At 35.2% G+C, this 244,246-nt stretch overlaps 3 protein-coding genes across 13 annotated transcripts; 2 read left to right on the top strand and 1 right to left on the bottom strand.

Moving 5' to 3' along the window:
- The first annotated feature begins 9,325 nt into the window (after window positions 1-9,325).
- Window positions 9,326-71,959, top strand: UBA6 (ubiquitin like modifier activating enzyme 6). Of its 2 annotated transcripts, XM_007496380.3 has the most exons (33): window positions 9,326-9,532; window positions 10,599-10,661; window positions 16,108-16,202; window positions 16,452-16,480; window positions 16,619-16,713; window positions 17,618-17,729; window positions 19,431-19,511; window positions 25,802-25,924; window positions 30,545-30,668; window positions 32,081-32,184; window positions 33,736-33,798; window positions 34,869-34,945; window positions 36,773-36,839; window positions 37,590-37,733; window positions 40,256-40,323; window positions 40,591-40,669; window positions 41,166-41,246; window positions 42,106-42,183; window positions 43,632-43,813; window positions 47,160-47,265; window positions 49,401-49,490; window positions 49,596-49,676; window positions 50,835-50,963; window positions 53,410-53,461; window positions 53,567-53,630; window positions 56,274-56,343; window positions 57,204-57,275; window positions 58,434-58,551; window positions 60,160-60,353; window positions 67,193-67,320; window positions 68,073-68,160; window positions 68,494-68,588; window positions 71,224-71,959. In XM_007496380.3, exons 1-33 carry the CDS (start codon window positions 9,447-9,449, stop codon window positions 71,357-71,359), a joined length of 3,174 nt encoding a protein of 1,057 aa, XP_007496442.1. In that variant the 5' UTR covers window positions 9,326-9,446; the 3' UTR covers window positions 71,360-71,959. The 2 variants fall into 2 exon arrangements, with proteins under 2 accessions (XP_007496442.1, XP_016278711.1); XM_016423225.2 differs by lacking the exons at window positions 9,326-9,532; window positions 10,599-10,661; window positions 16,108-16,202; window positions 16,452-16,480; window positions 16,619-16,713 and adding an exon at window positions 16,723-17,444.
- A 4,840-nt stretch (window positions 71,960-76,799) lies between these two features.
- On the bottom strand, window positions 76,800-170,057 carry STAP1 (signal transducing adaptor family member 1). 2 transcript variants are annotated; one of them, XM_001367372.5, is made up of 12 exons: window positions 169,686-170,048; window positions 169,195-169,383; window positions 151,832-152,018; window positions 117,803-117,874; window positions 103,501-103,614; window positions 98,449-98,505; window positions 95,523-95,695; window positions 91,590-91,718; window positions 82,268-82,337; window positions 80,973-81,069; window positions 77,967-78,080; window positions 76,800-77,349 (listed from the first exon to the last, which is right to left on the bottom strand). In XM_001367372.5, exons 3-12 carry the CDS (start codon window positions 151,949-151,951, stop codon window positions 77,279-77,281), a joined length of 1,017 nt encoding a protein of 338 aa, XP_001367409.3. In that variant the 5' UTR covers window positions 151,952-152,018; window positions 169,195-169,383; window positions 169,686-170,048; the 3' UTR covers window positions 76,800-77,278. The 2 variants fall into 2 exon arrangements, with proteins under 2 accessions (XP_001367409.3, XP_016278712.1); XM_016423226.2 differs by lacking the exon at window positions 103,501-103,614 and having other exon boundaries at window positions 169,686-170,057.
- Window positions 170,058-176,601: 6,544 nt separating this feature from the next.
- CENPC (centromere protein C) lies at window positions 176,602-238,059 on the top strand. Of its 9 annotated transcripts, XM_056802686.1 has the most exons (19): window positions 176,602-176,752; window positions 176,976-177,091; window positions 181,942-181,988; window positions 183,511-183,581; window positions 184,304-184,401; window positions 188,002-188,113; window positions 188,915-189,212; window positions 189,654-189,854; window positions 198,057-198,925; window positions 203,470-203,676; window positions 207,612-207,906; window positions 211,277-211,387; window positions 213,590-213,675; window positions 221,734-221,823; window positions 222,112-222,219; window positions 224,466-224,561; window positions 230,080-230,234; window positions 237,314-237,404; window positions 237,846-238,059. In XM_056802686.1, the coding sequence occupies exons 2-19, from the start codon at window positions 177,074-177,076 to the stop codon at window positions 237,929-237,931; spliced, it is 3,039 nt and encodes a 1,012-aa protein (XP_056658664.1). In that variant the 5' UTR covers window positions 176,602-176,752; window positions 176,976-177,073; the 3' UTR covers window positions 237,932-238,059. The 9 variants fall into 9 exon arrangements, 8 of the variants coding, with proteins under 8 accessions (XP_056658664.1, XP_056658669.1, XP_056658666.1 ...); XM_056802687.1 differs by lacking the exon at window positions 176,602-176,752 and having other exon boundaries at window positions 176,776-177,091; window positions 189,059-189,212; XM_007496381.3 differs by lacking the exon at window positions 176,602-176,752 and having other exon boundaries at window positions 176,776-177,091.
- Window positions 238,060-244,246: the final 6,187 nt, after the last annotated feature.

Below are 244,246 nucleotides of genomic sequence, written 5' to 3'. Positions count from 1 at the left end.
ATATCTAAAGGAACTTATTACAATGGAGGAATAATTACAAGGTAAAAATATGGTTTGATATTCTGAAACTAATTTCCAAGGGGAGAGAAAAATATACTCTGTATAATCTATAATGGTAAGAATGTACATTATGAATTATAAAATAGAAAAGTTCTTAACTAATCATCTGTTGAGTATTACTTTGATTGTCCTATTTCATATGTATTTATAATTATTTATCATTTATGCATTATTATCTACATAAAGGAACAAGTTATCCAATATCAAAAAGTAAATGGAAAGATACCAACTAGATATACATATGAGGCATAAAAATAGGCTACAAAAGACTAAAAACTATCTAAGACAAATCATAGTTTTAATGAGGAGAGTTTTTTAAACTACTAAAAAAACTCTCAAATTCATTTGAGATACTACCAAGAACATTAACTGTATTATTTTAACAAAAGATAAATATTTCCAAAGCATGTGGTATTGGAAAAAGTAAATTGTTAGGTTTGATTGGGTCCTATATATTATTCATGAAGCCTCCTCATTGCCCTTCTAGAGCCTCTACCAATTTACAATGTCTTTACCATGTCAATCCCTCCACTCTGCCTCTTTCTGTCACCACTGATATAAACTGTTCCTACCTACTCCTTCATATGGTTTTCTGACCAAATCCATTTTCTCTTTATTAACCCTGAAATGTTTCTTATTGTTAAAGTTACAGTTAAAGGTTTTATAGAAATACATGGCATATTTGTTTAGCACAGTATTATTATGAACTTATGATATTTTTATGGAAAAAAATAAAGTCCATATCACAAAAGATAAATTTAGTTTTTTTATTCAAACACTTAGTATTGTATATTCTATATTTATTATTAATGAATATTTCCTATAATCATTGTGCTGATATACTGTCATAATTTAAAAAATATATCATAGAAAAATGGTATCCTCTGCATGATAAATGTTATATAAGATCATTAAATCCAATCATAGCTACTTCCTTCATGTTGATTACCAAAACAATTCAATATAGTGATTTTCATGACAATCAAATATGTAAAGAAAAATTTAAGATGAAATATCAATAAGGAAATATTCCACTTGAGCTGATAGTTACCAAATTTGAGATACCAAAATTGTATTAATTAATATTGAGTGGGTCCAAGAAAAAAAGATATCAAAGCTGAAAGAAATATTTTATATTTTCTGATTCCAATGAAACTCTGACATATGTTAGTGAGAATAAATCTAGAAAGGAAAGCACTGCTTTGAGAACTTACTATTCAAGTCACACTGGCAAGGGATAATTATGAGACAAAAGAGTGATTTACACAAAACCTACTTTTTTGTGTATGAATCTTGATTTGTAAATGAAAATATCAATGCACCAGCAAAAAGCACATACATGTACAAGTAGAAACCTAACTGTCATGAAAAAGGAAGCACTGTTGTCCCAAGAAGAATCTTTTTGGAATTATTTAAATGTTGAGATAGATATGTAATAAATAAATAGTTTGGGTACTAACTACACAAATATAGATCATAGATTTTCTTTACCATCTGTTCTTCCATAGTCTATTGAATGGGCTTGAAAATTCCATCTCTTTCTTTTTCTTTCTTAGGGAAATCTGTTGGCCATCTGTTGTCTCTAATTATTGCTTGCTATATGACAGACCCACCTACTTGTCTGTTCATCCATTTCCTTATCAAAGTCTTTAAGTCATTTCTCCAATCCAATCATTCACAAATATTTGTAAAGCACCAGGAGGTGTTTCTTAGACAGAAGTCAACATTGGTAATATATTATAACCAATTATATTCACCATTAGTCTTTTCATTGCCCTTTGGATCATCTAAAATTTGGTTCTTCTGAGAACTTGGTATTTCCTGATTTACAACCATATAGCAACACCAGGTAAACATTAATATTAAAGAAATTACTAGAGACAGCCTTGAATAACTCAAGCATTGGGTACAGTCAGAAAGATATAGGTTCATATCTTTTATTTTTCCAGTCAAAATATTTCTGCCTTTTGAACAGGGTCTTCGTCCCAGTGGAGCCTGTGTAATATTTATCTATATCATTGTATGCTAATAAATGCTTTCACTGATCTATTATTAATTTCTTGGAAATATTTGGTCCCTGTTTCTCTAAAGTGTATGGTACTGGGGAAGGAATTCCTGGCTATATAAAACTTTGGCACCAACTCAATGGAAGAGCCTTCTTTCAAGACTTGTAAATGTAACACTTTGAGCCCCACTAGAAAAAAGAACATTCTTTGAATTTTCACACTTGTATAGGAATTGATCAATCAACAATTGTAACAATTGTCTATGAAATACCTTAAGTGCTGGTGTTTAAAAGATACAAAAGAAAGTTCCTGCCCTTGAAGAGTTTATATCCTGTCAGGGAATATATACATACATATATATGCATACATACATATATATGCAAATATATATGCAGATATAAAATATAAGCAAAATAAATGTCAATCAATAAACATTTATCAAGCACTTATACTATGTGCCAGCACTGGTGATTATGGGGATGAAAGGAAACCACTAGTACCTTAAGAAATAGAAGATAAGGGGGCAGCTGGGTAGCTCAGTGGATTGAGAGCTAGCCCTAGAGACAGGAGGTCCTAGGTTCAAATGTGGCCTCAGACACTTCCCAGCTGTGTGACCCTGGGCAAGTCACTTGACCCCCATTGCCTAGCCCTTACCACTCTTCTGCCTTGGAGCCAATACACAGTATTCATTCTAAGATGGAAGGTAAGGGTTTAAAAAAAAAGAAAAGAAAAAAGAAATAGAAGATAAGCAGCTAGCATTCACTGCCCTGATGTAGTGAAAAAACCTCTGGGAATTTATATAAAAATGATATATCTGCCCATCCAGGCAAGTTGATAGGACAATAAAGCAGTCAATGAGTTAGTCAACAAATAGTCCTTAAGTTTTCACCATGTGTTCATAATTTGCTAATTGCTGGAGATATAAAGGCAAGCATAGTCCCTGCTTTCAAAGAGTGCACAATATAATGGAGAGAAAATGTCTACATGAAGGACAAATAAAGAGTCGTCAGAAAGTAATCTAAAAGGTATTAGCAACCAACAAGATCAGAAAAGCAAGGCCTCTGCAGAAGATAGAACTTGAGCTTAGTCTAAAAGAAAACCAATGAAACTAAGAGATGGAAGTGAAGAGGCAAAGCATTCCAAATGTGGAGGATAGCCAGTGCAAAGATATGGGGGGGGTGGCGGGGAAGAGTGTTAACATCATGAAATAATTGGTTTTAATTCTTACATCATATTAGAAGATACCTACCCTCTCACCCAAAGAGATGAACATGATTAAGGTAGCTAAAACTGTATGACAATATTAATGATGAATTCCTCTTAGTGGAAAAATGGCCACTAACATAGACACGCCACAAGGCTGATATTTTAGTCAGGTATTCTCACAGTATCACTAATTAACTGGCATCTTTAAGAATGTAATAAACCTTCCACCATGGGTGGTTCACATGTGGTCAAATGAGACTGCTATTAAAGCTATTATACCTATATTATAAATTCAACTAGGAGAAAAGCCAACAGATAGAAGATACCCACTTTTAGTAATCTACCCACTTTTAGTAATCCCTCTCTGGACAAGGCATCTTATCATTCTGTAGGTTCTTAGAAATTGTGGCATTGACAATAATAATAATATTAGCAGAAATTTATATAGCACAAAGCTTATAAAGAGTATTCTATGTTAACACATTTGATCCTTACAACAATCCTATGAGATAGAAGCTATAATTATTCCTATTTTATGTGAAGAAACTGAGGCTCAGAAAGCTCAAGTGATTTGGCCAGAAAGTAAAAACTATGTGACACTGAGCAATGAACCAGAGGATTTAGGGGACTCTTGTCATATGTAGAATCCTGTGGATGAGGGTGGGTTGCTCCTTCCCTGCTAGAGTGAGGCCGTGTGTCCTGTGCCAAATCAAGAGTGGCAGTCATTGGATCAAGTCAGGTTTTTGCCAGATTTTTGTTTGCTCTGCAGAAAAAGGTCCATTTGTAGGATCCTACCTGGTCTATGTGTGCTGCCTGGGAGTTTCTTTATTCTTAAGTTAACAGAGAATCAAAAGGTTGATGATGTAGGTTGCCCTTTGGCAAATAGATTTCTACTGAAGCCTCTTTGGACCTTAATTTTTTTTAGCCATAAAATAGGGAAACAAATTTTTTCCTGATTGGCTCACAAGTAGAAGCAAAGAACCAAAACTCATTTTATAAATGTGATGATAATCTTCTGTTATATATCAATCAATCAACATCATCATAGCAGAGTTGGTGGTATTGTCTAATCTTTATTTTGGAAACAAGATTGTGACATTTTTTACCATATTTTTAAATCTTAATTTTATCAGTGTCATTTAATAATGAAATAAGACAATAACTCCTGGTCATATATTAAGAACAATATAGACAACTAAATACATTGGAGTCACAATGGAAACTGGACTTATATTAACTCACTAGGTTTATGAGAATGTGAAATAGTAGATACTGCCTTAAAGATGGATTATGGGTAAGGTTTGCTTGAAGTTCCTCCAGGGAAAAGTCAAATATTAATGAGAGTTAATCTTCACTTTTTCCTCTCTATTAGAAGTAGAAGGACAAACTTCTACTACTTCCCCATTGCTCTCAGCATCTATCAACAATCCATGTATACTACCCCACAAATATAATTTGTCAATACATAAAGCAAACTCTTAAGAGGTCAGTAACATGAAGATTCACTAGGTTGCCTGGATGCAAATCAGATTAATCAAGAAGACATGAGAATTTTTGCCTAACCACAGAATCCTGAAGACAAGAGTCTCAGTGATATTATGGATTTAGGCCTTGGAAGTGAGGAGCCACTACATCAACTCAGCATCCCTGTATCATCAAACCACTGTTTTACAATCTGGCTACATGTCTCATCACTCAATTGAAATTGCTCTCTCCAAAGTTACCAAAGAGTTCTTAACTGCCAAGTCAAATGGTCTTTTCTCAGGCCTCATCTTTCTTGACCCTTCTACAGTATTTAATACTGTTGACTATCCTTTCTTCCTAGATACTATCTCCTCTGGGTTTTCCAGACACTGCTCACTACTAATTCTCCCCCTAGCTGTCTTCTTCTCAAGCTCCTTTGCTGGATATCATGAATCCCAACTATGGGCATACTCCAAGGTTCTTTCCTGAGCATTATTCTCTTCTGTCACTATACTCTCACTTTAATGACCTCATTAATTTTCATGAGCTTAGTTATCACCTCTATGTAAATTACCCCCAAATGTACATACACAGTTTTAGACTCTGGCTTGGGCTGTACTCCTATACCACCAACTATCTATGGGATAATTTCAATTGGCTATACCTATAGGACAATTTTGGGTACTCTTCATGACCAAAAAAGAACTCATCTTTCCTCAAAAATATAAATAAATTCTTTCAAATTTTCCTATTTCTGTTAAGGATAGCACTAACTTTCCAGTCACTCAGGCTCATAACCTCTCAAATCTGAGTCATCCTCAACTTAGTATATTTAATCAGTTGTCAAGTCTTATTGATACTTCCTCCTCAACACATATTCTCTCTATTCACATGTCCACCACCCTAGTTTTAAGGTCTTATTACTTCTCTCCTGGACTACTGAGATAGCCTTGTAACAAAGGACTGGTTAATACAGGCCCAATCTTTTGAGCATATGTAATCTGCTTTGCCTAGAGCCAACCCACAGCTATTATTAAATGGTTAAATTATACTCTAAAGACATTAATTTGTACTGACAAATTATATTCACAGTAAATACTGATGATTGATTGGCGGGGAGGGGAGACACCACAGATGAGAGCTTAGGATAGTTTTAGAAGAATATAAACTCTTCAGGTTTATACTTCGAGTCTGAAGGAGAGATGCCATGTAATTCTGGGGACCAACTTGCTAGTGCAAAGGCAGTTGAGGTTGAGAGAACTAATATAAATTGAAGCTTTGTTGTTCAATTGTTTCCATAATGCCTGACTCTTCTTCTTGACCCTATTTGGGGTTTTCTTAACAAAGATACTGAAATGGTTTACCATTTCCTTCTCCAGCTTATTTTAAAGATAAGAAAACTGAGACAAATAGGGTTAAATGACTCCTCAGGGTCATAAAGCTAGTAGGTATCTAAGATTGAATTCAAACTCAGGCATTCCTAATTCTAGGCCTAGTGCTCTATACACTGTGCTGCCTAGCTGCCCCCAAAACTATGAGGCTACTGCCCTGTAATAGGCCTCCCTACCACAGGTCTCACCACACTCTTTTCCTAAAGCACATGTCTGACCACACCCCCTATTCAGTAAACTCCAGTGGCTCCCTACTGCTTCTAGTAGAAAATATGAACTCCTAAGTTTAGCATTTAAAGTCCTTTACAATTTGACTATAACCTTTCCAGTCTTATTTTATATTATTTCCTGATGGAGGCTGGCAGTGGGGAGTAAGTAATAGGAACATGAGCCTCATTCTCTGAAATCTTGTATTTCTTGCCACTTAGCACTAAACATCAACTACAAAACCTGTAATTTCAGCATCAGTCAAGCATGAATTGCAGATTCATCATTTACCCATTCTGTAACATCAATCACCTATACTGGATCTGTACTGTTCTATAGTGAGCATCAGCTTTGCGCCTAATTGATTTTATTAATTACTTTTATAGTTCTTTATTTACTTTCATTCTGAGCTGTTAGACACAATTAATTGCCTGTAGTGGTAGTCTAATGGGACGCATGATCCCCACCCATGTCTCCATTCCAGAAGTGCAGTGAGACCTCTCCCACATTGACAAATGTTGATCAGGCAGGTATTGGGGGGAACATGGGACATGTGCACTGGGGACTCTGGCATTCCAGAAAGATCCTCCAAACCTGCACATGCTCCTTATTCCCTATGACATGCATGCTGAATCCAAAACCACACCTCCACTTAAATTTGGCCAAGCCCATTTCTCAGGGTTTGGGGCAGAAGTGAAGATTTCTCTGGAAGCTCCCAGAGCCTAAATAAATATGCAAACCCTAATCCACACCTGGGTTGCTACTCCACCATGGAACTGCTGCTCTGCACCTGGGGCTGCTACTCCACACCAGAAGAGCTGCTATTCCATCAGCTCCAGAGGGCCTACTCTCCTTCCCCCAGGGCTTATCCATTAGCCCTAAGTCTATCTGATTAGCCCCCAGACTATTTAATCAGCTATTAGGCTATTATTAACACAATAAACCACTTCTTCAAATAAAGTTCTTTTTTTACATCTGTACTGAACAGAGTTTGTCTCCCATTCTTGGGGCAAGACCCTGCCATAAACTTGAGTTTGTTTTTCTCACATTTCCCTTCACACCTTCTATGATGCTACCATGCTAGTCAGCTTGCCTTTCTTCATACACAACACTCTATCCTTTATCTGTCTTTATACTGGCTGTTCCCCACCATACCCAGGATACATTTCCTCCTTTTCACCTCTACTTCTGAGAATTCTGTTTCCTTCAAAACTCAACTCCATAATTATCTCTTGATACTCCTAACCTACTGCTGTCTTCCTGTATTCATTTTGTATGTAAACATGCATTAAAAGGCAGGAAATGTTTCATTTTTGCATTTGTATCCCTGCCCCCTAGCTAAGTCCCTGGCATATTGTGATTAATAAAGACTTACAAACTGGTTATTCCATTTTTTCCACCACTGCAGCCAAAGTTTGCTCCTATCTACTGAATTTTGCCATTACTTTCTCTTGCCTTATCCTTCCTTCTTCCTCTTTTTCCTCTGCTACTTGAAAGCAACACACCTTTCATTTATTTTAGCAACCCTTACCTTTTATCTTAGAATTGATAATAAGTATTGTTCCAAGGCAGAAAAGTGGTAAAGAACTACAAAATTGGGCTTAAGTGACTTGATCAGGGTCACACAGCTAGGATGTGTCTGAGGTCACATTTGAATCCAGGACCTTCCTTCTCCAGTCCTGACTCTTCATTCACTGAGCTACCCAGATGGCCTGCACCTTTCTTTTAAAGGAATTTACTTTAAAAGTACTTTAAGAGGCATATTCTTAGGAAAGAGAGTAACACAAAAACTAGTAGAATTGTAGTACTTTGCACATGATACTAAGCACTAACTATAGACAGATTCCCTCTTGGAACCCTAGTTTTCCCTCAAAACCCAACTTACTTTCTATATGAAACCTCTACAGATAGTTTATCCCCTTTCCCAAGCTGCTAGTGTTCTTCCTCCGAAAACCATGTGGTATTCATTTTTTTTTATATTATATACTTACATGTACAGATTTTGTGTGTTCCTGAACTCCCTGCCCAAGGGAATGACTAATTCACTTTCATTATTCTATCACTAGAGCTTAGCATATAGCAGATACTTATATGCTTTCAGATTGATTAATGTACTTTACACAGCCTAGAAAAAGGTTTAATTGACCTGGAGGAAATAAACTTCAAAATAATTTTGTAGTGAGATTACAGCATAATCTAGGCATATTTACTAACATAACTAATCATTTGCCAATGCCAGAAAGTGATAAATCTGTGATCAGAAATACATGCCTTTTCTGAGTAACAATTGTGGCTTGTCACAGAAGGGTTACTATTGTCTTACCATGATTGACTATAAGTAACTGAACAACATCCATGAGCACAGGCATGGAACAGAACCCCAGGTTCCAGTTCTGAGCTCTGATAGTAACTAGTCTTATGACTCTGGGCAAGTAATTTTAATTTTTCAGTGCCCTTAAGGAATTCTTAAAACTACCTTCTTCTTCATAACTGTATCCTCGAAGTCCTCAAATCCCAGCTAAAATCTCATTTTCTACAGGAGGCCTTTCCACAACATTTTAGTGTTTTCTGTCGAATATTTCCAGGTTATCCTATATACAACTTGTTTGTATGCAGTTATTTACATTTTGTCTCCACCATTTAACTGTGAGCTCCTCAATAGCAAGGGCTGTCCTTCACCTCTCTTTGTACCTCAGTATTTAGCACAATGCTTCCATTCTAATAAGTGCTGCAAATTCTTGTTGACTTGATTCGTTCTGAAAGTGGAAGGGGATAGTTTATGCATCCCTACCAACCACATATACTCTCCTTCCCCAGATTTACCTCTCTATCACACACATACATACACATACATACATGCATACACACACAGAGAACAGTCAGCAACTCTTAAAGCCACGCCCTATCCACCCGCCGGAAGTAGAATTCGCTGGGAGCCGGAAACAGACCCCACCCCATTGCACGACATCACTTATCCCCGCCCCCGTGACCCCCAAGGCCCCGCCCCGTTCCCTGCCTCCCTTGGGCGGCGGCAGCAGCAGCAGCAGCAGCAGTAGCAGTAGTCTTAGCAGCAGAAGCAGCAGAAGTAGCAGCAGCTTCAGAGGCAGAAGAGATGGAGGAAGCTGACTCGCTCCCACCTCCTGGGGGGGAAGAGGCTATACCCTCTTCGGCTGCGGCGGATCCGGGAGAAACCAGCAGGTGAGCTGGCCCGCAAACCAGCATGGGTGAGCTGGCGCGGGGAAGCGCCGGCAGGACTCTAGGCTTGCTACCCCCCACCTGGGAGGCCGGAAGAGGGAAGCCGGGCAGTAGGCACCGGGCTGGGCCGGGGGGTGGGGAGGGAAGCCTGGCTGGGGACTAGGGGGCGGGGCCAGGTTCTCGGACCCCGAAATCAGTTGAAAAGAAATTACTCCTCCGCAACCTTCCGGGATGCCCACCCGATCGCTCGCGGTAGGTGCTCCACTCTTGGCCCCCAGGGCGCGGGGCCTCTGCGGCCACGCTCTCCGCCAGGACAGTGCTTCCTCTCGCTGCTGAAAAGCCCCAATCCCCAGGCGCCCCCTCGGCCTTCCTGCCACTCTGGTATCATTGGTATCTGCCAACCCAACCCAGATTTCATTTACTCTAAGTTAAATAGATGGTTGTTGAAGTATGCTGTAACTAAAGCATTTATTATTAATCATAGCTAATCTGAGACAAAGCTTTCTCAGTTTACCTACTCAGGTCCTCAAAAAACAATCCCTTGCTAGAACAGTTCCTTGTTTTCTAGCTTAATTTTTGACAGTGCTTGTACCCTTATTAACTTGCGAGAACCCAACGTCTTACCATCTCAAAATGAAGTATTCTAGAAACACTTAAGCAAAAATAAAATTATATTTGTGCTTTAAAAGTGTACATTTAAAAAGGAGGGTTTTTTTAGGCTTATAAAAGTTTAAATTTTAAAACTTAAGTATAATATCAGAAGTAGGCCTTGAATCCAGTTCTTTCTGACTCTGGGCTTGACTTTCTACCATGCTACCACTCAGCCACCTCTTGACAGGTACTAACTGTGTGAACCTGCATAAGTCACTTAATCTCTCAATGCTTTCTCCAAGATGATAAATTGCATAGGTATCCACCATCATTAGTAGGAGTTTCCTCATTCAAAATTTCCCCTATGAGTGAAATTATAGCTCCAGTCTTACAATTCTTAGATCATAGAAAGAATTTAGCAAATGTTTGCTAAATAGCAATCTTATTTACCCTTGTGATTTTTATCTTCTTTTTGCAGTACAAATAAATATTCTCCCAATATGTCAACTGACTCAATGGAAATTGATGATGCTTTATACAGGTAAGAACCCACAAAAAGCTAGGGTTTGGGGTTTGTATATCAGTATTTGTTTTACAGTGCTTATTTCTTAATATTCACATAATCTGAGGTTATCATTAGGCTGCTGAAGAATTTTGAAGACATTCAAAAGAATTCTCCCTCAAATTATGATTTGGAGAAAAATTTGTTAGGCATGAATTTAATTTTTTTAACCATATTTGAAATCTTAATTGATAATTGAACTACTGTTTGAAAAGTATTGGGCCTAATATATTTAAGCTGCTCTTGAATCTTAGTCACATTCTTAAAATGAAATCTGTTTGAAAAAAAGTATACATAGATAGATGTATAGACGCACATTGGAAAAAAACATTAGTTTCTAGGCTATACTCAGATTTCATAGAAGCCAGATTTGGGAAAAGTGACTTGATTTTGGATCAATATACCTTTAAAAAATTTTCCCCCATTTTGTAGGATGGTGAAGGATAATGACAGGAAATCCATTAACTTTAGTGAGTTATGAGAAAAGTGAGGTGATGACTGTTGAATCACGAGTACAAGAGATCAGTTCATTAAAGGAAATATGCTCCTATTAGACAATGTATAAATTATTTATTTGAAGAACAGTTAATTTAGCTGGCAGGGATATGTTGCTTTTTTTCTTACTGATCATTTTTTCCTTGAATATGGCAGAGTGGCTGAAATAAAATTAATAATGTTGCCCAAGGCAAATGAGACACATTTAATGTTTTTATATTGATTTAAACAGTGAAAATTTTAGTAGTTAAAGGTTTTCAGGTTTTTTCCTGCTTTGGAAGATAAATATCAAAAACTAAGAGGCCTTTTATGTCTAGGTTAGCCTTCATTGATTTTCTTTTGTTCTTTCTACATCCTTATACCACCCACTCCTTAACCCTTTGCATTCTGTTATTACTAGGATCATAGATTTAATCTTGGATAGGCCATCAAAAGTCCAGCTATCTCATTTTACAGATAAGGAAACTGAGACCTAGAGAAGTGTCACCTGGGTCTTAAGAAGTCAGTATTTGAACCTAACTCCCACTCAGACTGCTTTCAGTTTATCAGTGACCTTTTTATTGCCCATTCCAGTGAACTTTTCTCAGTCCTAAAGATCCTTGACTTTTCTGAAATATTTAAGGCTGTTTATCATCCCTAACCTTGAAATTCTCTCCCCTCCCTTGGCTCCCATATTGTTGCAATATCCTGATCCTCCTTCACCAGTGAATTTCTCTCTTGTTAGCTCTTTTTTTCTCCATGTACTTACTCCCTGTTGAAAGGATTTTCCTAAGTTTTTGTCTTTGTCCCGTTTCTATGTTCCTCTGTATCATGCTTTCTCTTGACTTCAGTTACATGTTTAAGGGCTTTTATTCATGCTAGGTGCTATAATTATATTTATATCTTATGATTTTTAACTACTACTTCTATTGGGATAATTCCCATATCTTCATCTCCTACCCTGATTTCTCAAGCATCAGCTTTTGTTTCTATCTTTTGCCAATGACACTTCATACTTCATGTACTTAAGGTTGATCTTTTCACCATTCATTTAAACTGGCTCACCTGTTTCTGCTAATTGTAGAGCTATTCCTCTAATTCCTAAATCCTTGAGTCATTTATAGTTTCAGCCTCTGCTGAAAAATCCAAACTTCTTGCTATATCTCTCATATATATGACATTTTATTTTTATTTATACACACACACATGACATTTATATATATATCGTATGTGTGTGTGTGTATGTATACACATTCATACACTTATATGTACCCTATTTCAGTATTTTGGAAATCTTCATTTTTGCCATTGTAGTTACTTCTTCCAATGATGGCTAATTACAACTCTTTTACACGTTAGTTAAAGATCTCTGAAAATTTGGCTAAGAAATCAATCAGTCAGTAAGCATTTGTTAAGCACCAACTATATGTCAAGCACTATGCTAAGCTCTGGAATACAAGGACAAAGGGGAGGCAGTTCTTTCCCTCAAGTTCCTTACATACAAATAGGTCCATATATAGGTATATACAAGATACACATGTAGAATATATAAGGTAACCTTAGAGGGAAATGTATTAGCAGCTGAGGGGGGAGGATAGGAAGGCCCTTTGTCAAAGGTAGCCATGGATCCAAATCTTGAAGGAAATGAGGAATTCCAGAAAGTAGAGATGAGGAGAGTAATAATCCAGATTTGAAGGACAAGCAGTGCAGAAGCATAGAAACCAAAGATATGTAGACATCTAATTCAAAAGGAAAAAGATATGTAGGAAGGTATAGCCTGAGGGAATGGCTCAGGTGAAGGGATTTTTTATTCATTGGAGAGAACTGGATATGTTTGAAATCCGCTCAGAAGGGAACAAGTGGATAAGGAAAGATCGAGAAGAAAATGGCAGTAATGAAGGAGTCAAGATTCTAGACTAAAGGAGGGGATAGGATCAAAGGCAGAAGTCAAGGCAATGACCATTTCAAAGAGAAAGACCTCAAATATTTGAGTGAAGTAAATGAAAGGGGATTTTAAAATGTGATGTTAGAGATAAGAAGGATCTCCCAGTGGATGCCTCTGCTACCTCAATTGTGGAAATGATTGGGAATTCCTCAAATAGTGGTATCATAAGTAGTTAACAACAAAAATATGTAAGATATTAAAGGCAATTTTCAGAAGATGGCTAGCAAGGAATGTGGAAAGGCTTCCCATAACAATTACACCATTGCTTCAGGAAAGGAGAAATCATTTGACTGCCTGATAGAACAGCTCACCAAGAAAAAAACTTTGGCCTCTGGCCCCTCCCTTTTGTTTGTTCTCTGTTACAATGTAAACTCCAGGAAGGCAGGACTCTTTCTTTTAGTAGTAATTGTCGGCCCCCCCCCCCCCCACACACATCCCTCAACACAGAGTAAGTGCTTAAATTATTTTTCTTTCATTCATCCCCATTTAGAAAACAGGCTATATCAGCGACATGAGTGACATGAAGAGGCTGGGTTTAGGGACATTTATACTAGGATGCAAGCCAACTCTCCTCTACCAAATCTAGCCCATATTATTACGACATGACCAATTACTATCAGTGCCTGGTCTTCCCCATCTCCCACCTTTTCCCTCCCAGAGAAGGAGGCTGTGCTTGTGTAGAATTGGAAAAAGAGGGTTTCCAGAGCACATAATGCACAAGGGAAAGATTGGTGGACTTGTAGTCAAGAAGCAGTTAATAGCTAGGTAACCCTGGACAAGTCACTTCACCTATTTGCCTCAGTTTCCTCATCTGTAAAATGGGGATAATAACTGAATTTACCTCACAGAGTTCTTAAGAAGATCAAATAAGATATTTGTAGAAGTGCTTGGCATATAATAGACACTGTATTAATGCTTCTTCTCTCCTTTCCCTCTTCACTCTACTTCTCCACAGACTTTGTAGTAACCAATCAGGTGCCCAAGTCTTAAATTGAGTCTGCCTTACAATATCTTTCACATGTATCCTCTTCTCTACTCACTGGACCACCACTCTATTTCCTTCCCTTATCACCTCTTAATGTGGATTGTTGTAATGACTATCAGTCATTAAGCAGTTAAGTACCTATTATGTGCTTGGGACCAGGTGCTGATGATGAAAGTCCAAAATATGAAAGGAGTTTTTCCCTTTAGGAGCTTACATACTATTTAGGGAGAAAACATATAAATATACAAGTATATATAGTGTGTCTCTAAATACAAGATGATTTGGAGAGATGGGCACTCTCTGCTGGAAGGATCAGTAAAAACCTTCTGTATAAATTGGTGTTTGAACTATATTTTGAAAGAAATTAGGAATTTTAAAAGGTGTCAGGGTCAGGAAGTGGTAAATGTATTCTAGCAAGAGACCTAGAGAATAGAATGTTGAATGTGAGAACCACAAGAAGAATATTTTAATTGGATCAGAGAATCCAACATCCTCCTAAATGACCCTCATTTTTCCATTCTCTTCCCTATAGTCCAGTGATGTTGAACCTATGGCACAAGTGCCACAGATGGCACACAAAATGCTCTCTATGGCCACTCAGCCACTCTCCCTCTCCATCCCCCATCTTCAGAGTTCATTACTAGAAAGGCAGAGGGGCTCAGGTGGAATTTCTCCTCTCTCCCTCTCCACCCACAACATTGAGGGTAAAGGGGGTTGGGGGAGGGGGTAGCCCACAGGCAGCAGAGCTGGAGGAGAGCAGAGTGCTTGGGCCACTCCCCTCACCCCTTTCTACACTCACTGAGGATATTCCTCACTTCACTTGCCCCTCTGCCCAACAGCCCAATGGGAGCACCTTCTCTCTCCCCTATGTGAGAGATTGTGGGGAGGAACATGGCACTCCATCTCTAAAAGACTCTCCATCACTCATCCATCCTCCATATACTTCAGAAATCTGTATTTCTAATCAGACTGTCTGATATCTGCTCTAATTGTCCTCCATTGGGGGCAGTTTAGATGGCTCAGTGAATTCAGAGCCAGGTCTCTAGACAGGAGGTTCTGGGTTCAAATGTGGCTTCCACCACTTCCTAGCTGATCCAGGGCAAGTCACTTCACCCCAGTTGCCTAGCCTTTACCATTCTTTTGCCTTGGAACTCTGATACTTAGTATCAATTCGAAGACAAGATAAAAGTTTAAAGAAAAATCTTTGGGAGTTCCTTGTGTCTAGTATAACATAAGTCTCTGTGCCTCAGGTTTGTAATTCACTAACTTGCTTCCAAGTCATGACCAAGTGCTGTCTCCTTTCAGAATCCCCCATTGTTAATATTCTTGCCTTTTTGAAGTTACTTTGTATATAGTTAGTAGTTACTTATGTGAAATATTGTATTTCCCACTTGTAAGTAAAAAAAGCTATTTGAGGGCAGGAACTCTGGTTTAATTCCCTAATGCCTGCATGGAGAACTTTATTATTAGATTCTTAATAAACATTTATTGAATTGAAGAAGACCATTATCTTCAAAAAATGGGGCCTAGGATTATGGGAGCACAGATTTAGCACAAAGAATCTTAGAAGGTATACAGTCCAATTCTTTTCACAGATTAGGAAACAGGGCAGGTCCCTTCACCTCAAATACAGTGCTCTTACCACTGTACCACATCATTATTAATTAATACTCACAGTTTGGGGTAGCTAACTCTTTATCTGCTGGTTTTAATGATATACCTAATATTTATAAAGTTATAAATATTCTATTTTTTCCATTTAAAAACTAAGACTTAACTATTGTATAAAGCATGCAATTTCCTTTTTCATATTTCTTGATTAAAATGTTAGTTGTAAAAATTAGAAGATTTATTTTAAGTTATTTTCAAATGTGGTTCATAAGAACTCAATCTTTCACCAAAGGTAGAAACAGGTTTGTTTGTTTATTTGTTTTTCAGAAATAGTAAATTTAATATTAGAAATTTAAAGAAGGAATTCTTTTCTTGATTTTTTTCCCCTCAATATGTTTCTTACTTTGTAGTCGACAGAGGTATGTTCTTGGAGATTCAGCAATGCAGAAGATGGCCAAATCCCATGTTTTCTTAAGTGGTATGGGTGGACTTGGTGTGGAAATTGGTAAGTTGTATTTTAATATTTATTTGTAGTCCCAGGGTGCTTTTCAGAATTTTAAATATGTATTTTTAACATGACTTTTTTTTTTTGCTTAACTTAAAAATTTAAAAAAATGCCATTAGTTATTAATTCTATTCCTTGTCCACCTCCCAGAATGTTTGTCAATTTTTTCTTAAAAAGTGAATAAGCTAGCCAGTTCTCTTAAGTTTTGCCAATAATAAGCTGATCTTTATTCTTTTCCTCCTCTTTTAGCTAAGAATATTGTTCTTGCTGGAATCAAGGTATGTGAATAACCATACATGATAAAATAATTATTTGTTACAAACTTATTCTGGCTTGTATTAGCTTATAATCTTGGTTTTTAATTATTTCCCTCAAAACTATATTTTTAAATGGCTTTCCTTTTTTTTTTTTGGAAGTCACTTACAATTCATGACACAAAGCAATGCCAAGCATGGGACATAGGAACCAACTTCTTTATCTGTGAAGATGATGTTGTAAATAGAAGAAACAGGTCTGGATAAATTTTATTATTTGATTTCTCTACCATGTAAGCTTATATTTCCATAATACAAAATTCAGAAAGGACTAGAGCTGCTTAATCCATAATTAACCAGTAAAGTCTTAATAATACTGGTCATCTTTGAGTGATTTTATACAAATATATGTATATAAAATGCATGGGGGGGATTTTAAAATTAAATTTAAAAAATATTGATCATCTAGACTTACTCTATCAATATTAACTTGTCTAACTTGAAGCATTTTCATATGAATAAATGAATTTCTGAAGTTGGGGAGGAGAATTTATCATACTAATTCTAGTTAGATTCTCAGAGTACTTTATAAAAGGATTTCCTGTTTAATTTTAACTATCTAAAATTTTAACTGAGACAACTAAGTGGCACTATGAGTAGAGAGCTGGGCCTGAATTCAGGAAGACTCATCTTTCTGAGTTCATATCTGGCCTCAGACACTTGGTAGCTGTGTGACCCTGGTCAAATCACTTAACCCTATTTGCCTTAATTTATTCATCTGTAAAAATGAGCTCAAGAAGGAAATGGAAAACCACTCCAGTATCTTTGCCAAGAAAACCTCATTTGGGGTCATGAAGAGTAGAACACAACTGAAAACAACTGGACAACATAAGAATATTAACACTGAACTAAAGAGGTCTCATAGAACTATGAGCATATCCTTCGTGATTGTATGACTGCTCAATGCTGCCTGATTAAGTAAAGCTAGGTATTTACCGAGTTGTTTTTGTAATTCTTATGCTTTTAACTTTTTTTTTTAATTAAACGTTCCCATGAGTTTTCATATCCCATTGATAAGATTGAAGTATTTAGTTAGAAGAGTTTGTGCCAAGATATAAGCAGTTTATATCCAGGAGACAAATTGTATCATTTTTATTTCAGAGCTGAAGCTATAATTCATCGCATTGCAGAGCTAAATCCATATGTCCATGTCACATCATCTTCTGTCCCTTTAGATGAAACAATAGACCTCTCCTTCCTAAAACAGTATCAGGTAGGTGATTATTAGGTAGGCAATTATATTAAATGTTGGTATAATTTGAAGTAGTGTTTAAATGGTCATATAGTAATATCCATTTATTTGAAATATAATGGACCAGAAAAAAATGACTTGGATTCACATTACTTCAGTTAAGTTGGTGATATTTTTATTAAAAAGCTAGGACATTTCTAAATCCTTTAACTCATGCAGCAACATTAACTTTTAAATGACAGTTCTTGACACATCTACTTTGGATTTTGTCCTATAAGCCATATTTACTCTAGCATTACTTAATATCCCCAGAAATTCATTACATTTAAAGACTTGCACTAATAATGTTTGAAAATCATCTCATAATAATATCCCATGATAATGCTTAGTTTGTTCTTTATTGTATAATAACTGGGAAAATAACTTTCTATTTCATTTTCTACAACCCATTCTTTATGACATTTATCAATTTTCATTTAAAAGATTCTACCTATTATGGATTATGACTGCTTAAATTTTATTGAAAAGTGGAAGATAGTTCTTATCCTCAAGAATATATCCTATGATGAAATAACTAAAGAATATCATGTTTGGTATATGTTGTTTTATAATCTTATATTTTGTATTTGTATACATATATAAGTCAGTCAGGTGAATAAATACATGAATATTCACTGACAAAGAATACTAAAATGTATATTCTGATGAATCTTACTCTTCCCTCACTTTTTAGCATTATTTCACATTATTTCCATTTGTGTACATTCTAGCTAAGCTTTTTCCCAAACTCTATATGGCTTCTACCTCCATAGAATATGGCTTGTCTCCATATGGAATATTCTCCCTCATTTCTTTTCAGAATCCTTATCCTCCCTTTAAAACTTGGGTCAAGTGCCATATCAGCAAAACTTTGTGTCATTTCCTCAGCTACAACTTTCCTGGGGTACTTTGTCTGCATCTTCCCTGTCACCCCTTACTATGTATTTATTTGCATACCGTGCTCCCTAATAATATATAAATCCCTTAAGGACATTGACTGTGAATTTTTCTCTGTATTCCTAGCACCTCATCCATAGTAGATGCTTAATAAATAGGTTTTTGTTGGAATGTAATAATTAATCTTTGTCTTAAGAATCTGGTTCCTAGATAAGCAAATAACCTTAAAGTCAAGTAGAATTACTTTATAAAAAATATGTAACATGTTAGTGCTGGTATTTGCATGTTACTCTTTATCAAACAAGTACAGGGTTGTATAATATAAAACATATATATATATATGTATATATACATATACATATATATATAAAAGAATTGATACGTTAGAATATGCAGTAATTGATTTTCATTATGGAAGTTCTGGTAAGACAGATTCTTTACAAGAAGAAGAAACTTAAATTTAACTAAGTCTTTCTGAAGTAGCTTATTTTAGAGAAAAGAGCATTAAACTAGGAAAACCTGAGTTCTAGCCATGGATGATTGAATTTTGGCGGGTTTACTTCTCTGAGACTTCTTTAAAAGTAGTATAATACCAGATCAGTATTTCTATATGCTATTCCCCACTCCTGGTTATGGTGACTGAGAAAGGGAGGAATGAAATAGTTTTTCCCAGATGTATGTTCACTTTATAAAATGCAGGGAAATAGCTAAAGTCAAAAATTTTATGTTGCTTTAGGAATTAGATTAAGATTTCTAGTATTTAATTTTATGTTTCTTGCTCAACAGTGTGTGGTTTTGACTGAAATCAGACTTCCTTTGCAGAAGATGATCAATGAGTTTTGCCATGCTCAGCATCCACCTATTAAGGTAATTCTAGCCAATTTAAATGTATTTGGCTAGTCACAGTCACAAAAAGATTTCTGCTATTGAAACCTGTGGTTGTTCAATTAGTTATTCAGGAAGTTACTGATGTTATAAAAACAAAACAATAAAGTTTTCAAGTTTTTTCCCCATGCCATGTTCATAATCATACTGTCATTAAAATAAAAGACATTGATTTGTTGAAAGAGTGCTGAAACTCATAAATTATTAATTTTGGAGGTGTAGAGGATGATTTTCTGGCCTTACACCTAATGTTTCTTAGTAGTATTTTTATTATTATTAAATAAATGATCTTTCTACTATTTCTTACTGAAAATAAGAAACAAAATAAGAAATTGAACTTTCATTGTTGAGTCTAAGAAATTCTTTACCAAGCTATAAGTTAACTTTTTTTTTAACATTTACCTTCTGACATCAGTACTGTGTAATGGGGAAAATTTAGGCTTTGGGATTTATGTTATAATATTGAACAATGGCCGCCAAGGAATTTACTTATGAAATTCCTAAAAATGAAACACTCAAGTCAGAATGGAGTTTATGTAGGTTTAATCACACTGGGAGTAGGGAAAGGAGAGGGAGAGAAGGAGAGAAGAGGAAAGGGAAAGGGGCTACTCAACCTCTGACCAAGGCAGAGTGAGTTCTAGGCCCAAAGGGCCAAGGTGGAAAGAATCAGTCCTTAACTCACGTGAGTGATCTGAAGGAAAGCTGTCTGTGGGCGTCCTCTCCCTCCAAGCTCCTAACACCAACTCCCGTCTAGGTCTCTCCACAGGAAGTGAGCAAAATCCAGAGGCTGTTCCTTACCTCACTTCCTGTGTCTCACAAGTGCCAATGGTTGGCTCTAGCTTAGCTTAGGACAGCCCAGGTGGGCAGTTAGTTATTTCTGATTTGTCATTGACTAGCACATGCCCGTGTAGTGTGGGTGTGCACAATTTTTGGGTGCTATACCAAGATGGAGACTTTTAAAATTCACAACTGTGTATTGGTTCCAAAACAGAAGAATACAGAGGGCTTGGCAATGGGTGTTGAATATCTTTCCCAGAGTCACACAGCTAGGAAATCTGTTGTAAAATTTGAATCCAGGACCTTCTGTCTCTAGGTCATCCACTGAGCCACCAAACTGCCTCCTAAGTTAACTCTTAATAGCAAAATGTGTTTAAATTCTGCATGGCGATTTTTTTAAACAAACTGTCTTTGAATGTGAGTATAAAACTTTGTTTCCTGTAATCTGTACTTCACACTTTAGGGACAAGATTATTCTGATACTACACACTATTTCACATGAATTTTGATTATGAAATTAATTAAAATACCACTAAATAAGTTTGAGAACAACAGAAAAAATATCATGGAGGTCTATTTTTATTGTTTAAAGAAAAAAGTTAATTTTAATTATAGCCTTTTGCTTTACTTTACTCATTACTAGTCTCATCTAAGCATTGAACCTTCCTTTTTAACAATGAAAAGCAGTTAAGTAAAAACTAATACAACTGAATCTAACTGTATATATAATAATGTCCTTTTAGGACCCTACCTCTCTGTTTAGTAGAATTAATACATTCCATTAAAAATTCTCAAGTTCCAAAATAAGTTGCTAATTATTTAGGAAACAGTTTTTGGGAGTACTCTTTTCATTTATAGTCAGTTCTCAATTTTGGCAGGGATGATGTTCTTAGGATATAGCCCAAAAGTAAAAAACACAAATGTTGTTACACTGAATCTATGGAAAATAGGAATTTAAGTTCCAACAATCACCAAAAACTGTAATCTTTCACAAGAAGTTGCTGAAGATAAACTTTTCTGCATACAGTTCTTTTTAGCAAAATATTAATTCTGATAATATACTGAAATAAACCATGCCGTGCAGTATACAAAATAAAATTGGTAACATGTGAAGCATATTTTCTTGCTAGTAATTCCTTAGAATTCTACTATTCAATTCTTATAGCATGTGAAATCTACAGTACTATAACTAGCCTCAGCAAATAAAATTCTTAATACTAAAAAAAAATTTTTTTTTAACTAGAATCTTAACTTACACTGTTAGATAGTTGTGGGAGGGCATTGTATTCTGTAATGAATTATCGATTTGTTAGCCCCAAACTTGTGGCTGACAGCAGTTGTAAACAGTCTAGCACAAAGTTTATCAAACATCTTTATTTCCTCACTAAGCTGTATCACTGGTTTTGCATGCTTGAACTTAGAGCCCAAAGGACTTGCATTATGCTTTTCAGGCCTAATTACAATACAATATTTGAGTTTTAAAAGCAAACAATGAAAATATGCAGGGAATGCACAGGGGCACTTTTACAGTGGTAGGGTAAAGAAGACCAGTAAATCCAATTTGAATTCATGCTCCAGAAATTTGTGTGCCCTGCACCTCTTGTGTTTTCTCTGCTTCTTATAGCCACAAATATACATGGTTGCCTACGCAAAAGTGAAAATGAAATTACTAATAAAAGCACAAAAACACTTAAAATCATGAAAGTTAAGTATGCAAATATTAAGGATTGACTGTACATTATTGTTGTAGTCAGTAATCACAGTATATGTTATTCTACTGTTGCTTAACTTATTCTGCTTTAGTTCATTTGTTTCTTCCCACGTTCCTCTGAATTCCTTATACTCATCATTTCTTACTATACAATGACATATTATATATTTATAAACCATAGTTTGTTCAGCCATTCCCCTAGTCTTTGGACTCACACTTTGTCTCTAGTCCTTTGCCATCACAAAAAAATATGATAAATATTTTGGTATATTTGGGAACTTTTGGTCAGATGATATTTTTGATCAAGAGAATATAGTGATTTTTTTCACAAGACTCCAAATTGTTTTGCAACAAAGTTGAAGAAGTTAACTAACAATATATTAGTATCCCTGTTCTTCCACAATCCTTTCGTATTGACTTTACATCTTTTACCTTCTTGACAAAATTTTGGTGGGTATTTTCAAATGATTTATAGCATTTTCATGTGATCATTAGTACTTCCTTTTTCTGAAACTATTGCTATCCTTTGACCACTTATCTTCTAGGAAAAGTACTTAAAATATTTATATCGTTTTTCTATTATGTCTTGCACATTAATCTTTTATCAGTAATATTTGATGGAATTTCTTCCCATTGGGTTTAAATTTTAACTGCATTGCTTTTATTCATGCAAGAATTTTTTAATTTTATGTATTTAAGGTTTAAGGGGGTGGGGGGTTTGTGTTCATCTTTATTCCCATGGTTATACAAGATTTTTCCTTCTCCTGATTTTTTGAAAATTATGTGACTCTTTATATTAGGTCACATCCATTTGGAGCTTTTTGTGGTATATTATGTAAAATTATGGTCTAAAACAAATTTCAACTAAGTACTTTCCAGTTTTCCTAAACTTCTTAATAAAATTGTTAGTCTTAATCCCAGTAATATATATAAGTTTTTCAACCTCCTTTTCAGATTCTTAATTGCTACTGAATAATATAATTTTTGATTTGATAAGACTCTGAAACCTTTAGTAATAAAAGTTTTGCAGTTTGGCCAAAATTTGACTTTCTTAGGCACTGGTATAGTGCATAGTGATGGCCTTGAAGTCAGGAATCAGACAATCAAATATTTATTAAATTTCTTCTATATACGAGGCACTTCTTGCTAACTCTGTGACCTTTCATAAGTCACCTGATTTTTCTGAACCTCATTTGCCTTATCTCAAGTGGAGATGCCAACAACACCCAAGTCACAGAGTTGTTCTTTACCAACCTTAAAGTGTCACATAAATATTAACTGTTGCTTATTATTAAGCAAGCATCTTTTCCTTTGGAATTTGGAACATAAATTAGATAAGTGGAAAAGAAGACTATGACCTAGACTAATGATAAAATCTACTTGATAACCTACTAAACAAGATCCAGAGTATTAAGTGTCCAGAATTATGTATTCCAATTTAAAATCTCTTATTAAAAGAGTGTGTGCAATACGGGAGAGGAGTAAGAAATAATAAATTGATATCAACAGAAGATGGTCTACTCATGAAAACTTATAGTCAGGTTCTTAGAATTAAGAATTTGAATTTGAAAATAGAATTTCCATATATATAGTATCCCAGTGTATAATCTTAGAATTAACTGTACTAGATATTAATTTATATGTCTATTTTAGCAAAAGTCTTTATATTACTACCAAGGAGTTACCTGTCAGCTAAGAAAAGGAAAGAGACTTCTTAGTTACCATATTCTAAAGTATATAAGCCTAGTTTTTAATGAATAAAAATAGCCTTTACAAAATTGACTGCTCATATGCCAAGTTTAAAATGTCATCTTTTATATAACATGATCATTAAGAGAATTGATATTCATCTTCCCATCTTAACATCTTCCATCTCATGCAATACATTGTTTTAATGGGTAATCTGAACCAAAATATCAAATTATTAAAATACTACCAATAAAGCTGTGTAAAAAAAAGACAAAAATCTCTTCCCTGTTTACAAATTTAAAAGCTTTTGAACCCTTATTTGTGAAAAAAAAAATTCATACACATTAATGGGTAGTGTAAGTTATATTATGCAACATGAAGTTGATTTAGTGATTTCATAAAATAAGAAAAAAATTTTCAGATAGTGATATTTAAAGCTCTCGTTTATGTCAGTCATAAATTTAAGTTGCAAAGTATATATTGCACTGGGTCTAGTCAGAAAGACCACAGTTGAAATCTGGTCTCAAACTTATTTGTGAGATCCCAAGTAAGTTAATTGATTGCTTTAATTGCCTCATCTGTAAACTGGAGATAATGATAACAACTACTCACAGGTTTGTTGTGAAGATCAAATGATAAAAGAATTGTATAGCATTTAGCACAGAGCCTGGCACATAGTGTAAAAAAGGAATTCTTTATTCTTTTTTTAATTTAACATGGGATCTGGAGGTCCTCTTACCATAGAGATGTGTAGGGATTAACCAGCCCATGGTGAGAGGAAGGAGGAACCATAGAGACATGAGGTTTAAAGTGAGGTTTAAAAAGGGTATAAAAAGGGCCAGCATCAGTTGGTCAGGCAGTCATTTGCTGACAGGTGTTGGCAGTAGTGGGGAAGTTGGCTGCTAGGTGTGTTAGGTTGGTGGTTGGCATTTAGTTGCTGGAATATAAAAGGTGAGCCCAAGCTTACTGATAGGGCTTTTTGGCTTTATAGCCTCTAAAGGGCTTTTGGCTTTAGCCTTTAGAGGGGTTTTTGGCTTTTGTATTTTTGACTTTTGATTTGGACTGTTAAGTTTTTTTCTTTCTTGAACTTTTTTGGGAGGTGGTTGGTCTTTTTTTGACAGACCTAATTGGGGTTGGATTAAACACTGATTGGGTTGGTTTTGAATGGGGTGGAACTTTGTGGGGTGGTTGTTATTAGCAATAGTTATAGGCATTTATAGGTAGAGGCAGGCAGTTTTAGGTAGTAATTATAGGTAGTTATAGACATTAGGAAATTTTCTTTCTCTACCTTTTTCCTATATTTCCCTCCTTTACTATATTCTTTTCTATCTCTAATAAAACTAAATTGTTCTATCTCTATTTTAATAAAACTTAATTGTTAATTGTTTAAAGCTGCTCTTTTATTTTGTCAGACTCCATTTTAACCCTTACAATAGTAAGTGTTTTTTTAATGTTAGCTATAACAATAATAATAATTATTATTATCATCAATCCATTTTTATTTGTATTCCATATAATGTACTGTCAGCTTGCCTGACACCTACATTTGCCCCTTGTCTTCAACCTCATCTTTTATTGGATACCCAAGTGTCCTGTTTTCTTTCCACTTGTTTCAGCAGAATTAAGTAAAGGGAGACAGGGTACAATGAGACAGGAATCTGTATTATGTGTTTACAGTGTATGAGCTGTACTTCTCTAATGACGAATATAGAACAAATTTTTACCTTGAAAATTTGATGCAGATCCATGTTACCAATAGAAGGTGGTTTGTTGCTAACTTTTTTTTTAAGTACTAAACCAGTGGTACACCAAGAGTTTTGAAACCTAAACTAACAGCTATGCAAGTAGTTATTTTCTTTATGGTTTCCAAAAAGAATACTTAACCCTTCATTCTGAGGTGGTCTTGAGGCTGTGCCCAATATTATTTAGTGACAAAACTCATATGTACGCACCTGTAAAATAGAGACATTGATGCTTGGCATATATTTTCTACCATAGTTATCATGGAAAAAGTGCTTTGCAATCTTTAAAGCATCATGTTAATGTAACCTATTGCTGTTTGAGAATGAACTTGTATTTATGCCTTATTTTGCAGTTCGTCAGTGCAGATGTTTTTGGGATTTGGTCACGTTTGTTTTGTGATTTTGGTGATGAGTTTGAAGTGCTAGATACATCAGGAGAAGAACCAAAGGAAATCTTCATTTCAAACATAACACAAGTAAGAGATTGAATTTCAGATTTAAACATTTATGGAGTATTTTTTGAATACTAGTCATATTGACATGATTACCTGTAATACGATAGAGATAATATCAGAGAGAATTAGTCTCTTGTAATATCACATTCATTCCTCTGCTAAAGTTTTACTTTGAAACTGGAGAGACTTAGAGATTAGTTTCCCTAAGTACTTGAAGATTTCTTTAGGAAAGTCTGTCCTCACAAGACAAAGCTGGCCTGTTTGTCAGAGAGGCTCTTCCCCAGAAGGTTAAATACCAAGTAATATTTTTAACAGCCACAACCATTAATAATCTAATCTACTATATATAAAAGGATTGCATTCTGAATTAGTAGAGGATGTTTTTATGCCACAGAAACTACACATACTTGCATGATTCTATAGATCTTTTTATAAAGGGATCCTACAATCAAGAACCACATTGCTTTTGACAAAGTAATAGAATACTTTCTTTCCTGCTTCCATATTCACACTGATCCTATATGTGTGCCTTTGTTTTCTTTTCCTTGCCCTATACTTGTTGAATACTAGCTCCACATATCATTTGTTTTATACTTTTATTTTTAACCCTTACCTTCAGTTTCAGAATCAATACTGAGTATTGGTTCCAAGGCAGAAGAGTGGTAAGTGTCTTCCCCAGGGTCACATAGTTAGGAAGTATCTGAGGTCAAATTTGAACCCAGGACCTTCTGTCTCTACATATGGCTTTCTATCCACTGAGCCACATAGCTGCCCCTTGCCTTTGTATTTTTCTAATGTGTATAGATATTATTGTGTTTTAGGTGTCTAGACTATGGTCTCCTTAAGAGTGTAAACTATCTTATTTAAGCTTCCTATCTTTCAGCAGTAGGCTAGTCTGTTAAATTGAAAATGCTGATCCAATTTTCTTACAATGTAATTTTGTCCTTAACGTGTCATCACTGTGCTCTTTGTTTGCCAGTTTTTTTAAATGGCATTTAGTCTGTCTTTCATTATGTATGATATTAAATTCAAAATTTTTATATGGCATTTAAGTATGCTTATAAGTTGACTATATTACAGCAGAAAAAGAAAGGATTTCAGCAGTGTTCTGGGCTAGCACTCTTGTGCTCAGAATAAAGCAGAAGTATACAATAAAGTTGAATAAAAGCACAATAAGATAAAATAGTATCCTAAAGTTGTATCTGACTTCAGCTGCCTATCTAAGCTAAACTTATCCAAGGAGTTTCTGTTACAATGTTCTTTATCTGGGATGATCCTGTGTCTGCTTGAAGACCTTTAGTGTATGGAATTCCATACATTCCACTTTTGGATAGCTGTAATTGTCAAAGTATTTTTTTTTCCCTGACATTATGCCTAAAAATATTTCTTTTCAACTTCCAGCCATTATTCCTGATTTTGTCCTATGGAACCTTACAGAACTAATTTAAACCTTCTTCCCCATGACAACCCTTGAAATGTATACAGACTTTATCATGTCTTCAAATCTGAGGCCTCTTTTCTCCAGGCTAAACATCCCCAGATCTTTCACCTAATCCTAATGTGATACGAACCCATAACTCTACACTCTATGGTTTCCTTGTTCTAGTTTATCACTCTCTCTAAACTGTGGTGCCCAGAATTGAATATCATATTCCAGATATGGCCAGGCCACAGTCCAAGAGGGAGCATCACATCTTTATTCCTAGAATCTATGCCTTTCATCATGCAGCCCAAGATAACAGTTTTTTTTACTGCCATGTTATGCTGCCCCCAGATCTTTTTTGAGACAAGGTTCTCTACTCATGCCTCTTCCATTCTGTGTGTGTGAAGGTGTTTTTTTTTTCCACCTGAATATTTTAGACCTCTCTTTTTAATATGACCTTATTAAATATCAGCCTATAGGCTGATAAGGGTTTTTTTTACTTATAACTCACATTAAATGGGTTACCTGTCCTTTATGGTTTTTACCTTTTTATCTGTCAAATACATTCCTTTCATTTCACTGACATTGTCACTACCCTGGTGTGGGCCCTTATCTCCTCACCCTGGGACTATTGCAGAAGGCTGCTTGTTGGCCTCCATGCCAACATGACTGTCCACTTGAATCCGTTCTCCACTCTACAGGCCTGTGTCACCTCTGCTTACCCCAGACTACTCAATCAATTCTGATATCTCCCTTTCCACCTCTGGGATGAAATACAAAATTATTTGTTATTTAAAGCCTTTCACAACTGCCCCTCCCACCATTCCTTTACTGTCTGCTTATTCCTTATACACACACCCCAGTCCTCCTTCCACAGACTCTTTTCTTCCTAGCTTACAGTCCCTCCTATAGGAAACCTTTCTTGATCTACCTTAATTCTAGTGCCTTCCCCTGTTGGTTATTTCTAGATTATTCTTTATGTTGGTTGTCTGTATATTGTTGTTGGCATTTTGTTTCCCCATTAGACTGCGAGTTCCTCAAAAGAAGGGGCTATCCTTTACCTTTCTTTATATCTTGATGAACCTGCCCTCTAAAACCTTTATCCAAGTCACTAATGATTGTGTTAGAAAGTACATATCCCTTCCCTATGCAAATTAGGCTAATTCTCCCTTATAAAGTATTGAGACAACCCTTGAATCTTGGTTGACTGAGGGAACCAACACACAGACCTTTGACATCACTTTCTGTTCACCTGAGTACAAAGCAGCCAGAAGGAGCTCCAAGAGTTCTCTGCTGTTTGATTGGTGGATCACAGTGAACAACTCAGACAAAAGAGCTCAACCAAATTTGTTCAGGTTATCTGATGCTTACCTTGTTGAATATTCTTCTGCTATGGCTAAGTAAATCTTTTCTTAACTGTTAGTCAAATGATTTTCATACATCTCATTTCATTCCAGTTTTGAACCTAAACTGTCAGTCAATTGGTCTGAATCAGGCCCAATCATTCATATATATATATATATATATATATATATATGACATTCATTCATATATATATATATGACATTCATTCATATATATATCAATCATGCTATATATATATATATATATATATATATATATATATATATATATATATATATATATAGTGTATTCATCTGGTTCCTATGAGCATATGACATGAATTTATCAAGGGTGGCAACTAAGTGTTCTATTACTATTTTCTTGTTTTTATTGAATATCACCTTTTAGGTAGTCACTTTTGTCCTTTGATTTCCAGGGTGAAGATTATTCTCCTTAGCACAGTATTTTTGCAGGACCATACCACACTCATATTTATCTTTTGTTACCTGCCTTTCCATCTTCTGTGTATATCTTTCTAAAAGCTAAGTTGATTAGTAAGTTCTCTGTGAATATACATTGGTCTTTTGAGACTTCTTTTCTTCCTCATAAGAATTACTATCAAAGTTTTTTGTATGTTTATAATTTTATTTTTGAGTGTCTCATTTTTTTCTAGACTGACTTCTCCATAGAATTTTAGGCTAAGGAGTCTTGCCTATTATTCTTATCTATCTGTATCTACAACAGGTCTTTGAAATGTGATTTCCCAAATTATAGGAGGTATGTCCAGCTTTCCTCTTCTAGGAGAAGTAATCACTTCATCCCAAGGTTTGCAACATTTCCACCCAAACATCAGATCTCTTCCTGTTAATATGAACTAGATTTAATATAAAATTTCCCCTTGTTGCCTCTCCTGCTTTTTGAAGAATGAAATTCTCAATGTGAATATTTTTCTAATTTTTTTAAACTTCCCAACTTTCCTTGGTTGCTCATTTCAGTTTTAATTTAGCTCCAAAGTTAGGAATATCATCTTTATTGTCCAACAAATAATAAATTCCCTATCTCAGTGATAAGAGCCCGAATAGAATACTTTCTTAAATGACTGTAGTAAACATGCAGCTTTTGTTATACATTTTTGTAGTATTATCTATATAATCTTTCATCCAAAGATTTATTTTCCTCAGTAATCTCCAAAAATTAAAGTCCATCTCAAACTGGACACCAAAGTTACATGTATTAACTAGAACCAGATTAAAATATAATGAGATAAGGGGCAGCTAAGTGGCTGAGTATAGTGAGAGTCAGGCCTAGAGACGGGAGGTCCTAGGTTCAAATCTGGCCTCAGACACTTCCCAGCTGTGTGACCCTGGGCAAGTCACTTAACCCATTGCCTAGCCCTTACCACTCTTCTGCCTTGGAGCCAATACACAGTACTGACTCCAAGATGGAAGGTAAGGGTTTAAAAAATATATATAATGAGATAATTTCTGTCACCTGATTTATACTCTTGTAAATGCATCCATCCATGTATTATGAATATATGTTTTCTGTTACCATTTCTTAAGGAAAATAAAAAAGTAACATTTCTAAACCTTTTGGTTTGTGATTCATTATGATAGCAGGTCTTTCTCTTTTTTTCTGTTATATTTTGCCTAATTGGTCTTTTCACCAGCCTCTCAGTTATAGTCTTTGTTGTTTTATTGAACTACAAGTAAAATTCTCCAGTCTTTGTTTTCATTTTTCATTTGTACTAGAATTTTTTTGTTTTGTTGAATTAATTTTAAATAACTAGACAAGAATTTGAACTAAAGATACTTGAACTTAGGTTTTGAAAGATTTTCTTCCTTCATTAACCTTCAGGCTAATTTAACTTTTAGGCAAACCCTGGAATTGTAACTTGTCTTGAAAATCATCCACACAAACTCGAGACTGGAAATTTTGTAACATTTCGAGAAATAAATGGAATGGCAGGGTTAAATGGATCCACAAAACAAATAACAGGTAAGCTTGATGACATGTGTTCTAAATACTAAATAGATCTGTCATCCCATTGATGTGAGTACTGATATAGTCCAGTGACAGAAATAATTCATCCATTCACTTTCTCATCCTTTACAAGTGTTCATATTCTCATAACTCTTCCATAAGTGTTTCACCTAATTTACTGAGAGCCTTCCTCTAAATCTCTTCATCTTTCATGGATATCAGTGAAACATGTGGACTATTCATTAGTTATATCTTGCTTTCACCACATGTCTGACTCTTCCTTTTCCGTACCATGTCCTTGACACAACTTCTTTACAGTTTTTTGGTAAAATACCATAGCATACTCATGCCAACTCACTACTCCTCTGTTGCTCTTTGGATAAAATACAACTTGTTTCCTTAAAGATATTCCATGACATATAACCCTACAGCATGATTGGGAGAAAATCATTGTGGTAAGGTGGGTATTTGTTTCAAGAAGATATTTGAGATTATTAAAAAGCTCATCCAAGGTGCTTTGTTCATGGAGGCTGTCTAGCACAGAATCCAAATTGAAGAAAGTGTATTAGACTTGTAAGCAACATGTCTGGTTTTGAGTTTCTGCTCTAAATTTTGCTGTGTGATTGTGGGAAAATAACTTATCCTCTGAGCTTTATTTCACTGATCTGAAAAACTACAAAGCTCTTCACACTTGCACTCTTAGGTAGCTGTAAGAAAGGACCTTTTGTAAAACTTAAAAGACCTGCATGAATGTAAGAGGGTGCTTTTACCATCATTTCAGTATCTGACTAGAGTAAATGATTTAGTTCATCTGCTTGAAAAAATTACTAGTCATGCTATGGATATAGCCCTGGATTTGAGTTAAAGAATGTGGGTTCAAATCCTGACTTTGGGCAAATCACCTAATCTCTTTGAATCTGAGATTCCTCATCTGTGAAAATAAGTGAGTTGGATTAGATGACTTCTAAAATTCTAAAATTTCTCAAGCTTTTCATCCTAAAGTACGAGAATTAAAATAGAGGCACTTTATCCCTTTATCCTTTATTTTTTCATATGATTCTTTTTTGCATATTATCATATTGATCTGAATATAGAACAAACTTTCCCCTCAAATATGGCTTTTGCTGATATATTATAATCTATGTTATTTTTAATTATATAAATATATTAGGTTTTTTCCTCTTTGAAAGAGATCTAATTTTAGGAGTGTAATATTTAGATAAAAATAACTTGTAAATGAATATGTCCCTTGACATTGAGTTATTTTTTCATTATAGAACCTTTGAAATAGAATATAGTTTAAAATTTAAAATCTGGTTTGATTCTTGATGTAAGAAGAAATAAAGTTCAGGGGAACAGTGGTTATGCAGCTATAAATGTTATTTATGGGATAATGATTTCTGTATTTTCTTTCTTTTTTTTTCCAGTGGTCTCACCATTTTCTTTCAGTATTGGTGATACTACAGAAATGGAACCATACTTACATGGTGGAATAGCTGTTCAAGTTAAGACATCTCAGACATTTTGTTTTGTAAGTATTTTCTTTCATTGCCTAAATATTTATACTTATTGGCTAAAAGAATATATAATAAAAAATGGAAAGCAATGTATCTTCAATTATTAGCCAACTAATTGGAGCTTCAGCTAGAATCAGGATTTTTCTATCATTCTAAATCAGGAAGAAAAAAGTAAATCATAAGAAAACAAACTGTTTCCAGAATTCTCTTTTTTTGTTTTCTTTAAAAAAAACAAACAAAAAAACCCCTTTCTTAGTGATCTTCTAGAAATAGTTTGAATTCAAGACAATATCCTCCCTTCTATTCCTCTAGTACTGAAAAATACTTATATATATATATATAGTATGTGTGTTTTTTTTACTGTCATCCTGAGTCATTAGAATATTCTGAATTGTGAACTAAAAAGCCAGCATAGTACAGTTGAAAGAGCATTAATTAGACTTCTTTATTAAGAAATGAAGGTGAGAATCTCTCTTGTCCTCCTTTAGTTCTGTATCCTATGAGATAATATTCTTTATGCTTAATTTATTCAATCAGTAGCAGGTACTAATGTATTTTTAAAAATTATTTTCAACACTAAGATAAAACTTTTGGTACTAAAGATCTGTATTGCAAATAAAAGGAATTTTGTGTTTGAACACTGTTAACTAGATATTTGAAAGTCAGACTGCATAACAAGTTCATAATTTTACATACATTACTTCTTTATTCTCATTTGTATGTGTTTGACCATAAATTATTTTTTGAGAAAGAATGGTTATGGTCTTATTCAACATAATGTAGGTCAGTGGAGGTAGTTGAGGGATCAAAAGATAATTTTGTTTTGGCCATGTTAGGTTTGAAGTGCTGATATCACATATTGGTTTAGAGGACAGTTGGCAGTGAGGAATGGGAGTTGGAGAGAGAGATTAGGGCCAGATCAATAGATCTGGTAGTCATTTGGATAGAGATAGTAACATGAAGTATTTCAGATCCTCAAGGGAGGGAATATGAAGAGAAAGATCATTTACGGCAGAAGTGGAAAGGGCTGGCATTTTTTATTTTGATGATACCTTTTGCCCACAATTGAGTTAATTTCAGATTTAACTTTACTTTCTTTCAAACCCTTAGAAAAATGGGCACATAATGAAAGATTTTTTTGTGTTTGTTTGAACTTATTATTTAATTGGTCCCATTGAATTTTTAATTTTGAAATGTGAAACTTCCTCTTCCAAAATATGACAGTTAATATCAGTGTTAGAGAGTTGCCTAGGGCACTCCGAGGTTCAATAACTTGCCCAAAGTCATTTAACCAGGATATGTTAAAGGCAGAATTTGAACCCTTAATTATTCCAAAACCAGCTCTTTATCCAAGATTCCACTCATTCTCTCATTGATTTATATAGAAATTATTTCTCAGAACAAATAGAAAAAATATTTGTGATTTTCCCTTCTTTATACATTTTTAACATAGCTTCAGAAATATTTCTCACTGATATAATTTCTCTGATATGTAACAATATACTTTTATAAAACTCTTAAGTATTTTATCATTTGCTTTAATAGCTTCTTTTCCCCTCTATCAGGAATGCCTGGAAAAACAAATAAAACATCCAACATGCCTTATTGCTGATTTTAGCAAACCTGAGGTAATTAATTCTTTTGGCACAATGGATATTTTTAAAAGTGAAACATAACTGTATTTTTGCTGTTCCTTGTAGCTTGCTTTCTCAAGCACTAACCGGAGATCTTAATTTTAATATAGAACTGAAATCTGAGTTTCAAGAAATAAGATTTGTTTCATAGAACAAGTCTTAGAGCAAATGGGAAAAATTATAACTATGATCTTTGTGATTCTGGTAGTGTGAATGAGATGTCATCTAAGAATTAATGGAGATGTAATGTTACCCCAAAAATGCTTAGCTGGTCCTGTTTCTATTTTCCTAGCAAAATCATGGCTTTTGATGCAAATTGGGTCTTCAGTAAAATAGTTGTGTTGGTAGTCACCTAACCTTTTTGATTACAATTCTATAAAATAGGTTTAGGTGATTTTCAAACTATCTTAAAGTCCTATAAAATAGATATATTCTTTGTTTTAATGATATTAAACTTTTGTTAGGTACTGTGTGAGCACTTGGTATAATTGTATATTGTTTCAAATATATAGCTTGAATTAAATGAACAAAGAGTATCTTTTTTAGTTTTAGAACTCTAAGAAAATGTTCTTAACATTTCTTTGAGGGAAAAGTTGTAGTTTCAGTTCATTCACATTCTTTGTAACTGGGAGATGAAGATAAAGAAATAAAAGGGCAAAAAATGGTAGAGGATCTGCTTCCATGTACAGGCCTTATGTTCCTTCTTCTAATGCAGAGATCCATTGTAGTGGTATAGACTTCCAAGAATGGAGGCGTAACATAGTACTCTTACCTAAATTCTAGTGGTTAATGTGCCTTTATTAATTTGCTATGTGATCTCCTCAGCAAGTTACTTTCTACTCTGACCTTCTGATTTCCTTTTGATAGAATAAGGGGATTTGACTAAATGGCCTCTAAGGTCCTTTCCAGCTTTAAAGAACTGTGAGCATATCTCTTGGGTGCTCATTTTCCTCATTTTTACGCTTTCTTGTTCTATTTCTTTTCTAAGATATTTTAAATACTAAATATTGAGAATAAAAATGTGTTTTGATATTTTGTTGTGATTCCCTTTTTCTTCTGAATAGGCACCTCTACAGATCCATGCTGCCATGCTTGCCCTAGACCAATTCCAGGAAAATTACAATCGAAAGCCAAATATTGGGTAATATATTTTGAGTGGTGTCTTGGTTGTTTTTTTTTTTAATTGAAATTTGAGCTGCTTACCTACTTACCAAAGAAGTTGCTTTTTCTTGACTCCTATGGAACTAAATAAAACAAAGTAATCAATTCTTTTATTTATTTTTGGTATTTGTTGATCAGATCACCTGCATTCTGCCAGGGATTATAGACTAAAGGGCATCCTCCTTGTCCAGTGAATCATTATTGTGGATATTAATAAACACATCTTTAAGTTCTAGAGTTCAACTCTATTTTTTGCTTGGTGGCCCATATGAATTTAAAACAAAATTATGTATTATTTTGGCATTTTTCTGACATCTCTGTATTAAAGTATATACTTATGTGAGAAAGAGCTAACTTAAAGTAAAAATAGATAAAATTAAGAAGCAACATGGCATAGTGGCAAGAGCATTTGGGCTCAGAGTTTGTCTTACAGTATATTACCCTGGCTTGGTCTGACCAAATTGGAAATATTTTTCAGTATTGGGCCTTTGGAGGTCATTAGGATTCTTGGAGATTTAATGTTCTGGTTAATCATGTTTCTGTGACTTAATAGCTTTTTTAAAACTTTAAATCACTCAACCTTAGGTTCCTAAGGTTATCATACCTGCCCTGTACTTTGTAGATTGTGAAGTTCAAATGAAAAAATGTGTATGAAAGAAACTGATGTTGATGGCTATACCTTTTGGTACAAAGAGGACATTTTTAAGGCAGAATTTGATAAGAATGCTTGAGAAAATTATCACAAGGGCCAAATCTTAGAGCCATTCCAGTAATTATTAATCTCTTTGCTATCAATTCAGTACTTTCTTTTTCCTTTTCTAAAATTCACAGGTTACTCAGACAAAATCCTTTTTCCTCTTCCTCATTACATAAGTATTTTCTCCTTAAGTTTTCCAAAAGCTAATTTTGATAAGGCGAGTCACTTCAAATCACTGATATTTATTAACCACTTACTTATAAAAGTTGGTGTGTCAACTGCTGTGCTGAGTTCTAAGAGTTATAAAGATAAAAATTAAATCTGTCCTGTTCACAAAAAACTTACTTATTATAGGGATACAGCATATACACAGATAAATAGATACAACGTGGAGACAAAGTAACTTCAATAGAAGTAGGAAGAAGAACATTAACCAACTAATATGTTTCAGAAAAGGCCTCAACTAGGAGGTGGAATCTTAGCTGAGTCTTCTAGGCATAGGACATGGACAAAAGTTCAGAAGCAGGAAGTGAAATGTCATGTGGAGAGAACAGCAAATAGGCTACTTTGTGAGTGCATAAATGGGAGGAGTATAATATCAATCAGGAAGGATAGATTGAAACCAGTTTTAAACAACAAAGAGAAAAGGTTTCTTCCCCTCCCCCCCCCAATGATTGGGTGCTACTGATGAAGTTTAACATGGTCAGGTGTTAATTTCAGAAATCTTAGGAAACTTAATTGAATTCATCATTATTACATCTTAAATTAAATTATTGCCTTAAGTTATTATAAATAATACTGTCATTTATGTAGCACTTTGATGTTTACAAAGGTTTATATGTTCTCTTTAAGATTTAAGTTTATATATTCTCTACTGTTATCAGCCCAATAGCCATGTGAGGGCGTTATATATAAAGAAATTGAGGTTTGAAATAGATAGTTACACAGCTAATTGTCAGAGGTGGGATTTGAACTGAGGCTTCTCTGGACTTCAAGTCCAGTGCTTTTCCCATCATACTGCCTCTGTTAATTCGTTTGAATACAAATCCAAGTTTAAACATTGTACAAATTTGAAGCATATTGATGGTTGTTCTTTATTTTCAATGCTAGATGTCGTCAAGATTCTGAAGAATTATTGAAACTAGCAACATCTATAAGTGCAACATTGCAAGAAAAGGTGGGAGTTTTTTGTAAGTTGCTAGATGTAGCCTTTCAGTTTAACCAGCATTTATCGATTTCTCCCCTTCTCAAGAAACTTCAGAGTCTATCTGTCTCCTTTAGAATAATATGAACTCTGGAAGCTGGAACCTTTAACATTCTTACTTCCTCCTATCTTTCAAGTTCATTTCATAACACTGCTCATATACATTATGTTCCAACTACGCTAGACTCCCTGAGATTCACTGTATATGATATTCTTCACTTACTATCTCCCCTCACCAGGAATGTTCTTCCTTTTTACCATCACCTCCTAGGACTCTGGCCTCCTCTACAGTTTAGTTTAAATGATACTCCTACAAGATTTCTTTGCTCTTTTTTCCAGTTGTTAGTATCTCACTTCATCTCAAAGTACTCTGTATTTATTTTGTGTGCATCTTGTATTTACTTATCCCAACAGAATGTAAACTTGTAAAGAAGGGCTGTGTCAGCTTTGTCTTTGTATCTAACACTTTGCTAACAGTATTTTGCACATAGATTCTTGGTCCTTTTTGATAGGTTAATTAAGCGTCTGCTGTGTATAAAAGGTTTACATTTTAAGCCACAGGCTTATGCAACATCAGCAATGTTAAAGTACATTTATAAGAAAAGTTTCAGGTAATCTTTTTAGATGTAGACCCATGGTAATTTTCCCATTGTCAATAAGTTTCAAATAATCTATCTATAAAAAATACTGTTGTTCATTTTTTCCCCCTGATTTGCTTTTCAGCCTGAAGTAGATAATGACATTGTGAATTGGCTCTCCTGGACTGCCCAAGGCTTCTTAGCCCCGCTGGCTGCAGCAATAGGAGGGGTTGCCAGTCAAGAAGTATTGAAAGCTGTGACAGGAAAATTTTCTCCCTTATGCCAGTGGGTTAGTTTTGTATTTTGGTATTGTTTTGTATTTTTAATATTTGGGTAGATTTCTCTATCTAAAATCCTGAATAGTTTGCTCTTTACAAACTTGAAATATTATTGTAATAAAGCATATTAATGTATTTCTTTGTACATAAATTTAAGATGAGGATAATTTTCTACAAATCTTTAATTGTGGAAATAGTTGCAGCAGTGTTTGAAATTTAGCCCACTTGTTAAATAACTCCCACATTATCCACCCTGTATCCCAAAAGCATATTCTTTAGTATATTTCTGGCACTAAGGTCCTTACTTCTATAGTAAAGAAGATGGTCTTCTCAGCTTTCAGTTTTACAGCAAATCTTCAGGGTTCTCATCCCATCCCCCTGGGTATATGAAAATTTCTATCTAGATTCTTTGACTTCATTTGCCTTCAAATTATCATCCTATTTAATATGATTACTATTATCATTACATGTAACATAAATCAGGAATGGGGGATCCGTGAGCTTGATCTTTTAATATTTTGATCATTTGATTTCAATATAATTGGTTTCCTTTGTAATCTTATGTATTTTTGTTCATTTAAAAACATTATTCTGGAAAGGGGTCCATAGGTTTTACCAGACTGCCAAAGAGATATATGCCCCCCCCCAAATGGTTTAAAACCTCTCATTTAGATGTTAAATACATGTGAGATGTCTCTGATTACATGATTCTATAGTTTCTCTCCTAGTTATAGAATTTATAACACTACAAGAATTAGGAATAGTACTATTCTTGAAATTGTCACTTCCAGATATCATCTTTTTAACTTTCTCTTCTCAGTTCATGTTGGTTCTAAATCCGCAGTATGGTACCACTGTAGTGGATGATGAAATTGATGTATTATAAAAATGCTAGTATATATAGTCCCTTTTTTTAAATTCTCCCACCCAGTTTCATTTTCAGATGCTATTAGAATGAGATGACATAATGGAATCTCATTTGTAGACTATTCCTCTTGTTACACTCTATTCTAAGAGTCAGTAATGTTAATGTCCTACCATTTTCTTTTTTTATTTTATCATTTCATGAATTCTAAATCAGTACAAACAAGTATTGTCCTTGGTGGTATATCTCTTCACTGTGGCAATTACTTTGCATGGATTAAACTTCTACTAAAATTTGGAATAAGTAGCAATGCCATTTTTTGTTATTTTTAACATTTTAATAATGCTGTTTTCTTACATCATCATCGCTTCTCAGTGTTTCCCACACACACACACACATCCTCACCTACATGTGTCGGGTAATACAAATTAACATATTGATCATATCTGAAAAATATATGCTTTATTCCATTATTGTCCACCATCACTCTGCCTTAAAACAAATATTGGCACTTAAATTGCAGTTATCCTAATGGTGATCTTGCTTGTGCTGTTTACCAGGATCAGAAGGCAAGATGACCAATTATCTCATTAAATCGTGTTTCTTATAACTTTTTAGTTTTTGAAGAACTCAACCTTTCTCTCTTTCTAGGAAGAACCCTCTAAATCCCCCATCCTCTTAGCTCAATTTATTTATGTCTTGCTGTTTAATTTCTTACTATTAATATATTGAGACAGTCATTGAACAACAATCTCACCCTTTATTTAAATCAACTGTTAATGTTATAGAGGATTTTAAAATTGTGTGATAATTTGTTTTTTCTACCCCAAAATCAACATGGAAAATAACATATGTTAAATTATCTAACATAACCACTATTTTATTATGATTACTACACACCTGGTACCATATACTATAATTATTTTGTCCTTTAAACTACAAGTAAGAGTCAACTCTGAACAAACTTGGACTTTCCTCAGGTTATTATTTGAAAAAGTAGTCCTGATTTTGTTTCTAACTGATTTAATTTGAACTGGGCATGTCACAACCACTGGGATCCTCAATTAATTTTTTTTTTAATGGGAATAATACTTCCTGCCCTACTGCCCTAATCAAAACTTCACAAAGTTCTTAGGATCAAATCAGAAAATATATATGAAAGCACTTCAAAATATATAAAATGATTACTATATGAAAGTAATTTATTATAGTTAGTATGTTGTAAATTAAATATGATAATTAAGATAAAGGATACTTTATGTCATTTTATCTCTTATGTAAAATGCAAGGCATTGGACAATTAAATTGTTTAGAATTAGATCAATTCCTCTTAGAAATCAAGTATTAATATCTATGTTACTAAAATTAAGTAGTTCCATCAGACTCCCTTTGGAGTCTCAAAATGAACTAAAATTAAAGTTATTAAAGATGAACTCCATTATTTAGAATGACTTCAAATGTTAAAATGATTTTCTACTACTCCTATGTTTTGTGTTAGCTTCATACATACATATATTTGCAAGGATAGTTATTCTTTGTTCTTTTTTAGATTTATATAGTGGTTTATTTTCCTTGTATGCTGTTAAGACATTTTTATTATTTGTGATATTCTAAAAGAAAAAAGTATGATAATTGTAATTAGTAAGCTTACTCTTTATTTTCTCCTAGCTTTATATTGAAGGAGCTGATCTGTATGAATCACTGGATAAATCCAACTGTGAAGAATTCCTCCCACGGTAAAGGGTTCTACTATATATGTTTATAGATGAATACCTTTAGCCAATCAATAATTTTTCTCTGAAAATTTCCTTCATTAAATTTCCTACACTATTGAGTACATTTGGTCTACTTCCAGATGCTATTTGAGCACCAATGTCAAACTGATCATTAGATGCTCTGGTGGTGAACATATAGAAACATTAAATATGTAAATATCTTAGATGGCAGTTCTTAAAAACAGTTCAATTGTGTTGATTTGTCTTTTGCTGTCTTTTTTCCTGCAGTGGAGATCGATATGATGCATTAAGAGCCTGTATTGGTGACACTTTGTGCCAAAAACTTCAAAATTTGAATATCTTCTTAGTAAGTATAGATAATGGGAATATGTAGTACATTGAGTCTGTTATATCATGTAGCTAATTTAGTGGACTCTTTATTTTCTCAACCTGCCTTTCTTTAAAAGCTAAAAGGAACTGTATTGGGGGTCAATTAATAAGGTAAAGGTAGATTGTTCAATTTTTCATAAACTGTACTTATACAATATATATCACTTCATAGGTTCCTTACTTGTATTTAAATTTATAGTGTCAAGTTCCTACAAAAATAAAGTCAGCATTCTGTTTCCATGTTTCTGGAATTTTTAAATGATGTTCCAGAAGCATTTAAAAGAAATATTCTTTCTATTTATTTATTAGATATTCCATTTTGTACTTTTTTGCTTTTAATTTGCACTTTAATTTGAAGTTTTAGATTTAAAAAAAACTGGTACAGTCTTCCACTAGACCATATGATAAAATGTCTTCATTTTTTAAAATCACCTAAATCAATGTCTCCTTCTTCCTTCCTTTTTCCTCTATAGGTTGGATGTGGAGCAATAGGTTGTGAAATGTTAAAAAACTTTGCACTTCTTGGTGTTGGCACTGGCAAAGAGAAAGGAATGGTAAGATATACACTCTTGAAGACATACATCTATCTTTTAATAATTCTGCTTTGGCCTGTACCTTTGAATTGTGATTTTATGGTACCAAATGGTATCAAATCAAAATTGTATTTTTATTTTTTTACCTTATAGTAATGTTGCAATAAAAAATTATAAAACTGTATCTAAAGATGGTTATTAGAATAATTTTAATTTTCAAATACATATTAACTTTTATGGTTTGGATGAATATTTTTAAATTACAGTTTTATTTTTGAGGGACTTTTTAAAACTAAAAATAGATTTAGCTTTTCCAAATGTTCCCTTCTAAAGACATTCACTACCATTTCTGTTAACTAAAGATGAATTACTGATTATCTTCAGCAGATTGTGTTTAAGTTTTTAAAACCAAATTATAAAGAACATGTGCTTTTATGATAGTAGTCATTTTCTTTTGGGTATATCTCTTCTTCTGCCTTTTGCACATCTTAAAATGCTGCAGCCTAGTTGGAGTCCTTTTAAATCCAAACATTCTATTAGCTTTCCTCTACTATTAAACATAAATAAAGCAGTTGATAGAAGTACACACCTTCATTATGACTGGTGATTTATATGAGTCTAATAGGTTAGCAAAGAGTTGGTAAAAGGTAGAAATAATTTTGATACTTCATTATTTTTAGAACAATTTCCAGATCATCAGAAATATATATTTGACTGAATATGTATAATAAAATATGCTGAAGATGATCCAGTAGTTTGGATTCTCTATTTTTCCTTTCAAAGTAAACCAAGGAATCCACAGTCATTTTGAGAACTGAGATGCAGTGAAAGTAGGTCTAATTTATTTGATTACAATTTTTTTTTTGCTTCTTGTTTCTAGGTAACAATTACAGATCCTGACTTAATAGAAAAATCTAACCTAAATAGACAGTTTCTATTTCGACCTCATCACATACAGGTATGGTATCCATTCAGTTCATAATACCTATTTTGTTCTGTAAAAATAATGTAATAATGAAATATGTTGTTTTCCATATTGATTCTTATTTATATTTCCAAAGACCCAAATATTTAAAGGCATAAAGAGTAAGAAACTAATTTTTTGAATAAAAAACTTATGTGTGAGGTTTAGACTTAGAGTATGGTCTTAAACTATTAGAGCCATAGTATTGTGATTTCATAAGGGTAGGAATGAAAGAGATAGAATTCTTCCTGAAATTTAATTCAGTATATGCCTATAATACTTTTATTATCTGTGTAAAAATGAAACCAGGGGTTGGCCCTTAGAATTTTTACTTACAATATTAAATTTCATTGCATACTTAGCACATAACCTAAAACTACTCATTTTACTATCTTTTTTTTTACTATATTTTACCTAAAACTACCCATTTAAAACTATCTCAGTTCTAGTATGTTTATTCCTATTTGTACACATTTTTAGCAAATTTGGTTATTTAGTTTTTATACTTTCAGGAAATTAAAAGCAACATAAAAAATCCATAAAAAATAGTGGAATTCAAAAGCACTACTATACATACAAATACATATGTGTATACACAAACATGCATTTATATTTATATCAGCAGAGCAAATAGCCATATTCTCTTCATTTGATTCCAAAGTTAGATTTGCAATAGACATGCCTTTTCTATATAACCATCAGCAGCTACAGGAGGAACTAATGTTGTTTTTACAAAGCCTATTGACTTTTCAATTTTTATTTTCAAAACCTAGAAGGTTTTAATAAAATGCCACAATATCAAAGAATGATCTGAAAACTGGCATTAAAATAACAAAAGCTGTCAGCTTGAAATGATTTTTTAAGAAAGCAAGAAAAGAGTTAATACATTTTATTATGAAGATTCCCATCCATTTTGTTGTCCAACCAACATTTGTTAACCAGCTACTGTGTATAATAAAGCTATCTAAAATAGTAAAAATAAAGTTTTTATGCTATCCACAATGTCTCATCTACATAGCTAACATTTGTTTTACTATTTCTATACACATATCCTATAGTGATTATAAACTCTAAATACAATGAAATTTAATTAATTTAAAATATGAGAGATCTCAAAAAAATGTACCTTGAACTAATTGGATCTTGTTATAATATTTGTATTAATGAATATGTATTGACTTCATTGTGATCTAATATTTAGATTATTTTTTTAAGTATCTTTTACTGTGGTCAATGATATTTTGATCTGGAATGACTAAATTAAAGATACTGGTTTTATTTTCAGTCACTATACATTATAGTCACTTCCTAATGATATAGTCTATGATGGAGGGAATGTATAGTAGCCAAATGTCCAATTGTATCTCTTTAAAAGCCTAATTTTGACTTGGTATCTATTCTCTTATTTAGAAAGAATTTTGTAATTTTTTAAATTTGTTTAGAAACCTAAAAGTTATACTGCTGCTGCTGCAACTCTGAGTATAAATGCTCAGTTAAAGATTGAGTCTCACCTGAACAAAGTTTGTCCAGCCACTGAAATGGTATACAGTGATGAATTCTATACTAAACAAGATGTAATTGTTACAGCTTTAGACAATGTGGAAGCCCGCAGATATGTGGACAGGTATGTTTGTTTCTATGTGCACTCTTTTTTAAAGTTTTCTTTTACACTGGAATATATACATTCATATGCCAATGATAAAAATAAACTGTTACTAAATGAGTCTTTTGTAAGACTGATGACAACATTAGATTAGAAGTGCCTATCAGAATAAATAAATTATAGAAATGTAGTGACAAGAGGCTTGAGTTATATATGCAGAAGAGGAAAAAAGAAAATTAGAGAAATGTTAGAAAAATAATCAAGATTATTTAAAAAAATTAGTAAAGATCATTTTGAATATGACAGACAAAAGATAAAGGGACTATTTTGGATACTTTGAGTATTGAGAGAAGGCAAAACAAAATATAATTAATGTAATGAATAAAGTTTATTGTAGGAATGGAAAAGAGAATAAGCATTTATGTACCACTTATGTGTTAGAACTGGTGCTAAGTTTTTTTTTTTTAAACCCTTACCTTCTGTCTTAGAATCAATACTGTGTATTGGCTCCAAGGCAGAAGAGTGGCAAGGGCTAGGCAATGGGGGTCAAGTGACTTGCCCAGGGTCACACAGCTGGGAAGTGTCTGAGGTCAGATTTGGACCTAGGACCTCCCATCTCTAGGCCTGACTCTCAAAATTTTTTTAAAAAAATATTTAATTTGATTCTTACAACCCTATTATAACTATTTTACAGTTGAGGAAACTGAGGCAAACATATTAAGTAACTTTTCCAGGGTCACACAGCTAATAAATGTCTAAGCCAGATCAAAACTAAGATCTTTCAAACTCCCAGCACAGTGCTGTATCCACTTCACCATTAGCTGTCTATAAATTGTCAAATGCTCTGTCTATAAGATCATCAATGTGTATACCCATTCCAGTGGTGCAGATTAGAAACCATCCACAACTTCTCATGTATAATTCTTTACACTTAGAGTCAATACTCAGTATTAATTCCAAGACAGAAGACGGGTAAGGACTAGGCAGTGCAGTTAAGTGACTTGTCCACACAACTTGAAAATGTCTGAAGCCAGATTTGAACCCAGGACCTCCTATCTCTAGGCCTGGCTCTCTCCACTGAGACACCTAGCTGCCCCATCATCACATTCAATTCTTGTTCATGTCACTCTATAAGTTCTCCAATAAAGATCTACCTACTGGGCTAGAGACATCTGTCTAGATTCTCTGGCATTCCATGGACAGCACTGAAGCATGTGAGCCATCCATTAGTTTTACCACCTGCCTGGCTGGCCCTCCTTTTGTCAGACAGCTAGATGGTATTTGTTATGTCACTGCCTATCCTGCGTCTTTCCACTGGCCTTCAAATCACTCGAAGCTTTTTATTCTTCAGAGATTATCTTGTGATTCCCAACCTTATGGTATCAGTGAAAGGATTTTTTAAAAATAGTTTTTGTGACAAGAAGCAGCTTGAAAGAGTTGAAAGAATGGTAGTTTCCTACATTCAATTAAGGAGAAAGAAAGGAAGAGAATAAGCATTTGTTAAGCACCTATTGTATGCCTAGTACTCTATAAATCTCTCATTTGAACCTTGCAACAATATTGTGAGGTTGTGCCATTATTATTCCAGTTTTACAGCTAAGGAAACTAAGGCACGAGTGAAGTGACTTGCCTAAGTTCAGTCGGAGGTAGGACTTTGAACTCGGGTCTACCTGACTTCAGGTCTAGCTTTCTCAGTTAAACTCATTCTCTTCTCCCTGTTCAGTTCTGGTTCTACCTCGCCATTCTGTACCTGTCCATAGTGTGATGCTGCCAAGGAGTCCATCAGTTCCGTGGATTGTCGGGCCATTTCAGTATCAGGGACAGTAGACGTTTTCTAAATTCTAATTTTTCCTGTGTAGATTGTTAGAGCATTCTCGTGGGTAGCCATGGATCTCACTTAGAAGATGACACTGAACTGACTGCAACGAAGGTCCCAGAATACTAGAGCAGCAGCAGTGTGATACCATACCGTTGGGAATCACAACTCATTCTCCTTTCCACTCTTTATTGGTATATAAGCTTTTATGAAAAAGTGGCCAGCATGTGAAGTGATAAGGGACAGAATATTAATAGCCAAATTATTGCTTTTTGAAAATAATTTGGAAATGAAAAAATAATCATTTTTACCTAGGCATACCAATTCCCACGTTGAGTGAAAAATGCCTTTTTACCCTGTCTCTGCCTCTGTCTCTGTTTCTTTCTCAGTGATTTTCATGGTAAAGCATTATCAGATCTTAGAAATGAAGAACTTGTATATTGAAATGAGATTTATTAAAGGATTAGTCTTTATAGATAATCAAAACTTTCAGGCATCTTGAGATCAAGGATGCTGTGAATCTTTGGGGAAGTTTCAACAAAGATGGCTTCACTTTCCTTTTTTTTATGCTGGGAACATCTCATTTCTGATGTCTGTCAGTAAAATTTCATTAGTTTTCCTAATTTCCCAGGAAGTTAAGATAGTAATTGTTGAGGAAAGGAAGGCGTTTTCTATTTCTTCTCCCAGATATTTGCTTTGGTATCTTTGAGCTCTGTCATGAGTTAATGTGGTAAAAGAAACCTTTAAATAGGTAAAAGAAGAGTCTCACCTGACCCCTTGTACAATTTATTGTGCCTGTTCTCGGAACAATAGATACTTACTTTTATGACCTTGTTGGATTCTACAAAACATCCATAAGTTTCTCAGAGCCACCCCTTTACACAGGTAGCATAAAGACCTCCATAGTAACACATGAAATCAAGATGTCATTCAGTTTGCTCATGAGCTCAGATTCTGACAGCTCTCTAGTTCCATGTCTCCCCATGCTAACATATGTTATAGGTGAATATTCAGGGTGAATACTTTTGTCCAATTTTGTTATAAGATGATCCAGAAAACAATTATGTATGTATACATTTCCTAGAAAGTAATGTTTGTTTATAGTCACAAAAAAGGAATGACTTTTGAAATTAAAAAAGAAATCATATATAGTAAACATTTTTATATACCTTATGGGAAGGGTCATAGCAGCAATTAACCAAATACCATGAAATTAATTGTGTAGTGTCATTAATTGTGGAGTAGTCATAGTTCAGCCCAACCTGCCACTGTTGTAATTTAAAAGGGTTCCTAGGAAGTGGTAAGTCATTTTTCTTCTAGCATTTGGTATTTTCCAATATTTCTAGTAACTTTCTTCACATTAGAAGAAGTGTTGGGGGGGAAGAGGCTAGAGAGGTAGACATGGATGGGGTGCAACAATGCCTGTGAAGAGTATTTGGAAATTACCAACTTGAAAACAATGATACTTGTTCTTAGCTTTTCTGTGTAACAAAGTTAGTTTCTTTGCTTGTATTATATTGAACACTTCTATGACTTTCTCTTTTCAAATAGCCGGTGCTTAGCGAACCTACGTCCCCTCTTAGATTCTGGCACAATGGGCACTAAGGGACACACTGAAGCTATTATACCTCATTTGACTGAGTCCTATAATAGTCATGTAAGTGTTACAATTGTTTATGTTGGGGGGACAGGTGTTTCTCTTCTTACACAAAAGAGAATGGAAGGAAGTTCAGAAGGAGATGTAAACAGTCAGAACAGCTTAGAAATTAATGTGTTGAGTGTATCATATACTTTTAGAAATTGTTTTTTAGACATTTTCAGTTGTGTTTGACTTCTTGTGGCCCCTTGGTGTTTCCTTGGCAGAGATGCTAGAATAGATTGTCATTTCCTTCTCCAACTCATTTTACAAATGAGTAACTGAGGCAAAAAGAATGAAGTTACTTACCCAGGCTAGCAAGTACGAGGCTAGATTTGAATTCAGGGAGCAAGTTTTCTTGACTCTAGACCCTGAACTCTTATCTACTGCATCATCTCACTGCCCTATCATTAATAAATACAAGTTGTATAAAATAGAGTTTTGCAATATCATATATAATCCTCTTGTTTTTCTAAAAGCCATTTTGTTGTTTGGGCATACTGTGAAGGATAATTAACCTAATAAAGGCAATTAAAATAAACCATTCCATAGTTGGTCTTTATACTGATTTGTACTTAGACTAGGCAAACGTTTACAGGCATATAAAAAGAATAAAGGAAAACATTTTGTTTCACACATAAACACTGAGTCACAAAGTAAGAGTAAAGGCACCTAGTCTGACTCCCAAAAGTTCTCTCTGTAAGCATTTCCATTAGCAGAAAACTCAGTAGTACCTTATAAGACCTAAATTATTCTTCCTTTGTCCTTTAGTCTGTGTTTTGCCCTCTGAAGCCATACAATGTGCCTAGAATTTGTAATCAACTAAAACTCTTCATTTTCACATGAATTGCTGTCTGACCACATTGTCCCTATCATATACTGAATTAGTTGGTTGAGCTCAAGTGTAGAACTTTTTTTAATCTTCATTAACTTTTGTCTTGGTATATTTAGTCCTTTTTTTCCCAGCTTTTGAAGGTCTTTTTGAATCCTGAATCTGTCTTCTAGTGTTTTCACTTTCCCTTCCAGCTTTGTATATCTATCCATGTGATAGTATCTTTTTCAGCCCAATCATTGATGAAGATGTTAGTCAGAACTTGATTAATTCTTTCATCTTAAATCTCTTATTTCCTCAGAGGAAGATGGAAGTTGTTTTCTTTGAAAGATGTAAAATAAGCATTCTAAAATACTGTGTTGACATAATATACATGTTTTTACATTTGCAAAATTCTTTACTTTACCAAGTAAATATCACCTAGCAGAATTCTCCATTAAATTTATTTTAAATGAATTATTCTTACCATTTATTTCTATTATAAACTCAGAAGTATGTTTATATACACACATACACAAAAATCATCCTAATATATATACTGATTTGAAAACTTTTTATCAGAAGAGAAATCATGGCAGTGAGATTGATAGTAGACTGTGCAGTATTCTGGGATTACTTTTGTAGCTCTTTACCTGTGTTAGTTTCTTTCACACTTTCATGTTGCCCCTGTTTACCAATCTTCCTCAGATCTCGGAAGCTTTTCATATATCTTAGAAATCTCAAACTGTGACCAGCATTTACTCACTTGATTCCATAAAATGTTGGATGATACATTAATTCAGTTTCCATTTTTAATGTTTTTTTCTCTTTGAAAAGGAAACAAAATATATACTTCCCATTTTTAAAAAAGAGAGAGAAAAAATCTTAAGGTTTAGAAATTCTTCACTCTTATTTTCCAGTAAGGGAATGTAGTATCTTTATTATGTATTCTGGCCCTTAGAGAAGCTTTCTTGGTAGTCATAAAAATTAACCACTTAATTAAGTTGAAAAGGCAGTATGGAAGATAGGCAAGTATTTATGACACATTTAAATGCTAGACACTGAAATGGGTAAAGTGTAATATAGTACTTGTTCTTTAGGAGTTTACAGTCTAGAGTTAACACACACATAAGACAGCATAGAAATAGAAAGTGTATGGTGCAGACTGAAAAAAAATAGGAAGTTAAAATCCCCCACTTTTCTCCTCTTTAAAAAGATAAATTCAAGTCTTGTTTACTTTTACAATCTAAAATGCTTGATGGAAAAGTTAAACATGTTTTTTAAAAAAGTAATCACAAATATTTGTCGTCAATAACTGCCATCTTATTTTTGCTTATTAATTTAGCGGGATCCTCCAGAAGAAGAAATCCCATTTTGCACTTTAAAATCTTTTCCAGCTGCTATTGAGCATACTATTCAGTGGGCAAGAGATAAGGTAAATGTCTTTCTTTGAAATATTTAGTTCTCTGTGAAAAAGAAAGTGTTTTGGACTTCCTACAAAATCCTCTTTAAATTTGTCTTTTTCTTCCCTTCAATGCAGTTTGAAAGCTTATTTTCCCAAAAGCCTTCATTATTCAACAAATTTTGGCAAACGTATTCATCTGCAGAAGAGGTCTTACAGGTAAGAATCAATATAGTTTCTAAATGGATTAAGATAGTACTTTAGATTGATTTAAATTTCAGGAGCTGCATCTAAATGATTTTCCCTCAAAGAGTGACATTACTACTATCATTTGAGGGTTATGGAAATGTTAGTTCAGAATTCTTAGTCTTAAACTTATAATTGCTGTGGAGATTACAAAATTATGAATTATGGTGTAAAAATGAATTATTTTATAATTATTTAAGAGTAAGTATAATGAAAATCGAACTCCAAATATGTGAGCAGAAAACCTGAGTAAGCTAAGTAAGAACATTTGAAAATGTATTGGAATCACTGTCTTTTCCGGTAGTCATAAGGTCACCCTAAAATCTGTGTTCTTATTTACCAGTACTTAGTGAGAAAAAAATAAAGTAGGAATGACTATGTAAAAAAAAAATCTAACAGAGCAAAGAATGGTAGCTCAGAAAGACTTTGATATCAGTTAGTCCAACCTCTTTGTCTTTTCATGGGAAAACAAGTTTAAAACAGCCAAGTGGTTTCTTTGAGGTCATATAACTAGGTAGTAGAAGATCTACACCTAGAATTCTGACTCTACACTTTCACTCTAGTGCTTACTTAGTGTACTATTTAATCATTCTGAAGCAATTGATGTATTCTATCTCAAGAAAATTTAACCTAGACTTAAAGTCTCAGGTAAAACTTGAAAAACATAGTTAACCAAGCAGTTTTACTGAGGAAAAACTGAGGCCCAGAGAAGGTGGTTTTTTCTGACTCGTGGTTGCACAATAGAGACAACTTCTGACACTGGGTATGTGACATTGGGCAAGTCACTTAAACCTCTATTTGCTTCATCTTCCTCAGTTATAAAGTGAAAATTATAATAGAGCCTTCTTCACAGATTGTTGTGAGAATCAAATGAGATGATATTTACAAAAAGCACTTGGCACATAACAGATGCTGTGTATAATTTCCCCTCCCCTTACCTCCACCTCTGTTTTTAAAAATGAGATGGTCATGAGATAGAATATAAAGTTCTTTCTAGATCTAATATTCTATGATCCTGATTTTCACCAATGAAATTTACGTATATTTTTTATTTGCTTAATTAGAAATTATATTTATTTCTTATTTTGTATTTAGTCTTTATTTTCTCTTATGTTCTTTTCCCTCATTTAGAGGATACAATCTGGAGAAAGTTTAGAAGGCTGCTTTCAGGTTATTAAGATACTTAGTAGAAGACCTAGAAATTGGTCCCATTGTGTGGAATTAGCAAGAATGAAATTTGAAAAATATTTTAACCATAAGGTAAGTCTGTTTTATAATCTGTAAGAGTAGGTTAAATATTCAACAAAATCCAGGCTTTATTAAAGTAAACATTAAAGATAATAGATGTAGAATTGAAATGGAACAAAAGGGCAGGATTTGCATTCAGGGTCTCTCTGACTCCTAATGAAATACTATTTTTACTCAGAAGAATTTTTCTGAATTTCATTGCAAAAAGTTTTTAATGTGTACTTTCCTAGAAAACATTAATTTCCTGTTTGTTTTAAGTTAAAGATTCAAATTTATATAATTTTGTTGACTTTTTTTCCTTTCATAGTATTAGTCTGTTTATCATTGAAGAAATAGATTTCACGTTGAACCTCATCAATTCTCTTGGTCATCATGTAAATCTCATTTTGTCCAGAGGAGACCACTCTAGCCATCCTCTGTAATACTGGTTATTCCTTTTTTCATATCCCAACCGTCTGTACACTAAGCTAAGAGCTTGTTGATAGCTTCAGACCCTTCTTCCACCATCCCAAAACATCCTCATTGTACTAATCTACTGGCTTCCACATTCTCCCTCCTTGCTCAAGGAGTACAATGTACATAAACTTCATAATTTTCTGTACCCAGCTTCACAGTACATGTCTATGTATTGAACACTCCAGTCCCCAGTTCATCAGCCTTTTCAACTCCCAAAACTAATGCTTTCAGTCAGCCTGCCCCAGGAATGTACTGATGGTCTAACTGTCACACACAATTGTTCTGCCTCTGTGATCCTGAGAGTGAGAGTATGGATTTGGCAGTCAAAGGACCTTGATTCCAATGAGGAATGGGAGTTGGTCTAGATGACTTTTATGGTTCCTTATAACCCCAAATCTGTGATTACATAATATTTACAATGAATAAGTATAGTAGTATAAATTAAAACTTCAATAAAAGTTCATTGAACTCTAAGAAACTGATGAAATATAGGAAATGGATAATGGATCATTATAAGATGCTTTTGATTAACCAGTTGTTTTTTTTAATGGGAAGAAATCAAGTAGAACTGTTGGAAAGTAACAGATGTATGTTATATTTAATTTTTTTAATGTAACAGTAAGACATTAAAAAATACCTGACAAAGAGAAAAGGATTAGATTTAGAGGGAAAGAAAATTATTTTTCTTTTTGACATGTTGTTGGAGACACCTATGGGAAATCCAGGTAGAATAGGCATTTGTAATTGTAGGATCTTAAGAAAGACATTAAGGCCAGATATGTAGATTTGGAAGTCATTTGCATCAAGATGTTAAATTGGAGGTCATGAGATTACTTAAAGAATAGGTCCAAACATAGAGCCCTAAAATAGAGGCACAAATAATGGAGTGATGAGAAAAAGTGCAAGACAAAGAGTGGAGCTGTTTTTGATGACATTTCAACAAAGGAAACTGAGAAAGGATGACCAGATAGGAGAACTAAAAAGAAGTGTCCAGAAATTCCATAGAAAAGAGAGTACCTAATCAGCATTTAAGTGCCAGATACTTTACTGAGCACTGGGAATACAAAATAGAGGCAAAAGTTAGTCCCTGCCTTCAAGATCTAACAACCTAATGGTAGAGATAACATTCAAACAAATATGCACAAAGCAAGCAATATATATAGGATAGAATTAGTTTAACAGAGGGAAGACAAGGCACTAGAATAAAGAGAGTTTTGGAAGAGGGAATGATTAACAATAATTTGCTATAGAAGAGTCAAATTAAGGTGGAGGTCGAAGGAAAAAGTCATTTGGATTTAAACATAAAAAGTCCATTGGTGATCTTGAATAGACCATTTTATTTCAAATGGCAGGAGCAAAAGTCTGATTGTAAGGAGCTGAGAAATGAATGAGAAAATGGAGACAGTTTTATGTATATAGATATATAGCTTTTTTTTTTTCCACTTTGGCCATATGGAAGAAGAAATAGAGGACAATAATAAAAGAACAGGGTTAAATGCAGGTTTGGGTTTGTTTTTTTTTTCTTTTCAAGAATATTGGAGATTGGATCATGTTTATAAGTAGTAACAAAAAAAAAAGCCATTAGATGAGAAGAAATTGAAAATTGTAAGAGTGGAGTAAGCTGCCATTTTTAATTAAATATATACTTATTTTAAAACATTTTTAAATAAATTATTCCAGTTGTACATTGCTGCTAAGAAATCTTCTACTTATCTTAAAATACATTTTAAAATTATCCAAGTTACTCATTCTCATAATTCCTTTTTTACAAAAGGATCAGTTACGTTCGATTTTTGTGTTTTGTGTCTACAGTTTTTCCTTTCTGGTGCAATAGTGTCTGCTTCTCCTAACTTATATGAATACTAAGAACAATATATTTGAAAGAAATTTTGTGTTTGATTTTGATTCTTAATAAAAATTTTATAACAACTTTGTTTTTAATGTTAATCATGTTTTTATTTTTATTTGACTCTTTCTTCATTTCCATTCCTTGGCCCTCCAGGCTCTTCAGCTTCTTCATTGTTTTCCCTTGGATACACGATTAAAAGATGGCAGTAAGTATACCCAGAAATCTGGAGGATACTTTTAGTTTTTTAGGGTTTGGGAGAGTTTTATTATTGGTTACTTATATTAAAATTCACTTTCTATGTCTTTATTAGGTTTGTTCTGGCAGTCCCCAAAGAGACCACCTTCTCCAATAAAGTTTGAATTTAATGATCCTTTGTAAGTATTGAACCAGATATTGACAATTATAACCTACTTGAGAGCAAATATTCCCTTTTTTCTGTGCTTTGTAAAAATTTTACTTCATGAAAATTGTAACCTGCCTCATCACTATAGGGAATTAAACCTGAGTTTTTGAAGTTTGTGCCCATGGACCACAAGTTCTAGCTATTTCCCCCAGGTTTTAAGGGTTTACTGTTTGGACCTCACATTAGATTTATTTGCCTGTTATTCAAGGACCATCCTAGCCAAATTGGCAAAGGTACTGCACAGTGCATTAAGAGCCACAGGGTGAAATTTTTTTTAGCTATACCATCTAGCAAAAACCATTTCCTACAATGTTAGAGCAGGTTATAATCTTTGAGGGTAGGAAGACTTCCCATATCAATGAAATCTTGAATTTTTAAGTACAAGTTAAAATTTGTCATAATGTTTAATTACAATTCCTTTTTTGAAGTATTTGCTATCAAATGTAATATAAATTTATCATTCTTTCTTGAAAATTGTCTTTAAATTTATTAAGTCATTAGTTAACACTGTAGTGTTTAAATCACAGTTAAAACTGAAATAACCATGTAACTATTCATTTAATGTCCTTGGCTTGGTTCATGCAACTGTCTTACAGGTTATTATGAGACCCAAATGGAGTTCTAGAATCAGACTTCAACTTAAAGGTTATTTAGTCTGACCTCTACTCATACCATGAGTACTAACTACAAATATACATTTAGAATACTTAAATGTAGTACATACATAGACTGAACATAAGACAGAATTAAGTATTTTTCTAAACTTGCACTTCTCTTCAGTTAGTAGTGATCTACAGCAGGCCAGTAACAAGGAATTCATTTTTATGTGTTTATCTGTTATTCCTCTTATGGGAAGCCTTTTGAAAGTTATACCAACAAGATGGTAAGTTCTTATTGGTCCTACACAATTAAAGGCTTCAAGAGGGACTATATGGCTATTAACCCAGGAACCAGTCTAATTAAGGCTGGAGATTGTCATTACTGGATTGGCAATAGGGTTATGAAGTTTTCAGCCATAATAACTTTTTAAGACTACCTACTAAGTATGAGGCTTATCTTATGAAACTATCTTTGTGGAGGGGATGAACACTGATAAAAAAACAGATTATAGAAGAGTTCCTATTATAGAAATAGTCCTGGGTTTTTTTAAGCTACCACAGAAATATTTTATTCTTAATAAGAAGACCATTTCATGTATTTGAAATTAATTTAGGCAATTATTAACAGGTTATGAGATTCCAAAGAAAAAAAGATCCCTGATGTATAAGTAGACCGTATTCAAGAAGAGAAAATGGTGAAAATTGATATTTTTAAGTACCCATTTCATTTCTGAGCCAATATATATATTATGTGGGAAAATAGTGCTTACCTCTTTACTAAATTGACCAACATAACAAGAGAAAGTCAGCTTTTTTTATATTCAGTAAAACTAGAAGCATGGAATTGTAGGTTGGTGGATTTACCTGTTGTTTTTGTTTGTTGGTGGAAATTGAATGTTTATTCTGACTTCTACTTTTATGTTATTAGAAAATTCTTGACTTTAAGTACTTAAAGCAAGTTCTCTTTCTGTTTTCTTACACATAACTTATTTCCACCTTCTTCATAGCTTTTATGTGTCCTAAAAATATCTTTTGTAGCCAGAAAGTTGCCTTCTTCATGATCTTTTTAAATTTTGGGGTTATCTACCACATTGTAATACAAAAGATGACTGTGGAAAGAAATGACCTGGGTCTGAATTTTGACTTTATGTGATGTTGAGCAAATCACAGTGAACTAATAATATGGACCTCAGTTTCTTCACTCTTAAAATAAGAGTCAGACTGGAAAATTTCAAAGGCACCTCTAGCTATTATCATTTTAAATACTGATGTTCCCCCTCCTTTTGTGGTTTGCTGTGAATAAAATGAGAAAGATGAGAAAAGAACTCTTAGACCAAGAAATAAGTAGATTAGATAAACATCTTATTACTAAAATTATATTCAGTATATTAAAGGAACCTTTTTTCTAATTGCACATAGACTTTTAAAAATTATATTTAAAGTTGAATGTTTTGGATTAAAATTTGTTGGGCCAGAAACATATCTTTAGGAAATTATTACAAAAAGAATTTAAAATGATTCCTTTTTCTTATTTTTATGTGAGAAATCTACATGGGTAAGATGATTCTATTTTGTTTGCTCCTTGATAATTCAGCCATATGCTTCAGCTTTTATTAATATTACTTTATAAATTGCCACGAGTATTAAATAAAAAGCATGCTTACCTAATTTTTATCTTTGGTACTCTGTAAGGCAGCATTGATTTTTTTTAATGGGTTTGCATTGTTTTCACAATGCAGATGTTATGACTTTGAAACTTTTGTTTTTGATATTGTACATTAAAGTTTTGTTGGTGCTTTAAAGAGTAGATGTGTAATATTCTTATTTCCATTTATGACTATTTTGAGTTAATTCTTTTTAACTTAAGGAACATATCCTGCAATAAAAATTTAAATACTCTTTGTAAAAGTTTATGATGTTCGAGAGATCATTCTTTTAAATTGTAACAAATTGGGCTATTACATTTCCATTCTTCTGGCTTTACTTTTTTTTTTTTTTGCTTTTTATTTTAACAGACACTTCAACTTCATACAGACAGCGGCAAAGCTATTTGCAACAATATATTTCATCCCATTTACAGAAAAGGTGAGATGTTCCTGAAGTACTAACAAGTGCCAAGAGGGACAAAATGTAATCAAGTACAAGCTTTTTTGTTACTATGTTATATCAAAATGCTTCCCATTCTTTTAAGAAACATTTTGTAGTGTGTTATTGTTACCCAGGCTTCCATATCAGGAACTAAAAAGTGTTGTGTTACTAAGCTGTTGTAATTTTTTTCTTTAATAGTAAAATAAAATTACCTACTGAAAATCAGTTTATTAATTTAGTTGCATAAAAATTTATGGGAACAAATGTAAAATCAGAATCTTGGGTTCAAAAAGGCAACTTCAAAAGTCTATGGAAAGGAAAGATAAACATTTAAATATAGCTCCTCAGAAAAAGATGTAGAAACTTAACTGCTAATTCAATATGAGTCTATATGACTCCCTAGAGAAGAAAACATGTCACATAAAGTTCCTGAAGAGGTGATAACTAAATATTCTTTAGGTATTACAAGAGCAAATTATACTCAATGGTCTGAGTACCATACTTTCTGAACTTCAGTAATTCATCTGCCACTAATTCAAAAATTCAGCAGCCTTACTCATTTTCAGTTTAGTGCTCTGCAAAATTAGATTTCAGCTAACTTCCTCACATCTTAAGTTTGGAAAACTATGGCATCATAGGGAAATAGTTTTAGATTAAAATGTGAATGTCAAAAACAAATGCAATATAACCTAATCATTTTGGTTCCAAATGGCTAAGGTGCTATTGAATCTAAGTTCTTTGTCTTTTGGCCTTATTTTGAAGAATCTTAAAATAGAGAAAGGAATTTAGGATTAATTCTACCACAATGTTTCTAGATTTTGAGATATCATTTATTGAAATCATTTTCTTTAAAATAGGACTTGTCAGTAGAAGTTTTCTCCAGTATACTTTCCAAATTAGAGATTCCGGAGTTCAAACCTTCAAATAAGGTAGGGTTTTAAATACTTTCATATATTCAGTTTTGTTACTCAACTCAGTTCTAGGATATGGTTTCATGTATCTTCCTTTGAAAAATCTCACAAAACATCATTACCCTTCCTTAATGAGGTTTCTTCCATTTACCCTTCCTTGATCCTCGAACCAGAAATAGCCTCTCTTGTACTAATTTTTTATTGGACCTTCAAATTGTCCCTGCCTGTTTTACAGTTAATTATGTGCATATTTTATCCACAGTACTCTAAGGTCCATGAAAACAGTTTATATCCTGGAGTATTCAGCAAAATGGCAGTGTGTATTGGAGACAATAAATATGTATTGAATGAAAGCAAACCCTCATGTTTTGTCACCTTATTGTACAAAGTTGCATTTTGCGAATTTCTGCCATTCTCCTTATTTCTCATATGGTTTTGTTTTGGTTATAGGAAAAGAAATAAATTAACATGGAATTATAGGCAAATGAGTTACATAAATGCAGCTTATTGTCGAAACATGTTGAGTAAATAAATGCCTGTTAAATAACCTTCCATGGTTTCAACGTGCAGAGATTCAGGAATATCCATAAAAAGTCCTGAAACTGAGTAAAAAGGTTTCTGGTTTCTCCTTTAATCAGAAAAGTTTTGGGAGCAGTTTTATTATAATCACTATATCTTAGGTAATTATTTGTTTGTTGACTGATCTTAGTTAATCTAGGACAGATATAAAGGGTTTCTGGATTCTATATGATCTTATCAGAAGTTTTGTTATTTTTTAATTTTCGTGAGAGGCCCCAGTGTGTATTATATAAAGTTGGCCTCATTGTCATAACCTGGATTCTAGTTCCATTCCTGCACATCTTTTGCGTCACTCCAAGCAAGACAAATCACCTCTTTATTTTCCATTGTAAGTCACAGATCAGATGCCAGTCTGTACTGATGGAATGTTCTCTCTCTAGGAATCCTATATCAGTGAAATGACAGGTGTAGATACTTGTTTGAGATCACCGATGGAAGTGAATGGATATACATTACAATGACTGTTTTTCTTTTCTGTATAGTTTTATTTTTTATCATAATAAAAAATGTAGCAAATATATATTCTGTGGGAACCAAAAGTAGACCTAGAAAATAATGTTGGTAGATTAAATAGCTCGAATTCCTTTGTGAATTTAGGTTGTGCAGACTGATGAAACAGCAAGGAAACCAGACCATGTTCCTGTTAGTAGTGAAGATGAGCGGAATGCTGTTTTCCAATTAGAAAATGCCATATCATCCAATGAGGCCACTAAAAGTAAGGAAACCATTTTTATAAAAGTAATTTTGCCTGCAAATTTTTCTCTAAATATTGCTTTATCTACACAAAAGCCCAAGCCATACAGGATTTTATAAAGTAGATTTGGTAGCTTAGCCATCCAGATGATTATGACAAATCCATTCTTCACTTTTCACCTTACCTGAATTCAGCAATTCCAACACTGTTTTTCTTTCCAAGGAGTTTGAAGAGCTTTAATGCCCTCATACGATAATTCACCATCCTCTTAACTCAAGCATGTTTTATCTGGTGAGCTCATAAAGAATACTTAAAAAAAAATAACTTGTGTTTCTCTAGATGCCATTTTAGTTTCCCTGAGGAAACAAACCTATCTGATCTGTTCTTAGAGACAACCTCAGCTGGATTAATGCCTACGGTTAACTGGTTAAGAGTTCAGGCAAAAATTTGCAAACTTGATCAACAGTGACCTAAACATAGTAAAGTCAGAGCACATGAAATTATATTCTGGCTTTATAGTGAATCACCTGTTGCAGACTAGAGGTGGGGTGACTCAGACCATTCTTTCTTTATCCCCAGTGATCATTTTTTGTTTGTTTTTTTTTTAATAATTTTTTTCCTTTGGAAATAGCCTCTAACGTACTAGCTAGGTGACCATGGGCAACTTACTTAACTTTAATTTCCTCATCTATAAAATAGGGATAATAAAATAAGCACCACTTATATTACTACTCCTTCAAAAAAAAGTACTTTTGTAAACTCTAATTGAGTCTAATGTTATTATCCTTGACTCTTATCCTGTGCTAATCTAGTTTTAAATACTAATGTCCACTGGTTAAAGGATATAGGATAAGCCACATTTTTATATGACTTGCAGTCTTTTCTTACTGTCTTTGAACCACTTGAGTAGTAAATATCCTTTAGAAAGGTATCTAAAATGTACTCCTTCCTTCCCCATACTCCTTTTAAAAAAAAAAGACATATTCATCAGATTTAGGACAACTTGCTTGAATTATGCATGTTGATATATTATTGTGATCTTTGTCTGTTTCATTATTATATTTATATTAGAGACTGCATGACCTAATGAATACAGTTCTGATCTTAGAGTCTTGAAGTTCTGAGTTCAAATCCTACTCTAAATAGAGCCCTTAATGTTAGCTGCTCAAGTCCCATTGTGCACTGGCAGAGAAAATTTCCTCATCAGGAATGCCTTATACCAATGAAATGACAGGTCTGGTTTTAAAAAAAATTAGATGCAGGGGCAGCTGGGTAGATCAGCACATTGACAGCCAAACCTATAGATGGGAGGTCCTGGGCTCAAATATGGCCTGACACTTCCTAGTTGTGTGAACCCAGGCAAGTCACTCAACCCCCATTGCCTAGCCTTTACAAAGTATTGGGGGGGTGGGGGTGGAATTAGATGCCATTGGCTTGCATTAACATATAAAGTTTGCCTTTGTATCCTTTAGTAACTACATTTCTCTGACTCATCTCCCAGCTTGTCTTTTTTTTTTCTTAAATTCTCTTAAAACAAAACAAATCTTTAGAGATAAAAAAACTATTATATTTTTTGTTTTTAGAATATGGACTTCTGAATCAAGCTTTTTTTTTCCCTGACTAAATCAGGTGACCTTCAGATGGTGGTACTTTCCTTTGAAAAAGATGATGATAGTAATGGACACATAGACTTCATCACTGCAGCATCCAATCTTCGAGCCAAAATGTATAACATTGAACCAGCTGACCGTCTTAAAACAAAGCGTATTGCTGGGAAAATAATCCCTGCTATAGCAACATCCACAGCTGCAGTGTCTGGTTTGGTGAGTGTATTAACCCTCTGAATGAAAACTCTTTCAATGATGACTTATTTATATTTTTAGGAAGAATGAATATTAATCTTCTCTCTTATGTAATTTAAATTATGACTGAAACCATCTCAGCAAATGTGGAGATATTTTACAATTATAGAAGTACTAATCACAACTATATATTAGGATAATAAATGTTTTACTTTTTTTTTTAAGCTTTTGTATATTTAGTTTATCTTGTTCATGGGGGTGCAATCAAAAATAGTTCTGGAGGAGTGAGAAGGAGAAAACCTGGATTATAAAATTTCAGAAAATTAATATTAAAAATTATATTGATCTGTAGTCTGTTGGTAGGGAGAGATAATTTTTTAAAAAGGAATAGTTCTGAGATTATGAACCCGGATAACTGAAAAATGTTGGCCTTCACACTGATTGGGAAGTCTTAAAGAATGTAAAAGTTAAATCTAGTCTGTACTGATAAAAATATTATATTTTATGAGGTTTATTAATTATTATTAGAAATCGAGGATACAAAATAATAAGCCACATGCCCAAGGCACGATTAGCCCATTCACAGCCTACTTACAACATGTTGCAGTCTCTGAGTAGAGGAAGAGAGCTCTTGGGAGGCAGAGAGCCCATTAAATACTAAATTGTGTTCTTGCCCAGATGGAGACCCAGGTGAGATTATAGGGTATTCTGGGAAGTACCAGGGACTTCTGGGGATTGAAATCTGGGGTTCATATCTCCATTTTTACATCCCCACCTTTGATCGTTATTGGGAAACCATTTTCCCCAAAAGGGTCATGAAAATATAATCAATTTAAAGATTACAATAATTTGAGGATAAGAGGGAAAAATTACTAGACGCATTGACAAAACCAGTTGGGGTCATTCCCCTTTGGCATAAAAGTATACATACAAATAAATGTTCAATCAACCATACCCCAAAGTTCATTCTTGATCTTCTCGTGCACCTTGTGGTCTGGAGGCATCTTCATGGTGTCTTCTCCAAACAGTTCAGTTTCTGGATTCGGAGAGGTAACATATTTCTTTTTTTTTTTTAAACCCTTACCTTCTGTCTTGGAGTCAATACTGTGTATTGGCTCCAAGGCAGAAGAGTGGTAAGGGCTAGGCAATGGGGGTCAAGTGACTTGCCCAGGGTCACACAGCTGGGAAGTGTCTGAGGCCAGATTTGAACCTAGGACCTCCCATTTCTAGGCCTGGCTCTCAATCCACTGAGCCACCCAGCTGCCTCCTAGCATGTTTCTTAACCTAAAATTCTTCTCAAAAGGAATTTAAACTTTGCAATTTAAAATAATAACATTTTTACATTCCCCCCTTGAAAAGGGTGATTGAAAACACAGGGATCATTTATGGATGCATGGCTGAGCTATAAGGTAGATGAATCAATTGGCAAGAGAAATTAAAAGACATCAGAAAAATTCAAATAAAAAAAGATAATTTCTGGATGAAAATATAGATTATCAATGTGTTATGTGTAAAAATTCTAAATAATGGAAAAATAAACAGGTCCTTGAATCAGGGCCCAATTAAAATGATATAAGCAACTTAGCATTTACCCAGTCAGTAGCCAGGACTACAGAAAGTTGCCACACTAGAAAAGACAGAAAAGGGACTAGATTATAGGAGCCAGGTAGGAGTCAAGTTTGAGATATTCGTCATTAAGTATTTTCAGACTGTGGATACAAGTAAGGCCTACGTCTTTAACGTATGTTAAGCTTCGCAACCTTGAGTCTTCACACTAGGTTCAAGTCCTTTGTATTGAATTAGAAGTGCATCAATCATTCCTGAATTGGTTTCTTCTTTCTTTTGACCTGTGTGCTCTTTTGGCACAATTCAGGTTTAGCTTTGTGCTTCTTTGGCCCTGTGCAATGGCTCTTTTGTATATCTTGTCCTGGAATTAGACAGAATCATTAAGCAAAGTCCCATAATTTTTTTAAAGCAATTAGTGGCGTCATTTTTATAGTCTCAAGCTTTGGGGGCATGCATTGACATTATAGCAAATGTATTTTAAACTTATATTACTGGTAAATCAAATAAGTTAAAGAAAATCTTAATACTGGTGACATGTGCTTCAAATATAAAAAGGAGAGAAAAAATAAAAGTCTGAAATAATATATTGCACATGCAAGAAAAATATAATAATAAAAGAGTTTTAAAAATTCAAAATGTAGCTTATAATCATTGATACACTGTGTCAACTAAGGAAATATAGAATACAAGGTTTTCTCACCAAAAATGAGATCCATTTCCTCTTCATATCTGGCCATGATCCACTGTGAGTACAAGCAAATGAATTTTACAAGGTAACAGGTTTTTGTTTTTTTTTAATAAAGAACAGTAGTACAAATATGTAGATATCAATATCTCCAAAATTCTCAATAGTCCAGTTAATTACAATGACAAACAAAACCGCTATCATATTTCACATAAGTTGCTGTATGACATTTTTAAAAGCCTATGAACTGATGGATATTTGTCACAATTTTTACAAATGTAGCAAATCTTTCAACCTTGGTAAACATATTTGTTAAACAAAGTAAAACTTATTTGGGTTTAGGACAACATCAAGAAATCTAGATATCATTCTGGTGGAAGTAAAGTGAGCTGAAAAGTTATAAATGAGAGATGCTCCTCTTTTGGGAGTGCTCCAGGGATACTATATGCCCTGGGATTAACTTCCCAGCTCCTTGGTATGAGACTGTGATGTCCTATCCATTCACATTGTTATAAATGTGAGAGGTGGAGATTATAATTGTATTTCACTTCAGCTACTAAAATGAACCCTACATCCTGTTAGAAGAGGCGGGCAAAATGACCAGAGATTGTTAAAAAAAATCATGTCAAAAGAATCCATAAAATCAATTTGAGATATTTAGCTCATTAAATTTTCCAAAGGTTGTTAAATAATTGTAACCAGTTCTGCTAGAGTCCATCTATCCTCTATGTGACAATTTACAAAGTCAAAACAGAAAAAAACTGGTTTTTTGTATGGGCTTATTCATTAATATTTCTCCAGTATGGTTATAGGGGGAAAGCAACAGAATATAACAGTAGTTAAAACAAAGTACATTAAAATGATTCAGTGTAACGGAATAGTATTGAATGTATTAATATATGAACTTAAAACCAACAAAATTAAATCTTAAAACAATCAGCAAAATGCAATAAAATACAGAGATTTTTTATAAAACATTGGAGTCTGAAAAGTCCCAAAAATATAACCTCCAGTCTCTTTAAAGTTCCTTGGTTTTTTCTTTTTCTTTTTCTTTGTTTTTTTTTTTTTACTTAGCCATTTAGTTGTCTATTGTCAGAAGGCAGAACATTGGTAAGGGGTAGGCAATGGGGGTTAAATAATCTGCCCAGGGCCACACTGCCAGGAAGTTTCTGAGTCCAGATTAGAACCCAGGACCTCCTGTCTCTAGGCCTGGCTCTCAATCCACTGAGCCACTAAGCTGCCTCCCCATAATGAGGGTGGGTTTTTGGAATCTCAAATTGGGCCAAAGAATTGCAGGGAACTTAGTTTTTCCCCTGAAGTAACAGAATCAGTGCACTCAAAAGATATCCTTTGAAATATCGCATGCTTGTAATTAACTTCCTTTTTGGAAAAGTCTCTTCCTTCTCCTCTTTCTCCCCCTCTGTGATCCTCTGCCCCCAGTCCATGTGGAAGCTAATTGTAGCCTAAAGAAAGAACACCCCAATTTTTACCAGCTGGTTTTTGATCCTGAAGAAATTGGGTCTGCTACTAGCAGCCTGGAGCGATCTTCGATCTGGCTCGGAGGCCAGAGTTGCTGGGGCCGGGACTAGAGCCAGGCGGGTCGAGACCAGGAGAACAATCTGAGTCCAGATTGCAGGAGCGCAGAAGCAAGCAGGCAGCAGCTAGGCGGGAAGGCTGGCTCGAGCTGGTCAAGAGGCTTTTTTGAAAAGCCTTGGAGAAACATGGCTTAAAAAAAAAATTATCTAGGCTGTCTTTCTTTTTTAAAAAATTGAGTTTTTCTCTCATCCCATTTGGTCACCAGACTGTAAAATTTATATTTAGTCTCTACTGATAAAAATATTATATTTTATGAGGTTTATTAACGATTATTAGAAATCAAGGATACAAAATAATAAGCCACGTGCCCAGGGCACAATTAGCCCATTCACTGCCTACTTACGACATGTTGCAGTCTCTGAGTAGAGGAAGAGAGCTCTTGGGAGACAGAGAGCCCGTTAAATACTAAATTGTGTTCTATCTCAGGTGGAGACCCAGGTGAGATTATAGGGAATTCCAGGAAGTACCAGGGACTTCTGGGGATTGAAGTCTGGGGTTCAAATCTCCATTTTTACAAGAACAATGGGTTTGGAAGGAAAGATGATTGATTTTGGACATGTTTTATTTTGAGATGTCTGGTAAACAACTGGTGTTATGAGAGTCTATAGGCCCAAGAGAAAGACTAGGGCTAGCTATATAGGTAGGAGTCAATTGAATAGAAATAATCATTGGGGGAAGCTTGGCAGCTCAGTGGATTGAGAGCCAGGCCTAGAGATGGGAGGTCCTAGGTTCAAATCTAGCCTCAGACACTTACTAGCTGTGTGACCCTGGGCAAGTCACTTAACCCCCCATTGCCTAAACCTTACCACTCTTCTGCCTTGGAGCCAATACACAGTACTGATTCCAAGATGGAAGGTAAGGGTTTTTTAAAAAAATCTTTGAGCCCGTGGGAACCAATAAACTTGCTTAGCAAGATCATCACCCCAGTTTACTACAGATAGCCCCTATTTTCTCAGCATAAAATAAGGCACTCTACTCTAAGCAGGGAGATTAGGTGTGACATGGAAACCTTGAAAAGAAAAGGAACAATTTTGAAAGCATTCGAAAATTTTCAATAGAGAACTAGTCAATTAAAGAAAAATAAGATTTTCTTGGGGAAATTTAGGACCTACTTGGTATTTTATAAAATATTTGAAATCCAGTGAGAAACGAGAGATAAATATACATATTATGCTGAGTAATCATTTATTTACCCAGCATTATGGGGTGGAAAAGCTATGGGTTATTCCAGCTAATGAGCTTTTTTTTAAGTAGCAAAACTTTGCGTTAATTTTTTTATATGTTCTTTCTATAATATAATATATGATATTTTTTCCTGTGAAAGACTGTGTTCTTCTATGGATCCTTCATCTCATGGACATGGGCATTCCTTCACTCCAAAGATATAAAATGCAAACTATTCACATTATATCCTCTTATGTGATTGGCTCACATCATCCAAGTGGATATTTTATCCATGTCTTCCAATAAGCCTTCCTCAGAGCTGTACCTAAGATGGAGGCCTTCCTCTAGATTTTGCTTTTTTTTTTTCTTAATTGAACCTATGACTTCATTGAAATAGGGAACTCTTCCCAGCAGAGTAGTTCTGCATTTACACCACAGATTTACAGTCAGGAGAGTAAGCCTGGAGCCCAAAACTTTTGAATGATTTGCCTGAGAGTTCACTCAGCCAGCATATGTCAGAAGTAGGACTTTAGCTCTCTGTCCTCTACGTCCTGCTGCCTCCCTTTTTTTTTGTGCCTCATTCTACATTGCTTTCTGGAATGGTAGAACCAATTCCCAGCTGCACAAGAGCACACCACTATGTCATAGTCCACTTAGTGTAGATGTTTGCCTTCTTTTGTAATCTTTGACAATTTGCAAATACCAACTCAGTTTTAATTTGTATTTATTAGTTATTTGAAAGAATCTCTTCCTTGGTTGATAGTTTATAATAATCTTTTGAGAACTGTTTGTCTTTGGCCAATTATCTATTGGAAAATAGTTCTTAGTCTATATGTTTATATCATTCCACATGTTTTACATAACAATAAAACTGTTTGATTCTGATTTTTTAAAAATAGGCAAATAGGGACTACTAGGTAGCAGAGTGGATTGGGCACCATGTGTGGAGTCTAGAGGATCTGGGTTCAAATGTGACCTCAAATACTTCCTAGCTGTGTGACTAGACAAAGCCACTTAACCCTTATTTCCTAGTTCTTGCCATTCTTCTGTCTAGAATTGATACTAAGACAAAAGATAAGGGTTTAAAACAATGTAGATAATTAAACCACTGGGACAGATTGGACAAGCAAGAAGAAATGACTGCTAAAATATTAAAGGAAAGGATTCTCTGGTAAATGTTATGAAAATTAAAAAGCAATTTGGCAGAAAATAGATTTAGATGAGCATTTTACTCTGCAGAAGAATATAATCGAGATATCCATACAACTGTGCTTAGGGGAAATTTTATAGCCAACAAGACTTAGAGGACTTTAGAGAAAGACATATAGAAAACTTTTATGAAACAATTAAAAGGCATTTATTAAGAACTTCTGTGCCAGGTACATGGTAAGCACAGACGAAAACAAGCAAGTGAAATCATTTCTTCTCTAAAGATGCTTACATTTTGACAGGGGATGACTACACAAATGGAGAAGGAGGTAGTCATTAAGTAGTCAGGGAGAGTGTTTTGTTCAAGAAATGAGAAGGACTGTGATGCCAGGAATGATGTTATGAATTTAATTCTTGTTCTGAGCTAGAGATGGACAGTATGTCAGTGGGGATAGAGGATATTGATATAACTGTCTCACATACAAATGGAAGTAGCATGGTGTGCTCTGAGTCTGAGAAAAGATAAGGTGAATGCTTACCATTCCAAAGACCATAACCCCTTTTCTAGCAATGGAATTTTTTTTTTATTGTTTATTTGAGAGATACCAGAGATGATGTATAAGAATACCAAGGAATAGGTGTCATGAATTATAAATTAAATACCATTTCATATTGAATCAGTTCTATTTCTTATGTACAGGTTGCATTGGAGTTGATCAAAGTTGCTGGTGGCCATCCATTTGAAGCCTACAAAAATTGTTTCCTTAACTTAGCCATTCCAATTATAGTGTTTACTGAGACAGCTGAAGTTAAAAAAATTGAAATCAGGTATGCAACAATTAAAATTAATTGTTTTTATTAATGTGATTAAAAAAAACAAAATTCTTCTATATTCTAAAATATAGTTAAATCAAGAATATTTTACTTTTTTCTGTTCTAGAAAGAAATAGATCTGACCTCTATTGTCCTTTCTTCTAAGTGCTATTTATTCTTTGAAGCTTTTATATAAGCAGAGTGAGAGTCAAAAAGATATTCCTTTGATCCCTAATAGCATAATCTGTAGATATCAAAGAGTCTGAGTATATTTGAGAAAATTTAATTGTACACTTTTATACTTTTCATTTTTTCATATGTAATAATCAAATTCCACCCCTATCTCAGTAAGGCATATAAGAGCTCTGGAACTGAGCGTAGAAGACTTAGATTCTAGACTTAGCTCTTTACCAACAAGTTTTGTGACTTTGAATAGGCACTTAATTCTTTGGGCCTTAGTCTGTTCAAATACAAAATGAATAGAATATAAATAAGATGATATCTAAAAACCCAACTAGCTCAAAAATGGATGATTTTTTCCCCATTTAAAAAAAAAACAAAAACAAAAAGTTACTATATCAAATCCTGAAAATCTTAGCTCTGTTAGACATTTTAAAACATTTGAGAAATAAGCTTTCCTTCTCTCTTACATTAATTTCTAATTGTTAAAAAAAAAGATAAATATTGCCTACAAACTGAACTTTGTTGTATTTTTTATTAAAGAGAAGTAAAATAAACATCCTAAATATTTTTATTTTTATTAACAGAAATGGAATAACATTTACAATCTGGGACAGGTGGACTATTCACGGAAAAGAAGATTTCACTCTTTCAGATTTCATTAATGCTGTCAGGGTGAGACCTTTTATTTCTTTTTTGATTCATCCCATTGGAAAATTGAGGATTAGATAGCATCTTCTGTTAAGAACACTTTGAACACTTTAAGGAAAGAGTAAGGAACTCTTATTTACTCTGCCTTTTCTCTATAAGATCTAGAAGTGATTTCAGTCATGTTACAGATAATCTTCAGGAATCACCTTACCTTTGCCACAAATTTTGTTGTTTTTATAAACAGCTGAACATTCTTGTCCAATATTTGATCACAAGGCCTACACAGTATTAATGCTTAAAATAAATATCTACACATTGGTATGATTCATTTTTTTTTTATTTTTTTGATGTTCACAGGAGAAGTATGGAATTGAACCAACAATGGTGGTACAAGGAGTCAAGATGCTTTATGTTCCTGTGATGCCTGGACATATAAAAAGACTGAAGTTGACGTAAGTAACAAAATGTTTAAACCCACAGATCCATCAGGACTGAAATCATAGCTTAGATCTATACTAAGCAATTAAAGATTTTCTAATCTTAAGATTAGAAAATTAGCTAAGCAGTTATACCCAGTGTTTATTGGTATATGAAAGTTTGTTGGTATATAGGCACACTTTAAATGTACTAATAATTTTCTATATTAAAGTAATTTCAAAGAAGCAAAAAGCATCTTGCTTGTTTAAAGCTCATTAACTTTCTTAAAACAAAACTTTTCAAAAGAATGTTTAAAAAAACAGCAAAGAATTGATTTGTAGTTCACAGAATTATTCGGTTTTGATCAGCTTGAATTCTTTCTAGTATTACCAGCTTGAAACAATGAAGGTTGTTCCAGTTTTGATGACTTTCTGTTTTTATCCTCTTTTGTTGCATTTAAGGGAAACATTCCATCTTCTTATATTTCTAGTTATTAACAAAGTAAATCCTGTAAAGGAAGTCACTACTGGGTAGGTTTAGTGCTATAAATAACTGAATCATATGGATAAGAGCATCAAGGATCCAAGAGTTTGCATTTGGGGAGATACTGACCCATTCAGATTTGCACCCCAAACTGACTTTTCCACATACCTGCCAACAACTACAGCTAAAACTAATGTAATGGGGGAAAGCCTGTAGACTTTCATTTTTAGTTTGTTTGGTGTTTTTTTTTTAAACTAGATAATATTCATTATTGACATCACTGAAAAGAATCCAACTGATAATAAGGTATATGGTTGGTGGAATTAAGAATTACTACTGAAAATTCACAGCAAAGGAATACCTATATTCAGTTCAGTTGAACATTTATTGAATACTTACTTTGTGCAAGGCACTAGACTTAAGCACTGGAAATATAGGCAAAAAGGAAATAGGCATTATCCTCAAGGATCTTATTATTCGAGGGTTTATACAGCATATAATCAATCAACAAATATTTGTAAAGTATCTTCCTTGTGCCAAGAACTTCCTGAAATGAAATAATTTCAGCCTTTAACAGGATCACATTCTAACAGGAGATAACATGAGTAGGAGATTGTTTTGTGAGGGAGGATACTGGCATTTGTAGGAGGATCAGGAAAGCCTGCATGTAAAAGTTAAAGTAAATGAGGGATTCCAGGAAGTAGAAATAAGAGAAAGCATTCCAAGTAGAGGATAGACAGTGCAAAAGCATGGAGATGGGATGTCCTATTTGAGGAATAGGCAATTAACCAACAGCATGGCTGCATCACAGAGTATGGAAGAGGGAGTAAGGTTTCAGATTAACCTGGAGGCAAATTCTAAATAGGAGACTTGCAAAAGACCAAATGGATGGCAATGAGTGGAAGTGAAAAGGCAGGGATAGATGCCACATTACTTGAATTGATTAAATGTGACAGTTGAGAGGTCAGGAACAATACGCACCAAGATTTAGGATGTATAACTGAGTGAGTGGCAGTGCTTTTGGCAGAGGAAGTAGTTTCAAGGGGGAGAGGAATATGTTGTTTTGTATGTTGGGTTTGAAGTATTTGGGAGACATCCACGAGGAAAGAGATGTGAGTCTAGAGTGCCTGGAAAATAGAACAGGGCAGAAGATAGAGAATCTCCTGTATTGAAATGATACTTAAAAACCATGGAATTAAGTGTGATCAGCTAAGTAGAGAATAGAGCTAAAGATAGGGCCAGGGAGAATAACCACCCCTTACCATGTCAGAAAAGAGAAGAAAAGTAGCTAGCAAATTAGAAGTAACTAGAAAGGTAAGTGGAATCAGAATTCTGAGTTGGAAATGACCTACAAGGTCATTTTTGTCCAAATTGTACAAGAATCCATAGTAATAACATCTGAATTTACATAGCACTTTAAGGTGATAAGTGGTCTTCCAGGCTTTTTACTTGAAGACTTTCAGCAAGTTGGAATCTTTTCTATCCCAGGGCAACTGATTCTACTCAGGACAACACTGCTTGTTAGGAGATTTTTCTCAAAGACAAACCTAAAACAGCCCCTGACATATCCACCCACCCCTCCTAATTCCACTCTTTAGGGAAAGTTGTCAGATTCTCAGCCCATTTGCTGGAGGCCTGACAAATTACATCATAATTCAGAGCTCTCTATTGAAAAAATTAAAATCCAGTGCAATGTAGATTGTGTTAATATCTAAGTTATGATGCAGCTGGGAGGTTGCTACTTGAGTTTAACACCACTGCTTTTGGGCCAAGCTGGATAAGTGTAATCCTTTTTCACCTTACAGCTCTTTTAAGTCTTGAAAACAGTTATCATGCCTCACCCTTTGTAAAAGGATAAGAGGAATGTTCTGTCACTCTAGGAAGATGGTTATCAGCAAAATCATATGCTTCAAATTCCATTTTATTTCCTAAAGAAATGCTGCCCTTGGGATAGGGTACATATAGAAGTGGTGGAACAGTTTGCAAGAAGTTAATGAGTTGGGTGGTAAAGAAGTAGAGACCGAAGCTACTTTCTTTAAAAGTTCATGAATGAGAGAGAAGGGGGGAAAATATAGTAGACCATTTAGGTAGAAAGAGATAAGAAGAGCTTTTTTGATTTGTTTTTAAGAATTGTCCATTTCTGAGCACCTTTATACAGAATTAGTTTTTGATTTTTTTTTTTTATAGAATGCACAAGCTTGTGAAACCATCAACTGAAAAGAAATATGTAGATCTCACTGTGTCATTTGCCCCAGAAAATGATGGTGATGAAGATTTGCCAGGACCCCCAGTAAGATACTACTTCAGTCAAGACAACGATTGATGACAACAGTTTTAAAGTCACTCCAGGACCACTTGCTTTGACAGGAGTGTACTTAACTTCAGTAACTTTTAAAAGTCCCAATACGGTACTATGTATTTCTCTTTAACGAAGCCTTAATTTAAAAAAGAAAGAAAATTCACTAGGAAACTGCACTGAAGAACTGTAAAACAGAATTGAATTTATTGTACACTTGTCTCTATTCTCTTCATACATTGGTCTGGTCACAAGAATGATAATTACTGAACTGGAATACCATTTTATAACATTTACCACAACAGAAATATATGTGTTATCCTGAACGGATTAAAAACAGGAAGAATATATTTATCTGTCATCCTTTTCAGATGCAAGCAAGGTCTAAGGAAGTGACAATGATCAAGAATTGAAAGTCTTACAAAAAGGAAATAGATAAGCTGCTTTTTGGAATCATTTTTTTTATGGACTTTGAAAATTTTAGACATGTTGTTTCTGTGTTTGTTCTAGTATTTGTTTTGTTTCCAGTACCTCTAATGATTAAGCTTTGAAACTCAAACACCAATTATTTTGTGGATGTCTTAGAAAAAAGACAATTTATAATTGTGCAGTAAAAAAAAAGAAAAATCTTTTTATGAGCAGCACTCTTCTGCTTCTTGCAAGGGGTTTTGACCAGTCCGTTACATCATCATCATCATCATCGTCATCACAGTTAGAATATTTATCCGCCCAACCCATAAATCAGGCCTTCTGTTGAAGACACCAGCTTATGAACTGTAAGATAAGGATCAGATGAGGTTCCTTATTAACCTAGACCAAATATTATGCAAATTCTGACAATTGCCTATAGCCTATTTGGAGATCTAGGAAACTGAATGGAAAATATGATTCATCCTGATTCTTAAAATGCCTCATATAGCAGATGTTTTATAGTGAGATATTTTTCTTTTTTTTTTTTGTAATTCATTAAATCTGATTTCGCCTATAACGCATCATTTAATAGGAGGCTTTAAAAGAAGAGCATCCTTGGAAGGGGATGGAAAATAATAGTTAAAATGTAATACTTTTAACATTTATTCTGATTATGAAAAGAGAATCTGTCATTTTACTGCCCATTCCCAAAGACCAGGTGGAGTGGGATAGATTTTTTTTTTAAATTCCCAATCAACAGGAACCTTCTTTGTTGGATCCTAATAGATGCAAATGCAGGTACTCTCTTTAAAATGATGACTTATTCACCACTGTAAAGTCAGTGAGGTCAGTAAATGATTGTTAATTTTGGAATTATCATGCAATCTAAAGCAGCCAGCAGTTTATAACATCATTGCAATTATTTTGCAGTTATGTTGTCCGCCTTGCTATCTTTTTTTGGTTTGTCCCAATTTGTGAATATGAGAAGATTATACAAGATGCCAAGTTCAAAAATACCAAAGGTATATATTAAAAACTAGATTTTAGTTTAGTTCATGTTGATCTCCAATTTTGTGCATTTAATGAGAGATATTATATCCTCTCCTTACACCACTTGCAAATCATTATTTGATTTTGTTTGCTAGCAAGCTGAATATATATATATACAAATATATATATATAATTTTTTTAGGATCTCTTCTCATGAAAATATTCATTTTGCCAGATGTGTGAGCAGAAAATCCTTATCAATACCTAAGCCCCTATTACTAAACAAGGTAGTATGGTCAAAGAAAAATTAAAAGTAATTGTTTTTTTTGAATCATCAGTATTTTTCACAGTTCATATCCTATTGTTTTCTAGTCTAAATGAAATAATGAATTGCTTTTCATATTTTAATTTATTCAGGGGAAGTTCAAAATCCTGTGACTTATTTTGTTCCCAACCCCGAAATTTTAAAAATGAGACTTTGTCCCTTATGCCACTTTCAAATTGGTTATGTGATAGTACTGAGTTTTCAGGACTTAATTTATGCAATTGATGGCTGTTGATATCCATGCATTTATTTATTTGTAATTTGGAGGCCTAAGTGGTTTCCATCTTTTCTATCAATGCATACTTTCAGGGTTTCAAAATGCTTTTATAAATATAAAGAAAATCAACAGTATTAAGTTCATTTTACAGTTATATAAATGTATCCATTTAGAGACAACCTCTTCTGTAAGAGTTATTTCCAATCTGATCATTTCTGCCCCCATTGGAAAGCCATTGTGAGCTTCCAAGTGTTCTTCCTCTAATTATACATGTGTGCATTTCTGTAGTGTGAGATCTACATACATCAGTGACAAAATATCAGATGTAAAGATGAATAACATGATTTGTACAGGACCATCAGGTAATTTTTTACTTATTAAAATAATTAAATTCATAAAATGGGTAACTTTTTAAAAATGAGATTATTTGTGTCTTGGTCCATCATTAATGTAGACAGAATATCATTTAATATTCCATAATTTATACTAGAAGGCTTCTTTTCTGGGAACCTTGAGATTAAGTATAGAGTGAAAAATTCCTAATTAAGGTATCCTGGGGTATCATTATATACTCCTTCCCACTGGAAATCAGGGTAGAACAAGTATGCAATAAAGAAGCAATATCAAAGGTGCTTTGAAGACAATACCAATAGCCCTAATTCTACTAGTTTAGCATCTGTAGAGTATTTTAGTTCGATTACAGATTTAGAAGTTACGATTACCTCTGATCGATAAAGTTGTCCTCACAGAGATTGTGGTTTCATGGTTCTGTTTTTTTGGGTTGTGTGTATATACTAGTATATATAAGTATATACTAAGATTAAGTGGAAAGATATTAGACTTTGGCAATAAAAGGCCTGGTTCTAGTCCTGGATGTGCTACCAACTCTGTGCCTTTGGGTATCTCACCTCAGTAAGACTTGAACTGAGTGAGCACCTACTAGAAACCAGGCACTCTGCTAATTGGTAAGGGATCAAAGATAAAAGAAACTGTTGCAGCCCTCAAACTTAAATTCTACTCTTTTGTTCAGAAAAAAATTAAGTGCTTATTATAGAAAGGAAAGTAGTAGAGGCTATATTTAACTCCTCCAGTTTCAAGGCAAGTACTGTCTCATTTGGATTAGGTAAGTAGCACAAAAAGAAAGGATATGGAAAGAACCATAAATTTCCAGTGAAAAGTACCTGAGTTCAAATCCCAGCTCTACCACTGCAATCTTAGGTAAATAGCCTCATCTCTTTAAATTCTCAGTTTCTTCATCTATAAAGAAGGTAGTGACTAGATAACCATTAAAGTCAATTCCAGCCCCTAAATCAATAAAAATCATCCTGGACATGATGGTGGTGATGAAGGTATTTACCCAATCAGATCAGCTGATACCAATTTTCCTTTTCCTTTAGAGATGTCTGTCAAGAGGAGGTGGGGAGAAGGTAACATTGAGAAATGTAGGTGATGGAAAAAACAAAAGATTATTTTAAAAGGACTTACAATTTTTTCTTAGAATGCCTTATTTAACATAACTCTTTTATCATTTCCACTAGCAAAACTTCTGGGAATCAACAAATCAATACAGGACTCAGGATCTGCCTTTTAACTATTTTTGATGTGGCAGGTGCAGCGTTTAAGATCCAGAAATAAAATAGATAACCACCTGGAAAATACCATGTTTATTCTTAGTGTCTCCATTTTTACTTTTTTTTTCTAATTTTTTTTTTACCAAAAGTTCTTCAGTTTCCTTTTTATATTTTGCATTTAATGTAATGCAATATTTAATGTTTTACCTTTGTTCTGCTCCTTTGCCAATGGTTAGAATTTATGACTTTTATAAAGACTATCTCCTTCACCAGGATGATCATAGAAAATGAACAGTTCAGCACCTACTACATGCCAGCCTCCAAAGATATTAAGAGGGAAATAAGAATTAATGGTATGGCATCTGTTAGATTATGCAAGGGGAAAAAAATATTCCTATTGACATTCTACTCAATGCTGTCATCTCCCTACCCCTTCTCAGTGTGTCGGTTAAGATTTATGGAGTATTTTATGTGTTAAATATGATATTGGCACCTGTTAGAGTAGTGGAAGTTCTAGATGAGCTAGACTGCTTCTGAGCTACCCACAATTATGACCATTTTTAGAATTGATCAAATGATTTTTGCCTTCATTCGGAGTTGAAAGGTTCTTCAAAAATTCTACAGTCCAAACTTCATCTAAGCATGAATCTTTTCTATGACATCTCAAAAATAACCATCCAAACTTCCCTTAAAATCCTCCAGGACCATGGAACTCATTACCACCCAAGAATATTATTCCTTTTTTAGAAGAGTTCTAATTATTAGGAAATTTACCCTTCAAAGGAGTTTATATCTACCTCCTTTTAACTTAAAACACCCATTATTCTAGCCTTCAGGGCAGAAAGCAAGTTTAAGTCTTCCTAGTAAAAATCCTATAACTATTTGACACTATCTTGTCTTCCTCTTACTCCACTTGAAATCTTCTCTAAACTAAACATCTTAGTTTTTTCAACCAAATCCTAATGGTGTGGTTTTCAGTAATCTTTATTGTTGTTCTGCTCCGGATGGATAACTTGTGGATATTCTTATCAAAATAAAGTGGCCAGAACTATACACAGTATTTCAAATATTTATCTAAGGAAAAGCACAGTAGTGAGATTATCTCAGCTTTATGCTTTAGAAAAGTTTCTTAACCTGGGATACATAAATTAAATTTTTAAAATAATCTGTTAAAAATTATTTTAAAACTTCAAAATAATTCTTTTGCAACTTTATTTTATACATTTGAACATTCTTAAGAAGTTCATAAGTTTAACCAGACTGCTGAAGACCCAAGATACAAAAAGGTTAAGAACCCAACCCCTGCAGCTAATACTACATAGTTAATGTCTTATGATGAAATTAATTTGGTTTCTTTGTTTTTGCTGCTCATAACTATTATCTCAGACCTGGTTTATCTCCCCTTATTTCTCAAGATGAATTTCTTCAAGCAAACATTCAATACACTGAATGATTTTAAAATTTCATCTCCTCCTCCCAGCCCCAATTCCTTTGTTCTGCATTGCTGTACATCATCATTTTTTTAAAGCCAGTTTTACAACTTGAACTACAATAAACAGTTGAATATTCCAATAGCTCCAGTATTCCTTTGATTATTACAGTAGAACTTTAAAATAACAAGCAAAATGGAATTTAAGACTTGTCCATCCAACAAAATTCAAAAGTTCCTCAAATTGTGAATTGTGAATTTGTACCATCTGCAGTTTTCTAGAGTTTTGCAATTGTAGATTCCGTTACTTTTCTCTCCATTGCCCTCCCCACCTTGTATATGGTCCCATGCCAGAAACTGTAGGGAGCCTAATTCTCTAATGTGACATTAAGCATAATAAACAGTCTCAGTTTTCTCATATAAAATGAAGTCATTGAATTAGCTGTTCTCTAAAGTGCATTACAACTATCAATCTGAAATATTTTGAGACAGTAATATAAGGGGAAAAAATGCTAAGAAGCCAATATAGGTAAGGTCAGTTTATTTTAAATAACAAAGACAGGGAACTATGATCCTCCCACATAGGGTTGTGTTTTTCCAGTTTAGTGATCTGATGCATCTCTACCTGTTATAAAATATTTCTACTTGAAAAGTTCAAGACATTAGAACTAGCAGGTTTTAACAGAAAATCTTAGAGGAAAATAGCATATGGAAATTCACTTAGACTAACCAAATCTCCCCCTCCCCAGAAAAAATTCAAATTTCACTTATAGAGATTAATTTCAACCTATAAAAGTGTGAAGAAATATGTACATTACCCCAGTAACATTCTGTAACATCACTCTAAGAGAATGACTATCAAGACCACAATCTCTGAGTATGATGTTTCGGTATGATTTCTGGCATTCCAGAAATAAAACACCGAGATATCTTCTTGCTAGAAAGAATTTTTGAAATAGATTTTTCCCAAGATCAGGGAGGATGAATTATAATTTTATTTTAGTCAGTGTCCACTTTTTTCCTCCATTTCTCTCTTCTCCCTTCTTATTTTATTAGATTCTTGGCCTAGAAATTCTGTTGAGGAAAAGTTCAGATTAGTCAAGAATAATAACCTAAAGAAAAGGTCAGCGTAGTTTTCAATGCCATTTAGAGTTCCTGGCTCTGAAACTAATTTTTTTCTTTTTCTTTAGCATATTCAAATGCTATTTTCTTTTCATTTAATTTCAGACATTGATTTCTCCTAAATAACTCATGCTTCTAGGAGCAGTTTATTTTTCTTCCTGAATTAACATAGCAGTTACAAATGCCAGCCATGTCTTAGGAGGCACAGCAGGCAATTCTCTGGGAATACTACTTCATAATCCTAAATTGAGAGGATCCATAGGAAATTAGGAAGACCAAAAGAAGCCCAGGAAACTAAATTGTTCTAAAGGCCAAATATACTTCAAAATAAAAATAGAGATGAGTAGTACTCCATAGCTCTTACATAGGTAACTGACACTGTAATATTAGAGTGATTCTACAGTATTACTGATATATAGGCTGACCTCCCATCCTCAAGGTGAAACTGATTACTTTTTTACCTTGGGAAAACATTTGAGAACTGAAAATGTGGATCACCCACACTCTAAAGTAGCTCTTGGTTCAGTTCCCAGTATTTCTGAAAAGAAGCATAAAGCTGTATTTCTCACCATTCATGTAATCATTCACATGAGATCTAACTGCATTTTTTATCACTGGTCTCACAAAAGGTTGCTCTTGCTTCCATGGGGAAATTTTAATTGGTGAATCTGCCTTTGTATGTCCTAAAGAAAGAAAAAGGAGACATAATTTGACAACCTTCTCAGTGCAAGTTTTCTAAATAAAACATCAGGCGCAATAAATGACTGCACTTTTTAAAATACCTTGCTACTCACAGTCAAGGTAAAACCTAGATATTTTACAAACACCTACAATCAATTCCTACAATAGTTCTCAAAATGTATGCTTAGTTAACTAAGCATGCCACAAAATGAATGGAATTCATACTTAAAGGCACATATGCACATCTCTTGCAATGACCCAGATTCCTTACAAAAAATCTTGAGCAAAAAAGTTTCAAGAATCATCAGCTTGGGACAATGATTAATCTGAAAGATGATTATCCTTAGTAATCAATGTATAAGCCACTCTCTAATTCATAAATATGCCAGTGGTTCAGCCACTTAGATATTGATTTTTAGCCTTAATATAGATTAGCAATGTTCTGAAAATGAGATCAGATATCCTCACCAAAAAGTGCTAATTCGTCTAAATTATTTCACTGAATAAAGTCACATAATATACTGGAAAATTTAAGTATCTTTTCATTGATTCCACTATTTGGAAATAAAGACTCTATGTCAAGTTTCAGATTCTCCTCCCATTCTTAGTAGTTTTGACTTCTTTACTGCATCAAAAACAGTAAGAAATAATGTAAAGGAGAGGCCCCAGGCTTTCCTCCTTAGGAGGAGACCCAACCCCTAGAAAATAGATAGTTCTTTGCCTTCCTGTTTGTTCTTTTATTTTAGATGAAAGTAATCTAGAGCTGCTAATTTTTTTTTTAACCCTAACCTTCCATCTTAGAATCAATACTGGTTATTGGTTCTAAGGCAGAAGGGTGGTAAGGGCTGGGCAATGGGGGTGAAGTGACTTGCCCAAGGGCACACAGCTAGGAAGTTGTCTGAGACCAGATCTGAACCTAGGACCTCCCATCTCTAGGTCTGACTCTCAATCCACTGAGCCACCCAGCTGTCCTCTCTAATTAATTTTTAAAAGTCAAGAAAGCTAGCCTTCTGGAATCTGGTGGTCAGGGAGTAGGAGTCCAAACTAGGTTTTGTAACCAGCCCAGTGTCAATGATTCAAGGAGGACTTTAGGAATTGAATAAACCCATTCACTCAGGAGATTCAGGTGATAAAGAGAGTATCCTTGAGATGTTGGGCTAAGAGGGGAGTTAATTTTTGTGCTCTCTCATTAAAATAAAACCCATTCCATTTAAACGGAGAAAAAAAGATTGGTTAAGTAATGTCCAACAAGTCAGATCAGATGGGGGGGGGGGGGTTGTGAGGGGGGGATGTGAGAGAAACAAACTTAGAAACAACCAGGAATTATTAAACTAGTTAACAAAATAGCTTTTTTAACATATCTGGGCATCACTTCAACAAGCTCTTGGTTCAATACAAGCAATGTGCTAATCACTAGGGATAAATAAACCAAATTGAAAAGTAGTCTCTGAAAGTACATTCTGAAGGGAGCCTTCCTTGTTTTGGAGAGGAAGTAAATGACCTGGTCTTCATGTTAATTCTCTCCTGCTTGTAAAATGGGTTTCAGCAGTAAGATTTACACAAAAACAAAGACATCAAAAGGTAAAGGACATGGCCTTCAGATGCAAATAAACATTTCTATCCTGGAAAAGGATAGAAGGTTGAATACCTTAATCACATATAAAAGTCCAGCAAGACTTGCCTCCAAAGATGACATAATATTCATACCTTTGCCCTGGGCCACTCACAGAAAATTCCCCAAAGATAGGCAAAAATGACTACTCACTTTTAAGGCAAATGAAGTAAGTGGCTTTTGAATCAGGAAAAAAAAAAGTCCAATAGGAGAGGCAACCTTTCCCTCATCTCCTATTGGAGATAACAAATCACCTCAAGAACTAAAATTCTGAGGGAGTCAAGAGGAAGAAGCTTCTACAGATCCTAAGGTAAAGGTCATTGGCCTAGCTCTATTTCCTATTTAGTGGGCTTGGGATAATGGTGCAAGGATTTTGTGCTAAAAATTATTTAATAATGTCTTAAGGAGTACAAAAAAAGGGGGGCAGCTGGGTAGCTCAGTGGATTGAGAGCTAGCCCTAGAGATGGGAGGTCCTAGGTTCAAATCTGGCCTCAGATACTTCCCAGCTGTGTGACCCTGGGCAAGTCACTTGACCCCCATTGCCTAGCCCTTACCACTCTTCTGCCTTGGAACCAATACACAGTATTGACTCCAAGACAGAAGGTAAGGGTTTAAAAAAAAAAGGAGTACAAAAAAATACTTTTTCATGTCAAATTATGTGATGGGCTTGTCAAGTTGTTTCTAAACCACTACATAGAGAGATGTTCTGGTTTATTGTCATTGATCTCATCCCATGCTATGAATTAAATTTAAATTTAAAAAATGCCCCCTTTATTTTTATTCTCATTTATACAGTTCCACCTCAACCTTTCCCCCCACACCCCTTGGGCTCCATTCTCATATTGTCAACCTTGGGGTCAGTGACTTATTTCTGCTTTTCACTTTGTATTCCTGGTGCCCAGTAGAATGTCTCACATGTAACAGATGAGTAATAAAGGCTCACTAAATTGAATTGAATTGCCCACTGCCTTCAGAACCATGACCCTTAGGTGTTCTGCTAACCTCTCAAATTTAACACAACTAAAATTAAACTCATCCTTTTCCTCTCCAGATCAGCTTCTCATTTTTTACTTCTTTATTTCTGAATGGTGCTATGATTCTCCATTCATCCAAGCCTAAATCTCTGTACTCCTCTAAAAATTCCTCTTATCTCTGGGTGCATTCCCCTACCACCACACCCACATTCAAACAATTACCAAATATTATCTATCCTTTCTCCTCAATGTTTCTTGAATACATGCACACAGTTCATCTCTTACCTAAACTAAAACGAGAAACATACCAAGATTTTCATCGGTGGAATATATAAATGGTCTTAGGTTTCCTCGAGTTTCCTTCACAAAATAATCAATGACACTGAAGAGGTTTGGGAGTGTCACCTGAGTATTAACAAGACAGAAAACACAAGAGGGGGGACACAGGTTATGTCTAATGATCACAGAACCAGTAGAGTATATCTGCTCCCTACAACCACCCAGTCTAATAGTATAGTCCATACTACAATACCTCAGGAGCTACTACAGTAATACTATTGAATTCGGCTGGCAAGGACATGGGAAGGGGACAGAGGGGTTGAGCTAAAGTAAATTACGATGTACATGTTCCCTCATACAGACACTTTTATGCAAGTTGAGAAATCAGTTAAAAATGAAAATCAAAGCCACCTGCTAAGGTGAAAAGAAGTCACAAAAAGAGCAGTTCAATGCTATATCGATGATCAAGTATCATACTGTATGAATATCTGTATTTCACACTAATGAAATAACAGGTACTATTTCAGAATCAGCCAGTGGAATTGCCTCCTCCCTCGGTCACTGCCCTTCCAAAACAATGTCAATTGCCCACTGGCCCAAAGGTTGAGGTTAGTGCCGATCTCCCCTGATGAGCTAAATCTTATAATCTGCCTCTCCACATTCAGAATAGTCTAAGCTTGGCCATGTCTTATGAACTGAGGAATCCTAAGAGATGGTCAGAGACCAGAAATAGAATGAGAGATGAATCTGCCAATGGCTTCACTGCCTCTAGTGGAAGCCCATCCTCTTTGCTCTAGAGGATGTGGTGACAGCACAAGAAATTCTCTGGCTTTCTTCTTCCTCTTCATTGAGTTCGAAGCAATAGGGCTGGGAAAGCAAGGGGCAAGACAATGAGGCCTTATGAGAACAATATAAATTTCTTTGAGACCCTTCAGTTTCCTGTAAACAGAAACATCTACTTGCTTCCCCAGTTTCTGCCCAAAGACTCCTTTCTTTACTTCTGATCTCACTGCTTTGTCTTCGGTTTTGAACATTTTTTTTTCTCAAAATGGCAGAAGGGCTGGAAGCAATCATGAGTTTCTGGAACCTTGATTCATCTTTTTTTGTAAAGATATTTTATTTACTAGTTACAAATAATAACAATTTTCCACATAAGTTTTTTAGGCTTTGATGCTTTTAACATGATATTTTTCATCAATACAAAAATTTCCTGGGCACTAAGTTTTTGTCTTTGTTTTTCAACTTTCTTTATAGTTCTAGGAAGCAGAAGTCTGGGTAGAGTTAATTTGTAACAAAGATAGTTACAACCAAGATAATTACTTACTGGCTTTTCTAGTTCGATAGTGTAGTTGGCTCCTATGCTCACCACTCTGTAGTGCTTTATTCTTGGAGTGCTGAAAAAAAAGAAAAAAAAGATTCTTTCCTCTTTGTTCTCATGCATAATAAGCACGTAGTTGCCAAATAAAATTTCTATGTGGCCCAGCAAAAATTTCTAGGAAGTCTCTTTATCTACATGTCTTTTCCCAGGCTAATGTTGTTGTTTGGTCATTTCAGTTGTGTCGGACTCATTCATGACTCCATTTGGAGTTTTCTTGGCAAAGATATTGCCACTTCCTTCTCCAGCTCAATTTACAGGTTAGGAACTGAGGCAAACAGGGCTAAGTGACTTGTCCACGGTAACACTGCTAGAGTCTGAGACCAGATTTGAATTCATGAAGATAAGTCTTCCTGATTCTAAGTCCACTGATCTATCCACCCCACTGCCTTGCTTGCCTCCCAGGTTAGTGATTTAGTGAATCTGGATCAGTGATAGTACTGGTGAAAAAGAAAGCCACTCAATACTTAAAGGATCCACAATTTCATTTGTGTGGCAGTACCCTTCAGCCAGGGTAGCATAAAGCTCCTCTACAGCCCAGAAGATAATAATTTACCCAAGTGCTTTTAGTTTACAAAATACTTTCCTCATAACCATCTTCCAAGGTATGTGATAACAGCTAGCATTTATATAACACTTCAAGCCTTGCAGAGCACTTTGTGAATACCTTATTTATCTTCATCATAATCCTGAGAGGAAGGTGCTATTATTATCACCCAGTTTTACTGAGGCAAGTAGGAGCTAAAATTTCCCCCATGTTACAGAGGAGGAGATTGAAGCACGAGCAGGTTAAATGGAGATGTTTTATTATTATCACTTTTTTACAGATGGAAAAGCTAAAGTCAGCAGAAGTTAAGAGACTGGTCTAAAGTCAAGTAAATGTCTGAGGATGGACTTTGAACTCAGGTCTTCCTGATACCAAGTCCAATACTGCATCTGCTATGTCACCTCGTAGCTCCATTTTACAGAGAGGGAAACTTAGAAGTATGTAGGTTAAGTGATTTGATCAAGATCATCAGTACAATGCTGCAAGGTAATAAGTGTTGGAACAGTCAGGGTCTTTATGAATATCACGACTGAAACCAAACCATCACACAATGGCCAGGTGTCACCAATGGCGAGGAAGGGGGAAGATTTGGGGGGGAAAGGAGGACTTTGCTAGAACCCTCTGAACACACGACCGCTGATTTATAAAGCCAGTCTTGCCTCTGCATGACTCCACTCTCAGCACCTGCTGTGAACATCTTACCATCCTGGTGATGATCCTGAATATTGCCATCTGGTCTCTCAAGAATTCACATCAAAAGCCTTTCCCAGCCAACAAGCCCTGCCAGAGACTGCCCTACCCCGATACCAAGAACCCAGAACCAGCCCATGCCATGACGAACAGGAGGGCAGGACTTCAATGTAAGTGGGATACAGGAAAGACCACCGTTAACTTTTTTTTTTAAACCCTTACCTTACGTCTTGGAGCCAATTATTGGCTCCAAGGCAGAAGAGTGGTAAGGGCTAGGCAATGGGGGTCAAGTGACTTGCCCAGGGCCACACAGCTGGGAAGTGTCTGAGGCCAGATTTGAACCTAGGACCTCCCATCTCTAGGCCTGGTTCTCAATGCACTGAGCTACCCAGCTGCCCCCCACCGTTAACTTTTAAAAGGGCTACTAACTCACTTGTCAGATTACCTTATATAAGTTTAGCTGTTCATCTTCTAACTATGTAAACATAACTATGACTCTTCCAAATGATACCTGGTTGCACAGAAAATTCTAAAAAAAAAAAAGGGCATTCTCTGAGAACTTAATAAGTCTAGGGAGGAACATTAAAATATGTTCAGTGTCGCCGTAATTACAGGTGTTACCCAGTGGTACAGTGGGTCTGGAGTCAGAAAGACCCGAATTTAAATCTGACCTTGGACACTTACTCACTGTGGGACCCTGGGCATAAGAAAATGGCAAGCCACTCCAATATTTTTGCCAAGAAAATCTCACGGACAGTGTGATTCACAAGGTCACGAAGAGGCGGACCAACTGAACAACAATCGGTGCTGTCTTGAAGCTCTGAGATGAGTTTGGTGGCTACAGAGGTACTTTTGGGCTCTCTTTTAGGTTATGGCTTTCCCCCAATCTTTCCCTAGATGTTGAAAAATTAACTACCATTATCTGATTGAGAGAAATACCAATTCCAGATTTGCCTAGTAAATAAGACTGGTCTTAAGCAAAACCATATGACCCGTGAAATATCACTCCAGTCAGTACCTTTATTCCTGATTTACAACCTCTCCCCATCTTTAGGGATTTAGGGTGACTCCCAGAGAGCAAGCACCTCATGGTTTGACCTATTAGCACCTGCCATCAAGTTGAAGAGAATGTGACAAATGTCCTAAATAAAAGTATTTCTGATTGATAACTCCTTACCCAGGATATTATTTTTATGTTACTGTTCACACAGGACAGTGCCAAATCCATAATAATGACTCCCTGATGGCCGAAATTCACATATTAATTGCAGAATTGTGGGGAAGATTCAAAGGGAAAAAAAGGAGGAGAGTTCCTTAGAACATATGACTATTTATAAGGCCAACCTTGCCTATGTACAACTCCACTCTGACAGCAAAATAGGCTTTAGCACCTGCTGTTAACATTTTAAAAAATCACTGATCCTGGTAAACACAGGATGTTGCATAAAACTGCCTGGCGAATTTGGTGACTATTTCTGAATCCCAACTTTTGTGTAGGGGGAAAAGCAGTAAAAATTAAATGGGACTACAATTCACAATTATACTTGGTATCAGAACCCATACTTCCTCCCACAGGATAATGTGCCCTTGGTGCTCACCTCAGCCCTGTTGATTTTTTCAAAGATTAGTTAGATAAAAAGGATGGTGGTAAAATTTGCCATCTTGAGATTTTCTGCTTGAAGTCTTGGGGTGAACAAATCTGCAAAATACTTTGATACTCAGGAGTTTGAGCCAGTCAGGGACTTAGAGGTCACCTCTTTCAAGCCACTCATTTTCCAGCTGAAAAAGCTGAGACCCAAAGAGAAGTGACTTGCTCTAGTCTAGGTCAAACAGGTAATCCGCATCAAAGCTGGAGTTCAAATTTGTAACTTCTGGCTCCAAGACCAATAGTCTTCCTACCATGCCACACTGCCTCTTATTGTTTGACCTAAGTTCTTAGGAAGATGTAATCTGTTAGAAAATTGTGCACCAATAACAATTTAAGGAAGAAAGATGAAAATAAAACAGGAAGTTGTATTATGAGACCAGCATCTTACCTTTTGAATTCACAAAACCTGGCACTGGACCAGTGGAAATGATGTCCTCCATCAAGGGAAGGGTCATCTTAATAATCTGGGACAGAGTGATTCTGTCCCTTCCTGATCTGAAAACTCGTGATTAATTAACAGGTGGAGTTTATGCCTCCCTAAAGCTGCTTCTATATAAGCAATGTGCTTTTTGTAGCTTCTGTTTTGCCAAACACACTCATTTATTCACATGACTGAATCACATTTCTTGTTCTATCTATAAAAGAAATCTGGTTTTGTGGTCAACACAGGTGTTTCCTAAACACTGGATTATTGCCAAACTCTTGACAATGAATCCTTCCTGCTCAGAGACTCAGTAAGATCAAGTTAGTAAATATTCTATTAAATGAGAAAGAAGAGTACTGGACTGAGAAACCAAAATCCTGAATTCTAGTCCTGTCCTGGGCTAGTTGTATATGCTTAGGTAAATAATTTGAACACTGTTTGAGTCAGTTTGTTCATCTATAAAAAGAAAGAACCTGGTTAGGTATGACCACTCAGGTCCTTTCCAACTCCAGCAAGATGGGTAATAAATGCTGATTTAATTGAACTGATTGAATTATGTGACAATAGCAAGACCCTTAATCTCTGGTCTTCAGTTCTTTCATTTGCAAAATGGGAGTTGTTGCATTTGTACCTATCTAATGGGCTTATTCAGGGGAAAATCATTTTCTGTATAGAGCATTTTGTAATCATATCTCATTTTGTCACCATAACTAATATTTGTCAGACCTGGCTGATAGGGGTCTGACTGGAGACTAATGAGACAGAGAGATTGTAGCAAGGCTTTATGGTGGGCAAGGAGTGAGGGAGAAAGAAAGGGAGAGCAAGGGAGGAGCCCACAACCTGTAGATAACTAAGGGTCTCCATACAGTGGAGAAGGGGGCAATCTTTGATAGGGTGGTGGTCTGGAATGAGGTAACCTGAATTGTCTCTATTGGGCAAAGTGGGGGTATGTGGGACTGGGTGATTGGATAGCCCTAAAGGGGTTGGCTTTGGGGGTGGGGACTTTGGTTCCCAGGCTTGTATAGTCCTTAGTATAATACAGACAATATAATTCCAGAACTTCAATCCATCATGGATTTTCAGGTCACAGCATGGAAGGTAACAGTGCCCTATGAAATGGAACTACTTGCTTTGTTCTGGAGTTCCAGCAAGTGTAAGGGAAAGGACTGTTACTGGTCTTGGTAGAAATTGGAGGAAAGGGGGGCTTTGGTCCCATGACCTATCAATATTATTAATTGAATCTAGAGGAAATCCCAAAACCAGTGCAAAGGTATCAAGAAGCTAATGAGAATAGAACATTTAGTCTTTTAAAAATACTGACAATTTTTTTTAACATAGGCAATAATATATTTCATATACAAACAGACAGATAGATCAAGTAATCATCCATGAGGCAATGGAAAGAAAATATTTCTATGAGTCAGGAGACCTAGGTCCTATTCACTGTGCTGACATGAATTTGTTATGTATGCTTCTTCAAGGATCTCAGCTGTCTGGACTAAGTTTCCTCATCTATCTAAAAAAAAGAAGGGGTAAGAAAAAAATTCCTAAAGTCTTTGAAATCCAATCTTTTATTAATAAAAGTCTAAAATGTGCTTATTTGATTATTGTATTTTATATACTTTAACCCATCAATACTATTACTAGGTCTATATGCCAAAGATCTTTTTTTTAAAGAAAATTACCTATTTGTACAAAAATATTTATTGAAATTCTTTCTGTGTTAGCAAAGAATTGGAAATTGAGGGATTATCCATTAATTAGTGAATGACTGAACAAGTTGTGATATATGATAATGATGGAACACTATTGTACCACATGAAATGACAAGCAGGATGATTTCAGAAAACATCTGGAAAGACTTAGATGAACCAATGCAAAGTGAAGTGAGCAGAGCCAGAAGATCAATATTTCTTGCTGAACAACTGTGAATAACCTAGTTATTCTCAACAATGAAGTGATCCAAGACAATCTGAGAGACTCATGATAAAAACTTCTATCCACCCCTCCAAGAAAGTATTGATGGGGTCTAAATACAGACTGAAGCATACTATATTTCATTTTATTTCTTCTAATTATTTTTTCATTTGAGATCTCTTCCCAAAACTGACAAACATGAAAAAAGATTTTACATCATTACACATGCATAATCGATATTGGGTTGCTTACTTTCTTAGAGAGTGGGGAGGGGAAGGGAAGAAGGGAGTCAAAAGAAGAGAAAATTTGAAACTCAAAAACTTTTTAAAAATGACTATGAAAAAATTGTTTTTTACATGTAATAGGTGAAAAAATAAAATATTATTAAAAAATAAAATAAAGCAAGCCCAAGATTTTACTTGACTTGCATTTTCGTCTTTTCTTTAAATGAAAGTTGAAAGTTATAAATTATTGTGTCCCAACAATACCACTATTAGGTCAGCTTCCCAAGATGCTCAAGGAAAAAGGAAAACAATCTATATGTTCTAAAATATTTACAGTAACTCTCGTTCTGGTGGCAAAGAACTGGAAATTGAGAGAAGGCCTACCAACTGGGGAATGACTAAAAAAGTTGTGATATATGATTGTGACAGAATACTACTATGTAGAAATGATGAGCATGGAAAGACTTACATGAAGTAATTAAAAAGTCAAATGAGCAAAGCCAAGAGACCATTATATACAGCAATAGAAATATTGTTTAAAGAATAACTGTGGACAACCACTTCCAGAAAAAGAACTGATATCTAGAAGTATAAATGATATAGTTTATGTATGCATACAAACTTACATATTTATATATGTACATATATGTGTGGGTATATATATATATATCTTTGTCAACAGGTAGAGCAGAGAGGGAGAGGAATAACTTGGAACTTAAAACATAAAAAATAAATACAATTTTAAACAAATGAAGTTGATAAAAAAAAGGAAGTGATAAATTATCTCCATTCTGTATCTAATAAATCTATTTTAGCATTTAAAACTCAGGTAGGAAAAGTCCACCCACAAGGCTAAACTAAACTGGTAAGTTCTTCTCCCCCCACCCCCTTCCCCCAAGGACTCTTCTTATTGACATTTATTGATAACTACCACTTACTGCTTCACTGAAACTCTTTCAAGTGACTTAATGATGCTTCAATCTTAGCTTTGTGTGCCTCTCTCAGGGCTAAATTATATTTGTTTACTCCTTTAAATCAGCTTTCAGTGTCTGTTCTATGGTTATCTGGTTAGTTTGTTTTGTCAGCATGGAGATTGCGAGAGCAAGGCTGCAGGAAAGAAAGGGTGATAACTGACATCTGTTTCACCATCACAGACTGCAGGATCTCTCACACCAAATCAGCTGTCATCAAAACATGTTCCAGGGATTACTGAGGTGACTGTGCATGCATATATCAAAGGGCATCTTTGCCAAAATCATGGTCACATAGACTTATTTACTACACTATAGATGTCAGTAAGATCTATAAAATTCTAAACAGTCCACTAAAATGATAAATCAACAGTCCTTAATAATCATCAGAGAACAGGAGGGCTGGAAACATGACATGACAACTCTATTCTCAAATTATAGCAGGATCAAAATTAAATCATCTCATGAAATCACAATATTTAAAGCTAGGAAAGGACTTTGAAGTCATCTGTTCCAAAAGCTGTCATTTTATAAATGAAGTCTAGAAAGGCTAAACTGAAATCTAGAGGAGAATAAACAAATGGCCCAAAGTCACAAAGGAAGTAAATAAGTAGCTCTGATGAGAGAAATTTTAACTTCAAGACTTTTAGAAAAGGAAATTCGACAATGTTTTTAAGTATTTAACAGCTAATGACACTAATTTTTTAGAAATTCTTTTTGTAGAATCTCTTTATAATGCCCACTTTATGCTTACTTTCTGTCCTCTGTTGGCCAGAAAACAACTGGTCTTTTCCTCTTTGAATGTTTTGCCATTGATTTGTATAACATTAAATAAATTACAGCAATCCATAATTGAAAATAATAGGGTCAGAGACTAGTGACTTGACTGTTATAAAAAACCTGCAGGGTCATCATTTTTCTTGGTAACTCAGAGTCTTAGTTGACTTGTCCATGGTCATTCAGACAGTATATATCAGATGTGGGAACTTAATATGAAGGTCTTCCTGCTTTTCTATATGCCATGCCATTTCTTGATTTGTAAATATGAGGCTATTTAAATATACATTTTTGCTGGTACTAACAAAAAATGTCCTGCTTCTAATTTCATAATTTCCTGGCTTGAATTGGTCTCATTTTTACTGTTTTATGGCTAAACTAAAGCATTCACTTTTCTATAAACAAAAGAATTTTTTTAATAAGGAAGGATAATGTAATGGGTAAAGCATTGGATTCACATTCCAAGTTTGCCTCTATCTATTATGATTTGTTCAAGAACCTTAAATATGCTTTGCCTAAATTTCTATGTTTCTTTTTTTTTTAAACCCTTATATTCCGCCTTAGAATCAATACTGGGTATTGGTTAAAAGGCAGAAGAGTGGCAAGGGCTAGGTAATGGGGGTTATGTGACCTGCCCAGGGTCACACAGATAAGAAGTGTCTGATACCAGATTTGAACCCAGGACCTCCCATCTCTAGACCTGGCACTCAATCCACTGAGCTACCCAGCTGCCCCCCCTAAGTTTTTATATTTCTAAAAGTCAAGAGGTCAAGGTCTTCAAAGCATAGGAAACTGAAGGAGGAGTGTTAGAAATTCTACATGTCCCAATGCAATCACATCTCTAGTGTCATTTGACAATTTACACACACACACACACACATACACACACACACACACATTTATTTACATATTTGTTGGTAGACTAAACCTCAAATTTCAGGTAGAACTTGCTTTACATAGCTAAAATACTTGTAGAAATTATCATTTAAAAGACAATAATTGATTAAATTATTGGTTAAAGACTGGACTTTTCAGAAAGACCTGTGTGTTCAACTCCTGCCTCTGAATGCCTTTGTCCCCATGGGCAAGACATAGCCAGCAATGCCTCAGACAGCTGAGACTATATAAGGCACAAGTGAGTTGCTGATGACTTGGAGAAGAGAGTTTGTCAACACTAATGAAATGACTGATCTGAACTTCCCCACCTGCAAAGCAGAGCTTATAGTAACATGCTATCCTTGGTAACAACCTGTGCGTAATGAAGAGAGAAACTGAAAAGAAGGAAATTTCAAGCTGTCAAGCCAAAATGTCAAGTGGTCAAGCTAATTCATTTGATCAAAAATGAACAGGCACATTATGCACAACAGATGCGCTGCTCCTCAGCTGACATTCTCAACATTCTATCAACGTTACTGTCTGGAAAGTAGGGGAAATTGTCTTTCTGGTATTATGCAGGGCAGTTCCCAATTTATGAAGCTCCTCTGTCTTAGCTCACATTTATCATAAAACCCTGCAATCAGTATTTTCACCTTTCTCATGTCTTTCTGGTTTTTTTTTCTTATTACTTTGATGTCATGTTCTTGAGTGGTTTTTTTGTTTATGTCTATGCCTGTAACTCACTATACTTTATTTATATATGTGTTTTATGTCTGAAAGAAATAGTGTCTAATGTCTACAGCAAGGAAAAACAATTAGCAAATTCTGGGTTCAAAGTTCTGTTTATACGTTGATTCTAAAGGATAATTATTTCTTAATTTGATAATGGAGCCTATATCACTGCTGTGGAATTTGAATGTCCAAAAAAAATTATAAACAAAGTCCATTTTAGGATCACTTTCAATCACATTTTATGTACTTTTTTCTTTGATAAAAGGAATATAAATTGGACCCCAAGTTAGCATTTTTGCTTATTGTTCTTTCCTATAAGGAAAGGTGTTTGTCTAACCCATTTGTAGTCTGTCATAGGTTTTTTAAAGTACCTTCAGTATTAAACAAAATAGTATCTGTCATAGGACTGCAATTTTAGTGGCAATTCCTATTCATTATTAGATAAACTTTGTAAATTCTACATACTCTATCTCCTGTCGGATGGTAATAGAATAGTTCCTACTGTCACTACCAGGCCTCAGGATCATATTTCCAGAAGAAGGGTTCTTTTCTAGCATTTCAGTTGCTTCTTTCCGAGACACTGAATAAAAACACCTACAGAGGAAGAAAAGGTATAATGAATTATTAATTTTTAGTTTGAACAACTAATCAAAAGACTGCTTTCAAAAATGCTTTGAATGCCTGGCAGAAGAGAGATTGATGTTTCCCCCTTATGGTTGCACCACAATTATTCATCTTACCACTCCAAAAAGGCACCCACATTCCTGTCACCCTTTGTGAATATTCTTATGTTTAAAATTCTTCTTTTTGCTCGCACCTCCAGAGCCTTTCCCCACCAAAAGAGAATGCAAAAATGGAAATCATTCATTTAGCAAAACCTGATCACTCTTTGAATATCTAGGACCAGAATAGCTAATGAAATGAGATAATATGTGCTTTCATTTCTATTCTCAGGTTCTACAATAAACTTGCAAATAAATAGTATTTCTTTCTTTTTTCCATAGAGAAGATTAGCACTTCTCTGTTAATGCTGCATTGGAGCTGTTAGCTATTTCTGTTTGCTTAAAGCATCTAAGATTTAAGAGTATGTCTGTATGCCTTCTTAAACCCACCTTTTAGGTATATTGTATAGCTCCTGTGGCACTTAGAGCATTTATTCTAAGTAGTGAGATCTGATACGAACTGCTTTTAAAATGAAGTAGTTCAATTTTCAGTTTTGGCAGTCCAGCATCTGATAAGTGTAAGGGTAAATTTTAGGGTTAAAAGTGATGGTAAAATATGTTCCACTTTTTCATGGTGTTTAGATTGACTCATCTGTATCTTTTCTTTGGTTGTTTCTTTTTTTATTCTTTAGTATAAGAGATGACTTGTTGAGTTGAGTTAGGAGTGAATGAGACTACTAGAATACACAAGTGATGTAAAAACAAAAGACAAATTGATTAAAACAATTTTTCTAAGTGACAGCAGACAGTTATCTCTGATGGCAACATGGATGACCCTGAAGGATGACATAGACTCAAACAATTCCCATTTCTATCAATTAGGTTCCAATCCTGAATCTAGGTCTTTTGGCTTCTACCTGAGGACAGCCCTTTCCTATAAGTAGATTAGATTAGATATTTACATCTTCTTGGACCTTGTTTGCAGTTTCCAGTTATCCATGGTGATACCACAGCACAAGACCCAGAGTCTGAAACCTCCTTGGCTGGCCACAAAGTGAAGACTTGCCTATCTCTGACTCTCTCTAGAACCTACCCCCTAGAACCTACTCCCCAATGTTAATCAATTCTGAAGAAAGCCTAGTTTTTAACTACAGAATTGGTTCTGATTGTTCACACCTCCTAGCCCTTTCTTGCTTACATTGCATTCAACATCTACCTCAGATACTCCATTAACTTTACACTATCTACCTCCCTTCTATCCTGGTATTTTTGGGGGATGAGGAGCATGCTAGTATAAGTTTATCAAATATCAAAATAAATAAATAAATATTTCACCATACTAAGAAAGTCAGATTATGAGGATTATATATGAAACTAAGAAGTTCTATGACATAGTTTTATGTTAGAGTGTGTGTGTATTGTGACAAGGAAATCACTTTAAAAGACTGATATATATTAATTTAAGGTCGCCAAGGAATTCAGCTATGTAATTCCTAAATGAAAACTCAAGTCAGCAGTCAACCTTTTATGGAGTTTAATTACAAACAGGAGGAAGAAAGGTATTAGAGATAGAGAGAGAGAGGGAGAGAGAAAGGGGAGAGAAGGGAATAGGGCTTAAATACCCCTTCTATTTAGGCTGGGCCAAAAGGCCCAAGCCCTTAGATAGCTGAGGCAAAGAAAAGAGATCAGTCCCTATCACTCACGTGACCAAAATGGAGAAACAGTCTCAGGGGGCCTTCACCTCCAGCTTCCTTCAGAGCAAGCTTCTCAGAGCACCACCTCTCAGAGCAAAACCTCTCCAACCAACCACCCAGTCCTCAGACCCTGCTATCTTTAAGGAAACCATCCAAGTTCACTCCCCTCAGTTCTCACATCTACCAATCACTGTCCATGTCTTCCCTGTGCCAATGGTGGCTCTAGCTTAACCCAGGACCGCCCAGGGGTCTGTGGCTTTGCACATGTCTGTTGAAGGTCATATTCTCAAATAGTTAAATCTTGATCCTTTTGCTGCAGCCCTTCCTAAATCCTGTTACCCTGAGTAGGGTGGAGATTGGAATAATTAAATTTTGATCTATGCTGCAGCCCTTTCCATTGTTCAGCAAAAGGTTTCTGTCCTAAAGTAATCTTAAGAAGGGAGGAGGAGGAACCTCCCATGCCAATGGGGTTCACATTCCAATAGACTGTCAGTAAGAAATTTTCCAAGTATGAAATTTCCCAATGGTGAAATTTCCAACATTTAAGGTTTACAGTATATATATATATAGCATAAATACACATACACATATAATTTAACACAATAATAACAAAATTTCCCTCATCTCTGTCACCAAATGAACTTCCTTCTGCTCTTTTCAGTGTATTTTTAAATGTTTCATCAATACTATTTCCTTTCTTTTATTCTTTCACCTTTTTTCCTACCACTATCACTACCCACAACTTCCCCTCCAAAAAAAAAGTTTTCCTTGTAAGAAACAGGATAATCAAGCAAAACAAATTCTCATATTAGGACCGTCTTACTCTTCTGATTTTTACACCTTACTCTCATCTTCTTCCCAAGTACTATTTCACTATTTAATGACTACTCCACATACCACCAGAGGTCAAACCTCACTATGACAAAGGACCACTTTGATCAGCAGGGTAAAGAGAACACACCAACACTCTTTGAAGAGACCAGGTGGGCAAGTAAAGCTTTCAGAAAGCTGCATGAGCAACTCTTTACCTTTTGCTGGGATTCTTAATCTGAACAAATGGAAACTAGTAAACTATGTGGACTGTTACACAGGGAAACACTCCAGAAAAAAAAGGGGGGGGATCAGAATGTTGAAGGAAGAAACACCAGAGATGGGCATTGAAAGATGTTTTGTGAAAAAGGAACAACTTGGGCATAAATACATAGAGGCTAGGGCTAGATTGGGGGAAAGCCCCAGATGATTGGGCTAACGCAAATGGTGCCTTATGAGAAAACCTGAAATAAGGCTAGAAAGAGAATTCACAGAAAATCCAATTTAGAGTTAATAGAAAATTTCAAGTGAATCAGTGAATGCGCATTTATTAAACACTACAGTGTGCCCAGTTACTATACTAAGTACTGGGCATAGAAGGGAAGGCAAGAGACAGACCTGGCCCTTAGAGGTCATTTAGCCCAATATCTTTATTTTTATAGATAAGGAAACTTTGAATCAGAGAGGTGATGGGGCCTACCCAAGGTAACACCATGAGAGAGAGACAGAGACAGAGACAGACAGAGAGACAGAGAAAGAGACAGACAGACAGAGAAACAGAGTGACAGATAGGGAGACAGACAGAAAAACAGAGTGACGGGGGGGGGGGTAGAAGTGACAATGGCTGGGGAGTATGCCTGGGAGAGGTCATATGGTACTCTCAGTGGAAAAGGGGCATTTAGAAGGAAGGACCAATCTGGGGAGTAGAAAGTAGGGTGGGCGGGGTAGAAAGAGGATAAATTCAGTTTTAAATAAGTTGAATTTAAGTTCTGGCAGTACACTTAGGTAAAGCTATAGAGGGTACAACTGGAAATATGGGAGTGGAACTCAAACCTGGAGGTAGACATTGGGAAGCCATGAGCATAGAATAACATTTACTCACTGGTATGCACTTTGTTCCAAAGAAAGTAGTTTACTAGCCTTGACTTAATTTTTGGAAATAGTTTATTCACTCTGGTAGCAACAAGTAAGTAAGAAAAGAAGGTGACAATGATCATTCACACAAGACTTACACAGGCATTGGGTTTAGGATATCCACACACTCCTTCCTGGGTTGGTTCTCCTTTCTCAAAGGTAGGTTGGGTGGTCCCTCGATCTCTGTCCTTCTTTTCTTTTCTCTCTCTAAGACTTCATGCAGTCTGATCATTTGCCCAGGTAGCAATGACACATGCTGAGGGACTGACAACTAAGGAAAAAAAATAATAAGGCAAATAGGTTAAGGAAAGCAAAGTAATGGATGGTATTATATAGCTGATGTGAACTCTGTCTGGTCCTGGAAGCTTCAGACACCATGTGGTCAAGACTTATGTTTTTCCTTATATTTTTATTCCCTTTGCCTAGCAGAATGCCTACCTAGCACATAAAAAGTGCTTAATAAATATTTGTTTACTTGGGTGGGAAGAGTGTAAGATGTAAGGAATTCCAATTTTACTCCTATCCCCTAGGACCACTTTTAGCCAACTGGAATCAATAAAATGACCTGGAATTACCAGATAGGGGTTCTCCCTGTGTGGATTCAAAGTAGACCTTCTGATACCCCAGATAGTCTAGACCCACCTACCTCTCGAGGTGATCCAGGATATCTGAGGTTTAATCAACAGAGTTAGGAACCAAACCAGCTCATTATGAATCAGCTATAAATAAATGTGGCTCACCAACTGTACTCCCATAAGCACTGATGACCTTTCTGATAACACTGTTTTGGTGACACCATTTATCAATGTATGACTAACGACAGTTTAGATTTTTTAAAATAAATGCCATTTTTAAACCATGAACTCTCTAATAGTAGAGAAGGTTTTGTGCTGATCCATTTGTATTCAATTTCTACTGTGTGCATTTGCCAAGTAATTGGTGACTATTAACTATGACTTGAGGAGAGAAATTTCATTTATATGAAGCAAACTGACCCCTATGGGGATAGAATCTAATCTCCTTAACATCATGCTTTAGCAAAATGGGCTAACTGGACCACACTTATTTATTTATAGACCCAACTAGAGAAGCAATAATTCTCTACAGTAGTAAGAATCAATTTGTATCTATACAAACTATTTCTCTCTATCTCAAGTCCTTGCCAACTTCAGGTTTTTGGCTGCTTCACATTTTACTACCCTCATAATTTCTATCTAGTTTGGAAATACATCCTGCAAAATTCACATTTATTGTGAATCATATAACCATAAATTACAGAATTTTAATGTTGGAAGACACCCGAAACATCATCATCACCAGTTAGAGCTGTTGAGATATTTAATTTGCAGATGAGGAAACTGATGCCTTTAGCATATCAAGAGGGAGTTGCCTAGAATAATAAAGGCAGTTAGTGATAAAATGTGGATTAGAATTTAGGTCTTTTCATGTGCTGCCTAGTACTTTTCCTAATACCTAATACCTTTCTTTTGAAAAGGATCAGGGATGAAAATATTTATCATCTTAATAAAATCTATTAATATATGTGACAGTAAAAACTTAATTTAGAAATTGGATATAGTTTAGGTTGAGCTGATCACTTCAAATTGAAATTCTGGGGGTCCTCTAAGAACCATAGTTTATCATAGTTCTAGTTTAGATGCTGGCTATCAGAATGACCTTGTTTTGATGTCAATTGTTTCATTGATTGGTTGTTTTTAATGAGGGTTATCTTACTGCAACATTTAATGAACTATTAGCAGCAGAGCTAACTATTTGCCCCTGATAAAATGTGTCAACACTTTTTTGCACAGAAGTTTCTTTTTCTTTTATGTTATCATTTTCCAGCAACCACAACTTCCTCCTATCCTACATTCTCTGCTACCCCTATCATGCAGAATCTTCACTTTTAACAAAGAAGTGCAATGAAATAAAACAGTCCAATATACTGGCCATATTTGATACAATGTGCCTTATTCAAGACCTCTAGTCTACCACCTCTCTGTTTAGAAGAATGGAAAGTATGTTCATCATCAATCCTCTAAAGTCAAGATTAATTAGATTGCTTTATGCCTCAGTTTTTTTTTCCCCTAGAAACTTAGTGAATGAACATTTAAATATAAACTCTTTTCCAGGCCTAAGCCAACTTTGAATTTAGGAATCATATTTGTGTTTTACTAAGTAGATTCAAAACTACTTGTTAAAGATCAAAGAGCATCAAATCTAGCCTCAGACATTTCCTACCTGTGTGGCCCTGGGCAAGTCAACTATCTCCAACTGCCTAGCCATTTCTGCTCTTTTGCTTGGAACAAAACAGAAGTTAATAAGGGTTTTGTTTGTTTTCCTTTTAATAAAGATCAAAAAGCAGCCTAGCAAGAGGGTGATTTATGAATAGAATCTGAATTTCTCCACTAATGAAACCAATGTTTTACTTTCACTCAGGCAATAAGAAGAGGAATGAATATGGGCACTAAGTTCAGCAGGGAACTTTGGCATCTCAGAAAAATAACCCAATATGTTAGTAGCCCTATTTTGAGACAATAAGTACCATTTCAGAGAATACTTGTATTTTAAGAATTTAGAGTCAAAGGATCTAGCTTCCACCTCTACACCTAGTCCCTGCAGTCACAGGATCACTCACCTATGTTGCCTTTAGACTTACTTCACCTGTCTGGGCCTCAGTTTCCTCATCTGTAAAATGATGGCATTGAAATGGATAATCTCCAAAGTTCCTTCTTGCCATCCATATCATTGCTACAGAGTAATCTTTTGCTAATTTCTATTTTTTTTATTTTTTACAGAAGTAACTGAATAAATCTTACATTTAAAAGAATCAATGTTTAATTGTTTGCTAGTTGCCAGGAAACAGCAAGTGACAAGAGAAAATCTTTTATGCTTGAGAAAAAGCACCAGAAGCCTTTTATTTTTTCAGATATGCTAACTAAAATCCAAAATAATAAGCTATGAAAAGAGCCAGAATTTCAGTACATTATATTTGGAAGAAAAAGTGAAGTACATAGCTTTTACCTCCGTAATAGTAAGAATAAAGCCTCTCCACTCCTCTCCACTTTCTGTGTTCTCTGTCTAAAAAAGAAGAAAAAAAGCAAACGGGGGACTGAATATAACGATACAGTAACCATAATGATATTTGCTATTGTGTTTACTTAATATGCTTTTTAGAATTTATTTTAGGACCAAACCAGTGATTTTACCATTGCAGAAACTCCTTCTACTAATGCACCTGATATATTACTTACAGTTGTATTAGAGCAGGGGTCCCCAAACTATGGCCTGTGGGCCACATGTGGCCCCCTGAGGCCATGTATCCGACCCCCACTACACTTCTGGAAGGAGCACCTCTTTCATTGGTGGTCAGTGAGAGGAGCACAGTATGTGGTGGTGCTCATGTACAGTACTACTTCCAGTGACATAATCCTTTGTTTGGCTCCTTAGAACTAGGCACCATGCAAAGGATTATGTGGCTGCACAATGGAAGATGTCAGCATGATGAGAAGAGATCTGGGAGAGGGGATTCTGCACTGTGTATATTGCTGCCCAGTTAGGGTTAGATTTTTATAGTCCGGCCCTCCAAAGGTCTGAGGGACAGTGAACTGGTTCCCTCTACAAAAAGTTTGGGGACCCCTGCATTAGAGACACAGAATTTTGGAGTCTGGAACTGAGATTTCAATAATATAGGAAGTTAGCAATATAGAAACTCTTCTTACCAATGCATATCAATGGATCTTCAGTAGCTTATATATAGTATTTAGAGAGTTTCCTGGGGCACTTAGGAAGTTAAGTAATTTATGAATGGTCAGTCATACCATTACACATATTAAAGATGAGGCTGGAACCCATGGTTTGCTTTTTTTTTTCATTAATATTTTACAGATTTCCCAGATACCTTCCACCTTCCCACCCCTCCCTGCACTAGAGAAGACATCATTTGACAAAAAATTATGTCTCAGTTGTGTCTATCAGTTCTTTCTCTGAAGGTGGATATACACAAGTCATTCTCCAAACAATATTTCTGTTGCTGTATGTAATGTTCTCTTCGTTCTTCTCATTTCATTTTTCATAATATCATGCAAACCTTTTCATATTTTTTTAAATTAACCAGTTTATTATAAGTAAATTAGGTGAACATGGAATAATACAACTGTTGGATCTATGGAGAAGGAAAGAATTTAAAGTCAAGGAAGAGACAGGGAACATTACAAGATGTAAAATGAATAATTTTAATTATATTCATTTAAAAAGGGGTTGTACAAAAAAACCAATGCAACCAAAATTACAAAGGAAACTGGAGAAAACATTTTATAACAAAATGTTCTAACAAAGGTCTAATCTCTCAAATACACAAAGAACTAAGTCAAATTTATTTTAAAAAAATCAAATCATTTCCTAATTAGTAGTAGTAGTCTCTCGGTAACCGAGGATGACGATTGTCTTTGTGCGTTTTCATCTATGATAGATGAGTGTGCACAAAAACACTTTTGCATGAAGGAGATTTAAGTGGAAAAGTTGATGCACAGAGACAATTCCACTCTCTCGGCATTGGAAGCCTGGGTCCAGTGGCACGAAAAGTCGTTACACCTGGAGACTTCCTCAGCTGCATTGGGAGGTACAGAATTTTAAAACTGACAAATGGTAAAGGGATATGAATGTGCAGTTTTCCAATGAACAAATCAAAACTATCAATAATCATCTGTTTTAAATCCTTTTTGTTTAGAGGAATGCACATTAAAACAACTCTGAGGTACCACCTTACACCTAGAAGAGTGGCCACTATGACAGCAAAGGAAAATAATGAATGTTGGAGGGAATGTAGCAAAATTAGGCCACTAATACATTACTGGTGGAGTTGTGAATTGATTCAACCATTCTGGAAAGCAATTTGGATTAAGCCCAAAGGGTTTTAAAAGAATTCATGTCCTTTGATTCAACAATACCACTACTGGGTTTGTATCCAAAAGATATTTTAAAAAGGGAAAGATTCTGTTCATACAAAAATATTTATAGCTGCACTTTTTGTGTTGGCAAAAAAAAGAAAAAGAAAAAGAAAAAGAAAAATCAAGGGATATCCCTCGATTGGGGAATGGCTGAAAATATTGTGGTATATGATGGCAATGGAATATTTTTGTGCTATAAGGAATAGTGAATTGCTTGGCTTCTATAAGAACTAGAAAGACCTTCATGAACTGATGCAGAGTGAAATATGCAGAACCAGGAGAACATTATACACAGAGACTATAATATCTTGGGATGAACAAGGGCAATTGACTTTGCTACTAAAAAGCAATGTGAAGATCCTGGACAACACCGAGAGACTTGTGAGAAAGAATACTTTCCACATCTAGAGAAAGAACTGTGGGAGTAGAAATCCAGAAGAAAACATAATTTATCACTTCTTTATATGGGTATATGATTTAGGGCTTTGGTTTTAAAAGACATAAAAATGAATAATATGGAAATAGAATTTGAGTGATAATATATGTATAACCCAGTGAAACTGCTTGTCAACTCCAGGAGAAGGGAGGGAGGAGACAGCAAGGATCATGTAAACCCCAAGGGAAAATTTTAAAAAATGAAAATAAAAAAATAAAAACAGGAAAAAACTGCTCATCTTTTCTTACTACATCATTGTATTCCATTATAAACAGATGCCACCACCTGTTTAGTCATTCCCCAATTGATGGACAGCCTCTCAATTTCCAGTTCATTGTCACAACAAAGAGAATTATTATAAATATTTTATAACATATAGATTATTTCCTTTTTTCCATGATCACTTTAGAAAACAAACTACTGTGTCACAATACCTAGACAGAAACATACAAACTACTAAAAAGTAGAGTGAACTACAAGCCATATTCTCACAATTACTAGAATATGCAAAGATTTTGAGTGGAAATGATCTTTTTTATGAGTAATCTTCTTCCTTGAATGTTATGAACATTTAAAATCTAATCTGAAATCTACTCTTGTCCTCACTTTTCAAGAATTTGCGATGTGATTAAGCAATATACAAGTATGTAAACAATCTATCCCCTGCAGATGAAAAGGCACATTTTTTGCTTCCATGGATGAACTACTGGTCTTGGACTTAGCAAGACCTGAGTAAGATCTTGTTTCAAATAGTAGCTACATTCGCCTACATAAGTAGTTTAACCTCTCTCAGCCTCAATTTCCTCTGCTATACAGGATAATAATAGCAGCTACACCAGAGAGCTGTTATGAAAATGGCATGAGATTATATATGAAAAGAGTTTTAAAAACCTGAAAATCTAAATAATGGTAGCTATTGCTATTACTTTCTACTTTTAATTTATTTTATATACTTATTGGCCCAAGAGTGATCAGTTTAAGAGTATTATAATCAATATTCAAATTCACTGTTTTACCCATAATAATTAATTTTTACTACATTACTTAAACATTGAGACTTTCTAATTTCCATTATATAATGAATGCAATGCCAAGAAGATATGCATATGAAACATTTGTATTTGGTTCTTAGGGCTTCCTGATTTATCAGTAGTATGCTTAGGATATTCCTATAAGCATCACAGACTTCTGACTAGTTCTTTCTTAGCTACAAATTTCCCTAAGCATATTTTTTTTTTACCAATACATTGAGAAACAACATGGTAAAGTGCATACTGTACTGGTCTCAGAGTCAGGAAGACTTGGATTCAAATTATGTCTTTAATACCTACTGACTGAATTACCCTCTGTAAATCATTTAGCTGCTCAATGCCCTCAGAAAACTAAGACTATAAATTCTAGTTGAATTACATTGATAGAGAGTATCCCAAAAGGTGTTTTCCTAAGGCAATGAGATTATAAATTAGGAACACCCAAATTAATAATATATATTTATTTTACAAAAATCAATTCTGTTTGTTCAATTTAATTAACCTATATAATAGGCCAATTGAAACTTTTAGTTTGTCAGAAAAAAGAGATGCTTCATTTCACTTTATTTCCTAAACAAATACAAATATCCAAAATAATCCACATCAAAAATAAAGATGGGAAGAGAGATAAAGAGAAAAAAACAAAAGGAAGGGAGAGAGAGAGGGAAGGAGAAAGGAAGTAAGAAAGGAAGAATAAACTAAACATCAGTAAACTTCAAGAAATTGCAAGTTTGGGGGGCAGCTGGGTAGCTCAGTGGATTGAGAGCCAGGCATAGAGATGGGAGGTCCTAGGTTCAAATCTGGTCTCAAATACTTCCTAACTGTGTGACCCTGGGCAAGTCACTTAACCCCCATTGGCCAGCCCTTACCACTCTTCTGCCTTAGAACCAATAGCCAGTATTGATTCTAAAATGGGAATTAAGGGATTAAAAAAAAAAGAAAAGAAATTACAAGTCTTTAGCATTCCTATATTATTGTCCTTCCCCCTTTTTAAAAATGTTTTTGCATTCATGCATGCATGCAAATATGAAATTGCAAAAAAAAAGATAACAAAACTCACTACCTGACAAATGTGAAATAATCTCAAAATGTAGAATAAAATGTACATTTTCAGACATATTCAACATGAGAATTTGGTTTACTTAACTATCCTTATGTATTTCAAGGAATTTATTTTTCTTTTCCAATTGTGTATGGAAGAGGGAAAGAAAGAAGGAGGGAAAGAGGAAGGAAGGAAACAAGGAAGGAAGAAAGGAAGGAAACAATAAAGGAAGGAAAGAAAGAGTGTGAGAGGGTGAGAGGGAGGAAGGAGAGAGGGAGAAAAGAAGGAAAGAGGGAGGGAGAAAGGGAGGACAAAAACAAGACTCTGAGACATCTTTTTTACAATGAAAGGAAGAAAGAAATCCATGGAAAAAGCATATCCAAGTAGGACATCTTTGAAAGCCACATTCTTAAAACTTCTTATATGCTTAAAAAGAAAAGCAAGCAGGACATATACAGTTTGAGGCAAAATTCTATATTTCCATATACAAATGCTCATTTGATTTGGCAACTGTTAAATTCAAATTTCTAAAAAAAATTTTAAATGGGTGGGGCGTGGGGTTAGAGGCAGCAAGTATCATTCAGAGCCTTTATCCTTGTGGTCAGAGCTACACCTTACCTTCACTTCTACTTCTTCCTTGGGCAACACCAACAGGAACTTTGCACAGCACTTTTCAGTTGGGTTTTGATCAGTAAGGCATGTTAGATCCATCAGGTCTAATTTGTCAATATACTGAAGAAATTAAAAAATGGCATTTTATTTTTTAATGGAAAATATATATATGCATAATCCTGGCAAGAGCTTCAACTGCTTCTTTTAAAAATAGTTTTAAATTATGTTTTTCTCAGAGTTCCTCAAGTTCCTGTCTCTCCCTTACTTGTAGCAAGTATCCTATACAATTAGTTACTGAGACTGAGGATGTCTGAGTATATTCCCTCTTATACTCCCATTTACTTAAGACTTGATTTTTGTACTGGCTAGTAAATATATGGGACTTCATTTTATGTGAACTCAACAAATGCAAATTCAGGTATATGTAAATGGCAATTGAAAAAATAAAAACACAAAAATATAAAAGATAAACATTTTAAATTACACACTACATCTATACCATTTTCCCAAGCAACATAAATTCTTGAAGCAAAACACCCAATCACACTCATTGTTTCTCTCAGTAGCATTAGTATTAGTCGTATTATTTTGTGCCAAACATTAGCTCCTGTATCAGTTTTTGTCCAACTAGAGTTCTCACTTGTTATAAGTCATGTCTACATCAGAGCAAGCAAGTTGGAGGAAGGAAGATGATAAGGGAGAGACTTTTGGAAGGGTAGATAGAATACGAATTAGGAGAGCAAGAAAAGAGGATAAGGGAAGGATTCTTTGAAGGGGGTGCATATTAGAGAGACAGTATTCAGAAGAAATTGGACTTTTGAAGAGAGATAGGGCAAAAGGAGAGGGAGAAAAGCACAAACTGTAGGAAAATAGAATAGAGGAAAATACATAACTCATAATTATAACTTTGAATATAAATGGGATGTATTCACCCATAAAACAGAAATTTATAGGAAGAATGGCTCAAAAATAAAAAACCAACAAAATGTTGTTTATAAGAAACATACTAAAAATGAGAGACATACATGAAGTAAAAATAAAGGCCTAGAGAAGAATATACTATGCCTTAGCTGATACCAAAGAAACAGAAGTAATCATAATCTCTGATAAAGTTAAAGCTAAAATAGATTTAATCAAAAGAGATAAACAGGGAAATTGTATCATGTTAAAAGGTACCATAAAGAATAAAACATTACCAATATGGAACCTACATGTACCAAGTTATAGCATCCACATTTTTTCAAGGAAAAGCTAAATGAGTTACAGGGGGAAATAGATAACAAAACAATAATAATGGGGCACTTCATTTTTCCACTCTCAATAAGAAAGAAGTCAAGGAGATGAATAAAATCTTAGATAAGTTAAATATAATAAATATATGAAGAGAACTGAATGGGAATAGAAAGGAGTATACCTTCTTCTAAGCGGTACATGATAGCTTTCCAAAAACTGAACATATATTAGGGCACACAAACATTATAATTTGGTTAAATGTATAAAAGCAGAAATATTAAAGCATTCTTTTCAGACAACAATGGAATGAAAAATGTATCTAATAAGAGACCATGGAAACACAAAGCAAAAATTAATTGGATACTAAGTAATTTAATTCTAAAGATAAATGGGTTAAAGAACAACTCATAGAAATAGTCAATAATGACATTAAAAAGAAAGATAATAATGATATACTACCAAAACCTATGGGATATAGCAAAAGCAGCAATTAGAGGAAAATTTATATCTCTGAATGCTTATATCAATAAAATATAGAAAGAACAGAAAGATCAGTGAATTGAGTGTGCAATTTAAAAACTAAGAAAAGGATAAATTAAAAATCAACCAAATGCAAAACTGAAATCCTAAAAATTGAAGGTGAGATCAATAAAATTAAATGTAAGAAATCCATTGAATTAATAAATAAAACTGAATTGGTTTTATGAAAAAATCAACAAAATGGATAAACCATTGGTTAATACAATTTTTAAAAGAGAGAAAAATTAAAAGACTAACATTAAAGATGAAAAGGGTGATGTGTTACCAATAAATATGAAATTAAAGCAATTATTAGGAGGTTTTTTGCTCAATTATAGGCCAACAAATTTAACAATGTAAATTAAATGGAAGAACACCTACAAAAACATGAACTGCCTAGACTATCAATGGAGAAAATAGAAGAAATCTAAATAAATCTATTTTAGAAAAAGAAATTCATCAAGCCATAAATGAACTTCCTAAAAAAGCATCAGGACTGGATGGATTTACAAGGGAATTCTACAGAACATTTAAAGATCAACTAATTCCAGTAATAAGTAAGTCATTTGAAATAATAGGTAAAAATAAAGGAGTCTTACCAAACTCCTTTTGTGAAACAAATACAGTGCTGATACCTAAACCAATAAGAACAAAAACAAAGAAGGAAAATTGTAGACCAATTTCATTAATGAAGATGGATGCTAAAATCCTAAATAAAATACTAGCTAGGAGACTACAACACTATATCACAAAAATTATACATTGTTGCAAAAGAAATTTATAGCAGGAATGCAAGAGTTTACTATATGGAAAATTATCAACATAATTGGTTATGTTAATAAAAAGCAAGAAAAACCACATAATTATATCACTAGATGCAGAAAGAGCCTTTGACAAAATATAACATTCACGACTATTAAAAACATTGAAAATATGAGTGCATTTTTTTCTTAAAATGATATGAAGCATCTACCTAAAACCCTCTGTAACTTTTATTTTTAATTGGAATAAGCTAGAAGTTTTTCCAATAAGATTAGTGAAATAAGGATACCCATTATAATCAATATTTTTAATGTGGTATTTAAAATGCCAGCAATATCAATAAGAAAAGAAAAAGAAATTGAAGGAATCACAATGGGCAAAGAGTTAATAAAACCATCTCTTTTTTGCCAACAACATGATGATATATGTGGAAAATCCTAAAGATATAACTAAATTGTTGAAAGTATTAATAATTTTAGCATAGTAGCAAGATATAAAATAAACCCACATAAATCACCAGCATTTTTATAATCACTAACAAAGTCCTGTCAGAAGAGATAGAAAGTTATACTACATTTAAAATAACAACAGACAAAATAAATACTTGGGAATATAACTGCTAAAACAAACACAGGAACTATATGAACATAATTTTAAAACACTTTTTATACAAAGTAGGTCAGATTTAAGTAATTGGAGAAATACTAATTGTTCATGAATGGACAGATCCAATATAACTAGGAATAAGCAGGACCACCCTACAATAATTAGTAGGAAAATAATTCCAGAACATAACCAAGGTTATTGAACAAAATTTTTTCTGTGTAAAAGTAGGAAAAATTAAAAACGAATTCAATAGACACAAAGCTCTCAGTTTAAAATTAGTTTTTGAAGAAAGATATCATGAAGCAAAATATAAAATAACTATAACGAAAAACCTGATAAAGATTTTCAAAAATGTCTCATGAAAAATAAGATTAAATAAAAGAAGCAATCTTCCAACTATCAGCAATCATAGAAGTCTGCTCTAGCTCAAAAAAAAAAAAGCCCCAGAAAAATGAGGTTAATTGTATATTTTCCTTCACCTCATATTTACCCCTCCCCCGCTCTTTTCCCACCCTCCTCTTTTTACAAAGAAGAATGGCATGGAGAATGAGAAGGAATGTGATCAACACTCATAACCTATAATTAGAATTCAATTGCTCCTCTTCTACTCATCTTCACTATACCAAAGACCATGATCTCTAGTTCCTATACTTTCTGCCCTGTTTTTAATCCTTTATGATAAACCCTCTAAAATCGAAATTTGTGGGGTGGGATTTGCTTATAACTATTCTGTCCTAGACCCTAATCTTCTCTTCTCTTTTCCCTTCTGTTCCTGTCTATTTCCCACTTGAGGTTATGGACATTTTTAGACCAAAGTATATGAGTAAGTGAATGAGTGAGTCCAACCCTCCTTTTTCTAGTTCAGGTAAGAATCAAGCTATGAAATGATTACTCACTCTAATCTTTCTATATGTGTATACTCTTGCACTCCTTTTAGGAGAAATATCAAGTTCTACATCTTTCCCATTTATTTCCTAGTATATTCCTTTTTCCCACCGTTTTCTTTCCTCTTTTAAAACCAATAAAACTGAACAATAACAACAATATTTAACATTTTATAGTGATTTAATGTTAAGCATATATGTCTATATCTACATTTCTAGAAATTTGGTTCTGACAACTCCTGTAAGGTAAGGGCTACATAATCCAATTTACAGGGACCTGAGGTTGTGAGCAATTAAGTGATTAACTCAAGGTCACACATGTAATAAATATCTAAAGCAGGACTCAAACTTCTGACTTTAAGTCTAGTACTCCATCCAGTATAGCCCTGACCGGCTTCAAATATAATTATAAAAACTAACATTTATATAGTGCTTTAAAGTTTTCAAAGTATTTCACATGTTTTATCTTGATTGATCCTCATATAAACTCTGTGGAAGAAATAATATTATTATCCTCATTTTTCAGAGGAAGAAACTGAGGCTGAGAAACGTGTTTTGCCTAAAGCCACACTAGTGAATATCTTATGTGTTCCAAGTTTTATTTCCTGTGCTCTTTTCACTATCCGACTATTCTACTCTTGCTCTTATACCTCCTTATCCTCCTTTCTTGCCTGTTTTTTCCCCTTTTCATTTTAATGCATTTCTATACCAAATCTGTTGTGCATGTGTGTGTGTGAGCTCATCCAAAATAATAGTTGAGTATTACTGCCTTCTCTATCTATTCCAAGCACTGTTCTCCTTCCTTATCTGATTCTGTTCTTTTTTTATTATAAGTTTTAATTTTTTTCTAGATTACATGTCAATACAATTTCTTCATATTAATTTTCTGATAGTTTGCAAATCACGCTCTCTCTTTTCCTCCCATCTTGCCCCACTCTTTAAAAAGGTAGGAAATATGGGATAGGCTGTACATATATTATCATATAATACTTTTTCCATGTTTGTCATTTTGTGAAAGAAGACCCATATCACTTATACCTTGTTCTGCTTACTTCACTTTGAAACATTTCATATAACTCTCTCCAGGTTTTTTGTATCATGTTGTCTGTCAGTTCTTATGGCAAAATAATGTTCCATTATAAGCACATACCACAACTGGTTCAGCTTTCCGCATGTTGATGGACAAACCTTCTGTTTCCAGTTCTTTACCATCACAAAAAGAGCTGCTATAAATATTTTGTACAGGGAGGTTCTTTTCCCCTATCTTTAATCTCTTTAGGATACAAAACTAATAATGGAATTGCTGAATCAAAGGGCATGTACAGTACATGTACATATACAAAAGTACAGTTTGATGGCCTTTTGGGCATGGTTCCAGATAGCTCTCTAGATTGGTTATATCCATCCAAAGCTCCACCATCAGTATATTAGTGTCCTGATTTTTCCACATCCTCTCCAGTATTTATCATTTTCCTTTTATGTTATGTAAGTCTGATGGATGTGGGTAGTATCTCAGAGTGTTTTAATTTGCATTTCCCTCATCAATAGTGACCTAGAGCATTTTTTCATATGATTAAAGATAGTTTTGATTTCTTCATCTTAGAATTATCTGGTCATATCCTTTGACCATTTGTAAATTCAGAAATACTTTGTATTCTTATAGATTTGACTTAGTTCTCTTTATATTTGAGAAATTAAGCCTTTGTCAGAGAGATATGCCATATGGATTTTTCCTCCAGTTTGTTGTTTGCCTTTTAATTTTGGTTGTAACACTTTTATTTATATAGAAATTTTATAACTTAATGTAGTCAAAGTTATATATCTTCTAATGAGCTCTCTCTGGCTTATTTTTGACCTAGATTCTTCCCTGATTCATAGTTCTGACAAGTAAATGATTTTGTGCTGACCTAATTTGTTCATGGTAACACCTTTTATTTCTATTCGATTGGATAAATTTCTTTACCTGAATGTGAGCGTTATTCCTACTTTGTGCCAAATCCCATGAGAATCAAGTTCAACCATTGCCTGCCATGCCTTCATCTTCCTTTCTACTGTATTGATTCTTTCATGTCTTCTCATGTGAAATAATTTACCCCCCAACTTTCCTTCCTTTTCTCATTTTGCAGTGTATTATTCTTTCTTATTTGTTGATTAAAAATATATATCCCATCATGTGCAATTGACTTCCTGTCTAGGTATGCTCCTATTCATTGATCTAATTTTTAAATTTCTTTGGTTCTGATCCTCTTCTTTTCCCCACTAGTACTACAACTCCTTTTTGTGATCTGTCTTTACCTTTTCAAGCTACCTTAGCTCATTTTAAGCTTTAACATTTCTGAATTTAATATATTCTATTTAATATTTGATATAAAGCTTCAACTTTCCTATATGTCACATAGCCTTTCCTTGTAGGAGACAAAACTAAAAACTAAACTCCTTCATGTATTTTCCTTTATCCACAAGTGCAAGAATGAGACTATTTTGAACCAACCATGATTAATGATTAAAGTGGAATTTTGACTAAATAAGAGTTATTAAAAAGTCATCACTGATTATTGTCCCTTAAGTCAGGAAAACTATTAGCAGCTTTTAGCAATTTTGTTTAGTTGGAATATTAGTAAAAAAGAGGGAAATGTGGAAGGGAACGAGGTGAAGAGACTGCCTAACCTACCCTAATTGCTGATCTTATGAAATGAAGCTCACTCTCTGATAGATTTCTAATCTCCATGTGGGAATCCTAGCCACTTGCCAGCAAGCCAGGCAGGATCCAGGTAAGGTCCCAATGCAGAAAAGCCCTCATAAGCTAAGCTCACCGAGACAGCAGTGAATCCAACAAGAGATTCCCCAACTCCAAGAAGCTCCAAAGCCAAAAGTTGAAGTCCCGAAGCCAAAAACTCCAGTCAAAAGGCCCAAAGCTCCAAATTGAAGTCAAAGTCCAAAAGCCCCAAGGAGCTGTCCTCAAAAGAAGTCCAAAGGAGAAGATCCCAGGAGCATAGACTCAAAAGAAGAACTCTAAAGGAGAACTGTCCTTTGAACAGGAAGTTCAGGACTTTTTATAGCCCCTTTTCAACATCACTTCCTATTCCTTCCCCACTTTATGGGAATCAATCACAGTCTTTCAATTTGCCTAGGACTGGGGTGATAGAAGGGGAAAGTGGCCTCTGGAGTTGTCACCCATTCTAGCAAGTGACTTGTGAACTCTCATACTTAGTGACTGGCAAGGTACTAGGTAGGGGTACTTTAGTTTTTCATTGATTAACTTAAAAGTCACTGATTGATAAAAGAGAGTTTGATTCACTCTTCACACATGGAAGTAACTTTTGGATAGGGCAATGGACTAAAACCAAGGCTGAAAAAAAATGCTTTTCTTCATTACTTCTGCTGGAAGTGGGATAAAGTGGGGAAGTAGCAGAGAAGAAACAAAGGCAAAAATGAGGATGTGGTCTTTCAGAAAAAACATTTTAGAGAAACAGAAACATGATTTGTCTTCTACAGCCATGTCAAGTGGTGAGTGCACCTGCCTACTGAGAAGACAGTTAAAATAGAACCAGGCCATCTGTGAATCCTCCCAGGTTATCAATGGACTGCCTGGCCTGTTGGCATCAGGAGCCTAGGTAAAGGAAGAGCAGACCATCCTTGACATAGGAAGTGATTATTCTTGGAAGGTTATGGGGAGAGTCTGGAAAAGCGAAGTCTTTGGAGACAAGCTTTGTGATTAGAGAGAGACTGGCAGAAAGACAGGCAGAATTCTATAAAAGGAGAATGTAGAGAATTAGCTTTGAGCTATAGCCAGTGGAAAGAAAAATAGGTTAGAAAAGGATAATGGAGCATAAGACAGACCATACTGATAAAACACATATGAGTAGCAAGTAGTTATTTTATTCTTTGCTCATGTAGGTAAACAAAGGAGTAGATGGATTCAGTTCAATAATGAAGGAAAATCTTGCTCATGACTACATCTCAGAAACAGATTTCTCACTGAGAGACCTGTAGCCCCTAGGGAGACATGCCACCTAAATCACATCTCCACCCCCCAAATATTTGAAGAAAATAAAAATATTCCCTCCAAGCTTTTTCTTCTCTCAGCTAAACATCTGTCATTCTTTAACAATTGAAAACCTTCATCATCCTGATGACTGTCCTCTTTGTGATTTCTGACTTATCAATGGCCTTTCTAAAATACGGCATAAGGCCATGCAGAAATCAATAGCAACAACCTTGTGGTTTGACTAGTGCACAATGACAATTTCCCTCATTTTAGCTTTCAGGCTCTTATATCCTATTAATAATTCATACTGAGTTTGAAGTTTAAAATGCCTAGGGTCTTTTTAACATGAACTCTTGTTGTCTAACTATACCGCTATCATTTTGCACTTCTGAAATCAATTTTCTTAAACCATGTGAAGGCTTTTACATATATTCCTATTAATTTTCACATTACCAGACTGAACCCATTTCTAGTCTTCTGACACCTTTTTGGATCCTGAATCCATCTCCTGATTTAATTCTTTTTTTTTTTTTGCTATTTTCAGAAGTGAGTGTCTCTCCTGTTCCAGCCTCTACACAACTGACAAGATAATCTTCACAAGGCATAAATCATTACCCTTCTCAAACATCCTCAGTAGCTTATAATTGTCTCTAAGGTAAATTACAAACTCCTTGAACTTGTATATAATACCCTTCACAGTCTGGCTCCATCTAACCTTTCCAAACTTAATTCATAATGCTACCCTTCAAAAACTCTTTGATGAGACCCAGGCTATCCTCCATGCTTAGGATGCATTCCTTCTTTACCTCCACTGCTTATAGTCCCTTCATTTCCTTCAAAGTTCAGTTCAAATGCCCTTAAAATATTACTTCCCTGTATATATTTTATATATATTTCATTTGTACTTATGTGAATATATGTTGTCTCTCCCTATAGAAATGGAGATGGAAATGGCAAACTATGCCAGTATCTTTGCCAAGAAAACTCCAAATCAAGTCAGATACTGTAGAAAATGACTGAACAACTCCCTATAAAATTGCACTTTGACATAGCTTCTTCAAAAATCATTTTTATTGGCAGAGAATGTAGAAACCTCTGTCTTTAGTTATCACTGTCCCATCTACTCTGAGCAATCATCCTATTCCTTCTTTGATTTTCTTCATCTCAAATCTTGAAGAAGAAAAAAAGAAAAAAGGAACTAAAAACATCTTCTGTCGTCTTTAGCTTTTAGGCCACTCTGAGCTTTAGAGCACCTAACCCTTTCATAGGAATGTACTACTCTTGTGAACATCTTGAATTAATTGCCCTTATTTCCATTTACATATATATATTTTTTCCATATTTGTCTTTCAAAAATTTACAAATGTCACTCACAAAAATATATATTTGTTGATAAGTTTCCAGGGTAGCCACATCAGTCTCTTTAGATAGCTTTACCTTTTTTTTTTGTTACAGGAATTATTTGTGTTTGTATCTCAGAATTTCATATTTCTCTTAGGTTTATTTTTAGAAATTTAGGCTATTATTTAGACCCAGGCACAGAGATGAGAGGTCCTGGGTTCAAACCTTGTCTCAGATACTTCCCAGCTGTGTGACCCTGGGCAAGTCACTTGACCCCCATTGCCTAGCCCTTACTACTCTTCTGCCTTGGAACCAATACACAGTATTGATTCCAAGATAGAAGGTAAGGGTTTAAAAAAAAAAAGAAATTTAGGCTATTGTTTCTGCCTGTCTTTTCCCTGAACTCTTAAAAATCACCTTTCATTATATCATTTAAAGAAGAAAAAAGGTTTAAAAAGGATAAGCTATACAAAATAGAATAGAGATCTGTTGTTTAATGTAAAATCCTCTTTTGTGTTTTACTTGCTAAGTGGAAATGCTAATTTTCCAGTGTTTGTTAAGTTCAGAATTTTAAAATGCTTTTAAAAATAACATCTATTTAGAAATTAACTAAGTAAAGAGAAAGAGGGGAAAAGCTCTACTCTGACAAAATTTTGGATAATGCTTTACTTGGCATCTTTAGAGGTAATACTCTCCTAAAGAAGAAGCCCCAATATAATTAAATATCTATGTAGATATATTCCAAAATATTCATAATCCCACATTTTTGTGGCAGCAAATAAATGTAAATACCACTAGTGCCATCAGCTAAAGAATGGCTAAACAAACTGTGGTGCATGAATGTACTGAAATATTGTTGTGCAAGAAAAAGCCACAAAGATCAATAATTCAGAGAAATACTGGGAAACATATGAAGTAAGCAGAACCAAAAAACAAAGTAAACAATAATATCAACAACTTAAAAATAAGTTGAAACTGAACATCATAAAATTATAGTAACCAATCTCACTTTTGGAATAGTATGTTATATATACCACCAGATATGGTTAATGTATTGATTTGTTTTTGGTATCATCGATCTTTGTTACAAGGAGAAACTTACTAGTAGCAAAGGAGGGAGGCATATATTGGGGGGGTTTTAAGCCCTTACCTTCCATCTTAGAATCAATACTGTGTATTGGTTTAAAGGCAGAAGAGCAGGTAAGGGCTAGGCAATAGAGGTTAAGTGACTTGCCCAGGGTGTCCCAGCTAGTAAATGTCCTAATTTGAGGCCAAATTTGAACCCAGGACCTCCCGTCTCTGGGCCTGGCTCTCAATCCACTGAGCCACCCAGTTGCCCCCTATATATTGTTAAATAAATGTGATGATTAACATATTTCTTAAAAAGAGTCAGGGGGAGAATGTTCCATGAAAACCCCATTTTTAAGCCTCACCCTAGAATTGAATGACTATGGGTCGGTTTCCAAACATTGGCAAGTTCTGCCAAGCTGAAATTTCTTCTAATACAGGGCCAGTGTTGTTGTTCAGTCATTCATCTATATCTGACTCGTTATGATGTCAGGGACTATAGTGTATTAGGTCCTTCTATCCTCCAATATACCCTGAAGCCTGCTCAAGTTCATAATCACTATTTGCATAACACTATCTCTACAAGTCATACTCTGCCATTCCCTTCTCTATTTACCTTCAATCTTTCCCGACATCAGTGTCTTTTCCAATGAATTTGTCTTTTCATGTAGCCAAAGTATTTAAGTTCCAGCTTCAATATTTGACCTTCCAGTGAATAGTTTGAATTAATTTCATTAAGTATTGACTAATTTGATCTCCTTGCTACCCAAAGGACTCTCAAAACTCTTCCCCAGAACCACAATTTGAAAGCACCAATTCTACATTGCTCAGTTTTCCTTATAGAACAACTCTCACAGTCATACATTGCTACTTGAAAAACCATAGATTTGACTATGTGGACTTTTGACACCAAGGTGATGCCTTTGCTTTCAGTATGCTGTCTAGATTTGCCATAACTTTCCTTCCAAGGAGCAAGCGTCTCATGGCTGCATTCACCATCTGCAGTGATCTCTGAGCCCAAAGTTACAAAACCTGATAGTGTTCCCGTTTTTTCTCCCTCTATTTGCCAGGATGTAATGGGACAAGTTGCCAAGATGTTAGTTTTTTGTTTTTAGCTTCAAACCAGATTTTACATACTCCTGTTTCACTCTCACAAAGAGGCTTCTTAATTTTCACTTTTTGCCATGAGAGTGGTATCATCTGCATAGCTGATAGTATTGATATTTCTCCCAGAAGCCATACTTCTGAACTTTGATTTATCCAGTCTGGCATTTCACATAATGTACTCTGTATAAGTTAAATAAATAAGGTGACAATATACAGCCTTGCCATATTCCTGTTCCAATCTTAAACCAATCAGTTGTTTCATATTCAATTCCAACTTCTTGGTATACATAGAGGCTCCTAAGGAGACAAGTAAGATGAGCTGACATTTCTATCTTATTGAGGACTTGCCATGTTTTGTTCTGATTCACATAACTAAAGGCTTTAGTGTAGTCAGTGAAGCAAAAGTAAATGTTTTTCTGGAACTCCCTTGCTATCTTCATAATCCAGCAATATGGGCAATTTGGCTTCTTGTTCCTCTGCCTTTTTGAAAACCAGCCTGCTTTTCTGGTAATTCTTGGTTCACAGATTGCCAAAGCCGAGTTTAAAGAATCTTAAGCATAACTTTCTGGTGTGTGAAATGAGTGCAATTGTTTAGTAATTTGAACAGTCTTTGGCATTGCCCTTTAGAATGAGGATACAAACTGATCTTTTCCAATCTAGTGGGCACTGTTGGATTTTCCAAATTTGCTGGCATATTCAGTGCAGCATTTTAACAGCATTATCTTTTAGATTTTAAATAACACAGCTGGAATTGTCACTGTTAGCAATACTCCTTACGGCCCACTTGACTTCATTCTCTAGGGTTTCTGGATCTAGATCAGTGATCATACCATCATGGTTAACAGTGATGTTAAAATTTTTCTTGGGTAGTTCTGCATATTCTTTCCAATTCTTCTTAATCTATTCTGCTTCTGCTAAGTCACTACATCTTTTTCTTTTATCATGCCTATTTTTTTGCTTGAAAAGTTCCTTTGATACCTCTAATTTTCTTGAATAGATCTCTTCATTTCCCCATTCTATTGTTTTCTTCTATTTCTCTGCACAGCTCTTTTAAGAAAACGTTATCTTTCCTTGCTATTCTCTGGAATTTTGCTTTCAGTTGGGTATATCTTTTCCTTTTTTCCTCAGCTATTTGCAAAGACTGCTTAGAGAGTCATTTTGGTTTTGTGTGTGTGTGTGTGTGTGTGTGATTCTTTTGAAAACTTTTTTGTTGCTACCTTCTGCACAATATTGCAAACCTCTGTCCATAGTTCTTCAGGCATTCTACCTACCAGGTCTACTCCCTTACTCTTATTCATTACTTCACTTGGTATTCATAAGGAATGGCACTTTCCATTTATACTATGTTTGTCTTCTATGCATGCTCTCTCCCTCTTCTACTTTTTGAGATCAGGAGTCATATTTTTGCTGTTCTCTGTACCCTCAGCACTTAATGTATACAAATCGGATGTATTATAAGAGCTTAACAAATGTTTATGGATCGATTTAACAATTAAAAAGTGATCTAAATAATATGCAGATCTAAGGATATTACTCTCTTACTTTAAAAAAAAAAACAAAACTTTTCACAGTTCCCTTTTGCCTACAGACTAACCTCCATAGTCTCTGGCAATTAAAGCTCCTTATGGCTTGTTGTCACCCTACCTTTAAAGCCTTATTTCACTACACTATGCTTTCTGCATTTCATATTCCAACTAGACTGGACTACTTGCTATTTCCTAATCTCATTCTGGCCTCTAAAAACTTTTTTGAATTAGTGAAGATAAACCCAAAATGTACTTCTTCTTTTATCTTCCTCTCTTCCTTTTAGGATCAGGTCAAGTCCTAACTCCTTCATCAAACATTTTCAGATCCTTCAGCTCTCAACTGAAAATGATCTTTCCCTCTTCAAATTCCACACAGCATTTTGTTTAGCCCTATGATTCTTCATCTTTGTGTGTGTGTGTGTGTGTGTGTGTGTGTGTGCGCGCGCGCGAGATGAACCATATTGGTAGTCTGGTGAAGTGTATAGATCCCAACTCAGAATAATGTTTTTAAATGTATAAAATTAAACACATAGGATTAAAAGGAAACCAATTGCATTAGGGAAAAAAGCTATATGAATCCTAAACATTAAAGTTTTCAAACCCTAGGTTAAGAATCCTTCTTTTGACTTTGATGTATTTAATATTATGTTTTACTTGAAATTATACTTATTTATACACATATCATCTCCTCTACTAAATTACAAGCTGCTAGAGAGCAGACACATCTCATCTTGGTATTTGTGTACCTAAACACAATGCCTAACATATAACAAGTGTTTAATGGATGTTTATTGAATTTAGTTGAATTCTCCTCCAACAACTAACCTACCTAGATTCAGAAAAATTCACTAACTCATGAAATGGTCTATTAAGAAAGGGAGTTATTATCACCTACTTAGGCAGAGATAATATCCATACTGACAAAATCATAAATCTTTTGAAGAATTGAGAAATCAATAGTATATGGTTTAATAATACAACTACCCAAAAGCTAGTTTAGGCAGCTAGGGAGAACAAAGGGGTGAGGCACTAGATTTGGAGTTAAAAAAGATCTGCTTTAGGGACTTAACAACTCTATGAACTTGAATAAATCATGTAACCTCTTCTAGTTTCTGTTTCCTCAGTTGCAAAACTAAGTAATAACACCTACCTGATAGAATTTGGTGAAGCTCAGAGATAATACATTTTAAAAGTTTTGTAAACCTCAAGATATTATATAAATGATACCTATCATTATTATATATTATGTTATTGTAGTAAAATAAGCTACTCACAGTTGTATTCTTTTTGTCAACATAAAAGAAAAGTGTAGTTCCTCTCAGTTCTGTCCAGTAGTGTTTAAATTCCTGTAGAAAAAAATAAGTTTACATTTTATTTTGGTGGTTTATTTTCATCAAATGGGAATAACTATAGTCAAAACTATTTCTATGTGGTTCAGAGAAGGAAAGAACACTAAAGATTATCTAATCAAAGTAAGATCTTTAAATTAGTCACCTTTAGACTTTCCAGACACCTTTAGACTATTGGATTTTGTGCTTCACCTCATTGTCACACAGTTCTATACTTTACTGAGAAAATAGAGGCTCTATATTGTGAGCTCCTTTTCTCTACTACATCTACAAAAATCCTTGACATCATCCTCTTCAAAGCCAACCCTTCTACATGTATGCTTGCTGCTCTCCCCTTCTGTGTTCTCTGGCACATTGTCCCCACAATCACATTTGGTAGTTAATATTATTTATACCCAAGAAATGATTCCTTCCAGCTCTAAAGTTTTATGATCCTGTGAATCAAACTGGAGAAAGTTAAGAATGATGTATAATCAAGAATATGTACAATAGATGGTGGTGAAAAACTAATAGCCAGCTTAAAGTCACCAATATAGACTCCTGAATTTGAAGTCACATCTAGATTCAAATCCTAGGTTCTCTGCTTTCTTCCTGTGAAGACATGGGAAAGTTGTTTGGTTTTTTTTTTAACTCTTCTGGGCTTATATTTCCTCAGCTGTTAAATAAAGGCTTGAACTAGGTCCCAAGGTCCCTTCTAGGTGGAAATCATATGATCATCTTACTTAAACTCCTCAATTTATAATTGTGAGCCCTAAAATCCAGGAAGGAAAAGAGAAAGTACTTGATCTTGAATTCCCCCCCTAGGTCTTCTGAATATTAATCCCATACTCTTTGGATATTATCTCTGTCTCTCTGTTTCTCTTTCTCTCTGTCCCTCTCTCTCAGATTTAGGATTTTACTGATATATGAAACTCCAAGTGAGTCCATTTCCTGGTCAGTGGAGATGAGCATTTCCTCTACTATTTCTAGTCTCAGAGAGTTGCCTGGGAAATAAGAAGTTAGGTCACTTGTCCTGGATCATACAACCAGTATATCTCCAAAGTGAGATATGAACCCAGGTCTTCCTAGTTGTAGGACTGCTCTCTATCATCTGCACCATGTTGTGTCTCCCAGTGCTCTTTCAATGACAACTTCTAAGAGGTCACTATAACTTTTTGAAATTAGCAGATGAGACAACATTTTTGGGCATATCCCTTCATTATGGAAGAATTCATAGCATCCTCCCATTGATGTCAATCTACAATTTATCCTCTTCTAGCTACCATGCCTTGTGGTCTCTCATCAGGAAATGTGAGATCATCAAAAGGAAAAAATTAGCCAGTATCAGAGCCAGAGAAAGCACTCTAGCCTTATAGAGTCATATTAGCTACTGTGTTTATGCTAATAAGTTCTACGTACTTGAAAATCATGATATTCCTTAGGATTTAAGGAAAACTCAATTTGATTCCCTGCTTCTCTTCTAGGGACCCATTTATTAGCCAGGGAATAAAGGCTGATAAAAGAGGCAACTGCTTTTCTGGCAATCTGTGGATTCCTAAGGTATGCCAAGGGAACCTGCTAGTTGCAAAGTGATTGATGTACATTTGAAGGTAAGAGAGAGTATCTCAGAACTGTGATTCCCTCTCTACCCCAACCCCCAAACTGCCATTAATCTAGCCATCTAGAGAATTCACAAAATAGAGTAGAAAAGATTCTGAAGATCCCAGAAAATTTTGCTCTTAGAGAAGACAGGCAAGGTGGAAGAGTACCAACTGCGAGCCTGTGGCCAGGAAGGGCAATGCTTCCCCAAATTGAATATAATTATGAGTATTTGGAGTCTCATATGACTCCAGTCACTTAAGGAATGATCTGCAGGATATACCTACTTGTGACTTACCACAAAGCAATAAAGAATTCTCAAAAAAATTTGAGCAGATAACCTTACAGTAAAGATAGTAAGTGTGCCTGGTCGCCACCCACCATGAGGGTCCAGTGGTGGGGTGAGCCTGCACTCCTGCCCCACCCTGCTGCCTGCTGTTACCTGCTTCTTCTCCAATCCATCTGCTTAGCCAGCATTCCTCACCTCTCTCCACCCAGCTTGGGGGCTCCTCTTGCAGAGACCAGACCCGCCACAAGAGCCTGCCAATCCTAGTCATTTTTTTTTTCACAGAGGGTGACACATAAAAATCTTTCTGCCCCATTCCCTTTCCACACTCCACATGGTTTTTTCTAGCCTGCCATAGCCATTTTTCAGCATGGAGAAAAGAAACCCCACATCTTATAATTTTCAAGCAGATTTTTTTTTTAAGCCGACCCTGGACTCCTAATTTAGAAAGCTGTTATTCAAGGTTTTCCAGAGGGAGGGCAGGGAGTCCAAATCAGTGGATTTAAAGTCAGTTTTGGGAAATAAGCCTGTTTTTTTCCTTCTCTCTCAACCCAAAACACCGTCCCTTCATGGTTTCCAAATTGTAAAGATTAAAATTAATAATCAATAAATAAGTATATTTTTAAAGTTTTATTAATAATAACTAAAATAAAAGGAATTATCTGAACTCAGCCTGGTCATGTGGAAAAAAAAGAGAGATCATAGGAGGATTTACAGCCAGTTAAATACCAATAATGTGATCTCACTAAGATGGAGACATAGGAAAGCTTATAGGGAATTTTGCAAAATATTAAGGACTTTTGGGGAATGAAGTCAAAGGTTCAAAATCTCCATTTATACATGGCCCTGTGGGGCATGGCCAAGATATCCTCTCTCCATTCTATCCCATCTCACTGCTGCATACTGCTTTAAGCAAGAGAAAGTTAGAGCAAGTGCAGAGGCATGCAACTAACAGGGAGAGAATTCTAAAATGGGAAAGTAAGGGAGATATTTTAGGTTTAGGTTTAGAGGTTTTTCTCTGGTTTGACCTGGAGAGACAGGTTGCTTTTCCTTAGTGGTTGATACTACCCTATATTACCCTGAATTCCCTATCCTATTTTGCTGTCTAGCTGCTCAACTGCTCTGCTACTCTGCCTGCTTTGATGATTGATTTTAACTGCAGTTCCTGGTGATCCTGAACTATCTGGCATCTGATTTTGAGATCAAGCCTAGGTCCTTTTGGATCTAGGACCTTCCTTGGGCCCCTCAGGCTTGCACAGACCATTTCCTTAATACAAGCTAAGGGGGATTTAGTCTTTATTTAGCCAAGGTCAGGAACTGGGGATTTAGGCATTTAGGGAGGATTAGAGTAGGGGGGAAATAACTCTGAAGAAATCTCTGTGAAGAGATATTAGATCCTGGGTTATTAGTTAGACAAATTAGCTATAGGTTATTCAATACCCTTTTACCTTATTCTTTTATTAAACCTACTTCCCATTTGATTTGAGTGGTCTATGTGTGTCATCTTAGAGTCAGGCTCTGCCTGGTTGAGTTTGTAAGCCTTCCCAAAACTTTGTTAATCTTCTGATACTGGTCCAAACCTATCCATCTGGTCCCATCCCCATACCACTCTCCATTACAGTTTGGCTGATGGTAAAAGTGCAAATATCTATTCAGACTCTCGGTATGCTTGTTCAGTATGTCATGCAACAGGGAATATCTGGAAACAGCATGGTTTTATTACTGCATCAGGAAAACCAATTGCACATGCATAAATAATAACTGAGTTGCTGGATGCTTTCCAGAAGCCAAAAACAGTTGGCTGTAATACACTGCAGAAGTCATACTTTTGGTAAAGACTCAGTGTCTAAAGGGAATCATAGAGCTGATATAACTGCAAAGTATGTAGTCCAAAATGCTCCAGTGTATGTAATGAATATTTCCACTATTGTGTCTGCTGATTTACAACAAGCTTATGTAGACTCAGAGATTCAAACATGGAAGGAGAAATTTGGAGCTAGGAAAGAACATGGTATTTGGGTTGCAGACACTGGAAAACTGCTCTTACCAAAAGATTTTTACACCTACTTGTGTCAAGCCATACATAAGAAGGTCATTTTGGTACACAATCTGTTGTGGATTCTGTTAAAAGGCAGTGGGTAGCACCAGGAATTAGCACTGCTGCAAATAGGATCTGAAGTAGCTGTTCTGTTTGCCAAAAGTTTAATCAAGGTGCAATCAGAAAGAAAGGTTTATGTGGTAGACCTTTGGCACACTTCCCATTTGAGAGTTTGCAAATAGATTAAATAATCATGCCAAAAGCTGGAAGATACAAGTTTTGCTTTGTAATTGTAGATCATTTAACAAAATGGCCTGAAGCATTTCCATCTAATACAAATACAAATAGTTTTATGGTGAAAGTGTTGCTTAGGGAAATTGTTCCTAGATATGGTGTTCCAATTACCATAGACTCAGACAGAGGATCTCATTTTACTCAGGATCTTCTGAAAGGAGTCTATGAGAATCTAGGAATAGTACCTAAGTTTCATGTTCTTTATCATCCACAAAGTTGAAGTCAAGTGGAGCATTTGAACAGGGAACTCAAGACTATGATGGGGAAAATTTTTGCCGAAACTCATCAAAAATGGTCAGATATTCTTCCCATAGCTTTATTTTTCCTACGTACAAGACCTAGAGCAGATTTGCAAGTATCATCTTATGAAATGTTATTTGGTTATCCTCTCTTGCAAGCAAAAACTCATAAGGCTGTCTATATATCTCTCTTAGGGGAGATTGCCAAATGGCTTCGTATTTTATTGCTTTACAGCAAAGACTTAGAAAATTGTATGATATGGGAGTATTGATGTAATCTGGTCCATTGGATTATTCTTTTCATGATTTCCACCCAGGTGATCAGGTATATGTGAAAAAATTTGCCAAGACATCGGCTACACAAGAAAGTTCAGTTGGTCCTTATACTATTGTATTAATTTCATTTACATCAGAGAAAGTATTAGAAAGAGATTCATGGTTCCATTGTTCTCATGTAAAATTAGCTCATAGAATTGATGATGAAAGTGTGGAAATAGTGGAAGGAGAAGAAGGAGATATTACAGAAGGAGAAGAAGAGTTGATGGAAAGCAAGATTTCATCAGTCAAATTGAGTCTGCCATCAGAAAGATCCATAAGGAGAGGACCATTCCATTGGAAGAGAAGATTCCTGTAGAAGAGGAGGATCCAGAGACAATAGCGGACATTGTGCAGAAAGTGAATGATTTACAAAGGACAAGGACACAGAGACTTTTAAAGAGAATTTTTCAATGAAGAGGATCAGGTGATTAATGGACAATTGATTATAAGATTTTGTGTTAGGTAATATTACATGTTACATTACATTACATTACAAAGCATTCAACAATATATATTACTGCCATGAACTTTGAAGAAGAGATTTCATCAAAGATGAGATAGAAGATCTGAAGTTTTTGTAAGTATGTTGAATACAAGAGAAACATGACACAATACAACATAACCACATACATATGACCATAAACATAAACATAAACATGGTTAAGATACATTGATTCAAGTAGTGAATCAATGAATAGTTACTTGTTAAAGGATTTAGTTATATATAAGTGTCCATGTAGATATATAGATACTGTTTAGATTTTAGATAGGTTAGAATAGTGGTAGCATAGGTAGATAGCTTAGTTTTAGGAGATTTCATTACAATGGAATATCTGAGTTCAGATGTTCTGTTTTGATGATATTAGGAAGTATATAAGGATGTAGTTAGATAGATTAGAGATTAGGATTGATAAATTAAGGTAGAGTAATAAATTACATTACAACACACATTATAACATGCATTACATAGTACATAGTACATATCACAAAAACATTCTATGGCAACATGAGAATTTTTTGTTTTATTTATTTAGTATTATTCCTATCTATCTATTATTTACAAATATTTCTGAGGGTTTGATGCCCTTGCTTTGGACCTCAGGGCATTTCCTATTGATGTGTACCTAGAAGGATGAACTTCCTTATAAGACCGTATTCTTCTTTTGTAAAAAAGGGACAGAACATAGGAACCTAACCAAAACTAGTCACAATTAAATAAGAGAGACTATAATAAAATTAATCACATCTAATGAGCACATTTCTGACAATATATTTCTATGACTCTTTACTTCTCTACTCAATATTCTCACACTCAAAATCCAAGTCCAAGGACTATTCTCACAAACACTTTAGAACTTCAGGACTGCTACAGTTAATAGCTATTGAAGTAATATAATGGAAGATATAAGATGACCTAGGTTGTAATACTGACCTTGGGTAAGTTCCTTCCCTTCTTTTGGTCTCAATTTTCTTATCTGTAAAATGAAGAAGTCAAACCAGACGATTTCTAATGTTTCTTTCAGCTCTAAATCTTAGGCATCTGAATGGATTGTTTACCCTTTTTCCTGCTATTATTTGACATACTTCTAGAAGTATTAGCAATAACAATAAGGCAGAAGGAAGAAAATGTGAGAAAAAGTAGAGCTGATTATGTCACTTAAAAATATAGTAGAGAAGCAGAGCCTGACCCTGAAACAAAAGAAGTCCCTTTCAGGAATGAAGTCTGGAGAGATAAGTAAATCAAAGAATATCAGTATAAAATATTATTACAAATCTAGAGGTTCCCCAAGAGAAGTGGCAAGTAACTTCATAGCACCTATAAATAGAGATTCAAGAAATAGTCTTCCTGACTATGCCCAAAGGGCACTAAAAGACTGTCTGCCCTTTGACCCAGCCATAGCACTGCTGAGTTTGTACCCCAAAGAGATAATAAGGAAAAAGACATGTCAACCCATGTACAACAATATTCATAACTGCACTCTTTGTGGTGGCAAAAAATTGGAAAATGAGGGGATGCCCTCTAATTGGGGAATGGCTGAACAAATTGTGGTAAGTGTTGGTGATGGAATACTATTGTGCTCAAAGGAATAATAAAGTGGGGGAATTCCATGGGGACTGGAACAGCCTCCAGGAATTGATGCAGAGTGAGAGGAGCAGAACCAGGAGAACATTCTACACAGAGACTGATACACTGTGGTACAATCGAATGCAATGGACTTCTCCATTAGTGGCAATGCAGTGATCCTGAACAACTTGGAGGAATCTACGAGAAAAACCACTATCCACATTCAGAGGAAACACTGTGGGAGTAAAAACACAAAAGAAAAACAACTGCTTGAATACATGGGTCGAAGGGATATGGTTGGGGATGTAGACTCTAAATGAACATCCTAGTGCAAACATCAACAGCATGGAAATAGGTTCTGATCAAGGACACAAGAAATGCCCAATGAAATTATCCAATGAAATACCACAATTTGTTCAGCCATTCCCCAATTGGATTAGTGTAACCAAGGCATAATGTTCTAAATTGACTAAATAAACTAATTCAAATGGGAAAAAAAGAATCCCTGATTATGACAAAGAATTCCATTTCTTTGTTCACGAGGCAAAAGGAGAGGCATCTGCAGTGCTAGGGAAAAATCTAGGACCAAGTTTCAGGCCTGTAGCTCCCAATTAGATACAGTTGCAAAAGGCATGATCCCATGTCTTAGAGCTGTGGCCGCAACTGCACTCATGATCCATAAATCCACTGACGTGGTGCTGCGATCCAAAGTCAATGTTTACTCTGCCCACCATATAGAAGCCATATTAAAAAAATGTATTCTTCAAGCTTTCACACACCAGAGACTTTCACATTATGAGATTGTATTACTCAGCAATGAAAACATCAAAATGCAGAGATGCAATATTTTAAACCCAGCTACTTAACTCCCATATTAAATTGCCATTTAAGGGAGAACCAATTCATTAATGTGAAGAAATTATATCCTTAGTGGAAAAGACCAGCATGTATTTAAAAGACATTCCATTAGTAAATCCAGAACTAGAGATTTATATGGACAGATCTAGTTTTATGTTTGAAGGGAAAAAGTTTACAGGGGCAGCAGTAGTAACACAATCAGAAACATTATGTTTTAGATTATTGCCAAAAGAAATGAGTGCTCAAGGAGCTGAGATCATGGCCCTGACAAAAGCGTGTCAGATTGGCAAAGACAAAAGGGTAAATATTTTCACTGATTCAAGATATGCCTTCTCCATAGTACATGACATGGGGAAAATATGGACGCACAGAGGATTTCTCACCAGCTCAGGAAAGGAAATTGCACATGCAAACCTCATAAGTGAACTTGAGGCCATACAATTGCCTAAGGAAATAGCAGTAGTCCACTGTAGATCACACACATTTGGGAAAGATCCAATGTCCTTAGGAAACAGCAGAGCCAACATCACAGTGAAATATGCCGCAAGAATGGGGCCAATGCATATATTGAATTTCTCAATTATAGAGGATGAAAATCTACACCATGCCTATGATGACAGTGAAATTCAAACATGGATAAAGAACTTTAAGGCCAAAGAGGTAGAGGACATATGGTTTTCAAAGTCAGGCAAACCTATCTTGCCTCAAAAACTATACTATCAAGTATGCAATGCCATACATGAAAAAAGACACTATGGGACCCAAGGGGTGACAGATTCAGCGCAACAATTTTGGCTTGGACCAGGAGTATCATCATATGCAATAAGAGTCTGTCTAAAGTGCAAGATTTGTATGAAATTCAACCAGGGAGTGTTCAAGAACAAAGGTCTGGGAGGTCAACCACTAGCTTACACTCTGTTTGAATGCATACAAATAGATTACATCAATATGCCAAGAGACAAAGGGTTTAGGTATTGCCTTGTTATAATAGACAGACTGACCATATGGTCAGAGGTTTTTTCCTGCCAAAAAGAACACAGCAGATTTTGTAGTTAAAGTGCTATTAAAAGACATCATGCCTAGGTATGGAATTCCCTCCAGGATGGATTCAGACCAAGGATCACATTTCTCACAGTCCATATGAAAAGAGGTATATGAAAACCTGGGGATATAGGCTAGTTTCCACATGCTGTATCACCCACAGAGTTTGGGTAAAGTCGAGAGACTGAAAAGAGAAATCAAAACACTAATTGGCAAAATCTGTTCAGAGACTCACTTGAAACGGACTGAGATTTTGCCCATAGCTCTATTCCATCTCAGAATATGTCCAAGTGGAGACTTACATCTTTCTCCATTTGAGATGCTGTATGGACATGTAATTTGGCAAGGAAGAACTTGCAAACTTTCCTATAACTGCATGTTAGGAGGAGATTCTACACTGGCATCATGCTTTAAAGCTCTGCAAACCAGGTTAAAAGAACTTCATGAAATAGATGTGATTCAACAGGCTACACCATTGGATTATTCATTGCATAATATCAAACCAGTAGACAAAGTTTATGTGAGAAATTTTAATGAAAAAAAAAACAGCTATAGAAACAAAGCATGTTGGTCTGTTTGAAGTTCTACTAACTACTCCAAGTTCAATCAAGGTAGCAGAGAAAAATTCGTGGATCCATTCTTCACACACCAAATTTACACCAGTAGTGAAAATCAAAGTGATGCTACATGATACTACAACATAAGGAAAATGCTGAGAATGAAAATCAATTAGAAACATTAGAAATAGATCACAATACAAAAAAAGTTCCAGAAACACTTCCAAACCATCAGTCAAGTTTATATTACAGTCAACATGTAACAAGGAAAATACCAACCCAGGGGAAAAGATCAGAAGAAAAGCAAGACAAGAGGAAAAGAATTTTTGAAAAGCTGACATGGAAAGAAAGGACATTGAACTTTGTAAATACCTGTCAATAAGAAGTGGACAGATGGTAACTGGGACTTATGTAAGAATAGTGTGGCATTAGCACAAAAACAAACATATTTCACATATTATGGAACATGAAGCATACATATAACTTGCAAGAAAAGAAGAGACCAATCAGGCAGCTTGTAAGAAGAGGAAGTCTGAAAAACATATATAAGTATATCATACAACACTACATACAAAACATAAATACAAATCATAACTGATTCATTTTTTGACCTCGTATAGATAAACAAGAGTTTATGATTGCAATAATGCAAAATATGTAAATAAATAGCTAGATGCATAAATTCTTAATCAGAGAGAAAAAACAATGTTTTTCTCTGTGATTAACATCAGGAAATAGGGAATTGCATAATTGTATGTCTGTACATACTTTCTGTAAAAAAATGTACATGCTTGTAACATTGGTTTGTAATTGTACCTATAGGGTTTGGGTATATTGTATTATACTTTGTATATAGATTGTGAGTAGAAGCATGTATAGAATAGAATAGAGAAATTAGTGTAACATAGTATTGATAATTGTATCTAGATAGGGGTAATAGTGTAGCATAGAGTGTACATAATGGATAGACCACGAATAAGGTAGCTTAGGAAAGTTAGCACAATATCTTGTAACAGTTTAGCATTAAGGTTAAGGCTTATTGTAGTGAATTAATAGGTCATTAAGTTTCCTAGGAATAGAATTTAAACTACAGTAGCAGAACAGTTTACTTTGATAGAATTAATTGAAAATTGTGTTAATGGAAGAAGTTATAGTTAAGATAATTTTGCAGATTGATAAGCATAGCTAGAGAATTGTTGAATTAGTTTAGAATGGAAAGATAGGAATACTAATAGTAAGTCTATTGATATTTGTTTTGCTTAATCTTGTGTTGCAACATTTGCTTATACTTTCTGAATTCATTTTGTAAACTCCAATATTCCTAACCCAAACCTTTCCTGGAAAATGTCTTAGTTCAGGTATAGTTAGTTAGGAACATAACATAGTGTCAACATGGAATCTAGAAACCTCAAACTTGTAGTCTAGTAAGATCTGATGAACCTCAAGAACCTCAAGTTTTAGGACTAGCTTATAAGTTGGAGACCCCAAAGCTTGGGCTTGTTCCTTATTCCTGTGAGAATCTACCCTGAAGGGAATCTCAGGCTAGCACTGAGACAATCCACTTGAGGTGGAGGCTAAACCCAAGCCAAGTGACTCTTCTTGTCTCCAGAAGCCTCTCCCAGTATATCACACCCTCCTTCTGAGGATCAAACCTAGTACCTTCAGCTTTCAAAACTGATGCACTGCATACTCCACTCAAGTGGATTGTATTTACCTTAGGGTTCATTATTCAGTCTGAAACTGCTAAAAGCTATTCCTAAAACTTGAGGTTCATCAAGATCTTACTAGGCTACAAGTTTGGGGTCTCTAGATTCCATGTTGACAATAGTATAGTGCAAGAAAGGGTTTTTTTTTTTTATTATTTGGGGGAAGTAGATTAGGGAATAGCATAAGTTAACTCAATGGTAAATGTAAATATTCATGATGACAACCTTGGGTAGGTTGTATTGTGAAAGGGGACGAATGTAAGAGGAAATTTTAACACAGAGTAGAAATGGGACACTACAAGAAGCAAGACTGACAGGCAGGGCAGTTGGAATATTGGAGAAAGGGGACTTCTGGGAGATTTACCAACAGATGTGAGGTTTTGTTCTGAGCCTTAGACTGATAGCAGCTCTTTTCCTAATCTCAGGATTTGAATCCCACCATTCTCCCCAAAGATTTCCCATTTGAACTCAATGCCCAATTTGTCATAGAATGCTGTGGGGTGGACCAACCTCCCACAGGGGATGGGATCTTGGAGGTGGGACAGTGTCAGCAAATGATGAATGGGATACAGCTTTCTATTCAACCCTCAGCACAGGTTTCACAGGAAAAACTGCTCTGCCTTGGCAGAGACTTGGCTTTATTTAATATCCTCATGATCATACATCTACTTGGCACACAGTTTTATTCTCAACATACATGTTTCCATAGAATCTAACAACAGACACAAAGCCTAAGGAGATAGTCAACAAAACATTGTTACAAAGTACAGGGTCAGAAGGTAGAATCAACATGACCCAGATATAGGTTGGGGAATTCAGAGCACAGATATGCCAGAAGTTTTTATGCCTAGAAAAGAGGGTCCTATCTAAGTGGGTATATAAGAATCCTTAGGTTTAATTTTGTAAGTGAGATCTCCTGGTAATATTCTGGGGGGATTAAGTCTAATCTGCATTAACATTTTCTCTCTCATATTCTTAAATCTACAGATAAAAATATTATAAATCAAGCCATGATTTGGTAGTTGAGTGAAAATTTAACAGTTGGTTTTCAGAAGCCCAAATGATCCATCTCTAGCATATCCCTGCTTGTACTCATTAAGAGAAGTTTTGGTAATATATATATATATATACTAAGTCTGGGAGTATAATCAGGATCCTCGCACTGAAGCTAAACTTTTTGTAATTCTTGTAAGCTAGGCTCTATACATGTGGGGGATAGATGACAAAGGAAAACTATAATAACTGCTGTGTATATAGGTGATAGGAGCAAGTCCATGAAAGCTGAGAGAAATAAATGTTATCACATATCATATTATAATTCCATATTTCTAATTTTGTTGTATAAGTATGAGCTTCATTGGGGAACTGTTTGGAAACAAACTGGTATGTAGCAAAATTTAGATGATCCATTTTGAGTAAAAGCAGACCATTAAGAGAAACAGCAGAACTGAAAACTCTAAGAAGCCTTGAGAATCATAGCCACAGACAGAAACCAAAGAACAGACAATATATTTATAGAAGGTGTAAAGATCAAAAGATCATTTGATTCTTCCTGGGGTCTCACTTGTGTGAACTGTAAATAGTTACAGAAATTGGGAGAGCTGGACAGAATCTTAGAGAGCACTTAGTCCATCCCCCTCATTTCATAGGGAGATTAGAGTGAACTAAATGGTCCAGTAGTCTGTTGTCCCTATACTCTTCAACATTATCAGTGACTTAGATGAAGGCATAGACCATAAAATCAGATTTATAGATAAAATAAAGCTGGGAAAAGATAGTTCACAGACTGTATAGCAGAGACTGATTCAAAAAGGGTCTCAACAGACTAGAATAATGGGTTGAACTTGATATAAATTGAATTTAATAAGGGCAAATGTACATCACTGCACAGGTTCCAAAAACAACTTCACAAATTCAGGAAGTGGGAAGAGTGGTTATACAATAATTCATATAAAAAGCCCTGAGAGTCTTAGGATACTATACATTTCAAATTTTAAGACTCAATAATAAAATACAGAAACCAAAAATACAAATGCCTCTGCAGAAGGGATACTCAGACAAATAAATAAAGTTGTTCTAAAAATTTTGAAGTATGTAGATTTATAGATTACTATGTAAATTTTTTTTAAAGTGTAAGAGAAGTTTTTTTTAAGAGGTATAAACTTTGGATTATTTGAAGGTTAAAAAAAAGAATTTAAATCAACTTACTGAATTACTAAATAAGAAAAGTAGACAAATAAGGAAGTATTTCTAGATTAACATTTAGTATTTCCTTTTTCCTCTTACTGAGCCAGATCCATTGTGTCTTCCCTACCAATGGAAAGTTGATAGGAAAGGTTCTGAACTGAAGAGGAAGAACAGGATATGTATCCTCAGACACACCCTATATGGGAATTTGTTTTGTTTAACTATGTATATTTACAGTGATGGATTACTTTTTCTTTTTCTTTTCCTTTTTCAGTCTGGGAATAACATGGCAATAAATGGTGGTAGGAATAGGTGCCCCCCCCCAAAAGAAGAGGTCTCATCAAAACAGTTTTCCCTCTTTCTTTTTAACTAAACCATTTATTGAATACAAATAAAAGAACAGAAGGAAGGCCAAAGAGAATTACTGATAAGAATAATAACTCCAAATGTTATATATTGAATTTACTATTTTTAAAAAAAGAAAAACAAACCCTACATAATAAAAACTTTCAGTTTCATGTACAATCCTTTTTCTATTTTATTATGTATATAGAAATTATTTTATTTGGTATTTTATGCTTATAATATTTTTAAAGAAGTGATATAGGGATGGAAAGAATGAGTTGACACTACAAATTGCTATAAATATCAGTGGTGAAACAATGTTCCATTAAAAATGTTATCAATTCAGAATAATTTATTTCTCTCCTGCCTAGCTCCTCCCAATTGAACAAGAAGAAAGAAAAAGAAAACATTTGTAACAAAAATTGGTAGTCAATCAAAGTAAATCCCTTCTGCATTTTGAGTCCATTATCAGTCAGGAAATAGGTAGTATGCTTCAAAATTAGACTTCTGGGATCATAGGTGGTCATCGCTGATTAAAATTTTTAAGTCTTTCAAAGCTTTTTTACCCTTTATAATATCATTGCAATTGCATAAGTTGTTCTCCAAGTTCTGCTAATTTGACTCTATTAGTTTATTCAGGTTTTCCCAGGTTTCTCTAAAACTATTGATTTTGTCTGATCTTATAGTTCAATAGCATTCCATTCCATTTTTATATCATAATATGTTTAACCATTAACCAATAGATTGAACTTTTAGTGTCCAAGAATTTTTTTGCTACTACAAAAAACTACTATATTTTTATTCATATTCATCATTCTATTTTATTTTGTCTCTTTGGGGTATGGATCTAGTAGTATTATTGTAAGATTAAAGTGGATGTACAATTAAGTAACTTTGGGAGAATAGTTCCAAATTCTTTTCCAGGATAGTTGGATCAGTTCTACTCACAGTGCATTAGTGTATTTATTTCCCTATAACCCAGCAATATTTATCAGTTTCCATTTTTGTCTTTTTGCAGTTTAAAAACAAACCTTGAACAGATCCAAAACAGTCCTATGAAAAAGTTTTACAGCATGCACTGACAGGAGTACCCTTACTGATCAAATCATAGCTATATCCTATTACTGAAGTATGACCATAATTTATTCATCTTTCATAATTTGTTCTTTACCATCTATGCACAATTTAACCAATCTCAGTAGGACCATCTATAAAAAAAGCTAACAGGAATAATATTCATGTTTCTCACAGAAGAGCTTCAAAATATAATAATTGTAGAATTATCAGAGAAAAAAGTTATAAATTAAATAAAAATTGATCATACAGTAAAAAATCCAATAACTTTTAAATTTTTAACTTTTAAGAGCCTTAAGAAGTTAGCAAGTTCATTTCCCACTTACGTATAGCCAGTATGCCACTTAAAGTTCCCAGACATATGAGATTAACAGAACTATAACTAGAGTTAGGAAAGGAAGGTTTTGGCCTCGGTGGAATTTTTTACCTAGCCATGGATAGGTAAAGGTATGGCTGTGAATCTTGTCACAGTGGAACAGCATCTACTGAATGATCCCAGTCCCTGTGACTTTGAAAGGAATAGAATCACACATACTCTAGGTGCACTCTTCAAGGATCTGAGGTCATTGGCTTCAGAAATGTCTTTTTTCTTGGTCAGCCTCATTTGTAACACAGGTACTTTCCACCTAAGCCAAAGCCCAGAGTAGGTTGTGAGAAATAGGGCAAGTTTGGGAATGGCAGATAGCCCCCAATCCTCTAATCAATATGTTAGCCCCAAGTTGAGTGCTTGTGCAGAGAAGGTGGAAAAAAAATGAAGTACTTTGCTTCTCAGTACTAGCCTCCATTTAGTCTATGGCCATAAGAGCCCCAGATATCCAATAATATAAGGTGCCTTTCTCCCTAGGAAAGACTTCCCAAAAGACAAGTGCAAGAAATGCAGGAAGGATAAAATGGGTAACTAGGATGATAAGGGCATTGCGTGATAGGAGGAGACATCCAATAATATGCTCCCCCACTCCTCAAATGATAAATGATCAAAATATATGACTAGGCAGGAAGAAGTACAAGCTGTTAACAGCCATATGAAAAAATGCTTCAAACCACCAATTGCCTCACAGCCATCCTATTGGTGAAGATGAATAAAAGTGGGCAAGTGTTGTAGGGACTTAAGGAAAAACACACGGGGAGGGAGAGGAGTATGAGTTGCTCCAGTCATTCTGGAAAGTAATTTGGAACTATGGCCATGATCAAAGATTTACCAAATTGTGTATGCCTGTTGACCTAGCAATACCATCACTAGTGTGAATCTTAAAAACTGCTCAGATTGTACCTTAGAAAATTTGATTAAGCTTTTCCCCATATTGTAACAAATGGAGGTACTTGATCAGGAATGTTTTGGGAATTTTAAAATTACTCCACCCAACTCATGACAGTGCCTATGGGGGAGATAAAGTTGTAAACTCCTACTGAACAATGAAAAGTCCCTAACTCATACTTATAGTAAAGCTAGAACCTTAAATTAGGTCTATTTTTAGATCTAATACAAAAGGGTGCTAAGTACCTATAAAGATTAAATTAATCACTAAAAGGTCAAGCAACTTACAAAGGGCAAGCTTAGCAAAGAGATATGAAATACTCAGAAGATATAATCTAATCAGAGAAAGTGATAACAAAAGAAGATGTGAACTAAGAATGGACAGTCCTGGGGAAAACGTCTACTGTGATTGGTAGGTAGATGTGAAAATTTAGGGGAGGTGACAAAAGAGAAATTTCTCTTTAAAAGGAGCTGGCTCTCTGAACTTAGGGGGAGTTTGGAGTTAGTTTGGAGTAGCTGGCTCTCTGAATTTAGTTGGATTGTGGAGTTAGTTGGAGGAGCTGGGTCTCTGAACTCAGTTCAGGAGTTGAGGATTTCAGTGAAGGACTGGAGTTTTGCTTTGTTTAGTTTGTGGTGAGTGATTAAAGACTGACTAGTCTCTCTTAAGACTCAAGCCTAGGTCATTCGGCCTAGGCCCTTCATACTATTTTTCTCTTATTCTCTCTCTCTCCCTTTCCTTAATCCCCTCATTTGTATTAATTAAAATCTCCATAAACCCAGCTGACTTGGGTATTTTCATATTTGGGGATTTTTCCCATGGCGACCACTTATTTTTTATTTAAATCAAGACACTAAAAATTATCTTTACAGTTTTAGCAATTCACAGTCTTGAAACTCACATTTTCACGGTTACACTAGGCCTATACCCAAAGAGATGAAAGTAAAAAGAAAAAAGATCAATATATACAAAAAAATATGTATAGCAATTCTTTTGAATAATAGTAAAGAACTAGAGACTAAGTGGATGATCATCAACTGGGATATGGCTAAAATAATTATGGTATATTCATATGACAGAGTACTACCATGCTCTAAGAAATGACAATATGGACAGTTTCTGAGAAACATGGAAAGATTTGCATGAAATGATAAACAAAAAAGTAAGCAGAATTGGAAGATTAACTTATACTTAATATCAAAAAACTTTGAAAGACTTGAGAACTTTCATGAATGAAACGACTGACTCTATCCTGTTCACTTTGTAACAGAGAGAAAATGGACTCAAGAGGTAGAATGAAACAAGATTTTTGGACATTCTATAATATGGGATTTTGTTTTGCTTGACTATGAATATTTGTGGAATGGGTTTGGTTTATCTTTTTTTCTTTTAAATAGGAGTGTTAAAAGTGATTGAGAGAGAAAATGAATGCTTGTTATTTGAAATAAAATATATATTTTTTAAATCAATAGTTTCCTTCTGCCTTACTTCCTGTCTCCTTTTTACAAGTTAGAGATGAGACCATTTATCTTCTCAGGTCATGGTTGGGTCAACAGGAAAACTCCTACATTCACCATTTGGAGTCTCACCTACTTTCATCTTGAAGAGAAATAGATGGGTGTCAGGGGGGTTAGATAAAGATGATGATAGTAAAAGAGACTTTTGAGTTAGTGGAAAAGTATGCTGGACATTTCCCCTCCCATACCCACATCCTGGACAAACCACACATGACCTAACTAGCCTCTAGTTAGCAAAAACAATTATTTAAAATAGAAAGTATTGACCTCTATATTTCATAGTCAAAACCCTCCTTAAAGCCTTCTCTACTCTTTGTTTCTACTTTCTGTAATAGAAGGATTGAGAAGGAAACAGGGGAAATGGAAGGAGAGAGAGGGAAGTGGGGAGAGAGGGTAAAGAGATTCTTCTACCCCTCTCTTTTCTGGGAGAGAGGTAACCAAGTCTTGTCTCCCTGACATAAGGAATATGTCTCCTCAGAGAATAGTTCTGGGAGACAGAGTACAAGAACTAGAGAGATTAGTTTTGGTAAGATGACCCAATGTCTCCCCTTTGGTCCCAGCTACTGTTGAGAAGCAGGATGAATTCTTCTGCCTCTGGTCTCCTTAGGGACACCCACTGTCACTTCCTTTTAGAAACCTGGGGTCACCCCACTATCAAGGAGAGCTGTTGTTCCTTGGGTTAGGCAGTTTGGATGACTGGGATCCTGAGCTAACCTTCCCCTTTTTGAGGAGAGATGTAATTCTCTCAAATCTTCTGTCCCCTTTCTAGTGTCAGAAACCAGTCAGACCTAATTCTAAAGTAGTAAACAATTTATTTGGATTCCCATAGGGAAGGAGAGGTAGGGGTATCAGGCAAGGAAAGTGGGGAGTAGGAAACCCTAACACTTGTCCCTTCTGGCAGACTGCCCCCACAAGTTCTCAGGAGTCAAGGCTCCCTTGAATCCTCTTCTGGCCAGCAGCTGGTTGATCCCTATCCCTCAGCTAACTAGCTCTTAATTCAAGAGTCCAGGAACAGGTCAGGGAGAAATATAGGAGATCTTGATAGCAGATTTCTCTGTAGATGGCTTCCTTTCAAATTCCTTGTCTACAATATTCACAAATGACTCTGTGCTGTTGTTGAAAACCAGGGAAGAGGTGTCTAGGGGTTCACAGGGACATTCCCCGAGTGACAGTGGGAGTTCACCCATCCCCCTTCTGTTCTCTGACTGGAATGTGGAGGGTTTTTTTTGTTTTTTGTTTTTTGTTTTCCTTCTTTGCACCTCCCCCATGCTTTGGATTAATTATTTCCTTACAAAATCTCCCTTTTCTCCTTGTGCGTTTTTGTCAACTTGACAAACGCTCCGAGGTTAGACAAGTTACTTACCATTGTTTCCTTAGTGCTATATTTCTATCTATCTATATTCAATATCCCACCTCCCAAAATAAGAAATCTCTTTTCCTTTAACTATATCTTACTCTTATCTTACCTTAGCTACCTAAGTCTACACTAAGACAAGGTTCTGGGGAAATATCCGGGGTAGATGTGGTTTGTTACAAGGGGTAGATACAATTGAATAACAGATTTTGGACTAACAGTGTCCCAGAACAATATGCAACAATAATGATTTGAAACTACTTGGCAACAATATCTTAATGATCTCAAAACTATGGGAACATTTTTCTAACTCTTATGTTATCTTTATGTTTTCTTAACTTCTCTAGCTATTACAAATTCTTTAATATTTTAAGATATTTAAGTTGCCTATATTATGTGCCCTGTTCTTTCCCTGTCGCTGGCTCTTTAAGCTTTGAACTTCCCTTTTTGGCCCTGTCTATTCTTTCCCTGATCTAAGTTGTGTTAAGATTGTTAGTTGATTCTTACCCTATGTTAGTATGTTAGTGCTCTAAAATTTACATTATACACATGTATGTTTACTCCAAAAACATTACATGTGATACACACATAATATGTGATACATATTACATATGTACATACATGAGTTCTGCTTTGGAGTCAAGCAGACAGAAAAGGTTTTTTTCTAGTTCTTTTCTACCTGTTTGAGTTTTGCAAGAACTTTATAAGTATAAACATTTTTCAATATCATGGGCCTCACTTATTTATGACAAAGCCCCTAAATCAGTGTGTTTTATAGTTATGTTCTAAGTATGTTGTGTGGCATGTACATACTTACTCCCTGCCGATGGATCTTATTCCCATGTTGGCTGACATTTCTATCTTTTTATTACAGGTTTATGTGTGTGTTGCATCTGTGTCCTTAATGTGAGGTTTATATGTTTGTGGCATACCATCTTACATGATCTGGTCCTTGAAGTTCTTTGTTCTACATAGTTCATGGGTTAAAGTTCTTTTGTCTGTCTCTTATTGTTCATTTAAAGTCTATGATGGTCCTGGAAGGATTCTTCCTGGTCTTGGTCTTTAGTTGAACTCTTCGTCTGTGTGGGAAAACATGCTTGACTGTTGTCTCACCTTCATTGTAGATTCTTCTGTCTTCTTTTACAGGAACATGTAGGTAGGTAAGACTTGTGTCCAATTGGATGAGTGTGTGTGTAAGATTGGTTAAGATTGTTAAGATTGTGAGTGTGAGTAAAAATGTGTGTAAAGTTTTTTTTTCTTTGTTGGTATAAGATTTTTTTGTATATGTGTGTGTGCTATCTTTCTTGTCATAGAGTAAGAGATAGAGAGATAGTGAGAGAGTATGGGTTTTTGTTTGTTTTTTACTTTTAGGTTTATGATCAGTTTGCCCTTCTGTCATTATTTATGTTTTAGCATCTCTTTGTTCTGGGCTCTCAGTAGTTGTTTTTCCCTATTCATGTCAATTTCACTTTGAGTCTGTATATCTTGTGTATGGTCTGGAGTGTTTTCTGATCACATTTCATTTTGGCTAGTTGAGGCATGATATCTATTTTTGTGTTTGTCCCTCTATCTTGTAACAATGGACAATGTCTGATTTCTTAGGCATTGGTTCTTGAGGGTGGCTTTTGCCCTCCTCTTTGGAAGCAGTCTGCAATGATGTTTCTGAGATCAAAGGATGGGCTTTTCCTTCTCAAAAGTCTTGGACTGCCTCAATCAGCAGCCTGGGAATGGATGTTGTTTTCATTTGGCTTTCCATTTGAGCTTGTCCCAGAAGCTACAAACTGTATTCTTGCAGATATCTAATTCCTGTAAGTGGAGGTTTCTAGGCCTATATCTCGGTGGGCTGCCATCTCTCCCTTCCTCCACCTGAGGAGAACTTGTTCTGGATGGAGGATGAGGGAAACTGGCTACATTTGTAGTTTTTCTTTGTATTCTCCTGGATTGATATGCAGAATGCCCCTTGGACTGTTTGAGGTTACTGCAGGGATGCTGGATTGGAGTGTGGTAGCTCCCCAATGGAAAGGAATCTTCTAGGTACGCAGGCTGCAGTATCAGAAATGTTATGGATTTGTGATAATGTATCTTTCTGACCTTTACCTTGGCTTAGCTTTATTTTTGTTTATCCCTTTTCTTATCCCAGTGCCTTAGTTCCTTTCCCTTGGGTGCCTTAGAATTTCTCAGATGGTATTGAGCTGGTCTGTTTTTTTTTTTTTTTTTTGCTGACAACCTGGGTTCTTCCAAACTAGTTTGTCTTCTCCAGTTTAAGACAATGATCTCTAGCTGACTTCCCCTAGTTCTCAGATCATTGGTACACTGAAATGAAGAAATCCTATTTTTCAGACACAAAGTATACTTTAACTTTGCTATTTTCATGTTTGGGTAAGGTGAGATTGTTTGATTGTGCCCCGATGGCATCTTTAGCATTGTTTGACTTTTAGTGTTTGAGGATTGAGGAGGCAAATAATTCTTATTTGGTTGTGCTTCTTTAAAGATTGAGTTTTTAAAGTCTTTTGTCTAGTCCCACATGGGGTCAGTGTAAGCTCCTTTCTTGTATTTTTCCCCCAAAGAACTTGTACCAGTCATGGTATGTTGTGTCATAGACAGGTACTGCATCTTGGCTTGTGAGGAGTTCTAAGTTAGAGAAAGGAAGATGATACAGAAGCATCAAGGTATTTATTTCTTCATCAGTTTGTGTTCTAGCAACTGTATAATTTTGTTTGTAACTTTGTAATGCAAGCTCTGACAGAGTTGCAACTTGTTTTAATCCTAATCCAGTGTTTTCTAAACCTTGTTTTTCATTCTGAATGGCAGGTACCATGGCATTCAGTAATTGTGTGCTTTTCATGCCTTGAACTAAATCTTCCCAAATGATTTTGCTGTTTGCCCATCTGTTTCCCCTTCTGTGAGATATTGATTCTCTACCCCGTTTTGTGAAGTTATTATGGTTTGGTTTTCATTTGTGTAGAATGATATTGTATCAGGTGATGTTAGCACTGGTGTGCAATCTTCTTCATTCGTGTCTATGGCCCTTGTAGGATCACTTGTGTGTAAATTGTCTAATGTTGGGTTTTTCTGGTTTCCGGTTACAGATTATGACACAGCTGCTTCTTGATTTTGAATAAGCTCTTGGTTAAAGTTTTCTAGAGAAGGTACAGCTGTTTGATCCTCTTTCTTTCTTTCATCACCCATCTCATTGGAGTTTGTGGAAGTTGCTGGCTCATGGGACAGCATGTCCTTTTGGTTTGGAGTTTTAACGATGCTCTCCCCTTCCCAGTTTTTTCTCTCAGTGGTCTTTTGTGTTGGTTTGAGAAGACTCTCTGCTTCTGTGTTTTAATTGAGGGTTGTAGATCAATTGTTGTTTGGGTAAGAAACCTTTTGCTTTAGGATTTAATTTGGATTTTTGTTCACAATCTTTTGGTTCCCTCTGTGTAGAAGCTTGCCCTTGTTCTTTAGAAAGCGGGGGTATGGAATTTTGCATGCCTTAATCTATAACTCTGAGCTTTTCTTGTTCTGTCTCTTGCTTTTTGCCTATTACCTTCTTTTTGGGGTTTGGAGAATTAATGAAGTGTTTGGATTTGTTCAAGTCTCTGTTGTGATACTGGATTTGATTTACGGACTTGTTATGAACTCCTGTGTTCCCTATTCCCAACCCATATTTGCATATCAGGAAATTTTCTAGACATTTCTTGATTTGTTCCTTATTCATCCCATTACTCTCTTCTGTGCCCCTGTATATTTCAAATATCTTGTTTTTTATGTCTAATATGTCTTTTGGCATCTCTTTCTCTCTTCCAATTTCTCTCAATTTCAATTTCTCTCTTCAAATTTCCCCCATGCCTTTGGGCAAATACAAAATTATTTTATCTCTTCAAGGAGATCTTCACAAGCTTTTCTTAAATAAGTATAAGGATAATTTTAGCTTTGTGACTTAAACCTAAATAATTGGTCATCAGGGATGATTCCCAAATAATAAAATACCCAAGTCAGCTGGGAATTATGGAGATTTTAATTAATATAGAGAGAAGGAATTAGGAAAAGAGAGAAAGAGAGAGAGAGAAACAGAGAATTAATTTAAACTGCTCTGGCTCAGGCTGAGCCAGGCAGTAGTTAAAGGCCTTGGCCAAAGTGGCCTTCTTGAGTCTAAAGGAAAGGGAGTCAGTCTTATCACTCACCATGAGACCATCTCCAAGCTGGGTTCCAGTCCTCCACTGAACTCAATCTCCTGAACTGAGTTCAGAACCCAATTCCACTCCAAACTGAATTGCCTGAACTGACTTTTTACCCCTCCTTTTAAAGAAATTTTCTCTTATGTCACCTCCCCTAAATTTTCATGCCTACCAATCACAGTAGACACTTTTTTTTCCCAGGACTGCCCATTCTTAGTTCTCACCACTCTTTAGTTCTCACCTTCTCTGCTTAGATTATATTTTCTGCACTTCACACGTCTTTGTTAAGCTTACCTTTTGTGAGTTACTTGAACTTTTTGTGATTAATTTAACCTTTACAGGTACTTAACACCTTTTTTTATAAGATCTAAAAATAGACTTAGCTTAAGGTTCTAGCTTCACTATAAGGTATAAGTTAAGTACCTTCATTGTTCAATCAGGAGTTTACAACTTTAATTTCCCCTAAAGTATGTCTAAGTATGGGTGGAGTAATGTAAAGTTCCCAAGACATTCCTAATTCAGTTAGACCAAGTATCTCCATTATTACAATAAGGAAATAACTAAATCAAATCTTCTAAAGTACAGTCTGAGTAGTTTTTAAGATTCACATAAGTTACATTTTGGTGCCTAGAATAGTCCACATATCTATGAAATTTGGGTCAGCTAGTCAAATTCTCATCCTCCCTGGTCGTTTTTAAGGAATTTGTCCTGTTCTTGTGGGCTAAAAAGTTCCCCAAGTAAAATGTCTATGTCCTCAAAACTCAGTTCGAAAAGCTTGAATACCCATGTCAATTCACACAAACATTTAAAAGGTTCTATGAAGAACTGGGGCATTCTCTTTTGTAGGGTCTCTAAATCCTGTCCTGTGAAAGATTTATGGACCTTCATATGTAGGACTCCTGAATATTGTGTGTACTTAGCAAAGTCTCTAAGAGGTCTAATTTTTTGTGCTTCTGCAGTTCCCTTGATCAGTATTGGGTCTGTATTGGTCTGCTTATCCACCATCACTTTTTCTGTGCAAATTCCTACAGTCAGAGCAGATGTTGTTACTGTCTCAGCATCCTTGTTCTTGTCTTTGTCATTGTCACTGTTAGTCTCTATCAGAGAATATTTCCCCATTCCCAGTTTCTCCATCTTTGCCATGAAGTCCTGGTACATGTCTGTAATGGCTGCCATCTGTGAGAATACTTTGTCAAGTCTATTGTCTAAGTTATTAATGTCACCCTTGCCCAAGATTACTTTAAGTCCTTTTCTAATTGTATAAAATTGCCAAATCATCACGACAGATCCATAGACTGCTGGGAACATTGGCCATAAAGATGTCATTTATATTTTCATTTGTTCCCAATATTTAGTTATATTCATGACTTCCTCCAGGAAATCATAGAATATAGTAGAAATTGCCCCAAAGATTGAGTAATACAAACGGGCCAGTATCACTAGCACCAGGCTAGCCCACAGTATCTTTTGGTACATTCTGCTTCTCTCTGTACCCCACCTTCACCTTAATATCTATCCAAGCCCCCCCAAAGAAAAAAGTCAGTTTAAATTTGCCTTGTAAGCCCCTTCCCTGCTGTGAGCTGGACTCACATAATTCTAATGTACAAGATGGATGCCCCTCCCCCCAATCACTCTCAACTGTCAATCACTGCCAGTTGTAACTGCTAATGGAGGATTCTTTTTATCCAGCTACCTGGGGTGCCACTGTAACAGAAGGATTGAGAAGGTAACAGGGGGAATGAAAGTAGAGAGAGGGAAATGGAGAGAGAGGGTGAAGAGATTCTTCTGCCCCTCTCTTTTCTGGGAGAGAGGTAACCAAGTCTTGTCCCCCTGACAGAGAGAATATGTCTCCTCAGAGAATAGTTCTGTGAGATGGAGGACAAGAAAAGGAGAGATTAGCTTTGGTAAGATGACCCACTGCCTCCCCTTTGGTCCCAGCTACTGTTGAGAAGCAGGATGAATTCTTCTGCCTCTGGTCTCCTTAGGGACACCCACTATCATTTCCTTTTAGAAACCTGGGGTCACCCCACTATCAAGGAGAGCTGTTGTTCCTTGGGTTAGGCAGTTTGGATGACTGGGATCCTGAGCTAACCTTCCCCTTTTGGGGGAGAGATGTGATTCTCCAAAATCTTCTGTCCCCTTTCTAGTGTCAGAAACCAGTCAGACCTAATTCTAAAGTAGTAAACAATTTATTTGGATTCCCATAGGGAAGGAGAGGTAGGGGTATCAGGCAAGGAAAGTGGGGAGTAGGAAACCCTAACACTTGTCCCTTCTAGCAGACTGCCCCCACAAGTTCTCAGGATTCAAGGCTCCCTTGAATCCTCTTCTGGCCAGCTGCTGGTTGATCCCTATCCCTCAGCTAACTAGCTCTTAATTCAAGAGTCCAGGAACAGGTCAGGGAGAAATGTAGGAGATCTTGATAGCAGATTTCTCTGTAGATGGCTTCCTTTCAAAGTCCTTGTCTACAATATTCACAAATGACTCTGTGCTGTTGTTGAAAACCGGGAAAGAGGTGTCCAGGGGTTCACAGGGAAAGTGGTTGACCCCTAGAGAGATCTGGCTTCTTCCCAGCTTGGGACGTTTGCCTCCTTCCTCCTGCTTTCAACTGAAGAAGTAGTGACAGAGTGACAGTTAGAGTTCACCTATCCCCCTTCTGTTCTCTGACTGGAATGTTGAGGGGTTTTTGATTTTTTTTTTCCTTCTTTGCACCTCCCCCACACTTTGGATTAATTTCTTCCTTACATTTCTCAATTCATACTTACTTCTCAACTCCTTGTAATCTAGCTTCGGACATCACAAAAGAAAAAATTGGCTTCTCAAAGGTTATCAACAATCTCTTAATTGTTAAATCTAATACCCTTTCCTCAAGCTTGTTAAAGGGATTTTGGAGGATTGAAGTATATAGGGGATAAGGAAGGTTTTGTAATATGGAATGGAGGAGTTGAAGGGAGAGAGGAAACATGGATGCTGGTGAGGTAAAAGGAGAGAGATATCCCCTGCTGAGAGGCTATCTTTGAAAAATGGGGTTCCTGAGAAATGGGCCAACTATGATAGCCTGAGGGGATGTCTTCTCTATTGATTGATGTTTTCCTTTCCACAGGCTTCATTTTTCTTCTCCTTTCTGAAGCTTTTGACATTGCTGACCATCTTTTCCTCCTTAAGTTAACTCTCTCCTACCTCTGTTTTTTTTCCTCTGTGTTCATCATTCTTCTGATTTTCTTTCTGTCTAAACTCCCTTCAGTTTCCTTTGCTATATCATCATCCATGTCCTTTTCCCTAACTATGGATGGCCCCCAAAATTATTCTGTCATGGTCCTGCTTCAGTTATATAACTATATCTTCTTTTGGTGATATCATCAGATCCAGTGGGTTAAAAAATAATCTATTTGCATATGACTTCCAAATCTACATATCCGGTCCTAAATTCTCTCTTGAGCTCCAGCTTTACATCATTGGGTAATTGTTGAACATTGTTCAACTGGAAATCGCAGATACTTGACAAGATGGCAAACTGCTCAGCTCCCTTATGCCCATACTGTACTTCACACCAAATAAAGATCAAGAAATCTAATGAGAAAATAGATGTAATGAGAATGTCCCCCACATGTGGTATGGAGGTGTTATTGTATGGCTTGAAGAAAGGCCAAATAGACATCTCTAGTTTCTTCTTTCACCATCATTCTCTAAGGGAGAATTTAATTCTTGCCAAGAGGAGAAGCACGAGTTTGGAACTGGAGGCTACTGTTCTGTTCTTCTCATAGAGAGCTATATCTGCTCCCTTAACTATATGATTAGTATAGTGGATGTGATTTTAAGATTTGAGCTAAATTTCTGATTGCCCTTTCATTAATGGAGAAAGAAGGGACCCAACCTTTATATCAAAGCCTTGACTCCATTCCTGTACACTGAACAACGGTTGCACAATGAACCCACACAGCAAGTAGAAAAGAAACCCATTTATCCAAATCAGTAGTAATATAGAAATCAGAGAAAGTATACATAGGAGAATATATATCAAACTATAATCAAGAAAATCTCACAAGGAAGTGGAATAACAATTCAATCAAAAGAGAAGGCCCTAGAGCACACCAAAAGGGAAATTACCCCAAGTCTTTGATTGATGGAGATTGCTAACTCATCTCATCTAACCTTCTTCCAAGAACCTTATTCTCCCTTCAGTAACTTGAAGTTGGTTTGGCATTGTCCATCTTCTTTTTTTGAAGCTGGATGCCAGAAGCACTGAAAGCCACTGCAGAACCCAAAGACGAAGAAGAGACTTGAAGAGATTATACTGCCCTACTCTTAACAATTCTAGGCTCCCCCTCACACAGGGTGGGACATTGATCTCCACCATTAGGAGAGAGTCCCAGTGGGTTTTGGGGCTTGGATTACATACATTAGGCTGTTCTTTCTACCCCAGGACTGATGAAGAGATCATCCCTTTCAGGCACAAGAGGGCCTCCTAGTAAAGGCAGTGACAGCAAAGGTACAACCAGACACATGGAGCCTTCAAAAATCAGTGTCTAGAGCCATGTAAAGTGAAAGGATTCTCATGACAGCCCTGGGATGGTAGGGACATTGAAAGTACTGGGGTTTCAATGGAAAGTGGCTTGTTACTATAATACTCAGACCAAGACACCCTAAATCTAGGAGATTTAAGGACACTAAAACTCTGTCCTGAGAGAACAGAAAGGACCCTAAAGAGAGGGAGTGCTCTGAATGGGACCTAATCCCATGCAGTTCAGGTCAGTGCAAGAAGCCAGGGTGATCAGAGACAAGACCAAGCAAGGCTGATCACCTCACCCTAAAGTGTAACATAGGGAAAAACCTGGACTTGGCATAAAGTCCCAATTCAGGAACTAAGACTGGTGAGATGAGTAAATCAAAGGCAAAATTCAAAGCTGGACTAAGAGATCTGCATAGAGATGATAACTGAAATCACAGGATCTAGTTGAGATACTCAAAGGAAAGGGTGTGGAAGGAGAGGATAAAGGGCTAATGACCAAGCCTGGGATACACCCAAAATAAACATAGGAAAAAAGTAGCATAGAAAATAAAAAAAATTTGGAAATTTTATATAAAATTTGTTTAATACATTTTTTAAAAAATGGACAGGAAGTGTGAGATAGAGACCTAATTTCATGTAGAATCCTCTTTTTTGTGCTTTTCTGTGTGTATAGAAATGCTCTTTTTTGGGGTGAGGGTGTTCAATGAAAGAAGATGATAAAATAAAATGTATGTTGACTTTGGCAAAAAGAAGGTTTGCCACTGAAAGAGACTGGGAAAAAGAAGGAGAGATTATATAAAGGAAGAAATGGATGAGAATATTGAGAATAATTTCAAAAAAGAGGGTCTAATAATATATCTCAAATGCACTATAACATAATTATTAGGAAAAGTATCTGGAATTTAATAAAAAGTAGAAAAACTGTCCAATTCTTTTGTTCATAATTCAAAATTATGCAATAGACTTGTATTTGATTAATCTGAGATCATAGGACTTTGAAGAAAGGAATTAATATTCAATAATAACTGTTAACTAAAAGACTACTGGAAATAATTAACAACTTTAGCAAAGTTTAACAAAATAAGCCCACATAAATCATCAGCATTTCTATATATTTTCAACAAAACAGCAGCAGGAGTTAGAGAGAAACCTCATTTAAAATCACTATAGACAATATAAAATATTTAGGAAACTACCTACCAAGACAAACATAGGAATTATATGATTACAACTACAAAATACTTTTCATACAATTAAAACTGGATCTAAATAATCAATAATAATTGTTAGAAATATTAAATAACAGTATGGGAGAAATGGGATTGGATCCATATTCCACTCCACATTGTATTGTGAGGTAACGTGGTATACTGAATGGAGAGCTGGCCTCAAGAAGCCTAGAAGAATTGGGTTTAAGTCCTGCCACTGAAATCTCCTGGATCTTTGATCCTCAGGAAGTCCTTTAACTTCTTGGGACCCCAAGCATTCTCTAATATGGAAACTTGCAGAGAAGTTATTGATTTACCTTGATATAAAGAATTTTCATATCTGTAAATTTCCTTTGAATTTTCTCTACCATGCCACTGAAATTTTCTGACCAAGAAAATTGACTCCATGACTTCTGACTTCTGACAATGGAAGTATAATCTGTCTCTGTGATCTCTTCCTCTTATTGATTTGTTTCTCTCAGAAACATACACATGGCGCATATGTGTTTTTCTCTGTGACACTGGACATGGATTGTAAATCTCCAGCTGCCTCCTCCACTTTGCAATTTTCCTCTAAGCATGGGTAATCAAATAAAGATACTTAGATGAGGACTATCTCATGGCTTTGAGAGATGTGGAGTCAATGCCCAGATGGGTCCTACTCAGAGGAGATGACAAGGATGAGTCATGTATTCCTGGATTGCCAGAAGATACACCACAAATTCCTGTTCAAACAGTACAGATCCAAGAGGAAAATAAAAAACCTTTTCAGAAGTTCCACAAATCACCTGGGAATTTTTGGTTCTTATGAATATAATAGGAGTGATGGATTACTATCTCATATTTTAAGTATTTATCAATATATAATTATCAGTATTTGGGGTTTTAATAATTTCTTTTGTGGGAGTGAAAATAGTGGTCTTAATACCTGGTATGTAATACTTTGTAAACTCATTAGCTTTTTAGAAGGGGCTCTGTTGATCCAAATTAGGAAGACTGAGACATGAGTCATAAGTTAGCTTTGGTTAAGAGATTTTCATTGCAGTTTTTTCTATCCTAGGACTGGGGTTTAATGAGCCAGATCAAGAAAAAAGCTGGAGGTCAACCTGTCCCTAGAATGAACTTGGGTCCACTCAAGTCCACATTCTTTTGTGTGATGGAACACTCTCTCTACACTAGAACACAGGTGACATTTTAACTTTAAAATTTTATTAATGCAAAATTTTAAGTCAAATCCATTTCCCCAGTCAAAGATATGACTGGTACTTTTTTTAAACTTCCTTTCTTGTTAGTGTTTCACTCACTGGTGACCCCTTCTTTGAAAAGCCCTTTTCCCATTAGTCTACCCTGGTGTGGAAGTTCATGGTTAGTGCCAAAGTCCAATCAGGACCATATTTCAGATATCCTATAACCTTTGTACATGCAGACAAAAACTGAATGACTAAATATAACTTGAATATTGATTGTATTTGGACCACTGTACTATACCACAACAGATCTTTTCCTGGCTGTCCTTGCTCTCTGTCTTGGCCAGATGGTTTGGATGATACTGAATAATTTCCCTAACCTCTTCATTATCACTTGGGAATTTTGGCTCTTTCCCCTTACAACGTGATGAATTCACCATAGTTCTGAAAAGGGTAGTGGTGCCTATATTTGTTAGATGTGCAGGATCCTTTTCTTTTGGAGAGAAGACCTCTTTTTAGGAGTTATCTGATTTGTCTTGTTTTAACTCTGAGGGGTTTTTTCTTAACAAAAACTGTGGTCTTTTTTGAGGCTGCCAGGAGACTCTGGGTGCATGGGAGGCTCTTTTGGGGGGTGTTAATCCTTTTTTGACACTGTTGTCTAGGTGGTTCTTGTCTTCATTGCTGTGATTTTGAATTAAAAACTCCAGCAGAAAGGATGCCTCCTATCTCTTTTCTGACCATATAACTTTTTTTTTTTAAACCCTTACCTTCTGTCTTGGAGTCAATACTGGGTATTGGCTCCAAGGCAGAAGAGTGGTAAGGGGTAGGCAATGGGGGTCAAGTGACTTGCCCAGGGTCACACAGCTAGGAAGTGGCTGAGGCCAAATTTGAACCTAGGACCTCCAGTCTCTAGGCCTGGCTCTCAATCCACTGAGCTACCCAGCTGCCCCCCCCATATAACTTTTTTTTTCAAGAAGTTTCAGAATCTCCCTGTTGCCTCTAAGATAAAATATAAGCCCCTCTACCTGGAATGGTTTTTCTTCCTTATCCCACCCTATGAAATCTCTAGATCGCTCCAAGATTCAGTCACACCTCCTCCAGAAGATTTTCCCTTTTCTCTTCCTCCAGGTTATTATATTGCTCTTTCCCTATGTACATCTTGTTCGCTCCCTTCCTCCTGCCCCCTTAGAATGCAAGATATAGCATTGATAGGAGAAAATATTTTCTTTTTCATAGTCTTTGTACAGTAGAAACTTTCTAACTACCATCTGAGCTCTGTTTTGGGTATGCATATTTGCTAAATATAGTTATTTTGCATAAGGGAAGGTCTTTACTTTGGGGAGGGAATTGAGAAAAATTGTAGAGTAGTGAGGATATTAAAGGGAAAAAATCCAACCACAGAATTCTCTTATTTGTTATATGTTGTATATCACCTACTACCTAATTGTTAAACTATTGAGTGACACCAGCTGCATAAGCCAATTTCTGAATTAGCTCCTAAACAAAGAACTCAATTTTATATAAAAAGTACTGCTTTAGACTAATTCAAGTGCAGTTTCTACCCAGATTAGACTCAGTATGCTGGGAGCTCCCAGTACAGGTGACTGGCTTATCAGGCACCTTATGAAAGGATCCCAAAGCTAGAAGCATAAGATTACTCTCACATTTTTTTTCTACCACATGAATAAAATTCTTTTAGCTATTAAGAAAAGGAAGAGAAGAATATCAATGAATCTTTTTAATAAAAAAATAAAACAGTAGAAAGCAGAAGGAAGTTCAAAAGACAAGCAGGGTTGTTTTAGAAAGCCCATGATAACTTTAAAATATGCATTTAAAAAACAAGCTGTACAGCACAAAAATTCACAATTTGATGGATTCCCCCCACCCTGCTCTTTGTGTACATAAATGTTCATTTTTTTGTTGATGCTTGTTAAGTTTAACAATAAAAGCCATTTAAAAAAACACAAATGAACAATAACTACCCCAAAAATCTACTTAAAGAAGTGCTAATAAAATAGTCTATTAAATTGGCTGAGTTGAAAATTATGAAATGTAAAACTGGAAGATATAAAGCCTACTATCATGCTATCAATACAGCAGGGAGTTGGTACAATCTTTTTGGAAAATAGTATGGGATCATACAATAAAACTGCAGAACTATCCATCTCCTTTTACTCAATGATTCTATGATAGGATTATACCCTTAAAATGTCATTTAATATTTTGAATTTGAGATTCAGAACTGCGTTCTCATACTGACTAAACTATTTACAGCAATGAAATAGTAGGCAAGTCAATCTCACTGTACTTCAGTTTCCTCATCTATAAAATCAGGAAATTAGACTAATTGATCTCTAAGACTGGGTGGGGGGGCAGGTGGGGGAGAATAGGATTACACTCTAAAAATGTAATTATTAAGGGAGAGAAAAGACTGCATCAAATATATACTTTAACATCATGCATAATTTTTAAAAAGACAACTCAAAGTATCCAACCATTAAGAAATAGCTAAATAGATTTCTATAAATAAAAGTGAGGAAATAGTAACATGAATAAAAACAGTACTCTTCCATAAGAAATGACAAATATGAAGAGTAGAAAAATATATGGGAAGATTTATGAAGAAATTTAAGTGAAGAAAGCAGCATTAAACAATAATATATACATTGACTACAACTGCTTTATAAAATAATAATAATTACATTATAAAATAATAATAATTATTTTATATGGGGAATATGGGGAATAATATGGGGAAATGTAGAGAAAAGAATTGAAAAGAGAACAGAAATGCAAAAAATGTTTTATTGCTACCTTCATAAAATTAATATGCACAATTGTTAAACAATGTATAACCAGATTTAATAATTTTATTACTAATATATACAAACATTTGTTTGTGTTGATAGTTACTTAGTTTATAATTTTTAAAATAGAGAAGCACAAATTGTAATTACCTGAATTTTTATTTCATTATCCCCCTGTAAATTTTTCTGTTATTGCCTATCAGCGTATTTAAATTTCTGAGGAATTGCATAACTAAATTGTATTTTTTATAATAATAACTAAACTAAATTGTATTCTTAAAATATATCTCTTCATAAGAATATTTAATTTTAAAAATTATAATCGTGAACCTCTGAGCTGAAAATAATAAGTCAAAGTGATCAAATATTCTTTCACAACTTATTGATATGTTTTTCTCCCTGGCACACATAACTCTGACATTATGAACGCAAAAGCATATATTCTAGAAATAGTGCCAGTCTTAGAGATCAGTTAGTCTAATTTCCTGATTTTATAGATGAGGAAACTGAGGTACAGTGAGATTGACTTGCTCACTATTTCATAGCTTGTAAATAGTTGAGTCAGTATGAGAATGCAGTTCTGAATCTCAAATTCAAAACATCTTCATCTTCTATAGCTAATAGATTGTGCAGCTCCACAAAAAAAATTGTTTTAAAGATTTTTTTAAAAACCCTTACCTTCTGTCTTAGAATCAATACCGTGTTCCAAGGCAGAAAAGAGTGGTAGGGGCTAGGCAATGGGATTTAAGTGACTTGTCCAGGGCCACACAGCCAGGAAGTGTCTGAGGCTATATTTTCACCCAAGACTTTCTGTCTCTGGACTTGGCTCTCAATTCACTGAGCTACCTAGAAAATTTTAAAACATTCTTAAGCTAGCATTCTTTTGTTTAGTGAGGTCTTCCTGGAGGAAATTTTCAGCAAAACTTTGGTATCATTTTAACTTCAGAAGAGGCAGCTTAGAATAATAATTACAGAACTTGCCTGGGTGTCAGGAAGAGTTGGCCTCTAAAGTCCAGGCTTTGCCACATACTCCTGTGTGACTGACTAGTTGCTTCACCGGTCGTCCTTTCACTAAGCCTTTACATTTCAAAGACATCACATCAGTCCTCTTTGGTAGAGGGAATCCTTCCCTAGGAGATCCCTACTTGGCTGAAATCACCAATAAGATACCCAAATATTTGGGGGTAAGTATTTTTAAATTGCAGCATTTGATTTTAATTATAAACATGGTAAAGTCTCTTGCATTTCCATGTAATAGCAGAGCCCAAAAAGCTCCCAAGTATCACGTTTACTCCATTTAGTCTCTCTAGTGGCTTTTTAAAGCTGGCAATATCAGCCAGGACTTTGCATGTGGGATCTCGAGCCTTACCTGGTATTCTGCCCGCTTCACTAACAAGTAGCCTTCAAAGTACAAAGGCAGGGATGTGATCCTCATTCTCTCCTGGAAAATTCTTCGCGGGGCTGCCTTGGGGGGCTTCTTCGCCATCATAACCTCTGTCTTGGGTGTGCTGGGAACGTCTCCGGCTTCAGCCAAAGACAGCTCTCTCGCTCTCTCTCTGCGGTGTAATAGGAAAAGAAAACAGTGCAAAGAGGAAGTCTCAGCACTTGCTTTTAACAACCCCTCCCTTTTCCCTCCCTCCCTTTGGCATCCACTCCCCCTTCTTTCCCTCCCCTGCCAGCATCCTATTTTCTTTTTCTCTTTGTAATGTGAGGAGGAATGGGAATAGGTTCGGTTTTATTCCACTATAGTCATAGCGGGCACAAGACTTAAAGAAGCAAAGAAACAAAAGATTAACACCGTCCTAGGACTAAAAAGATGGAATTAAAAGGTAATTCAATTCCTGTTGTCCTATTCTGGGCATGGGGGAAAGAGAACCTTAGGGAAACACTTGAAAACTTTTATACTTCTTGAAATGAGAGAGTTGAAACCACGCTAGCTTTGGAATCAAGTTCAGTTCCCAGACCCAGCATTAGCTGGGTGTGCATGTGACCGTGCCCTAGTGAATTAGTCTTTCTATGACTGTTTCTGCATCAGTAAAATGGAAGAAATAATACTTATGGTATTTACCTTACTGGCTTGCTTTAAAGATCAAACGGGATTATGTTAACTAGCGGGCTTTGCATATCTAAAGCATCAGAGGTAGGTGTGCAGAAACAATTTAGAGTGCTCTCAGGAATTATTTTTATTACTAGCTGGAGAGGTTGACCTGTATTGCAGTGCAATAAAGTAATTTCCTTCCCAATAATATCATTAAAATTCTCTCCAGAGGCCTTATAGTCATAGGATCATAGATCTAGAACTGGAAGGGACCTCAAAGACCATCTAGTCCAACCTCATCATTTTATAGATGAGGCTATTGAGACTCAGAAGGTTACTTACCCAAAGGTGATAAGTATCTGGAGAGCGATTTGACTTCAGATCTAGTACTGGATAAATGACTATAAATATACATATACATGTATATGTAGATCTTTACAGATTTTGTACATATTTGTGTGGATACACACTGTTTTTCCCCACTAACATATAAACTCTTTGAGGTCAAGAACAACTTTGTTTTCACCTTTGTATCCCCAGAACCTGCACATTACAAAACCAGCTTAATGGTATAAATTTAAAACATTTATATTCTATACCTCTTAAGGTTTTAATATTAGTTTAAAGGTGGTAGCTAATTTACTTTTAAAAAATTAATATTTAACTTTATTCTTTTGTAAATGGAAATTTAGAGTATAAAAATGTTTTTTCTGTTAAAATGTTTCAGGGCAAATAATGATTTTTTATGTTGAAATGTTGATGGCACCTCCTATTGTTGTAACAATTTATATAATCACTATGCCCCAAATATATATTTGATGTCAAGCCATTCTCCATAATTCTTTCTTCCCAATCTTGCTTGTGTCCTGTGGCTAGCAACTGATATTTCCTGGCTATTTGAATGGGAATGAGGTGAGAGAAGGATCAGAACCTTCTCCACCAACATTTATTAGAGGTGTAATCATCCATCCCAATGGTGAAATTTCCAACATTTATAAGTCTAAGGAATTTTAAGGTTTACACAGGATTGAAGAGACAGTTTTCTGTCATAAATCAAAGGGCCAGAATTCTTTAGATCCACAGATTTAGATGCAATGAATCATGTTGACTGGAAAGGGGTTAGTGGATTTCTATTCATTCAATGGGGTCAAACTCCCTTTGCCCAAAAATTATTGCTTTCTGATAGAGCTTTAAATATAGATATATGGAGTTACCTTAAGAGGAATTAAAGAAAATGACTAGAAGCATGTCACCTATTTGACAGAAGTAGTAGGGTTACTAGTTAATAGGCAGCCCTTCTAGAGTGTTTACTCTTAACCTTGCTTCCTATCTATCTTCTTTTCTGGATGCAACAAGAACTGTCACCACTGGACACTGTTACTGTATTTCCCCTCCTTTCTGGTAACCCAGGAAAGTGGCAATCCTTGGCTGGATTCCAAGCTTCCTATGATCCCTGCCAGCCATTAGAGCATATTGTAATCTAACCTTGCTCTCTGTCCTTCATCTGTCCCCAATCTAGAGCTGAACCCAGAAGTTCCCATTGTTAGAAGTTTTTCATAATGCAAATATAAATTTGTTTCTTTTCAGTTTCTATATGTTGTTTCTAGTTCTACCTTCTAGATCTAATCTGATCAAATCTTTCTTCAATGTCCATAGCCATTCAGATACATGAAGTTAGTTCTCATCTGTTCTAAGCCTTTTGTTCTTAATATCAATCAAAGATCAATCAGAAGGTACTTAATTAAGTGCTTACAATGAGCCAAGCACTAGATATAGAAATAGAAAGAATTTATATATATATATATATATATACTTGTTTTCCCCAATTACCTTCATAAGTTCCTAGCAAATAGAAATTGTTTTTGTATTGTATTGAATCATTGTATTTGTATTGCAAAAAGATTAATATACATATAAATGTATAGGATATACATACATGCATAAATTATATATATATATATATATATTACATCAAAATCAAAATATAAGGAACTAGGGATGTTCATTCCTGAACTATCTTGTACCACTTTGTACATAATTATATTTATTTACTTTATCTTTACATTATCAAAATGGTTAGACTAGCTAACAACTCCATCAACAGTGCAAAAGTGTACCTATTTTTCCACATCTCCCCCAGCCATTTGTTACTTTCCTTTTCTGTAAAAGTCAATTTGAAAGGTGTGATTTGGTATATCAGAGTTCTTTTAATGTACATCTCTCTAATTAGTAGAAATTTAGAGCAGTTTTTCATGTAATTTTTGATACCTTTGACTTCTTCTAAAAACTCTATATCTTTTCACTGCTTATCAACTGGGAAATGGCTCTTCTTTTTTTTCTAATATATATTGTCTCAGTTCTATATATATTGAAGTGGTATACTTCACAAATGAGTTCAAACATCTAGAATTTCAATTATTGGAACTGTAATTTATTAATAAAAGAGAGAAATAAAGAATCTACCAGCCGGGACAGAATTTCCTAACGGAAAATTGCATCGGTTTGACATTAAGAGACAGTTTATATAGGACAAGTTATTTCTCTTCACATACAGGTTCTTATCTGACAATGAACAGACTTTAATACAGGAATTCGAGGTTGGAGACTAGAAGCCGATCCTGGGGCTGTGATTGAAGGAGTATTTATCTTCACTTAGTCAAATGTCAGTTCTCTGACTCTTTGATATTCCTGAAATTCCTCTTTGCCTCCTGCCCCCCAAGCTAAGTAGAAACCAGTTTGTTATCTGCATAAACAGCTTGACCTATTGGGGGAGGGAAGCCAGGTCTGTTTCCTAAAAATGGTAACAGGGTTCTATCTGCTTTATCACTTTTTAATTTTTCCATCTTTGTTCTTTTTGGGGCTACTTCAATATATTTGAGAATTGAAGCCTTTATTAAAGAAACTTGCTGCAAAACATCTTTTTCTCTCCAAACTTTGGCAGTAACAGTTTATGCAAAATTTATTTAATTTCAAGTAATCATAATTATCAATTTTACTTCCTCTACTCCCCTCCATCTCATTTGTTCATAAATGCTTCCTTTATCCATTGTTCTGAAAAGTACATTTCTCCATTCTCTTCTAATTTATTTATGATATCAGCCTTCATGTCAAAATAATTTATCCATTTTTATCATATCTAGATAAAAGGTATGAGACATTGGTATATGCCTAATTATGGCCAACTGCTTTCTGGTTTTCCCAGTAATTTTTGACCAATGGTGAATTCTTTGGGTTTTTAAGTACAAAATTACTCTAGCATATGTACCTAATTTATTTCACTGATTCATTACTATTTTTAGCCAATACCAGATGGTTTTGATGAATGCTTTTAAATAAAATTTGAAATCAGGAAGTGCTTGGCTGCCTTTTTTAAAAAACCTTTTCATTGACTCCCTTGATATTCTTCCAAAACCCCCAAAACTCACTTTCTGTCTTAGAATAGAAACTAATTATTAGTTCCAAGAGAGAAGAGTGATAAGAGGTAGATATTGGGGTTAAATGCCTTGCCCAGGGTCAGAAAGCTAGGAAATGTCTTGATGCCAAATTTGAACCTAGGATCTCTCATCTCCAGACATGGTTTTCTATCCACTGAGCCACTGAGCTACCCCTTGACCATTTGTTCTTCCAAATAAATTTTGTTATTATTTTTCTAATTCTATAAAATAATTCTTTGGTAGTTTAATTAGTATGATAGTAAATAAGTAAATTAATTTAGGTCGTGATGTTGTGGGGTACAGAGGTATATCCCTGGGGTTCAGGAAGGATACCTTTTGTAGGAATACAAGACTCCAAAATTTAACTTAAAGGTAAAGAGAGATTTATTAGTAATGTTGAATTTTTGGCAAGTAAGACAGCATGAGTGGAGCATCCTGGGAGATTGCTCCCCAATGCCTCAGTTCTGGGGTTTTTATACTCAATGAGGACTTGACTCTGGGTCAAGGGGTTGGAGAGGAGTTTTCCCTGAAGGCATGGGGGTGGTTGTCATGATTTGGATCAATGGGACAATCAAATGAGGATAATCCTCTCTGAGTCAGATGTTTTGGGTCTTGAGTCAAAGAGTGTAAGGGAGCAAAAGAATTTCCCTGATAATAGTTTGTCTGAGTTTCTGGGGGTACAATGCCCATGACATCTCCCCCCTCTCCAAATATCTAAGATAAAAAGAGGCAATGGTCTCAGTATTCTGTAGCTTCTTCAGAGCTGAGAATGGTTGTCCCTGCTGTAGGCAATGTCCAGGGTTTCAGGCTGGGAAAGTTACAGAGTTGTATTGGCATCTCAGTGACTCTAATGGGATCTTTCACCCTACAAGCAACTAGAGAAGTGAAAAGGTTACAAATCAGAGAATTATCTATCCAGCTGGCTAGACATGCATGATTAAAAAAACAAGAAAAGACAGAAAGTGTAAGAAAAGGATAGTCATGGCTAGAGCAAGAGAGATTTGAAATAACAAGGAGGAAAGGGGTAGATAGAATGACTGGATGGTGCTCCTCCCACTGAGGTGTTGGCTGGTTTGATCCAATTCATGTTTTCTGGTATACCAAATCTCCTGTTTGGGCTGGGTGGAAGGATTCCTCTTTATCCTCTCTTGAGGCTCTTGGAACCTAGTAGATTGGGCCAAGTTGCTTAGAAAACCTAACCAAGCTGTGGATTTCTGTATCTAAAAGAACATCAGAGGATAGAAAAGCAACCTCATACAACTGTTCAAATGGGCTCAGCCCTAAATTTGCCCCTAGAGGGACTATCCTGATTCTTATTAGGGCAATTGTGAGAGCTTGGTATTTAGTGAGATGGCCTCTAGTGATCCATGGATGGCTTTTAGTCTCCAGAATACTCAGGACCCTATGTGGGGTCAGAGTTTCTAGGGGTTGGCCTAGAATTATTTTAGATGCCTCTTCTGCCATTTGGGCTGTAACAGAAACTGATCTTAGGTATGGTGGCCACCCTTGGCTAACCAGATCTAATTTCCATGGGCCTTAGATTGGGTCCTAAGTACTGGGCTAAAACCCCTATGGCAAATTGCTTTCTCTCATCCACAGATGAAAAGAAGAGCTTTTCAAGGTCTGGAATTCCTAAGGCAGGGCCGGCAAACAGCCTGGATTTTAGAAGTAAAAAGGCTCCTTTTTGTGCACACCCCCACCCCCAATGCAGGGGTTCTGAGTCAGATCCCTTCATGGCCTCATAGATGGGTTTTGCGCTGATCCCAAAATTAGGGATCCAAATGGAACAATACCCTGCCATACCCAGAAAAGTTCCGAGCGGTCTTTTGGTGGAGGGGACAGTTATGGATAGGATGGCCTGTTTCCTGTCTGTGATCAGGGAGCGGGAATTTGGGATGAGGTTGTGTCCCAAGTGAGTTACAGACTGGGACACCAATTGGGATTTAGAGGCAGAGACCTTGTAGCCCCATTCTCTTAGGAAAGGTGAGAGACCATGGGCTAGGAATTTATCAATGAGAGGTTGTAATCATTTTCTGGCCTCTGGGGAAATGGGATATTGCTTCCAGTGAGGATAAGGAGAATTAGGCTTGAGGCTTTTCATTTTGGGATTCTTATAAATGACTTGTCCAGGTATGCCTTGATCCCAGACAATGGGAGGTACTTTCTCCCAGATTTCTGATGAGATTGTTGGAGGCTTTTGCAGAGGAGTAGCTCTGGAAGTTAGTGAGATATGGGAGAATTGGGCACAGGTTAGGGGTGCTGTTTCCCTATATCTAAGGATCATACCCCAAACTCCAATTACCTAGTGCTGCGAAAGGATTGTAGGACCTTCATGTGAGGTAAGGACAGAGTGAGTTGCCCCTGCATCAATGAGAAACTCACATCTTCTACCTCGAGATTAACCCTGGGTTCAGCGATAGTGGTGGAAACTGGGAGCACGTTGGCCCCAGGGTGCCCCTCTTCCCAATCTTCAGGAGACTGGAGGATGGGGGGATGCCTCTTGGGTTGTTGAAGTCTCTGTGTGGAGGGGCACTGGCATTTCAAGTGTCCTTGTTGTCCGCAGGCTGGGCATGAGTTGAGGGCAGTTTTCCCTTTGAAGGACAACCCTGGGACCAATGTCCATTCTGTCCACAGGTGTAGCAAGAGCCCCTTGGCATCTGCCCATGGGTCAGGGAGGTGAGGACTGCTGCGAGCAGTTTCTCAGGGATTTGTCCTTCCATTTTCACCTGGTCCCTGTTGTGAAAAACCTTAAAGGCCACATTGACTAATTGGTTTATTGGAGTTTGGGGTCCCAGGCCCAGCTTTTGCAGTTTTTGCCTGATGTCTGGTGCTGACTGTCCCATAAAATGGAGGCCTAAGATAATTGCCCCCTCGTCGATCTCTTGGTGGACATTTGTATACTGTTTCATGGCCTTTACTAATCGGGACAGGAAGAGAGCTGGATTCTCCTCCTTTCCTTGAGTAACCTCTTTGAGCTTGTTATAATTTACTTGCTTACTCATCCCTCTCTGTGTGGCCTCAAGGAGATGATCAATCATGTTATCTCTACGTTGTATATGTCTTTCATTCATATAGTCCCACCTGGGACCTTGCCCTGGGACAGCGGTGGCACCAGGGACTCCTACCCATGTGCCACCTTGGGCCTTCTCATCTGCTACTTCTATGGCCAAATCCCAGCTTGGTTGGGGGATGGGCAAGGTAACATTATCAGGCCATGGTGGGTACAAGGGGATATTATGGTGGGGCGTGGTTTGGGAGACAGAAATGGCCTCAGGGTCTGAGCCTGGAGAGTAAGGTGGGGGTTTTGGAGCAGAGTTGAGAAGAAGAAACAGTTGAACCTGGAGGGGATCCTGAAGTGAATGTTAGTTCTGAGGAGGTTGGGAGAGAAGAAGGCTATGGTCTAACCTCAGCTGGTGGGGGAGCTGTTATCTCCCCTCACCTCTGAGAGGCAAATTTGCCATTGAGTGCTGAATCATTCAAAATGTCCTCTGGAGGTCTTCCCCAGTAGGGGTTGGCAAGGGTGCCATAAGGTGCATATGGCGAGCCCTCCTAAGCTCAGGATTCAGGCTAAGTTTAATAAAGGCTGAAATATAGGGTTATGCTGCCTTTTTCCCCATTCTTCATGCAAAACAGGTCCAATTGTTAGATGGTATTATAATTTAGGGTACCATGAGTAGGCCATGCTTCTTGTTTATCAAGAGTGTAAGATGGGCATTTAACATTACAAAAAGAAATTAGTTTCTCTTTTTTCAAGTTGTATAGATCCAATTTTTCCCAATTTTCAAGTATACACCCCAAAGGGGAATCTTGGGGGTATGCTCTGTCTCTGTCCCATTTTGATGTGGAATGGTCAATTCCACACTGAGGGTCAACAACTGTGCATCCACAGAGGTTTCCTGACCTATAGCACTCACAATAGTGAGGCAAGAGTCTCCCCTTCACTGGAAAGTCTTCTAGTATGAAAAAGGGGAGCCAATAGACCCCATAACCAGCATCCAGGCTGACTTGACTTCTGGGACCAGTAGGCATGAAAGCCCATGACCATGGATGTGGAATAGTCAATTCCACACCGAGGGTCAACAACTGTGCCTCCACAGAGGTTTCCCGACCTATAGCACTCATGTTTAGTGAGGCAAAAGTCTTCCCTTCACAAGAGCATCTTCTAGTATAAAAAAGGGGAGCCAATAGACCCCAGAACCAGTGGCCAGACTAGACTGACTTTTGGGGCTGATGGAAGAGAGAGGACAAAAGAGGTCCCACAAAGATGTCACCCCAAAGATGGGGGTTTCAGGAGTCCAAGAAAGGCTCCTTCCTAACTGAGCTGTGTCCTTATGGATGATCTGGGGCATCCCCACATTGGTTGCCAGATGTTGTGGGGTACAGAGGTACACACCTAGAGTTTGGGAAGGATAGCTTTTGCAAGAATGCAAGACTCCAAAACTTAATTTAAAAGTAAAGGGAGATTTATTAGTAATGTTGAATTTTTGGCAAGCAAAACAGCATGAGTGGAGCAACCTGGGAGGTTGCTCCCTGAATGCCTCAGTTCTGGGGTCTTTATATTCAATGAGGGCTTGACTCTGGGGCAAAGGGTTGGGGAGGAGTTTTCCCTGAAGGCATGAGGGTTTTTCTCATGATTTGGATCAATGGGACAATCAAAGGAGGATAATCCTTTCAGGGTCAGATTTTTTGGGTAAGGAGTCTGAGGGTGTAAGGGAGCAAAGGAATTTCCCTGAAAATAGTTTGTCAGAGTTTCTTAGAGTACAAAGCCCATGACAGCATTACCATTTACATTATATTAGCTTTGCTTATCTATTTCTCTGATTGTTTAGACCTTCCTATGTGTGAAGTGTTTTGTAATTAGATTCACATAATCCCTAGGTTTATTTTGGTAGGTAAACTCCCAGGGGTTTTAAATTGTTTACATTTACTTGAATTGAATTTCTCTTTCTATCTTTTCCTGCTGAGTTTTGTTGATAGTGTATAGAAATAATGTGTAGGTTTATTTATATCATACAACTTTGCTAAAGTTGTTAATTCTATCAACTTTTTTTTTAGGTAATTCTTTATAGTTTCTAGGTATATCAACATATGATCAACAAAGAATGATCTTTTTTGCCTCTTCATTGCCTATTTCTATTCCCTTAATCTTTTTCTTATCTTCTTTTTTTAGCTAGTATCTCTACTACAGTATTGAATAATAGTGCTCATAATGGATATCCTTCCTAATCTTATTGGGAAAGATTTAAGTTTATCCCTATTAAAGATAATACTTGCCATTAGGTTTAGATAGATACTGATTATTTTAGGAAAGACTCCTTTGATTTTTATGCTTTCTAGTGTTTTAATAGGAGTGGGTATTATATTTTGTCAAATGCTTTTTCTGCATCTATTTATATAGTGCCAGGAGCCAACAAACCCCCCACAGTTACACAGTCACAGGTGGAAACCAGAGGTTTCAAAGTGGTCCCCAGGAAGGATGGAAACATCCACTTAGACCTCCTCTGTGTGACTTCTCACTAACATTCCTTATTGTTGGAATTGCTCCTAGCCCTAGGGAAAATAGATGAAAGCATCATGCTTGTAAGGTTAATACAGATATCACACTCTATTCCCCCAGAAAAACACTAGGCTATCCTACTTACAAAATTAAACCTAAGGATTCTTATGTACCCACTTACATAGGACCCTCTTTTCTAGGCATAAAAACTTCAGGCAAATCTGTGCTCAGAATTCCCCACCCCCATGTACAGGCCAAGAACAAGCTTCTCTGACCTGAAACTGGGTTATGTTGATTTTGCCCTCGGATCCTGCACTTAGCATCAGTGTTTTGTTGATTATCTCCTTAGGCTTTGTGTTTGTTGTTGGAATCCATGGAATCAAAGTATGTATCTGTGTAACCACTGAGGGTATAAAATAAAGCCAAGCCTGAATGAAAGCAGAGCAGCTCCTTGTGAGGCCTGTGCTACAGGTTGAAACTTTCCACTGTCTTCCCGTTCATTATCCATCAACGCTGTCACACCCAGTCAAGGGTCCCCAAATCATGTGAGCTTTGTTGCTATCAATATTAATATGGTTAATTGTGATGATAGTTTTCCTAATATTGAAATAGCCCTGCATTTCTTATATGAGATCGATGTATAATCTTTGTGATATAGTTCTATAATTTCCTTGCTAGTGTTTAAATTTCCATAGGTAAAAGAACCCTACCAAATTACATTTATGACACAAATATGGTTTTGATACTTAAACTAGGGAGAACAAAAGAGAGAAAAAAAATTACTGTTAAAACTTTTACATCAATATTCATTAAGGAAATTGGTCTATAGTTTTTTTTTTCCTCTCTTTTGTTCTCCCTGGTTTAAGTATCAAAACCATATTTGTGTCATAAATGTAACGTGGTAGGACTTCTTTATCTGTTTCAAATAATTTATGTCATATGATTAATTATTCCATATTGCTTAGTAGAATTCACTTGCAAATCAATCTTGTCTTGGGAATTTTGGGGGGAGTGAAGTCATTGATGGCTTATTAATTGCTTTTTCTAAAACAGGGCTATTTAAGTAATCTATTATTTTTTTCCATTGATCTGAGCAGTTTATATTTTTCTAAATATTCATCCATTTAACTGAGATGGTTAATTTTGCTGGGGTATATAATTGGTCAAAATAACTAATAATTGTTTTAATTTCATCTTCATTGGTGGTTCATTCACTCCATTCATTTTTGATATTGGAAATTAATTTTTTCCTTTTTTAATCAAATCAATCAATTATTTATTAGGTTTTCAATAAACAAGCTCCTAGTTTTATTTATTCAGTCTTTTTACTTTCAATTTCATTAATCTCTCTTTTGATTTTAAGGATTTCCTTTTTGATGTTTAATTGGAGATTTTTAATTTATACTTTTTCTAGTTTGTTTCATTGATATTGTTGTTACACACCCAATTCATTGATCTGTTCTTTCTCTTTTTTCTGATGTATACATTTAGAGATGCAAATTTTCCCATAAGTATTCTTTTGGCTATATCCCACAAATTTCAGTATGCTATCTCATTGTTGTCATTCTTTTTAATGGAATTAATTGTTTTTTATGATTTGTTCTTTTATTAACTTATTTTTTAGAATTAGAATTTTTAGTTTTCAATTAGCCTTTAATCTGTGCTTCCACAGCCCTTTATTAAATGTAATTTTTCTAGCATTATGGTCTGTAAAGCCTGTATATAATATTTTTCCTTTTCTGCATTTGGTTGTGAGGTGAAAATTTTTTTGGGAAATGCCATGGATAGCTGAGAAAAAGGCATACTCTTCTATTCCAACTTGGTTTTCTTCAGAGGTATATCTAATAAACTTTTCAAAGATATTCATCTTTTTGGCTTCTTTCTTATTTAATAGTTAGATTTATCTAGATCTGAGAGAGGAATATTGAGGCTCCCCATTTATATAATTTTACTACTATTTACTCATACAATTCATTTAACTTTTCCTCTTAAGAATTTGCATGCTATGCCATTTGCTGTGTATATTTTAGTATTTATATTACTTCATTGTCTATTATTCCACTTTGCAAGATAGTATTTCTGTGTTTATACATTTTAATTAACTCTAATTTTATTCTGGATTTAACTGAGATCATGACTACCACCCCTTAATTTTTTATTTCATCTAAAACATAATAAGTTCTACTCCAGCCTCTTATTTTAATTCTCTCTGTGTGTCTCTCTTTTCCAAATGTATTTCTTGAAAACAATATATCATATATATCATTGGATTTTGGTTTCTAATCTATTCTGCTATATGCTTCCATTTTTGCAATGAGTTTAACCATTCACATTCAGATTTATTATTACTAAATGCATTTTTCTCTATCCTATTTTCTTTTGTTTATTCTTCTCTTTTTAGCCTATTTCTCCTCTAAAGTCCATTTTGTTTCTGATTAATGCCTTCTTTTATGTGCCCTCCCCTTTAGCTCTTATATCCTTTTCTCTCATATTCTTCCTTTCCTACTTCTCTGTTGGGTAATATAGATTCCCATTAACAACTGAGTGTGTGTATATATTTATATATTTTCTTTTTGAACTACTATAGAAGTTAGTGAAGTTAAATTATTGCCTGCCCCACCACACCATTTCCCTTCCATTTTAAAAGCTCTTCCTTGTATGCCTCTTTTCAATTTTAAACCTTTATCTTCTGACTTAAAATTGATATGAAAATTGATATATGATTTCAAGGTGGAAGAATGGAAATGTCTAGGCAATTGAGATTAAATGACTTGTTCAGGATTGCACAAGTAGCAAGTGTCTGAGGCCACATTTGACTCCATGATGTCCATATCTCTAGGCTTGGCTCTCTTTTCACTGTGTCACCTAGCTGCCCCATTGTATGCCTCTTTTGAGACAATTTTCTTAATTCTTCTCTTCCTTCTTTCTCCCAAAGCATCTCTCTTTTCTCATTTCTCAATTTCTTTTTACATCATTCCAATGTGATTAATTCAGTTCCACATCCTCTTTCTGTGTAGAATCCTTCTAATTACCCTAATAATTAGAAGTTGTATTATCATCCCATATCATGTATCAGGTACTTCTAGGGGTCCTACAGACACCATTCTAGGGGAAAGCTTTTTAACTCTTTGGGGAATCCCTGACACTCCCATTACATTCTCTGAGCCAATGGAATAGCAATGTAAATCAGGTATACTCTTTAATACAAACCTGGAAGCTCCAGTGTCTAGAAGACAATCATAACAGATGTCACCCACATTTAAGGTAATATGGGGTCCATTAGTATGGGGGGGTAGTGGATAGGGACAATGGGTAGGGACAACATCAGGGTCCGGAAAATCAAAGGTTGTATCCTCTGATTCCTGTGCCCCAGCCCCCCCTTCATAGTATTTGGGAAGTTCCTTGGGCACCCCCCTTAAGTGTACCTCCCTGAGGGGCATTAGCACCCCGAGTATTTTTTGAATGAGCACCACTTAAGTTATATTGTTGTGGAGTCATTTTTCATTTTCCCAATATCTATTCCTAAAGTTATCATTCCTAAAGTTGTGGTTTCCATTATCATTATTATAGTTATTTCTATAATTATCACTTCTGTAGTTGTTATTAAACTGCACATTCCTTCTGATTGCCTTGAATAAAGTTCTACACTCTATCATTCTGTGGCCCTTCTTCTCACAGAATTGGCAGATAATGGATGGATAGATTCCTGGAGAGGGGCAAGTGCCATTGGTTGAGTATCATGTCCTCTTTCCAGTTCAGCCATCTTATTTGTTAACTATGTCAATTGTTTCTCCATTTTCTCCATGAGATCATTATTCTCTTCCTCCTTTTCTTTGTTTCCCATTGAAACATATAGAGCTGTTTCCCGCAATTCTTCAAGGTCCATCTATGGCCATCTTGGGCAATGTATTCTAATAACCAAATCCCATAATCAAATCCTTTAAGTAAGAGGTATTTTATTCTTTTGGGTAGAGGAGGTAAGGAGAGGGGAGGGGTGAGAGGAAAATAGGCCTCCCAAAAATTTCCAAGTTATCCTGTTGATTGAAGATTTCAAGATATATTCAGATTCAGGAAACAAAGTTATCTTTCCCTAGGGGACATATTGATAGTAATGATGACAGGTTTCTTCTGGGCTAAAAACCCAAATGTCTTTTTCAGCTCACTGTCTTATGCATAAGGCAATGGCTAGAGAGAAAGTCTATCTTCCACCTTCTGGTCCAACAGCCATAGAAGGAATCCTTTCAGCCAGGTCAAGCTGCTTAACTGCTTTTTCCACAGGTTCCCATGGAACTGTCTCCCCATCTCAGTTGATTGCTATTTCACAAAGTTCTAAGCTCCTTTTCTTTTTTGCAGATGCATTTGTCACTTCTCAAAATCTTTATTTACACTATCTACAGGATAAATAGGAAATAATTAAGAGGGAACATACTAAAATTAAATATTAGGAAGGTGTTTTGCAAAAGTCAGATTTTAGATTGGACTGGGAAATCAGTAGGTGGAGAGGAGGAAAGAGAATATACCAAGCACAGGATGGGAGGCAGTAGGAAAAAATTTGTGGAGTCAAGAAATGGAGTGTCTTTTACAAAATAACAAGGAGGACAGTGTTGCTGGATCAAAGAATTTGGAAAAAAAAAAAGACTACAATTGGTTCCCATAAAGTGAGGGAGCCACAGGAAGTGATGTTGAGAAAACTGCTTTATAAAGTCCAGCTTGAGGATTCAGGGATTCATTCTGAGTTGGTGAGCAAGACTAGGGGAGGAGATTCTTTCCCTGGATCTTATGTTGGCTTGAGGTGGTGAGTAGAGTGATTCTTTTCTTGGTTCTTTAGTGAGGAGACCCTCTCTGCTCATTGGTAGGTCAGTAGGACACTCCCTTCAGCGTAAGTTCTGGTGATATTCTTGGTGGTCTTAGCCTCTTGTGCACTGAAGGTTCTTGTGTCTTCAAATTTTGGCTTCCTAATTAGGACTTTGGATTCTAGTGAGATTTGATTTCAGATTCACATTTAAGGTCTGGAGACATTAGGATTAAACTCAGGGTATTGGTAGCTAGGTAGTACTTTCTGTCTCTTTATTTACATTTTTCTACTTTTACTCTTTCCACCTCTTTGTAAATAAAGCTGCTAAAAGTCATTTTGACTTAAACTGTAATATTTTTAAATTGGTGATGACAATATCATTTTAGGATTCTCATATTTAGCATGAAACCTAAATTTTAAATTCTTACAACCTCTATCCAAGGTAAATCTGTACTTGCCAAAAAAAATTATCATTTTATCATGTTTAAAGAAACAAAATTCAATAAATATTAAGCATCTACTTTGTGCCAGGCACTGTACTAAGCACTGGGGATAAAAATAAGAAAGATAAGACCCTGTTCTCAAGGAACTTATAATCTAATAGGAGATGACAATACATAAAATGAAACTGCTAAGGAGAGACTGACCCAGACAGAATCCAGCTTGGTGGAGGGGAATGAAGTTCAAAGATTCTAATCCAAATATGGAAAATGGAAGGCTCTGGGAAGGTTTTGCTTAGTCCTCCAACCAGAGGGGAGAGTCAACTAAGGGGGATAAGAAGGTATTAAGTCTCAATCAATAAACATTAAGTATCTACTAAGTGCTAAGTATTGTGCTAAGACCCTGGTCTCTCTCACACACAAACACAAGTCCCTACCTTCAAAGAGTTTACAATCCAATTGGGCAACATAACACACAAAAGAAAGCTGACTATCATGGAGGGAGGATGGGAAGGTACTCAACTCAGGATTTGAATTCAGTTAAGTCAATCAGAGAAGTCCCAAAGTAGTAGAGCCCTATGAGAAATGAGATGTCTGAGGTGAATTCTCTCCTATATCACCAGAACTCACGCTGAAAGGAGTGTTCCACAGAAGTGCCAATGAGCAGTGAGGGTCTCCTCACTAAAGAACTAAGAAAGGAATCACTCTACTCACCACCTCTGTAAACCTTAAAATTTCTTAGACTTATATAATTGTTGGAAATTTCACCATTGGGAAATTTCATACTTGAAAAATTTCCTGTTGAAAGTGGGAACTCTATTGGAATGTGAACCCCATTGGCATGGGAGGTTCCTCCTCCTCCCTTCTTAAGATTACTTTAGGACAGAAACCTTTTGCTGAACAATGGAAAGGGCTTTGACCTATGCTTAAGCATAGAACAGGAATTTCTTTGAGTCATGATTGATTTTAGAATTGATACAATGGAGATACTTGGAATGACAGAACCAGGTCTTGGAAATTGCAATCTCCACCCTACTCAGTCCTAACAGGATTTAGGAAGGGCTGCAGCATAGATCAAAATTTAATTATTCCAATCTCTACCCTACTCAGGGTAACAGGATTTAGGAAGGGCTGTAGCAAAAGATCAAGATTTAATTATTTGAGAATATGACCTTCAACAGACATGTGCAAAGCCACAGACCTCTGGGCGGTCCTGGGTTAAGCTAGAGCCACCATTGGCACAGGGAAAATGATGGACAGTGATTGGTAGATGTGAGAACTGAGGGGAGGGAACTTGGATGGTTTCCTTAAAGATAGAGGGGTCTGAGGACTGAGGTGGTTGGTTGGAGAGTTTTGGCTCTGAGTGGTTGGAGAGGTGCTCTGAGAAGCTTGCTCTGAAGGAAGCTGGAGGTGGAGGCCCTTGAGACTGTTTCTCCATTTTGGTCACATGAGTAATAGGGACTGATCTCCTTTCTTTGCCCCAGCTATCTAAGGGCTTGGGCCTTTTGGCCCAGCCTAAACAGAAGGGGTATTTAAGCCCTATTCCCTTCTCTCCCCTTTCTCTCTCTCTCTCTCTCTCTCTCTCTCTCTCTCTCTCTCTCTCTAATTCCTTTCCTCCTCCTGTTTGTAATTAAACTCTATAAAAGGTTGACGGCTGACTTGAGTTTTCATTTAGGAATTACATAGCTGAATTCCTTGGCGACCTTAAATTAATATATATATCAGTCTTTTAAAGTGATTTCCTTGTCACAGCTCAAGCCAACATAAGATCCAAGGAAAGAGTCTCTTCCTCTAGTCCTGCTCACCATCTCAGAGAGAATCCCTGAATCCTCAAGCTGAACTTTTTAAAGCCGTTTTCTCAACATCTCTTCCTGTGGCTCCCCCACTTTACAGGAACCAATCACAGTCTTTCAGTTTGCCTAGCACTGCCCAAGGTGGGGTGGCAGTAGCCTTTGGAGTTGTCACCCACTCTAGTGTGACTTGTGAATGCTTATACTTAGTGATTGGTAAGATACTAAGAAGGGATACTTAAGTTTTTGATTAACTGATTAACTAAAGTTGTTGATTGATAGACAAAGAGAGTTTGATTCACTCTTCACAAGGTAATAACTCACAGTTTGACCAAGTCTTTCCTTACAGTAATGTTGGGAAGTACAAGTATTGCTATGTCTATTTTACAGATGGAGAAAGTCAAAGTCCAGTTAAGTGACTTGGCCATTGTCATATTGTTAGTACCTTAAATTAGGATTTTAATTCAAGATCCCTGAGATAGCTAGGTGGCTTGGTACATAGAATACTGATCCTGCAGTCAGGAATGCCTGAGTTCAAATCTCTCAGACATTTGTGTGACTTTGGGTAAATTATTTAAACTGTCTCAGTTTCCCCAATTATAAAATAAGGATAATAATAGCATCTACCTTGAAGGTTGTGAGAATCAACTAAGATATTATTTACAAAGCATTTAATTTAGTGCCTGTCACATTATAGAGGAGCTATGTAAATGTTTATTTCTTCTTCATGCCTATTACCTTCAGGTTTCTTGTGGAGGTCAGCATGCCCATGGAAGGGAGGAAACAGATGAGCTTTCTGACTGAAGCCACACAGCCACTGGCCCCATGCTCCAGGTTCCTGAAGGCCTTCCTGCTAGTTCTGGCTGGCTCTAAGAATTCTTGGTATGGTACTGAACTTTCTTCATCCACTCCAAAGGGATGTCATGTCTGAGATGACAATGATTGTCAGAAGGAAAAAAAATAAAGCATTTCTAAATACCCCCCAAAAGAGAAGTGGCATAATAGCCATAATCAGCAAGCAAGAAAATTAGTGAAGATCTTTTCTTGAAAGTATTTAACATAGGAAAAAATATATACATATAAGAGTAGAAAGAAGGAGGCAGCTGTTAAAGAAGTCAAGTTCATGGAATATAGAACTGAATTTGGGCATTGTACATTTTCTAACAAGAACACTAAACCTATCTTTCAGTGAATTACTGCCATCTATCTTACAAGTATATTTACTTAACTATTTATGAGGATTATGAGGGTTTGGGAAGTCTCAGCTGTGATAGGGGGACAGTCAGAGAGATGGAGGATAACTTAAGTCTTCTTTTCTTCTTTCAATTCACAAAATCATCAAGGTCTCTCAGCCTAACTTCAGAAGCTCCCCCCCTCCCCAGGGTCCTTCAGCCTGGGACAGAAGCTAATAGAATCAGTTCAACTTCTTCCCCTTTCAGCCAGGCTTGCCTCCCTTGGTCAGGAAAAAACCCAGAGCCAAAGTATCCTCAGTTCATCTCCCCTGGCCACCTCCAACTGCCTCTCCTGGGAACATTCCATTTGGAATCTTCGTCTTGATTGACAGACAGATCCCCAGCTTTGTTTCTTGCATGACTTGGCTTGTAAGTCCTCTCTCTCTTCATGCATCTTCCGCATATTATATAGTTTTATAATTCAATGGAATAAAGTATTAACTGGGGAGAAAGAATACTGTGTTGCAAAAACCTTGAAAATAAAATTTAAAAAGTAACTACACCCACAAATTTAAAGTAGTATCACTTTCCAATTCTCCTTTCATGGTAAATCTATGGACATCACCTTTGTTCTTTATTATAAAAATATCTAGTTATACACCCACAAACATACACATAGTCATTTAAACCTCTATATATTCATATAGATTTTCAACCACTTTACTAAAGCAGAGATGGACACTACAGATGTGATTTCAGCTTAAAGAGAATGGTCTTTTTAAACACCAATCCATTCCTCATGTTATACTGTAATCCAAGAGTTGTCATTTACAGGTATTCTCAATCTTAACTGGCAAATTCATTTTAAAACCAGTAGGGCTCTAATGGGATAAATAAGGACAGCATTTTTGAGATCACAGGATCAAAGAGCTAGAGTTGCAAGTTTCCTTTTACATAAGGGAAAACTGAGTCCTTCAATGGCTAAACTGGGGACAGTTTTAGTTTGCATAATCATTCTGATTTCTTTCCATTTTCCATCATGCAGAAGTGAAACCTTTTTGGTATATAGGTCTCATCTTTAAAGTTCTATATTTCATATTTACTTTTTAGACTCCTGCAATGATGGTATAATATGTGATTTCAATGTTTTCTAAAGGTCTTCTTAGCATCATTTTGGCATATGAAACAATATAGCTCCAATTGCATATTAAATTCCATTTATTCTGAACTAGTATTGAGTCAAACAATAGGAAATGGAACAAAATTCAGTACAATGCAATATGGTTCACAAACTTTACTAAAGATAACAAAAAGAAACCTAAGATTCCATTTGTTTAAAATTCCTATTTCATTATAAATTAAATAAAATCTTAACAGTTCTCATAGCATCTAAATTATGCATTATTGCATTATATCTACAAACATGTTTTTGAGGACTACACTAGTGGATTTTAAACTGACAAGTTCTTCCAAGCTAGAAAGGTTTTAAATATTGTTGAGATTTTTGTTTATGGAATTTATTTATGGAACACTGCTCATCTGGATAAAATCCTGCTTCTCTGTTAGATGCTATCAGGTTCAGCCTTGCTTGACATAACACTTTGATGCTTCTTTCTGCTTCAAGTTTTAACTGAAATCCTTAATTTTAATGTTTTCTTTCTAATGAAAGGTTTTCTAATTTTTTTAAATTCAAAAGGTAATCCCCCTCCCCCCCTTTTAATAGCTCTTTTGGAAAAGCAGTTATCCCAGGGGAAGTAACATTTCTCTGGGTTTTTTTTCCCCCTCTTGTATAGTGTCCTATTTCTTTCTAGGCTTGGCAAAGAGTATCAATGTATCAAAGCTTTAAAAGTAAAAGGGGAGGGATGCAGTAGGTGGCCCAGTGAATAGAGTGCTGTAAGAAGTGAATAGAGGAAAACACCTGGGTTGATGATATGTTAGTTAGTTAATGTTAACTGGTGAACTAACTTCCAGAGAAACTCCTTCTCTATCTGGGTAGAGAGCTAATGACCGCCCTCTATCTCAGCCTAGGTCACTAATGGTGAACTTGAAGGGATAGCAGATGGTCTCAGAGCAGAGATCACTTCATGAATTAGGATGTAACCATTGGCTAGGAAGTTTTGAGGTTATCTAGCACCTTCCCTAGATGATCTCTTTCTCTGGACAGATCTGCAGAGGGAAACCAAAATTGGACGCTCCAACATTTGACTCTACTTGGGGCTAAAGAAAGGTTTCCCACATAAAGCTCCTTCTCCCAAAACTCCCTTTACCCTCCAACTATTATCTGACTGTGCATGAATTTTAATTTAAAGATGGTTTAATATACCATTAACAAGGGAATGATTGAGTAAAGGGAAGCAGGAGATCCCTAAGCTAAAGGTCCTGACTGGCCTCGAGTCCCCCAGTCTTGGCCATAGCTGAGAACAGTCTGGAAACCAATTCTTCCTTTCTCTTATGCTATACTATTTTAAACTAATGTCTAAATAGTATCTTGAGTCTTAAAGATATGTTGTACAGAGGCTGATGCTTTATCTTTAGGACCAACACATAGACTGTCTTCCAGGGAATAATCCCTCTTGGGCTAAGCTGAAATGTCCTGCCAGTTCACTAAGTTCTTGATAAGATGAGAGTCAAAACTGTTTATAGACACTTGTTGAAGTCAATTGGGGACACTTCTAGGAAACAGATGGGATTAACAATCCAGAGACCAGGAAAAGCTATTCACCCTCCAAGGCTCAGAATTGAACCTCCCGTTAGTTGGTACCCTTTCCAGAAGTCCCCTCTCCAACATTCAGACTCCCTGTCTGTCAGTCATGTTTCTTGCCATGTCCTATTTCCACTCTGTATTAACATCTTCTCTTAACAGTGCTAGACTTAGAGACAGGAGATTCTAGGTTCAAATCTGGCCTCAGTTTCCTAGATATATGACCCTGGGCAAGTCACCTAACCTTGATTGTCTAACCCTTACTACTCTTCTGCCTTGGAACCAATACTCAGTGTTGCTTCTAAAATGGAAAGTAAAGGTAGAGTAGAGGAAGATGTGAACTCTCCCCATATTCTTCTCCAAACAACTTTGAAATAATACCTCAGATTGAATTACTAAACAGTAGAGCTAACAAAAGGTAGAGGCATTTTTTTCTAGGTTAAAACAACTTAGAAGTTGAAAAGAGATGTCTGTGACAATGGGATGAGGGCAGTGAAGTAGGTATAGCAGCAGCAGAAGCTTTAGAAGCTTTTCAAGACAGAGATATTACAGGGCCAAAAGATGTGCTTATAGTCACAAGGAAGCAGGGACAGGCACAGAGGAGCAGTCTCACTTCTGGCTATAAGGTATCAGAGGCTCTTCCTGGTAGGGACCAAGAGAACAGTGACCATACATACCTCTCTCCAAATCACACCACCTTGCAAATACTACAAAACTTCTAAACCCCTAGCTTTGAAAACTGAAGTTCAAAAAAATCTGAAGATTAAGACAGTTGCCCATTCTAGGAATGGAACCCAACTTTAACATAAACTTAGACAAGAAATAAGTTGGAAAAATGAGCAAAGAACAAAAACAAAAAGAATCCAATGATCAAAATCTACTATGATGACAGGGAAAATCAATAGACAAAGTCAGGAGATGATGGCAAAATACCTAAAAGCAAAGTGTCAAAGAAAACTGGGAATTAGAATACCCAAAAGAATTTCTGGAAAAGCTAAAAAATTATTTTCAAAATCAAATGAGAATGGTGCAGGAAAATTGGGAAAAGAAATGAGAACAATGTAAGAAAAACTATAAAAAGACAATGGCTCAGTAAAAGGGGCAGAAAAATATTGGGGAAAATGCCTTAAAAAAAGAGAATTTAAAAAGATAAAAAAGGAATAGAACTGGCCAAATGGAAAGGGGGCATCAAAGCTCACTGAAGAAAATAATTCCATAAAAATTAGAATTTGATAACTTAAAGCTAATGACTCCAAGAGATATAAAGAAACAGGAAAACAAAAATCTTTTTTAAGAAAGCTTCTCTAAAAAGTCAAAAGAATAAAACAATAGAAGACAAAATCAAATATCTTATCAGAAAGCTGGCTTGAAAAGCAAATAGGGGAGAGAGAATTTAAGGAAGACTTTAGACATATTTCAAGAAATCAAAAAATATTACTCTAATATCCTAGAACCTTAAGGTAAGATAGAAATAAAAAGTCTACCTATTATTACCTGAAAGAAATCCCAAAGCCAAATTCTAGAGCTCGCAGTAAATAGGAGGTGAAGGTGATAAGAGAAAGAAATGAGGTAATAAAAAATACAGGTTAAGTTGAACTTTTGAGGAGGGATGATGGGGTTAAAAAAAGAAAAAAACAAACAGAAGACAATAGGATGGAGGGAAATGCACAATTAACTATCATAATTGTGAATGTGAATGGAATGAGCTCACCCATAAATAACAAACCTGTAGCAGAATAGATTAGAACAAGAACCTAACAATTTGTTGTTTACAAGAGACCCACTTGAAACAGACACACAGAATTAAAAATAAGGGGCTTCAGCTGAAGTAAAAGACAAGCTTCAGCTGAAGTAAAAACAAAAAAAGTAGTTCCAATCATGATTTCAGACAAAACAAAAGCAAAAATAGACTTAAAAGAAAAACAGAAAAATTACAACTTCTAAAAGGCACCATATATAATGAAGTATCAATACTAAATCTATGTTTACCAAATGGCAAAGCATCCAGATTCCTCCAAAAAGGAATATATTTTCCCCCAATTGGCTACAGAAACAATAAAAAACAAAAACAAAAACAAAAAAAACAAACCCTTTCCTTCCATCTTAGAATCAACAGTGGCAAGGGATATGCAATGGGGGTTAAGTGACTTGCCCAGAATCACACAGCCAGCAATTGTCCAAGGTCAAATTTGAACCCAGGATCCCTCATCTCTGGACATAGCTCTCATAAAGATGATTTTTATCTTTTGTTTTCTGACATTTTACAATCCAAATTCTTTCCCTCCTTCCCTTACCTTTCCCCTTCCCAAGATGGAAAGCAATGATATAGGTTCTACATATTCAAAGGCACCCACATTTTTCTTTTTCTTTTAATAATGTTTTATTTTCCTTCTATTACACATTAAAACAATTTTGTTAACATTCTTTAAGTTCCAAATTTTCTTCCTTCTTTTGACCATTTCTTCTTCACTCTCTCCTCCTTCCCTGAGACAGTAAGGAATTCGATATAGATTTTACATGTGTAATAAGGTAAAACAGTTTTTTTTTCCATATTAGTCATTTTGTGGGAGATATCCATCAGTTCTTTTTTGAAGGGCATATGGCATTTTTCATCATGAGTCTCTGGCAATGTCTTGGATCACTACATAAGCATTCAAATTCTTAAAGAAAAAGTTATATGAGTTATAGGAGAAAATAATAAAATCATACTAGGGGGAACCTCAACGTTCTCCTCTCAGAGTTGGATAAAGCTCTAATCAGAAAAAAAATAAAGAAGTTAAGGAAATGACTACAATTTTAGAATGTTAAATATGATAGACCTCTGGAGAAAATCAGATGGGAACAGAAAGGAGAATATCTGTTTTTCAGACATCAGACATTATCCCAAAAACTTACCATGCATTAGAGTACCTCACAAACAAAAGCAGATCAGAAATATTTAATATACCTTTTTTAGACTATAATGCAATAAAAATTACATTCAAGAAAAGATCATGAAAGTATAGGTCAAGAATTAATTTAAAACTAAATAATCTAATACTAAAGTGGATCAAAGAACAAGTTATAAAAATGATTAATAATTTCATAAAGAGAATGACAACAATGCAACAATATACAAAATGTGTGGGATGCAGCCGAAGCAGTACCTTTGGGGGAAATTATATCTCTAAACAGCCATATCAGTCAAAGAGAAAAAAATAGATTTCAAAGTACTTTTCCATATTTATTTATTAGGAGAAGCTGTGTCTTTTTTAAGGAACAACAAGGAGGTCAGTGTCATCAGACTGCAGGTTACATGAAGGTTAGGGTATAGTGTAAGAAGACTGTGGAAAGGCAGGGGCACATGCTATGAAGGACTTTGGACACTAAACAGAAGATTTTGTATTGGTCCTGGAGGTGAGAGTATCACCAGTTTACTGAGTAAGGGGTCAGGGATGACATGGTTGGACTTGGCTTTAAAAATATTTTAGTGACTGAATAAAGGATGGGTTGGAATGGGTTGACGAGTCAGACAGACCCACCAACAGTTTACTGCAATAATCCAGCTGTAAAGTGATGTACTTAAGAGCAGTGGCAGTCAGACGAGAGAAGGGGACATATTTGAAAAAATATTGCAAAGGTGAAATCGATAGGCATAGGCAAAGGATTGGATACAGGGGTGTGATGTAGAGTGAGGAGTCCAGGATGATACCTAAGGTGTCAGCTTCTTTCTCAAAATACCTTGTATAAAGTCATTCTATTTATTCGCCATAGAAGCTGTATCCCTTCTCCAGGAGAAAAGTAGAATCCACCAAAAGACTTATTTTGTAGGATTTTCAGCGAGCATGGCACTTCTACACAAATGTATATAATTCCATACACACACACCCCAATAAATAATGGCAACTAAGAAAATACGTATACACCTACACAAACACAAGCCCCTTCTTCACTTTCTCATTCATCTACAAAACAACCCCACTTCCGATAGTATGCTGCACTGTATATACAACACTCAAAAGCCCTGCCCTCCAACACTCACACATTTATACAGACACTACTTCATACAAAATTCCTCGCAGCTAATAGACGTACTTTCTCTCTCACGTACCAAACTTCTCACCGCTAATCTACACAATGCTCTGGTTTAAAAACCGTTTCTGACTTCACGCATGCACCCAACTCATTCCCTCAGCCCCAAAATGAACCAATCCCCTCCTTCTCTTAAAGTCTTTCCTAGCTCTGTGGAGTAATAAAAAACAACGGTCACTGGACAGGGGCGTGTCTGATTGCAAATCAGCCAATCCTAGGCCTAGAGGCCGGGCAAGCTGTCACCCGCTCCAATTGTAGCCCAAACTCAGCCGAGTGGGTGGGACGAAGGTGGTGCTGGACGAATCGCTTTTCTCTGGGAGTAGGCGGGAAGGAAAAGTCTTCTAACTCAACCGTAAGTGTTTTCCGGGACCAGGGAGAGCAAGTTCTTTTCCGCTTCTGCGCATGTGCATCCAATTTTCAAATTTTTTTTTTCCCCCCCATTCCCACCCCTGTCTCTCCCCGCCTCGAGCTTGACGGGTAGAGGGGACGGCTCTGAGAGGGCTTAAGCCCTAGGAAGACACTGGCTTGAAGGTCTGCGGCGTGCCGGCCCTTTGACTCCCCTTGTCTACCGACAGCACCCCGAGACGTCTCCCTTCCCGCCAGCACCATTCCCTGCAACCCGCATTGCCCCCTACCCCACCACGGACGTGAGCCGGGGAACTGGGGTCCGGCAATGGCTTCCTCTGATCTGGTAAGTTGGGAGCTGTGGTAGTTTTAAACTAAACCTCCCAAGGCGGTTTTTGTCTGGCGGGGAAAGGGGGCGGGCCCGTTGTTTGTGCCTGCGCTTCTCTCAGCCATTTCCTCCTCTTTACATCTGGCTTTTGAGTCTTTGGTTGGCTCTTCAGGCAGGTAGCCTTTAGAAGCTGGGAGAAAAAGAGAGAGGCCGAGCCTCGGAGACCAAGCGTGGAGGAGGAGGAGCGAGACGCGGGCCCAGGAGTGCTGGCTCGCTTCGGTTCACTGATCGGTTTGCCGCGGGCGGAGCTGGGGCTGAGGTAGCCTGACAGCTCGAGATGTCAGCCCCGGAGCCTTCCAATACAGAGAAAGGTGGAAAGGCTCCCGGGATGTGAATGCCGGTTGGCACTCCCTTAGTCTGACCGCGGTGCAAGTCATTTGGATAGGGGTCAGTGGAGACCAAATGCCCTGCTGATGCTGCCAAGAGTGAATTATCAAGTCTCTCTGGTCAGATGGCCTAGTGCTTGGGTGAGACCTTAACTGAAGCTACCTTCTGCCATCCAGGGATCTTTGAGAGTGGAAGTGCCCGTCGAATGGCTTTTCATTTTCCTCCCTTATGGCTACCCGGGGACCACCTGCAGTTTATGTGGTGCATACTTGTTTGTATGTTATCTCCTTCTATTTAGGTCAATTATTAAGTCAATAAACATTTATTAAGCTCCTGTTATAGGCAGGCACTGCACTAAGCCCCAAACTGGAAAGGGACAGAACATACATATTATTTTGTTAACTTTTATCAGAATTAAGTAGTTTGGAGTTTTCTCTGGGATTTTATCCCCCGCGTTATTTATCTGATTATTTTGGATAAAACTGCTAATTTTTTGGTCCAGGACTGTTAACAATTTAGCAAGCATTAAGTGCGCTGTGCCAGGCTCTGTGCTAAGTGTTCAAGGAGCTCACAGTCCAAGGCAGGAGTCAGGTAAGGGTAGGGGGGGAAAGGAGCACAGTATATACTTCATGCAAACAACTGGGCACACACAAGCTCTATAGAGGACAAACTGGAGGTAATCAAGGGAGACATTTAACTCCTTAAGGATAAGGACTATTTTTGTCTTTCATGTATCTCCAGTGCTTAGCACACAATCCCTGTCACTTAGTGAGAAATAATATCTCTCCAGATCTTTATTAACTATTAGCTTCCTAGTCAAAAATGCCTTGCACCTGCTACCATTTCCTGCTCTTATTCCATTTAAACCTTGATTGCTGAAAATCCTATCTTGCTCTACCCTCCAGATCTCTGCCTTATCATTAACGAACTGTTCCCTACAAGATCATAGATTTAAGATTTGTAAGGCAACCTCTTCAGTCTATAGATAAAGGAAATTAAGGTTTAGAGAGAGGTTTAAATGACCACCAAATGGGAGTGGGGCTCAGATCTTCCTAACTCCCAAGGCCAGCATTCTCACTTCTAGGCACCACATCTCTCTTCTAGGCTAGAGATGGACAGTCATATGTTGGGAGTAGCAGGAAGGCCAGTTTAGCTATACAGTAGTGTGCAGAGAATAATATATAACAAATCTATGGTGTTATGTTAGAGCCATGTTGTGAAGAACTTTAAATGCCATCACTGGAGCTTACTTAACAAGGAAATACTATCATCTGATCTATGCTTTAGGAATATCACTGTAGTAGTTGTGTGGAAGACAACTTGAGGTAGGGGTGATCAGTTAGGCCATTTGCAGTGGTCTATGTGAGAGTTGATAGGAGCCTGAAGTATGACAAAGCCTGTGAACAAAGAGAAAGGGATAAATTGGAAATGTTTTAGGAGAATCAAAGGTATATCAGAGAGTAGAGGACTGATTTGACCAGAGAGTAGAGGGAAAGTGAGATGTCTAGGCTGGTTTTGAAATTTTGAACTTGGGCTGAAAGAATTATGATATAACATATACAGATGTACACATATCTCATGTGTATTTTATGTGAAGAACAAATGCATGTGTGTGTATTTATAAATACACACACACATATACAAATATGTAGTTTGCAAGGTGTTTTACATATTTGAACTTATTTGATCCCTATAATAGCCCTGTGAGATGCTCTTATTATCTCCAAGTTACAGGTGAGGCAATAGACAAGAGAGATTGTAATTTTTCTTAAAGTCACATCTAGTGAGTATCTGAGGTAGGATTTGAACTTATATTTTTCTTACTCCAAGTACAGACTTCATTTTATTATGCCTCCTAGTTGCCTTTTATAAAAATAGTAAAGTTTGGGAGAGGGGTGAATTTGGGGGGAAGGATATTTACAAGGAACATGCTGAGTTTGAGATTGCAGCAAGACATCTATTTTATTTTATTTATTTTTTCAGTAAAACAAACATTTATTATATATCTACCATGTGCAAAACATTCCCATAGTAGGAATTAGAGAAACAAAGTAAAATAAAACAGTCCATTCCTATGACGTGATACAATTTATTATATCTTTTCTAAAACAATTTTTCTTTTTAAATTATGAACTTGAAACATATCAATGAACATGAGCAAAGAGAAAATATAAATTTGTACATATTAGACCGTGAATATTAAATAGATTGTTTTAAAAGTAAATACAAAATTTAACATGACTATACTAACACTTTCTAGCTTGCCTGCATCTCCATCTGTATTTTTTAAAATAAATTTTTATTTAGCCTTTGTTTTTATGTTGCTTAAATAGAGAGCCAAGCCTGGAAATGGGAGATCCTGGATTCAAATACAGCCTCAGCTACTTCCTAGCTATGTGACCCTGGGCAAGTCATTTAACCCCAATTGCCTAACCCTTATCATTCTTTTGTCTTGGAACCAATATTTAGTATCACTTTTAAGACAGAAGATAAGGGCTTGAAAAATAAATTAAATTAATCCACTTAAGGCAGAGAATAATATTTTATTATAAATAATATAAAAAATTCAATTGGGATATTAAAAATGAAACTGAAAAATTCTGAAAATATTTTATCTTATGATTCATCACAATCATAATTCCTCTAATTATTAAATTGAATCAAGTGGACTTTTCATCATAATTTTTTTGACAGAATCCTTATAGCATAATAGTATTTTGCTAATTTTAATTTTTTCCCACTTTTATATCAGTCATAGTTTCATTATTACATAAGTATTCTAGAGCTTTATCATCAGAGCCCTAGATTCTAGGACCTCTCTTAATCCTTTGTTATTTAAATCTGTTTTGAAAACTTTTTGGACAATCAATAATTGACAACGATTGACTGGATTGATGCTAAGGATAACCATTAATCTTAGAGATGAGTGCTTGAAGAGAGACTACTTTTTTTAAGTGGTTAGTTTGTTAGTGATTGTCTTTGTGTTAATGAACATCATTTGAAAAAACTAGGAATGTGTTTAGTTTAAGAAAAGGAAGACTCTTCAATCTTCTAGTACCTGAATTAGACTTATTTTGTTTGGTTGAAGAGGGCAGGATCAGAAGCCACTGGGCAAATTTAGGCTTGATATTAAAAAACTTTATAACAATTAGATCTGTCCAAAGATGGAATAGTCTGCCTCAAGAGGTGGTTGATTTCCTGGATGACCACTTGTCAGTTATGTTATAGTGGATTCTTTTTATGTTATAGTTATATTAAGTGGCAGCTAAGGTCTCTTCTCATTCTCAAATTTGGTAAATTCAGATTTTTCTACCTTAAGCCTAGCTCGCTATTCAATATACCACACATACCTGATGTTGTTGTGTCAATTTTAGGAAATAGTAACTATTGTAAAACAATTGGGCATAATTTTCTGATGATCATAATAGCATAGAAAAATTTGACTTAACTTATTTTATATTTCCACTTAACTTTGATAGCAATCATAAAGAGGGTCATTATTACACAAGTATTCTAGAGCTTCATCATCTGGGCCTTTAGATTCTAGGGCTTCTTTGATATTGAAATTCTGTTTAGAAGACCTTTTTGGACAATCCATGATTGACAAAGACATTGACTGGATGGATGCTAGAGATAACTATTAGTCCTAAGAGGGAGATGAATGCTTGAAGACCTATTTTTTTTTAGTACTGAAAAAGCAAGTGACCTTGTTTAGTTGGAAGAAAAAGTATATAAGGAGGCTTATGTTGAAATACAAGCTCAGGTTGGAATTTCTGATAATTATTGAACAAAGAAAAAACATAAGCCTCTGCCTGGGGAAGATTATTTTGACTGATATGATGGAAAATTGGAGAGGGAGAGAGAGATCAGTCAGGAAGTTATTTTAATAGCTCTGAGGAGAGATAATGAATGAGAATAGTATCTGAACTAGAATAGTGATCATAATGATTGGAAAAAAAAGGGAACTAATTTTCGAACTGTTGTGGACATACACTTGGGCAGAGTGTTACTACTTTGAGTGTGAGAATTGAGGGAAGGAGTATTTAGGATAAGAATTCTTAACCTTTTTTGTGTTGTGGATTTCCTTTGGTAGATTAATGAAGCCAAGAACTCCTTTTGAGACTAATGTCTTTAAATGCATAAAGTAAAATACATAGGAGGGCAAAGGAAATCAGTCATATTGAAATAGTTGTCAAATATTTTTAAAAGTTTACAGACCTTTAAGGCTGTGAGTAAGAGCCTCTGATCTAGTATGTCTCCTAAGTTATATATTAGGATGACTGGAAATATTATAGTACTACCTTCAACAAAAATATTGATGTTAAGAGGTGATCAAGGTTTAACAAAAACCAACAGGGAGAAGTCTTATCAACTTGTCATATGTAATCAAGTTAAATGTTCATAATTTAGCTTTTTTAAAAAAACATAATTCAAATAGTAAATCTAGGGAAATAATTTACTTTTTCTTTTTTCCTCCCCAGGATCATCTGAAAATTAGCTACAGGACAAGATTTTGCTGTACTTCGAGGTGATGTTTTATTAAAGATTTTATAAAGTTGATTTTTATATCAATCTTTAATGAATAAGCTCATTTTTATTGAAGTAAAGAATATATAATAGGAATTTTCAAAATTAAGATTTCTTTTCAATTTTAATATTTTAGTGATGACTGGGAAAATGGTTTTAATTTACAGTAGAGGTAGCTTTCAGTTATTCACACCAATAAGAAAGGAATATTATCTTGTAAATACCCTTCAAAACAATAAGTATTTATTAGTACAGTGGAACAAGTATTGATTCTTGAGTTAAAGGACATAGGATCTACTTGTTTAACCTTGTCCCAGGTATAATCTCTTTGGGCCTCGAGAGATTTCCTTATTTGTAATATAAAAGGTTGGACTACATGACCTCTGAAACGCCTTTTAATTCTCTGATCTTATTAAACACTTTTAAATGCTTGTGGGAAATAGAAAATAAGACCTCCCCTTCTCTCAAGGGACTTGACATTCTAGTAGAATGCATTTGCAGGAGACTTGGATTTGGAGTCACCAATCTTCAATTCAAATTCCAAATCAGTTACCTATTACCTGTGTGTGTAACCTTGGATAATGCACAAAACATCTTAGAGTCTTTATTTTATGATTTATAAACTGAGCAGGTTGGACTTGTTATTGATCATTTTTTAAGAGGACAAGTGACATCATGGGGGTGTTTTCTTCAGTTCTATTTTAAGTGAGGTAGAGTTTCACAAAGTCATCAGCCTCACTCTCTTTTTGCATAGTCATCAAAGTCCAGTGGTAAGACAAAAAGTCAGGACAACTGGTAATGGTCTGGGAAGCAGTGGATGATCTTGGGTTCTTTGATGTCTGACCAAATTCTGAGCATTCCACCATACCTGCTTTAGACTGCCTTCATGGCTGTTGGGAAAAATTGTTCTCATTCACTCATTCCACTGGGGGAACTCTTCATGTGCTTGGGGTAGACATTCCTTAACTCACTGGTTGTGGTCTATTAGTTATATTCAAATTGATTTAGTCTGACTGCTGAAATGGTTTACTGGGATGTGGCCACTGGGCATGCTACAGCTTCTTGGAGCCACAGGTGAGATTTGATTGCCAGATGGACACCAAAGATGCATGAGTAGCCCTGAAAACTTGACAAGCCCTCATGGCAGAGATGCTAATTCTCCTTGAGTAACTTCTTATCCCCCAAATTGGACTAGATAATTTCTAAATTAGTAAAAATTTGCAATATTTTCCTTAAATGACATGTGAGTAGATATGGCCCTTTATTCAAACAATATAATTTTATTTATTTATGAATTTAGTACTTCAGACACTGAACTTTAGATTTTGAAGCACTTTTTTTCAAGTACTCAGAAAGTAGTATGCCAATAGCTTTTTCATTCAATTTAGTTGGGAATTTTAAAATAGATCAGCAGAACCTAGATCATAAATAACAATTTAAGTGTCTTAAGCATTTAATTAAAATAGAATTTTTTTATATTTTGTTACCCTCTCCTCTTACGTCTTTCCTTTCTTTTACTATAGGCTTCCTGTTACTGATCTATGGCAAGGCCAGAACTTATTGGAAAACATACAAGATTGTTTTGAAGAAAAAAGTAAGCCTGTATTTTCTAATTTTTATGTGGAAATAACTGGAAGATTTAGCTTATTTTCATATTAAAAATAAAACATTTAAATGAATATATTTGTAAAATATTTCTCTTTAATTTTAAGAGTTGATCTGAAATGCCTCAATCATTTTGGCAATTGATGTTTGCACTTTTTATATAGAACCCAGTAATTGGGTTGATTTTTGTATTTGGGTTTCCCTTCCAAGTATTCAATCCAGGTACTTAAATACTTTATAAGTATTATTAAATACTATTATATATTATGTAATTATGTTAAATATTAAAATTTTTTAATATTAAAAAATTTTTAAAGTATATATGCAATACATATATATATATATAAAGCAGAAATGGGTATTAATTTTTTTTTTAAATTTGCCAAAAATATTATGATTTGTTGTAATTCTTCAAAGAAAAAATAAAGAATGATTTATGTTTCAATCCTTTTTCTTAACGATAGCTGTGTTGAGAAAGGATTGGAATGAGAAATGTAGTAGGGGACACATGGCCAGTGAAATAAGGGTGATAACTGTATTATATTATTTTAACTCGACCTTTTAAAGTATTTAAGTACTTAGATTTGCTTTACACTTGGTTCAGAGACTGGTTTTTGGCATCAAAATTACATCAAGTATATTTTTAAAAAGCATTTACTTATTAACCATTTACATAATATTTTAAGTTCTAAGTATTAGACTCTTTTTTAGGTTATGACACTGGCTTTAGCACAAATCCTGGAAGCCCTACTCTTTGTTCCACTCCTTGCAAATTAAGAAATGATTCTTATTCATCACCAAACAAAGAGGTAAGTTAAAAGGGGAGTGGTCACTATTGATTTTAAGGAATGGACTTTATGTGCCAGTAAAATTATAAGGCCCATTTTTTTAAAGTTAATTTGGTGTTTCAATGAACTTCTATGATAAAATTTCTATATCTTTTATGAGGGTACAAGAGCAAACAGATTGTACATGTTCCAGTTGTACATTTTATACCTAGAAATTGAGACAAAGGAAAGCTTACAGTGGGAATAGATAACCTTTTTAGAGGAGTGGGAAGAGTGAAATGTTGTTGATACGGAAAGGTCAGAGTCCTTTCATGCCAACCAATCTGTTGCTCTCATAATGGTGCCACTTAAAATCAGCTTAATAAATAATTAGTTTCTGTTCTTAGAATGTTATTGATATCTTCTTTTTTACATTACATTAATTTCCATGAGTCTTCCCACCCTCTTCCAGAAAACAATCCCATATAAGAATTAAAAAAAACTAAAAACAAATGAATAAAAAAATCAATGTAACATCAATATATCAAAAAAGAAATCTAACATATATAATGTTCCATAATTGTGGACCTCCAGAGGAGGTACGTCTCACATCTCTTCTTTGGATACATACTTATTTGTCATTTGCAGTATTGTCTATTTGGTGGGGGTTGGGGGGTGGGATTCTTTACATTGTTGTCATGTATGATATATATATTGTTTCTCAGTTCTGCTGCATTTCTTATAGAATGGTTATATTCCATTCTATTTATGTACCACAACTTATTATTATTCCTTAATTGATAGATGTATGCTTTGTTTCTAGTTTTTGCTTCCACAAAGAGTGTTCCTATAAATATTTTGATGTACCTTTTTATTTATTTATATCAATAACTTCCTGGGCAAGTATATGCCTCATAGTGGAATCTCTTCATCAAAGAATATAGACATGTTCACCATTTTATTTGCATAATTCCAAATCACTTTCCAAAATGATTGTACCAATTCGCAGCTTCTATAATCAATTAATAGTTTACCTATATTTCTACAACCCCCTAACACTGATTTCCCACCTTTTTTTCCCGAATATGGAATAAAAACTCAGCATTATTTTGATTTGCATTTCCTACTTTGAGAGATTTTGAACATTTCTTTGATATGGTTGTTAATAGTAGTTTACACTTACTTTGAAAAATGTTTGTATATATCCTTGGATCACTTATGTATTGAGAATGGTTTTCTATTTTGCATATATGATTCTTTTTCTTGTCTCTATATTTTAGGATTCTATAACCTTAGCTGAGAAATGTGATAAATATTTTTCCCATTTGACTGCTTCCTTCTGCTAAAGTTTTTCAATTTTATTTCTGCATAAGCTTTTCAATTTCATAAACTAAATATTAGTTTTATTTTTTATAATTGCCACTAACCTTTATTTAGTTAAGAATACATCTGTACATAAACAGCTGCACAAAAATATATGATCTATTTCCTTTCTAATTTTTTTGGCATATCTTTAATATTCAAGTTACATATTCATTTTGAATTTTTCATGGAATATGGCACAAGATGTTGATCTCAGCATAATTTTCAGACAGACTGATTCCCAGTTTTCCAAATAGCTCTTTTTTTATTTATAAACTTTTATTGATATCTTTTGTTTTTATACCACCATAATTTTTCCTATCTTTTTCTCCTCCCAGAGAGTCAGTACATATAACAATATTTTTAAAGAAAAAAGACAATAAAAAAGGGGCAACATTGATCATTGCATTAGAAAAGCCTGAAGATATGTAATATACCTATGAACCTTCCACCTCTGCAAAAGGAATGAGATGCTTCTCAGCAAATCTTATAAAATAGGGAGTTTTTCTCTAAAATAATTTATGGTTTTGGTTTTATTGAATACCAAGGATTTATTGAATACCAAGGTTTTATTGAATACCAAGGACCCAAGTTACATTGTTTCTGATTTTCCCCTGTTGATTCCATTGATTTACTTCTCTTTTTAAGAAATGCCAAATGGTTTTAGATTACAGCTTTACAATCTAGTTTGAGGTCTAAAAGTGCTATTCTCTCTTTATTTCTGCCTCTTTTCATTATTACTCTTAATATTTATTTTTTTGTAAGTTTTTTTTTATTTTACCAATTACATGCAATTAAAATCTTGGAGTACTTTTTAATTGAATCTATACAACTACTTTCTGTGCCTTGATAGATTGACTCATATATATTTTGTATTTAGTTTGAATGATTTCCTATTCTATTGTTACCTGTTAGATTTTATTGTTATAATGGAATGTGCATTAAAGTTCTGTTGGTGGAGCTATGAATTGTTCCAGAAATTCTGGAAGGCAATTTGGAACTATTACCCCTAAAGTCACTAAACTGTCTATACATACCCCTCCTAGGCCTATATATAAATAAGGAAAGGGAACCATATGTACAAATACATGTGTAGTGGCTCTTTTTGCAGTGGCAAAGAATTGAAGACTAAATGAATGACTGAATAAATTATAACCTATGAATTTAATGGAATTCTATTATTCCCTAAGAAATGACAAAATAGTTTCAGATAAATCTATGAAAAGTTATATAGATGGATACAAAATAAAGTATGCAGAACAAAGAGGACAACTTAAAGAATAACAATATTGAAAAAGGTAAATAACTTTGAAAAACTTAATAACCCATATCAATTCAATGACCAACTATCATCCCACTGGACAATTGATGAAGCATGATAATTGCCTCCTAACAGTGGTGATGCTATGGATTGAGAAATACATTTTTGGATGTGGCCAATTATGGGAATTTGTTTTGACTGTATACTAGTTACAAGGGTTTTGTTTTTCTTTTTTTTTCTGAAGATGGGGAATGATAGGATTAGAAAATAAATGCTAGAAAACAAGCTGTACTTAAAAGGGATTTGAAGATACATAAATTATCTTCTGTTCTATTTTAAGCAGAATTGTTTTTACTATTTAAATATAGAATAAAAAGAAAATTAAGTTTTCTGGCTTTTTGGGTGGACCCTCTGTAGGAGTCAAACAACAAGAGGCATGGATAGTAATCAGTCTGTACTGGTACAAATATATACCACATTGATAAAATTTGAGATCTATCCAAGTGTTATACATAGAAGAGTTAGAAATATAGAATTATTTAAACTATTTTTAATGTATATAATAAAGAACTGTATCACTTCATCTATTCCTTCCTTTTTATCAATGTTAATAGAGCACTTTTAATGAATTTTAACCTCAATATGTGTATATTAAATAGGTAATGACAGAATAAATTAACATTTAAAATTTGAACTAGGGTTCTTATTATGGAGTCCATGAACTTTTAAAAATATTTTAATACCTATTTCAATATCATTTTCTTTGTAATTACATGTGTTTTATTTTGTGGATTTAAAACATTTTGAGAAAGTGTCCATATATTGACCAGAATGAAAAGGGTCTATACTCACAAAAAAGATTAAGACCTCTGATATAGAAAATAACATTGTATTTATAAGAATGGACAACAATAGGAAATATATTTGGTCAGAATTGACCATTTAGTTTAGAACAGATTTCAAATATTATTATGGAATAGGCTGAAATTTTCTTCATTTTTTTTCCTGTTCTTTCTTAGTGCCAGATATCACCTTCAAAGACTGATTGTGTTTCTTCAGTGAAAAAGAAAGCTAAAACCTCAGTCCTTTCACATCAGACTATAATGTTACAAAGTCAGGGAAACAATTCAGGTTGGTAATAATTATATGGATGCGGGATGGTGGTATTCGTTTATTTGAAGAAGGCACTGAATTCAGTATTGGCCCTATGCAAATTTTAAAAAAAGTTGAAAATTTCCTTAGATTCTAGATTTTCTGTCGAAACATTTTATGTTTTCCCATCTCCTTCATTCCTTGTTCCATTTTTGCTCTTGGTTGACTGTTAACTTGCAAAAATGTTAGTAGTTTTAAGTGTCTTAAAGGGTCTTGGGCATTCCGTCCTGATTTTTTTCCTTTCTTTCTAACTTTTCATACCCGGAGCAAAAAATTTAAAGGATCATTCCCCTTGGAGCTCTCTGCTGAATTGGGTTCAGCTAAACTTTGACACTTCGTTAAGTATTAAAGGAAGAAAGGGGGAGACAGGGAGGTAACTAATGACTAGTCATTCTTCCTAAGTAAGTAAAGTAAATAAGTAAGAAAATAAAATGTTAGTATTCTGTCTCTGAAAAGTTACTAACCCATGACTTAAAGAAGCTTGAATATTTTATGGGCAAATTCTTTACCCTCTAACATCCGTGTGGATTTAATAATACTTTTAAAGGGACATATCGATGGAAATTAAGCCCATAAATTCCAAGTTTACAAAACAAACTAAATGCGTGCTTTATTATATTGTTAGAAAATCTGATATGGAAATAAATTGTTTCCTTTAAAATATTTTTTAAGTTCTCCAGAGTTAATGAGATGATAGTTTTTCAAAATTATTTCTAGGTCATTGTTTTTTTATTTTATGAAATTATGAAAGTTTTTTCTTAGTTGATCATTTTTTCTTAGTCTTGCCCCCTGAGATTCCTCAAAAATTATCACAAGCTGATTTAGTTGATTTGAAGAATACACCAAATTTAAAATACGCTTCAAGTGGAGCTGAAGAATTTAATAAAATTCCTAATGAAGTTGTGGAAGAATTTTACTTAACAGTTGGATCACCTGGTCTTTTGGCCAAGGAAACAGAGATACTACCTTTGCCTAAGCAAGCTACTCCTACTGCACATGATAGATGGAATCATAAATTTGGAAATTCAGTCAATCAACAACCTTCACTTCCCACATCAAGTCTTAAAACTAAAAAGAGGTAACCTTTTTACTCTTCTCAAATAATGGTAATTTCATTCATATTTTATTTTTTATATAATAGATTTTTGGGTAAAAACTAATACTTCTATGTTGGCATTTCACTTACAGCCCTATAGTAGGAAGAAAGTATGGGACCCTTGAATGATAATAACTGGTAGCTTACAGTTTTGGTACAAAAGAAAAGAACTGGCATTTTAGCTATGTTTTGTGGCTTAAAAAAGACATTTAAAAATTTAATTTAAAATAAAGATTTAGTTCACCTTTTAGTAATTGGATTACAATGTAGTTCTAGAGGGAATAGTTAAGTATTCAGAGATGCCGAAATGAAATTTGTGATATTACCTAAAATTCCAATCTTTGCTTTTGAATATTCATATACACATATTTCCAAATAGCATATGTTTATACACACATATTTTTTATTTTTTGTAATATCTAGCTTAAACTATGAAGATATAACAGTTTGGTCTGCTGTGAAGACAGCAGAAAAAGATATTAAATTGTCAGAAAGAAGACAAAAGAGGATCCAGTCAGAATCTGAGAAAGGATCACAAGATACAAAACAGAAAATTCAACAAAGAGCTAAAACGAATTTTTCAACATTACTTTTAGAAGCAGCAAAAGGGAACTGTAGAAACAGGTGAGTTAATTGTGATTCGAAATGAAAAGTAAATATATGTTATTGAAAATTCCTTAACAAATATCAGAAGTTTTCCTATTTCCATCTAAAATTATGTGCATATAATTCAGCTTTTTTTTTTCAGGGGAACATTAGTTCAATATAAACATTTATTGTAAATTTTTCTGTGAGGACATGAATTCTTTTTACTATGTAGTTAATAAAATTCATTTATTAAAGAAATAAGTATTATGGATATTAGGTAATTCCTCTGCCTTCAAGTAGCTTATACTCTTTTAGATATAATAAAACATTTTTACAAATATGTTGATTGTCATTTAGAAAACAGGAAATATTTCAAGAAAATTTATATACTCAGGTGAAGGGGGATTTCTTGTTTGTGAAGGGGAAAACTCATAAAAGGATTCATGGAGGGGGCAGCTGGGTAGCTCAGTGGATTGAGAGCCAGGCCTAGAGACGGGAGGTCCTATATTCAAATCTGGCCTCAGACACTTCCCAGCTGTGTGACCCTGGGCAAGTCACTTGACCCCCATTGCCTAGCCCTTACCACTCTTCTGCCTTGGAGCCAATACACAGTATTGACTCCAAGACAGAAGGTAAGGGTTTAAAAAAAAAAAGGATTCATGGAATAGGTGATTGATTGGTAGGGTTCTATAAAGGCAGAGATGAGGATATATTTTTTAAATCTCTTAAACTAGAGATGGAAGAAAAATTATTCTGACTACTCATTGGATTGGACATCAGAGACTGAAAAAGATTTGGAAATAAGATCAGCTGTATTCTTCTATTACAGGCATGAAATTTCCCTCTAATATAGATTGTTATCAGCTAATCTTTCAGTTCCATCATGGTATGTTTCTGTAGAAAAGCCCCTATGAAATAGCATTTAACTTTCAATCTGAAACTGAGAACTCTTTATGACCTTATCTGATGCTACCTGTCCAACTTTTGTTTTCCTCTATACCATAACACTTTTTTCCAGTTAAACTAGTTTTGCGGAGTAAATTTCCTGATGAAATTTTTGCTTTTAGTATTGTCTGCTTATTTGCTTGTTCTTCCTATGTATTAGGACATTGCTTCAGGATCAGGCACTTCTCTGCTCCTGTTTCACTTTGCTTTTTTATGGGAGGATAGGCCCTGCTTGTTTTCAACCTGGGTTATCTGGATACTGGAGCTGATCTTTACTCTCAGGTTGGTCTTCACTGAATGCTGGTAGGTTTTAGTGCCTGCTGCATCTTCAAGACCCTCTGACATCTGAGGACAGAGTGTTACAGGTCTCAGAGCCTCTGGGCTTAGGATAACCCAGAGTAAGTTGCTAGCTCTACTGGTCCTTTTGAATGACCATTTTATGGATTTCCAATTCCTCTAGGCTTTTCTCAGAAAAGCTCTTTGCTTTTTTTTTTTAATGAAAATGTTCTTGTTTATTTAAGCTTTACTTTTTCCCCCTTCTTGCCCTTATGGAAAGCTGGGGTAGAGAAACAAAACTTCTGTAATCAATATTCATTGTAAAGCCAAACAAGTTCCTACACTTGTCACATCCAAAAATGTATATCTCATTCTGCAACTTGAGTCCATCACTTTTTTGTTAGGAGGTTTGTAGTATTTTTACATCACTAGCCCTTTGGAATTATGATTAGTTGTTACATTGATCTAAAGTTCTTGAGTCTTTAAAGGATGTTTGTTATTATATATAGTCTCCTGGTTGTGCTCATTTTACTTTGCTTCAGTTCATGTAAGTCCTTCCAGGTTTTCTGATTCTTTTCCTTTCTTCATTTCTTGTGGCACAGTAGTATTACATTATATTCATATACCATAATTTGTCCATCCATTCCTTAATTCATGACCTGTTGGGGTCTATGTGGCCCAGGGAGAAAGGAGCCATGAATAATTCTCACAGAGACATCTCTGTTCTTTTAAAGGTCTCTAAGTGAGGCTGGGCCTGTTTATGCAGCAGGTAGCTTATCTGAAATGAACGCAAGGGTCAGGAATGTTTTAAGTTACTGAAGGCCCTTTGGTAATCTGGGGTGCCTGATACTGCCTCTTCATAAACAAAATTCTTTAAGAGTCACTTACTAATGGTAATGTAATAATACAAAGACTCAGTAGAATATTCTTTATAAATATGTAACTCTAAGGCTTAAAAAAGTGGAGTTTCATTAAGTCTCTCACCTAGCCCTGGACTATTCATTTCAGCATTCAGACCCTGATAAAAAGCCCAGAGCTAGCAATGATCCCTATAGTTTGTAGTTCTTGCCACTACAAAAAGTTGCCTTAAATATTTTATATTACTTCTTTTCTTCTTTATAGGTGGCATATTGGATAGAATGATGAACTTAGAATCAGGAAAATGTACATTCAGAGTTTGAATACTTCAGATACTTATTAGTTGTGTGATTCTGGGAAAGTCACTTAATCTTTTTAGAATCAGAATCTTCCATCCATAAAAAGGGGCTAATACTAACACCTGATTCACAGGGTTGATGTGAGGATTAAATAAAGTACCATGCAAATTGCTATATAAAATCCTAGCTGTTATTATTATATTGACCTTTAGTGGAGGCTTAGACTTGGTTAGCGATATCACTGGGTCAGAGAGTTTACACAGTTACATAACTTTTGGAACATACATCAAAATTACTTTCCAAAATGACTGAACCAGTTTGTATCTCCATTAACAATGCATTAGTGTTCCTATTTTTCCAATGTATGTCATTTTCTCTTTTTCCAGCTTTGTTAATCTGTTGAGTGTAAGGTAAAACCTCAATGTTGCTTTCATTTGCATTTCTCCAATTACTAATCATTCACCTTTCTGCTGAGAAGAAGAGGAGTATATTTGATTATCTGTTCTCTGGGGCCATTAGTGATTTTCCATTATATAGAATTCAACTTCCTTTTTAGCACTCTTTATTTACATTTGCTGTAATCATTTTGTATATTGTTCTTCTAGTTCTACCTTTTTATTATCAACTTGACAAACATTAGCAAACATGAACATTTCCATATGTAATGTATACAGAAAAAAATTTGAATATGAATTGATAGCTTAAACTTTCTTTTTTAAAAACACTATATGAAATTTAACACAGTATCTGCACTGCCTTGCTTATGTGCTTTTTTCTCATTTCTTGCTTGATTTTGTATATTTTAACATGTTTCACAAATTTAATTTAAATCTTTCATTGGTACTCTTGTCTTTGTTCTACATATGTATCACTACCCATTTTTTACAACTCTTATTTCCCCCAAAATAAAAAAACCTCACTTGGATTAATTAAATAGTGTCAAGAACATTCACACATTGGTCATTCTGGAAATGTATGGCTCTCACAAGATGAACTTCTTTTGAAGTCATCTATGGTCATTGTATTGATTAGATTTGAAAAACAGTTTTTCAAAATTATTTTCTTTCACAGTGTTGTAGTCATTGTATAAATTATTCTCCTATTTCTGCTGATTTCACTCTGCATCAGATGTTCATGTAAGTTCATTTTTCTCATGTTTCTCTAAAATTTGTCCCTTTTATAATTTCTCATGTATGATAATTTTTCATGTACTAGAATTTTTTCAGCCCTCTACTGATAGCCATGCACTTTATTTCTAATTCTTTGCTAATAATAATAAAGAAGTCCTAGTATGCATATTTTTTGTACCTGTGGATCCTTCTGAATTTTATTTATTTGCGTGTATATATATATATATATATATATATATATATATGATGTGTGTGTGTGCCTAATTGAGATGTTACTAGATAGTTCTCCTTTCTTCAAGTCTATATCAATTCATGGAAACCCTTTTATTTTTAATGACATATTATTTTATACAGCATTTTTTTAAACCATTCCCAACCTGATCTGATGCACTTTTGTTTCTTTTTCTTTGCTACCTCAAAAAAATGTAACTTTTGTTTCTGCTTTTGACCTTATATCAAGGAAGGAATATTATCAAGTAATGAGATTGCTGGATATAAACACTTTATAGTCACTTTCACAGTAAATATTTAATACATTCTTGTGAATATAATTTTTCCTCTTAATTTTATATTCACAATGCTAGATCTTTTAGAGTATATATCTTTTATATAGCACTTACATAAACACTATATAAAACAGATATATACAGAGATTTTTACCTTGGGAAAGAGCAGTTGCAGTGAAGTGATGAGGGCAGTAGTCTGGTTGCAGTGTTGAGAAGTGAGGAAGAGAAGTAGAAGCTCCATGTGTAGAAGACTTTATGAAGTAATTTGACCAAGAAAAGGAGTAGAGCAGATGATACCTTGATACGATGATAAGATGTAGTAAAAGTTTTTTTAAGAATGGGGGAGACTTACATGTGTATTTAAGGTAATAGAGAAGTAACTAGTAGATATGAAGAAGTTAAAGTAGAAAGAAGTGGAGGGGGTGATAGAGATTACAATTTACTCAAGAAGATGGGAGAATGTGGGGAACAAACAAATGAAGATTAGTTGATTTGACAAAGAGACTTTTATTGTTAGATTGAAAGAAAGGAGATGAAAATGGGGAATGATGTAGGATTTTTAAATAAAGCTTATGTGACTGGACTCAGTTTTCTCAGTAAAGTAAAAAATGAGATCCTCATCTAAGATAGGGAGGAAGTGGTTGGGAGGAGGTGTGGGAAATTTGAAGAGGCCATATAAAGAGAGAGAGGGGGTCAGTTAAGGAGGATTTAAAAGGGTCCAGTTGATGTTGCATAACATGAATTTATAACATGTATAGTGCACACATATATGAGATTTTTCTAATTAAATAGATCATAGTTATTATGTACTTAATCTACAAAGCAGCATATGACTGCTTATCAAAATTAAGTACTTTGATGCTTAATATCTTATTCTATGGATGGTTATTTTGGTTACTTAAAGCTATGAATTGAAAAAAACAAACACTTATTTTGGTCTTTAAAATAAGACCTAAAATTTGTTTTAGCAGTTTCTGATAATTTAGACTTGGATTAGTCTGAATTATTCTAAACTTGGATTAGACTGAGTTTTACATTTCATACTGAAAAAATTGGTTTATATTGTGAATTAATAGCACAGACATGTCTGGAGGAACTTTCCACTTGCTTAAGAGAACAAAATCCCTGTATTCAATTTTGCAAGTATTTTTGAGCACCTACTTTTTTACCCACTATTTTAGATCTTATGGAGACTATGCAAGAATGACATGGTCAGTGTTCCCCCCACCTTCTCACTGGTTAATAATAAGATTGGGGAGAAAAGACTTGAAACATATGAAGAACAATATAAATAGTATTCAATAAGGCTCTAAAATGAATTTAAGGGGGCAGATGGGTAGCTCAGTGGATTGAGAGCCAGGCCTAGAGATGGGAGGTCCTAGGTTCAAATCTGGCCTCAGACACTTCCCAGCTGTGTGACCCTGGGCAAATCACTTGACCCCCATTGCCTAGCCCTTACCACTCTTCTGCCTTGGAGCCAATACCCAGTATTGACTCCAAGACGGAAGGTAAGGGTTTAAAAAAATAAAATGAATTTAACTTGATAGATCTTATTTAACATTATGTATATACTTACCACTATAGCCTCAAACCTCCATAGAATACTTTCTAGTGACCTCCTTCCAAGTTGTCTTAATTACTCTGAACCTCCCCATTTATACTGTTATCTAACCACGTTTTTCCATCTTGTCCACAAGGAACTTAAGCAAGATTTATTAAATACTGTGGCAAAATCTAGCTAAACTATCTATATTCTTCCTTTGATTTGCCAGTTTAATAACTATCAGATACTGTAAACAATTATATATATTTGTCTTAATTACTCTGAACCTACCCATTTATACTGTTATCTAACCACGTTTTTCCATCTTGTCCACAAGGAACTTAAGCAAGATTTATTAAATACTGTGGCAAAATCTAGCTAAACTATCTATATTCTTCCTTTGATTTGCCAGTTTAATAACTATCAGATACTGTAAACAATTATGACTTTTTATATTGCTTCCTTTTCTGGATATTCACTAAACATTCAGCAACATATTCTTGAATTTTTCCAGGATTGAAAGCTAAACTCACTGACCTATCATATGAGAATTCCATTCTCTTCCCATTTTTTGGAAATTGAGAGTATTTTTCTTTTTATAACCCTGTAGGGTCTAACTCTCCATAGTCTTTTAGTGATCACTGGCAGTGTTTTAACAATTGCATTTGCTACTTAATTCAGTACTCAAAGATACAGTTTCTCTGAGCTTTCTGACTTGTTCAAGAAACAGCTAGGCTTCTTCTTCCTCTCTGGCTTCTTATTTTAGCTATCAACACTATAATAAACATGCAGTTTTTTTCCTGTGTTCTTCACTTTGCTTGTTGTTTGCCTTTTTCCCATTCAACCTGTTCAAATCTCAGTCACTTTATCCAATGCCATTCTCATGCTTGAGCACAGCTCAAGACCTATGTCCTCAATAAAACTGAATATTCCAGTCCTAAAGTCATAGAATTTTTTTTGACTTAACAACATTCTACTATAACCTCATTTTGTAGAAGAGAGGTAGTCAAGTTCCTGAGATAGTAAGTGAATTAATTTAGGTGAAACAGCAAATAAGTTTCTGAGGTAGAATATAAACATAGTACTCTTAGCTCTAAAACCAGTTTTCTTTTTATTTGGACCATCCCTTTTTCCAATTGGAAATGTTTTTCACCACAATATTTCCTCTTTGGATCTTCATCATTTTGTTCTTAAGACTTCCATTGAATTTTAGATCATAAAATCTTATCTTTCATTTAATCCTTTGAAATTTGTGCTCTTAAAATCCAGGGTTTATGTCCAATTATGTCCAACTTTCTTGCCACATCTTTAAGATGGAGTGGTTACTTCCTACTCAGAGTTTCCATCTTCTTGTTTGGTAATTTCATCTTTCAAAGGATGAACCTATTAAAGCAAATCAAGAAATTATTAGTAGCTCTGCTTTTGGCAGAGGGCTCCAGCAAATGGTATTTGTATCTAATTAGTATTATCCCCTCCATTATGGGTTGGGTGGAGGGAGAGGAAGGCATAAAATCAGTCAAATGTATAATAACCCTTACCTCTAGTCTCTTTTTTTGCTTCCATCTTCCATACAGCTACCAGTTATTATACTTCCCCCCTACCCCCCAGTTTATGTAGGTATAATTTTTAATACTTGTTTTTCTGACATTTTGCAATTCATGTTCTCTTTCTTCTTTCCTTCATTCCCCCATGGCTAAAATGGGAGGCTCTATAATGTAGGTTATACGTGTATTGTCATGTAATAAGTTTCCATTTTGTCATGTTGTGAAAGAAGACATTTAACTCTTATATGAGAAGTAAACTCATGAAGGAGATAAAGTTAAAAAATGGTATACTTCAATCTTCATTCAGACTCTATCCGTTCCTTCTGTGGTGATGAGTAACCTTTTTTGTCATGAGTTTTCTTAGTTCTTTGTAGTGCTGATAATAGTTAAATCATTCACAGTTGATCATCATACATTATTGCTGCTACTAAATACAATTTTTTCTTGGTTCTGTTCACTTTACTTTGCATCATTTCTTAAGTCTTTGTCTTTGTTTGTAATTTTTTATGGCACAATAATATTTCATTACAATCATCTACTACATTTATTCATCCATTCCACGATTAGAGGTCCCTTCAGTTTCCAATTCTTTGCCACCACACAAAAAAAAATGGCTATAAATATTTTTATACAAATAGATCCTTTTCCATTCTTTGATCTCTTCAGAATATAGACCTAGTAGTGATACTGCTTGATCAAAAGTATGCACAGTTTTATGGCCATTTGGGCATGGTACCAGAATGGTTGATCAATTGACAACTCCCAACAGTCTATCAGTGTTTCACTTTTTCCACATCATCTCCAACATTTAGCAATTTAAGTGCTACTTCTATATTATGAGACTTTTCCACATTACTCCCTCAATTGTTATTGCTGATTATCATTCAGGATAGAATATAAGTGCATAAGAGAAGTTAAAAATGTTTTCCGAGATCTGAGATGTAGAGAGTAATATTTTTGACTTGGGAGGTTGTGGTGATGGGGAGGACTTTGAAGGCCTATGTGAGAGGTGATTTTTATTCTGGTATCAAAAAGAATGGCTAAATTTTGTATTCTTATATATAATCTTTCCAATACAGTTTAGGGGTTTATTTTTTGTTGTTAAAACTCTTTAATATAACACATTATTCCTTTTAGTTCTGTCCATAGGCATGTATCACCACCACAGACTTATTCTCCTTCTCCTCTTCCAAATGACTTAGAATCATCCAATGATGAATTTATAATTGATGAATCAGATTGCTCTGCCTCTCAATCTTGGATTTTAATTCCTAACAAGAATAGCAAATCTGTAAAACCAGGCAAGACAGACCCTGTGAAGAGCTCCCAGGACTCAGAAAGAAAAAAGTCAGGGACAGAGCAACAGCAAGGAGAAAAATGCAGCTCATCAAGTGATAAACATCTTAATACAGAGAAAGAAATTTCAAATATTGTTAGTGAAGAGAGGACCTCAAAATCCATAAAACATAAAGCTCGAGCAGTGGAGAAATCACAGCCCTCTAAAAGAAAAAAATTAGACAGTTTATCTAATGAAATGGGAAGTACTTCTAAATCCACCAGACATAAAATATATTCTGAGAAATCAGAACAATTTTTGGAAAATAAAGGGGCTATTGTGGAACACCAGAGTGAAAAATGTGAGACCCAAATAGATAATAGAGAATCTGTTGAAGGTCTATTTAATTGTGCTGAAAACCAAGATAGTTTCCACAGTGAGCAAAATATTGCTGAAGTACATACTACCTTAAGAACAACCAAATCCAAAACTGCCTCAGTGGAGAAATCACAAACTATAGAAATAAGTAAGCTCAGGAAATGCCAGAAGAAAGACTACAAGCCTCAAGTTTCTGTGAAGCATCATGGCACAGAACAGACCAAGAAGAAAAGATCTAATATGTCACAAAGAAATCAAGACAAGCTACACAGGGAGTCTGACAGAATTTTGGGACAACAGAAAGAAAGAGCAGAATCTTGTCACTCTGCAGAGCAAATACTATCTGCTGATGGTAAGTGTTTAAGTATGCAGGGTGGGGAAAATGCAAATAAAATTAAAATACAGTCACATTGAATCTAAACTGAAAAGCAACCAAAAAAGCCTTCTTAGTATGAATGAGAGGTATCATGGTAAAGTGAAAAGAGTGATAGATTGAGTTTTAAGAAGGGTTATGGTGAAATTGCAGCTCTGCCAATCGTTACTTATGGGATTGTGGCTAAATCACTTAACCTCTCTGGACTTTCGAATATCTATTTTAGCTGAAAGTTTCCCCCCTACATTTTCAGTCCTATAATACATTCTTGTCCTTTGTGTATTCTATGATATCGCAAGCTGATGTTCTTCCCATAGGACAGTGATGGTGAACCTTTTTAGAGATGGAGTGCCAGGCCCCGGCCCTTTCCCCCCCCCCCCCCCCCCCACTGCATGCTGTGCCCCTCCCCACCACCACATGCTGGGTATGCCCCAGCCCCTCCCTCCCTTACCCCACATAGGGGATGGAGAAAGCTTTCCTACTGGGCTGCTGAGCAGAGGTGTGGATGAAGTGAGGAATGTCCTCAGCGAATGTAGATATGAGTAGGGAAGTGACCTGAGTGCTCCCCTCCAGCTGTGCCACCTGTGAGCCACCCACCTTACCCCCTAAGTCAGCGGTTCACAACCTCTCAATTTGTAGCAATGAGAATACATAATAATGCATATCAGGTATTTACATTCCGAATCATAACTGTAGCAAAATTACAGTTTTGAAGTAGCCACCAAAATAATTTTTTGGTTTGGGGTCACTGCAACATGAGGAACTGTATTGTGGGGTCATGGCATTAGAAAGGTTGAGAACCACTGCCCTAAGTGCTCCCATTAGACTTCTGGGCAGATGGGCGGGGGATGTGAAAAAATGTCCTCAGAGAAATTGGGAATGAGCATCCCTGCCTGAGTCCCTCTGCTTTTCTAGTAACAAACTGGGGAGGGAGTGGAGAAGGGAGGGTGGCTGAGTGCTCACAGAGGGTGCTTTGCATGCCATCTTTAGCACCCATGTCATAGGTTCACCATCATTGCCATAGGATATTTTCATCTTCCATCAATTTGCCTTTATATTGCTTTTCCACTTCTCCATTGTCTTCACCTATTAGAATCTATAGTTATTTTCAAACCTTAATTATTATTATTGTTGTTCATCAGAGTGTTTCTGTGCCCCAGCAGCTGTTAGTTTTAGTGTTGTCCTCCATCATGTATTTATTTTCCATGTATTTTGATTATGCTTATTGGTATACATTTTTCTTCACTAATATTTTGTAAACTTCTTGAGAACAGGTACTATTTTAATTTTTTCCTTTGTTTCCCTACTGTCTATCTCTGTGCTCTACAAATAGTAGATATTTCCTATAGCTTTTTGTTATTTGATTGACTTGGCATTGACAGAAGAACAGTTTTTTTTTGCTTCTGTCTCTTGTATGGTCTTGGGCAAGTCACTTTAACATCTTCACTTCAGGTTTCTCATCCATAAAATTAGAAAGTTGAGGTAGATGACCTATAATGGCTCTTCTAGTTCTAAATTTGTGACACAATGATCTTGTAATCTGATAGGTGACTGGAAAATTCTCTTTTCCTTTCCATACTCGTTGGCACCAAAACTCGCACTTTCCTTTTGTTGCTCCTAGTCCTTTGGATAATTTGAATGGTTAATTAGTTCAATAATTTGCCATGTCTATGAATAGTTTTAGGCTTTCTTTTTCTGGTTTTTATCTGTCAGCTCCATTTGATTCATGTTTAACATGTTCCTTACAAGTTCCTAAGGCAAACAGTTGTGATCCTTAGCTCTTGTTTGAATCTTGGTTCAATCTTTTTTTGTATTTCTGGCTGTCAAAATGTCACTTTTGCCTTTTTTTTATTCATCAATATTTTAGATTCAAATCCCCTCATCCTGTCTATAAGCCTTCTGTAATTGATCTCTGAATTATGTCCTTAACTTTATTTCAAAAGAGATAATTTTCCTTTCTACATTATTATTTCAATGGGTCTCTGAAAATATTTTTTCTTAGTCATTAAATATTCATTAAGTATTTATTATATGGTGCCAGGGGATATGAAAAGAGGCAAAAGAGTTCCTACCTTCAAGGAACTCAGTCAAATGGTGATAACATATAGAAGTAGCTCACTCCATTCAAGCATATGAATCAGATTTGAGTCCACATCTTTTCACTGGAATTCCAGTATTTCCATTTTCTAGGCAGTCTCCTTTTCATGTTTTAAAAAACTTTTCTTGAATATTTGATTAACATTTTGTTGATTTGTTTCAGTCATAATTTTCATTGATTTCTTGATTCTTGAATGGGTATGTTACAGCTTCAATATGTTAGAATTTGTGGATTCCAAAACTAGTCTAAGTCATAGAGAAGAAAAAGCAATGTAAAAAAGTAATTGGGGAATAGAAAAAGTAAAGGATTGGGAGAAGATGAGAGAAAGAAAAAAAATGAAGTAGTACTTATTAAGGAGTAATAGTACTGCAACATCTTTAATTGATCCACTTACTACTCAATGGCAACCCTGTCAGAAATAACTTACCCTTGCTTTAGAACTGGTTTGTTTTTCTTTAATAGTTTTTCCAGAAGAGGTCTTCATCTTTGAATTTCTGCTTTGTCTTTGACTTTTCACTTGATATTTTTCATTAATAATCCCTGAAGAAATCACAAGATCATAAATTCATACAGAATCTCATTCCTTTTTCCTGCTTTTCATTCAGGTAGATGAACCCCGGGCAGGATATTTTTTTGTAATTTTTTTCCCTCTAAATTAAGACAGTATAGCACATTCTAGTATTCTGTTAACATGTCAAGGTACTACTTTCTGTTTCTATGAAGATCTAGTCAAATTGTTCCTCATTATGGGACATTTTTTTATAATTGGTTGTGTATTTACTTCTCTGACTATAACTTCCTTATTTCTTTTGTTATTCAGTAAACAAAATAAAGCACATTTTTCCTTTGACTTTTCTATATTCAGTCCTTTGGAGGCATTGCCTTGTGTCATGGTTTTAGTTATCACTTCTATGCCAATGACTCATCCCCCCAAATCCAAGTTTCATTCTAATTTTATATTTGACTTTTGACAGGTTCCAACTCTTCCATGAAGGTGTTGATTGTTGAAGATCTTTTCATGGTGTTTATGTTTTATGTTGATCTCTCTTAACTCTAATTTCTTTTTTACTTAATACCATGCAATTTTATTAGCTGTTATATTTTCTATGCTACTTATGCTACACTTCTTAATATTTTGTCACATTAGTGCATAATGTTGACATGTGAATCTTTTTATTTGTTTCAGGTGCATATCATCTCAACTCAGTTGTAAGATTCATATGGTCAGGCTTTAAAGAAAAAGTTTTCTTATGTTCTCAAGGGCCTAGCCTATATTATGTTAGCTGGCCACACATTAAGTGCCCAATAAATTATTATGGGTCTTAAAACAATTTTTGTTGGTGAAGTTCTTCCTTTTGTAAATTATCCTCTGTTATATTATGCCCATTACTAAGTCTTTTTTTTTTTCATTATACTCAAGTTTTAGGTAATAGATGAACCTTAAAATTGAGTAATCTTGGGGGCAGCTGGGTAGCTCAGTGGATTGAGAGCCAGGCCTAGAGATGGGAGGTCCTAGGTTCAAATATGACTTCCCATTTTAAGTCACTTAACCCCCATTGCCTAGCCCTTACCATTCTTCTGCCTTGGAACCAATATAGAGTATTGATTCCAAGAGAGAAGGTAAGAGTTTTTATTTTTAAAAAAAATTGAGTGATCTTTGCCGCTTTCTCTTTTTTTTTATTAGTTAAAATGGTACAGCTGAAAATATATTTTCATTTTTTTCATGGGTGATTTTATATATGTCACTTTCATGAAAATCTTCTAGTATACTTTCTTAATTGTTTGCATCAATGGTAGATTTTTTTTGATTAGTTGATTTTATTTAGGCCATTATAACTATTATGTTTATGCCAATCATTGTTTTCCCTTTTTTCTCTATTTAAATTATGTAATTATTATTTTCTGATTTCTTTTTTCTTAGTCTGCAAGTGACCTCTTTATGGAATGAGTGAAAAAACATTTAATGAATACTTAATATGTGCAAAACACTATGCTTAGAAACTCAATGTACATATAGAAACATAAATATGAATTGAAAAATAATTTCAAATCTTACGTACTCAAAGTTGAATGATACTCTGCTCTTAAAGAAGAGATTTCCTTGCTAATTTACTTAAATTATAATAATATGAAAAAAACTCACTTCTTATTTGTGGCTAAGAATACTTTTTTGTCTTGGAAGTAGATATTGGTTATTAGCATGTTTGTTTGTTTTTGTAAATACGAAACACTGAAGTTTGCCATTAAATTTTGGTAATTGGGAATTTCATAGAGAATTCAATTTTCTCTTATTAAGATAAAACAAAACCTACAAGTTGAATTTTAAAAAGTTCTTCAAGTTGTTTGTATTTCCTAAGTTGTCATGTCTTTTCTGAAAAATGTCTGTGTATGATAAAATAGAAATTGTTTTTTTCATGCTTCTTAGTTTCAGGAAAACAAAAAAAAAACAATAGTGCTTCTCAACAAGTTCAGAAAAAAGGACATTTAAAGAAGACATCAAATAAAAATGAACAAATGCCTAAAAAGAGAGAATCTCTGCTGAAACAAAATAAATCTCAAGATTTCACTGTTACTAGAAGTCAAAGAATTTCTAAGCGGCCATCTACTTGGTGGGTAGTTACCACAGAACAAAGTAAGTATTACCATTTCATAATGAACAGTCTCCTCTAGTCTGGCTTTCATCCTTTAAATTCTTCTTTCTTTTTGTATTCCTTAAGACCCTGCTTCTTTCATATGACTTTACATCCCTGCCTATCTTCTATTTATATTGTTTTTCATACCCCCAATACTGATCATAGAGGAAAAGAGATTTTAGTGGCTTCTCTTGATTATTTCTAATTTATCTTATGTATAACTTGTTTGCATATGGTTATTGCATATAATCTTCCCTATTACATTGTGAATGCCTCAAAAACAGGAACTATTCTTTACCTTTCTTTGTAATCTCAGTGCTTAGCACAGTACCTGGCATATTTTTATTGTTTGTCATTCAGTCATATCCCCAACTCTTTGTAACCTCACGGACCATAGCATACCCAACCCTTGTTACAAAACTGCAATAAAGAGAAACTGAGGCTCAAAATTCTGAGTATGATCAGTTTATTAGCTGGGCTAGCAATTCTCAAAAAATGGGATCCATAGCCCCTCTAATTGCCAAGGATGCCACTGATAGCCAAGAGTAGTTTTTTTTCATACAGTGAAAAGATAATATATGCAATGCAAAAATAGTTCTATGATGAAAACTAAACTAAGAATGTAATTGGTCTATAGCAGAAATAGATGATGACCTTAAAGAGATAAGGGGCAGATTTATATTTGTTTTGATTCCCAGAAGGGAATATCCAGGACCTATGGCAATGGGAAAAACACAGAGGAGACTAACATCCTCTGAACACTCCCTTTCAGATACTTTCACCCCAACAGACACACACACACACACACACACACACACACACACACGAGTGGTTCTGTGGCTAGGCAGAAAACCTTATGACTAGATCAACTCATCTTCTCCTGTAGGGTGAAGCAGATTGAATATAAGGCTATAGTCCAACTTACAAACCATTACAAACTTTACTAATAAGGTCTATACAATAAAATCTAATTCTGATCTATGAATATTGATTCCAATGATTTGATACAATTCTTAATAAATAAAACAAAAGAAAGTGGGGCATTAGCTTTCAACTTCACACCCTTCTGTCCTCCACCATCTCCCGAAGTCTGTCTAAGCTTTTGTTTATTGCTTCCACGACACTATCTACTTCGTGAGTCTTTTCCAGTGAACCCTGCCTTCATATTATGTGGCCAAAATATTTAAGCTTCAGCTTTATTCAATATTTGCCCTTCCAATGAATAGTCAGTTATTTTTTTTTTAAGTATTGACTAATTTGATCTTCTTGTTCAAGAGGCTCAAAAGTATTCCCTAGGTCTATAATTTGAAAGTTTCAGTTCTGCATTGTTAACTTTCCTCATAGTTCAGCTCAGCCATACATTATTACTGGAAAAACTGTAGTTTTGACTATATGAACCTTTCTCAACAAGGTGATGTCTCTGCTTTTTATTATGCTTGCCAGATTTACTGTAGCTTTCCTTCTAAGGAGTAAGCATGTTTTACTTTTGTGGCTTCAGTGGCCATTGTACAGTGATCTTTGAACCCAAGAGTAGCATAGACTTTTATTAGTGTGATGTTGAATAATTCACTTTGAATTTGAACAGATATTATTCTTTCATTTCTGAGATTGTACCCTATATACTGCTTTACTCATCCTTTTATTGGCTATGAGGGCTACTCTCCTTCAGAACAAATAGTATTTTATTTTTTACTTATGTATTCTGAATGTCTAGCACATTGCCTCTCATTGTGCCTTTTCTTACATGCTTAATAAATAGCCCTTAATTGATTGAAGGTTAAATTTCATTTAGCCATTAAGCTGAAGGCAAATATTTCATAAAGCCTAGTAGTTCTACTTTAGAATTACCAGTAAATCATAAAAAAGCCTCCAGACCATCTAAAGAAACAAAAAATATATCTGTCAAGACTTTGGGGAAAGAAACTATTCCTCAGAAATGACAGAAATCATCTACTAATGCCAAATCAAAAGATGCATCTATTCCAAACAAATGAAAAAGGAGATTATCATATTCAAGTTCTGAAAATTGTGATATGGTCCCCATGATTCCCAACCTAGATGAGCGAGAATCTTCATTGAAGGAAACTCCAAATGTTGTTTGTTCTAGGTAATATTATGGCTTGGTGTGTTTGTTTCTTATTACCTGGACAAATTTTGCTTTGGGTATCTTATAAATTAGATCATGCTATATTTTACAAGAATTTTAAGTCTTTCTCGTTGAATTGATTAACAAGTATTGGGGGGGGGGGGGCCGTGGCAGCTAGGTAGGTCAGATTGAGAGCCAGATCTAGAAATGGTTGGGAGGTCCTGGGTTCAAATGTGACCTCAGACACTTCCTATCTGTGTGACACTGGGCAAGTCACTTAACCCCCATTGCTTAGCCCTTACCACTCTTCTGTCTTGGAATCAATACACAGTGTTGATTCTAAGATGGAAAGTAAGGGATTTAAAAAAAAGAATTTGAGGGCTTAAAGTATCTGTCCAAACTAAACTGAACAAATATGGTTTGAGTGCCTGCTATTTACAAGGTACTTTTAGGGTACTTTGTAGGGTATAAAAAAGTATTAAGATATAATTCTTATTGGCAAAATAGCATTCAGTTTTATTGGAGAGATGGGACATGATTACATGAAAAATAAAGTGTAGCCAAAATTGTTATCTTGAAAAGCTTTGTATTAGCTGTCAGCTTTTATTGTTTTTTTTTAATCTGTGTTGGTTATCTTAAAAAGTAGTAAAGATAAAAATGTTATGTGATGTGAAGATGTATCCATTATAAAAGCCATATATACTAGATACCAGGGGTGGAGGATGAGGCAGAAGGAGAGTTTAACTCTAGAATGGTTTTTAATTTGTAGTTTAATTCTACAATGGAACCTACTATTTTGTTTAGAATTAGTAGCAACCTGTCATGGGTATCACAGATAGTAGAAATGAGAGGATCCTTATTTTTCCTATTATTCTTGGAACTCTTCTTACTTCTTTGGTAGGTTCATTTTCATACCCTAAATTTTCTAAAAATTTGTCCCAAGGCAACTGTGTAAGGAAATAGTCTGATCACTGGGCATCTTGAAACTCAGTAATAACACTGAAATTAAAATTTAATGTAATAATATTGGGGCATATAGGTGCCACAGTCAATAGAATTCTAGGCCCCAAATCAGAAAGTTCAAATCTCATCTCTGATGCTATCTATGTGACCCATGACAAGTCATTTAACCCTGCTTGCCTCAGTTTCTTCATCTATAAAATGATCTCAAAAAGGTAAAGACAAACCACTCCAACATCTTTGTCAACAAAGCCCTACATGGGGTCATAAAGAGTCAGACATGACTGAAATAATTGAACAACAAATGCTATTAAAGTTAGTGTTTCATTTCCTTTATTTTTTCCTCCTTCAAACTTTGGCAGCCTTGAAGATTTATTGACAAAAAACTGAAGAGCAAAGTTTTACATACAATTTTTGAGACTCTTTTATTATTTGATTAATAACAGATCTAACAATGAGAAAGCCTATCTTATCACAATTTTCTGCTTCTAGTATATATTTGAGAAATTTTTTGAATTGAATTTTATATTTGGATAGAATATTACTATTTTCAGAGTGCTTTTCACATTCATTAGGCCATTTGATCCCATATGACTCACCCTCAGAGGTAGATTAGTTAGGTAATAACATTTCCAGTAGTAGGTGGCAATGAAATTAAGGTTCATAGAAAGTAACTTGCTTAACTTCATATAACTAGGAGACAGTACAACTGGAACTTGCACTAATGACTTCAGAACTATTATCCATTGCTTTCTACATTGATCTTGCCTCAAGAATTGATTTGCAATGCAGAGTACTACAAATATTGTAAAGTGCTACATAAATGTAAATATTTTTGGTAGTTTTCACAATAGCTTGTTAATTTCAGTTTATCATTAAATTCTTCAGGTAATATGTCTAGTAGTCCTACTTTAGAGTTACCAGTAAATCATAAAAAAGCCTCCAGACCATCTAAAGAAACAAAAAAGATATCTGTCAAGACTTTGGGGAAAGGAACTATTCCTCTGAAACGACAGAAATCATCTATTAATGCCAAATCAAAAGCTGCATCTATTCCCAACAAACGAAAAGGAAGGAGATTATCATATTCAAGTGATGAAAATTGTGATATGGTCCACATGATTCCCAATATAGATGAACAAGAAGGTTCATTGAAGGAAACTCCAAAGGTTGCTTGTTCTAGGTAATATTATTTATACAATGTTTCCTATAATTAGTTTCAAGTAATTTCAGTGTTTTTTCCTCTTTTTGCAAAAAGTACAGTTTACTTATTGGATGTACCCTTAATGTATCTACAGAAGTCACATATATTTTCTTTCTGGTATTTAAAAAAAAATTAAAGCTCATTCACATCAGGTATTTCATTTGATATTGTGAATAGTAGTGGGTGATAAGTAGGACAGATATTTTTTTGAGTAGAAACTATGGTCAAGTCAGGATAAAGACAAAGACCTTGCTTTTGGCAAATTATGAGCAAAATAGGGATAGGACCTAAATGTGATGCCAAATGCCCATGTAATTAATTGTAATCCTGTGGTGTAGAGATAGTAAATGAATTACTGTTGTAAATATCCTTTAGATTAAGTTTTTATCTTTATAGAATCATACGTTCATAAATCTAGATTCTAGAGCTAGAAGGGCCTCAAGAGTTCATTTAGTCAAGAATTTGTGTTTTACAGATGAAAAAACAGGCCTGTGCTGGTTAAGTGACATGCCAAAGAGTATAAGTAGTCAATGTCAGAGTTGGGATTTGTACTAAGGTGTCTGACTATACTGGGGTAGTTGGTGATTTACTTATGAGTTATTTTAAAAAGTATAGGTTTTTACAAGTGAATCTGACCTTAGAAATAGAGCCAAACATTGAAGCTTATAAATATGAGTTGTCTATGCATATCTAGCATGTTACTGGAAGAGTCAGCTTTGAAATCCATGTCTCTCAACTCTTAGCATGGTCTCCTACTTACTATGGCACAACTATGAAATTATCATTATATGAATAACTTATCAATAGTTTAGTATGGATATTTATGGAACATTTTTATATCTTTTTGAAAGGATAACTTTTACTAAAATCAGTACATGTTTATATGTATATTCTATATATTGTACTTCAACTCAAACTCAATTTTTATTTGGAAAGATTTATTGACGCTTTTTGTTTTCCCCCCCAAGTTAATAGTTTAGACTAAAGCAGGATTTTATATAAGATTTAGTAGTTTTGAAAGTGTTAACTTTTAAATGTGTTAAAGGAACACACCAAAAAATGAATACATTAAAATAATACTTGCTGGAAAAAATAACATGTGTGTATAAATAAAATAAAAATATAGTAGTATTTTTGTGGCATAATAAAATGAGACAGAGTAGACAATAAATATTGACACGTATGTATGTATACATATACATGAACATACACATGTAATAAAAAATATCAATACTTTTTATACTAGAAAAAGTATATGCATATATTATCCACCTACCTACTTTTCTGTCTTTGACTTCTTTGAAGTATATGCATAGTAGTGGACAAAATAACAAAATAAGCATGTAAAAAAATAGCTAACATTTATATAGCACTTTAACATTTAAAAAGTGATATACATATGTTAACTCATTTGAGTCTTATAACAGCCCTTTAAAATAGGTCCTATTATTATCCCCAGTTTAAAGATGAGGAAACTGAGGCTATCAAAAGTTATGTTGACTTGTCTGGAGATTATGCAGCTTAGTAAGAATCTGGGGTAGGATTTGAAAATGGGTTTCTCTAATTCTAAGTCCCATACCATATCCGCTGAGCTGTCTAGCTACTTATATTGTTCTTTAGAATTTAACATATTTAGTTGGGCCTTTAGTGGAGTCATGACTTTATTGGTATGAGTAGTTTCTCTGCTAATGCAGATTACAACTCTTAAGTCATTTCTTCTGTAAGCAATCCGATGTTGAGACTCTAATTCATAAATTAGGCAATTACTTAGCTAAGCTTTTCTTAGTAGCCACAGTCTCTACTTTGGCTCATGTTAAAAGCTTTTCCAGGTTTCCAAAACTTCTGTTTAAATTATTTGTGAAATATTTTGTTTCTTATACCACAATTTATCTCCCTTTTTAATCAGGTCAATAAGAAAGAGAAGTTAAATTATGGGGTTATGCATCTGAATGAATATTTACCTTTTGCTGTTGAAGAACTGAAATTAGACTTTTCTTTACTAATTAAAGGAATAACAGATTTTTTGAGCTGGAATTATGTGTTCAGCATCATCAGGTTAAGGCCCCTTATTTTGTAAATGGGAAATTTACAGTTTCAGAAAGGGAAGGTAACCTTGCTCCTGTTTTTTTCAGCTAGTTAGTGGCAGAGAGCTGAAACTAAAATCATAGGATTCATAAGATGACTCCATCATGGGATTTCTGACTTATTTATATAATTTTATTGAAAGCCAAATGATTGATTTGAATATAGTTTTAAAGACAATATTATTATAATTTCTATTCAGTATGCCTTTGAGCATCAATATGTTAATTCAAAACATTTATTTGGTTGTTTTAACAAGTATTTTCAACAAAAATATTTCAGTCAGAACTCATTTTAAAATTTAAAAAATTATTTTACCCAGATTTTCTTAAGCATCTTCTAAATCTCAAAGTTGTTGGTAAATTACCTTTTATAGTAATTCAAAAAGAACAAATTGTCTGGAATGTTTGTTCTCTCAAAACAGTTTTTTAATAATCAAGTTAAACATACTTCTGGTAGGCAATAACTTAATTGTATAAAAACTAGGAAAAAGGTATGTGATACAAGTTTTTTGTGTATCAACCATGACCGTAGCATATTGTAATAGAAACAGTAAGTACTAGAATTGAAAAAAGGAAACCTGGAATCAACCTCTGATCTTGATATTTTTCTCATCTGAAAATAAATCAGTTTGAAATAAAAGTTCACACAACTCGTCCTTTTCTTCTTCCTTATACTTTTCCCCAATACATTGTCAGAAGTTTCCTTTTTGTTTTTTGTTTATTATTTTTTATTATATACATCCTATTAGACTATGAGCTTCTTGAAGACAGGCTGTGTTTTTTCATCTTTGAATCCCTTTCCTTAGCACAGTGCTCTGCTTATAGTTATAATAGTCACTTAGTATTAATGTTAAACCAAACTGATTTGTTTCCCTATAAAAATGGCAACTTCACTATAATGGGTAATAAAGATAATGAGCCTAGAACATATCTAATAAAGAACTAACGAAGCAGAATAAAACAGTTACCTATGGTATATTAGTTCTAGGGTTCCAGCATTCCTTTCTTATCAGATCCTGATTTAACATTGAATCCCTCAATATCTCCACTCTTTTGAAAATTAAGCTTCCTTGAAGATCCTAATAGAAGTCTTTTTAACTTACTCATCCCTGATCTTTAAAACCAGACCAGAAAATACACCATACAGTATATTGAACTCTAGTTGCCAGAGAGGGAATGAATGGGTAAGATGATAAAATGCTATTTATTTACTGTGTTTATTTTGTTTTATATGTATGAGCAGTTAAACATTTTTATTTCCGCAGTACTGCAGAACCTTCTGAGGAATGTATTGGTGCTGCTCAAAATGTTAATCTGACACCAACAATACTTACAGGAGATTCTAAAATTTCTGTGACTTCAGCCATGGAAGAAAGGTATTGCTCACAAATAATTAAAATTAGCCTCTCCTTTGACTTCCAACAATGTATATTCTGTCCTCTTTTTAAAAAAAATTAAAATTATGGTTTAGTTTTTAAATACCTTAAAGGGATTGACTGAGTTTGTCATAAGTTTTAGACATTGGAGATTGACTAAATGTTGAGAGAGGGGAGACAAGGTGTGTGAGTGGGGAAAGGAACTCTTGAGTGTACCCAAATGAAAGAAAAAAAGATAGGAATCGACAACATTGACCTCTTGTAACCAACACTTTTGATTTTAGAATTTAGTATTTAGATTCTTTATCCCTCCTGTCATTTGGATGAATTTCTCTCTGTATGGTCCTTTGCATATCCTTTGATTACATTTTTCTTCTTGTTTTTTTTCATTCAATTCTTATTTGGCAAACTGTTGCAGCCTATTCGATCCCTACTATTTATCACTCCTTTGCCCTTTTGGTTGGCCTGCATTTTGTTAAGAGAGTGTGATAGTCCAATACTTCTCCATCTCCAGGAGATGTTGAAAAGAAGAGTCCTTGTTTCAGGGCCTTAAAAGCACTGCATCACTTCTCAATGGCAATACAGTCTGCACTGTTTTTCTTCACCAATTCTTAGAGCAGTTCTTTGCTGTTCAGAAGGTTTTCTCTAAAATAATTAATGGCATTTTACTCGATGGTTTGTCCATATAGCTGTATAACATAATCTAGATATGAACAGGCAGTTTTTAGAAGAGGAAAACAAAGTGATTGATAGTTATAATACTAATAATAGTCTTTATTCCATGGATCTTTGTGTGTGACTAAATTCTTTTGAGCGATTATGCATCCAATTTAGGAAGCTTTGCACTGTTTTTTGGCTAAAGTAAATAACAGTTTAAATATAATTCAAAAATAGCACTATTTAGAGCAATTAATCAATGGGGAATCTCTTCCATTTGGATGATACATTGAATATCTTTTCAAAAAGTATTAATCACCTTTGATAAGCATAAGCCTTCCTCTTTTATTCCTCATGTACTATCAATAAACTGAGGGTCACTGAATAAAAATATCTGTCATTTTCTCTTTCAGAGTAGCTTGTATAATTTTTGCCATACTCATGGGAGACATATTGCTAGGGGAAAACCTTTGAAAGTGACATTTTGTTCTGCTCAATCACATTTATTTTTCTAGTCAGTCAACACAGTTGGGACTTTTATTTGATTCCAGTCATAATCAATTGTGGAACTAAAAAATTATGACCCACTATGAAATAAGATTTGTGAAAGTCTGTATTTCCTTCTTGTGCCTTCATTAAGAATGCTTCTGATAATGTATTGTTAGATTTCTATTCCCAGGCCTCCTAGTATGGCCATCATAATGATGATGAGGTCTTTTTTATTTACTTAGTCTGTCCCTTATAAAGCAGGTTTAGTTTTAAGGGCTAGAAAGACTTTGCTTTTCATCTTGGTAGAACTGACTATGATAGCCCATTCTAGACTGACATAGTTATTGATAATTCTTTATGATCTCCACAGTGTATTAAAACACTTAAGTAGACATGTACAGTGTAATATAATAGGTGGAAGTGAAAATATTAAGATAAATAAAACTCAATTAAGCTGAAAGGTCATAAAGTATTAATTATATTTATCTGGCATGTGATAGCCAATTATGAAATTTTTAGTACATATTGATAATTTTAAAAATTATTGTGATTTCCAAGTATTTCTCTACTTCTCTTCTTCTAGTTCCTCCAACACATACCATTTATATCTTTTATCAAGTTTGCCAGGTTGATAGGTTAGCAATGAAACGTCATAGTTATTTTTACATGCTTTTCTCTGAGGGAGAATTTTGCATAATGTTGTACATTTTAATTTTGTATTCTTATACTGCATACTTGTAACTTTAGACCACATTTTTCTTGGCCTTGTATGTTTGTATCAGTGCTCTCTATGTATGAGACTTGGATCCAGAGACTTTCTATGTAAATACATTTTTTCTAATCTATTTCTCTTATTCTCAGTGTATTAAGTTTGTTGGCAGAAATGCTTTTAATTTCAGGTATGGAAGTCAAGATAATTTTCAACAAGTATTCCCTTAACTTGCTCTTATCTCTATTGAGTTTTATAAGAAAAAAATTATAAAAGTTTTTGAAAAATGGAGTAACTTTTTTTAACAGTTTGGATTATGAGAATTCTTTTTCTTTTCCTTTCTAAAGTGGACCAACCAGGTTAAGAAATAATGTTTTGACGTCTAGATTCAACAAAATCTCTGGAGATGAACAGGAGTGTGGTACAAATACAAGTAAGTGAATGATGATTAACTCTTTAGTTTTCTTAAATTTGTAGAGCCTCATGTAAAGAAATGTTTAGTGGTATTTTATAATATAATAGTTATTATATGATCAAAGATCCCCTACTATGGTTGTTTCTCCTTTTACATACCTTTGGTGATCTTATCCTCATGCCATAACTTTATCTTCTTTATAAAGTTGACTAGTTCTTCAGCGGATCTTTGCCACTTGTTGCTCAACCCCCTCCAAAATCTCTTTTAGTTCTTGCCCTTCCATTATGATATACTTACTAGCACCTCCTAGATGTATAAAACCAAACTCATAATTTCTACCCCAAACCTCTCTGTGCTTCTAGTTTTTGTTAATGGAATTAACATTCTTCTCGGCTTATAAATGTAGACTTATTTTTTTAATCCTACCAAATTATACTTTACCTCATTTTCCCTTGACAACCCCCCCCCTTCAATCACTTTTATTTCTAATTAGATTATAATCCTTTACAATTCTACTTCTATAGCAATCTGTGAAACCTATATGTTCCTTTCTATTCTCACTATTCCTCAGTTTATTCCCCTCATTAATTCTACCTTGTACCTATACTTTCATTCTCATGGTACCATGCTTTCATTTTTTTCCCACTTAAGTCCATTTGAAACGTCCAAGTTAAAATCACTCATAAATTTTTTTATGATAGTAAACTTAACAATCATGAATGGAAACATTTCTATATGCAATGAACAAGATTACATAAGAAACTATACTTATATTAACTTGTTTTTTGAAAAGAAGTATGTATGATTGATATCTCTTTCTATATAAAATGTAATAAGCCAGTAACAATATTGTTCTACTTCTGTCCCCTTTTACATATTGGGGGGAAGGGGTCAGTAATGACCTCTGAGCTCCTTGAGAACAGGGGCCATTTTTTGCCCTTCTTTTGTATCCTTAGCATTTATTTCAGTGCCTTCCTTATTTACTGGATTTGACATTTTAAAAATTTTGTATTAATACTTTTTTCATATCTATATCATTAATTATTGACTTACTACCCATTCCTTACCACAAACTTCAGGAATAGATTATGTCCTTTGTAATGAATACATATAGTTCAGCTACTGTACAAATTATATGATTATAGGTCGAGTTCTTAATTTTTTTTTTAGGTAAACTCCTTTGAATAATTTCAAATCTTATTAAGTAGACCTTTGTAATAAGTATTGTTGGGCTTTGTTTTGACTTTATTATGTCATATGCAATTATGAGCATTTTGCAAATTTTTTGTAGAATAGTGGCTAAGTATTGTATCCAGACTGTGGTTCAAATCCTACCTCAGATAGTTACTAACCCTGCGAAGTTGGGTACCTCTTTAATGTTTAATGTCTTCCTTGGCACAAATAATCAGATGATTATTATTGAAGAAAACTATCTCTTTAATTGCATCAATAAAGATATCTAGGATGATATTAACATGTATAAAAGTCTTTGTTGGATATATCTGCCTTTTATACTGCCTTATACTGTACTGAGTCAAATGTTGTTTTGTAATTATGGAAGAACCTCTGTCCTGTTTTAGCCAAAATCTGTTAGAGATACTTTACTAAGTATTCCTACTAAGGTTTAGAGCTGGAAATTGTCTGAGAGGTTAAGGGGGTCACACAACAAAGTTTGAGGCAATATTTGAACCTGAAATCCAGTCAAGATCTTTCTGACTTCTTTAAAACACTTTAAGAGCATAGTTTCCATTGCTAATTTGAATGATTTGTCATCCAAGAAATTTCTACTAATGTTTTGTAGTAATCTTAATCAAAAGACAAAATACATACACACATACATAGATTTACATATTTACATAAGAATATATACTACATTGACACATGTATCTATATCTATACTTATCTATGCATGTATATACATGCATATATAATATATATCTGTATATGTGAATATACACATAGTTATATGTATTTAGTGATTTTCATATCTGGGAAAACAAATACTTATCAAAGAAATAAGATACAAAGATTTTTTTCCATATTCAGCTGCTTCCTTTCTTATCCTTGGTGCAATAATCTTTTTGGTGCAGAAACTTTTCTCTTTCATGTAATAAAGTTACTCATTTTATTCAATTTCCTTTTATTTCTATTTTGTAATTTGTAATTGTGTGGTCAGGAATACATTTCCTGCTCATTGTTCTCGGTAGTATATGATTTAGGGCAGCATTCGTGAACCTTTTAGAGATCACATGCCCAAATAGCACCTTCAAGGTACCTGTGAACCCCCAGAATTACTTCAGAGAGTAGAGGGAGGAAGTGCTTGCTTTGGGCAGCTGGTTAGAGAGGTGGGCATGTGAACATTATCCATAGGCAAGTTGGATAGAGGGAATGGAACAGCCCCCTTTGGCACACTGGAGGACGTGTGCCACATCTTCACGAACATGGGTCTAGGGGAACTAGATGATTCAGTGGATAGAGAGCCAAGCCTGAAGTTGGGGAGGTCTTCAATTCAAATCTGTTTGAGGACACTCCCTTGCTTTGTGAACCTGAGCAAATCACATAATCCCATCTGTCTAGCCCTTTCTGTTTTTCTGCCTTGGAACCTATACTTAGTATCAATTGTAAGATAGTAGGTAAAAGGTTGTTTTTGTTTGTTTTAAGATGTATATGAACTTCTTTTCCAATTTTAAAAATTGTAATATCTTAGACATTAAGTTCACATATATATTTAGAATAAATTGTGAAATATTATATGATATTGGTCTAAGCCTAACTTCTATCATAGTGTTTTCCAGTTTTCCAAGCAATTTTTCTAAAATAAGGAATTCTTTTCTAACTTATATTTTCTGGTTCATTGAACATTGGGTTATTGGGTTCTTTAGTTTCTTATTGTCCCTTGAATGAATTTTCCTACTTGGTTCCATTGATCTACTTTTCAGCCAATACCAAGTTGAATTGATTAATATTCATATATAAAAAAGTTTGCGGGTCTGTAAGTATTGTAAATACTGTAAATATCTTCATTCCTTTGTTCTTATGGGGAAAGAAAAATATACTATAATGGTAAATGGGGACCTTATAATTGACATGAGCTTCAGGGAATTGTGTTTGGAGAGGACAAAAGAATTCATTGTTGTAGGACGATTGGGAGAAGATTAAAACTAATTGAGAAGCTCCTCTTTCTTTGGCTTTTGCTGGAGGAGGAAGGAACACTCCTGAAAGTTTTAGGATGGCTTCAGCTTAATTCCAAAGTCTGTAGTTTGTCTTTTTCTTTTCCTTGGCCTGCCTAGAATCCTTCATTAAGCCTATTCTATTTACAATTAATTTGTTAAAGGATTTCTCAGGAGCCAACTCTTGTAGCAAATTAGATGAAAGCACACTACTGACTCTATATAGTCATTATTGCTTAAATTTCATACCAAATTGGTAAAAGTGATTTGGGATCTGTCTCATTGATGTTATCTCCCAGGTCTCCATCATATTGGTGTAGTAATGATTTTATTATTTGGTGGGTCTGACTAAAGCTTAGTTGAAGCCTATTTTCAAAGCTTTAACTGGATCATTATTACTATAGTAAGGTTTTTGATGTTCTGACTAGTAAGGAATCAATGTTTGTAGACTTTTCATATCCATAGGGATACCCCTTTTTATATTTTCTTTTAACCTAGAAGGAATAAATGTATGGATAATTCTATCTGTAGTAAGGGGTGGTCTGGGCCAATTTAAGTACCACCTCACTGATAGCTTTAGCCTTCCCCAAAGTACAACTGACCAAGATCCATCAGTGTTAGAAACCTCATAGTCAATATTCTGTGCATAGTACTTATTCACAGAAGACTTAGTCATATTATCCTTAAAGAACAGTTCTGCATCAGGGACCTGAATTTGGTAAAACATTCTTGTCCAAAAGTTCAATTTAACATTTTTTTTTAGCTTGCTGAGATTTATCATACTTCAATCTTCTTAAAATGCATAAAAACATCAGAATATCAGTGGAACACTGTAAAGAGCCCAGCACAAAGTTCACATTCTTTCCCATGCTTCTTGTTGATCATCTTGATATAGGAATTTTCTTTAAGGCATTTCTGATAAAGAATAAGGAGGTCCACATTCTCGTAGTTCTTTCCACATCAAAACTTAGAAAACCAAAGACTTTTTCATTTTAGAAATAATCTGAGTCATGTTGCTATGGGCAGAAAGAGGAATTGTGGCTCCTATATTTTTTAAATAACTTAAAGTCAGTATCTGACAATTCATACCCTGGGGGTCTACAAAAGACTTAAAGCTTGGGAAGCCTTTGATATATTTGCTATCAGGGAGAGGGCCAGTAAAGCACATAATCAGGACCAGATACTTTGGAGGAAGCCTGTGACCAATAAATATAGTCTACTAGATCTGGTTGAGGCTTGCCATCCCAACCAGGGGTTATTTCTAGGTTAGGATTGTTACAAAGAGAAGGAACCAAAAAGCCTTAAGACTAAAAGCCATGTTGGATTCTACAGACACAGATATTGGGACTTCTGGCAGGGCCTAGTTATAATCTCTCAATCTCTTAACTACAGAACCAATGGCATAAAGAAAGAAGAACCAGACAAGGATTTTTCCATAACATCCAGGATAGTAGGAAGGAAAAGGTCTGGCCCTAGTACAAAGTCTTTATCCTAGAAACTTTGGTTTTAATATGGGCAGTTAGGTGGCACAATGAGTAGAGCAATAGGCCCTGAGTTAGGGAGACCTAAATTAAAATCTAGGCTCAGAACTTTTACTAGCTGTATGATGCTGGGCAAATCACTAAACCAGTTTGCCTCAGTTGGTTCATCCATAAAATGACAATAATAGCACCTACCTTCCAGTGCTGTTTTTTTTTTTAAACCCTTACCTTCCATCTTAGAATGAATACTGTGTATTGGTTCCAAGGCAGAAGAATGGTAAGAGCTTGTCAATAGGGGTCAAGTGACTTGCCCAGGGTCACACAGCTGGGAAGTATCTGAGGCCAGATTTGAACCCAGGACCTCCTGTCTCTGGGCCTGGCTTTCAATCCACTGAGCCACTCAGCTGCCCCCTTCCAGTGCTGTTATTAAGATCAAATAAATTGAAAAGTACTTAGCTCTGCCTGGCACATAATACATGCTATATAAATGTTAGTTATTATAATCCTAAATTATAATAAAATAATAAATAAAAATTTATTAATAACAATCAGGAATAACACTAACAATATATGAGTAAGCAGCAGACAATTCCAAATGCAATGAAGAAATACTTTGTGTTGAACAATTAAAGCTAGAAGAAACTGTCACAAGTATTAATAGAACTTCAGAAGAAAGAATGACTTGTTTACAACTCCAAAAGTAATTAGAAGAAATGAAACAATAGATTAAAAAGTACAGGAGGTGAAATTAGAACTCCTGAGAAAAAATTTGGTGGAAAATAAAAAGCTTTTAATAAAAGGTAGTGAATTATTATATGAGTCATAGATTCTGAAAATTTTAAATGGAATAAAAACATCAAAAGATTGGAGGGAAGAAAGATGATACATTTGAAAAAAATATGATCTGGAAAAATAGATTTAAGAATAAAACCATGAACTAATAAAAAAAACAAACTGGTACTATATTTCAAGAAATTATAAAAGAAAACTGCCAGAACTACTTAGAAAACATAACAAGTGAAAACAAAGTTCAACTCCTGATGGAATTTCCAAATTGAAAATACTTAGAAATGTCAGCAGTAGGAGCATGTAAGTTAAAGAAAATAAATACTTTAGGCAAACAAAAAGAATTCAAATGTTAAAAAAGAAGTCATAATCATACAACCAAGAATAATTTAATCTGAAAAACTGAGTATAATATGGTAGAATTTTTTTAAAAGTAGTCCTTTATTGGAATATAAGACTGATGAAAAGACAAGAAATAGGTAAAATCTATGAAACATAAACACAGAGGAGACAAGAGAATCTTGGAATGGTAAATAGATTCATTTCTCACCAAGCTACTCTCATCTGGAGACTTATCCATCATGGCCCAGAGACCACTTCAGTCCTGGAACTCAGTTTGAAAGTATCCTCTGTCCTAGGGCCTCTCCCTCTGATTATTGGGATTCTCCTAGAACCATGATGATGAACACATGTAGCCATTTTTGATGACATGTGACTTCATGCAGGCTCATTGATCAGACTGGGAACCATGAGGGGGTGTTAGGGGGGTAAGGGCTGCTCCACAGGCTGGCCACGAGGGCGGCAGGCAAGCAGCTGGGGCTATGGGGCTCTTGCAGGGGGTGGGGAGGAGAAGTGCTCTGGCAGCCTCTGCTCTCACAGCCCCTCGGCCAGCCAGCTGGGGAGAGTTGGGGCCAGGTCACTGGAAGACTGGGTGGGGTTCCGGCCCAAGTGGAGTGGAGGAGTGCCTAGAACTGATTAATTACCAGACACTTTTAGCACCCTGAAAAATATAGCAATAACTTTACTCACAATTTTTGTGAGACCTTATTCTCAGTGTTAAATAATATCAAAACCAACAAAAGAAACAGATTGACATATGTTCAATTTGTTGCTTTCAAAGTTACTTGACCATGATAATTTTTGGCCTTTCTTTTGTTCTCTGGATTTTTAATATTTTTAAAAATTAAATTTATTTTAACTAATGGAAATATATTTTTCTTCTTTACTCCCTAATCCTTCTCCCTCCCCCTAAAAAAAGCCTGGTAGAAAAAGAAAAAAAAAACAAAAAACCTTTATAGCAAATATACATAGTCAAGGAAATCAAATTCACTCAATGACCATGTCTAAAGCATTATGACTCATTCTGTACCCTGAATCCATTATACTTTGTTAGTTTCTGAGTAGCATGCTTCATCATCAATTCTATGGAATTGTAGTTGCTCACAGTATCCAAGTTCTTAAATCTTTCAAAGTTGCTTGTCTTTACAATGAAGAAATTAATTTTTATAACCACAAAAATGTGGGTTTTACAAGACTGTGAATTGCCAAAACTGTAAAGGTTTCAGCCAAACTGTAAAGATAATTTTTAGTGTCTTGATTTATATTAAAATTAAGTGGTCGCCATGGGAAAATTCCCAAATATGAAAATACCCAAGTTAGCTGGGGTTTATAGAGATTTTAATTAATACACATTAAGGGGGGGGGAGAGAGAGAGAGAGAGAGAGAGAGAGAGAGAGAGAGAGAGAGAGAGAGAGAGAGAGAGAGAATAGTATAGAAATAGAAATATATAAAAAATAATACAAAATATAATATATGTATAAAATATAAAAATATATAAAACATAACAGAAAAAATAAAAGAAAAAGAAAAATAGAAAGGCCTGAACCTTAAGGAAAAGCGAGTCAGTCTTTATCACTCATCACAAGATGTTCTCAAGCAAGCTCCAGTCCTCCACTGAAATCCTAAACTCCTGAACTGAGTTCAGAGACCCTCCTCTGAATTCCTGAACTCCTGAACTGAGTTCAGAGCTCCAATTCAGCTCCAAACTGAACTGAATTCTCCTTTTAATGAAAATTTCTCTCATGTCACCTCCCCTAAATTTTCACATCTACCAATCACAGTAGACGTTTTTTTCCCAGGACTACCCATTCTTAGTTCACATCTTCTTTTGTTCTCACTTTCTCTGGTTAGACTAAAACTTCACACCTCTTGTTAAGCTTGCCTTTTGTAAGTTGCTTGAACTTTTAGTGATTAATTTAACCTTTATAGGTACTTAGCACCCTTTTGTATTAGATCTAAAAATAGACCTAGGTTAGGGTTTTTGCTTCACTATAAGTATGAGTTGGGGACTTTTCATTGTTCAATCAGGAATTTGCAACTTTATCTTCCCCTAAGGCACTGTGTGAGCAGGGTGGAGTAATTTTAAAGTTCTCAATACATTCCTGACCAAGTACCTCCATTGTTAAAAATGGGAAATAGCTTAATCAAATCTTCTGAAGTAGTGTCTGAGCAGTTTTAAGATTCACATTTTCAAGGAGATATTTTTAAGACCTATGTGGAATAACTGATTTTTATGGCTCCTTCTAGCCCAAAATATGTAACTTTGTTTTCTTTTGTTTTTGATCAATGTTTATTAATAGACCTTCCTGTTCGTCGAACTACAAGAATAAAAATAAAACCTTTGGAATACTGGAGAGGAGAGCGATTTGATTATGAAAACATGTTATTAGGTATTGTGTTACTTTGATTAGAATGTATTTTATCCCATTTTGAGAAGAATCACATCTTTTGTGGTTTCTTTTTCTATACATTCTATTGAACCTCAGAAAAGAAGTCACAAGAAATTTTTAGCAATAGAAGAGTAAATCATCAAAATGCTTTGTATCCCCTTTCCTATTTTCCTTCTGAGCTTTTAGTGATATTAGATAATCAGTAAAAAATAATTTAGTCATATTCTGTAAATAATTGTAAAACTTATGTAGTAATGACTAAGATTGAAACTTCCTTGTTTGTTTTAGATGGATTTACAGTCAGTGGGACAATATCAAATGACAGAGTTTCCCCCAAACAGAAGTCTAACAGAAAAAGGGAAAGAGTCAATACAGATTCTTGTGAAGATGAACAAAGTATGATCTTGATTACTTGAACTTTTTGTATCTTTTTTTATTTCATTTTGATATTTAATATTAGAGCTTTGACAAGTTCATTTGAATATTTTTGAAAAGAAATATATTTGAAACTTATCTCATAAGAATATTTTTAGCACAAATGTCTAAGGCATTTAGTAGTATACCTGGTACATAATAGACACAATATAAATGCTTATTCTTTTCCCTCTTCTACCTCCTTACTCTTGCCCTTCTTTAAATAATTGTTGATAGAAAGATTCCTGAATTTTGAGTCAGAAGATTTGTATATGAATCTCAGCTCTTCCAGTTCCTTCCTTATGAACTCTTTGGACCTCAATTTCTTCATCCTTAAAAAGAGAATATAAAGATCAAAAGATATGAACAAGCATTTCTAGAGAAAGAAGTTAAAACTATAGTCATATGAAAAGATTCTCCAAATCACTATTAAATAACAACATGGAGATTAAAACAGTTTTTGGGATGAAACCTTATAGAAATTATTAGATTGGCTATCATGACTAAATAAGAAAATGATAAATGTTGGAGGGGATGTGGGAAAATTGGGACACTAATACACTATCAGTGGAACTGTGAACTGATACGACTATTCTGCAGAGGAATATGGAACTATGCATACCTTTGAATCCAGCAAAACCATTATTAGGTCTATATTCCAAAGAGATTGGAGATAAGGGAAAAGGCCTACCTGTATCAAAATATTTTTAGCAACTCTTTGTTTAGTGGCAAAGAATGGGTTGTCCTTTATTTGGGAAATGGATGAATAAGTTAAGGTATATAACCATAATGAAATAAAATGTGGAAAGACTCATGAACTGATGCAAAGTGAAGTGAACAGAACATGGAGAACAGTGTATATAGTGACAGAAATATTCTACAAAGATCAACTGTGAAGTACTAAACTATTATCAGCACAGCAAGATCCCAAAATATCCACAAAGGGATCCATAGTGAAAAATTCAATCCACCACCATAAAAGCAACTGTTGTGTAATATAGGGAGAGAGAATGGAGTCTCCCCCTACTGGTCAGGACCAGAGTGAGGTAGAGGTGGAATGGAGTCATGTAGAAAGAGAAAGGGGTTGGATTGATTTTCCCTCTCTTTTTTTCCCCTGGCAAACCTCACTGGCTGCCTTCAAGATCGCAAACTTCTGTTTCCTCAGAGACTTGGTTGAAACAAATATGATACAAACAGCTTCTCCCTCTCTGAGGAGAGAAATGTAACTTCCCTCCCCTCCATCTTCAGTCTTCCTTTCTTAGATACTATTAAGCCAGTTACTTGCTCTTATGAACAGCTGTTTATTTTAAGGGATCAAATGAAGGATAGGGCAATTGAATTGAGAAATGAGGTATTGGGAAAGAGGGAGTGGGACATCCCTAGAAGTCACTGAACCCTCTCCCCAAAGTTGGGCGAAATCAGGCTTTGCTTGCTGGGCCCCCCTCCCCTGAGGTCAGTTGTGAAGATGTCCTGACTTCCTAGCTTCCTTGGCTATTATAACAAGTTCAAGGACTTCAGGGGATTTACCCAGGAGTTTTCCACTTTAGTGCTGTTTTATAACATAACTTGACTGTTCACTGTTTATTTTTCTTCCAATTTTCATTTGACTTTATTATAATAATTTATATTGCCTATCTGAATTGTTTACATTCCATTTTAATATTTTTTGTTTTTTATATTTATGGATTTTATCTTATTTGTAAAGAATCAAAATAACTTATTTGTAATATAAAAATATTTTTAAATAGTTTGGAAAGTTCAAGTTACCCTTAAGTGTTACCCTTAATTCACTGTTTTTGTCTGATTCTTAGCAAAAATACTTGGATTTTTTGTATTATAAAAAACCATGGAATTTTAGATCTGAAAATGATTTTAGGGATCATCTTAACAAATGCTCTCATTTTTCATCTAAGTAAATTAAGGAGAAGTTAAGTAAATTGCTCAAGGTCATTTGTTAGCCAGGTTAGAAAACCAAGACTAAATACAAGTCTCCTGATTCTAATTAGTTCAGTACTCTTTCTAATGTACTACCCTTGATAAAAGGATTTAAATACTTTTTCTTCAAAATGAGCACTTAGAATTTGAGATTACTCTTGCTTTGGACTCTTATAGTTAACTGCAGTTTTCCATGATAAGATTTCTTTACAATTTCACATTATGTATTATGACTGTATCATTAACTGACCACTTTTGTGTATCTGTTATGTATGTTTTGTGGAATTTTTCAGAAAAAAAAGCAATTGCATCTTTGGATATATCTCTTGGAGATCCTTCTAAACCAACATGTGTATTTGACCCAGGAAGAGAACAAATGGTTTTCAAGGGTAAGATGTTGAATAGACATTAAAACTAACTTCTGATTCTTTTTACTGTTATGACAATTTTTTTTTATCATTTAGTCATTTATTAGTCATTGAACAAGCATTTCTTAACTATATACTTTATTAGAAAGAAAGGCAAAAATACTGTTCTTGCTCTCAAGGAGTTCATATGCTAATGAGACAACATTAACAACTATTTACATGTAAAATATATAAAATGTAGATAGAAGATAGTCTTGCAGAAGGTAAAATTTGAGTGTAGTCTTTTTTTTGGATGGAAAGAGTTTTTGCTTCTGTAACTTTTATATTTTGTAAAGATATTTTAACAATTATATTTAATAATGGATTTCTACATTAATTTTTCAAAGTTATATAATCCAAATTGTCTCTATTCCCCTTCCCAGAACTGCCAAGTAATTCAGTCTGGTTTATATATATATTATCATGCAAAACATTTCTGTACTGTTCATTTTTGTAATAGAAGAAGTATATAAAACCAAAACCCCAAAATAAAAACACAGAGTAAAGTGAAAAATTGTATGCTTTGATCTACATTCTGATTCCAACAGTTCTTTCTCTGGAGGTGGGTAGCATTCTTTGTCATAAGTCTTCAGATTTGTGCTGGATCATTGTATCGATGAAAGTAGCTAATTCTTTCACAAATGATTATTCCATATTATTACAGTTTCTGTGTACAATGTTCTCCTGGTTCTGCCTATTTAACTCTGCATCAGTTCATGTAGGTCTTTTCCAGCTCTTTCTGAAATCATCTTATTCCTCATTTCTTTTACAGCACAATAGTATTCCACCACTAACATATCATAATTTGTTCAGTCATTTCCCCAATTGCTAGATACCCTTTCAATTTCCAATTCTTTGATGCCCCCAAAAGAGAAGCTATAAATATTTTTGTACAAGTAGGTCCCCCCCCCCCTTTTTTTTAATCTCTTTAGGACAAAGACCAGTAGTGTTATTACTGGATCAAAGAATATGCATTGTTTTATAGCCCTTAATTTGTCTTTCCACTGTGAGATTTAAAATGGTTGAGGTCTTAAACTGTAGTGATAAAAATAGTGGAAGATATAAATTGTGATAGATATAAGAGAGGGTGAGTAAATTTGACCACAGAAATGTTTCACTACAGTGTCTTGGGTTTTAAATCAAATATAAGGTGGTTGCCAGGGAAATATTCCCAATTATTCAAATACCCAAGTCAACTGGGTTTTATAGAGAATTTAATTAACAATACAATGAGTAATCAAAGAAAGAGAGAGAGAGTGAAAAAGGAATAAGTATGAAGGGCCTCAAGCCAATATGGCCTAGACCTGAGTCTTAAAAGAGAAATCAGTCAGTTTTTTATAACTCACCATAAGATCTGTCTAAGTAAGGATTTCTAATGACACCAGGCCAGCAGCATCTCAGCTGCTTTCACCAGCTCCCTCCTCCATCTGAATGTTTCAGAATCAGTCTCCTCAGAATGAGTCTCTCCAATCTGAATGTTTCAGAATGACTTCCCAACTCTTCCCTGAGCTCTTATTTTTAAGGGCAAAATCTTCTCTGTCACCTCCCCTAAGTCCTTACATCTACCAATCACTGTAGATGTTTCTAAAGGACCGCCCATTTTTAATTCACAGCTGAGTAGTTTTAATCTCTTTAGTAAGTCAGGAAAAAAATGCTGCTGTGTCGACAAATTTCATTAGAAAAAACCTCTGAATAAGTTATCACCCTTTTAGGTTTAAGTAGTTTACAAGTTGCCCCACCTTTATAGGTACTTAGTATCCCATTGTATCAATTCTAAAATAGTCATGACTCAAAGAACTTCCTGTCCCTTCCATAAGCATGGATCAAAGTACTTTTCATTGTTCTCAAGGAGCTCTCTGTCCTAAAGCAGTCCTAAGTAGGGTGGAGTAGGGATATTCCCAAGGCAAGGAGCCCCCACACTCAAGTAGAGTTCTCACCATCTGCTAGGGAATTTTTTTAAGTAGAAGATTCCCCAATGGGGGAAACCCCTTACATTGATAAGTCTGAGAAAATTTGAGGTTTACACCACATGCCCTTACTGATTATATATATTTTTTTGCATTATGATCTGAAAAGGATGCATTTATTCTGCTTTTCTGTATTTGGTCATGAAGTTTCTATGCCCTAGTACATGGTCAATTTTTGGTATGTACCATGTGTTTGCTGATTCACTGCTCATTCATTTTTCTCTGGAGATATATTAAATTTAATTTTTCCTAAATTTCATTTGCTTTCTTACTTTTTTTGGTTTATTTTTTGTTAGATTTACCTAGTTCTGATAGGAAATGGCTGAAGTCCCTCACTAGTGTAGTTTTATTCTCTATTTCCTCCTTAAGCTCATTTAATTTCTCCTTTAAAAATTTGAAGCTTATATATTAGGTATTGATATTATTTCATTATCTATAATACTTTTTATCAAAATGTAATTTCCTTTATGATTTCTTTTAATTAGATCTGTTTTTGCTCTAGCTTTGTCTGAGATCATGATTGTTACTTTTTTTTACCTTAGTTGAAGCCCAATAGATTCTGCCCCATCCCCTTATCCTTACTCTGTGTGTCTCTCCCTGCCTCAAATGTGTTTTTTGTAAACAATATATCATAGAATTCTAGTTTTTAATCTACTGTGCTATCTATTTGTTTTATGGGTGAGTTCATTCCATTTACGTTCACAGTTATGATTGCCATCTGTATTTTCCCCTCCATCTTATTTTTCCCCTTTAAAATCCTTCTCTTTTTCTCTCCTGTCACTCTGTACCTTCGCACAAGTATTCTGCTTTTAATCACCCCCACCCACATTCCCCCTCACTTATATTACTGCCCTCCCCAGCTGACCCTTTTTTATTCCCCTCTTCTCTATAGGGAAAGGTAGGATTCTGTACCAGTGAGAGTCAGTTTTAAGCACTGCCTGTCACCACCCTCATCATCCTCCCTTCCACTGTCATAGTCTTTTTGGTGCCTCTTTAGATGATATAATTTAACCCATTTTGCCTCTCTTTTCCCTTTCTCTTAGTACATCCTCTTTTTCATCCCTTGGTGTTTTTTTTTTCATGTCATGTCAACTTACTCCCATACTCTGTTATACTTCTGATTAAAAAAAAAATTGAGTTGCAAATATCATCTTTCAATGTAAGAATATAAATAATTCAATCTTATTGAATCTCTTAAATTTTCCCTTTCTTGTTTACCTTTTTATACTTCTCTTAAATTTTATATTTGGACATCAAGTTCTGTTTAGGTTTGGGCTTTTCATCAGGAATGTTTGGAAATCTTCTACTTCATTAAATGACCATTTTTCCTGCTGAAAGGATATATTCAGTTTTGATGGTTAGGTATTTCTGGGTTGTAAAACTAGTTCCTTTGCCTTATGGAATATCATATTCCAAGACTTCTGACCCTTTAATATAGAAGTTGCTGAATCCTGGTGTTTTACTGTGAAATAAGGTCATTCAGAGGAAGAGAGAAGGAAGATGAGAAACTACAGGATTAATAGCAAGGGCTATAGCCAAAGTTAAAGGCTAAAGCAAGGCTCATGATCAAACAGAGGAGATTATAGTGATTGAAAGAAGAGAACAGACAAACTTTATTAGACATTTCTTCACAACAGAACATTTTTCTTAATCACAAATTAAATGAAAGGTACAGAGAATATAAACCCACATTATTTTAATTGGTGAATTAAAGCATTTCTCTAATAGATATCTTCCATGAATAAATTAAGGTCTGTTAAGATTACTTGTTCAACCTCTAAAGAATAAAAATTATGGGTGACCTAAAAGGCAATAGAGAGATGCATGAGAATGGAGAGTGGCATAATACCAGTATGCATTAAAAAAGTAACTCAAATACATGATTGGAAAAGAGATGAAACAATTACTTGGAAGAAATGAAAAACAGACAACATAAATGCTTTGCTTCTTCCCACAGACTACTAAAATCTAGAGTAAAGAGTAGCATATTGAATAAATCCTCTGTAGAGGACTTAAGAAAAGATATAACTGAGAGTTCAAAAAGTATAGATGTGTTTTGATCTGCCCAGCTAAAAAGAATCTGTATATTCATGAAATCATGAATTTATCTATGTCTGACTTTAATAACTTTCTGATTATATTCATCTTGATCAAGTTATGTATCTAGAAGTGTGTATAGATAATGAAAAAAATCACTGAACCCTAGGAATTTTAAATGAAATCAAAAGATATAATAATTCTGTGTCTACTATAAAGGTGAAAATTAATGGTTGGACAATAATTTTATGAAATTAATGTGGTCACCAATATTATATCTCGAGTCAGAAATTTATTTACAAATAGTGAAAAAACAATAAAGAAGAGAAATGTGAAGGAGTTAGAGGTTATCCAGGCAGAGATTAATTAGCTCTCAACCAGGAAGGCCATTAGTGAGTAACCACGTGGCCCTCCTCCAAGATGGAAGCTAATCTCTCCAGAAACTAGGAAAGGAGTCAGTCTTTCATTCACCCCACAAAGTAGTCCAGGAGTCAGAGTCCAAGTTGAAACTGAGCTCCAAACCCATAATCTAAGCCTCAGTCTCTAGCAAAGCTCCCTCAAAGACTCTCTCCAGTCAGGAGACTATCTCCACAAGACTGACTCAAGCTGAACAATTCATGTTTTTTTATGGTGACTTTTTGTCCCTGCCCCCTCTTCACAGCTTCCAAATTGTCTAGCACTGCAGGGCAGTGCTTGTGGCAACCAGTTCTCACCTTCTGGAGAAGTGAATACTCTTCAAAAGGGTTAACAGATTCCTGCCTGATTGAGTTTCTGAAGGTGTATATGTATACTCTGATCATAGGATTTACAAGTTTGGGACTGAGTTTAAAGGGTGGAGCTCTCTAAGTAAGTGACTTGTGAGTTCTCGAAGTACCTTGCTAACTTCTCACCTAGTACTAAGTAGGGTGTTCAGTCCTTTTGTTGATTCAATTCAAAAGGAGAGTTAATCCTGTCTTCACAATCTAAGAAGGGATACTTAAGTTAGTGTTAACTAAAGTGTTAACTCAAAATAGACACAGGGAATAAAGAATTCCTTTTTATAAGTAAGTGTAAACTCAGAAAAGAGCAAAGAATTCCCTTTCACACTACTTGAACATTTTCAGGTCAATGTCTTGAACTCCAAAGAGATTTCAGCATTCAGAGATTGTACTTTCAGTGACATTCAGGGGAAAAAGTAGGGAAAATATATGATGGCTAATGTAAACAAGTACTTTGAGTTGACTTTTTACTACGTTAAATGGCTAGTTAATGGCTATAGGATTTAAATCTAGGAGGTTCTTTAAAGTTAATCTAGTCTGTTCTCCTCATTTAATGCAAGAGGAAACAGCTTTAGAATGGAAAGGTGTCTTCTATAAGATTGCATAAGAAATTAGTAGTAGACCTGAGCCTGGAACCCAGATCCCCTGATTCTAGATAGAATGTTATTTCCACTACCCCATCCTACCTTCTTGTATACTTTTGTGTAACTTATATATTATATCATTCTTTCTCCTTAGAGCTTGTGAAGATAAAAGGTACACATGAATTTTGTGTTCAGGATGACACATTGAAAATGTTTAAGATTTTGAATACTTCTATGTTTGCCACTGGCACATTGATCTTGGAGCCCTTTAAAGAAAAGGGAAAACAATATGTCTGTTCAGATACAGTGGTGAGTGTACATTTTCTCCCTTAATTTTTTTGTTATAGACAATATACTTTTAATAAGCTTGACAAAACACTAAAAATAACTAACTGTTTACAAACCTGACTAACTAAAATGGAAGAATGATTATAATGTTTTGAGATTTTTTCGTTTACAATACACCATACCAACAAATATTATTTTTTGACATGCTTAGTACTATACTGTAGGATTGGAAACAAACGAGACATGTTTTTTTCTGTAAGGAATTGAACAGAATCATAAAAAATGAAAATGGGTAGGAAATAAATTATGACCAATATGATAGTCATTTCTTAATTAGCTATCAATTGCCTGTTTTAACAATGACTTATTAGAACAAAGATTAAAATGAATACAATTTAAAAGGAAGTTTAAATATGTAAAGCTATAGTATTCTCTTACAAAAATTGTAACCTGACATTCAAAATGCAGTGGATGCTGAAAAATGGAGAATAAAGAAAAAGGCATCAACATATCACCATTTCTTACAGAAATTAAACAGGAATATAGCAATTCTAACATGCTTAAGGAACTCAGAGACTTAATCAGAAAATATTTGATCTTTCTAAATGGAACAACATTACAAAGAAAAGTAACACCAGTTTAGAATATAAACTGGTTTTCAAAGGAAGGAGAATGGAAGAACAATGTTGCCTCATGAAAAAATGGAAGGAAAATTAAATTGTAGGAAATTTGGTGTGAGGGCTATAGAAACCAGATCATTCAGAAGCACTTAGAATTGAAACTTGAATAACAGTAAATATAATACTTCAGAAAACATGTCTGACTCCAGAGAATAGTTTAGACCAATGATGGTGACCCTTTGGCATGGGTGCCAAAGCTGGCCTGCAGAGTGCTCTCTGTGGGCACTCAGCTGCCCCTGCCCCCTGCTGAGTTCATTACTAAAAAAGCAGAGGGACTTTGGCAGAGCTGCTTCTCTCCCCTTCTCCACTGCCTTGATGATATTTTTTTCACATCCCCTGCTCTTCTGTCCAACAACCAATGGGAGTAGACAGGAGGTAAGGTGAGCAGCTCATAGGTTGGGGTTGGGGGGGAGAGGCCTAGGACTCTATCTCTAAAAGGTTTACTATTACTGGTTTAGTCAAATGACTAAGAATTTGAGCTATTAAGAGTAGTTTAGATTTCTTTCAGAAAATAAGGGAGTGCTCAGTTATATTCTTAAAATCTTGAATTTAAGAATCAAGAAGGGAAAAGGTGAGATAAAGGACCTAGGCAGAGAAAGTCAATAACATTTGAGTAAATTGTATTCAACTCTATTCTCTTGAGTAACTATGAAGTGTTGTACTTTTGTAATAATTAAAATGGATTTGACAAATATAAGAATTTTAAAAGTTATGGTCACCATTTATAATAAAAATTAAACTAAAAGTATGTTACGTTATAGTTAAAATAGTTGAGGCCATAAACTGTAGTGATTAAAATAGTGGAAGACTTAAATTGTAGTAGATATAAGAGTGGATGAGTAAATTGTGACCGCAGAAAATATGTTTTCACTACAGTGTCTTGTTTTAAATCAAATATAAGGTGGTCGTCAGGGAAATATTCCCAATTATTAAAATATACCCAAGACAGCTGGGTTTTATAAAGATTTTAATTAATTAATACAACGAGGAATTAGAGAGAGAAAAAGGAAATAATGAGAAAAGGATAGGCCGGCCCAGGGCAGCCCTGGCCAACCCAGGCCTAAGCCTTAAGCGAAAGATCAGTCAGTCTTTTATCACTCACCATAAGATCTGTTCAGGCAAGGATTCAGAGGTACAGAGTCTCCTCAGAGGGAGTTCCAGCCAGAGTCAGCCTCCCTCAGACTGTCTTCAAGACTGTCTCAAGAGCTTCTCTTCAGAGCCTCCTTAGAGACTCTCTTTTTTAGGAGACTGTCATCTCCTTATATAGGGAATTTTCTCCTATGTCACCCCCCCCCCCCAAGTCCTTATATCTACCAATCACAGTAGACATTTTTCAAAGGACAGACCATTCTTAGTTCACACCTGAGTAGACTAATCTTTTGAGTAATTCACACCTGAGTAGGCTAGAATCTCTGAGTAAGTTTTCACCTTTTTGCTCTTTGTAAGTTCACAAGTTGCCTGACCTTTGTAGGTATTTAGCACCCTTTTGTATTAGTCCTAAAATAGGCATAGCTTAAGAACTTTTGTCCCACAATAAGTATGGGTTTAAGTACTTTTCATTGTTCAGAAAAGAGTTTACAACTTTATCTTCCCCTAGGGCAGACTTAAGTAGGGGTAGAGTAGAGGTCTCACATTCCTGATCTAAGTAGAGTTCTCACATTCCTGATCTAAGTACCTTCACTGCCCAAATGAAGAATGGTCCCAATGGGGAATGGTCTTAACCCAACCTTATGAAATAGGGTCTGGGAATTTTTAACATTCACAAGTCTGAGAAATTTCAAGATTCACAGTTAGTAGCTTTAGTAGTTTTATTACAGCAAAATAGTGATAGTAAGAGGGAAATGTAGGAGGGAGATAAGGAATTTTCCAGCCTACCACTTTTAAGTCTTCCCTGAAGAAACCTAGCTCACTCCCCCGATAAAGTTCCAATCTCTAGCCAGAAGAGCGGGAGAGTCTCAGCCTCCAGGTTCCGGTCTCCTGGTGGAATTCTGCAAAAGTCTCTTCAACCCAAGCGAGTCACTGAAGCCAAACTCTTCGAGCCAAGAGTTTCCAAGGCAGAATTGAATGCCTAATCAAGCTGAGCCAACAGAAGCCTGAGCAGCCAAAAGGACTCTCAGGGTCCCAAAGGCTCCCATTTATATGCAGGTTTCTCTACCTATCAACTCTCTTTGTCACATCTCAGGAATCAATCACAGTCTCCCAATTTGCCTATCATTGCCCAGTTGAGGGGGTGGGGTGGGCAGTGCTTGTGGTCTTTTAGGGTATGAACTTCCTTTTGTAGTAAAAGGTTCTTACTAAGTGTTGATGACTAAGTGTGAAAGGCAGGGTACTCCAAGTTCTTGATTGATTTACTTAAAATAGACAGAGTTTAAATTCTCTTTCACACTTTGTACATACTGTACTATGTAAGATTTAAAATAGTTGGAAGGCCATCAACTGTGGCAGTTAAAAGAGTTGGGGTCATAAACTGTAGTGAGTAAAATAGTGGAAGATATAAATTATGCTAGATATAAGAGTGGGTGAATAGATTTGACCACAGAAAATATGTTTCACTACAGTGTCTTGGTTTTTAAATCAAATATTAGGTGGTCACCAGGGAAATATTCCCAATTATTCAAATACCCAAGTCAACTGAGTTTTATAGAGATTTTAATTAATACAAATGTGGAATTAAAGAAAAGAGAGAAAGAGAAAAAAAGGAAATAAGTATGAAGGGCCTTAAGCCAACATGGCCTAGACCTGAGTCTTAAGAGAGAGAGATCAGTCAGTCAGTCTTTTATCACTCACCACAAGGTCTGTCTAAGCAAGGATTCTAGTGACACCAGGCCAGCTCCATCTCAGCTGACTTCACCAGAGAGAGTTCCAGGCAGAGTCCTCCTCAAAGAGAGGTCCAGCCAGAGACTGTTTCAAAGGGCCTCTCTCCAGAGGGTCAGAGTCCCCTCAGAGGAGCTCCAGAGAGACCTCCTTAGAGATTGTCCTCCAAGAGCTTCCCTTCTCCAGAGCCTCTCTCAAGAGATCCTCCTCAAGCGATCCTCATAAGAGCTCTCTCCAAAAGGATTTCTCTTTCTTATATAGGGGGTTTTCTCCTATGTCACCTCCCCTAAGTTCTTCCATCTTCCAATCACAGTAGACGTTTTCCAAAGGACAACCCATTCTAAAAACACTGCTGGGTCTACTAATCCCCTCAGTAAATCTGAACCAGAGAAAACACAGCTGAGTTGACTAATACCCTCAAGAGAAAACCTCTAAGTAAGTTTTCACCTCTTTGCTCCTGGCAAGTTTGCACGTTGCCCGACCTTTATAGGTACCTAGCATCCCATTGTATCAATTCTAAAAACAGGCATGGCTCAAAGAACTCCTTGCCTCATCATAAGCATGGGTCCAAGTACTTTCATTGTTTAGCAAGGAGTTTTCTCCCCTAAAGCAGTCTTAAGTACGGGTGGAGTAGAGGTCCTCCCATTTCTGATCCTGGCGAGTTCTCACATCAAAAATGGAGGATTCCCCAATGGAGAAATTTTTAACATTCACAAGTCTGAGAAAATTCAAGATTTACAATATTTCTTTAGTTTAGCAATAAATTAATTTAGGTAGGCTAATTCAACTTATCCATATGCTGAATGACTTTCCTCACTTATTCCAAATGACATGACATAATTCTTCTCATCTTTTTTCTAAAATTATGCTCAAGCTTTGATTTTGTGTCTTTCCACTGTTACTGTCTCCAAGTTTGTCCATCCTCAATATCCTTGATGTGTTTAGCTACTGATTTGTCAAATATTTGATTTCATAAATATGGCACTCCCTCCATCATAAATTATAACTCATCAGTGTTTTTTTTAATTATATGGAATTCTTGTCCTGTTCTTCCCCAAATTCCTCAAGAGCAGACATTCTTAACCTATGTCTATGGACCCCCATAGATAAATAGATAGATTTCAGGGAGGTATGTGATCTAAATGGGAAAAAATATATATCCACTCTTTCAAAAAGGGAAGAGAATGGAATTTGCAAGCCATAAATCAATGAGTTTTCCTTCATTTCCTACAAAATAGATTATTGAATTAGTATGGCTTCATGAAAGAAAAGGTCATGGGCTGTGACCATCATTACCATTTTTAGGCCTACATCCCAAAGAAGTCAGAGGTAAAAAAAGCAAATATCGTATTTATAACAAAATATATAGTAGCATTTTTTTGGTGTAGCAAAAAACTAGAAATAAAGCAGGTGATTGGGGAATGGCTAAACAAATTGTAATACATGAATATAATGAAATATCATTGGGCCATAAGAACAGGAAATAGAATAGGAAAGATACTGAGAAGTGCTGGAAGACTTCATGAACTGATACAAAGTGAAGTGAGCAGAATAGGAAAACAGTACACAGGATGACTAATAATACAAGTTGAAAGACCTCTCCCTCAAAGTAAAATGTGATACTAAATAATTATAGTTACCAAACTTGGCACAGAGGAAAGAAGAGAAAATGTGTATCACTTTTTTCTTTGTAGACCCTGGGGAGGATGGATACAGCACATTTGTAATTGTGCTACTTTTTCTCTCTTTTTTTATTCTTTGAAAAAAGAGGTAGCTCTCTGAGGAGGAGAGTAGTACAAATGGGGTATATTTGTAAATGAAAGTAAAGTAAAAAATGTTTTTCAAAGAATAAATCATGTCAACTATTTTTTGGAAAGGGTTAGTAAAACTAATAAATAGATCAAGGGACTTTTGAAAATGTGGTTTATCTATATGTTAATAAAGCATTTGAAAAAAGTCCTTCACGGCCTTCTTTTTAAGTAATGCGGACTGGAATAGAATTCAGTTGATTTAGAATTGGTTGACCCAGAGAATGATCATATATAGTTCAATGTCATTTTGTAATGAGATGTTAGTAGAGGGCCCCAGAAACCTAGATTTATTTTTATATGTGTTTAACATTATTTCATTAAGTTCTTCAGCTATGGATCAAAGTGATACCCGTATAAAATATGTAGATAACTCAAAATTAGAGGAAAAACTACTGTAGGTGATGATGGGAGTCCATGATGTTAATAGAGATAAGTATAAATTACTATACCAGGCTTAAAAGAGTTAACTTCACAAATAGGGGATTAATTGCTTTGACTACAGATTAACTTTTAACTTGTATGAAAAAGATCTGAGGGGCATTAGTATACTGCAGGCCCAGTATTCCATGGCAGTAAAAAAAGCTAATGTGGTCTTAGGCTACTGTAAGAGAGGCTAGGTAATAGGGAAATTATGTAAGCTACTTTGTTTTTTATATTCAAAGGAATTTTGAAGTTTCTATGTGAATTACTTAAAAATGTATACTTTTAAGAGTGTTAATAGCACTTCAGTTTAATAATAATCTAGGCCAACCAGAAATGATATTTGAACTTCCATGAATCTACCATGATAATGGATATAAGCTTAAATATAGAAATGAAGAGCAAGAATATGATTTTTGCTTAAATGAATTCCTTGAAACAGTCAATAAATAGAAGCAAATTTCTTTTCAAATGCAATATAAAAAATAAAGACAATTTAAGCTAACTTCCTGAGCCGTTCAGAATCATTTATATAATTGTGCTAACATATTTAGGATTTTAAACACATCTATTTCAAAGATGTCTTTTTTATGTAGCTTTTGGCTTCCTGGGAGGTAAGAAAGAGAGGTTTAAAAAAAATTTTTTTAAAGGAGTTATCTAAATTCCAAGTGTTTCTATATCTTCTGTGGTGTTCTTTATATAGAATCTTTATATAGATTTATATAGAATCTGTTGTGAATGATGTTTTGATTCACTTGATGGTGACCCATACCAGAATCTTAGAGCTTTCTTAAATATAATAATTCTGTTATTAGAGCTCTTATTGTGACTGAACAGAAGAACATAAAATTAACATTATGATAAAATGATATCCTGAAAAAGAATAATTAAGGAGAAAAACACCAAGAAGTCACATTTAAGAAGGAAAATGTTTCCTATAAGAATTGTAATATTTTGTTTTTCCAATTATATTTAAAAACAATTTTAATATGTTTTCTAAAATTTTGAGTTCCAAATTCATTCCCTTCTTCCCCCCTCTCTCCCTTCCTTAATATAATAAGCAATTTGTTCTAGGTTATACTTGTGCAGTCATAAAACAAATTTCCTCATTGGTTATGTTGTGGAAGAAGACTCCTAGTTAAAAAAATAAAAACATAAAGAAAATAACGTGAAAAATAGTATGCTTTGATCTGCATTCAGACTCCCGTCAGTTCTTTCCCTAGAGATAGCATTTTTTGTCCTTTGGAATTGTGTTGGATCATTGAATTGCTGAGAAGAGCTAAACCATTTACAGTTGATCATCATACAGTGTTGTTACTGTGTATAGTGAAGAACAGCATTTTAAAAAAACTTAAAAGATTTTATTTTTTTACAGGTATTCTTTGTTGTCAGTGGTAATCTTTTATGTACTTTACATGAAACAAATTACAACTTAAATAGTGGGGACACTTTCTATGTTCCTTCAGGTAAGACTTAAAGATAATTGATTTCAAAGCAATTGTAACATTTGCCTTCATTTAATATTGATGAGTTTACATAAAAACATAGTGCAGTTAAGAAGCCATAGTAAATGGGAACTAGTCTATGTTTAAGATAATGTGGATAGAGAGCAGCTGGGTGGCTTAGTGGATTGAGAGTCAGGCCCAAAGATGGGAGGTCCTGGGTTCAAATGTGACCTCAAACACTTCCTAAGTGTGTGACCCTAGGCAAGTCACCTAACCCCCATTGCCTAACCCTTACTACTCTTCTGCTTTGGAACCAATACTCAGTATTGATTTGGCATTAAGCTATTTATTGGCATATATTCTTAAGTATACAAAAAAGTTGTTAAAAGTGAGATGAGTTGATTCAATTTAATATTAAAGAAATTTTTATAATTTTATAATTTTTCCTTATTTTTCTTCTAGGTAATTTCTATAACATAAAAAATCTTATTGATGAGAGAAGCATTCTACTTTTCACTCAGATAAAAACTGAAAGACCAGAAAAATAAAAAACATTCAAATATACATAGCATTGTTGTATAGGTGGGCCATTTTTCCTCAGAGTCACTTTTTTTGTGTGTTTGAAATTATAAACATTCTATTTTATGTACATAATATATAAATATTTTCAAACTTATGTGCCTTGTCTTTTTCTCTTATATACATGGCATGATCTTAGTAACATAGACAACAAAATTGTTATTCAGTAAAATGTAGTACATTTATTTTTGTCAAGGAAAATAGTTGACTTAATCATTTTCACTAATTTGCTAATGATTAAATAATCTAAAATAGGTAATTGAAATGTGTATTTTAGAATAAATGCTGTTTTGAGGGGGAAAAACAAGGCAACTACTGCCCATTTAATTTTTGTCTGAACTTCTCCAAAACATAGTAGTTGAGGCATACATTGGCCTTGGTTGTCTGTACTTCAAATTATTTTATAGGATTATGCTAGGTATCAATAGTTTCTTAAATTATGGAGTGTTGTTTCATTATTGTTTCTATGATTTCTTTTCTAACTATCCGATTTTGGAGTATCATGTTATTTAATTTCCAATTAATTTTTGATTTGGGTCTCCATGTACCCTTGCCGATCAATATTTTAATTGCCTTGTGATCTGAAAAGGCTGCAGTTAATATTTCTGCTTTTCTGCATTTAAGTGCCATGTTTCTATGACCTAGTGTATGATCTATTTTTGTGAATGTGCCATGTGGTGCTGAAAAGAAGGTGTATTCTTTTTTGTCCCTATTTATTTTTCTCCATATGTCTATTAATTCTAATTTTTCTAAGATTTCATTCACCTTCTTTTACCTCTTTCTTATTTATTTTTTGATTTGATTTATCTAAATTTGATAGTGGTTGGTTCAAGTCTCCCACTAATATGGTTTTACTGTCTATTTCCTCCTTCAATTCTCCTAGTTTCTCTATTAAAAATTTGGATGCTATACCATTTGGTGCATACATGTTGATTAGTGATATTTCCTCATTGTCTATATTTCCTTTTAGCAGAATATATTTACCTTCCCTGTCCCTTTTGATCAGGTCTATTTGTACTTTGGCTTTGTCAGATATCATGATTGCAACTCCTGCCTTCTTTCTATCGGTTGAGGCCCAAAAGGTCTTACTCCAACCTTTAATTCTAACCTTGTGAGTGTCAACCCGTCTCATATGTGTTTCTTGAAGACAACATATGGTAGGGTTTTGGGTTCTAATCCAATCTGCTATTTGTCTGCGTTTTATGGGTGAGTTCATCCCATTCACGTTCAAAGTTATGATTGTTATTTGTGGATTCGCTGGCATTTTGATATCTTCCCCTAGTTCTGACCTTTCTTCTTTAGCTTTCTCCTTTTGAACCAGTGATTTACTTTAGGTCAGTCCCCCTAGTCCCCTCCCTTGAGATGCTTCCCTTTCTAGCCCCTCCCTTTTTATGCTCCCTTCCCCTCCCCCCTCTCCTTCCCTCCCTTTTTATACTCCCTTCCCCCTCCCCCTCCTTAATTTTCCTTTCTTTCTTGCCCTAATGGATAAGATAGAATTCAGGATCCCACTGGATCTAGATGTTCTTCCCTCTCAGATTTGATTTCACTGAGAGTAAGGTTTAAGTAATTCCACTTCACGCTCTCTTCCTCTCCTTCTCATATGAGAGTTCTTCCCCTCCCCTTCCCATGTGTATCTTTATATGGGAAAGTTTATTCTATTGATTCCCCCCCTATTTCTTGAAGTTAATCTTAGTATTATCACGGTTCCCCCCTCCCTTTTCCTTTTTTTGCCCCAACTTTCCCCAAATCTTCTTAATTCCCCAATCTTTCCCTATGCATGTTTCTTCTAACTACTCTTATGATGATACAATTTATGAGAGTTACACAAAACATTTTCCCCACATATTAATATATATAATTTGATGTAAATGTAGTCCTTATAGAAGAGAGTTTGACTTAAAGAGAAAGATAAGATTTATCTCCTTTTCCCTTTCTTTCATATTTACCTTTTCATGTTTCTCTTGCTTTCTGTGCTTGGATATCGAACTTTCCACAGAGCTCTGGTCTTTTCTTAGCAAATGCTTGGAAATCTTCTATTTTGTTGAATGCCCATACTTTCCCCTGGAAGTATATAGTCAGTTTTGTTGGGTAGTTGATTCTTGGTTGGAGACCCAGCTCTCTTGCCTTTCTAAATATCGTGTTCCATGCTTTGCGGTCTCTTAGTGTATTAGCCGCTAAGTCGTGTGTGATCCTTATGGGAGCCCCCTTATATCTGAAGCTCTTCTTCTTGGCTTCTTGTAGGATTTTCTCCTTTACTTGGAAGCTCTTGAATTTGGCAATTACATTCCTAGGCGTTGTCTTTTGGGGATTTAGTATAGAAGGTGTTCTATGAATCCTTTCTATTTCTATTTTGCCCCCTTGCTCCAGAACGTGGGGGCAATTTTCTTTTATAATCTCCTGTAGAATAATATCCAATTTGTTGTTTACCTCTGGTTTTTCTGGGAGACCGATGATACGGAGATTTTCTCGTCTTCCTCTGTTCTCCAGGTCTGTGACCTTCTCAGTGAGATATTTTATGTTTTCTTCCAATTCATTAATTATTTGGGTTTGCTTTATTGATTCTTGCTGTTTTATCATCTCACTTTCTTCGAGGTGCTTAATTCTGGTCATTAGGGACTGGTTTTGCTTTTCAGCCTTGTCTGCCCTTCTATTGGATGCTTCGAGTTCTTTTTCCAATTGAGCAGTCTTATCTGTCAGACAGCTGATCTCTTTCTCCCATTTTTCTTTCCAGAAGGTTTCCATCTTTTGGATAAGTTCCAGTTTGAGATCTTCCAGAGCTTGTTGATAGTTTCCATTTTGGGAGGCGTGTTCTGAATTTTTTTGGATTTCCTCCTCATTCTCCTCTTTTCCTTGGGTACTTCCACCATAAAAGTTTTCAATAGTCACTTTTTTCCCTTTCTTCCTGGAGGCTTGATTTTGGGCCATGTGAGCCATCCCTTTGGTGGTTTTATTTCCCTTTCCTTTTTGGTCTGGGGTCTGGGTTATAAGAGCGGTTTTTCTGTGAATTTAGGTTGCTTCAGACTAGTTCTTCCCAACCTCCGAGCCCAGGTATTCAGCTCCGCCCAGATAATCAGTGCTTGTTGTTCAGCGCAGCCCGCCCCAAGTCCAGGTCCGCTGGCTTCTCCAGTGAAAGCGCCCTGAGACGTTTTTTCCTGGCAGTCCCCAGATCCCAAGGACCCTGGAGTGCCCCCCCAGACAGAGACGCTCCCCACTCACTCGCTGTCCCGGTGAGCGCTCAGGTAGCTCACTCTGGTTTAGTGGGGGAGGTGGGGTGGGGGAAGGGCGGCTCAGTTCACTTTTCTGTGCAAGCTTTTCCTTCTTATTTTAGTGTGGAAATGTTCAAGCCCCACGTACCTTTGCCTCTGTGGGGTACTGGGGAGTCCTTCTGTTCCTCCAAAGGTGATTTTATGCTCCTTTGATGTAGTCTATTTCGTTCAGTGCCGGGGAGAGGAAGCGTGCGGCGTCTAGATTGCAGCCATGATTACCCGGAAGTTCTGTTTCATTATTAATAACAAATATTGTTCTAAAATACTGCTTGCAAACTATCGTGTGTAAATTATTTTTAAGAAGATATATTTTTGCCAGTGACTGAAATGTAAGGGTTGTTTTTAATCTGAAAAGTATTCCCAAGATAGCAGAAATTTTAGCTTGTTTTTTTAGCAAGTCTAAATTATGATAAAGGCTTATTTTCTTTTGCTTTAGTTGACTTTCTAGGCCAAAAACCAGAAACTACTTCATTTTACTTTGATGTTTTAGAATTTGTTAATACCATTTGATTCCATTTAAACTGAATACTGTCATGTGCAAAGCGTTGTGCTAGGTTACAGTGATAAAAAAGTGAAGATGAAATAAGCCCCTTTCTCAATAGAATTTATATTCTCTTGGGGAAGATAGAATACATACATGAATTTAGTGAAAACATTTTCTCACAAAAAGTTTTTAATTTTAAACCAATCAATGAACAACAGGCTTTTACCAAATGCTTATTATTTCATAACAAGAAATGTTCAAAGCTCTGGAGATGCAAAAGAGAGGTTGTCCCTGCCCTCAAAGAGTACATGATTAAAAATTAATAGTCTAATATTGTTCGAAGTTACAGATAAAAGGGTATAATATAGAATAAGCCTAGCAATCCATAAGCATTTATTAGTTGCCAAGTATGTGTTGGGTCCTAAGGAATCAAAAGTAAAGATGTAAATTGTCCCTTCAAAATAGCTTACCCTCAAGATGTTCACCTACTACTATAATGGTGAAAATTTCACCGTTAGAGATCGTTATAATATTAATTTATGGCCTCCAAGGAATTTACTTATGAAATTCCTAAAAATGAAACACTCAAGTCAAAATGGAGTTTGTGGTGGTTTAATCACAATGGGAGTAAGAAAGGGAGAGGGAGCGAAGGAGAGAGGAGAAAAGGGAAAGGGGTTACTCAACTTCTGGCCAAGGCAGAGGGAGATTAGGCCCGGGGCCAAGGTAGAGAAGAAGAAGCAGTCCTTGACTCACGTGATCGATCTCAAGGGAAGTTGTCTGTGGGCCTCCTTCCTGCTCAAGCTCCTAGCACAAACTTCCGTCTCCCTCTGTCCCCAGGAAGTCAGCCAATTCCAGAGGCTGTTCCCCACCTCACTTCCTGTGCCTCACAAGTCCCAATGGTCCCTCTAGCTTGACCTAGGACTGCCCAGAGGTCTGTCTTTTTTTGCACATGTCTGTTGAGGGCCAATTCTCAAATAATTAAATCTTGAGTTTTGCTGCAGCCCTTCCTAATCTCTACCTGAGTAGGGTGGAGACTGCAGTTTCCAAGACCTGACTCTGTTACTCCAAGTATCTTCATTGTCATTGATCAGGAAATAGCTAAATCCCATCCTCCAAAGAATGGTCTGAACAGGGTGGAGTAGTTTTGAAATTCACACTACTTGAGACAGACTAAATACAAAATACTTTTGCATGGTGAGTGCTTGTAATTAGGGTGCTTAAGGAAAAGCTTTATGTAGAAGATAATAATTGGGGGGAGAGAGTATACCAGGGATGGGCAGAGGAGGGAAGGGGCAGCTAGTGCAAAGATAGAGATATGGAGTGTAATAAGAGTAATAATCCTTAAGTGTTTATTAAATTCTTATAGGCCAGGAATGTGCCAAGTCCTGAAGTTAGAAAGAAAAATAGTTCTTGTCCTCAAAAAGCTTATATTCTAATGGAAGAGAATATATGCATATATAAATATGTACATTTATGTCAGTTTTTATTAGTTAATGTAGGGTCTAAAGGATAATTTAGAAAGGATAACAGTAGCTGGTCCTGGAAAGTCTTCAGGAAGTTGGTACTTGAGTTTTGAAAGAAGCCAAAGATACTAAGATTAGTAAGTGGACAGGGAAAAGGAGGAAGGAAACAAATGTTAAGCATCTAGTATGTGCCAGGCACTGGGCTAAGACTTCAGAGTTGTAAGGGCTTTGGGATTTCATTGCATGGAAGGCTTCTTATAGCACTAAACTAGATATGTTTGTGTTTGGATGTTTTCTGTAAAAGAACTTGAGGCAAGGATGGCTAAGGAGATTTAAATATAATCTTCCTCTTTTTACCTAATGGAAACCTACTAATACCAAGCACCTGTCTAATCATAGCCACCTCTCTGAATAATGAGCTCCTCAAGGAACAACATGAATTTCATGAGTATTTAAGATAGAAAGTAAGGAAACATGCTGAAAAAAAAAGAAAAGTTCATGTGTCAAGTAGATAACATCTGCTCAGGAAGGTATCTTGCTTTGTATTAATGGTTGGGAGTTGAGTTGATGATATACATAGAAACACCCTCAGAAAAACTCATTCTGTTACTTCTCAGGAAAATTAGCCCCCTAAAAGTATCTCATTGAAGCCAATGTGCGTAGAGAATTAAATATTAAAGTTTGAATAGTTAAATATTTGTGAACGTGAACTATTTTAACAGTTTTTTTTTTCAGAAACTGCCAAATTTAAACTATTGGTGGAAGTGTAACTTTTCACACTTTGAAAATTCCTATTCTAGAATCCAAATTGAGGAAATAAAACATTTAAAGGAGATGAGGCAATTTTTTGTGGGATAGAGGAGTTTAAAAATTCATAATTTAAAGATAAAATTGCAAATAATGCTTTTTCCTACTGAGGACAAAATGTTTTTTCTTCACTTTTCTTTTTTCTCATCAAGTGTTCAGTGACCCAGATTTTGTTTTAACTGTTGTGGTAGAGGCTGGCACTAGAGAAAAATTGCCAGACTGAAGTGATGTGAAAGTGATCACCTCAATGGGGGAGGGGCCCCA

The sequence above is a fragment of the Monodelphis domestica genome, chromosome 6 (assembly GCF_027887165.1).
Source record: "Monodelphis domestica isolate mMonDom1 chromosome 6, mMonDom1.pri, whole genome shotgun sequence".
NCBI classification, from domain to species: Eukaryota; Metazoa; Chordata; class Mammalia; order Didelphimorphia; family Didelphidae; genus Monodelphis; species Monodelphis domestica.
The sequence above is the reverse complement of the archived record's forward strand: the minus strand, read 5'-3'. Positions and strand labels throughout refer to the sequence as shown.

Excerpts from the sequence above, each read along its gene's own strand:
- STAP1 (XM_001367372.5), bottom strand. The coding sequence starts at position 151,951 with ATGATGGCGAAGAAGCCCCCCAAGGCAGCCCCGCGAAGAATTTTCCAG. Across the intron at positions 95,696-98,448 it reads TTATTCTTACTATTACGGAG|TTGTCAGTCCCTCAGCATGT; the intron begins GTAAAAGCTATG and ends TTTTTTCCTTAG. Across the intron at positions 81,070-82,267 it reads CTATCGAACTAGAAAAGCCA|GTGACACTCCCAAACCTCTT; the intron begins GTAAGTAATTAT and ends GTTAATACTCAG.
- UBA6 (XM_007496380.3), top strand. The coding sequence starts at position 9,447 with ATGGAGGAAGCTGACTCGCTCCCACCTCCTGGGGGGGAAGAGGCTATA. Across the intron at positions 19,512-25,801 it reads CTCAGCATCCACCTATTAAG|TTCGTCAGTGCAGATGTTTT; the intron begins GTAATTCTAGCC and ends CTTATTTTGCAG. Across the intron at positions 47,266-49,400 it reads CTGAGTCCTATAATAGTCAT|CGGGATCCTCCAGAAGAAGA; the intron begins GTAAGTGTTACA and ends TTATTAATTTAG.
- CENPC (XM_056802686.1), top strand. Across the intron at positions 183,582-184,303 it reads AGATTGTTTTGAAGAAAAAA|GTTATGACACTGGCTTTAGC; the intron begins GTAAGCCTGTAT and ends ACTCTTTTTTAG. Across the intron at positions 189,213-189,653 it reads AGTCTTAAAACTAAAAAGAG|CTTAAACTATGAAGATATAA; the intron begins GTAACCTTTTTA and ends TGTAATATCTAG.